Genomic DNA, 265779 nt, shown 5'->3' with positions numbered 1-265779 from the left:
CATGTGAAATGTGTGTGTCTGTGTGTATATTTTAAAGGGTAGCCACATCTTATTCTTCATGAACTGAAAGCTGGAACAGACCCAAGAGAAAGCTCTTACCTACTTTTCCTAAGTCGTTTGCCATGATTGGTTTTCAAAGTCTTTATGGAGTGAATGATTGATTTCAAATTCTACTGTTTACATAAATCTTTGACTACTGAAGCCTATTTTGAAAAAGTCTAACCAAACAAACCAAAACTCTTAACTGTGGGAAGAGTACTGAAGATTAAGGTAGGAAGGAATCATTACAGTTTCCATTTTTTACTTGGGTATTATTTGAATAATTTTCCAGAAGCATACATTAATTTTATCTATTAAAGAAAGAAAGAAAACAATCTAATGTAACATCTTCTTGTTGAAAGTAATGCATATTTTTGTCTCATTTGCCCAGGGGAGATGTCTACATAATAATGTCCACATACTTTAAGAAAGACATTGCATCTCTGAGTGTTAAGGCTCTTTTTCACCAGCACTGTTATTTTTAAAACTGTCTTCATTTTTGGTCTATAATCTAACTCTGTTCCAAATTTTTTTAGATGCAATAAAATTTCTTTTAGCCAAATTGATTAGGAATTTGGTTTCTAGTTAAGTTGAAAACTACCGTTGTTCAGAGAATTAAGTTCATCTCAATATACCCACACAAAACTACAGAGAAGATCATTTAATTTTCTTTGATACTGTGAAGTTATTTCCAGAATATTCTCCTTTGGAAAACTAATTTTTGTCACATACTATAGCATAATATATGTGATAGATGTAGACTACTGGGCCAGACAAAATTATAATATCCTGGAAAGCTGTTTAAATGAATTCACTGTTAGTATCGACATACCTGTTATCCACTTATTTCTTTTAAAAATCAAGTATAGATCATGCTTCTGGTTCAAGTAAAGATGGAGCACTCCCTTTCTCACAGATGATCCCTCTTACAGCTGTGGCCATAACACAACAAACAGACCCAGGGAAACTCAAAGGAGGAAAGAAGGTAGACTGCCCAGGGATCTGGGGACTTGAGAAACAAGCTGCTGGTGAGTTCTATAAGTTTCATTATTGCCTCTCATATATCCCAGACAGGGTGTTGCAGATGCCTCCACCCTAGAGCTGCCAACAGGCACAGACAAAATAAGCTCTAAGAAAAGTCTGTTCCTCCTAGTCAAAGGACCAAGAAACCAGTGTCCTTGCAATAGGCAGCCTTTTTGGTAATACCTGCCCTACTCTTGCCAAGTACTAATGGGAAAATTATATTCCCCTCTCCACAGTTTCAGTGAGATGGAGTAGGGAGCTGATCTTCCTCCCCATACCCTGTCTCGGTGGCATCAGATGGTGGCGCTCTGACTCCCGTGCCCCGTGGTATTGGTAGGACTGATCAGGGAGCTAGTATTCCCTTTCCTGCTGGCAGAAGTGGCCAGTGCTCCTATTCTCACCAGGGTAGATTCAGCAAGGAGCAGCAGCGAAGTGAACCTCTAACCCCCACTCAGCAGCAATGAGACTGACCAGCGATCTGCAAAACAGAGCTAATGGGTACTCTGGTCCCTACTCCCACCCTCACCCAGAATCAAGCAGGCAAAATAAGGGGGTGGGATGTGGATTCTCATTGCCCATCTACTTCCCTCCATGCCCCCCCACCACCACCCAGGTTTAAGCAGCACCACCCAGGTTTCAGCAGCACCAGTGAGAAGATGACCTTCTGCAACTACCCTGAAGCCACAAAGCTGTGTGTGTTAGCCCCCTCCTTCCCTACTCCCTGGTAACAATGAAGCCCAGCAGAAAGCTGAGTATCAGAGGAACCCACCCCCAATATTTCAACATAGGTTCTTTCTATTTTCCACAAGTGTTGGCCAGCTGAGAAATAAAAAGAAAGAGTACAAAGAGAGGGATTTTACAGCTGGGCTGCCGGGCCTCACATCACATATTGATAGGACCATGATGCCCACCGGAGACTCAAACCAGCAAGTTTTTTATTAAGGATTTTAAAAGGGGAGGGGGTGTAAAACAGGGAGTAGGTACAAAGATCACATGCTTCAAAGGGCAAAAAGCAGAACAAAGATCACACGCTTCTGAGGGAACAGGAGAAGGGCAAAGCAGAACTACTGATAAGGGTCTGTGTTCAGCTGTGCATGTTATTGTCTTGATAAACATCTTAAACAACAGAAAACAGGGTAGAGGACTGGTCTGACCACAAATTTACAAGGGCCAGGTTTTTTACCACTTTTGTAAGCCTGAGGGTACTGCAGGAGACCAGGGCATATTTCAGTCCTTATCTCAACCACATAGGACAGACATTCCCAGAGTGGCCATTTATAGACCTCCCCCTAGGAATGCATTCCTTCTCCAGGGTATTAATATTAATATTCCTTGCTAGGAAAAGAATTTAGTGATATCTTCCTTACTTGCACATCCATTTATAGGCTCTCTGCAAGAAGGAAACCGTGGCTCCTTTTGCCCAACCCCGCAGGCAGTCAGACCTTATGATTGTTTTCCCTTGTTCCCTAAAAATTGCTGTTATTCTATTCTTTTTCAAGGTGCACTGATTTCATATTGTTCAAACACACATGTTTTACAATCAATCTGTACAGTTAACACAATTATCACAGCGGTCCCGAGGTGACATACATGCTCAGCTTATGAAAAGAACAGGATTAAGAGATTAAAGTAAAGACAGGCATAAGAAATTATAAAAATATTGTTTGGGAACTGATAAATGTCCATATTAAAATGAAATCTTCACAATTCATGTTCCTCTGCTGTGGCTCCAGTCGGTCCCTCTGTTTGGGGTCCCTGACTTCCCGCAACAGCTGAGTTTTCATTCCCATTTGGAGGCCAGGAGATGATAGGAGTCAGTGCCTCACTTTTACTGGGAAGGTGGCAGTGGGGCCGAATGGGGAGCTGAGCTTCCTCCCACCCACCCCACTGCAGCGAGGCAGTATGAGTCAGCGCTCTGTTTTTGCCAGGATGGTGTCAGGAAGCTAAACATATGCATCCACCTGGTCTTCAATATCTCAACAGGGGGCTGCCTGCTAATAAAAGAAGATTAAATATGATCCAGAATATAATACAAAAACTGTCAGGGTACAATTGAAAATCGCAACATGATGAGAAAAGACAATTGACAGATACCAACATCAAGATGAATCAGATGCTGGAATTATCTGACAAGAACTTTAAAGCAACCATCATAAAAACACTTGAATAAGCAATCACAAATTCTCTTGAAACAAATGCAAAAAGTACTGAGAAAATCTCAGCAAAGAAATAGAAGTTATAAAAAAGAACCAAATGGAAATTATAGAAGTGAAAAATACAATAAGCTAAATAACAAACATAATGGATGCGCTCAATAATACAGTGGAGATGACAGAGGAGAGAATCAGTGAACTTGAGGATGGGTCAACAGATTTTACTCCAGCTGAAGAGAGAAAAGCAGAGACTGAAAAAAATAAAAACGGTCTCAGAGGCCAGGTGCAGTGACTCACACCTGCAGTTCCAACATTTTGGGAGGTAGAGGTGGGTGGATTGTTTGAGCTCAGGAGTTTAAGGCTAGCCTGGGAAACATGTGGAAACCCATCTCTACAAAAAATACAAGAAATTAGCCAGGCGTGGTCACACAAGCCTGTAGTCCCAGCTACTTGGGAGGCTGAGGTGGGAGGATTGCTTGCACCTGGGAGGCAGAGGTTGCAGTGAGCCAAGTTCATACCACTGCACTACAGTCTGAGTGACAGAGCAAGACCCTGTCTCAAAAAACAAAAACAAACAAAAACTATAAACAGAGTCTCAGGGACCTGTGAGACAATAACAAAAGAGCTAACATTTGTACCACTGGATTCTCAGGAGAGAGAAAGTGGGACTGAAAAAAGTATTCAAAGAAATAATGGCTGAAAAATTCCTGCATTTGTTGAAAGACAGAAATATAGAGATTTAAGAAGCTTAAAGAATCTCAAATAGAATAATTCCAAAGAAATCCACATTAAGACTTATCACCATTAAAAGTCTGAAAATGAAAGGTAAAGAAAAATCTTGAAAGCAGCCAGAGAGAAACGGTACGTTACTTATAGGAGAACACCAACGCAAATGAGAACAGATTTCTCTTCTGGAACCATGGAGGCCAGAATACAGTGGCACGTTTTTCAAGCACTGAAAGAACAGAACCATAAACCTCAAATTCTGTTTCTGGCAAAAATGTCTGTCAGGAATGAAGGGGAAATAAAGACATTCTTAGACGAACAAAAGCTAAGAAAACTCATTGCTAGCAAACCTATTATGTAGAAAAAAATGGATAAAGGAAATAGCAGAAGTCTTAACACTTCAAAAAAGAAAGAATATTGGAATTGTTAAAAACAAAATAGGGGTAAATATAATAGACTGTCTTTCTCATGAGTTTCTTAAATCACATTTGATGGTTAAGGCAAAAATTATAACATGCATCCTATTCTTCGTAGAACCAATACTTACAACAATCATCTTTAAGAAACTGGGAGGGTAAAGAGATCTAAATGGAAGAAGGTCTTTGTACTCTACTAGACGTGGCAAAATGTTGTTACCAGTAGACTGGACTATGATGATATCTTTGTATATTGTAATACCTAGAGAAAGCACTAAGAAAACCGTACAAACAACATACTGTATGACTTCATTTGTATCGTATGCTCAAGATGACAAAATTACAGATTAATGATAGCCAGGGCTTCAGGAAATGGAAAGGAAGAGTTGTGGCTGTAAAAGGGTGGTGTGAGGGATCCTTGTGTTGGAATTGTACTGAACTGTAGTGACCATATGCATCTATGTGTGTGATGAAATTGCTTATTATTAAATATGCACACAAACACACACACAGATACACAACTGAGTCCAGGTAAAACTGGTGCTATCTAAATACACTTGATGCATTGTATCAATGTCAATTTCCTAGTTGTAATATGGTGCTCTAGTTGGACCAGATGTTACCACTGGAGAAAACAAGATGAAGGGTATATGGGCTCTCTGGATTGTTTTATTATAACTGCATGTGAATCTACAATTATCTCAAAATATAAAAGTTTTGATGATTAAATATAAAGTGTGTGAAAAGTCTAGTAATTTCAGTTTTTCAATCAAGTCACTTCTGAATGAATTTGTTCTTATGCTTAGGTGATCATAGTTCATGAAATTTAAATAGCAGTGCTAAATGTATCCTATTCTCTATATTTAGAGAAAGCACATTGGCTGGTCCAGTAATACATCTGGCATGTGGCGACAGGTGCCATTGAGGCTGAGGAGATTCCAATGTACACAGCATGTTTGATGAATCAGGGGCTGATGACTATCGGAAAACTGTGGCGTAACGGAAGATCCCCAGAAGGAGAATTTACACCTACTTCAAGTGGAATCTGGCACAATGAACAGAAAACAAAACAAAAACAAACCAAAACAAAAACAAAAACAAACAAAAACCATAAACAGAGTCTCAGGGACCTGTGAGACAATAACAAAAGAGCTAACATTTGTACCATTGGATTCTCGGGAGAGAGAAAGTGGGACTGAAAAAAGTATTCAAAGAAAGAATGGCCACAGGACCTGAAGACTGGAGGAGAGTGACACTTCTAATTAATAGCATCTAAAACATCCCAAATGAGCTACTTCAAGAGTGTTTGTGAACATCTTGAAACAAAGGCCTGTCTTGTAAACAAACATAGCTGTCTCACTAAACTCTCCTGGCCTAGGGCCCCTTCTGGGAGCATTCAGAGAAAGCAGGACTTAGAGCATAGGGAGTTAAGCTTCCTGCCCTGGTTCAGATCTGCAACTGAGCAGTGAATGATTCAGCACCAGGAGAAGGCATCTGTGGGCCTGAACGTTGGCAGCCAGGAACAAGTGCAAAGGCTGTCTGTGCCAGTGATGGCCAGAGTGGACAGGACATGGCAGTGGAGGCTGCAGTCATAGTCCACACTTTACCCTCAGCATCTGAGAGATACCCCTAGGGACTTCTGGAGCTGTGGAACAAGGTGGAAGTTACATGAGAGATGGGGAAGGGACCAATGCCACTCAGTTTCACAGAGAGGGGCTATCAGGCAAAAGAATATAGGGCAGTTCTTCTGAATCTTGCACACATTGGAATCACTTGGGAACTGATTCCTGGATCTTAGCTCTATCAATTCTGATTTAATTGGTCTGGGTGCGTCTGAGCATTTTGGAAAGTTTTTAGTTTCCCAGAAAATTCTAATGTTCAGCCAAAGTTGAGAACTGCTGTTCTAAGTCTATCACTCTCCAACTTAAACTTACATCAGAGTCACTTGGAGGGCTTGGTAAGCAGTAAATGACTGAGTCCATCCCTAGAGTTTCTGATTCTGTAGGTCTGGAGTGAGGTATGAGAATCTGTATTTCAGTGAAGCTCCCCGATGATGCTGATGCTGAAAGTCTGTGGAACACATTCTGAATGGTACTGACTTGGCTTAAGTATTGATTGAGATGACATTTGTACCTACCACGTGGGGTGGGTGCTGGGGACATTTGGATCATGGAAACAGTATAGAGTAGGACCCAACACACAGGCTTATTAACAGCCTGAGCCTCGTGCTGCCTCTGCTGCATTCCGGCTACATGAACTTGAATAATTGACTCAGACTTTCTAGACCCAATTTCCCCATGAGTAAAACAAGAAAATTATGGCAGCTACTCACAAGGTGATTGCAATTTTTATTTATTTATTTATGTTTATTTCTTTCTTTATTTTTTGAGGCTGGAGTGCAGTGATGCAATCTCCACTCACTGCAACCTTCACCTTCTAGGTTCAAGCAATTCTTGTGCCTCAGACTCCTGAGTAGCTGGGATTACAGGCATGCACCACCATGCCCGGCTAATTTTTGTGCTTTCAGTAGAGATGGGGTTTCACTATGCTGGCCAGGCTGGTCTCCAACTCCTGGCCTCGAGTGATCTGCCCACCTGAGCCCCGCAAAGTGCTGGGATTACAGGCGTGAGCCACCATGACCAGCAAATACTTAATATTTTAAAAGTGCTTTTATCACTGATAAACACACTACATTTATTATAACAATTACTAACCCTGTGAAGTATTATTTCTCCTGTTTCACAGATGAGGAAGCTGGGAAGTTGGGTTAAGTTACTTGCCCAAGTCACATGGGTAATTAGGATTGGCTTAGAATCTGAACCCAGGCAATCTGAATCCAAAGCCATATACTTCACTATTATACTATACTAGTGCAACACATATGAGCTACTATGGATAGTGATTATATTAAGAATTAAATGTAATGAAATTCTTAAAACTTCAGTTCCCTGTTTTCATGAAACACAAATAGAACACAGTAGATATGGGGAACTGCTATAATTAAATCTAACCTCAGTTCTCTAAACCGGTGTTTCTCCAAGTGTGTCTTGAGATTACCTACAAAGAAATCATTTGGAAACTCCCTACCTCATATCTTTGGAACCACAATCTCTTGGGGACAGGGCTACAGAATCTGAGATTTTAAATCAGCTCCTGAGGAGAGCTGGTTTCCCAGCTGTAGTCTGAGTCACATGCCTATAAATTAAACATATTTAGTAATCATTCTTTTCCTATTTCTCAGACTGATCTAGTGTTTTTCTCAATGTTATTTTTTATGAATTTAGAATACACTATTTTGAGTAGCTCAAGTAGAATTGTCCATAGTTTGAGAAAATAAAACCTACCCTTTAAGCTTTTGTAAGTAGGCAAATAAAATAATAATCTGGCTTAAAATCAAAATCATTGTGCTTTGTGATGGCTCAAGAACCCAACTTGACAAATAAGCAAATAACTTCATTTTAGAGAAAAAATTAAATTATAGCTGTATCTCTGATCTTCCTGTTGTACTTCCTCTATTTAAACAGCTGAGTAATTAAGACTTTTTTAATGTAGAATTTACTGACAGGGTCAAGTCAGTTATATATTTATTTATTTATTTTCAGACTCAACAGAGATAGGACGCTGTGAAGTTCTACAGGAAACCATTCCTATTTGAGGAATTCCTCTGATTCAGCATTGTCAATGAGCACTTAAATGTGAATGAGAGAAGTCTCCACTCTGGCTATGACGGACTGGCATGTTACCACCCAGTACAACTGGAAAAGTTGAGGAAAATTTTTTAAAACAAGTTCTTTGAAAACACAGACACATTATCAAAGGAGGGAGAACTTTAGGGGTCAACATGGCTGAGAGAGGGGAAGCAAAGAGTTGAGCCCGATATTTGTTGCTGCTTTTCCCCTTGCGGCATTTGCCAATTTGTAGGGGAGAGAGAAAAGGGAGAGAGAGAGAGAGAGAGACCCGAGTATAACAGAAGCTGAAAAAAAAAGTGGCAGCCAAAAGCTCAGGAACTGAGCAGCAGTGTAAGCAGTCTCATGGGGCTGGGGTGGGAGAGAAAGAACTGGAGTATAGGACCTGCCAAGGAAGAGTGTCCCTGGTAAAAGACCAGACCTTCAGCTGTGATCCACAAAAGGCTACATCTTAGAGGTAAAGACGGACTGACGGCAAACAGACTTTGAGTCAGCTCAATCCCAGGCTAGTTAGGAGTGATTGGCAGTACCCTGTCTGTCAAAATCAAAAGTAAATATTCCCTGGAGGAGGATAACCTTGTACAGAGCCTCAAATCATTGCTATAGTTTTTCATACATAATATCTGGCAAGTAACAAAAAAAGGACTTGGCCAGATCAAATCATTGAAAAAAATCACAAGGAAAAAAATAGACAATGAAAGAGACCAGCAGGAGATCCAGATACACAAGTTATGGGGATTTTTTAATGATTACTATGTTCAAGATAATAAATGGCAAATAGGTAATTTCATCAAAGAATTAGAATCCATTAAGGAGACACATGAAATTCTAGAACTAAAAATATTATGCAAATTAGTAACTTAGTAGATGAATTTAAAAGCATGTTGACAGAGTTGAAAGGAGGATTAGTGAGCTTTAAGGTACTAGACTATATCCAGACTAAAGCTTAAAGAGCCAAAGAAAGAAATACAGTGAAGAGCTAAAAGGCAAATGGAATACAGTGAAAAGGTTAGTACACATGCATTTGGAGCTCAAAAAGGAAAGGGAGAAGAGAATATGACAAAAGCAATATTTGAATAGATAATGGTCAGGAATTCTACTAAAGTGGCTGGGCATGGTGGCTCATGCCTGTAATCCTAGCACTTTTGAGACGGTTGGATTACTGAAGTCAGGAGTTTAAGACCAGCCTGGCCAACATGGTGAAACCCCCTCTCTACTAAAAATACAAAACTTAGCCAGGTATGGTGGCATATGCCTATAGTCTCAGCTATCCAGGAGGCTGAGGCAGGAGAATCACTTGAACCCAGGAGGCAGAGATGGCAGTGAGCTGAGATCATGCCACTGCACTCCAGCCTGGGCAACACAGCAAGACTCCATCTCAAAAAATATATATATATTCTACTAAAGTGAAGAAAGACATTAATTCACAAGTCCAAATTTCTACAAACCTTAAACTGAGTAAATGCAAAGAAAACTGGACTAGGCAAATCATATGAAAGTGCTAAAAATGAGAGAAAAAAAGAAAATCTTGTAGGCAGCCAAAGAAAAAGATATATTTTTATCAAATAAGTGGTAATAACAATGAGAATGGCTTCTTAACAAGGTGGAAGCCAACGGCTATAGTAACATCTTCTAGCACAAAAGTCAGGCACAGTGATAAGAGGAGCTAAAGTGTTCAAAGGTGCTGGCATTCTCTGGGAAGTAGTAAAAAGACCAATTGATATTAGACTATAATAAAGCAAGAATACAAATTGTGTTATCTAAGATAACATCAAAAGCTTAGCAAAATAATGTGTATCTAACAACTAACATGAGGAGAAGTGAAGTAGTAAAACTACTTAATCCCAAAGAAATGAAAAAATGATTTAAAACAGGTTGGATAGATATATACAGTAAGATAGTAGATATAAACCTAATATTATAATAACTACATAAATATGAATGAACTAATATTCTAATTAAAAGAGAGAGATTGTTAGACTTGAGTTAAAAGCTCAATTATATAATGCACACCTAAAATATAAAGGTACAAAAAAGTTGAAACAATGAGAGACAGAAAGAGGCATATTATGCAAATGTGAGCCAAAGAAAGCTGGTGTGATTATAATAATATCAGACAAAGTAAACTTTAAGACAGGAAGCATTACTGGAAACTAAGAACATTTTGTAATGATAAAAGTGACAATCCAACAGGAAGATATAAAAGTAGTAAATTTGTATGCATCTAATAAAATACCTCAAAAGTGTAAAGAAAATCTGACAGAAATTAAAGAAGCAATCTAAAAATCTACAAACAAAACCAGAAGATTAAAAAAAAAAAAAAACTATGAGAATACAGAACAGTTGAATCATAAGACAGGGTCAAATATTCACAAGATTCCACTTAATTGACACATACAATACTCTGTATCCAACAAAATACACACCCATTTCAAATGTCCAGCTAATACTAGCAAAGCATAATGATATAGTGGACTATAAAGCAAGTATCAACAAGTGTCAAAAAACTGAAATTATATGAAGTATTTTTTTCTAACAATAACAAAGAGACAGAACACTCCCAGATGTTTGTAATATAATCCATGGTGTATGGGTGACATTACAGTGGAAATAAGAAAATGTTTCAAACCAAATGGAGAAAATATAACATCTCAAAACTTATGGGATATCGCTAAGCCTTAAACACATATGTTAGGAAAAAAGTAAAGATCGCAAATGAATAACCTAAAACATCTTTCTCAGTAAATTAAGAAAAAAAAAAAATTAAGAGCTAAGAAAGCCAAAGAAAAGAAACAATAAAAATGAGGGCAGAAATTAGTAAAATAGAAAAAATAAAAGCAACAAAGTCAAAAGGTTGTTATTTCAACAAAAGCTAATAATGTTCTCTGTTGGAGTAGAGGTTGTTGAAAAATAAAAGCTAATAAAGTTTATAAACTTATAGTAAAACTGATTTAAAAAGAGAAAGCATATATTACCAAAGTCAGATATGAAAAAGGGACATCATCTCCTTCAGATATTTAACAAATAAGATATTGTAAACAATTTTATATCAATATCTGTAAAGACGCAGATGAAAGGGAAAAATTCTACAGAAACATAATTTACCAAAACCAACACGACAATAATGGAAGCTGAATAATTTCATATCTATTATATAAACTGAATATATAATACAAATATTTCCCACAAAAAGAAGTCTCCAAATCCATTAGCTTCCTTTGTAAATCTAACCAAACATTTAAGAAGTAAATAACATCAACATTACACAAACTCTTCTGGAGAAGAGAAAAAAAGGAGGGAAATTTCCCAACTCTTTTCATGAGGACAGCATAACATTTATATCAAAACCTAACAAGACTATTAAAAGACAGAAAAACGTAAGCTAATCTCTCTTGAACATAGATGCAATAATCCTAAACAAAATGTTAGTGAGTGGAATACATCAATATATAGAGGATAATATAACATGACCAGTTGAGCTCATAAGTGGAAAGATATGTCATTTCTCTCCATTTCCTGAACATATCTCTTTTGACCCAATTGAGTCAAAAGATTCAGCATTATAAAGATGTCAATTCAACCTAAATCAATTTTTAAATGCAATGCAATGCCATCAAACTGCCAGCTGTGTGTGTTTAGAAATCAAAATGCTGATTTTAAAATTATATAGAAATACAAAAGGCCATGAATAACTACAGTAACCTTCAAGAGCAACAAAGCTGAAAGACTTAAACTACTGAATATCAAGATTTATTAGAAAGCTATAATAATTAAGACAGTGTTGTGTTGGTGCAAGGTAAGACAAATGGAGAGTCCAGAAAATGACCTGCCTGTATATGTATACTTGATTTAGCCAAATGTCACCCCAAATAATATTGAAGAAATCATGGCCTTTTCAATAAATGGTGCTGAATCAATTGGATAACCATGTAAGAAAAATGAATAAAGACTCCATCTCACACCATCTACAAAAAGCAGTTCTAAGTGAATCATAGATCTAAATGGGCAAGTTTAAAAATCAAATTCCTAGAATATATCATTGAATAATTCATTGAGTACTTTGAGATAAGCAAAGATTTCTTAAACAAAAACCACTAACCACAGGATAATGATACATTGGACAACAACATCTTTGCCTCAACGAAGATTCTAGTAAGAGGTTGAAAAGATAAGCAAACTTATGGAAGAAAATACTTACAATACATTTATCCAATAAGGGGCTTAGATCCAGATTAAATAGGATATTCCTATAAATCAATGAGAAAAAGGCAGACAAGCCAATATAAAAATGGACCGAAGACGCAAATAGGCACTACAAAAAAGAGGCTATCTAGTCAATAAATGTATGACAAGATATTCCATCTCAATAGTAAGAGAGAAATGCAAATAAAATTACGAGACCTAGTAGAATGACTAAAATTGTTATAGTTTCTTTTCTCTCTGTCTTTCTCTTTCTCCCTCCCCAGTCATACAGTTTCGGACTCTTCCAAGAATATAATCTCTAATCTTTCTTGCCAAATCATGTTTCTCCTTTTCTTCTAATCTCTTTAGGCATTCCCTTTAAAAAAAAAAAAAAAAAAACTTTCCAGCACACCACCACCTGACTCCCAGCACAAGAATAAACTGCTTCCTGGGCCAACACCCCCTAGCCAGTCACTGCTTTCCCCAGTTCCCATATTCTAAGCCTATGCAGATTGCCCATTCTGTATATATTGGAGCTCATAAACACATGAGCTTCAGCCAGGTGTCTTTAATAACTTCTTCATGCTTATCTTCTCTCTCCTTTTGAAATTAAGACTTCCAAAGGCCAAGAACCATAACGTTTATCTACAGCCTACAGATGAGTTATAATTTTAATGGATTGATGCTAAGAAAAATAAAATGGTTTTGAAGGATTTTTTTTGGTCTGTTCCAACGGAAGGTTTATTCTATATTTTGATTACTGAGAGTGTTTGGATGAGCAGGGAGAACAAACAAAAAGTTTAGTCATCTTTGCTACTGCTTATTTTCAACTTACTGCTTTCACAGTCTTAAAAAATCACCAAAGGATTGTATAATACATCTTCTGAGCAATAAACTGAGAAAAAATTCTTATCGCGTGACAAATCGTCTCCACATTCTGCTGAGTTACGTTGAAAAAAAATTAGGATATGTGTGAGTTGGCGGAAGAAGGGGGAAGATAATGCAGCTTCTATCCTGGGCTTCAGGGGACTGACTAGTAACACATTGTTCCAATACAATGGAAAACAACTTAACTTTGGCCAAACAATCAGGGAACAATTGTGAGAGTATGAGACCTATGCTGAACTTGTCACTCTGCCCTGCCTGCACAGTCAGGGCCAGATTCCTATCCTGTGCTAATTTATGGATTTTCTCTGGTAGAAAGTAGGATGTGAATCTCACCTCCAGTGTGAGTTTGAGATGTTTGATTTAGGGAATTCATGGAAACAGAAATAAAAAGCAACCAACTCACGACCACAGTTCTTTTCATTAAAGTGTCAGCAAGTCTTCAAAGCTGATGTCTCCTGTTTCATATAAATGAAAAGAAAATGTGATGACACGAGGCCAGGAAAGTAAGCCCTATATTTATAATTAGAAGTTCTTCCAGCAGTCTGTTCATGTCCCTGTGTGATCAAATATAGTCTGAGCACTGCCTGATGCACCTGGTGACAAAAAGTCCTCCCTTCAAGGAAAAAACCCCCCACACATAAGAAAAATGTCCACATTATCTGGCCATCCTTCCACCCAGCTGTGCCGCTGTGGATAGCATAGAACGGCAGGAAGTGTCTCTGGGAATATTTGTCCTACTGCCTTCTCTCCAGTTCTTGTTTCTGTTCAACTAATTAGAGACTTATTACATTATCAGGACATTTACTTTTTCTCTTACCCCAGTAAGGGTAAGCCTATTCCTACTGTATTGTGTATACAGATTACCATTGGTCATTTCAGTTAGGTTTTGTGCACTTTGATTATCTAAAGGCAAAGATTCTGATTGGAACCAAAGTAAGCTGCTGGCTTGAGCTAGCTGCCACGACGAAAGGAGGGCTACAGGGGCCGCTGCAACTGTCACAGTGTCTAGTTTTGGGACAACAAAGAGCAGAATGCTAACTGGTACAGAGGAGGCATGCTTAGAAGACTGCCAGGGAACCTGAGAGTGGAGAGAAGATTTGTGAAGAGGAAGTGTGTATTATTTTGAACAAGTGCCCTCCTGCAAGCAATTGCTGGGTGTTGTAATTCTTCATAGCTGGAATTCTGCAATGGATGGTCTACTCCCTAATATTCACTTGAAAAAAGTATAGGGCACAATCCCCCCAAACTTCTGTCCAGGCAAAGTTTTGAATGGAGAAAGGGGTTACTACAAGACTGGAGTAATCAGGGAAGGCTTCCTGGAATAGGTAGTATTTGGCCTTGAGGTCTGGGTAGAGTTGACCAATATGATAGAAAAGGGAATGGCATCCCAAAGAAGAGGCAGAGAAAAAAAGCAAAGCCACAGAAATGGAAAAGTTCAAGATTTCTTCAGTGAAAACTAAGAAAAGTGGCCTGGCTTAAGGGGAGAACTTCAGGAATATAGCTTATGAAATGCACTTCACAGTAATTGAGACAGAGATGCTTTCCAATGACTCACTTCTTAATCTAAAACTTGCTTTTTAACCAGAAGTAATGATAATATCAGAAGCACAAGGGTAAATCTAAGACACCAGAAAAGGTTGGTTTGAGTACAAACCTAATAATAAACACAATATCCATGTGACTGACAAAAAGCTCCAACCCTAGCCAAACCCATCATCCACCTTCTCCAGGCTGATAGCTGAGCAGATGCGGACTGAGGAGGACATTTTACCCCATAGAACAACAGCTGCCCACTTTCTATGTTTCTCTAGTCGGCCCATGATGAAATTTCTGTATTATTTCACATCTTTTCCATTCTCTTAAAACCTTCAATGATTCAATGAACTTCCACACCTGAGACAGGCCTGTGAAAAGGAGTTTTAGAAATGAGGTTAATGGATGAATCCAAGTCACTCCCGGGAGTTTGGAACATGGTATCTCTAGCAGCAATTTTTTTTGGGGGGGGGGGGAGACAAGGTGTCACCCAATGCCACACAGGCTGGTGTGCAGTGGCACAATCTTGGCTCACTGCAGCCTCCACCTCCCAGGCTTAAGCAATCCTCCCATCTCAGCCTCCCAAGTGGCTGGGGCCACAGGTGTGTGCCATCACACTTGGCTAATTTTATTTTATTTTTTGTACAGACAAGATTTCACGATATTGCCCAAGCTGTCTAATAGCATCTTTTCGAAGACTTCTCTCGTCCCTTCCTTCTTTCCTGAATTTCTCCTTCCATACTTTATACACACTAACTCCAAGGCTTTCCTCTGACTTGTCGTTTTCCACAGTTGCGTGCTGGTAAGCTGGCTCTCTGAAAAAAATAAAGCCTTCATTTGTCTTGTTGGCTGATTTCTGCGGTGTACATACTTCCACCATGGCCAATTTCAAGCTACTACCATCTTGAAATATGAAACAAGCAACCCACAGGAGCAGGCCCTCTGGATTACCTGCGCTGCCCTATGCAAGCTTCTCATTTCTCAGACAACTGTTCCTACGGGCCTCCATTCCCTGGCCTTTGTAGGGATTCTGAGCTTGAAACCAGGGTCAAGACAACCAGGATCAGCTGGCTGAAGTATCCTTCAATCACTCACATCAGATCTGTAGGATGCTAATGATGTGTTCTCTGGTTCCACCTGTTGGGGCTCACCCTTTATTGCTTATGAAGTTCAATGTTCTAGCAGGACCAGGTAATGTTAGGGAAGCACAAAAAGAAGCATTGAAGAACCTCTTCCGTCCTCAGCAAATGCCTGGTTTCTTAGCATTCTGGGGTATTTCTTGTGCATGCTTGACAAGAGGCAAGAACTCATCTCTTTTGCATGCTCCATCAGTGCTTGATACACTTCAATGTATATACAATTACCTGGGGACCTTGATAAAAATGTAGATCCTAATTTAGGAGGGAGGTCAGGATGCTGAGAGTTAGGCATTTTTAACAAGCTCGGAGATGATATGTGTGCTGCTGGTCCAAGGTCTACACTAGCAGCATCTTTAAAACATTCCTCTGACCTGCACCTTCTTTCCCAATAACCAACGGCAATTTCAAGCTCATACGCGCTTCCCTGGCCAACACCCCTGGCTCCAGGTCCTCAATCCAGTTTTAGCAACGCCCTTAGCCCTTGTGCATTTTTAATTTGCTCTATTTATATAGTGTCACTTTTCTGTTTGTGTTCTCATGCACATAATAGCTATTTACATCCTCCCTTGGATCGTCGAGAACAGAGGCTGTGAGTTTTTTCCCCTCTTCCCCTCTGCTTTGAGCCAGGTATGGAGCTCTACATAGGTCACCTGAGGGGGACAACATTCATAAATGTCAGTCAGTGCCATCTGGTGTCTCATTGTCCCTGTTGCTTCCTAAGTCCTTCCCTGATTGACCCTCTTTTCTCTATGCTACGTCCTTCTCTTTCTTCCTCTCCAGTGTGTGTCACTGAAAAAGTCAGCAACTGTGGGTAGACCCAGTCCATCCTGCTTCAGCCTGTGAGGCAGAAGAGAGTTAAGCGCCCAGAATTTGGGTCCTTTGAGAAAGTCCTGCATGAGTTCAGATCCCACTTTCACCTCTTCTGTTTGAGTCCGTTATTTTGCCTCTCTAAGACTCGCTCCTCGTAAAAAGGGGATAGTGGTATCAAACTCAAGCAGTTATAGGGTTTGATAAAATAGCTCAAGGAAAGCACTTAATATAGTGCCTAGCACAGAGGAAAACTGCGTAGCTTTAAGAAAATTGTGTAAGGCGGGGCGTCGTGGCTCACACCTGTAATCCCAGCACTTAGGGAGGCCGAGGAGGGCAGATCACCTGCCGCCAGGGGGTTGAGACCAGCCTTGCCAACATGGCGAAACCCCGTCTCTACTAAAAATAAAAAATAAATAAAAAATAAATTCGCGGGAGCCTGTAATCCCAGCTACTTGGGAGGCTAAGGGAGGAGAATCACTTGAACCCAGGACACAGAGGTTGCAGTGAGCCAAGATCATGCTGCTGCACTCCAGCCTGGGTGACAGAGCTAGACTCTGTCTCAAAAAAAAAAAAAAAAAAATTATGTAAACTCTCTGTATCTTGATTCCCTCATGGGCAAAATAGGAATAGGAATCATAGTACCCGTCTTACAGGGCATTTGTGAGGATGAAATGAAACACTGCATGTGGAGTGTGCCTCAAGACTCAACCCACACGATCTCCTCTTGATTATCCCCTCTGCCCAGGCCCCGCCGTCTTGTGAGTGGAATTCCTGAGGTTGTTGGCAAATTTCTTGCTCTGGATGCATTTTCTCTCCTCCACGGCCCACTGCTCCCATTCTCTTGGGCTTCCTTCCTTTTCTCCCTTCCCCTTGTGATTTAAATAGATTGGTAAAGAAAGATAAAAGAGTCCAACTTTATCTGAGACCAAGTTCTTACTCTTTTTCTGTCCTCCAGCCAAGGCCTCCTTTCAATTCCCAAAATGTATCAAACTCTCCCACCTTTCACAAAGATCCTCCGCCTGGAATGATATTCTTCTCTCTTCTGTTTATTCCATTCTATTCTACCCCCTTTCTAAGGCTGAGCTCAAAGACAGCCTTTGCTAACTTAGGTGGTTGTACCCCATGCTTCTCAGCATCTATTATAAATAATGTAATTTGTAATAATAATAGGAGATATAATGAGTTATGCTTTACTTGTGTGCTCTGCTAGAGCAAGAGTTCTCAACGTATATGGTACCTGGAACCAAGAGCATCAGAATCACCTGGGAAATTATCAGGGATGTAACTTCTCCAGACTGACTGAATCCCACACTCCGGATGTGTGGCCCAGCATGGCGGGCTTTAAGCAGCCCTCAGGTCATTCTGATGCATCCTGAAATTTGAGCACCACTCGGACAGAGTCTTAACTCCTTGAGAGGCAAGGAGCACATCTGCTTGTTTTATTGCCACATCCTCATTGTCTACCTCAGCATCCTATGAGAGTTATGCACCTGATAAATATTTGTTGGATAAATGAGTGTATGGCCCAAGAACCTGAGGCGGAGCTCTCTGCACCTAGAGGTAGGGAGCATGTTCATTTAGGTTAAAAGTAAACTCACTGTGACATTAAGCCATATGAATCCTGGGGATTTATTTATCCTCAGTCAATGCTGTTGGCCAGGACCAGCTCACTTAGGGCCTCACAAGACCTCGTTAAGGATGTTAGTCTTCATCTTAAGAGAAATTGAAAGATATCAAAAGATTTAAACAGTGGAAGGCAGGTTTAAAGGCAGCATAGAAGGTGCTACAGCTAAGAGGCCTAAGTTTCAAAGGAGGAGCTTTGTTCTGAAAGGAAGGAGCAGCAATGGTGACAAGTGGAGAAAAAGGACTCTGGGGAGTGTGAAAGAAGGAGAGAAGGACTATGTGCCTCTCAGAAGGGCTGGTGGGAAAAGACCTTGGGGAGAGACCTGACTGAGCTAAGGCCAAGGGGAAGAGGAGGGAGAAGACATTGAAGAAGAGGGCAGAGGGAACTGGGGAGCTGGGGGATGTCCCTGGAGGTGCAGGAACACTCTGGAAGGAGGCAAGGGTGTGTCTGCACGGAGGAAGGGTGGAGTTCCAGGAGGAAGAACGGCATGAACAGTACAATCCCCATAGTGTCTTGCAGGAAAGTGGGCACCGGGTCTAATGGCAGAGGTCAAGGCTTGTGATGGTATCTGCCAGGCAGCACGATCTCAGATCAAGTGGCTTACAGCCTGTTTAATTTCTAATCAGGAGGAGTTGAGAGTGACTCAGCATCAAGCGGCTCCTTGTTCTATTAATAGTACTTGGATTCTGCCTTGATTCTTAGAACCTTATACCCCAGATCCAGTATGGGTTCTTATCCTTCTAAGTTACTGGATTAGATTGTGCTTTCTTCTTCACAGTCCTCCCATTCATTTATTTACCTACTACCTACCTGCTAGTATTCTGAAAACGGGGGTTCAAGGAGGCTCTTGAATCATATTCTCATGCCTGGGTCCCCTCTTTCTGAAGACAGATTTCATTGATGACAACTGTCAAGCAAATGACACCTGTTATCATCTCCAGACCTCCAGGGCAGGAGTGCACTCCACCAGGAACAATGGTCCCAGGATGTCAGCCCATTCCATGCTTTGAGGTCACCAAGAAACACCAGCTTCATGCAGGCACTGGATAGAACAATGCTTTACTCACACAGAGAAGAGGCAGAGCAAGATCAGTTTCAGCAGTGGGTATCACTCCCCAGTGGCCAGCAGCTGATGCAGGTTGAGTATCTGCCCACACTCCTCTCATGCTGCAAGCAAAGGACTCAGCTCTCTCCATGTTGGGAATAGACATTGTCGTGCAGTCGGCCAGATACCAAATGATACACCGGCTTAGGCAAACACAGGAGTCCATATTGAGTGAAAAGTGAGGTATTCCCACACAAGGTGATAAGCCCAGCACAGCTGTGAGGGCTCTTTATACTCTCAGTAAGGAAGTGCTCCAGGCCCAAAGCTCATTCTTATGTGGCCAGGCAGTCTCAGGACTGCATGCATGTGATGGCCTTTCCCAACAATTATCTCACAGAATCTTGCAGGGCTTATAGTTGAAGGAAGTCTTTAGGGTCGTTCCATCTACTTTCCTATCCATGTGATTTTGTCCATTGTCTATTTAGATTTGGCTGACAGACATCAGGATGCTCAATTAGCTGGTCCAACTCTTACGCTATGTGCCAGTGAATTTACCCAGTTCCCAGCCAACCCTGTGTCTGGTCCAAACAGTTACTACATCAAATTGTTGACACTTGAGAGATTGAATATACAAATAAAAAATGGTCAGACCACATATGTCAATAGAACTCTGACACTCAAGCTCTGCAGCAAGCAAAACCTCAACCTCTAGCAATCAGCCCAGAAAGGTCAGGGCTTGGTCAATGACTGTCAGATTCCCTCCTTTTTTTATCCCTGCTTCCAACTCAGGACCAGCCAGAGAAAGCCAAATATGCTTTCCAAACCAATCACATAAGATGCCCTGCTTCTAGTTAGCCTACCTCTAGCTTCCTCATGCCAACAACCTCCAAGCAGAGCATACCTGAAATCTCTTTTTTTCACTATAAAACTTTCCTACTTCCCTGCCTGCCTCTAAGTCTCTGCCAAATACCAGTGATGGTGGCTGGCTCCCTTGTTATAGACAGTTCTGAATAGCCTGTTTGTTCTCCAGTGGTGTTCATTGACATCTAAATTCATGGACAATAAATTAAATGAATTTGTAATGATCCAGACATCATGGATGTGGTGGGATGAAACATGCTGAAAGTAGTCTGAGGTGAACAGAAGTGCATTTTTAAAAAGATATTTAAGTTGATGTGGAAATCCGTGGTCAGGTGCATTCCCATACAACAAACAACATTTGGTTACGGATAAAAGGAAACAGACACCTGCTGTTTCTAGAGCCGCCAAGCCAGGTTAAAGATAAAGGAAATATTCATAATATAGATTATAGTGCTGGCAAAAAGACAAATTTTGATAAAACGTGTGACTTTGAATTATCTATTAGAAATCTATTTTTTTCCAAAATAGTCAGATGTATTTCTGACTTTTAAAAAAATATTGAGGTACAAAACAAAACCACAAAACCAAAACAATTATGGGGAAGTAGGGAAGAAATCAAAGCTAGTAGTTACCTCCTATTGGAAAGTTTGAATATGTGGGGGCAAGCCACAGACTAGTTAAAATGGCTGGATCTAGTCAGCTCACTTTTGGAAATTTAACATCCCATTTTTTCTTGTATTTGTCATTACGGTAAAAAAAGCTCCCACATTTATGTATAAAGCAGTGAGGTCTCAAGTTATGTCATTTTAACATATGGTCTTATTTCTGATATGCTAATTTGGATAGATATTTTGGGCAGTTAGTGCTAAAAATTGAAATAAGAAAAGCTACCACCTACACTCTACTAGTTATATTTTCAATTTGGAGTTATGTTTTCAAATTGCCTATACTTCATTTTAATCAGTTTTTATTTTCTATTATCCTATTGTCATTTTACTGAATCAACTTACGAAGTTGGTATTAAAAACAATGTGTGGCCGGGCGCGGTGGCTCACGCCTGGAATCCCAGCACTTTGGGAGGCCGAGGCAGGCGCATCACGAGGTCAGGAGACGGAGACCATCCTGGCTAACACGGTGAAACCCCATCTCTACTAAAAATACAAAAAACTAGCCGGGCGAGGTGGCGGGCGCCTGTAGTCCCAGCTACTCGGGAGGCTGAGGCAGGAGAATGGCGTAAACCCGGGAGGCGGAGCTTGCAGTGAGCCGAGATCAGACCACTGCACTCCAGCCTGGGCCACAGAGCGAGACTCCGCCTCAAAACAAAAACAAACAAACAAAACAACAACAACAACAACAAACCTAATGTGTGATTGTTTCTCGGCCTTTTGGCTACAATCAAGTGTAAAAACAATGTGTGTCCACCGCCGGCGGTTCATGCCTATAATCCCAATGCTCTAGGAGGCGGAGGCAGGAAGATCACTTGAGCCCAGAACTTCAGTCTCCACTACTCTCCAATCTGGGCTGCAGAATGAAATCCTGATCTCTAAAACAAAAACAATGTGTGGCATGGTGCATGATTTCAGCAGCTTAGTTATTAGCCTTTTCTAACTAGAGAGAAATGAATCTTGCGATAATGGATCAAGTCAGGTTTCTCCAATATATCTCTCCACATGCATACACTTCCAAATTTTCAGGTCTATCTCCACTTTAGTGTAGTGGCCAATAGTAGGACGGGAAAATTTTAGGAAGCACATCTCATCATATCTGCATCAGACACGTCATTAGCATTGCACACTGATTTTTTTTTTTCATGGAAGAACTGAAATTATTCTCGTCTGTTGACAGGTATATACACTTCACTAAATAAATATTTGCAGGGCAATCGGGGGAAAGGGGAGGGAGAACATTAGGACAAATACCTAATGCATGCAGAGCTTAAAACCTAGATGACAGGTTGATAGGTGCAGGAAAACCACCATGACACACATATACCTATGTAACAAACCTGCACGTTCAGCACAGGTATCCCAGAACTTAAAATAAAATAAAAAATAAAATAAAATAAATATTTGCAACCATTAAGTATGTGAATATCAACTATGTGCAAGACACTGTGTATGATACTATGACAGGCTGAATAAAAAATGGAAGATTTATTCTTCAGGTTTCCCAGATTTTAAAATGTGTTTCCTTGTTTCTAACTTTCAATGCTTCTCTTAGAGACATTCAATTTATATATCTTGGAATGCCATAAAAATGGTCACATTTTTGTTTATTTATCACATCTTTTTTTTGACACTTTGGCCAAACCAATTCAGCTATATTTAAGGTATGTTTTAATTAAAATAAATATTTTTCATATTTGTTTTTTCTGGTGTTGGATTATCTGACAAGCATGTTTAAAGTTGTCCCCAGAAAATACAACCTGACAAACAGAAAATGTTAATTCTGTGAATAATGCCACACTTGTTTACTAGGTAAAAACATATGGGTCACTGATGAAATGCACACCAGTATGCCACCTGTCCTCCAAAAGTCCCACTTCTCTATGTGACAACACAGTACTTCCACGATTTGGAGGTTATCATTTGTGAAACATACTGTTGCTTCAATAATAGATATTTGGGGAAAAATAAGCCATTCTACAGAGCACATATATAGTTGTAAATGTTAAAATAGAGAGGAAAGGTACATCTTAGAATATAGGAAATAAAACTTTCTCATAAAATACATACACATATACACCATTTTTTCTCATAAGTGTACCTATATATATTTCAACATATGTCCCTCTTGCCCTCCCTTCCTTTCTCTTTCTCTCTCTTTGACTCTCTCTCATTCTCTTCCTCCAACCAACACACATCATCATCATCATCATCATCATCATCAATGTAGGAAAACACAGTAAATAGATTTCAATCTCACATCCTGATTAGCACATGTCATTAGTAGAAGCACACTTCTCACATAAGTGATAGAATTCGCATGGTTTGGGTGCTATTTTCCCTTCTTTAAATATTTCAGTGCCAATGAGAATTTCAGCATGACCATATCAAGGGAAGTTTGAATTTACTTTAGGAAATTCCCAAAGTAGATAAAGAACTTCTAAACATCACATTTGCACAAGATAGCTACGTTTAAATATCAGTGGCAACCCTAACTTTGATTTTCATTGTGATTAGAGGCATTTCAATCCCAGTACAAATGAAACTGGATTCTTTTTATGTCGATTCATCTAATTTTAATTATTTAAGATCAGTCACTTTCTAGAACTCAATAAAGTAAACAGGTTAGATGTGACATTTTGAGGGAAGTTAAACATGGCTCCTAACCACAGGAGAAAAATATAAGGCAGAAGATAAAAGATAAACAAGAATAGAAGATGACATAGCCATCTGTCAGCCTCCCAAAGGATATGTTGTTTTTCATGACAGTGTTTCCTGCTTTCTTTTTCTTTTTTTTTTCTTTTTTTTTGAGATGGAGTCTGGCTCTGTCGCCCAGGCTGGAGTGCAGTGGGCGCATCGCAGCTCACTGCAAGCTCCGCCTCCCGGGTTTACACCATTCTCCTGCCTCAGCCTCCCGAGTAGCTGGGACTACAGACGCTCGCCACCTCGCCCGGCTAGTTTTTTTTTTGTATTTTTTAGTAGAGACAGGGTTTCACTGTGTTAGCCAGGATGGTCTCGATCTCCTGACCTCGTGATCCGCCCGTCTCGGCCTCCCAAAGTGCTGGGATTACAGGCTTGAGCCACCGCGCCCGGCCCCCTGCTTTCTTTTTCAGTGCTGTACTGGGCAGCATGTTAGCAACATTCAGGTATAGGATTGAGAGAGACACAATTGATAATAGTTAACTATCTTTAGGTATTCCTGATTATATAGCCCGGCTTGTCTACTAACAGATTTTGGATGATGGTTTTAAAGCACAGGTTTATAACCCAAGACAGAAATCTTAAAGCTACTGAAGAAAAACAGACTTTTTTACATGTATGCATGTATATACTTTTCAAGTACAAGGCAAGAGATACCATGGACAAAACCATTAGAGAAGGTAAAGACTTCTGGTTTACTAGAATAATCTTAAACTATCTCATGATAAAGAACTAAAAAGGCCAGATCAAATAAAGCAGTACATGTTTTTTATGAGTTTATGGAAGTCACTGTAAGGAAAGGAATTTGCAGATGCTAGGAAGAAAGAGGGAACTGAAAATCTGAGAGGTAAAAATGTGTTCTGATGGAGCAGCTATTCTAGAAAATACTTATATAATAACCTAAGGGATTGAGTAATTTTTTCCCCTTTGTGTTGGCTTAAAATTCTGTAAATTTCACCTTAGAATTACAAATCTGATATGCACAGATTTTATGTAAATTGATGATTTTTGAAAAATGTACACACCTATATAACTAATACCCCCAATCATGATATGGAACATCTCCATCACCCCCAGAAAGCTCCCTCACATGCCCTTCCAGTCCATTTCTATACCCACAGGCAATTATTGTTCTGATTCCTACCACTATATATTCTTACCATTGTCTTCCCCAATTTTATGTAAATGGAATCACAATGTATGTATTCTGTCAGGCACGGTACTTCACACCTATAATCCCAGCTACTTGGTGAGGTTGAGGTGAGAGGATCACTTGAGGCCAGGAGTTCAAGACCTGCCTGGGCAACATACCAAGATTCCCATTTCTAAAAACAATTTTTTAATGTATTTTTGTATTCTTTAGTGTATGACTTCTTTCACTCAACATAATGTGTTTTTGGAAATTTAAGCACAGGGTTGTGCTTCGGTAATTCATTCTTATTTACTACTGAGTAATGGTGCCTTGCATATAAATGGAATACTTGGTCCAGTGGATAGACATTTGGGTTATTTCTTATTTTTTACTATTATGAATAAAAATGCTATACACATTCTTGCACAAGTCTTTCTTTTTTCATTTCTCTTGGGTAAACACCTAAAAGCAGAATTGTTGGGTAACAGAGAAGGTGTATGTTTAACTTTTTAAAAAATTATATATATATTTTTAATGTTTAACTTTTTAAGAAACTACCAAAATGTTTTCCAAAGTTATTGAAGCAATCTACAATCTCATCAGCAATGTGTGATAGTTCTAGTTGATCCACAATTTCACCAATATTTGATGTTCTCTTACAATAAATATATAATTTTAGCTGTTCTATAGGGTATACAATTTTCTCATTTTTAATTGTATTTCCTTAATGACTAATAATTCTGAGAATTTTTTTCCGTTCTCAGAATATGCTCAACTGGCTACTGTATGTCTTCCTTTGTGAGATGTCTATTCAAGTCTTTTATCCATTTAAAAAATTGGATTGTCTTTTTGTTATTGATTTGTAAGAATTTTTTTAAGAGACAGGATCTCACTCTGTTGCCCAGGCTGAAGTGCAGTGGCACAGTCAAAGCTCACTGCAGCCTCCAACTCCTGGGCTCAGGTGATCCGCCTGCTTCAGCCTCCTGAGTAACTGGGACTACAGGCATGATCCACCATGCCTGGCTAATTTTTTAAGAGATGGGGTCTCGCTCTGTTGCCAGGCTTATCTTGAACTCCCGGCCTCAAGCTGTCCTCCCATCATGGCCTCCCAAAGTGCAGAGATAACAGGTTGAGCCCCCTTGCCCAGCCTGATTTATAAGAATTATTTGTATATTTCAAATGTAAGCCCTTTAGCAAATATAAATATTTCAGAAGTTTTCTCCTATTCTTGGCTTGGCTTTTTATTTTCTTAATGGTGTCTTTTAGTAAGTAGTTTTTAATTTGATGAAAGATAATGTATCATTTTTCTCTACTTCAGGCTTTTTTCTGTCTTGTCTAAGAAATCTGTGATTACCTCAAGGACATGAAAATATTCCTTCGTTTTCTTCTAAAAGTTTTATCGCTTTAGATTTTATGTTTAGGTCTATGATCAATCTCAAACTAATTTTTATGTTAGGTATAAGGTGAAGAATCAAGGTTTATAGATTTATCCAGTTCATTCTGTTGGTTAAAAAGACATATTCTTTTAATGGAATTGAATTGCCATTGAATTGCCTTGGTCCTATTGCCAAAAATCACTTGGCTATATATATCTGGGTCTATTCTGGACTCTCGTCTGTTATATTAATATATTTTGCTGTAATTTTGCCAATATTCTAGTCTCGATTTGTGTAGCTTTGCAGAAAGTATTGAAATTGAGTAATATGTCATCCAACTTTGTTTATTTCAAAATTATTTTGGCTATTTTAGGTTCTTTGGATCTGTAAAGTTTTTGGACCAGTTTTCCAATTTCTCACAAAGAAACAGTCTGGAATGGGTGCAATGGCTCATGCTTGTAATCCTAACACTTTGGGAGGCTGAGGTAGGAGAATCCCTTGAGCCCATGAGTTTGAGACTCACCTGGGAAACATAGGGAGATCCTATCTCTATTACAATATTTTTTAAGAAAAAAATTTTTTTTAAAGTCTGATTGGATTTTATTTGGAAATGCACTGAATATATGAATAGACTTGGGAGAACTGACATCTCAACAATATCAAGTCTTTCAATCCATGAACACAGTATGTCATTTAATTTATTTAGGTATTTGTTCATTTTTCTCAGCAATGTTTTATAGTGTTAGGTTAGTAGAAATCTTGCTTACCTTTTATTACACTTATTCTTGTCTTCTTATAATTTTGATGCTGTTATAAATGTAAAATTTAACATAATTTTTGGCTGCTAGTATATGGAAATAAATTTTAATTTTGTATATTGAGCTAAATATACAAAATTAGCTAAAATTAATTTATTAGATTGCATAGACTTTTTGTAGATTATTTATGATTTTCTATCTAGATGATCATGTCATCTGCAAATAAAGACAGTTTTACTTATGTTTTTCTGATAATATGCCTATTATTTCCTCCTCCCCTCATTGCACTGGCTATGACTGTCATGACAATGTTGAAGAGAAATTGTGAGCACAGACATTCGTGTCTTTTTTCTCATCTTATGGGTAAAGCATTCATTATTTTATAATTAAGCATGATACTAGCTGGAATTTTTTTTGTAGCTGCTTTTTATTAGATTGAGGAAGTTTTCTTTTATTCCTAGACTGCTGAGAGTTTTTAACCAAAAATGGGCATTGAAATTTGATAACTATTTTTCTGCATTTGTCGAGATGATCACATATTTTTTCTCCTTTTCTCTGTTAATTGGGGAACTACGGTGATGATAATTGTTTCATTTTTGAATGTTAAACCAACTTGAATTGGTTTAAACCCCACTTAGTAATGGCCTAACCTAGAGTTTCAGTATGGGAAACACTGTCAATGGGCATAAAAAAATCCAGTTCACTAATATCACAGGGTACAAGAGAATTTTTTTGTCCTTAAAAAAAGATTCACCTATTACAGAGTGGAGAACATTGCTGTGCAGGAGAATTATCTGGGAACAATATACACTGATAAAAATGGGTCTTGTTAAGGCAGAATTCTGTAACAGGATAAGGGAGGAGAAAGGGGATGGCTGTTTTCTGTGTTTTGTTGACTCTGGGCAGCAGAATTTTCAACAATAGGGTGTGTTTCAGCCCATTCAGGCTGCTATAACAAAGTGCTGTACACTGAATAATTTATAAATGATAGAAACATATTTCTCACATTTCTGGAGGCTGGGAAGTCCAAGATGAAGACACCAGCTGATTCAGTGTCTGTAGAAGCCTCACTCACAGAGTCATAGATGGTGCCCCTTGCTGCATTCTTGGCTGAAGGGGCTAGGGTGCTCTCTTCAGCCTAATTTATAAGGGCACTAGTCCCATTCAAGACAGCAGAGCCCTCATAACCTAATCACCCACCTAAGGCCCCATGTCTTAATATTACTGCATTGAGGATTAAGTTTCAATATATGAATTTGGTGGAGGGAACACCGATATTCTGACCATAGTGAGGTGGAAAGATTTAGATATCTAAATATAAATAAGCCTGAAAGGGTTGTTCAATTCTGATAAAATTTAAAGATAATGAGAAAAAGATTTTTTCTGAGCATGGCAACTCCCATTATACTGTACTTTAAAGGGAATAGAGAGGATTCTGGTATTAGTCCCATCTTCTGCCTCTTTAAAAAGCTATTGGTATGCACTCAACACTGGAGTACCCAGACATATAAAGCAAACATTATTAGAGCTAAAGAGAGAGATAGATCCAAATACAATAAGAGTTGGAGATTTCAGCACACCCCAATTCTCAGCATTGGACAGATGTCCCAGACAGAAAATCAACAAAGAAACATTGGACTTAATTTTCACTATAGAACAAATGAACCTAATAGATATTTACAGAACATTTTATCTAATGACTGCAGAATACATATTTTTCTCCTCAGCATATGGACCATTCTGAAGAATAGGCCATATGTTAGGTCACAAAGCAAGCCTTAAAACATTCAGAAAATAAAATAATATCATCTTACCTGACCACAATGGAATAAAACTACAAATTAGTAACAAAAGGAATTTTTGGAAACTACATAAACACATGGAAATGAAATGATATGCTCCTGAATGACTAGTGGGTCAATGAAGAAATTAAGAAGAAAATTGAAATATTTCTTGAAACAAATGATAATGTAAACACTACATACCAAAACCTATGGGATACAGCAACAGCAGTGCTAAGAGGGAAATTTATAGCTATTAACAACCTACATCAAAAAGAAGAATAAACTTCAAATAAATAAATTAAATTAGAAAAGCAAGAGCAAGCCAAACTCAAAATTAGTAGAAGAAAAGAAATAAAGATCAGAACAGAACTGAATGAATTTGAAATGAAGAAAATAATACAAAAGATCAATAAAATGAAAAGCTGTTTTTTAAAAAAATATAAACAAAATTGACAAACCTTTAGCTAGACTAACCAAGAAGAACAGAGAGAAGACCCAAGTAAATAAAATCAGAGATGAAAAAGCAGACATCACAACTGATACCACAGAAATTCAAAGGGTGATTAGTGGCGACTATGAGCAATTATATGCCAATAAATTGGAAAATCTAGAAAAATTGGGTAAATTTCTAGACACGCACAACCTACCACGATTGAACCATGAAAAAAATCCAAAACCTGAACAGACCAATAAAAAGCAATGAGATTGAAGCTGTAACAAAAAGTCTCCCACTAAAGAAAAGTCTGAGACCCAATGACTTTACTGCTAAATCCTACCAAACATTTAAAGAACTAATACCAATACTCAAATTTTTCCAAAAAATGGAGGAAGAGGGGATACTTCTAAACTCATTCTCAGAGACTAGTATTATCCTGATGCCACAACCAGACAGAGATACATCAAAAAAGAAAACTACAGACCAATCTCCCCAATAAATAGTAATGCAAAAATTCTCAACAAAATACTAGCAAACTAAATTCAACAATACATTAAAAAGATCATTCATCATGACCAAGTGAGATTTATCCCAGGGATGCAAGAAGAGTTCAACAAATGCAAATCAATCAATGTGATACATCATTATCAACAGAATGGAGGGCAAAAACCAGATGATAATTTCAACTGAGGCTGAAAAAGCATTTGATAAAGTTCAACATCCCTTCATGATAAAAACCCTCAAAAAAGGTATAGAATAACTTTTATAGGTATAGAACACCTTTTATAGGTATAGAACGTATCTCAACATAATTAAGGCCATATATGACAGACTCACAGTATCATACTGAACAGGGAAAAAATGGAAAGCCTCTTAGATCTGGAACATGATAAGGATGCCCACTTTCACGATTGTTATTCAACATACTACTGGAAGTCTTAGCCAGAGCAATCAGACAAGAGAAGAAATAAAGGGCATCCAAATTGGAAAGAAAAAACTCAAATGATCCTTTTTTGCAGGTGACATGATCTTATATTTGGAAAAACCTAAAAATCAACATATAAAAATCAGTAGCATTTCGATATGCCAACAGAGAACAATCCGAAAAAGAAATTTAAAAAGCTATCCCATTTGCAATCGCTACAAGTAAAATTAAATACATAGGAATTAACCAAAGAAATGAAAGATCTCTACAATTAAAACTATAAAACACTGATGAAAGAAATTGAAGAGGGCACAAAGAAATGGAAAGATATTCTATGTTCATGGATTGGAAGAATCACTATTGTTTAAATATCCATACTACCTAAAGCAATATATAGACTCAATGTAATCTCTATCAAAATACCTATGACATTCTGCATAGAAATAGAAAAAAAAAAAAGGCCCAAAACTTATATGGAATCAAAAAAAAACCAAAAACAAAACAAAACAAAAAAAACCCAGAATAGCCAAAACTATGCTGAGCAAAAGGAAGAAAACTGGAGGAATCATGATACCTGACTTCAAAGTATACTGCAGACTATGGTAACCAAAACAGCATGGTACTGACATAAAAACAGACACATAGACCAATGGAACAGAATAGAAAACCCAGAAACAAATCCACATACCTACAGTGAACTCATTTTTGACAAAGTTGCCAAGAATGTACATTGAGGAAAAGACAGTCTCTTTAATAATTGATACTGGGAAAACTGGATATCCATATGCTGAAGAATGAAACTGGTCCCCATCTCTCACCTTATACAAAAATCAGATAAATTTGGATTAAAGACTTAAATCTAAATCCTCATACTATGAAACTACTACAAGAAAACACTGGGGATACTCTCCAAGACATCAGTCTGGGCAAAAATATCTTGAGTAATACCCCACAAGCATAGGCAACCCCTAGATTGGTATCCTCTTACCTTTTCTAGAGATGATGGTGATGACAGCAGTCTACTAACATTTTTGCATTTCTCTGGCTCTCCAGATATGGTAATGAATGAATGAATAATTTTAAATGCCTGAGAGAAGCAAAGATACCCAAGCATAAATTTCCTATCTTTTTTTTTTTTTTTTTTTGAGACGGAGTCTCGCTCTGTCGCCCAGGCTGGAGTGCAGTGGCACAATCTCAGCTCACTGCAAGCTCCGCCTCCTGGGTTCACGCCATTCTCCTGCCTCAGCCTCCAGAGTAGCTGGGACTACAGGCCCCGGCCACCTCGCCCGGCTAGTTTTTTCTATTTTTTTAGTAGAGACGGGGTTTCACTGTGTTAGCCAGGATGGTCTCTAACTCCTGACCTCGTGATCCGCCCGTCTCGGCCTCCCAAAGTGCTGGGATTACAGGCTTGAGCCACCGCGCCCGGCCAAATTTCCTATCTTTAAGATCTTGGGCCAGGCGCAGTGGCTCATGTCTGTAATCCCAGCACTGCGGGAGGCCAAGGCGGGCGGATTACCTGAGGTCAGGAGTTTGAGACCAGCCTGGCTAACATGGGGAAACCCCATCTCTACTAAAAATATAAAAATTAGCTGCGCATGGTGGCATGTGCCTGTAGTCCCAGTTACTTGGGAAGTTGAGACAGGAGAATCACTTGAACCTGGGAGATGGAGGTTGCAGTGAACCAAGATTGGTCTACAAATGGATATATGAGTGGTAAACTTCCCCTGCTGAGTTGTTAAGTGGGGCCATGCTAGCTTCCCAGGCTTGAAAAAAATGAAAAGGACAACCTCCTAGGTCAGTTAGGCCACCACACCAAGAAGGTGACCTTAGCTCACAAGCTTTCTAATGGCTCCCCTCCACATGTAAACATCTGTGTCAATATCTGCACCTCTTTCCTCTAAGTGATCAGATTTTAGATGTCTTAGCGACCCCACAATGGCAAAGTTTTTCTTTGTCCAATGCTCCAGGCAAGATTTAATCACAGCAGCTTGGGACTGGAATGGCCCTTAAAAATCTGGTCAAATCAAGGCTGCTGGATTCAGACTTTGTGCCTCCTGGCTTCTCAGTCTACGTGCTATTGAATACCTTCTCTATAAGATGAAGAAGGAGGAAAACATTTCATTTGGGCCTCAGTGGAAGTGTAAAGGAAAAGAGGTGAGAACTGACTCCCTGCCCCATTGAGTAATCATAAGTGGAGGAGAAAACAGGCCAGTGAAGACAAGGGGACTGGAATGGATTTGGGAAGGGCAGTGAGAAGCTTAAAACCTATGACTATGGAAGGTTGCAGTGAACGTTGATAAGAAGCAGACAGGAACCCATGGAAGAGTCCAGGCCATGAGTTAGAAGCAGGAGAGGCTTGTGAGCAGTCACATTCCAGCAAGCACCACCTTAATGGTAAGCAGCTACTGTGCAGATGCCTGCCTGAGCCTCCCTCTTAGCCAGAGGCAGTAACAGCTGAGTGGTGAGTCAGCACCAAGCAGTCATTCATCCTTTTTTGAAGCCAAGTCTCTAGTCATTTCTGAAAAAATAATAAATACAAAAGGATCAAGGAGAAACTGTTTCTATTTTTCCTTCATAATGAATGTAAGTGGACCCATTATATGTTTTACTAATAAAAGCAGCCACATCTTAAGAGCACCATGGGTTTGAGGGATGAATGCTACATTAATAAATTTTGTTCATCATTGATGCTGCCAGTGGTGCCAAAGGATAGATGTTGTTTGCCCAGCAGTGACATGTGAGGATCTGTCAATGCACCACTGTCCACCAGAAAAACATTTCCAAAAGCCAAGTGAGGGCTTTCATTCATTTAAGAGGCCAGAGTGAGCCAGCTCACCGTCACATGTATTTCAGTAATAGACAAAAATAAATTCTGTACAACCAATTGTCTCACCAGGTCATTCTCCACATCCCCAGAGCCTCTGTCTTATTTCCTAGTGGCACATACTAGCCTCTCCCATTTCACTAAACCCAGAGTCCACCGTTCTGGACAGCACTTCCATGCATGAGCTGGTCACAGTATAGGCCCTGTACTCAAATATCCCAGTTCAAATCCTGCTCCCCCCACCTACTGGCTATGTAAAACTTGGGCATGTTTCTTAATTTCCTGAAGAAAGTTAAGCTTCAATTTCCTCATTTGCATAACAAAATATTATAGTACCATGGGGTTTGCATCAAAAGTAATCATTTGTGTAAAACACATATCACAGTATCTGATGCATAAGTGCTCAATAAATATCATCATCACCATCACTATCATCAACATCACCACCACCACCATCACCACAATCATCACCATCACCACATCACTGTCACCACCACCACCATCATCACTACTACGATCACCATCATAGTCACAACTACCAATACCATCACTGTCATCACCACCCTCACCATCATCACCATTTCCATCATTACCATCATCATCATCATCATCATCACCATCACCCTCAACACCACCAACACCATCCTCATCATTATCCCCACCCTCACCCTCATCTTCACCATCGTCATCACCATCGTGATCACCATCATGATTACCTTCAGCATCATTATCAGCAGCGATAGCAACAGCGGCATCTCAGGTCTTTTCCCCACTCAGGCTATGCCTGTTCTGTGTCTTCCTTCCTCAGCGTGCTGTTCTCCAGCACTGGTCTGCTAAACCAATGTGTGCCAAAAGCAGAGGATTTGGGCAATGCCAGGACTGAGAAGGAACATGTTTGACCAGATCTTTTAGAACATTTCAAACCACACAAAGCAGGTGAAAGGTTGGTCCCTATTTATTATACTATTGTTCTATCCAGTGGAGGGGTGTGATGCCTGGCAAGGGCGTCCTAAAATTTTTTTGCCAAATAAATAGTATCTGAAACTTTTTGGACCAGCAAACCAAGCCATAGGCCTCTTCTTCATACCAGGTTGTTTCTAAGCTGCTTCAAACAGGAAAGCTACTGACGAATCCAGTCTTGTGTGGGAGACAGGAACATCCACAAGCAGCTAACTGTACCATCATGGGGTAATGCTACCAGCCAGATGATAATAGTAATAAAAATGGTAATCACAGCTACTATTTATTGAGTCAACTATATGTCTTGCATTATACTGGTCAATTCCCATATCTCAACATATTTAGTCTTTACAACAACTCTTCACAGATGGTATCATGACCCCACTCATGCAGATGAGGGAACTATAGCAATGTGGTCAAAGATCACCCAGTTAGCAAGTGGCAGAGCTACTTCAGTTATTTTTGAGTTAGGTCCATCTGACTCCAAAACTACGAATCCACATTGGGTGGCTGGGAGGCTGAGAGAGGCAGCCATGGGAGAGCACAGCTGAGGAGTGACTGATTTCATAAGAAAAGGAGGTGGGAAAATCTTCACAGAGGGGATGAATTTGACCTTGTAGAAGGAGTTTGCTAGGCCAGCAAGAAAGAGCTTTTTAGCAAAAGAAGCCATGTGAACAACCATATGGGAACATGCTGGATTTGGGGACCAGGGAGGGATGTGCACAGCGTGATGGCAGCACAGAGCACATGAAATGAGGCCACCGTCTTCCAGCCTGATCCCTCTGGGTTGACTATTGTGTCCCAGCACCGGCACAACCGCCTCGCTTCTTTAGCAGCTGGTAGGGTATACGATGTTGCCTTGCCCCATTACATTTTCCAATCTCTTCTTGCTCTCCTTGACTCCAGATGCTGTGTCACCTGACATGTAATACTGCCCTGCTGGGACTGGCCCCTGGCTTCCTTTCCCGATCATCATTAATTCCTCCAAATAGTCTGCTTCCTGTCACTCAGAACAATCAGCTCATAGAATCTAGCTTAAGACAGAGGACATTTTCCAAGTGCTGTCTTGAGCCCCCCAAATGGGCTTAGACATTACCTTCTAGGCCAGAAGTCCCTAACTGCAGGTACATAGATGGGCTCCATAGATTCACAAACCATTAGAATACAATCAAAAGTATTGTAGCTGAAGTTTTAAGGGAAAATGAAGCTCTCATTACAGTCTCAAAAGGAAAGGAAACCTGGCTTTTCCAAAGGATTAAAAATGATATCAGTGCTGGGCTGTTCAATACCATACGTAGCCACTAGCTATGTGCAACCATTTAAATTATCTAAAATAAACTTTAAAATTCAATTTATCAGTCTCACTAGCCACATTTCAAATGCACATGTGGACACTGGACAGCACGGATTCCAGAACATTTCTGTCTTTGCAGAAAGTCCGATTGGAAAATGCTAGCATAGGTAACGGGGAGCCGTTGAGGATGCTGAAGAGGGGAATAACAGGATGACCTACGTGACTGGAAAGGCCAACTGTAGCAGCAAAATGGAGGACGAATTTGGGAGGGAAAAGCCGTAGTCAGGGAAAGCAGCCAGGAGGAACTGATGGTAGTTGCAGTGGGAATGGAGAGGAGGTCACAATTTTGAGGAAGGTTTCAGAGCACTTGAGGAAAGACTGAGTCAGGGGATAGAGGCAGAGAAAGAAGACAAAGACAACTCAGAGCTTTCTTATTTGAACAGTAGAAAGTGCTTTCTACAGAGCTCCTGTCTGGCCTCCTCTCTTTCCACTGCTCCCTTCATTCACCTTGAACACCCTGGGCCAGGTCCTGTGTCAGCGCCCTCAAGCTGCCATTCCCTCTGCCTGGAATACTCTTGCTCTAAATCTCCAAATGTCTCCCTCCCTCACCTCCTGCAAGTGTTTGTTCATTGGTGCCTTTCCTCGTAAGCATGACTACTAGGAGCAGAGGAGACAGTGAGCATTGCAAAGCAGATGTGAGGGGTGAGGAAGATGATGAGTCCTTCTGAGTGTGCTGAGTTTGAGGGGGTCCAATAAAATGCTGGTTATAGGTCAGCTGATCAATATCAGTGACACATGTTCATCGAAGAAGGGCAGACTGTGTGCTGATAGGCCTGGCCCGGAGCAGACTTGGGAAACAGGCAATGCTGCTCTCTCACCCCAGGTACCCAAGGCCTTCTAGTACCTTCTATCTTTTCAAATCTTCTCCCAGGAAATGTCCTGATACACTTATTAACACTAAGTCCTAAAATATTGTGCAATGTTAGCCAACCCAAGTAATTTTCATTTTAATTTGGAACAGGGTCCTAAGCTTTAAGACTGAATCTCTCATGGTGGGTTTCTATGTATCAATGACGAATCTGTCGAGAACACACTTCCCTACTTCTCCCACCCCGAATACCTCATAGCTGGCTTTCTGATCTCCTTTGAGCTGACTGAAGCAATTTTTGAAAGGCATTCACTAGTGAGTGGACAGAAAAAATCTTTGTGACTAACTCCTCATTACTCAGAAAATTTAAGTGGATCAAACATCCCATCCCCTCACCCTTCGGGTATGTTGGTAATCACAATGTTACTGTATAATATGAAATTTTCCAAATAGAACTAAACTCAGGTCTATAAATACACATGATTAAGGCTTCAAATATAGCACTGCTTTATTTTCATGGGGGTTATTTCTGTGTGGTGATTGCCTGGCTGATTTGCAATTTCAGAATACAAATGGCTTTTCTCCATAACTAATAGGAAACTTGGCAGGGTGCTGCACACCCAGGCCCTCTGTGAAAAAGTCTGTTCAACAGTGGCAAGTGCTCTTCTTCTGAATTATATAAGCAGGGCTGACAAGAGGAAAGGGTACAACTCCACATCCTGCTAAGTTGAAAGAGTGTCTGTCTGGTTTTTCTTCTGGTGCAAGAGGAGTACTGACTCTTCTTGCAATAAATAATAATGTGATCGTGAGCATATATCCTTGTTATATTCTAAATTAAATACAGTATGGTACAAATTAGGAATAAATGCAAATGAAGATTTCTCTGACCTTGGATTCACAAGGAACTAAATAATTTTAAAATAAGAATGATGTCAATAAATTCGTAATCATGGTGACTAAACCAAAGAGGAACTGCATGAAACAGCTTATGGCTTTATCAGCAAAACACTAACTAAAGAGTTTATCATCTCCATTTAATAGAGAGGAAAGTAGGTTTATGATCTTACTGTACTCTCAATATCATATCTATGATATAATATCATATGACATGATATTATGATGATATTTTCTAATATCATCATAGACAATAAAACCCAACTCTGAGCCAGACCCTTCTAGGTAAACACAACAAAATGTCTATATTTTGAAGTAGTTTAGATAATGACAGACTTCGGAGTCGAAGTTCAAATCCCAGTTCTCTCACCTATTAATTTTGTGGCTTTGGACAAATGTCCAAATTGTGGACTAATGTGGCTTAGGGAAGTTTTCTCGTAAGTATAATGGTGATTTTAAAGTAATTCCTGGCTGGGTGCAGTGGCTCACTCCTGTAATTCCAGCACTTTGGGAGGCCGAGGTGGGTGAGTTCAAGACCATCCTGGCCAACATTGTGAAACCACGTCTCTACTAAAAATACAAAAATTAGCTGGGCATAGTGGCGGGTACCTGTAGTCCCAGCTACTCAGGAGGCTGAGGCAGGAGAATCACTTGCAGTGAGCAGAGATCACACCATCGCACTCCAGCCGGGGCAACAAGAGCGAGACTTCCTCTCAAAAACAAAACAAAACAAACAAAAAAACACAAAATAAAGTCATACCCACATCTCAGGGCAACTGAGAAGATGAAATGAGAAAACACACCGAAAAGCACAGTATCTGGTATACAATAAATACCCAGTGGATAGTGAACATTTTTAACATTTTGTTTGAAATTCTGTCTTCATTGTCATCCACTCATTTCTGAACCTCCTTCTGCTGGCTCTGTGGACTTCTCTGTCCCCTTTCTAGAGGACTTTAGGATGCTCTTTCCTGCCAGTCTCTTTAAGGATATAGTCAGGCCAAGTGTATCAGTCAGCCAGTGTTAGAACCCAAGTCCATGGCAAGACTCCAAAGCTTGTGTGAAAGAAACAGATCCAGAGGAGTTGCTCAAGATAGAGGGTTAGGGATGGGAAAACAAAGCTAGAAATTAAAAATGTAAATCTAAACCAAAGTCAGAGTTAGACTGAAGCTAATTGTGATGGTTAATACTGAGTGTCAACTTGGATTGAAGGATGTGAAGTGTTGATCCTGGGTGTGTGTGTGAGGGTGCTGCCAAAGGAGAATAACATTTGAGTCAGTGGGCTGGGAAAGGCAGACTCACCCTTAATCTGGGTTGGCACCTTCTAATCAGCTGCCAGCATGGCTAGAATATAAAGCGGGCAGAAAAAAAATATGAAAAGACTCGACTGGCCTAGCCTCCCAGCCTGCATCTTTCTCCTGTGCTGGATGCTTCCTGCCCTTAAACATCGGACTCTAAGTTCTTCAGCTTTGGGACTTGGACTGGCTCTCCTTGCTTCTCAGCTTGCAGACAGCCTATTGTGGGACCTTGTGATCATGTGAGTTAACACTTAATAAACTCATATATATATCCTATTAGTTCTATCCCTCTGGAGAACCCTGACTAATACACTAATGAAGGTTGAGTTTCAAGACTCAATAAAAAACAAACAACAACTAAAAAAAGAAGTTTCAAGACTCCTCTCTTACATGGCCCCTTCCAAAACCATACACCTATTTGTAATTTTACATTCTTTTTTAAAACGATGGCCCCTAAGATCAGACAAAGTTCAGGCCAATCAGAATCTGGGACCCTGCCAGGTGTGGTAGCTCATGCCTGTAATCCCAGTACTTTGGGAGTCTGAGGCAGGTGGATCACTTGGAGTTCGGGATCAGCCTGGCCAACACAGTGAAACCCTGTCTCTACTGAAAATACAAAAATTAGCCAGTTGTGGTGGCGGATGCCTATAATCCCAGCTACTCGCGAGGCTGAGGAGAGTTGCTTAAACCTGGGAAGTGGAAGTTGCAGTGAGCCAAGATCGCGCCACTGCACTCCAGCTTGGGTGAGAGAGCAAGATTCCATCTCAAAAAAAACAAAAACAAACTAACCACCCCCCTTCCAGAACTGCCCTTGTTCATGTGCTCTGAGACAGACTGGCAGGGGAGTGGCCTCAAGCTGCAAACCACAGGGATAACCTGGGGGATATTATTTTCCTGCCTCCTAATGGATCTCAGGATTGGTCACAGATCAGGAATAAGGCTCTGCCTTCCGGTGGGGTCTAAAGGTTCCTGTGGTGAAAAGAAGAGCCAAGTGGTGTCAAGAATGAGGGTCTGACGAAGCTGGTGATGAAGGCTAATTCTGCAGCTTGCAGTACAGTAAGGGAAATGAAATATTACTGAACTAAGTACAACAAGGCATTATATCAGTATTTCTCACATGTGGTTGAGTCCAGCTATGATGGAGTTAGACCAGCCAATACTCTCACCAAGACAAACTAAAGAGAGCTGGATCAAATTAAAGAAAAAAATCTGCTGGAAAGCAACAGAAAACTGGCAAGATAGCTAGAACTTGAGAGAAGTTTATTTATGTGATTATTATGGTGATCTTTTTGCACAATACTTTACCTCTAAAGCCTTCTGGCAATTCTTGATGCAGGGCCAACAGCTGAGAAGGCAGTAGTTTTAGACAATGTGATGGATCTGAGAAGATAAAAATTAAAGTTGGAAGTTGCCAAGGCAATTAGGACACGTAGAGAATCAAGATGCCAGAGTGGAGAGGGGTGCAAAAATGTGAGGTCAACATCAACATCAGTTTTCAAGTTATTTTCTGATTAAATTGTACAAGAGGCTCAGAAGTCAAACAGAAAGTGGGTGCAAGGCAAAGCAGAGTTTCAGGCAGTCTCATAGTGTTATGGAGACAAAACCTGAGTTCAGAACTTGTCAAGGAGGACCTGAAAAATATCCCAGGCCCCTAGCTGGGATCTTTACAGGGCTACATCTTAGGAATAGGGTGAGCCAGAGCTGGATGGACCTTCTCAAAGACAGCAAACCAGCCAGGGAGGCAGTATGGTCCCGACTGGATTGGCATGATCTGCCTCTGGCTCCTTGCAAGAGAAGAAGGTAAATCCTCTCTGCAGGGAGAAAACATCATCCAGAGCCTGTGCAATGATTCAGACACAATGTCAGGCGTTCATTAAAGAATTGCCAGGCATAGCAAGATACAGGACTGAAAGAAAAATCTGACAACAGACAACTCCAGATACTGGAGTAATTGGGCACACTAAAATAACTGTAATCAATATCCTGAAGAAAATCGATGACAAGAGTTTGCTCAAAGAATTGGAATTTGTTAAAAGAGAATAGAATGAAAATTATGAAGATAAAAAGTGCAGCTACAATTTGAACTCAGTAGATAGGTTTAACAGCAAGCAGAGCAGAGCTGAAGCGGGATCGGTGTGGTGGAAGAAAGGTGAGTCGAAAATACACAGACTGCATCTGGGCACCTTCTAGGCAAACTGAGGAAAATCAAAGACAGGCCAGGCACAGTGGCTCACACCCGTAATCCCAGCACTTTAGGAGGCCGAGGCAGGCAGATCACTTGAGGCCAGGAGTTTGAGACCAGCCTGGCAACGTGGCGGAATCCCATCTCTACTAAAAATACAAAAGTTAGCCAGATGTGGTGGGCGCCTGTAATCCCAGCTATTTGGTGGGAGGCTAAGGCAGGAGAACCGCTTGAACTGGGGAGGCAGAGGTTGCAGTGAGCTGAGACTGTGCCACCGCACTCCAGCCTACATGACAGAGCAAGACTGTCAAAAAAAAAAAAAAAAAAAAAAATCAAACACAAACATTTTAAAGAGCTGCAAGGAAAAAGAGATATTATCTTCAAAGGAGCAGAAAAAGACTGAGAGCTGACTTTTCCAATGAGAGATAGAGGCGTAAGACAATAAACTGAAAATTTTTAAAGTGCTTAAATAATTGATAATCTAGACTTCTATACATAGTGAATATACCCTTCAAAATTAAAGGTGAAAAAAAGACATCTCTAGACAGAGAATCTGTCAGCAGCACATTTGCACGAAAGGAAACATTTAAAAGCTTTAATTGTTCATAAAGAAAGAAAATTATGGCCGGGCGCGGTGGCTCACGCCTGTAATCCCAGCACTTTGCGAGGCCGAGGTGGGCGGATCACCAGGTCAGGAGATCAAGACCATCCTGGTTAACACGGTGAAACCCAGTCTCTACTAAAAAATACAAAAAGCTAGCCGGGTGTGGTGGCGGGCGCGTGTAGACCCAGCTACTCGGGAACCTGAGGCAGGAGAATGGCATGAACTTGGGAGGCGGAGCTGGCAGTGAGCAGAGATGGTGCCACAGAACTCCAGACTGGGCAACAGAGCGAGACTGTCAAAAAAAAAAAAAAAAAAGAGAGAGAAATGGTAGGAAGGAATGAAGAGCAATGGAAAGGGTGAATCTAAATGAATATTAGCTCATGAAACAATAATAGTGTTTTGATTACAAGGTAGAAAAATTACAGGCATGAGCTGTGTGTGGTGGCTCATGCCTGTAATCCCAGCACTTTGGGAGGCTGAGGTGAGTGGATCACCTGAGGTCAGGAGTCCCAGACCAGCCTGACCAACATGGTGAAACCCCGTCTCTACTAAATATAGAAAATTAGCCGGGCTTGGTGGCGGGTGCCTGTAATCCCAGCTATTTGGGAGGCTGAGGCAGGAGAATTGCTTGAACCCGGGAGGCAGAGGTTGCAGCGAGCCAAGATCGCGCCACTGCACTCCAGCCTGGGTGACAAGAGCGAAACTCTGTCTTAGAAAAAAAAAAGAAGAAGGTAGAAAAATCTCTATACAAGAACAACTGCACAAAGCAGGGGCCAAGGTAGTTACGTTTTAAGGTCTTAGCATCATCTGGGAAGTGAAATAAGTATCCATTCTTAGTAGACTGTAATAAGCCACAATGCTTGCTATAATCTTCAGGCTCACTGGTGAAAGAATGAATTGCTAACAAGCTAATAGAATGGAGAAAATGGAATAATAAAAATTCCTTCATATATCCAAAAGAAGGCAAGAAAGATGAGAAAAAGGAACATAAAACATGGAGAAATAAAACAGTTAAAGTAAATCAAAATACACCAGTAATTACATAAAATTCAAACATACTCTAATTAAAAGACAAAGATAGCTGGACTAATTATATATGTTGCTTACAAAAAAATCCTTAAATATGAAGAAACAGAAAGATCAAGCAAGAGGATGAGAATACCTATGCCATGACAAATCTAACCTAAAGACAAATGGGATAGTTATATTGTCATATAAGACAAGGTACACTTTAAGTCAAAAAGCATTACTAGAGTTAAGGACATTTGCTATTGATGAAAAGGCCCATCTACCAGGAATATAATTCTAAATTTGTATATATCTAATAACATAGCCTTGAAATACATCCAGCAAAATATGACAGAATGTCAAAGTGGAATAAATCAGCTCATAATCATAGAGTACCCCTCCATGCTCCTGTCGGGTGTGCCAATACAAGGCTGCTCTTTTCTCAGGCCATTTCTCTATAGGGCTGAGTTTGCAGCAAGTAACCTTGAGGGATGAGGTTACGTCTCCCTCTGGGACAAAGAGCAGTCTTGTTTGATGCTTGCTGCAAAAGTGGTGCATTGCCTATTATTTCTCTCCTATAACACAACCCACTGAGCACTCAGGCATTCAGCTGAACCCTCCATATTACCTCTGTAGGGCTTGGGGAGAAGGAGGACACAAGTGAACAAGCTGACATTCATGCTACTTACTGTGCTGAGTGAGTCTTCTGCTTATCACCCAGGAGTCTTATGCCTTCTGCCAGCAATGCATAACTTAGCTTGTAAGTAGGTACAATCAAATCCCAAGCCCAACAGTATGTTGCTTACAACAGAAAAATCCTAAATACAAAGACACAGAAAGGTTATGTAAAAGTGGAAAAGACATACCATTCAAAAAGCAACCAAAAGAAGGCTGGTGAAACTATACTAATATAAGACAAAGTAGATTTTAAAACGAGAAGCATATTGAGAGTTAAAGACAGACAGTTGTAAATAATAATAATAAAGACTATCCATCAGGAAGATATAATTTTGTTTGGACGCTTTTAATAACACAGCTTCAAAATACACAAGGCAAATTTGATGGAACTAAAAATAGAAACAAACCTGTAATTACACTGAGTTTTTTTTTAAACACACATCTCACAGTAACTGATAGAACAAGCAGACAGGAAAAAAACCCACGCAACATGAGGGGGTATAAGGGATTTGAACAAAATGATTAACAAACTCTACCTAATTTTTAGATATACCTAAGTACTATAGAATATACAGCACAAGCTTTTCAAGTGTACGTGAAACACGTACTAGAAAAGTCATGAAAGATTTAAAAGGATTATCATAATACAGGCTAGGTTCTCTGACTGTAGTAGAGAAGCTAGAATTTTTTTTTTTTTTTAGAGACAGGGTCTCTCCCTCTGTCACTCAGGCTAGAGTGCAGTGGCACCATCATGGCTCACAGCAGCCTCGACCTCCCTGGATTCAGGTGATCCTCCTACCTTGGCCTCCCAAGTAGCTGGGACTACAGGTGTGTGCTACCATGCCTGGCTAATTTCTTTCATTTTTTTGCAGAGACAAAGTTTTGCCATGTTGCCTAGGCTGGTTTCCAACTCCTGGGCTCAAGCAGTCTGCCCACCTCAGTCTCCCAAAGTGCTAGGATTACAAGCATGAGCCACTGCACGCAGCCAAAGCTAGAAATTAATAACAAAAAGAAGAAAAATGCCCAAATGCTTAGAAATTAAGTAATCCACTTCTTTTTTTTTTTTTTTTTTTTTTTTCTGAGACAGAGCCTTGCTGTGTCACCCAGGCTGGATGTGATCTCGGCTCACTGCAACCTCCCCCTCCCGGGTTCAAGCGATTCTCCTGCCTCAGCCTCCCAGCTAGCTGAAATTACAGACACGTGCCACTACGCCCAACAAATTTTTGTATTTTTAGTAGAGACGGGGTTTCACTATGTTGGCCAGGCTGGTCTCAAACTCCTGACCTCAGGTGATCCACCCACCTTGGCCTCCCAGAGTGCTGGGATTACAGGTGTGAGCCACTGCACCCGGCCCGCTTCTTAAAAAGTATTATTTGTTGAGGTGAAACTCACATAAATTAACCAATTTAAAGTGAACAATAACATGAAATTTAAATTTTTTCATTTTAAGTGAACAATTTAGTGGCATTTAGTGCATTCCCAATGTTGTGCAACCATCATCTCCATTAATGTTCTAAAGCATTTTCAGTGAAAATGAAAAAACATGGGTTAAAAACAAAACCACAATGGAAATTAGAAAACATTTTGAATGGAATGTTGATGAAAATGTGATACAGCATGTGTGGGATGTAGCTGACGCTGTGCTATGAACATATTAGATATGACTTTTCCCAATATAAATCTGAAAATTCAGCTTTATAATGGACAAATTCCTAAGATAACATAACTTACCAAAACCAACACAAGAAGAAACAGTGTGGTCTTACATTGATAAATACATTGAATCTGAAATTTAAAATCTTCCCACAAAGAAATCTAGCCTTAGATTGTTTCATTGTTGAATTTTTCCAAGTGTTTAAAGAAGAAATAATATCAATGTTACAAAAAACACTTCCAGTGAATAAAAATAGAGTACTCAAAAAAAAAAAAAAAAAAAAAAAGGAAAAAAAAACCCTGCTGCCTGTAATCCTAATACTTTGGGAGGCCAAGGTAGGCAGACTTCCTGAGTCCAGGAGTTTGAGACCAGCCTGGGCAACATGGTGAAACTCTTTCTCTACAAAAGATACAAAAATTAGTCAGGCATGGTGGTGTGCACCTGTAGTCCCAACTACTTGGGAGGCTGATGTGGGAGGATCACTTGAGCCCAGGAGGTGGAGGTTGCAGTGAGCCAAAATTGCACCATTGCTCTTCAGCCTAGGCCACAGAATGAGACCTCGTTTCAAAAAAAAAAAAAAAAAAGTACTTCCCAATTCAGTTTATGAAGTCACGCTAAACTTGATATTTAACCTAACAAGTATGGTACAATAATAACAATTATTATGCTGATAGGCCAGTCTTTCTCATAAACATAAATGCAAGAATGCTAAATAAAATACTAGCAAACATAATATAGTACTTATAAAAAAGGTTAGGATTGTGAGGTTAAATATTTGAAAAACACAATGTCAACTTCTACCCATCCCACCACATCTCACTATAATCAATTAAAACTGGACAAAATGTATGAAGCAATTATTTTCAGACATTGAACAACAGGCAGCAGTTTTTTCAACCTGGAGAGGAGGAGAAGGAAAAAGGTTGGCCCTGTGATTTGCCCTGGCTTTCGCCTACAAGCAACTTTTGAAAAGCAGCACAGTTTGCCTTTGCTTAGGGGAACCTAAGTAGAAGCCCAGCAGTCTCACTGAATTTAAGAGACAGAAACTTTTCAAAAGTCAGGAAACAACAGGTACTGGAGAGGACGTGGAGAAACAGGAACACTTTTACACTGTCGGTGGGACTGTAAACTAGTTCAACCATTGCGGAAGACAGTGTGGCCATTCCTCAAGGATCTAGAACTAGAAATATCATTTGACCCAGCCATCCCATTACTGGGGATATACCCAAAGGATTATAAATCGTGCTGCTATAAAGACACGTGCACACATGTTTATTGTGGCACTATTCACAATAGCAAAGACTTGGAACCAACCCAAATGTCCATCAATGACAGACTGGATTAAGAAAATGTGGCACATATATACCATGGAATACTATGCAGCCATAAAAAAGGATGAGTTCATGTCCTTTGTAGGGACATGGATGCAGCTGGAAACCATCATTCTCAGCAAACTATCGCAAGAACAGAAAACCAAACACCGCATGTTCTCACTCATAGGTGGGAGCTGAACAATGAGAACACTTGGACACAGGAAGAGGGGCATCACACACCGGGGCCTGTTGTGGAGTGGGGTGTGGGGAAGGGATAGCATTAGGGGATACACCTAATGTAAATGACGAGTGAATGGGTGCAGCTCAGCAACATGGCCCATGTATACATATGTAACAAACCTGTACGTTGCGCACATGTACCCTAGAACATAAAGTACAAAAAAAAAACAAAAAAAGAGACAGAAACTTGGGAAGGCTGTGCTGGCTAGAATTTGTAAGGCAGAGTAACTAAAAGGAGGAAGTTACACAAAGAAAGGGCTCCAGAAATCTAAAGAGGGGTCCCCTCGAGTCCTGGCTGAATACTAATCTGTACATGCATGAGGTGAAACTTCATGAGATCAAAAGACAACTGCCTGGGAGCTCTACTAAACAATTTCTAGAGCTCATACAATAGAAAAGGGTTTAATTTACATCCACCCAAGTAGAAATACTTCATTGAAAACCTGGGGCATCCAACAGGGGCCAGAGAAGGGTCAGAGCTTGGTAATAGAGCTAAGTTAGCCTTAGAGTGAAGGTACTCTACACCTGTGTAACAAAGCTTAAAACCAAACATCAAAAAGGTAGATCTAATCCACATGTAATTGCCTGCCAAAACAAACCTCAACACTCTTTAAAGGAAGACAGCAAAATCCAAACATCCAATAACACAGCATTTGTAATGTCCAGCATCCAAGGAAAAATTACCAGTCATGTGAAGAGTAGCAACTTATGTCCCTAATTAGAAAAAAATCAATCAATAGAAAAAAATAAATCAATGTAATCCACCACATTAACAAAATAAAGAAAAGCATATGATTGGGGCAAGACAGCATCAGGACAAATACCTAATGCATGCAGAGCTTAAGACCTAGATGACGGGTTGATAGGTGCAGCAAACCACCATGGCACCTGTATACCTATGTAACACACCTGCATGTTCAGCACACGTGTCCCAGAACTTGAAGTAAAATAAAAATAAATACATAAATAAAGGAAAGCATATGATCATTTTTGATAGACATAGAAAAGGCATTTGCTGGAATTCAGCATACATTAATGATTAAAAAAGAAACAGCTAGAGAGCTAGGAATAGAAAGAAATTCTTAAAATCTGATACAGAGTATATGCAAAAACCTATAGCAAACACTATACTTCGTGGTGAAATACGGAAAGTTTGCCCCTAAAATTGGGAAGAAACGAAGATACTTGTTCTGACCATCTCTATTCAACATTGTGCTGCTGGAGGCCTGCAAAGGTCAATGAGGGCGAAAAAGAAAATGAAAGGCATACAGGTAGAAAAGGAAATTAAAAGTATAAAGATGGAAGAAAAAACCTTTTGTATTCACAGATGACATAATTATGCATGTAGAGAAACCTAAAATAATCTATACTCAAATTACAAGAAATAGGTGAATTCACTAACACTGCTGAATACCAGTGCAACATACAAAATGTATTTCTATATATTAGTAACAAACAACTAGAAATGTAATTTTAGAAAGTATCACTTAGACTAGTATAAATAAATACCTAGGAATACATTTAACAAAAAATGACCATGACCTTTATACAGAAAATTACAAAACGTTATTGAGTTTAAGAAGGCCTAAGTCAATGGAAAGAGTTACCATATTCCTAGGTTGTAAGATGCCAATTTTCCCCCAGATTGATCTGTAGATTTAGTGTAATCCCAGTAAAAGTCTGGTAAGTTTTTTTGTGGAATTGACAAAATAATTCTAAAATGTATACGAGGACTAAAAGTTGCCAATAATTTTGAAGAATATGGCTAAAGGATATAAACAAGTTAAAACTTATTATAAAGTTACAGTAATTAAAACAGTGAAATGTTGGCACAAGAGATGAAATATATGCCAATGAAACAAAAGAAATTACAGAAACAGACCCACACATATATAAATCACTTGATTTATGACACAGATGCTACTACATTGTAGTGTAGTGCACTGTAGGATGGCCTTTTGAATAAATAGTTAATCTGCTGAACCCTACCTCACATCATTCAGGGAAATGCATTTGAGAAGGTAAACACAAAAAGTACATTATGTATGATTCAATCTATATAAAGATCAAAAACAGGCAAAAGTAATTGTGATAGAAGACAGGACCTTAAAGATCAGCCAGTCTGACTTCTGGTTTCAAAGTGGCAGTGTCGAAGCAAGCCGTTTTTATTCCCTCTTGTAGAAAACCAAAAACAAATATACAGCACCAAGATTACCATGAGAAATATTTTAGAACTCAAGGATGAAGAGAGATGGTTCTTAGGGCCACAGAGGAGTGGAAAAACATGGAGAAGACTGTAAGAAAATAAGACTCCCCTTTCTGTTGGGCACCAAGTCCACAGAAAATTTTCCCCCAACTCACTTGGTCACTTGTTTCTTTTTTCTTTTCTTTTTTTTTTTTTTTTTCTGAGATGGAGTCGTGCTCTGTCACCAAGGTGGAGTGCCATGGCAGGATCTCGGCTCACTGCAACCTCTGACCCCCGGGTTCAAGCAATTCTCCTGCCTCAGCCTCCCGAGTAGCTGGAACTGCAGGCGTGTGCCACCACATCCAGCTAATTTTTGTATTTTTAGTAGAGATGGGGTTTCATCATGTTGGCCAGGATGGTCTTGATCTCTGACCTTGTGATCTGCCTGCCTCAGCCTCCCAAAGTGCTGGGATTACAGGTGTGAGCTACTGCACCTGGCCTCACTTGTTTCCATATTGGAGAAAGCGAGATTGATGTGGACAACCAGTTTTCCCATGATGTTGGGTTTCCTGGCAGAAGACCTGTCCCTCTCTTAACCTGCAGGAAGTATCTTGAGTGCCTGAAGAGAGAAATATCCCTGGGGACAGGCAGAGATAAAGGGGGAAGATGGGATTACCATCCCCAGCCCTGGAAGCTCTGCTCTGTAACTCTGCCAAAGGAGATGCCAAATCAGAGTGGCTGCTCAGCAGCACCATGCTGTAGGAGATCCATCCCACAGATCCCCTGAGCAAAAACCCCTAGCCGGCCTTCTTACAATGCCAGGACATTCCCTTCGGAACCTCTTCTATTCAGGAAGAACTGTGCTTGGAGTGTTTACTAGAGCCAAGGTGAAACCTGGGCTTAAGGCACCACCTGGAGCTGAAAAAGGAGGCAGTGACCTGGCGGTAAAGAACCTCTAACCAAATATATGCAATAAAAACCAAAACAAGTTCGGCAGAGAAGGCTGGAATAGAAAACTAATCTTTCAATGCAAAGACATAGATATACGTCTACAAGAAATAGCAGCAAACAGGGAACCATGATCTCCCCAAACAAACAAAGCAAGGAATCAGTGACTGACCCTAGCAAGAAGACATTAGGACAGATACCTAATGCATGCAGAGCTTAAAACCTAGATGACAGGTGCAGAAAACCACCATGGCACATGTATACCTATGTAACAAACCTGCACGTTCAGAACTTGATCCCAGATCTTAAAGTAAAAGAAAAAAAGAAAAGCAAGGCAAGAAGGCAATATATGAACTTTTTCACTAATAACTCAAAATAGTGGTTTAAGGAAACTCAGTGATTTCTAAGCTAACGTAGAAAAGCAATTCAAAAATTTATCAGAAATACTTAATAAAGAGATTGAAATAACACCAAAAAAATTGAATAGAAATTTTTCAAACTGAGAAATTTATTTGCTAAGCTGAACAATTTGTTATAAGCGCTCAACAGTAGAATGGATTAAGTGGAGGAAAGAATCAGAGATTGAAGACAGGCTATTTGAAAACACACAGAGGAGACAAAAGAAAAATGAATGAAAAGTAATAAAGATCACCTACAAAATAAGGAAAATTACCTCAAAAGATCACATCTAAGAATTTTGATGTTCAAGAGGGAGTTGAGCAAGAGCAAAGGGTAGAAAGCTTATTCAAAGAAATAACAAAACTTGTCAAAACTAGAAAAAGATATACATATCCAAGTACAGGAAGGTCAGAGAACATCAAACATATTTGACCCAAATAAGAGTACTCCAAGGCATACAATAATCACACTCTCAAAGGTCAAGGACAAAGAGAGAATCATAAGAGAAGCAAGACAAAGGGAGCAAGTAACATATCAAGGAGCTCCAGTTCATCTGGCAACAAACTTCTCCATGGAAAGCATACAGGCCAGGAGTTACAAAACAATAAGAAAACAGGCAACAGCAGTAAGTCCTTATATATCAATAATGATAATGAATGTTAACGGACAAAATTCTGCAATTAAGAGTCAAAGAGTGGCTGAATGGACAAAGAAGCCCCAACTATATGCTTTTTACAAGAAAACCATTTCACCTACAAAGACACACATAGATTGAAAGTAAAAGAGTGGAAAAAGATATTTCATGCAACTAGAAACAACCAAAAAAAGGGAGTAGCTATACTTATATCAGACAAAATAGACTACAAATCAAAGACTGTAAAAGGAGACAAAGAAGGTCACTAACGATTAAGGGGTCAATTCAGCAAGAGGATATAACAATTATAAATATCTATGCGTCAAACACCAAAGCTCCCAAGCATATAAAGCAAAAATTAATAGATTTGAAGGGAGAAATAGACTCCAATACAATAATAATATGGGGACTTTAACACTCCACTCTCAGTGGTGGACAGATTACCTAGACAGAAAATCAATAAAGAAACACCAGAGTTAAACTATATACTAGACCTAATAGGTCTGACATTTACAGAACATTTCACCCAACTGCTGCAGGATGTACCTTCTTTTCATGGAACATTATTTAGAATAGACTAAATCTTATGGCACAAAACAATTTTGAACAAATTTTAAAAAGTAGAAATCATATCAAGTATCTTTTCTGACCACAATGGAATAAAACTAGACATCAATAACAAGAGGAACTTCAGAAACTTCACAAATTCATGGAAACTAAACACCATGCCCCTGAATGATGCATGGGTCAATAAAGACTTTAAGAAGGAAATTTAAAATGTCTTGAAACAAATGGAAATGGAAATACAACATACCAAAATCTATGGGATACAGCAGAAGTAGTACTAAGAGGGAAGTTTATAGCAATAAACACCTGTATCCAAAAGGTGGAAAGACTTCAAATAAACAACCCAGTTATGAACCTCAAGGAACTAGAAAAGCAAGAACAAGCCAAACCCAAAACTGGTAGAAGAAATACTAAAGGTTAGAGCAGAAATAAATGAAATTGAGACTAGAGAACAATACAGACCAACAAAATGAAAAGTTGGTTTTTTGGGGAAAGATAAATAAAATTGACAAACCTTTGGCTAGACTAGAAAAAAGACACTCCTATTGTCATTGTTTTCAAAAAATAAATGTATATGCATCACAAAACGTATCAAATGTATCCTTCAGGGTCCCAAAATGCCTACTGATATATAGCATGTCCTGCTTCATGCCAGGTCCTGCTAATTAAGGAACTCCTCATAGCTGATACCTTTAATCTGTTATCACAGCACTGAGTCTGATGTCAGAGATCTTTGCATTCGTTTGACTTGCATTCTATTTTTCAGACTAGCCAGGGCAAAAGAAGTTGATTCCAGTCATTGTTAACTCTAGACAAGAACCAACAATTTCACTTCTCATGCCCACTATTAATAGTACATTGGCAAGTTAAGAGATCTGCCTGATCAATTTAATTCCTGAGCTATCGCAGTTGACATTCATGACTTTTTCCCCAAGGTAGGACCGTATTTCTGCAGACATATTCTCCATTTGCTCAAATGAACCCATTCCTTTAATAAGAGTTCAACTAGATCAAGATTTACAATGATAGCCCTGAAAAAACTTATCACAATTTATTTCTGTAATTACATAACATGATCTTGATTTATTTCACACATAGACTTTTACTCCTGGGAACTTTAACTCATATGGATGTTATTTTCAGCTCCCAAATGCATTAATGCTGGGTTTGTGTTAGGAAGTGTAATCAGAAGGCTGACCCAGCTGATGTATAATGATTAAAAATGTTAAGTCTTGGTAAATCTTGTTTTTCCCTTTATTTGAAATCTCTCTCTCTCTCTCTTTTAATCTTAAAGCCTTTACTTTGAGACATGATGGAAAAGTCTTACAGGTACATATGGAACATTGATCCCCACTGAGTGAAAACAATCTAACCAGAAAGCTTTGATGCCTGTCAATTAATGTTGAAGCTTAAATTATGGGAATAAGACATATTGCGGGGCTGGAAGGAATGGATAATTAATATTTCTCTCCTTCTTTCTTGCCATCTCCTTTAACAGAATCTATACCAACCTCCTCATAAACCTTCTCAAGGGCAGCCATTTCCTCGTGGGCCTCAGAAAACCCTTCTTCTACTCCCCTCACGAATGTACCAGTGAACAAAGGCATGGTTGGCATACACCACATCAAAACTTGTGGTCCAGGTGAGCCCAGGCCTCAGCAATGGCTGTGATATTATTGCCCAGCATGCATACAGCTCTCTGTACCTTGGCCAGGTCTTCACCAGGTACCACCATGGGAAGCTGGTAATGAATGCCAACCTTGAAACCAGTGGGACACCAATCCACAAACTGGATATTGTGCTTGGTCTTGATGGTGGTAACAGCAGCATTGACATCTTTATGGTGTCACCACAGTGCAACAGGCAGGAAGCCATCATTTTTCATGGCGAGGGTCATATTTCATCATCTGGTTAGCTGGCTCAAATCAAGCATTGATGATCTCTGCTACAGAAAGCTGTTCATGATAGGCTTTCTCAGCAGAGATAACAGGGGCATATGTGGCCAGAAAAAAGTGGACGTGGGGATAGGCACCAAGTTGGTCTGGAATTCTGTCAGATCAGCATTCAGGGAGCCATCAACTCTGAGGGAAGCAGTGATAGAGGGCATAATCTAAAGAATAAGGCAGTTAGTGTAGGTTGAGCACTCAATATTGAGGTTTCTATGACAGATGTCTACCACAAAGGCACACTCAGAGTGCTCCAGGGTAGTGTGGGTGGTGAGGATGGAGTTATAGGGCTCAACTACAGCTGTGGAAACCTGGGACACTGAGTAAATGAACTCCAACTTGGACTTCTTGCTATAATGAACAGAGAGACATTCTATCAGCAGGGAGGTGAACCCAGAACCAGTTCCCCAACCAAAGCTATGGAAAACCAAGAAGCCCTGAAGACTTGTGCACTGGTTGGCCAGCTTGAGAATTTGATCCAACATGAAGCCAATGATCTCCTTGCCAATAGTATAGTGCCCTTGGGCATAGTTATTGGTAGCATCTTCCTTGCCTGTGATGAGCTGCTCAGGGTGGAAGAGCTGGTGGTAGATGGCAATGTGAACTTTGTCAATGAATGTGGCCTCCAGGTCTATAAACACTGCCCTGGGCATATGCTTGCCAGCACCTGTCTCACTGATGTCAAAGGAGTCAACTCCCCCAGTGGTCTTGTCACTTGGCATCTGGCCATCAGGCTGGATGCCATGTTTCAGGCAGCAGAGCTCTGAGCAGGGATTATCAGTCTGGCCATGAGCGTGGCCAACGTGGATGGAGATGTGCTCACACATAGTGACTAGGGAATAAGAGGCAAAGGCAACAGAAGCAGACACCACGTCCCGGTTACTTTTCTTGAGAAGCTAAGAGTCGAGGGTAACACACTCAGAAATCACACTTTCAAAACTATGATTACTTAACACGCTCTGCTTCTGCGTAAATATAAAATGACTTTAGGATAATTAGCATTTTGAGGCATACGGTATTACTAGAGTCCCTTCCTATTATGTGTTTCGCATTCCTTTTTCAAACCAAAACAAATACTAATTTGTCTTTCTCCTGTAAGAATAAATATCGCAAACATTGGGACATTCTTTTTAGAGACCTTTTATTTCCTATCCTGATTTTGGCAACCTAGTCTCTTTGGTATATTGACCATAAGAGAAATTATTTCGTAGGCTTGTCTTACTCATGCACAGTTGGTGTTGTTCTGTTCTTTAATGTGTCTCAAGCAAAGAAGTGTAAAGAGCAGCATGGTAAGGAATTTGCCTAAAAGTTGTATGATGGTTCTAGTCTCAGTTCAATTAACTGTGGTGTCCCAGGCAAATCACCCAATGCCTTGGTGTTCTCATCTATAAAGTACCAGAGTTGCTTCTGGCATTGCTGCCTGGCAGAGTTGGCATTCAGTAGTCTATTAATATACAAATACTAGTTTCATAAACATCTTCAAAGTTTTATATTGAACTCAATTCACTTCTGTGAAAAGTAGTCAACCAACGAAATGGCATGCAAATTAACGAGGCCTACTCCTATTCCACACTGTTCTCACGGCAGTCTGAGATTAGAAGAAACCAGCACTGGAAGCAAGCCGGCAATGAAAATATAGTAACATAGCAAGCACTTTTAGTTCACTTTGTGGACAACTGAACTAGAAACCAGTTGGAAAAAACTAACCAACCAACCAATCAAAAATGGCCCAAATCAATCAGTGAACTAAAGTAGAAAAGGATCACTTCCCATCCAGAATTGTTTTTCGAAAAATGTCAATAAATTCAGCTTCTTAAAAGAGCTTTTTATATTAAACCAGGCATCTTTCAAAGAGAAGCGGCTACCTTTGAGGTTCTTGAACGTAGATTGCAACACAGAGGTAAATATAATAGAGAGAGTGCACAACGTTAAATCAAAGGTGGAGGGGAAGAGGATTGTGGGGCAGTCATTTCTGGAGATCAAGAAAGAATTCAATCTACCTAATGCAAGGCAACTTCTGTGGTCCTTGTGTGTGAAACATTCTTATAAGAGGAAACTGTCTTCATGTTTTATATTTGCCCTAATTTTCTTTTATTATTTCCAGACCACCTCTGTTGGTTATGCTAAGTAATCCTTTTCTCTTTTTGGAATTTAAACTTTTTAAGGAAACAAAAATTAAAGAACAGAAAGCAAGACACATTGGAAATATGAACTCTTCTTTTACTGCGTGAGAAATGAGAAGAAAAACTTAGTGTGAAATTCTGGAGTCTAAAATTAAAATGTAAACAGAGAATGCTCAGTGACCTTTTCTTAGGAGGCTCACATGAAGGAATGTCATGGTACATTGACCAAACTTTTATTCATTTGCTTTTTCAGGATGTTGCTATTAATACCACATGACACTCAATAAATTACAACATTTTGTACAAATCACTTCACTTCTGGTTTCCTCTTCGGCTGTGTTACTTCACCCTCTGATTACCTGTAGGAAAAAAAAAATGTATTTTGGGGCTTTATTTTTAAAGGGAGATTCACAGTTTTAGCCAATGTAAAGATACTGGTTCCCAAACTGTGTTTTAAGGAAATAGCTATCTAAGGTATCTTTTTTTTTTTTTTGACGGGAGTTTTTGTTCATCGCCCAGGTTGGAGTGCAGTGGCGCCATCTCGGCTCACTGCAACCTCCGCCTCCTGGGTTCAAGTGATTCTCCTGCCTCATCCTCCAGAATAGCTGGGACTCCAGGCTCCTGACAGCATGCCCAGCTAATTTCTGTATTTTTAGTAGGCACGGGGTTTTACCATGTTGGCCAGGATGGTCTCGATCTCCTGACCTCAGGTGATCCGCCCGGCTCGGCCTCCCAAAGTGCTAGGATTACAGGCGGGAGCCACCGCGCCCGGCAATACTGGTTCCCAAATTGTGTTCTAAGAAAACAGCTAACCAAAGTATCTTATTAAAAAAAAAAAAAAAAGTTTTATGCTCTATTAAGTTTGGGAAATGCTAGGTTAAACAAAGCTAAACATGATTATTTCCAGTGGGACATCTGAGAGCCTTTAATTAGCTAACAGTGCATTGTGATTCTGCAAAGGAGGAACACTGTTTCCCAAACCTATCTGGCCATAGAACATATTTCTCACAGTATTTTTCAAGAGTAGTATTTTCTGTAATGTATGTTGAAAAATAATGGTATCAGCCATCTTTGTACATAAGCTCAAAAGGTCAGCCAGCCCTGAAATAAATGTAAGCCAAAAGGTAGAGAGATAAGTGAATAAAGCTGGCACACTGTCAGTCAGGAGTACCATGCTGCATTCTGAGTCAAGTTCCAGTTTTGTCTCTAAGAAGAAAAACAGGAGCGTCCAAAGCTTCTGGATTCCATTTAATTAAAACTCTTTTAAATTAAATCCTTGTAACTGAAGAGTATCGGTGGATGAAGAAAAAGTAGTCTCACATGTCTTCATTTCCACCCTTGGCTCAGTACAGCTCCAGTTCCATTATTCTTAAACATCTATTAACATGATTGCTAAATAATTACACAGGCTAACTGCCAAGCATTTTTCACAGGAAGCAAGGCACTGCTCTTCTGGCTTATGCAAAAGGGTCACTTTTTTTTTTTTTTTAAACCTTTATCTTGTTTTGATTGAAGAAACATCTCTAAAAATACCATCTGAGTGCAAGATAAAAAGGAAATAGCAATTCAAGGCACAAAGCTAAGTACATGCAACAATATAGATGATTTGGGGGTGTGACAGTACAGAATTCAGAACTGAAGGAAGTTATCAGCTCCATATTTCAGAAAGACCTAGTGTCTTCCTCTGCTTATACTGTTCTGCCAGAATTTTAATTTTGGCAGAGATCACCTCGATGTTATAATGTACTGATTCAGAGGTCCCAAATCAGTAGACTCGATCCTAGACAGATCCTCAAAGGTCAACTGCCACTAGGTGTCCCCTTCTTGATCATCCTTCATGCTCCTTGGATTGGGGCATGGCTAAGCACTCAAGTCAAAGGATTAGTTGGCAATATCCTACATTGTCAACAAAGTTTTGAAGAAAAACAGAGAGAGAAACTGGTATTTACTAAGCACCTAAGTGACAGATTATTTTTATAAACATTAGCCTATAAAACAAACAACTCTCCTGCCCCAAATCCAAACAGATCTTTTCCCTGTTATTTACAGATAAAGAAAACGGGCTTAGAGAGGTTATAAAATTTGCCTAAGGTCAAACCAAATGCTGATAAGCAAATTAGCTAAAATTCTGAGCCAGGTCTGGATGAGTCCAAATTGTATTTTACAGTATCATGCTGTCTCCTGATCATTACAAAATTTCATTTGTTTACAGAAGCACAAATGGCCCATTTATGCCTTTTCTCTCAGCATCTAGCAAAACATCTCAACTTTTATTACACCAACTTCAGGAGTCTTGATAATGTTTAGATCTTCTCATTCATTTGCCTAAATCAATAGAGCTATTTATTCTCAACTGTTGGCAATGAACTTTCTTAACTCAGCATTTTGAGAAAAAAAAGAAAAAAGAAATTCTAAATACTTGACTTGCTTCATTTCATGCTCATTGTTTTTGGCATGCCTCTTTGGTTTTCTTTAAAAAGAGATTCTAAAATCATGACATATTTAGACATGAAAAACAGGATGGAGAGCAATGGGAACACTAATCTGAAACAGTCACATGGCTAGAGTACCTGTGTCTGTAGTAATCTCAAATTATATAGAAAACTCTTGAATTTATTAAGCAATCCCTCATGTATGCTTGATTGAAAAAATAAAGCACTGCTGTAGAACTGTAGACTTGGATTCTACCCCACTCATCCACAGTTGCCACCCTGGTTAAGTCTCTCTGATTGTTTCCTCATTACTTAAAATAAGTAGAGCTCTTAAATTCCTTCAAAAATTCCCAAGATTCTATAGTCAACTGCCACTCACTTGCCTTTCCAATGAATAAACAGTTTAAAAGAATTCAAATCCCACCGCCTTTACCCCTTTTTAAATTCTTTTGACAAGGACAAAGGACTTACCCATCCATCTTCCACCTAAATTTGCTTTTTAGTGACAGAAAAACCAAGCAGCAAAGAATAAAGTATGGTCACTCATCTAGGCAAGAGTGATGTACATTGCTTGGAAAATAGTTGAGAGAGCAGCTTAACAGTCCACTTATTTTGGTTGCAGGTATCATACCTCATATCCCCTAAGGGAGAGAGAAAAATCTATCTTTTCCAGGAAAGATGGTAATACAGTAAAGCTTCTTTCCCTTGCTTGGCCTGATACCATATATTTACAAATGAAAATAATTCTAGGAGTGCATACAGATGCCCACAGCACCTGCTTTCAAAATGAGAAATTACATAACAGGCTATCTATCTGGCTTGATCCTTACTCTGATAACAAATAGACCTGGGTTTCCTAGTATTGCGTCCTTCGTATTTCACTCCTCTCATCGCCTCGTCACTCTCATCTCCCCTCCTCACCTGACACTGACACAAGTGTCCTGATGCAGTAGGACACATCATAAAATGAGAGTCTGGACCCTATTCAACACAGCCCGGTAGAGCTGAGCAAACACTAGTTACTCAAAAATATAACTGACTTGACTTTCTGGGTTTAATTTCCTTATGAAGCAATCATTCCTTCAAAATGTCAGGACCAGAAGGATTCAATGGTAGTGTGCAGTTCTTGCTTATTTCTTCAAAGATTCCTTGGACATGGCCAGGCCCATAGGTAGATGCACTAGAGGAGACACTTTGGGGGAAATGCTCCCCTTTAGATACTCTAACAGATGATCAAACTGGGAAACAGAGAACTAGTGGGCAATTTTCCCCTCTACACATACACATAAACATTTCTTTTTTTTTTTTTCCCCAGTTCTGGGCACCATGCCCAGGGACCTTATAAGCAGAGGTCCTTTGTCAGAAAACATTAGTCACATTCACTGGTAATTCTACCATTATAGCCTCATTCATGTGAAGACAACACAGTAATCTTAGTACACGCTTCTCAAACTACAAAGTGCCTGTGAATCACCTGGGGACTTTGTTGCAATGTAGATTTAGATTTAATAGGTTTGGAGCAGAGCCCAAACTTCTGCATTTCTATAAATACCAAACTTCAATACGATGTTGATGCTGTTGGTTCACAAATCATACTTGAGTAGCAAGGTCCTAAGTACCCCTGCTTTCCCATATTTGAACCACATTTTACCTGAAGGTCTCCTTGTGGCTGATTATCCCAAGAAAAATAAGGCAGAAAACTCAGAATTTCTGCCATAGGAAAATTCTACCCTGCACACAGGAGTTAAGTTCTCTGACTCTCATTGCCCAGACTCAGGATCCTGCTTCTTGCCCAGATTGATTTGGCAGAGTCTTCCTATTTAGCTGATGACAAATCCTGGCTCAGCCTCACCAGCCTTGGCTGATGCCACTCTGCCAGCAACCCAAACATTAGTGGTGTGGAGAACCTCCTAAAATATAGATTCCTGGGCTCTAATCCTGAGATTCTGACTCATTCAGTCTGAGGTGTGCCTCAAGAATAAACAGGTATCTTAGGTGATTCTAAGATTTGAGAGAAGGAAATGCAGTGATAGATCGGAGAAACCTGTGTCTTACTGCCAGTAGTATCTTTACATAAAGATATTACTTTATGTAAAGAACAGTAAGAAAAAAGGAAACAGAATTTAAGCATTTGATAGTATAACAGAAGAAACAAGTTCCTTCTCAACATGGTTAAGTCTGGTGTATTCTGTCCTCTTCTTTAGAGAAGTTCACTAAAAATGTGCAGTATATATTATATATTCTACAGAAAATGATTTTAATGTAGGTATGATTACAGATACACTCAGTGATCAAAACATGAGAGGAATGGTTATTTACTCTTCTGGCTGAACAAATGAAACTAGAATTGTTCATACACATAATTTAAAAAAATACATTCAAGACACCAACATCAGTTAATATAAGAACTGAACATTAATTAGTGACAGTAAAATGGCAGTAGTAAATATAAAATACAGAAAATAACTTTACTCAGACTTTTTGAATGACATGTCCTCCGTTAGGACTACAGTTTGGCTACTTGGTCCCTTCTGGGGCAGATGTGGCATCCTGAGGTGTGTAAGCCTCTGCCGGTGCAGATACAGCTCCTGCCACAGTAGTGGTGGTTTCAGATAAAGCAGGGATGGCTTCTGGATTGGAATTGGCTCCTGTCTCACTGGCGGTGGTCTCGGTCTGACTAGGAGTGGTGTCAGTTTGAAAGGCTGGAGTTTCTTGACTGCAGCTGGTGTCTGTTGGACTGGGTATGATGTCAACTTGAACAGTCATAGCCTCTTCTTCTGTTTCCAATTCTGTTTCTTGATTTTGAACTTCCTCACCTTCTTCTACCATAGCAGGTGGTAGTTGTAATAAAGTCTAATTAAAAAAAAAAAAAAAGACAATACCAATATGAAAAACAGCTTATAAAGCTAAGCTCTCACATGATCATTCTAGAGTTCTCCAAAACAGTGCTGATGATTTTACATTACAGACGTAACACCTCTGATGACAATGGTCTAGGTCCTGCTAACACCAAGGAATATGCCTACACAGATGTCATATACTGATAATCAAAATACATATAAAATCTTCAGAGAGGAAAACAACCACGAAAAGCCATTAGATTTTTAAGCAACAGACTTTGCTGTAAACATTTCTGCAAAAAATAGTGACTGATTAGGACTGATTATAAAACTAACTCAAGAAAGGGTCAACTTTAATCAAAGAGCCCTGTGAGCTGGGTGCGGTGGCTCATGGTGGCATTCCCAGCACTTTGGGAGGCTGAGGCAGGTGGACCACTTGAGGTCAGGAGTTCCAGACCAGCCTAGCCAACATGGTGAAACCCTGTCTCTACTAAAAATACAAAAACAGCTAAGCTTGGTCCCAGCTAATTGGGAAGCTAAGGCAGGAGGATCGCTTGACCCTGAGAGATGGAGGTTGCAGTGAGCTGAGATTGTGCCACTGCACGCCAGCCTGGCGACAGAGTGAGATTCCGTCTCGAACAGAACAGAACAGAACAGAACACAGAAAAGAAAATAAAAGAGAAAGAGAAAAGAGAAGAAAAAAGAAAAGAAAAAAGAAAAAGAGCCCTGTGAGAGGTAGAGAGGAGCCTGGCCTTAAGACAAAGTCATGGTCGAAGGGAGCAGCAAGGAACAAAATTTCTGTCCTGTTCAACCAGAAAACCGGAGCAATTCTATATGCTTAGCCTGCCCTTTGCCCCATGGCAGTCTAGTAACTGTCTCATCAGGGACTCTGCTTACAGTGCTGGAAATTGAAATTATTTATTTATTTATTTAATTTCATTTAATTTATTGAGACAGAGTCTGGCTCTGTCGCCCAGGCTGGAGTGCAGTGGTGCCATCTCAGCTCACTGCAACCTCCGTCTCCTGGGTTCAAGCAATTCTCCTGCCTCAGCCTCCCAAGTAGCTGGGATTATAGACATGTACTACCATGCCTGGCTAATTTTTGTATATTTAGTAGAGATGGGGTTTCACCCATGTTAGCCAGGCTGGTCTCCAACTCCTGATCGCAGGTGATCCACCCACCTCAGCCTCCCAAACTGCTGGGATTACAGGCATGAGCCACCGTGCCCGGCCTTGAAGATTTTTTAAAAGTACCATGCACGATAGCAGCAAAAAAAAAAAGAAAAAGAAAAATACTTAGCAAAATGTTAACAAAATATGTGTAAGGTTTGTATATTGAAAACTACAAAACCCTGATGAGAATTCAAAGAAGATCTAAATAAATGAGAGATCTTATTCATGGATAGGAAGACTCAATACATGAAGATGTTAATCTCCCCAAATGGATCCTAAACAATCCTACTCTTCAAAATATCCTTTTAAAAACTGCAGCATGCCTTTGGGGGTAGAAACTGACCTGCTGATTCTAAAATGTATATAGAAAAGCAAAGGAAGGCCGGGCGCTCAAGCCTATAATCCCAGCACTTTGGGAGGCCGAGACGGGCGGATCACGAGGTCAGGAGATCGAGACCATCCTGGCTAACATGGTGAAACTCCGTCTCTACTAAAAAATACAAAAAACTAGCTGGGCGAGGTGGCAGGCGCCTGTAGTCCCAGCTACTCGGGAGGCTGAGGCAGGAGAATGGCGTAAACCGGCGAGGCGGAGCTTGCAGTGAGCTGAGATCCGACCACTGTACTCCAGCCCGGGCGACAGAGCGAGACTCCGTCTCAAAAAAAAAAAAAAGAAAAGGAACTGGGATAGCTAAAACAATTTCTAAAATGAAGAACAAAGCTAAAGGATTTACGTTATCTAATTTCCAGATTGACTGTAAAGCTACTATCATCAAGGTAGTACAGTCATGGCAAAGGGATATACAGAACAATGGAACAGAATAGAAAGCCCAGAATAAGACTTTCACATATATAGTCAATTGATATTTTGACTACGATGACAAGCAAGTCAACAAAGAAAAAAACAGCCTATTAGGAAAATGGTGCTGAAACAACTGGATATCCACAGGCAAATGAATAAAACTCAATCCTACCTGTATCATATAAAAAATTAACTCAAAATGCATCACACCTGATCATCCAACCTAAAACTACACAATTTCTGGAAAAAACCTTTGTAACTCTGAGTTAGGCTATGTATTTTTAGGACACAAAAAGCATGAATCATAAAAGAACAATTTGATACACTGAACTTCAAAATTTAAAACTTTTGCTCTTTGAAAGACACAACATAAATAAACAAGCCAGAGTGGGTGAAAATATTTGTAAAATACATATCTGATAAAGGGCTTGTAGCCAGAACAAATAAAAACCTCTTGAAACTTAATATACAATCCAATAAAAAAATGAGCACTAAACCTGAGCAGACACATCCCCAAAGATATACAGATGGCAAATGACCACATGAAAAGATGCTCAACATCGCTAGTCCTTAGGGAAATGAAAATTAAAACCAGACTGAAACCACTGTATATCTATTAGAACTGCCAAAATTTAAAAAAGGCCTGCCGTATCAAGTGAGGGTGAGGATGTGTAGCAACCAGAACTCTCACACTGCTGGTGAGAGTGTAAAGTGGGTCAACCACTTTGAAAAACAGGTTGGCAGTTTCTTAAAAAGTTAAACACATCCTTAACATATAATCCAGCCATTCCACTCTTAGGTGTCTACCCAAGATAAAGTGCAGAGACTTGTATAAGCAACAGTAGCCAAAAAAAATAAGACTACTTACTGTATGATTCCATTTATATAAAAATCTAGAAAATGGAAGCAAACCTATCATGACAGAAAGCAGATCCTTGGCTGCCTGGGAAGGTAAAAAGGGGACTGGTGAAGGGAAAGAGGGATTACAAATGGGCACAAGCGAAAACTCTTGGGATTACGGATATGCTCTTTATCTCGACTGCGCCGACAGCTTCACAGGTAAACACCTATGCCAGAACATATAAAATTGTACACTTTAAGTTTGTGGACTTTATTGTATGTGGAATTCTATCTATATAAAGATGTTTTAAAAATATGAATGTTACATAAATAATAATAGCCTGCTTTAGTTTAGTTGATTTCCCACAAGGAATTAGGTACTTTAAAGATTTATTCCGAAAAAAAAGAAAATTATTTCTACAGCAAGAAAAATAAGTCAATTTTGAGAAACTCACCTGATGATAATGATGTGTAGTCTGTATCAAATGCATGTACATGTTGTATACAAAGTTTGCCATCTGGGGCATATTTTTTATTATTTGTACTTCATGAGATGGTCTCTCTCCATTCTAGAAGAAGGAAAAAAGAATGTTAAGTAGTAAAACAACCCTAGAAGGTAACACTTCAACATAAACCCATTTCTTAATCTTATGAATAAACACGATTAGGGTATGGAAGAACTAACCGTAAGAGGACATAAAATGCAAGTATGAAGAGTAGAATGAAGACTTCATGAATGTTAAAAAAAAAGACTTAAATAGAATAAAAAGGGGGCTCAGGTCAGCACGCTCTGCCTGCTGGCCACGTGACTCCCATTAAAAAAAGATTATTTAAAAAAAAAAAGACTTCGTGAAGAATAGCGATTCCACTGAAATTTAGAAAAGTTAGAGACTAGAAGAGCTAAGAGTCGCCAGCTTTTAATATAATTTTGGGCTGGTAAGTGAAGTATGGGTTTTAGTCTACTACCTAATATAAAAGAATTAGTAAGAGATAAGTAATTATTTGACTAGAGAGAAAAGTCAACATGGTCTGAAACAGCAGTTTCTAAGACTGTGCATGCTCCAAAGACAGTTCATAAGATAATTCAGAAAGAAAATATTCATAAGATAATTCAGAAAGAAAATATTAACACTCTTTGTCCTATTTATATTTTTCTAAAAAATAAGAGGCTAACATTTACTTTTATTTAACACATGACTATGAGTCAAGAGGGTGAATATTCAAATGCTCTTTCTAAAATTTTAGTGTCTATCAGAATCATCTGGGGTAGACTGTTAAATTGCAGGCACCTAGGCTCCAGCCCCTATAGATTCGGATTCAGAAGGTCTGGGTGGAATGAGCTGATTCTTTGTAGCTTCTGACAACAATCTAAGAAACACTGCTCTGTAAGTGTAGTAAAGTAGTAAAGAAAATACAGAACTTGCACTTCTTTGTAAACCACCCTAAAATAGAGATTAACAACTTTCTTATTTATAGTTATTAATAAAATGTTTATAAAGTCTTACCCTTTCTTATGATAGGAACAATTTAGAAAACCATTAAGGTAAAAAACATACCCCAAAAAAGGAGGATTCAATCTTAAAGTGACAAATTATTTAAAGAACATGAAGTTAGAAATAATTTAGTAAATTAAACAACACTTCTCAGAAGTAAGCAGGATGGCAGCATTCCATCTAAGCAGGTATTCTTTTGATTAATGGTTATTTTCTGCAATGGTCAGAACTCGTATGTACAAATACTGCCATGTTATTATGACTAGGAACATGGAAGAGTTTTTGTTTGTTAGCTTATTTTCTGGAGTCTTGCCAAGAACTGCCTTTCCTTGAGACGCAGCACTCTCCGCCCCTCACTATGTCTTGAGCAGAAGATGGAGAGATGTTCTCAGCCCTAACCTCCCCAGGGCCTTGAACTCATGAGTGTTATCTAAAGCATGGGTTTCCAAGCCTTCTGTTCAGTGATACTGTCTGACCTGCACTTCAGATTTCTTCAGGTGTGATGTGTAGCCCTTACACAGAAAGCACCTGGGGAGCTTGTTACACATGATGACACCTAGGCTCTGTTCCAGACCTCTTGTCAGGAATTTGCCTGTTTAACAGCCCACAACAGATGGAGAAACTCAGATATAATAGGATTGTGTCTAGACTTGAGTCTGACACTCGAGGCTTTATGTGACCCTACCACCCTATGATCTCTCTCCACCATTTTCCTATTTCTCCACCGCAGCATTTCTTCAAAAATAAGTAAATAAAAAGGCAGTTTTTAAAAAAGTACTTATTATTATTAAACACACAAGACTTAAGATTTTTTTAGAGGGGTGGAGGGAAGACGTATACCATGAACATCTAAAATAATGTTATTTAAAACCCAATGGACCCCCTAGGACAATTCATTAAATAAAAAAGCAAATACCAAAAGTCTATAGTATAATAACCTTCATGTAAGAAGAAAAATAATATAAAAATAAACATATCTCTTCTCCTTTATACAAAAGGAATATAAGGATTAAATGAAAAACTAAAGAGACTGGTTACCTAAGGAGGGAAGGTGTTAGGAAAAGGGGAGAAAGAAGGGGGATAGGAGGGAGTAGTATTTCTCTGTCTTTTCATTAAATATATGTGCTGTCTCCTCCCTCATTTCCCCAGAATGTAAGCTTCTTAAGAACTCAACTATTTATTGCTCTATTTGCAAGTAAGTAGTTAAGTTCTCCTTACAAAGCTGAAGACGAACAGTATAGTATAATGATAAATTACATGAACTCTGGGATGTTATTCGAAAAGACCTCCTGGCTTTTCAGATCTTGGATCCTCTATCAGCTAGATGCATGGCCTAGCTACTTAGCTTCTCTGACCCTAAATTTCTCCATTTGTAAAATGGGGTTAATAAAATAATCTAATAACCTAATAGGCTGTTTTTACTGAGATGAAAGTGAGATAATGTAGTGAAGAACTGCCTGCCTAATACATGGTAGTGACTAAATGTGGGCTGACATTATTATTTTTAATTTTTATTTATTTATTTATTTTTTATATAGAGACGAGGTCTTGCTATGTTGCCCAGGCTGGTCTCAAACTCCTGGGCTCAAGCAATCCTCCTACCTTGGCCTCCCAAAGTGCTGGGATTATAGGTATAAGCCACTGCGCCCTGCCGGTATTATTTTTATATAGAAAATCTAACTCAGTTCCTCAGTACAGCACACTCTAAAACAGGGACTAAATTATCTATAATAATGTTCCAAGCTAATGTGGTCACCTATAAGAAAATCTCAATTTCCCACTCTGAGGAATGCTGCCTGTAAAATGAAGAAAAAAGTCCTACCTTTCTAGTGGTTGGGAAAGCTTCTGTTGGAATTATATGCAAATGAAGGGGTCGAGCTGTGAGCTGACTGAAAGCTGGAGTCAGTTCAAAACAGTTTTGAAAGAGGGATACTCTGGCGAAGATATAAAGTCCAAGTCTGGCTCTAGACATGGCCACTACCAAGCGACGGACATCCCTTTGGGAAATAAACAAAATAATTAGCACACTTCAAGATTATTAACATTTATGCAGCTTTTTTTTTTTTTTTTTTTTTTACATATTTCATTAGATAGTCCTGTTAAGCCCTGGCAATAAAAAGTTAAGCTTCTTAAAAACTTAATAGAAGTTAATCAATGTTACATGACTAATAAACCAAGTAAAAGTTAAGACTTTATTACTAACCTCTTGTTGGCTTTTTGACGGGGGAGGATCACAAAATAACCAATGCATTTATTTAAAAAGTCTAAGTGATATATTAGTATTACAGTAGAGTTCAATCATCAATTACCAACTTGATGCATCACTGTCATTGAGTCAATCTGAACTAGCTCTTCTTCCACTTCACCTACCAAAATCCCAGGCTCTATCAAGGTAAAATTTTACTTCCTAGATAACTCTTACCACACTGTTTTATACTTATTTACAACAATAAGTACAAATGGAAATATAGTATGATGCTATAAAACAATACAAGTTGAGCATCCCTAATGTGAAAATTCAAAATCTGAAACTTCAGATAAGGGACAGTCAGCCTATAATATATCTTATCCATGTATTTATTCTAGTATTTAGATTCAATGCCTGGCCTATAATAGGTACTCAGTGTTCATAAAAACAGTGATAAAAATGGTTCAATTGAATGATCAAACTACACATGTAGCTGGCTATCTGATGATGTCATTTTTCTTTATTTTTTAAAAGAACCTAAGTTTTTTTTAAAAGGTTTGAATCAAATAAATGTAAAGAGGGCTAATGTAATTTCACCTCACTATTAGATAAAATGTGTTTTAGTGAGAAAAGATAATTTTGGTTTCAAATGCAGAGGACAGTTTTTTTACTTGAGATGTTTTTAGATGGCTAAATTTTTGAGTACTATGCAAAAGAGAAGACTTTCATGAAGGAATAATAAAGCCTGGGAGAATCACCTCCAATCTCTGAAAGAAAGTGTAAAAGAGTGTTACAGAGATCTAATGTTACAGAGATTATTCTCTGTAACATTCAGAGAGACAGAGAGAACCAGGAACTGGACTATTTATCTAATAGCTTTTCTTTATGTAATGCAAGATATTTGGGGAGTATCTCTAATTCAACCTCATTTTCTATGGTGTTTTATGGTCTAGTCTATGGTCTTAAAAGAATCTAGTTTCCTTAAGGAGGTACAGTGTGACACCAGCATATACTATCACTTATATTCTTGTGTTATGTGTATGTGTGTGAGGGGACAGATAGGTAGCCTTCCCCCAGCAACAAACAAAATTAAGACATGCTCATTTAGGTAGAAGGAAAAGACATATTCCTTTACAGGAACTTTGAGGAATCTCTACATTTGTGACACACTGGATTCATGAAGGAAATATTATTTTCTAGTTTACTGTAAGCCAAATTATTATTTTTGCCATATTTCCTTAGAACCCCAAGGGGTCATACTACAGTTGGGTGGTTCCAACACTGGTAACTGAAGGTACACTGCTAGAAATACTTAGCATAAATTCTCACACAAATGTTACAATACAATTATGGTGGAATTTAATGTTGTTCAGGGGAAAAAGGGTTAGTGGTGGAAGCAGGTGACAAACTGTTGTTTTCATGGTGACCACTGTAATCCCCCTCACATCCAGAAGGCCCTCTCTCTAGACAGAGTGCAGGTACAGCACTATTGCAATGAACACTGTATGGTCTCTCTGAGAAAACTTTTCCCCAGCCTTCAGTGCTACAGTGCATTAAAGTAGCTTTTGTAAGTGTGATCTCCATTGTACATGAGGAGATTTGAACTAAAAATTTTCTGCAGATTCAAATGTAGGGATCTTCCAAGGATGTATTAATGAATCTGTCACTAGACCCTAAACTCCAGAAGGGCAGAGATCATGAATGTTAGATCTATCACTAAATATTAAGAATCTAGCACACTGACAAACAATGGATGGATCTGAAAATGTTTGCTAAATGAATGACCAAATACTATGAACATAACAAACCACCAGGCAAAAAAACAAAGGATGGTAACATGAGTAGGCAGAGCTCTTTGGAGTTATGTCTTGAAAGCAGGGCAATGTGGACTGAAACATTCTTTCTTAGTCCCCAGAAGATGGCTGGAGAGGAAAAGCACTGTTAAACAACAACGCCAACACTCTGATAGAACCCCTATGAGGAAATAACAGAGCAAAGCTGCAGCCTCATTACTTGGCTCAGAACAGGTTACACGCATTTCTATTGGTAGCTAGGCTGTCCAAATCAGTTCGGTACAAGAACAATGAATGCTGGAAAAGGGACCAGAACTGTACCACTACTCTGGCTACTAAACAGCTCCACATTGTCCTAAAACAGGCCTCTGGAACTGAAGCTGGCTCCAACCCAATCGCCCAATTAGTCCACCCTGGCTGAAAAAAGGTGTGAGCAAAAGAAATAAGGCAGGTACTTGAAAAACAGTCTAACAGTTCCCTAAAATGCTAAATACAGAGTTACCATATGACCCAGAAATTCTACTCTTAGGTCTATAAACCAAGTGAAAGAAAAACAAGTGTTCACATAAAAACTGTATATGCATATTCATTGCAGCATTACTCATTCTAATAGCCACAAAGTGGAAACAACCCAATGTCCAATTGATGAATGGATAAATAAAATGTGACATAGCCACACAATGGAATACTATTCAGCGATGAAAAGGAATGAAGTACTGATACATTCTACAACAATGAACCTTGAACATGTGTTAAGTGAGAGAAGCCAGTAACAAAAGACCACATATTATATGATTCCATTTATATTAAGTGTCCAAAATAGGCAAATCTACAAAGATAAAAAGTAAATTAGTGGTTGCCAAGGGTTTGGGGACAGGGGAGGGAAGTGATTGCTAAGTACAGGGTTTCTTGCTAGAGTGATGAAAATATTCTAAAATTGATTTGGAGATAACTGCATAGCTGTTAATATACAAAAAAATCATTGAATTGAACACTTTAAATAGATAAATTATATATGCAAATTACATCTCAATAATGTTATTAAAAAAATGAAATATGGCAGGAAGTAGGTTTCCTTGGTATCCTGAAACAGAAATAGTTTCTTGCCTATATATAAAAGGAAGGATTTGAAAGATTAGCTTTCTAAAAATCAGAAATTTTTATTAAAAGTTTGATACAATTCTAGCTAAGATACCTAGGCTAAGCTACCTGGGTAACTGGAATCATAAATAATAAACTGACATATCCCCTCTATGCACAACCACCACCAACACTATCCCCCATGAAGAAGCTGGAGTTTCAAAGGAAAATTTTGGCAAATACAAATAAATTTACCTTATTGGGATACAGGTATTTTTGCTAGAAAATGTTGACGTTCAAGACAATACTGAAACCGGGTGTTCTTTTAACCCTTCATTTATAAGCATTTTATCATCAAAATCTTTCTTTTTTTCTAAGTTTACAGAAACATTAGGCAAAGGGCAGCACAGAATTAAAGTCACTGGAATTTGAAGACTAAGTACCACAGAGTTAAGAAAACAGGTAGGGAGAGGAGGGGGTGGAAGGAGTGTTCATATATTCATACTGTAAGTTTTTGAGATGTTAACTATGTAAACCATAGTGACAGCCCATTCAGATGGCAGTTTATAAATCTCAGTGAGAAGAAGGAATTGCTTTTTAGAAAAGTTAAGTCTGTAAATACTGGCTTGATACTTAATACACAAAAACAAACTATTTTAGAATGCGAAACAATTTCTTAAACCATTACATCTCTACTTACCCTTACATAAAAGTTATCAATCTCATGAAACCTGATTACTGGGTTAAGCTCCAAATAGATCTTAATGACAATATTATGAGAGCCTGGAGAATTTTCTTTTCATGTCTATCCAATAAAGTAATAAAACAAACTCTCCTTAGTTTTGTTAGTATGTCATATAAGATGAAGGTTTATATAAAACTAAATGGATGCTTTATAATAAGAAGATATTATTTCCATAAATCTCTAGCACATATATACATCATAATAAATGATAAAAATAGATTATTGTTTGTTTTGACAATTCTTAATTCAGGGAGAACAAACGGCTCCTTTATCCTCTAACACTGAAGCTGAAAGATTGTATATGAAAAAAATGAGAAAACATATTATACAATGAAAATTTATTCTGAAGACTTTTTCTTTATCTCCTTTAATTTCTGATATTACGTTTCTAACAGATACATGATAGATTAAGATTTTATGATAAAATGCTATCTCTGAGTGTTACTAAAGAGTAAAACTGTTAAAATTACTAAAACATTTAAGAGTAAAAATATCCAGCAGCAATGACAATAGTTACTACAAGGAATCTGATGTTACATTCCAACAAAAAGCAGCAAAAGTTGCCGAGTAATTATAGTTTAAACTTAAAAAATACTTAGAACACTTAGCCACAGAATTTCAAAATTGAAATAGATAGTAAAGTTCAATAAACATTATGAAGGTTCTTTCCTACGTACCTCAGATGGCCCACTGCCCTGGTTCGTACCAGAGAAAGAAGAATATAATCATTCTGTTGACCTTGAAATCTATCAACAGTTGTCACCTAGAAATAAAAAATGGAAAATATGATGCATTTGCAAAAGCCAAAAGATGCTAGAGATCATTTAAATAATGTGCTACAAACATCTTATCCTTAAAATAATCAAACCCAAAAGAAACATAATCATAGACTTGGAATTCCAAGAACAAGTTAATGAATGTTATTAAATAAACCATACTAACCAGATCAAACTACATCCTTATGTTATTCAAACTTATAGCACTTGTCTTTACCTTTGCTGATAACTAAATAACTATTTTTGGAATTAACAGTCTTCCCCCATTAGACTGCAAAACTTCATGAAAGCAGGGACTATGTCTAGCTTATTAACTGGTATCCCAGTTTGATGCTCAGCAATGTAACTTAGTATGCTTATTTATTAATTAACATACCACTAGTAAATGTCTATAGCATTCCTCCATCAAAGAAAAAAAACAAATAATCTTCAATGTACTTTCTGTTCAGTTTGAAAATATATGTACATGGGAGGCCAAGGTGGGCAGAAAGCTTGAGCCCAGGAGTTAAAGACCAGCCTGGGCAATGCAGTGAAATCCCATCTCTACAAATTATACAAAAACTAGTTGGGCATGGTGGCGTGTGCCTGTAGTTCCAGGTACTCAGAAGGTTAAGTTGGGAGGATTGCTTGAGCCCAGGAGGTGGAGGTTGCAGTGAGCTGAGATCATGACACTGCACTCCAGCCTGGGTAACAGAGTAAGACCCTGTTTTGTTTTGTTTTGTTTTTAAAAAAAAAAAAAAAGAAGAAGAAGAAGAAAAGAAAAGAAACAGTGTATGTACAAATAGGGAAGTTCAGAAAGGTTTCAGTCACTAATACTGGCAACTCAGGCATTTATCTTTTCATCAATTCAACAAAAAGTTTATTGCTTACCCTGCAGAAACGGTAATTTATAGTCTATCTTTAGGAAGTTTACAAAACACTTTTTAAGTCAACTACATGGAGGTATAGTTTCTACACAATAAAATGTGTTCAAATGTACAATTTGATGAATTTTGACAATACATCTTCCCATGTGACCACCACCACAATAAAAATGTCCATCACCTCAGGCCTCATTTTGGTCAAATCTGCATCCACCAGTCCCAGGGAACCACTGATTTACTTTCTGTCACTATAGATTATTTTTTGCCAGTTCCAGAATTACATAAAAATAGCATCAAAAGGATATATTATTTTGTGTGCTGTTTCTTTCAATCAGCATGTTTCTGAGATATATTCATGTGTGTGTATATAAGAAATTCATACCTTTTTGAGTATTCTCTCACTGAATGAATATACCAATTTATCCATTCACCTGTTCATGAAAATTTGGTCTGTTTCTAGTTTGAAGCTATTTTGCGTAAAGCTGCAATAAATATTCACGTACAAATATTTTTGTGGACATGTTTTCATCGCTCTTGAATAAATATGTGGAAGTGAAACTGCTGAGCTGTACAGTAAATGCATACTTTATAAGAAACTATCAAACTTTTCCAAAATTGCCATCCCGCTTTACACATTCACCAGCAATGTTCCAGTTCTAGAGTTTCAGTTGTACATCCTTGCCAACACTTGTCATAATGTCAATCTTCATCATTTTACACATTCTTTTGGGCAGGTAGTGGTATATCATTGTAGTTTTAATTTGTATTTCCTTGACAACTAATGATGGTAAGCACTTTTTCACGACGTACTGGCTAACTGTAGGTCTTCCTATGTGAAGTGTCGGTTCAAGTCATTTGCCCATTTTGTATTGGTCTGCCTTATTTAGTAATAACTTTTATAGGAGTTCACATATATTCTGGATATAAGTCCTTTGTTGTTATGTGTGGCTATTATACCTGGGAATTCTTTTGCCACTCTGACCATGTGGAGAAATGGGCTCCCATACCGACACTGGCAGGGCAGAATAACATCACTGAGCTACCCTGTAACCCAACCTTGGAACCACCCTATTTCCATCTTGTTACGAGAGACAGTAACTTTCCTTATTATTTGAGTCAGATTTTCTGTAAAAGGACTCAAATATTGAGGTCCTTCTATTTCTAAACTTGCAAAATTATTAGTTTCTTAGTTTCACTCTATTCCTTATGAAGTATTCTGCAGTGTCTATTCTTCTCTATATTCCTTTGATTTTGTTTTCATTCCTCTGATTTTATTTTCTTCCAGCTTACATTTCATCTCTTTCTGAGTTCTTACATTTCTCTGCTTTGTAGCTGTTCCTCAAAGATATGGTTACTTCATTAAGTATTTTCCAATTTACAGCAAAATGTATATTTAAAAATTTCATCTTTTCCAGGCCAACATGTTTTCTGGAGCATGTATCCTATCTATGTTTTGCCGTTCTTCATTTTTTCCTATAAATTGAGCTTGTGCTAGTTCCCTTTATACTATTTATCACTGAATAAGTAAGTTTCTTAGATTAGCTACGTGTGAGACGTTAAGATGGGGTGAGCAAGGCTGTTTTCTGAAGGCTGGATGATTTTCATAACAAAAGGCCCTCTTTTCTTCTACTACTGTCCAGATAGTCTATAAAAATACAGTTTGTCCCCTCTTTCTCTCATTTTCCTGTGACTTTTGCATAATTTACAAAAAAGGTGAGCTTTTACATAGCCATGTTCATAACCAGTCCTAATTTTATCATTAGTATTATCTTTATGTTTTTTCTAATGTATTCAACCCTTCATTAATGAAAGAAGCATCATTTTATTTGATATTATGTATTTTTCATTACATAAAAAAATACATTTTTTTAAATTCCAAGGTCTGAATACATTTTACAATCTTCCCTTATTCCCAAGACAACCTCCCCTTATACACAATAAAAAGCAGTCTAAATTATATCTCTGCAAAGCAAAACAAACATACTCCTTGTTACAGTACACAAATTATAATGTAATTTGGTTATATATCATTTTATGAACAAAAAGTTTCAGAAACATTTATTTCTGTTACCATCAATAAATATCTTTTATGCAGTAGTTGAGATAGAAAGTCACAGCAAACCAGCAAGACTGTCAGATAGGGTTGTCAGAGAATTATTTATAGTTGCCATTATTTCATTTTCTCAACTATCTTAAAAAGAGATAGCAAAGAGACAAAGCAGAACAATATAAACCTTTCGATCTTACCAAAATGATGAATAAGAGAACTTATTATAATTATAAAAGTACCTTGTTTGGTCTTCCAATCAATGGATTGTTTCCACATCGTCTATTGATGATGTCGCGAATAAGATGCTTTTGGCCATTATACGTTGTTAGAATACTGATTTTGTCAGCAGGATAACCAAGTAAACACATGTACATAAAAAGTGCTACTACGTATTCTGCCTCTCCAAGATTCTGTAATGCAAACACAATCAGATTGTGCATTTATTTGCTTTTGTTTCAATTTTATAGAGAAAATGTCTGATGTAGATAAGCACAATTTGTTCACTTTGCACACTGCAAGAAGTGAAGACTTAGTAACTTGGATAAGTGAACATCTTTCATAAAACTGAGGGATAATCTTATGCTACATTAACACTGATAAATAAAAACTTTTAATTTGCAACACATGGAACAATCCTAAAATAAAACTTACCAACTTAAAGGCTTAATATTCCTAAGACCACAACAATCACAATATAGATTAATAATATACTGGCCAGGCATGGTAGCTCATATCTGTAATCCCAGCACTTTGGGAGGCCAAGGCAGACAGATCACTTGAGTCCAGGAGTTTGAGACCAGTCTGGACAACATGGAGAAACCCTGTCTCTGCTAAAACACAATTATTAGCTGGGCGTGGTGGTACTGGTGGTTCATGCTTATAGTCTCAGCTACTCTGGAGACTGAGGTGGGGGGATCGCTTGAGTCCAGGAGGCAGAGGTTGCGGCGAGCTGCAATTGCACCTCTGCAATCCAGCCTGGTGACAAAGTGAGATCTCATCTCAAAAAAAAAAAAAAAAAAAAAAAATTCTATACAGTGTACCACAACTGTAGTTACACACAGACACAAAACTATAAAGGAACAAAGTAACTAAGAAGCCAAAACAGGGCCGGGCGCGGCGGCTCACGCCTGTAATCCCAGCACTTTGGGAGGCCGAGGCGGGCGGATCACGAGGTCAGCAGATCAAGACCATCCTGGCTAACACGGTGAAACCCCGTCTCTACTAAAAATACAAAAAATTAGCCGGGTGCGGTGGCCGGCGCCTGTAGTCCCAGCTCCACGGGAGGCTGAGGCAGGAGAATGGCGTGAACCCGGGAGGCAGGGCTTGCAGTGAGCCTAGATCGCGCCACTGCACTCCAGCTTGGGCAACAGAGTGAGACTCCGTCTCAAAAAAAAAAGGAAGCCAATACAATACCCAGTTTAACAGCATATACACCTAGCAGTATTATAGTTGACTCAATTTTTACACAATGTTTTCCCTCTTCCTCATGTTTCTTAATGTTTTTTGTATGCTTTGTTTCTGTTCTCTGCATGGTTGGGATGAGGATGTTACCTCAAATTGGTCAGTCCGGTTTACTGTTAAATTACAGACTAGTAAGGAGCTTAAAACTAAGGCTTATTCAACCTAAAGGTGAGGAATCACACACAAAGCTGTTTGATCCAGTTTAGTAGAGACTAAATCCAAAGTACTACATGAAAGAAGAAAGTAAAATAAGAATATAAACACAATATTAAAAAAAAAAAAAAGGAAGCTGGATTTCATGCAAAGGAAACAGAGATTACTGTAAGACTTCTAGAAATACCATTTATATTCTGGTTCTTTGTGACACACAGCTTGAGTTACAAGCATTTAAGTTTTCTTGTTCTTTAACACTTCCCAATTTGGTACTTTGCCCAAAGGTTAGACATGAAGCATTAACAATAAAACAACATGAACTGTATTGTGACCAAACATTTTAGAACTCGCTCCAGGGCCGGGCGCGGTGGCTCAAGCCTGTAATCCCAGCACTTTGGGAGGCCGAGACGGGCGGATCACGAGCTCAGGAGATCAAGACCATCCTGGCTAACACGGTGAAACCCCGTCTCTACTAAAAAAAAATACAGGCCGGGCGCGGTGGCTCAAGCCTGTAATCCCAGCACTTTGGGAGGCCGAGACGGGCGGATCACGAGGTCAGGAGATCGAGACCATCCTGGCTAATACGCTGAAACCCCGTCTCTACTAAAAATACAAAAACTAGCCGGGCGAGGTGGCTGGCGCCTGTAGTCCCAGCTACTCGGGAGGCTGAGGCAGGAGAATGGCGTAAACCCAGGAGGCAGAGCTTGCAGTGAGCTGAGATCTGGCCACTGCACTCCAGTCCGGGCGACAGAGCGAGACTCCGTCTCAAAAAAAAAAAAAAAAAAAAAAAAAACAAAAAAAAACTAGCCGGGCGATGTGGCGGGCGCCTGTAGTCCCAGTTACTCGGGAGGCTGAGGCAGGAGAATGGCGTAAACCCGGGAGGCGGAGCTTGCAGTGAGCCGAGATCGCACCACTGTACTCCAGCCCGGGCGACAGAGCGAGACTCCGTCTCAAAAAAAAAAAAAAAACTCGCTCCAAATGAGTCAAGTCCCCTTCCAATTAGTGACTTTTATTCATTTATCCACCTATTCTTTCCCTCTCAGACACTAATTCTTCGAATGTTATCACTTAAATGCATAATATTCTTATTTTGGGGGATAGTGTTTTCAACTCTTCAGAAATATATTTAATAGTGGCAAATCATCATCTGAAAATATATTTATTTCTTGAATCGCTAAAAACTCATCTAGAGTTAGGCTTAATGAATAAGAAAAACAGGTAACCAATCTGCATAAAAATGCTTCAATCCATAGAACGGTATGACTCAAGCAATGAAACTGACTCAAAGGAGAAATTCCAAAAACTATTAATGTAATGAAAACATCAGTTGATTACTGACAGAATACTTAATTAATTTCTAAGGTGGCTATTAGGAAACATCACTGACTTGAATTAGGTTCTAATATTTTTAAAGTTATCATTTAAAGGTCACACCTGTTCTCAGGCAGTAAGTATACAAATAGAGTAACCTGACTTAATATAACCAAATATTTGGAGGGAAAATAAGATCTGCATGAGTTACCTCTATGCATACACATTTAAGCTGATGATCTATGATGCTTTTTCATGAATAACTCAAGATCTCTAATTTATATATAACAACCTATATTGGATATTTTGCTGTAGAGAGAGAGAGAAAAAAGAAAAATTTTAAATAACCCCAAATGCTATCAACCAAAAACTGTGTTTTGATGTATATGCTGCCAGGTCATTTTGTATAGATTATCTGCACATATTTCTATATGTATATATTGCTGGTCCTTTTTAAAATGAGATGACTATAGATACACTTTGCAATTTTTTTCCACTTAATATAGCATAAACATTCTTCTTGTTAGTAAACACAATGTTACCATTCTTAGTGGCTATCTAGTATTTCTTTTATATGGAATGTAATAATGCAATTAATCCCTACTGACAGGTATTCAGGTTGTTTCTCATTTCCAAAATAATTTGCAGTGATGAGCATTAAGCATACAAGTCTTTGCAAACTTGCCCAATTATTTTTGAGGATAAATTCCTAGAAGTGAGAACATTGCTTTTAATATATGTTAACAATCTGTCCACCAAATTATTTTCCTACTAGCACTGTATGAGAATAGTTTCCCCAAACCTACCCCAACCCTGAGCATTGTTAAAGAGGTGAAAAGTGTGATTCAGTGATTTATACTTGTTATAAAATATGAATTGCATACTCATATTTTCTATTAGTCTTGATTTTTTAAAGTAATTTGAGTTCTATAAATATATTCAGAATTCAACTTATTGTTTGTTAAATACTGAAATAAATTTTAAATATTGAAAATAAATTTTTTCTCCAATCAGTGTTTTTCTTTATGATTTCTGCTTTTGTAACAAGCTTAGGAAGACCTTCCTCACTATAACACTATATATTCATCAACATTTTCTTCTAGTAGTTTCTAGTTTGTTTATAGTTTTCTTAGTGCATGTATTTTTAGTCAATCTGAAATTGATTTTTCGTATGTTGTGTGTAAGGTGGGGTTCCAACTTTCCTTTTCTCAATGGCCAAATGGTTAAGTATCACTGATTTAGGCATACGTCAGCCAGCAAATGCAAAATAAACTTAAAAGCTTCCTATTTTTTCTTACCTGATAGAAGTAAGGATTAGGTTCAGATTCTCCCACTCCTTGAAAATCTTCAACATTAATGAGCTGGAAGTCATACAGTAAGCCAGCATTTGCTGTACTAAACTCTGGCAAAAGCTGCACATGGGGTAAGTTTCCCAGATTCTTGTATCGCCAGTTGTAGAGGTTGCACAAGCTTTCCAAAGACAAATCCCCCCACAAACAGAAAATATTAGCAGTGTAAAATCCCTTTTAATATACATAAGGAGGTTTATCTGTTTCTGTGCTTCTTTCAAATTTTCATGTTAGCCATTTTTGCTCATCTTTTAAACAATAATGCTCTTTCAACCTTAGCTTCCCTACTTCACGTAACCAAGGGTCAGAAGACTGAAGGTACTACAAAAATGAGAGTTCTATCACACTCTCTGAGATCAATGCTATCTTTATCCCTTAAATTAAAAAGTCAAGGCAGACTAAAAATTGAGCACATCTGGAGGTAACTATGAGATGGGGCCTGCATCCTTTATGAAGTAAGACTTGGTGTGTTCTCCTCTTGTTCACTTTTTTTTTTTTTAAGATTTCAAAATTATATTAACTGTATATCTTTTGGGGCATGAAGAAAGGAGAAGGGACAATGAAAAGAAGCCCTTAGATTATATGTTACTTAAATTAATCTTAATGAATGCAATGAAGGAAATAAATTATTTGGTCCATTCATATCTCTTGCAGTAGTCGACAAAAGTGCTTTTGGATTTACAGGTAGCCAAGTTCCTGGATAGCCAGGAATGCTAACAGTCTACACAAAAGCTATTCACAAATACTTGGATCATGGAACAAATGTCCTTAAATGGGAATGATTTTTTTTTTTCCTGTCTCCTTTACCTTGCTCTGGCTCTCCCTTGAGCATCAAGGTCCACAGTTGGAACTCCAACGCGAACAAAGCGAGTGAAGAGAGACTGCTCCATGTTTGAGTACTTTTGAAAGGCCATGTTCTTAATAACTGGAGGTAACTGGTGATGATCGCCAATCATAATCCATCGTTTTAGTCGGCTAAATCCATCCTGAGGATTCTAGAAATGAAAAGTAAGGAAATGGCAAAATACTCTATTATCCTCTAGTCTCCAATTTATTACCCAAGGGACTCACTATTCATCAAACGACTTCCTTATCTTACAAAATTACCAATCTTTACCAGCTCCACAAGGAGGAGTCTGGCAAATTTATAGAACAATTTGTGAACTAATTATGGACATTATTGCCTTGGGTGACAGTGGGTGAGGGAGAATGGAGGTATTTAGAAGGCAAGCATGGAATTACCCTACTTTAATAGGCAGGGTAATCCAAAGAGGTCTGGAAGGATTAGGTCAGCATTAGGTAACGAGTACACAGAAGGAAACAGAAGCCCAAGAAAAGAAATGGAAAGATGTGAAATAAACATGTTTCACAATTAGCTGAGGACCAATTCTGAACCCACCAAAGCAGTAAAAACCACTTTCTTTAATTATCTACACTACTACTTCAATTTCCTACTCTATGTGTCTCCTAGTTCCTTGAAACATATCCTGATAGAATACATTCCAACTTCCAAGTGGCTTCACTTATAAAACAACTTTTGGAACTCAATTTATCTGCATATTAGAGTGGTCTCTATTCTTAAGTTGGGAATTCCACATTTTATTTTTAATGCTTCAATAGTAAAGAATATTGTACAGTAAAAAACATTCTTAAATAGCACAATTTAGCTCAAAAACTTAGGCATAAAGAAAAAAATGCATTCAGTGAATATGAAAAAATAATTCCACAATTATAACAAAAGAAATGAAGAAACAGCTCATCTTCCCACTAAACTGCACAACAATGTAATTTTCTTGATTAAAATTACTAAATCTTTTCAAAATTAGAGAAATAAACTATGAATTTTTAAATAGTACTTATGAAAGCAAAACAACTACTAAATAGAGTGAATAGATTCAAGAAAGTTTACAGGCTTAAAATAGAATACCAAACATAATGAAGTTAAGGAAAATACAGAACTATGGCAATTAGCACACCCAAACTGTACAGCTTTCTGATGCTGTCCTCAGCATTCTTAGAACTCTATTTTCTTTGCCTCAGATCTTATATTTCTTACCTGTAGAAGAAGAGGGATAAAAGTTTCTATCTCCAGAATCTGAGCAGCCTCTTCCATCAAAATGTTGTCATACTGAAAGAGGAAAGCTTGTCATAAAGACAGCTTAAAAGCCAAACAACTACCATAATAAACATAATCATCCAAAAACCCCCAAATAATTTCAGATAAAAACAACAACATACAAATTATTCAGACAGATAAAAATAACAACATACACATTATTCAAACAGAAACTTCATGGTCTTATTTATCACTATGCCTCTGCATTTCCAATTCAAGTATTTGACTTTAGGAAAGCCCCCTAAATACACAAGTTTACATTGAAGAGATCTTGTATATCATTTCTTGAATTGCAATGCCAATTTGGTTCTTTTCAATTAAGTTGTTTATTTTACATCAGAAAGAATCAATTTATAATTATATATGAGGTCGTTCCCTTTGGTACTCTTACTCTAGGGAGTATTTTGGGATAATTTTTTTCCTATATGAATCCTACCCATCACAACAATCCACTTCAGTCCAACCCTTGGGCATTTAATCCATCACCACAGCATGTCAATTTTACCTTCGAAACTCTTGAGTCTATTCATTTTTCTTTATTTCTACCAGCACTACCACTCTAAAAGTCCAAACTACCACTATGACTACGGATAGCCAACTCCTTACTAGTTCCTCCTCTTCCTGTCTTGACTCCTCCAAGGCACTTACGCAACTCCTTATTTCAAATCCTTCACACTACTGTTTTAGGGGAAAAAATCTCTTAACATTGCCAGCAAGGATGTATTTACCAAGAACTGATATTCAATCTAGTCCCTGACTTCCTTTTGTACTTTGTCTTTTTCCTTACTCACTAAGCTTCAACCACAATGGCCTATTTCGGTTTGTCTGAAATGGCAAAACCTTTCCTGCCTCAGGCCCTTTGCACACGCTATTCTCTTCACTTTTAGTCTAGTTGGTTCTTTCTCATCCTTAAAATATCAGCTTAAAAGCTACTTCATCTAGGCCTTCTCTGACCTCCCAATCTAAAACTGATCTCAAAGTACCAAAGTAATGTTCTTTTGTCTTTCAGATCTTCACATTTGTAATTCTATCTGTATATTTACTTGTTTAATGTCTGTATCTTTTCCCTAGCCCAGTTCCCAGTAATGTTAGGTATTACACATCTGTAAAAGAATGAAAAATCAAGTCTTTCTCAAACATGAGAAAATTTCATTATTTCTTTGACAATTACTACTCTTGTATCTGTCCAATTCTCATTTAGATCTATTCTCAACATGTTTCATCTTTCCTCTTCACTTCTAATTCTGATCGCTACTTAGTAAGACATCTTCTTGTTTTAGTACAATACCTTCTTCTTGAATCTAAGTATACATTAGAGTTCTGTTGCTTTGTTTTTAAAGATTGTTCCCATTATTTTATTTTCCAGAGAGGTGGGAGATGGGGAAAGCATATTTACTCTGAATGTTTAATTCTCCTGTTTTAAAGTTATGGTTCAATTCTGGACTGTTATTGAAACTACTTGAAGGTGTAGGCATGTGGATGGTCTCTTCTCTAGCTCTATAATAATGCCAGATTTCCCTTTTAAAATGATTAGGTCATTTTTGTGGGAGCTGAACAGAAGGAGGAATTCAAACATCCACATTTTCTAAGAAGTCCCTGTGTAGATTCTCAGGATAACAGGTATAATATGCAAAACAGAGTAGGGGTAACTCAAAAGGAGATAGCTTAAAAAGACTGCTTTCTGAAAATCAATTCTGAAAATATAATGCAATTTTACTTTTTTTTTTTTTTTTTGAGACGGAGTCTTGCTCTGTCACCCAGGCTGGAGTGCAGTGGCCGGATCTCAGCTCACTGCAAGCTCCGCCTCCCGGGTTCACACCATTCTCCTGCCTCAGCCTCCCGAGTAGCTGGGACTACAGGCACCGGCACCTCGCCCGGCTAGTTTTTTGTATTTTTAGTAGAGACGGGGTTTCACCATGTTAGCCAGGATGGTCTCAATCTCCTGACCTCGTGATCCGCCCGTCTCGGCCTCCCAAAGTGCTGGGATTACAGGCTTGAGCCACCGCGCCCGGCCGCAATTTTACTTATAAAAAATATTTATAGATTTTGTTTTTTTTTTTTTGGAGACGGAGTCTCGCTCTGTCGCCCGGGCTGGAGTGCAGTGGCCGGATCTCAGCTCACTACAAGCTCCGCCTCCCGGGTTTATGCCATTCTCCTGCCTCAGCCTCCCGAGTAGCTGGGACTACAGGCGCCCGCCACCTCGCCCGGCTAGTTTTTAGTATTTTTTAGTAGAAACGGGGTTTCACCGTGTTAGCCAGGATGGTAGATTTTGCTTTTTAAAAGGGAGATTTTAATTCCAAAGCAAAATTATCACCACTTTAGTTACTTGTTCCATGTATTTATTAGTCAGATCATTCATTCAACTCTTACTAATCTCCACTAACATATTACATGTTGGGTTGGCACCTGATGCTCCAGGCCAGGGACCAGGCTAGGAGCTGGTCTTTGTGACCTTTCAAAGGGTTCCTCAATTCTACAGCCACCGTTACCACAGTTCTATGGTTCTTTAGTGGATTATAGCTGCTAGGATAGGGTCAGGGTGGTGTAAGAGTAAGGGCACAATAGACTTTAAATTCTTAGAAAACCACCTTTTAATACTAGCTCTGTAACTGATTACCTGTGACTCTAAGGTAATATCTCTCTTGAGTCACCCTTTCTCAACCATAAAATGGAGATATCTTAGTTGGGTGCGGTGGCTCACAGCTGTAATCCCAGAACTCTGGGAGGCCAAGGCAGGTGGATCCCTTGAGCTCAGAAGTTCGAGACCAGCCTGGCCAACATGGTGAAACCCCGTCTCTCCTGAAAATACTCTACTGAAAATACAATAAGTTGGTTGAGCATGGTGGCACGTGCCTGTAATCCCAGCTACTTGGGAGGCTGAGGCACTAGAAGTGCTTGAACACAAGAGGCAGAGGTTGCAGTGAGCCGAGATCACGCCACTGCACTCCAGCCTGGGCAAAAGAATGAGACTCTGTCTCAAAAAAAGAAAAAAAAAAAAAGGAGAGAGCTCATATAAAGATCTAGTTGTGAAGAAGAGAAACAAATCATTGTAAGCATAGAACTTCGTGCACTGTAAACACAGAACTTGGTACATAGTTTACGCTCAACAAATGATGCTTACTATCATTGTTTGTTTTTGTTATCATTCTGATAAATTTCCTTCTACAATTTCTAGAACTCAAAATGGGTTTAACATGATCAACATTGAATCAACAATCCCTGAAAACAGACAAGCAAATTAGAACTAATATTTAACTTCGTGTTTGTAAAAAATTGGGGCTGGGCATGGTGGCTCACGCCTGTAATCCCAGCATTTTGGGAGGCCGAGGCAGGTGGATCATTTGAGGCCAGGAGTTCGAAATCAGCCTGGCCAACATGGTGAAAGCCAGTCTCTACTAAAAATACAAAAATTGGCTGGGCCTGGTGGCGGGCGCCTGTAATCCCACTACTTGGGAGGCTGAGGCAGAAGAATCGCTTGAATTCGGGAGGTGGAGCTTGCAGTGAGCCGAGATTGCTCCATTGCACTCTAGCCTGGGCAACAGAGCAAGGCTCCCTCTCAAAAAAAAAAAAGGCTTCAACAAAATACAAATTGAAACAAGTGACAGACTTCTGTTACAAGGTGATGAACTGAACACATAATGATTACCACTATCTCTGGAAACCCCTAAAACAACACTTGACATCATATAGTGAAATTGTATCCCAAAGAGTTAAAGAAACCAGCAACTAAGAGAAATTCCTGAGTTTACAGGATAAGAAAAGAAACACCTTGCTGCAAAGCTGAAACTTCCTTTGCTTCTAAGATAATAAAACTGGCGGAAACTGGCTGGAACCAATATAGCCAACTAGAGTTAGCACAGAATGAGCTTGCTTACATCACAACCCAAATTGCTACCATGTTTCATATTAACTCCTCCAGAACCTACACAGGCAATCCAAGAGTTAGCATGAAGAGAGAACTGTGCATGCTTGAAGACTTTCCAGACCCCCTTCCTTCCACCAATCACTTACTAATCCCAGAATCCACCCTATATACCTTTTCTAATAAAATTACTGCCTTAAAGTCAGCATGGGGACATAGATTTGAGCTTGACTATGTTCTTCTCATGAGTCAACTTGCAATAAGAAGCTTTTTTTCCCCTCAGAAACCTGGTGTTAGAGTATTGGCTTCTAGTGCACCGATCAGCAAGCCCCTTTTGCTTGGTAACAATAGGAATGGTTTAAAGAGGCAATCAGACTTCCCACTTCAAGGAACCAAATGAATGTCCCTCCTCTCTCACCCCCAATAGATGACAGATTTAGTGTCTGGAGAGGATCTTGGAACTTGGAGAAAGCAGGCAGAGTTAAGAGGGTGGGATCAGATATGAGCGCCATACAGAAAGTTGGAATTACGTCAAAAGTCTGTGTACATAACAGAACGTGGAGAAGTCTGGCTCTCTTTCTCCATCCATCTCCCACAACCCAGGGATCCAGGAAAGTAAGAGTCCTCCTTCTCCCTTTGTATCCCTAAGACATACCACTGAAATTTCAGAACTCTAGGGACAAAGAAAAGATTGTAGGGCTTCCTGACAGAACAAAAATGTGAAACAAAATACATTTAAAATCATGGCTTTGGGCTTCTGAACAGCTACACTGGAAGACAGAGAAAATGGAACAATTCTTCAAAATTCTGAAGGAAAAGTATTTCCAATCTAGAAATCTATACCTAGCCATAATATTTAAATGTGACAGTAGATTTAAAACAGTTTTTGGACATGGAAAGTCTTAAAAATATGGCCTCCTATGTATCCTTTCACATAAAAGATACTGGAGGATGTATTCTACTAAAAGACAGAAGAGAAAGACACAGAATGCCCAAAACAGAATCTGACATATGAGAAAGGCAAAGGCTTAGAATGGATGTCATGTGAACTGAAATAGGTCAGGAGTATCTAGGAGAGAGATCTCCAAAAACATGTATTCATGTGTCTAAATGTACTAAGAAAATATTTAAAAACTAAACACAGTTTTGGGTTGAATTGGTGGTAAAAACACAAAACTAAACAAACAAAAGAGACAAAAATCATTAATTCCAGAAAGAAAAAAAAAATGTGCATGAAAGGAAAACTAATCATGGTATATTCCCCTGCTTGGATGTGAAAGTGTTCATGTGTTAATAATGATGTAAACACCCAAAAGTGAGCAAACCAAAGTTATGACATAACTATATTGGAAGCATTAAGGAAGGAAAGGTACATGCACACGTGCATAAATGTGTATCTATTTGTCCTTTGGGTCAGCACAGAATCAAAAGACAATGCCTAAAATGGAAATTTACCATTCTTGACTGATACAGATGAAAAGGATAAAATACAGAGTTGAAGGATAAATTGGATGGATGAGCGGAGTGGGGGACTGCCTTTTTTTGTTAAGTAGACCTACAAGGTTTTTAAAACTCTTAAGTGTGATTAAAAAAAACACTTTGAAATCAAAAATACAGAAAACCTATTAGCACTCATGCTAACTATCCTTTGACATGTAGCATGATTTAAATGTAGAAAATGACTACTGAAAATTTGATAAGTAGTACTTTTTTAGAACACATGCAAAAGCTCCATGAAAGCAAAAAAATGTTAATTATGGTTGCATTATTTTCCCTTGTTATTAAGCTATGATTTATTATCAAAGTATATGTTATATATCAGCTCCAAGAACAAAATATTTAGGTTAAAAATTCTCACTAATAATTTGCAAAAGGGTAAGTTAACATCACTAGGGTATATAAATTGTTGTATTTGTCCCACCTTGCAGCTGAGGAACCTTGCATCTAAGATAACAATTTCATCACCTTGAATTTATTTATCTTTCAGTGAGCTCACAACATTTTAAAATTGTCAGTTACTTTAATCAGCAAATGAATTACTAATTTTTAATTCAAGCCCGTATACAGAACTCTGTTTTAAACAACAGATAAAGCAGTTGCAGGAAAGTTAAATGACTGTATTAAAATCTAAGTTCTGATCAGTATCACTAGCAAAGTCAAAAAAATCTGCAAATTCAAATTTACTGCTCAATCATTACATTCCACTTCAAATGAGTCACAGATTAATGGGCTATCATGTCCTCCTCCTGTTTTTAATTAATATCTTATTTTGCAGTCTAAATAAGAGTATTCCATATCCTCATATGAAAGGCTTTTCATTTGCTAAGTACACAAATAACTGGAATGGTTGTATGTTTAATATGTGAATAATCTAAGCATACAGATGTTTAGTAGATGAAAACCACTTTGGTTTTTGTTTGTTTTTGTTTTGAGATGGATTCTCACTCTGTTATCCAGGCTGGAGTGCAGGGGCGTAATCTCGACTCACTGCAACCTCTGCCTCCTGGGTTCAAGCGATTCTCCTGCCTCAGCCTCCCGAGGATTACAGGCACATACCACCATGCTTGGCTAAATTTTTGTATTTTTAATAGAGACAGGGTTTCACCATTCTAGCCAGGCTGGTCTCAAACTCCTGACCTCAAGTGATATGCCTACCTTGGCCTCCCAAAGTGCTGGGATTACAGGTGTGAGCCACCACACCTGCCTGAAAACCATTTTGAAATGTTCTTTTTATAGCTTTTATTTCTGTTTGGAGATATTTTTATTATTACTATTTTTGTAATTAGGTGAATTTTAGGTTTTTTCATAAGCTTTATTTGTAGATTTTTAAATAAGTGATACTCAGTAAAAATAAAACCTTAACAAGTATGAGAATTTGGTCAGACAACTATATCGTTATAATGTTACCTAATGGACAAATTACTAATAACTAGATTTAGAAAAATTAGATTCAGAGTTCACTAATCATGCAAACATGGGATATTATCATCCACTTGTAAAAGAAACATTTTAAGGTAATTATAAACACGAATTTCAATAAGAAGTGAGCCAATCTCTGATAATCTTTTAAAAAAAAAAAAAACATAAGTCTTTACCTTGAAACCTAACTTGACTAAGTCATGTCGTTTTAAGGCAGCATGAGTACAGGTCATAGCAATAATTTTGGCTTCTTTCACTAAAAGGTATTTAGATCTGTCCAGTCCACTTCGAAGCAATTCAGAGGCTCTGAATTCCTATGGAAATGAGGAGCAATGAAAGATAATTTTAGGAAAATGGAGTTTTGCACATAACTATACAATCCAATCAGACTTAATTCCTGAGAAATTAACATACATATATTATAAACTAAGCCTAATGAATTATAATTCTGTTCATTATGATTTGGGTACTAACTGAGTTCAAATAGTAGCTGAAATAAAAGTTACAATTCAAACGTTTTTGTATGTAAGGTAAAATATGTACAACATAAACAAGAATACTGAATAAAATTCAATGATCCTTATACCTGTATCACTCAACGTCCCTCCAGGAAAATAGAAATGATTTCAAGTACTCATATCAAAGGAAATTTTAGCAAGAAACTGGTTATACAAGTGATAGAGGAACTATAATGGTAATGCAACTTAGAAATTACAGACAGCAGCAGTCACCATGATCCCTAGACTAGAAAGAATAAAGGTAGGAAGTGGTATTATCAGAGCCCAGGGACTGTAGTCACACAAAAAAGCTGGAACCCCAAGTTTTTCCAGGAGAAACTGGAGTCATGAAAGAGGTGGAACCCAAGGTAGAGGGAACTGATGAAGAAATACCTTGGCACTCTCTCATTGGCTATACTAAGCAAGAAGTCAGCTGACATAGGAAGCTGGGAAATTAAACCTGCAAGGGTAAGTCAGAACATCAACCATGGCAGAGGATCCCCAACAGAGCAGAAAAGGGTATGGACAATAGATGGATATGACGGGCAAACAAGTCAAACCAGAGTACCCAATGTCAGGTTTCATAAAATCTGAGCCTTACCAATACTTCTTTCAAACTTTTTTTTAACATTTCTGTTTTGTTTTTTAAATAATTAAAATATTACAAATATAGGTGAGGTACCCTGTATAACCTTCTGCCTACTCCCTCCCAAGGCAGCTATTATTATGAATTGAGTATGTTTTTATTCTTTCACTTTGTGTTTATCTAACCATAAACATAATACATTTATTATTCTGTACTTACCATCCATCCATCTAACCATATACATTTCAATATTTACTGAACGTATACTACGTGCCTGATACAGTTCTAGGAAGTGGGTATATAATCACATCTAAAAGACACAAAGACAAGAAACAATGTCCCTGATTTTTCTACCTTTCTACCTGAAAACTTAATGCTAAATTTTCTTACTGAGGAATCTGAGCCTGAATGTGATCCCTTTATGAGACCGCTGTAGTTTTTCAATGATGTTTGCTATCTATTTTTGCAATGATGATTCTGCAGTGATGTGGCAAAAACTAGGAGACATATCCAGGGGGTGCTGGGTTCCAGACACATTCTCTGTTCCCATTGTGTAGCTATGACTCATTTCACTTTAATAATCGGAATCAATCATCCTGGTTACTACAGCAACCCCACTATTTTACTGATCAAGAGGCATACAGGACTTAGAATGGCCACATGGCAGTCTCAAATTCCAATTCAAAGAAGCATTATTGAATTTCTTGATGGAAGCATTCCTTTCTCAAAAATACTAAGACCTTTACATCAGGAAAACCAGAATGAAGATCCAATTTATATCTTACTTAAAATTAACAATCTAATTTCTAAGATTTGAATATTTCAGGCCGGGTGTGGCGGCTCACACCTGTAATCCCAGCACTTTGGGAGGCAGAGGCAAGCAGATAACTTGAGGTCAGGAGTTCAAGACCAGCCTAGCCAACATGGTGAAACCCTGTCTCTACTAAAAACACAAAAATTAGCTGGGCAAGGTGGTGTGCACCTGTAATCCCAGCTGCTCCGGAGGCTGAGGCAGAAGAATCACCTGAACCTGGGAGATGGAGGTTGCAGTGAGTCAAGCTCGTGCCACTGCACTCCAGCCTGGGCAACAGGGCAAGACTCTGTCTCAAAAAAAAAAAAAAAAAAAAAAAAAAGTTTTGAATATTTCACATTTACTTAAAAAAAAAAAAAAGTAAATTAAAAACCATTATAGTTCAAAGAACTTGAGAATCCTTACCTCAAGCTGAGTAAAGATTTTCTTAATATGCCTGAAACATCCTTCAGCAATTTCCATGTCTTCTTCGTAAGATCTTCCTTTAAAAATGGGTTGAGGAGCATTTGCAAAGTATTCATGGAAAGGGAAGAAAGTGGAGACTTCTGTAACATCTGGCAACGTACTACCTTTATTTTTCACTTTGCTGATATACTCTTCCCAACGAGACATTACCTGTAGAAAAAGGGACTTGAGGTTAACTGCCACCTAATTACGATGTTTTAAAGCATAAAATAAATAAACCTTATAAAAACAAGATCTGCTATGTGAAAAAGAAAAAAAAGAAATTCAATCTTTGATCCAATGTAAGTATTCTTCATTCCTGTAACTGACAGATTGCTCTTCTGTTATAAAAGTAACCTTGTCTTTGGAGAAAAAAAAGGCTCTTTAATAACAAATTTCTACAAACTGGAAAGAGCCTCAACGTCATCTTATGGAACTCTAACTCAGACAGTTCAGATTCTCCACGTAACTCAAGATAGTTTATTACTAATGCTTAAAAGAAATGTAAAGGAAAGAAAGCTCTCTGGACAAAGAAATTTCACATTTTTTTCATCTCTGTTTCTCTCCATATATGGTAAGTTCAGTTTTAGCAGCTTTTTAATCAATTTGGCACTTGTCAACCCTTCTCCCAGATTTTTAGAACATTTATAAAGAACATGTGGTTAAGCTGAGTGTATATTTGAAAGCTTACGACTTTTGTGATTATAGTTCAATTACTTTGTATAATGTTAGCTATGCCTCTAACAGCCATTTACTATTTAACCTCAATTTCTGTAACTTTCCCAGGTTTTTCTGTTATAATCTCAGTATTTCACAAAAGTGTAGTCCTTAGGCAAAATATCTGAGGAGCTAAATAAAAATGTGGATTCCTGGATTCCACCTCTATTGAATGAGAGAGCTATAGGAACAAGGGCTAGGGAATTTAACTTTCCTGATATGATTCTTAAATGTTGAAAATTGCCTATTTACACTGTGAAGCCTCAAGTTCATTTTTCCCAAATTTATTACATAAATCTTCATAATTTATAGGTTATTTTCCCCACTTTTAAACATTGTTTTCACTGAAAGCCAAGTAATTTTCTGTGTCAAAAAAGCATTTAAGCATGATCTTTACTCCTTTATGCAAATCCTAAACAGTCTTGAATCTAATGAAGACTATATTAGGTATTTTCCCTGCTTCACAAGAAACCATGAAAGTTATTCATTTTGAATGGACTTAACTGCTTTGTGATATCCACTTACAATAAGCTTACAATATTATAATTTATATCTAAAATATATAATTGGCATTAGAACAAAGAGAACAAATAGTTATACAAAAATCTTCATTATCCAATTATGTCCTAGTCCATTAAAAATTATTAGTAATCCAACTAACTATTAAAGTTTAGTTTTATTCACTTTATTTGGCTATTTCTCATTGGTTTGCATACTTCCAAAATTAACCCTAACAAAAGTAAAAATACACCTTTCTATTGAAGTCAGAAGCCTTCAACTTCAAGACCCACTGTGCAATTAGTTGTAATACATAATTTATTTCTGGAAATTTGAAAGAAGAATAAGTTTTCCTTCATTAGCTGATTAATGTATACAATAAAAGTTAACTATACTTTGTTGCCACTGGGTAGCTAGAATATTTATTTAGTTGTATTTCTACAGTAAAAAATGAAAAAAGAGTAACCAGAACTTCGTCAACAGAAAGAAAAAAATGTAAAAATTAGCAACACTGGTCTTTCACAGAATGAGTCATCAAGCAAAGTTATTTAGCAAAGAAAATTGAAGATAATACAAAATACACTTAACATTCATAAATATAGCTTTTGCAATACCATATATTCTAATCTACTCAAAAAAATAAGCTTTCATGAAGGATCACAAGAACTCATTCCAGCTTCCAACTGGGGTTCATATTATGATGAAGTATGATTCAAAAAACCTTATTATCTTACCTGGTATAAGAAGAAATAGCCTGCAGTTTCACAGGTATATGAGGCATCTCCTGGAACCCCTAGACTCTTTTGCAATCGTTTGACTTCTTCTAAAAGTTCTATTCTTCGAGCCAGAACATAATTAACTCTTCCATACCTAGACATTTCAATTAGGCAAAATGGCAAAACTGTAATAAAGAGACTTTGAAGGAAACAAGCAGCAAAATTCAAGAAAATCATAATAGCAAAAAAGGGGAGAAAAAACGAGAAGATATGGCTTCTATTTAACTACTGACGGTAGTTCTTGGGTTACTTTACTCTAAAAGCTACTTAGAGTAGGCCAGGCACGGTGGCTCATGCCTGTAATCCCAGCACTTTGGGAGGCCGAGGCGGGCAGATCATGAGGTCAGGAGATCGAGACCATTGTGGCTAACATGGTGAAACCCTGTCTCTACTAAAAATACAAAAAAATTAGCCAGGTGTGGTGGCACACGCCTGTAGTCCCAGCTACTTGGGAGGCTGAGACAGAAGAATGGCATGATCCAGGGAGGTAGAGCTTGCAGTGAGCCGAGACTGCGCCACTGCACTCCATTCTGGGCGACAGAGCAAGACGCCGTCTCAAAAAAAAAAAAACAAACTACTTAGAGTATACTCTATGGACCAGCATTGATCTGCAAGGGTGTTTCTGGTCTAGGAGGAGGGAAAACCAACTACATCACTAAATACACCATTTAGTTCAGCTCTCAATCTGTCTTCTCACAATAAGACACTTTCACAAAGAAGAAAGCAGGACAGTGCATTCTGGTGCTAGTTTACTTCATCACAGACCAATAACATGTAAGTTCACAAACTGGCTGCTTCAAACAGCACTGTTTTACACTATATAGTATATATACACACACACACTATATATATACACACTATATATATATAGATTAGATCTAAAGGCTTTGAAAAGTAATTTTAAATGTATTTGATTATCTCTGTCATCTACATATCCCAATACATAGCTTGGAACCCAAACGTAGCAGGTTCATAATGTTTGCTGAATGAGTAAGAAAACTGAAGTTTGGAGAATGCCTCATCCAAAAACACACAGTTAGGGAAGAAAGTAGTGGAACCAGAATTAGATCCCAAATTCTATGCGCATTCTTTTCACAAGAACACAACAACAAAGGGTCTCCTATAACCCTTTAATGCTTAAAATAAGACTAAACTAATGTAATCAGTCACTATTGTTCCCATGTTTAAAGACTCAACAAAAGAAGTCATGTTCCTAGCTGTATGTAGTTCAGAGATTCACATTTGAGGTAGCAAGGGATGATTAAGAATAAAAAAAAGAGTTCTGGCCGGGCGCGGTGGCTCAAGCCTGTAATCCCAGCACTTTGGGAGGCCGAGATGGGCAGATCACGAGGTCAGGAGATCGAGACCATCCTGGCTAACATGGTGAAACCCCGTCTCTACTAAAAAAAATACAAAAAACTAGCCGGGCGAGGTGGCGGCGCCTGTAGTCCCAGCTACTCGGGTGGCTGAGGCGGGAGAATGGCGTGAACCCGGGAGGCGGAGCTTGCAGTGAGCTGAGATCTGGCCACTGCACTCCAGCCTGGGCGACAGAGCAAGACTCCGTCTCAAAAATAAATAAATAAATAAATAAAAGAGTTCTAAAACATGATCTATGTTTTAAAGAATTTTTCAACTTGGAAGAATATAAACATTATGGCAGATAACTTTTTTCTGCTTGCTTATGTGTACTTTAAACTTTTATCTACAATGAACACTTTGTAAATGACAAAAAAATCAGGAATGCTTATAGACTCAATAAAATGCCAAAATTCTTGTAAAGTAATGTTAAACTTAAAAAGCAATAGACAGACCAGGCACGGTGGCTCACGCCTGTAATCCCAGCACTTTGGGAGGCCGAGGCAGGCAGATCACTTGAGGTCAGGAGTTCAAGACTACCCTGGCCAAGATGGCAAAACCCCATCTCTACTAAAAATACAAAAACTAGCTGGGTGTGGTGGTGGGCACCTGTAATCCCAGCTACTTGGGAGGCTGGGGCACAAGAATCCCTTGAACCCAGGAGGCAGAGGTTACAGTGAACTGAGATCACACCACTACACTCCAGCCTGGGTGACAGAGTGAGACTCTGTCTCAAAAAATAAATAAATAAATAAATAAATACATAAAAGCAATATACAGTACAATTAAACTCTATGTACTGTCTGCTCAATTAGTACATTATTAAACTTAAAAGATAAAGACCTAATTATTTTTAAAAAGCAACATAAGGTTGGGCACAGTGGCACACGCCTATCATCCTAGCACTTTGGGAGGCCAAGACGGATGTATTGCCTGAGCTCAGGAGTTCGAGACCAGCCTGGGCAACATGGTGAAAACTCGTCTCTACCAAAATACAAAAAAAATCAGCCGGGCATGGTGGCGGGTACCTGTAATCCCAGCTACTCAGGAGGCTAAGGCAGAAGAACTGCTTGAACCCAGGAAGCAGAGGTTGCAGTGAGCTGAGATGATGCCACTGCACAGCACTCCAGCCTGGGCAACAAAGTGAAACTCTGTCTCAAAAAAAAAAAAAAAAAAGCAACATAAAAATTACAAATAACAGCATTACAGAAAAAGACTAGAGCAAAAAGTTGTTTTAGGATAGTATAACTATGGATAACCACTCCTTCTCTACAACTTCACCACATTTTACAATTTTTTCTTCAGAGAAAGTGATATTACTTTTATTGTGAAACAACAGTTATGATTTTTCTTTTTAATTGTAAGAGAGAAATATTATGTCCAATCAAATATGCAAACTAACAATATCTAGGTTATGTGTCAGAAGAAAAAAAGTATATTTTCTTCTAACAAATTTGGTGGTACCTGAAATCATCGTAAAAATTCTACCCCATTCTAATATTCTTTAAAAACTATAAATTCTACTTCAATATAATTGTAATTATAGTCAAACATTCTATTAGCACCGTCATGTTCACTGAATTCTGAATTATTAGATTTTAGAATCTAACCTACCTTTGTAAGTTGGCTTTAAAATGAGGAAATACTTATGGGATTAATTCAAAAGTATTACTGGATAATCTGAAAATAAGAATATAGAGCCCTAAATAGCTTATGACATGTTGTTCTTTGCCCTCTACAACATAGTGACTTTTTAGAAGCTAAGTGTTTGGTAAGCTCTATAACACAAGAACTCAAAATAGATCACATAATAATTTAAAACTCTTTTAATGTATATGATCAATTCGTCAAAGATCATGTTTAATAGCCAAAGGCTACATTAAATATGTCCAGCTGTTAATTGTGCTTATTATCTAAAATTGGGCTTTAAAAATGGATTTAAATGTAAGTAAAATGAGACATAAGGCAACTTTGAAGGAAAAAAATTAAAATACTAATGACAGAAGAAACCCGACTTGTAAAGTTTTAGTCAATTTACAGTATGTAATATCAAACATAAAGTCCAGCCAAACTGGCAATAAGTATCTGAAGTTATAACCCCAAATCTTATGTTATCATTAATCATTAATTTGCATTTCTTTTTCTTTTTTTTGAGACAGAGTCTCGCTCTCGCTCTGTCACTAGGCTGGAGTGCAACAGCGCAATCTCGGCTCACTGCAACCTCTGCCTGCCGGGCTGCAGCGATTCTCCTGCGTCAGCCTCTGGTAATTTCTATTTCAATAAATAAATCAACCTCCTAACTGGTATCTAAAATATATGCAAATTAAATACCTGAATAAGATGTGAGAAAGGAACCATTTAAAGTTGTACAGGTTTGAATTGGTAACATTAAAAATTACCTCAATAAATAGAAAGCCAAAGGCAATCTGTAATTTTAAAAAGATTAACAAGATCATCCTCTTCATTAATAAAACTATATGTTTGAAGACAAAATGGCATAAACATATACAATTGGAACTGAGGGACATCATGACCAGATTTCTAGGTCAACATACAGTCTTAGTAAGTTACATTAGAACCTTTTAGAATTAAGTTTGAGTATTCATCGCTCTCTTCTTCTTTAATATAAGAAAAGAAATAAGAAGAAAATAAAAAATCCTTTTTTACACTCCCATTTGCCCACCTGCTGAAATCTTTCTCTGTCTCCAGCTCTTCTTCTCCATGGCCAAGACGCAGTAGGTGGCGCTCATCAATGTCTAATGCCATGATTTTCTCAAACAACTGGTTAAGGGCCTAGAGAATAAAGCAAGAAGGATGATGGCACCTTTAAACGCAGCAAAAACTAGCATTTAGAAAGAATCAAAGTTGAAACACAGAAGGAAATCAGCCTTATATTAGGCCATTTATAATTTAATCAAATAATATTTTTATTGATTTCTGATATTGCCATCTATGTCTATTTGGCTGTATGGATAACTAGAAACCATAAAACCACCCACCCACTAAACATCTGCTTTTAATTTATGAAACAAGAAAGGCACTGACTCAGATGCTATTTCTTCTAAGTTGTAACGATCCCTAAAATAAACAACCACACTGAGTTTCATTTCATTCAACAGCATTTCCTTGGGTTGCAGAGAACTGAAAAAGTTTTTGCAGTTGGAGAAAGACAGTAAGAAGGCAGTGAGTGTGTAGGTAGAATACATTTAAGAGGACCAGAAGGTGGAAACGTAAATTGCATCTTTTTCAAATCTTAGTCTGAAAGTCTAATGTTCTCAATATAATAAAGAGCAGAGCACTCATTCATTGCAAACTATTCTGATGAAAGTCATTTAAAAGTTATTACTTTCTATCTATGAAATGTCATAATTAGGGTTCCCTCAAATCCTAGTATTCATTATCTGAACTTCTGCAGTTACAAGGTTTTACAGAAAGGCAAAAGTTTCATAGTATGGAAAGATTCACTACTTAAGGTATTATTTAAAAATGAGCCGCCATTCAAACATCTCTCCTCACTTATCACTAGTTCAACCCTGTCTGTGAAGTCAACATCCAGTCTTATAAACACCTAGGTTATATAATGTAGATACAGATATCCTTTACCATTGAAATTTCAGCAATCTGAGCTCTGAAACTGAAGAGATTTAACTAACTTTTCAGAAAAATCCCCCACTATCCGAACTCTTGATATTCATCATCCAAAACTCAGCACCCAACACAGCAGATTACATGGTGTTACTATCCAAACCTTCACTATTCAAACTCAAGAACCACACAGATTTAGAGTAAAAGTAAAAACAAAAAAACAAAAAACAAAAACCCCACAAACTTACACACTATTATCCCAAAAAAAAAATGACATGATTTCATTGTGAATTAGAGTGATTTTGGAAAACTACTTGAATTATACATGCAAATAAAGATCTGGCACACAAAACAGTTAACTGAAGGAAAACAATCAATTTGATGGGCATCAAGGGAAATGAGTTGAATTTCAAAAAACCAAGGCAGGTGTTTAGCAAGCAGAGAATTATGTGTCTATTTTTGCAAATTAATCTTTTCAATGATTGTGCTATACAAATCAATCAAAAAGTAGAGGATAACTGTAGAAAGCCATATCAAGGTATGACAAAACAGTAAAAAATATGTTAAAACAACATATGAATTGTTCTTTCTTTATTCTAAGAATTTACAATAGGCATATTACAGAACAAATTTTATAAACAGAAGAAAAAAACTTCTTTTCATAATTTGTTTCTTTTATCAAGACAAAGTTCAAATTGATCCCCCTTCAACTCTCACAAATTCGGTATATTGGATGTGTTATGTCCAATATATTATTATGTAATATGTTATTATATAATTATGTATAACAGATATTCAGTATATTGGATAAGCTTAGTACTTATAAACTTCAAAATATATAAAAATGTCAGGCAAATGAACTGAACAGTATTATTTTTAAAACTTTATAAATTAAAAGTTAATGATCACCAGAATAACTGATATTTGGCATTCCAATAACACTTGTTTTTGGAATGCTTCTGTGTATACCAATTCTTTCTAAGACTGGTCAACTGAAGTCACCACTGTTAACATAAACTCCGAGAAAAAACTTTCAGAGGTTTTGACTACCATGTAAATTTCATCATGTGCTTCAGGATGTTCTCAGAGTTGCCTGTATCATTTTATATCAGATCTAATAAATGTTACTTGTTCTTCCCTCATTTCTGACAGCTTGAGAATGACTAACGTAGAATACACTCCCTTCATGTAATACAGGTGTACATTTCACATGAATTTGAAATTTAATCCAGCATCAATGCACTTTAGACCTTAGTCTTTCAGGAATATTCATTCTACTAAAGGAATAAAAATGCTCCCAATAAGAGTTAATGCTTATAGGGGACGGAGCAAGATGGCTGAATAGGAACAGCTCCAGTCTCCAACTCCCAGAGCGAGCGACACAGAAGACCGGTGATTTCTGCATTTTCAACTGAGGTACTGGGGTCATCTCACTAGGGAGTGCTGGACAATCGGTGCTGGTCAGCTGCTGCAGCCCAACCAGTGAGAGCTGAAGCAGGGCAAGGCATCGCCTCACCTGGGAAGTGCAAGGGGGAAGGGAATCCCTTTTCCTAGCCAGGGGAACTGAGACACACAACACCTGGAAAATCGGGTAACTCCCACCCCAATACTGCACTTTAAGCAAACGGGCACACCAGGATATTATATCCCACACCTGGCCGGGAGGGTCCCACGGCCACGGAGCCTCCCTCATTGCTAGCACAGCAGTCTGCAATCTAACCACAAGGCAGCAGCGAGGCTGGGGGAGGGGCGCCCGCCATTGCTGAGGCTTAAGTAGGTAAACAAAGCCGCTGGGAAGCTCGAAATGGGTGGAGCTCACAGCAGCTCAAGGAAACCTGCCTGTCTCTGTAGACTGTACCTCTGGGGACAGGGCACAGCTAAACAACAACAACAAAAAAAGCAGCAAAAACCTCTGCAGATGCAAACGACTCTGTCTGACAGCTTTGAAGAGAGCAGTGGATCTCCCCACACGGAGGTTGAGATCTGAGAAGGGACAGACTGCCTGCCCAAGTGGGTCCCTGACCCCTGAGTAGCCTAACTGTGAGACATCCCCCACTAGGGGCAGTCTGACACCCCACATCTCACAGGGTGGAGTACACCCCTGAAAGGAAGCTTCCAAAGTAAGAATCAGACAGGTACACTCGCTGTTCAGCAATATTCTATCTTCTGCAACCTCTGCTGCTGATACCCAGGCAAACAGGGTCTGGAGTGGACCTCAAGCAATCTCCAACAGACCTGCAGTTGAGGGTCCTGACTGTTAGAAGGAAAACTATCAAACAGGAAGGACACCTATACCAAAACCCCATCAGTACGTCACCATCATCAAAGACCAGAGGCAGATAAAACCACAAAGATGGGGAAAAAGCAGGGCAGAAAAGCTGGAAATTCAAAAAATAAGGGCGCATCTCCCCCTGCAAAGGAGCGCAGCTCATCGCCAGCAACGGATCGAAGCTGGTCAGGGACTGACTTTGACGAGATGAGAGAAGAAGGCTTCAGTCCATCAAACTTCTCAGAGCTAAAGGAGGAATTACGTACCCAGCACAAAGAAACTAAAAATCTTGAAAAAAGAGTGGAAGAATTGATAGCTAGAATAATTAATGCAGAGAAGGTCATAAACGAAATGACAGAGATGAAAACCATGACACGAGAAATACGTGACACATCCACAAGTTTCAGTAACCGACTCGATCAACTGGAAGAAAGAGTATCAGCGACTGAGGATCAAATGAATGAAACGAAGCGAGAAGAGAAACCAAAAGAAAAAAGAAGAAAAAGAAATGAACAGAGCCTGCAAGAAGTATGGGATTATGTAAAAAGACCAAATCTACGTCTGATTGGGGTGCCTGAAAGTGAGGGGGAAAATGGAACCAAGTTGGAAAACACTCTTCAGGATATCATCCAGGAGAACTTCCCCAACCTAGTAGGGCAGGCCAACATTCACATTCAGGAAATACAGAGAACACCACAAAGATACTCCTCCAGAAGAGCAACTCCAAGACACATAATTGCCAGATTCACCAAAGTTGAAATGAAGGAAAAAATCCTAAGGGCAGCCAGAGGGAAAGGTCGGGTTACCCACAAAGGGAAGCCCATCAGACTAACAGCAGATCTCTCAGCAGAAACTCTACAAGCCAGAAGAGAGTAGGGGCCAATATTCAATGTTCTTAAAGAAAAGAATTTTCAACCCAGAATTTCATATCCAGCCAAACTAAGTTTCATCAGTGAAGGAGAAATAAAATCCTTTACAGATAAGCAAATGCTTAGAGATTTTGTCACCACCAGGCCTGCCTTACAAGAGACCCTGAAGGAAGCCCTAAACATGGAAAGGAACAACCGGTACCAGCCATTGCAAAAACATGCCAAAATGTAAAGACCATCGAGGCTAGGAAGAAACTGCATCAACTAATGGGCAAAATAACCAGTTAATATCATAATGGCAGGATCAAGTTCACACATAACAATATTAACCTTAAATGTAAATGGACTAAATGCTCCAATTAAAAGACAGACTGGCAAACTGGATAAAGAGTCAAGACCCATCAGTCTGCTGTATTCAGGAGACCCATCTCACATGCAGAGACACACATAGGCTCAAAATAAAGGGATGGAGGAAGATCTACCAAGCAAATGGAGAACACAAAAAAGCAGGGGTTGCAATACTAGTCTCTGATAAAACAGACTTTAAACCATCAAAGATCAAAAGAGACAAAGAAGGCCATTACATAATGGTGAAGGGATCAATTCAACAGGAAGAGCTAACTGTCCTAAATATATATGCACCCAATGCAGGAACACCCAGATCCATAAAGCAAGTCCTTAGAGACTTACAAAGAGACTTAGACTTCCATACAATAATAATGGGAGACTTCAACACTCCACTGTCAACATTAGACAGATCAACGAGACAGAAAGTTAACAACGATATCCAGGAATTGAACTCATCTCTGCACCAAGCGGACCTAATAGACATCTATAGAACTCTCCACCCCAAATCAACAGAATAGACATTCTTCTCAGCACCACATCGCACTTATTCCAAAATTGACCACATAATTGGAAGTAAAGCACTCCTCAGCAAATGTACAAGAACAGAAATTATAACAAACTGTCTCTCAGACCACAGTGCAATCAAACTAGAACTCAGGACTAAGAAACTCAATCAAAACCGCTCAACTACATGGAAACTGAACAACCTGCTCCTGAATGACTACTGGGTACATAACGAAATGAAGGCAGAAATACAACATACCAGAATCTCTGGGACATATTTAAAGCAGTGTGTAGAGGGAAATTTATAGCACTAAATGCCCACAAGAGAAAGCTGGAAAGATCTAAAATTGACACTCTAACATCACAATTAAAAGAACTGAAGCAAGAGCAAACACATTGAAAAGCTAGCAGAAGGCAAGAAATAACTAAGATCAGAGCAGAACTGAAGGAGATAGAGACACAAAAAACCCTCCAAAAAAATCAATGAATCCAGGAGTTGGTTTTTTGAAAAGATCAACAAAATTGACAGACCGCTAGCAAGACTAATAAAGAAGAAAAGAGAGAAGAATCAAAGAGACGCAATAAAAAATGATAAAGGGGATATCACCACCGACCCCACAGAAATACAAACTACCATCAGAGAATACTATAAACACCTCTACGCAAATCAACTAGAAAATCTAGAAGAAATGGATATTTCCTGGACACTTACACTCTTCCAAGACTAAACCCGGAAGAAGTTGAATCCCTAAATAGACCAATAGCAGGCTCTGAAATTGAGGCAATAATTAATAGCCTACCAACCAAAAAAAGTCCAGGACCAGATGGATTCACAGCTGAATTCTACCACAGGTACAAGGAGGAGCTGGTACCATTCCTTCTGAAACTATTCCAATCAACAGAAAAAGAGGGAATCCTCCCTAACGCATTTTATGAGGCCAACATCATCCTGATACCAAAGCCTGGCAGAGACACAACAAAAAAAGAGAATTTTAGACCAATATCCCTGATGAACATCGATGCAAAAATCCTCAATAAAATAGTGGCAAATCGGATTCAGCAGCACATCAAAAAGCTTATCCACCATGATCAAGTGGGCTTCATCCCTGGGATGCAAGGCTGGTTCAACATTCGCAAATCAATAAACGTAATCCAGCATATAAACAGAACCAAAGACAAGAACCACATGATTATCTCAATAGATGCAGAAAAGGCTTTTGAAAATTCAACAGCCCTTCATGCTAAAAACGCTCAATAAATTCGGTATTGATGGAACATACCTCAAAATAATAAGAGCTATTTATGACAAACCCACAGCCAATATCATACTGAATGGGCAAAAACTGGAAAAATTCCCTTTGAAAACTGGCACAAGACAGGGATGCCCTCTCTCACCGCTCCTATTCAACATAGTGTTGGAAGTTCTGGCTAGGGCAATCAGGCAAGAGAAAGAAATCAAGGGTATTCAGTTAGGAAAAGAAGAAGTCAAATTGTCCCTGTTTGCAGACGACATGATTGTATACTTAGAAAACCCCATTGTCTCAGCCCAAAATCTCCTTAAGCTGATAAGCAACTTCAGCAAAGTCTCAGGATACAAAATTAATGTGCAAAAATCACAAGCATTCTTATACACCAGTAACAGACAAACAGAGAGCCAAATCAGGAATGAACTTCCATTCACAATTGCTTCAAAGAGAAGAATACCTAGGAATCCAACTTACAAGGGATGTCAAGGACCTCTTCAAGGAGAACTACAAACCACTGCTCAGTGAAATAAAAGAGGACACAAACAATGGAAGAACATACCATGCTCATGGATAGGAAGAATCAATATCGTGAAAATGGCCACACTGCCCAAGGTTATTTATAGATTCAATGCCATCCCCATCAAGCTACCAATGAGTTTCTTCACAGAATTGGAAAAAACGGCTTTAAAGTTCATATGGAACCAAAAAAGAGCCCACATTGCCAAGACAATCCTAAGTCAAAAGAACAAAGCTGGAGGCATCACACTACCTGACTTCAAACTATACTACAAGGCTACAGTAACAAAACAGCATGGTACTGGTACCAAAACAGAGATATAGACCAATGGAACAGAACAGAGTCCTCAGAAATAATACCACACATCTACAGCCATCTGATCTTTGACCAACCTGAGAGAAACAAGAAATGGGGAAAGGATTCCCTATTTAATAAATGGTGCTGGGAAAATTGGCTAGCCATAAGTAGAAAGCTGAAACTGGATTCTTTCCTTACTCCTTATACGAAAATTAATTCAAGATGGATTAGAGACTTAAATGTTAGACCTAATACCATAAAAACCCTAGAAGAAAACCTAGGTAGTACCATTCAGGACATAGGCATGGGCAAGGACTTCATGTCTAAAACACCAAAAGCAACGGCAGCAAAAGCCAAATTGACAAATGGGATCTAATTAAACTAAAGAGCTTCTGCACAGCAAAAGAAACTACCATCAGAGTGAACAGGCAACCTATAGAATGGGGGAGAAAATTTTTGCAATCTACTCATCTGACAAAGGGCTGATATCCAGAACCTACAAAGAACTCAAACAAATTTACAAGAAAAAAACAAACAACCCCATCAAAAAGTGGGCAAAGGATATGAACAGACATTTCTCAAAAGAAGACATTCATACAGCCAACAGACACATGAAGAAATGCTCATCATCACTGGCCATCAGAGAAATGCAAATCAAAACCACAATGAGATACCATCTCACACCAGTTAGAATGGCAATCATTCAAAAGTCAGGAAACAACAGGTGCTGGAGAGGATGTGGAGACATAGGAACACTTTTACACTTTGGTGGGATTGTAAACTAGTTCAACCATTATGGAAAACAGTATGGCAATTCCTCAAGGATCTAGAACTAGATGTACCATATGACCCAGCCATCCCACTACTGGGTATATACCCAAAGGATTATAAATCATGCTGCTATAAAGACACAGGCACACGTATGCTTATTGCGGCACTATTCACAATAGCAAAGACTTGGAATCAACCCAAATGTCCATTGTGACAGACTGGATTAAGAAAATGTGGCACATATACACCATGCAATACTATGCAGCCATCAAAAAGGATGAGTTTGCGTCCTTGTAGGGACATGGATGCAGCTGGAAACCATCATCCTTAGCAAACTATCACAAGAACAGAAAACCAAACACCGCATGTTCTCACTCATAGGTGGGAACTGAACAATGAGATCACTTGGACTCGGGAAGGGGAACATCACACACTGGGGCCTATCATGGGGAGGGGGGAGGGGGGAGGGATTGCATTGGGAGTTATACTTGATATAAATGACGAATTGATGGGTGCTGACGAGTTGATGGGTGCAGCACACCAACATGGCACAAGTATACATATGTAACAAACTTGCACATTATGCACATGTACCCTAGAACTTAAAAGTATAATAATAAAAAATAAAAATAAAAAAAGAGTTAATGCTTATAAATCTCAAAGTAAAAGCTCTAGTTTAGTGTAGAAGAAAGGAAAAAATGGCAATTTAATTTAATCCAAATATCTAACCATATATCCAAATATAGTCTTAGCCTTTTCACATTACGACCCTCTCCAGTAGAAATAAAAGATTGCTTTTATATATCTCTCAGTGTTTTCTCATTACAAGCAGTGATAATCCAAGAGTAGCTCAAAAGGAGATACTCCTCAACTTACAATGGGGTTACATTCCAATAAACCTATCAAAAGTTGAAAATCTCCTAAACTGAAAATACATTTAACACACCTAACCTACTGAACACCACGGCTTAGCCTAGCCTATGTAAAACATACTCAGAACACATATATTAGCCTATACCTGGGCAAAATCATCTAACACAGTGTGCCTATTTTATACTGAAATGTGGACTATCTCATATAATATATTAAACAGTGAAATAAGAATGACAAACAGAATGGTTGTATGGGTACCTGAAGTACAATTTCTACTGAATTCATATTGCTTTCACACCACCATAAAGTCAAAATATTATAGATCAGAATAAAAGTCGAACCAAAAGTCAGGAACCATCTATACCAATTAGCTTTTTCTGGTATTCTGTAGTACCCATGATCAGATTTTCATACAAGGAGAAATCATCTATTAATACATTCATTTCATGAATCCCCTGCTCCTTCCTTGTTAGGAACAAGTGCTCAATGCTGCAAGGAAGAACCAGCACTCAGACAAAAAGTTTTCTCAGCAAGGCAATTTACTTCTGCAGGTGGGTGCTACCTACATCAGTCACGTTCACAAGAGCACACCGAACAAAGGAGAGAAGGGTTTTTACTCCTAACGCAACCCCTATATCTGGCCTTTCCCCATTGGCTGGAGTAAGACTGCACAATCTAAACTACCCTGATTGGCTAAAACGTAAGGTTTTCTAGATATGGTCACTGTGTGACGGGGAAGCAAGGGAGACGAGGGGGTCCTCGTGGGAAACTAGGAGCTAATGCATTCCCAAATAAGGGAGAGAATGTGAGCCACAAACCAGCTGAGACTTAGGCATGCCAGAATATGTTAAGGAACACGTAGGCCAGGCTCAGAAAAATGGAGAACAAAGAATGAAGAAACTAGATTTCTTGAAGAGGAACTTATTGTATCCCACCCTTTCCTCCCCCTCAGCCCCAACCTGTATGCACACATGCACGCATGCGCACACACACATACGGAGTCATTTACCTGATTGGAATGAGTAACAATTAGAGTCCTCTGTTCTGGGAAATTGTGGTAGATGTTAGATATGATCTGAACTGCCACATCTGTTTTGCCTGTACCAGGTGGGCCCACAACCTAAAAAGAAGATGAACACATAGCAAACTACTAAGTCATCACAGTTATCACACATTGTAAGAAAATGTGAAGTACAGACCTGAAAGATAAAATTAACAAATTCAGTAGATGGGTCCAATAACAGAATGAACAGGATAGAGGAAGAGCTGGTGAACTCTGAGATAGATCAGTAAGCTACACAACCTGAATAACAGAAAAAAAGATTGAAAAAAATAGAGACTCATGAATCTATAGAACAACATTAACAAGTCTAACACTCATGTCAACAAATTCTAAGGAGAGGAAAAAGTATGGCATAGACAAAATTTTCGAAAAATCATGGCTGAAAATTTCCTAAATATGGCAAAAGACATAAATCTACAGATTCAAGCAGCGCAGTGAACCCCAAGAGAATAACCCCAAAGAAATCCAAGCTCAGATATACCAAAATTAAATGGTTAAAAACAAAAACAAAGAAAAAGAATCCCGATAGCAACCAGAAAAAAATGATACATTACATACAACAAAAAGATATTTAAAATGACTTTGGATTTGTCATCAGAAAACATGGAAATCAGAAGAAGTGTAATAACACTTAGAGTGATAAAAGGAAGGACTATCAACCCACAATTCTATGTTGAGGTGAAATATCTTTTATGAAGATGAATTAGAGACATTCTTGCATGAAGAAAAACAAAACTAACTCATATCTAGTAGATATGTTATAAAAAGTGATTAAAAAAAAAAAAAGTTCTTCAGACAGAAAGAAAATGCTACCAGAGGAAACTTGGAATATCAGGAATATAGAATAAATGGCAAATATAGTAAGAGGCTATTTTTTCCTCTAGAGTTCTTTAAAATACGTATACAGGTGAAAGCAAAAATTACTAATACTACCTGATGGTATCTTAATGTATTTAGACATAACACACAAAACAACTACAATATAAAAGGGGAAGGTAAAGGAATCTTTATGGGAGTATTTGCCATTCAACCTGAAGTGACATAATACTGATTGTAAGTAGGCTTTGAAAAGTGAAGTATATTGCAAATTCCTAGAGCAGCCATTAAGAAAACACTACACCCAAAAATATAATGAAACAATATGATAGGCCAGGCACAGTGGCTCACACCTGTAATCTCAGCACTTTGGGAGGCTGAGGGAGGCAGATCACTCGAGGCCAGGAGTTCAAGACCAGCCTGAACAACATAGTGAAAACCAATTCTCTACTAAAAATACAAAAGTATCAGCTGGCCGTGGTGGTGCACACCTGTAATCCCAGCTACTCAGGTGGCTGAGGCACAAGAATCACTTGAACCTGAGAAAGCAGAGGTTGCAGTGAGGTAAGATGGTGCCACTACACTTCAGCCTAGGCTACAAAGTGAGACTGTCTCAAAAAAACAAAAAGAAACAAATATAATAAATAAAAACATAATACTCAAAACTATTCAAATAACACAATGCAAGGCAGGAAAAGGGAAACAGAAGAATACAAAATAAAGGGAACAAATAGAAAATAAATAAAAAATGATAAGCCACATTTTTTATTTATTTAATAAATAATGTGTCCATTAATTTGCATTAAATGTGAATAAACACCAAGTTGAAAGACAGAGACTCTCAGAATGGATAAAGCAACATAAATATAACGACAAATAGAAGTAAAATGACAGAAAAAGAAATATCATGCAAACATGACTTAAAAGAAAGCTGCAGTAACAATATTAATATCAGACAAAGTAGACTTCAGAGCAAAGAAAACTTCCATCAATGAAGACAGACATTACATAATAATAAATGGGGCCAATTCACCATGACAACATAACAACCCTAAAGGTGTGAAGCACTTATCCATGAAGCTTCAAAATACATTAAGCAAAAATTGACAGACCTAAAGGAGAAACAGACAAATTCATAATTATATTGAGAGACTTCAACAGTCTGCTTTCAGTAATCGACAAAACAACAGACAGAAAATCAGCAATGATAGAGAAAAATTAAATAATAACATCAACGAAATGGATCTAATTGACATTTATAGGACAACCCACTCCAAAACAACAGAATACACATTATTTTCAAGTGTACATGAAATAGTCACCAAAAGAGATCATATGCTGGGCCATAAAACAAATTTTAACACATTTAAAAAGCAAAAACCAAAAAATTAAAATCATACAATACGTTCTCTGACCATAATACACTTTGACCAGAAATCAGTAACTGGAAGATTAGAGGGAAACCTCCAAATACTTAAAAATTAAACACACTTCTAAATCAGTTGTCAGCAGATTTTCTCTGTAAAGAGCCAGAGAGGAAGCATTTTCATCTTTGCAGGCTAAGCAATCTCTGTTGCAAGTACTTATCTCTGCCATTGCAGCACAAAAATGGCCATAAGCAATGCAGAAAACAAGTGGATGATATATTTGCTAATTACCCTAATTTGATCATTACACAATGTATACAGTCATCAAAACATCACCTCATACCCCATAAATATGCACAATCATGTCAATTAAAAATAAAACAAAACTTTTAAAAAATGGGCACAGTCATGTTCTAATAAGACTTTATGAACACTGAAGTGAGCAGCAAGATCTCTAAATGTGTAAGAACCTATACTTGCTTATAAACACTTAAATTCAGCGGGGTTGCTGTACTTCAAATAGAACACATTCTAAAATCTGTTACTTACTTCTAGTCTTGATCTATGTTTAAAAAAAAAAAAAAAAAAGGTGTGGCTGGGTGCGGTGGCTCACGCCTATAATCCCAACACTTTGGGAGGCCGAGGGGGTGGATCACCTGAGGTCAGGAGTTCGAGGCAAGACTGGCCAACACGGCAAAACCTTGCCTCTACTGAAAACACAAAAAATTAGCTGGGCATGGTGGCGGGTGCCTGTAATCTCAGCTACTTGGGAGGCTGAGGCAGGAGAATCACTTGAGCCTGGGAGGCGGAGGGTGCAGTGAGCTGAGATCGCACCACTGCACCACTGCACTCCAGCGTGGGCAACAAGAGCGAAACTCTGTCTCAGAAAACAAACAAACAAACAAACAGGTATAACAATTATCTTACCATAGTCAGCCCAGGCTGCATTCCAGCACGGATGGCTTCTATCTGTGTATGAGTGAACTGAATCGTATTACTGCAAGTAAGAGTTAATAAAAAGTTGGTACAGATAAATGATACCCAGTATAATACAAATTTAGACAACAATGACCAGTGGTCTAAACATCTGCTCTGTATTTACCCCAGTTCCCTCAATCTCTTCTGAATGACTCCCTTCACCTCTACCCCCTAATACAGACAATTAAAATGGAATTATAGTTACTTTTCAGTACTTAGCCCATCCCAGACCTCATTTGGAGTGCCAAGGTTCTAGTTCCCATTCTAATACTAAATATAATGCCAACTTACTAGTTATGGAACACATGCATTCGGGCTACTGCTGTATGTAACACAGGCTCATGAAGTAAGAACCCCTTGCTCAAATTAAGGTAGCCCTCTAACATCTATTTCTCACAGTACCTGAAAATGTTTCTTTCTGAAATATTATGACTACAGAATGGCCTAAAATGTCAGTTATTCAGCTGACTGACAGAATAGAAAGAAAGAGGGTTCAGAAACAGTTTTGTGGAGTTGTAAAAGAAACAAAATTTAAAAACATTCCTAATGCAGTTGAAATGGCAAACTATTATCATTATTACAATTAGAATAGGTAGTAAAATTACCGTTTGGGTTGATTATAAGGATAAGGACCCCTATTAGGAATAACATGGGGCTCAACAATTAAGGTTTTTGCCTCCTCGGTGTCTTCATCTTCCACATCCGTATCTTTCCTTTTCTTCCCTTTTCCACTTCTTACTGGAAAAGTTATCCTACAAGACCAAAACTTTTGTTCATTTTTACAATTAACAAGGATTTACTGATTACCTATCTGGTGCATGACATTGTAAGCACAATAATCACAGGAGTAAGAAACATTTCTGGCTTAAAGGAACTCACTACCTGTATGTAAACTCTGAAAATGGTAGAGTTACAAGCATTAAAGTGTTGAGAGTTTTCAGATTTAAAAAAGTCATCCAGTTAACGGAGAATTAAGGGAGAATTTAAAGAAACATTAAATACTATGTCATGTGCATTGTAAAGTGTTTTATTCATTGTCCTTCATTTAATCAGAAAAAAATTTCATGGGACAGATGGCATCTAAGATGAGTCTCAAAGAATTTAGACATTCAAAAACAGGATGACATTCCTGGAAGAAAGAAGCAACAGCAGAGGCCAAGTACAAGCAGTGTATTTCACCTGAACATAGAGAAAAAACAAGGCTGAACACTTTGGGAGGCCGAGACGGGCGGATCACAAGGTCAGGAGATCGAGACCATCCTGGCGAACACAGTGAAACCCCGTCTCTACTAAAAATACAAAAAAAACTAGCTGGGCGAGGTGGCGGGCGCCTGTAGTCCCAGCTACTCGGGAGGCTGAGGCAGGAGAATGGCGGGAACCGGGAGGCGAGCTTGCCGTGAGCTGAGATCTGGCCACTGCACTCCAGCCTGGGCGACAGAGCGAGACTCAGCCTCAAAAAAAAAAAAAAAAAAAAAAAAGGCTGAAGAGACAGAAGCCTTGTTATGACAGGAACCTTGTAACGACACGTCTAGAATGTGAAGCTTTTAAGGCAGAGGGTCATAACCTGGGGTTAGGAGGTAACTCCCCACAGATACCTCAGGAAAGTCAATGAAGTCCCAAAAATTGAACTAAAAAATTCATTCTCTATGTGTACTTTTTCCAGTTGCCTTTCATATTCTAAAAAATAGATAACACCAAAGAATGCTAAGAGCCAATGAGGCTAAGTGGTCAGTACTTATTTTGGTAAGAAATAGGAGCAATCAGCTTTTTAGCTAGGCAGTGAATAGCTCTAGCAGTAAACCATGTAATGGATCCTAGTGAGGTGAGATATAGAGGAAAGATTTTGCCACCATAAAGACTGCTGAGGGCCTAAAGAGGGAGCAGTACAAATGGCACATGAAAAAACTATCCTTGGCCGGGAGCGTTGGCTCATGCTTGTGATCCCAGCACTTTGGGAGGCCGAGGCAGGTGGATCACGGGGTCAGGAGATCAAGACCATCCTGGCTAACACGGTGAAACCCTGTCTCTACCAAAAATACAAAAAAAAAACAAAATTAGCTGGGCGTGGTGGCGGGCGCCTTGTAGTCCCAGCCACTCGGGAGGCTGAGGCAGGAGAATAGCATGAACCCGGGAGGCAGAGCTTGCAGTGAGCAGAGAGTGCGCGCCACTGCACTCCAGCCTGGGCAACAGGCAGACAGACAACGATCCCCAAGGCGGAATCTCTGAGATACAGCAGGAGTTTTATGGGAGTAAAAAGATTCAAAAATAATGCTGAGATTTCAAGATGGAGGAGTAGAAAAACGTCTTTGCCAGAAATAGGATTAGGAAAGTATGGAAGACTAGGTTTGGTATATAAAGGATATGTGTATTTAACATGTAGAATTATTATTTTGAGATGGAGTCTTGCTCTGTTACCCAGGCTAGAGTGCAGTGGTGTGATCATAGCTCACTGCAGCCTCACACTCCTGGGTTTACGTGATGCTCTCACCTTAGCTTCCTGAGCAGCTGGGATTGCAGGCACATGCCAAATCTTGCTAATTTTCATTTTTTTTATATAGAGATGAGGTCTCAGTTGCCTAGGGTGGTCTGGAATTCCTGGCCTCAAACAATCCTCTCAACTTCACCTCCCAAAGTGTTGGGATTACAGGTATGAGGCACCACACCTGGCCTATTATTTTATTTACATATATATATATATTACTGTTTGGGTTGATTATATACATTATTATTTATATATATTTATATATAAAAATATTTTACAATCAGTAGAAAGCTGTGCGTTTTCTAATTTGTAGCTAAGAAAGTAATCTGTGGGCTACCACCCATAGGTATACTCGGTGCCTTACCACTAATCCATATGAAGGAATTCAGGGAATAACAACCAATTATTTCAGGTACTTTGTTCTGTCTTCACTTAAATTTTAAGACCAGAGCTAATTTAACATTAAATATGACTACTGTGAGTATTGATTTCATTTATTTAGAGATGAGGTCTTCCTCTGTCACCCAGGCTGGAGTACAGTGGCACAATCATAGCTTAATGCAGCCTTAAACTCCTGGGTTCAAGCAATCCTCCTGCCTCAGCCTCCTGAGTTCCTGAAATTACAGGTGTGTGCCACCATGCCAAGCTACTTTTTAAAATTTTTTTAGAGATGGGGTCTCGCTATGTTGCCCAGGCTGGTTTTGAATTCCCGGCCTCAAGCTGTCCTCCTGCCTTAGCCTCCCAAGTCACTGGGATTACATGCATGAGCCATTGTGCCCAGCTATACTGTGAACATTTCAAATTTGTGAAAGCAAGCAAAGTTAAAAGAAAGAGATTTTTTCCTAAAAACAAAGTTTAACATCACACAGCTGTATTAGCTGAGAAACATACCAGACTATGCATAAATGCAAAGACATATTTTAGTCAAATGCTATAAATATATTTGTACAGTTCTCTTCAGATAATAAGTATTTATTGATCCCTTATTAGGCATTAGGCTACTTTTATTGTGGTCTTAAAACAGCTTGTGCCCTAAGAAATAGATTCAAATATATTAGAATTATCCCAGTGATTGCACGGTGAAGGTAGGGACTGCTAAAACAAAATTCACACATAGTACTCAAAACTCACTTTAGCTAACAATCTTGATGGCATCACGCACACTGACTACAGAATGCTGGAGAGGGGCATACCCAGTTCTGACTTTACCTGAAAGGGGGTATTTGTAGAGCAGGGTCTTCTACAGTTACTTTAACATTATGACCAGGGAAGCTGGCTTTTAAATGCTCAATGGAGAGAAACGTATCATTGAAATCAAGGGTGGCAATCTGATTGGGCATTTTTGAATAATGTGCGCTACTTGGGTCCCCATAACCTAAAATGATATCATGCAGCCAGTCAGGTACCACACAATCAGTATTCATCAGGTTCCGAATAGTCTCCAGCACAGCCTGTCAGTAAAAGGACAGAAAAAGATTGTGTCAGTAAGACATCTCAAACATTTGCACCTACTGGAATGCAGAGCTGGCTGCACTAATCCAGAATTCCTGAGTGTTTCAGAGCAAGAAGCTATTTTCCGCTGGCTGACAGGTGCTTGGCTAGACTGAATCAACAGCTACATTTTCAGCTGATACCACACACTGAGTTAAACAAAAGACCAAACTTAGCAAGAACTGTTTATCCATTAAGAGTTCACTTAAACAGAATGACATAAATAAATTTACCATTTGACTCCTATTGAGTAGGATGAAAACCAGACTCAAGTCGATACAGCAGTAAGAAAACAATATAGAACAAACCCTTAGAGAAAATACTTCCTCTCAGAAACTCCTGGAGGTTTTCCCTCTTTATACTCCATAGTTCTTTAATGCTAAAATCACACACAACCAGAAGCACATTAATGTATGCTTCAATTGTGATGAAACCTCACAATTTAGAAATACTAAAATTAGCACTGTGAGAAGAAATAAAAAATAAAGTGAACGAAATGATAAAAATAAAGGAAATATCAAATAAAATTTCAGAAGGAAAAAATCAGGACTACAACAAAAGGTCATTATAGTAGTGAGCATATATACTGTCAAAAGTAATTACAAAAAGCCAAGGGAAATTCTTAGACTTTCCAAAAATCATTTCAACAAAGTGATCTATCTCACATATACAAATTTGGAGGCTAGGCTATCAATTTCAAAGAATAAAATAACCAAATCGACAATTTTTTTTTTTTTTGAGACGGAGTCTCGCTCTGCCGCCCAGGCTGGAGTGCTGTGGCCAGATCTCAGCTCACTGCAAGCTCCACCTCCCAGGTTCACGCCATTCTCCTGCCTCAGCCTCCCGAGTAGCTGGGACTACAGGCGCCCGCCACCTCGCCCGGCTAATTTTTTTGTATTTTTTAGTAGAGACGGGGTTTCACCGTGTTAGCCAGGATGGTCTCGATCTCCTGACCTCGTGATCCGCCCGTCTCGGCCTCCCAAAGTGCTGGGATTACAGGCTCAAACCGACAATTTTTAAATCATAACTATTATACAACTTTTAAAAATGATAAGATAGTATATGTTAATCACACCTTTAATCACGTTGCCTTGCTTTATGTTCTTACACTTATCACTACCTGAAATTCTCTTGTTCGGGTACTTGGTTATTTGTTTTAACCCTACTATCCCTACTATCATTTGTTTAATCTCTACTAAAATATAATTCCCACAAGACTAGGGATCTAGACCAGTTTAAATATGGAACGGGTGAATGAATGAATACCCAAATGAGTATATTCACATAACAATGATGAATAAGATCAGTGCTCTGCCCTCTAAGGAAATTACAGTTTTAGTAGCAAGATAAAATATGCCCTTAACTGTAACAAAAAGCAGCAGAATATGGTAAACAGTAAAGAATGTTACAAAATACAATGGGAACAAAGTTCACAGTAAATGAGAGATGGATGCAGGGGACACTTAACATTAGGAAAGGTTTCATGGAGGAAAGTGGCATTTTTATTGAACTAAAGTAAAAGATTTGTGAAGGAGCTTTGATTTATTTCATCATGAATAGGAAGTCAAAGAAATGTTCTGAGAAGGAGAGTAAAACGATCAGTGTCACACAGTAGGGAAACATATGAAAAACAGGTGACTGGCTATGAGGAGACTCAAGGGTAGACAAAGAGGGGGCTATTATAACTGTCTAGGCAAAAAATAAAGTATCCAGATTAGGACAGGTTGCACAAACTGGAAAAGAGAAAAGGCAATAAATGAGCGATGTTACACAGGTAGGTACACAATGAAAGGCCAAAGACACCAAAAGAGCATTCTTTTTTCCCAAACATAGGCAAGTGAATCATTCCCCCTCTTCCTTGGATCAGAAACTAAATCCCTCCTTTGAACTTTCAGGACACTTTCATCCACAGCCTTTTTAAGGCTTTTGATACCTTCTAACTGTTCATGGTAATAAGCATCTGTCTATATTTCTAACTTCTCTAAAGGTGTAAGCTGTATCTGCTTCATCTTCATAAGCTTCATTTTAGCACAATATCAGACTTACAGTAGGCACTAAATAAAACAGTCAAACATATGAGTATAAGAAAATAATTTTTTAGTTTTCAGTGAAGTAACTGAGATTTATTTACTGAAAATTGATCAACTGTGACAGTCATAGGTACTATAAAACTTGGAAACTCTTAGATTTCTCCATCCTTTGTTCACTCAATAAATGTTTACTAAGAACATACTATATAATAGGCACAGTTCTAGGTGCTAAGGACACACTGGCAGACAAAACAAAGACCCTGCCCTCATAGACTTGCTTGCTGCACTCCTTTCTAATGGAGAATTCAGATACATAACAAATGTATAATCTTCAGTTATGATAAGGGCTCTGAGGAAAAACAAAGGGAATAGGCTAGAGAATGATGAGAAGATGCTACTTTAGGTAAGGTTGCCAGGGAAGGCTTCTCTTAGGAGGTGACATTGAAAAAGAGTTGCCCATGTCACGGGAGGAAATGAACTATGTAAATACCTGGGGATAATTATCTAAGTAAAAGGAACACCATGTGAAAAGTCTTGGATTATTTTAAAAAACAGCAAAAAGGACAGTGTGACTGACATGGCGTGAATAAGGAAAAAGTGTTAGAAAATGATATTGGAGAGGTAGCCAGAAGACAGAAAATGATAGGACCTTCTGGGTTATGTCAGGAACTTTCTAATGTGATGGAAAAACATTAAAGAATGTTAAGTGGGGGTATCAAGGTATATTTCACATTTTAAAAGGATTATTCAGCCACTATGTGGATATGTGTAAGGGGAGGAAGAGACAAGAAAGGAGGCAGGGATGTGTGAGATAAAGGTGTCTTGGACATGGCATCAGCAGAGGTGATGAGCTAATCAGACTCACTGATGGATTAGAGATACAGTATAAGACAAAGAGAAATCAAGGATATCTCCACTTGCGTTCAACAACAGGGAGAGATGAAGAACAAGTTCTGCTGTTTGAAAGGTTTTTTATTTTTCAATCACAACAACAGGGTTACATAAAAGTAATAAAGTGATAGGAACGTCTAAGAAGTACTGCACTTTGGGAGAAAGAGAAAAGAAGGGCATTTTTTCTACAAAAGCTACATATTATCAAGTGCTAGAATTGTTCAATGTTTAAGTTTTATAATACAGTTTCAAATAATGGTTTTAAAAAACTATCCTTTAATAAAACTCTTCTCCTCACAAAGTTATTCTAAAAGTAAAACTTTGAGCCACCAAACCTCCCTTTCCTACTAATGACTAAAAATATATTATATCATATAGTAATTCAGAGCCTTGAGGTTCCGTATCTGTCTTCTTAAAGTGACTTGGAAGTATACCTACTTTTGATTCAAAAAAGAAGCCCCAGTAAGCAAGCTTTCCTTCACTTAATAATAGGGCATTAACTGAGTACCTAATATACAAAAAGCAAAAAAGGAAGTGGACCCTTAATAACATGTGGATTCATCTATATTTTAAGTTTTTAAACGCCTCAAAAGACAAAATAATTTAACAAATCAATTTCTTTACATTTTTATATTTCATCAATGTTAAGAGTTTAAGAGGATTGAGGGGTGGAGCAAGATGGCCGAATAGGAACAGCTCCAGTCTCCAACTCCCAGCCTGAGCGACACAGAAGACCGGTGATTTCTGCATTTTCAACTGAGGTACTGGGGTCATCTCACTAGGGAGTGCCGGACAATCGGTGCTGGTCAGCTGCTGCAGCCCAACCAGTGAGAGCTGAAGCAGGGCGAGGCATCGCCTCACCTGGGAAGTGCAAGGGGGAAGGAAATCCCTTTTCCTAGCCAGGGGAACTGAGACACACAACACCTGGAAAATCAGGTAACTCCCACCCCAATACTGCGCTTTAAGCAAACGGGCACACCAGGAGATTATATCCCACACCTGGCCGGGAAGGTCCCACAGCCACAGAGACTCCCTCATTGCTAGCACAGCAGTCTGTCATCTAACCACAAGGCAGCAACGAGGCTGGGGGAAGGGCGCCCGCCATTGCTGAGGCTTAAGTAGGTAAACAAAGCCGCTGGGAAGCTCGAAATGGGTGGAGCTCACAGCAGCTCAAGGAAACCTGCCTGTCTCTGTAGACTCCACCTCTGGGGACAGGGCACAGCTAAACAACAACAACAAAAAAAGCAGCAGAAACCTCTGCAGACGCAAACGACTCTGTCTGACAGCTTTGAAGAGAGCACTGGATCTCCCCACACGGAGGTTGAGATCTGAGAAGGGACAGACTACCTGCTCAAGTGGGTCCCTGACCCCTGAGTAGCCTAACTGGGAGACATCCCCTACCAGGGGCAGTCTGACACCCCACATCTCACAGGGTGGAGTACACCCCTGAAAGGAAGCTTCCAAAGTAAGAATCAGACAGGTACACTCGCTGTCCAGCAATATTCTATCTTCTGCAACCTCTGCTGCTGATACCCAGGCAAACAGGGTCTGGAGTGGACCTCAAGCAATCTCCAACAGACCTGCAGCTGAGGGTCCTGACTGTTAGAAGGAAAACTATCAAACAGGAAGGACACCTATACCAAAACCCCATCAGTACGTCACCATCATCAAAGACCAGAGGCAGATAAAACCACAAAGATGGGGAAAAAGCAGGGCAGAAAAGCTGGAAATTCAAAAAATAAGGGCGCATCTCCCCCTGCAAAGGAGCGCAGCTCATCGCCAGCAACGGATCGAAGCTGGTCAGAGAATGACTTTGACGAGATGAGAGAAGAAGGCTTCAGTCCATCAAACTTCTCAGAGCTAAAGGAGGAATTACATACCCAGCACAAAGAAACTAAAAATCTTGAAAAAAGAGTGGAAGAATTGATAGCTAGAATAATTAATGCAGAGAAGGTCATAAACGAAATGACAGAGATGAAAACCATGACACGAGAAATACGTGACACATCCACAAGTTTCAGTAACCGACTCGATCAACTGGAAGAAAGAGTATCAGCGACTGAGGATCAAATGAATGAAACGAAGCGAGAAGAGAAACCAAAAGAAAAAAGAAAAAGAAATGAACAGAGCCTGCAAGAAGTATGGGATTATGTAAAAAGACCAAATCTACGTCTGATTGGGGTGCCTGAAAGTGAGGGGGAAAATGGAACCAAGTTGGAAAACACTCTTCAGGATATCATCCAGGAGAACTTCCCCAACCTAGTAGGGCAGGCCAACATTCACATTCAGGAAATACAGAGAACACCACAAAGATACTCCTGCAGAAGAGCAACTCCAAGACACATAATTGCCAGATTCACCAAAGCTGAAATGAAGGAAAAAATCCTAAGGGCAGCCAGAGGGAAAGGTCGGGTTACCCACAAAGGGAAGCCCATCAGACTAACAGCAGATCTCTCAGCAGAAACTCTACAAGCCAGAAGAGAGTGGGGGCCAATATTCAACGTTCTTAAAGAAAAGAATTTTCAACCCAGAATTTCATATCCAGCCAAACTAAGTTTCATCAGTGAAGGAGAATAAAATCCTTTACAGATAAGCAAATGCTTAGAGATTTTGTCACCACCAGGCCTGCCTTACAAGAGACCCTGAAGGAAGCCCTAAACATGGAAAGGAACACCGGTTCCAGCCATTGCAAAAACATGCCAAAATGTAAAGACCATCGAGGCTAGGAAGAACTGCATCAACTAACGGGCAAAATAACCAGTTAATATTAATGGCAGGATCAAGTTCACACATAACAATATTAACCTTAAATGTAAATGGACTAAATGCTCCAATTAAAAGACACAGACTGGCAAACTGGATAAAGAGTCAAGACCCATCAGTCTGCTGTATTCAGGAGACCCATCTCACATGCAGAACACACATAGGCTCAAAATAAAGGGATGGAGGAATCTACCAAGCAAATGGAGAACACAAAAAAGCAGGGGTTGCAATACTAGTCTCTGATAAAACAGACTTTAAACCATCAAAGATCAAAAGAGACAAGAAGGCCATTACATAATGGTGAAGGGATCAATTCAACAGGAAGAGCTAACTATCCTAAATATATATGCACCCAATGCAGGAGCACCCAGATCCATAAAGCAAGTCCTTAGAGACTTACAAAGAGACTTAGACTCCCATACATTAATAATGGGAGACTTCAACACTCCACTGTCAACATTAGACAGATCAACGAGACAGAAAGTTAACAACGATATCCAGGAATTGAACTCATCTCTGTACCAAGCGGACCTAATAGACATCTATAGAACTCTCCACCCCAAATCAACAGAATAGACATTCTTCTCAGCACCACATCGCACTTATTCCAAAATTGACCACATAATTGGAAGTAAAGCACTCCTCAGCAAATGTACAAGAACAGAAATTATAACAAACTGTCTCTCAGACCACAGTGCAATCAAACTAGAACTCAGGACTAAGAAACTCAATCAAAACCGCTCAACTACATGGAAACTGAACAACCTGCTCCTGAATGACTACTGGGTACATAACGAAATGAAGGCAGAAATAAAGATGTTCTTTGAAACCAATGAGAACAAAGATACATACCAGAATCTCTGGGACACATTTAAAGCAGTGTGTAGAGGGAAATTTATAGCACTAAATGCCCACAAGAGAAAGCCGGAAAGATCTAAAATTGACACTCTAACATCACAATTAAAAGAACTGAAGCAAGAGCAAACACATTGAAAAGCTAGCAGAAGGCAAGAAATAACTAAGATCAGAGCAGAACTGAAGGAGATAGAGACACAAAAAACCCTCCAAAAAATCAATGAATCCAGGAGTTGGTTTTTTGAAAAGATCAACAAAATTGACAGACTGCTAGCAAGACTAATAAAGAAGAAAAGAGAGAAGAATCAAAGAGACGCAATAAAAAATGATAAAGGGGATATCACCACTGACCCCGCAGAAATACAAACTCCCATCAGAGAATACTATAAACACCTCTACCCAAATCAACTAGAAAATCTAGAAGAAATGGATAATCTCCTGGACACTTACACTCTTCCAAGACTAAACCCGGAAGAAGTTGAATCCCTAAATAGACCAATAGCAGGCTCTGAAATTGAGGCAATAATTAATAGCTTACCAACCAAAAAAAGTCCAGGACCAGATGGATTCACAGCTGAATTCTACCACAGGTACAAGGAGGAGCTGGTACCATTCCTTCTGAAACTATTCCAATCAACAGAAAAAGAGGGAATCCTCCCTAACGCATTTTATGAGGCCAACATCATCCTGATACCAAAGCCTGGCAGAGACACAACAAAAAAGAGAATTTTAGACCAATATCCCTGATGAACATCGATGCAAAAATCCTCAATAAAATACTGGCAACCGGACTCAGCAGCACATCAAAAAGCTTATCCACCATGATCAAGTGGGCTTCATCCCTGGAATGCAAGGCTGGTTCAACATTCGCAAATCAGTAAACGTAATCCAGCATATAAACAGAACCAAAGACAAGAACCACATGATTATCTCAATAGATGCAGAAAAGGCTTTTGACAAAATTCAATAGCCCTTCATGCTAAAAACGCTCAATAAATTCGGTATTGATGGAACGTACCTCAAAATAATAAGAGCTATTTATGACAAACCCACAGCCAATATCATACTGAATGGACAAAAACTGGAAAAATTCCCTTTGAAAACTGGCACAAGACAGGGATGCCCTCTCTCACCGCTCCTATTCAACATAGTGTTGGAAGTTCTGGCTAGGGCAATCAGGCAAGAGAAAGAAATCAAGGGAATTCAGTTAGGAAAAGAAGAAGTCAAATTGTCCCTGTTTGCAGATGACATGATTGTATATTTAGAAAACCCCATTGTCTCAGCCCAAAATCTCCTTAAGCTGATAAGCAACTTCAGCAAAGTCTCAGGATACAAAATTAATGTGCAAAAATCACAAGCATTCTTATACACCAGTAACAGACAAACAGAGAGCCAAATCAGGAATGAACTTCCATTCACAATTGCTTCAAAGAGAAAAATACCTAGGAATCCAACTTACAAGGGATGTCAAGGACCTCTTCAAGGAGAACTACAAACCACTGCTCAGTGAAATAAAAGAGGACACAAACAAATGGAAGAACATACCATGCTCATGGATAGGAAGAATCAATATCGTGAAAATGGCCACACTGCCCAAGGTTATTTATAGATTCAATGCCATCCCCATCGAGCTACCATGAGTTTCTTCACAGAATTGGAAAAAACGGCTTTAAAGTTCATATGGAACCAAAAAAGAGCCCGCATTGCCAAGACAATCCTAAGTCAAAAGAACAAAGCTGGAGGCATCACGCTACCTGACTTCAAACTATACTACAAGGCTACAGTAACCAAAACAGCATGGTACTGGTACCAAAACAGAGATATAGACCAATGGAACAGAACAGAGTCCTCAGAAATAATACCACACATCTACAGCCATCTGATCTTTGACAAACCTGAGAGAAACAAGAAATGGGGAAAGGATTCCCTATTTAATAAATGGTGCTGGGAAAATTGGCTAGCCATAAGTACAAAGCTGAAACTGGATCCTTTCCTTACTCCTTATAGGAAAATTAATTCAAGATGGATTAGAGACTTAAATGTTAGACCTAATACCATAAAAACCCTAGAAGAAAACCTAGGTAGTACCATTCAGGACATAGGCATGGGCAAGGACTTCATGTCTAAAACCCAAAAGCACGGCAGCAAAAGCCAAAATTGACAAATGGGATCTAATTAAACTAAAGAGCTTTTGCACAGCAAAAGAAACTACCATCAGAGTGAACAGGCAACCTACAGAATGGGAGAAAATTTTTGCAATCTACTCATCTGACAAAGGGCTGATATTCAGAACCTACAAAGAGGCCGGGCGCGGTGGCTCAAGCCTGTAATCCCAGCACTTTGGGAGGCCGAGGCGGGCGGATCACGAGGTCAGGAGATCGAGACCATCCTGGCGAACACTGTGAAACCCCGTCTCTACTAAAAAATACAAAAAACTAGCCGGGCGAGGTGGCGGGCGTCTGTAGTCCCAGCTACTCGGGAGGCTGAGGCAGGAGAATGGCGTGAACCCGGGAGGCGGAGCTTGCAGTGAGCTGAGATCCGGCCACTGCACTCCAGCCCCGGCGACAGAGCAAGACTCCGTCTCAAAAAAAAAAAAAAAAAAAAAAAAAACAGAACCTACAAAGAACTCAAACAAATTTACAAGAAAAAAAACAACCCCATCAAAAAGTGGGCAAAGGATATGAACAGACATTTCTCAAAAGAAGACATTCATACAGCCAACAGACACATGAAGAAATGCTCATCATCACTGGCCATCAGAGAAATGCAAATCAAAACCACAATGAGATACCATCTCACACCAGTTAGAATGGCAATCATTCAAAAGTCAGGAAACAACAGGTGCTGGAGAGGATGTGGAGACATAGGAACACTTTTACACTGTTGGTGGGATTGTAAACTAGTTCAACCATTATGGAAAACAGTATGGCAATTCCTCAAGGATCTAGAACTAGATGTACCATATGACCCAGCCATCCCACTACTGGGTATATACCCAAAGGATTATAAATCATGCTGCTATAAAGACACAGGCACACGTATGTTTATTGCGGCACTATTCACAATAGCAAAGACTTGGAATCAACCCAAATGTCCATCTGTGACAGACTGGATTAAGAAAATGTGGCACATATACACCATGGAATACTATGCAGCCATAAAAAAGGATGAGTTTGCATGCTTTGTAGGGACATGGATGCAGCTGGAAACCATCATTCTTAGCAAACTATCACAAGAACAGAAAACCAAACACCGCATGTTCTCACTCATAGGTGGGAACTCAACAATGAGATCACTTGGACTCGGGAAGGGGAACATCACACACCGGGGCCTATCATGGGGAGGGGGGAGGGGGGAGGGATTGCATTGGGAGTTATACCTGATATAAATGACGAATTGATGGGTGCTGACGAGTTGATGGGTGCAGCACACCAACATGGCACAAGTATACATATGTAACAAACCTGCACGTTATGCACATGTACCCTAGAACTTAAAGTATAATAATAATAATAATAAAAAGTTTAAGAGGATTGCTTATAGTAAAAATAAAAGCAGTAATTATTATTTTCTTAACAAATCTTCCCCTAACCAAATATCTTCGTATTTATGTCATAAAAGTTACTTAAATTATGACATAGTACTTTTAGTTTCATAGCCCCCAAATTACCTTAAAGTTATTTTCCTTTGGTTTTCTCCTCATTATTATATTAAAAGTTTCATATACATCCTCTGCTCCATTTTGTATAGTATTGGTCATATCTTGTTGATACTGGTTTGGATCCAAAAACACTCTAAATGTCCTTGATTCTCCTCTAAGATTGGGTCTGGGTTCAGGTCCTAGACAATTTGAAAAAGTTTGTTAAATAAAATATATATTTTTCAAATATCAAAGTAAGTCAACAGTATTTTTTTCTAGAAATGGTGAGTAAATGGTTCAGGCTTAACTCCAATCATTCTTCCCAAACTAGAATGCCCCCACTCACCCACGTCAAATTCTAAGCTGAAAGTATTGTCTTCTTTCTCTAAATTCTATTTCCCTCCATAGCAGTCATGTAACGTTTACGATGCAACGCCATGACTTACAATAATATGTACACACACTCAGAAGTACACACACTTAGAAGTCAAAGAACTTTACTTTTGTCACTCATAGCTCCCACTACTGCTTTACCTACAGTAAGTATTCAATAAATATTTTCTAACTAAATATATGTATTTTAGAATTTAAGGCATAGTTTTCTATTCCTTAATTTGACAGAGGTTTATCACTTTTCTCATCCTTCCACATTCCATACCTAGTATAACCAGCACGAAAAGAAATTTCGCATACACAGAAATGTAGGATACTAACGGTTGAAAGCCCAGAGCCTTTTCTTTCCTCTCTGACATATCTCCTCTTCTGGGCAGGCAGGGTGGGGTGGGTCTTAGACCTCCAACTTTGGTTCCATTATATGGCCTTATGCTTATTCCATCCATTTTCCATTCCCTTCTCCTATTTTCTTTTATTCTAGAGATAAATAATCTAATCATCAGCAGTTTAACAACGATATAATCTCTAAACCACAGATGGCAGAAACTGACTGAAGTTTCAAAAGAAGTTTAACAACGGGCCGGGCATAGTGGCTCATGCCTGTAATCCCAGCACTTTGGGAGGCAGAGGCTGGTGGATCATGAGGTCAAGAGACCGAGACCATCCTGGCCAACATGGTGAAACCCCGTCTCTACTAAAAATACAAAAATTAGCCAGCATGGTGGCAGGTGCCTGTAGTCCCAGCTATTAGGAAGGCTGAGGCAGGAGAATCACTTGAACCCGGGAGGCGGAGGTTGCAGTGAGCTGAGATTGCGCCACTGCACTCCAGCCTGGTGACAGAGCGAGACTACGTCTCAAGAAAAAAAAAGTTTTAACAACCAAATTATAAAATAAGCACTAGACATGTATGCAGTTGTAATTTAATAATAAGTATTATAAAGGAAGTCGGGACAATAGAAGAAAGAATTTCAAAGGGATAATAAGTGATACACATAAGAAATCAAATAACTGACTAATTTTGTAAAGCAGTATTTTTAAATGGGGTAAAGTTGGCATCTTATGCAGGATAATTCTTTTAGTTCTGTTCGGATATTTAGCATCCCTGGCTCATAGTTACCTAAGGCCAAGAGCCTACCATTCCTCACCTCTATCCCAGTCATTTGAAAACCTAAATATTACTATGCATTTCCAAACGAAGGACAGTATTGTTCCCAATTAAGAACCACCACTACAATGAATTAAAGCAGTCAAATTTCAGAAGAAAAAACATACCATTCAACACAAAAAAGCTTAGACAACTGTAAGAAGTATTTAGAGTGTTTCTTAAAAAAAAAAAAAAAAAGTAAAGTATTATACATTTTAAAAAGCTTTGAATAAAGACGATTTCAAAAGATCCTGTCCCAGAGTTCGAGACCAGCCTGGCCAACATGGTGAAACCCTGTCTCCACTAAAAATACAAAAATTAGCCAGGCGCAGTGGCAGGCACCTGTAATCCCAGCTACTCGGGTGGCTGAGGCAGGATTGCTTGAACATGGGAGGCAGAGGTTGCAGTGAGCTGAGATCACGCCATTCCACTCCAGCCTGGATGACATCGGGGGAAAAAAAGAAAAAAAAAGATACTGTTCTTTCCAACATCTAACATAGAAGTTTTTTAACTGGCTGGGTGCGGCGCTGGCTCATGTCTAATCCCAGCACTTTGGGAGGCTGACGCAAGTGGACTGCTTCATCTCAGGAGTTTGAGACCAGCCTGGGCAACATGGTGAAATCCCATCTCTACCAAAAACTACCAAAATTTACTGGGCATGATCACACGTGCCTATGGTCCCAGCTACTAGTGGGACTGAGGTTGGAGAATCGCATGAACCCAGGAGGCAGAGTTTGCAATGAGCTGAGATTGCGTCACTGCTCTCCAGCCTGTGTGACACAGTGAGATTCTGTCTCAGGGAAAAAAAAAGTTTTGAAACCATGTTACCTATATCTAAAACTGCATGGTAGGTACCCTACACATATTTGATACAAAATCCTCTGTGTCAATTTAGTAGGTAAAACAACTGAAAAATGTTAGCTAAGAAGCAAAAAAGGAAAAAAGGCAAAGAAATTTATCATTCTATACACATACTCTTTCAAAAATATATGCCACCATACCATCTTCAATGACACGTCCTTTGTCATCCAGCATGCCCTGAATTTCACAGCCTCTGACATAAACCAGGCCAACCTGCTCAATAAAAGGTCTCCTCCGATCAAACTTAGTGCCATAAGGTTTTGTGGGACGTACAGTAATTAAAAAGCATACATCATGCTTACGAAGACCTGGTAAGATATAAAGACATTTTCATTTATTAGAATTTCATTGTTTTCAGTCTTTTGTAGGCAAATTCTTATTTGCCTCTCTACCTCTTATCTTTGGTAGAGAGATATCATGAGTGGCCAATGATTATTATCACATTGTAACACAATTATGGGCTTTTCTATAATCTCTAATACTCACTATTTCATAGCATTAATTGAAATGAAAACCTCTTTATATTAAAATTAGAAACATTCATGCCATGAATATATTACTGAATAAGCCCTCCAAGTCATGCTACAGCTCCAAAATTGGATGTTCGTCATCATTCTTATTTTTAACATTCTTAATAAGTAACCAAAAATATGGCTGGCATATAATCCATCTATAGCATATTTAGCAGGTTTTTATTATCAGTTTAAACTATCTGTCAGTGTCATTCCAAAGACAGCCTAATTGTATTTCACTAAAACAGGTCAACTCAAGAATAATTCATCAAGGCAAAAAAATATTGTTTACAGATATGATTTTGAGAAAGATGGCTGAATATGTACAGTTTCAGTTGGCAAATAGTGAACATTTTTATAAGTGAATGTCAAGAAATAGGAGACTTGTGCCAAAGTCCATAGTTTCTTGGTCATTAGACCCAATAATGAACTCAAATGGCTTCCCAGTTCCATTAAAAGTAAAGAAACTGGAAGACAAGGATATAAAATAAGACCTCACAGCATGTAATGCTGCACCACTTAATCTTCATTCCATTTCCAATGCTTTTGTTAGCCATTATATGACATAAATGTAAATGTAAACAGTCTGCTTGCTCATAACCTTGTTAACAACAAACACAATGAAATCAAATCAACAATGTGGGTATATGGCCAATAGTATTGAAAATATTTCGGTTTGTTTTAGTTGGGGGACTGGTTAGAGTATGGGTAAAGGTAGAAATAACAACTCTATTCATAATACTGATTTAATTATTTCCCAATAAATTCTACGCAAAGCAGCAAGAGAAGTAATGAGAATGAATGGGAACGGTTCTACTATCTGAGTTGTACTACTTGTGTGACATCTGATCTGTACAGCTCATTAAAGCTTCTAAGTCTTAAAGCCAAAGAAGTGGTCCTGAGAAGTCATTTTTCCTCTACCAAGACAGGAGGTACTTTTTGGCATCACGGAGGGATGACCTCTTGTTCCTTCCTAAAGCAAACCACTTTCCTCTGGGACATCTTAGATCCACATTTTTTAAAATCCTGTATTTCAATGAGCTCAACTCTCTCTGTCCTTGCAACCATTTGTATCCACCCTATATCCTAGCTGTGCTTTCTGGAGCAAATCTGGCATTTCCATTTCATGAATTCTGTTTCCTTAACTTTAAATGAGAATATTGAAGAGGATAAGGGCTTGAGGTTCACACCGTTTCAAAGGGAGAAGACGAATGTTTTATGGTATTTAGTTTAATAATCTTTAAAATTTACTTTTATAAAACAATATTCGGCCGGGCGCGGTGGCTCATGCCTGTAATCCCAGCACTTCGGGAGGCTGAGGTAGGTGGATCACAAGGTCAGGAGTTCAACACCAGCCTGGCCAAGATGGTGAAACCTTGTCTCTATTAAAAATACAAAAAATTAGCTGGGTGTGGTGGTGGGTGCCTGTAATCCCATCTACTTGGGAGGCTGAGGCAGAGAATTGCTTGAACCCGGGAGGTGGAAGTTGCAGTGAGCCGAGATTGTGCCACTATACTCCAGCCTGGGCAACAGAGTGAGACTCTGTCATTTAAAAAAAAAAAAAAAAAATCATTATTGTTGACAGAATCTCTCCTTTTTGCTTCCATTTTCTATTTGGCTACCCCATCTGTGATCAATATAGGGGCTGGTTTTTGGCCCAGGCCTCCCAGAAAACACTTTTCTTTCCATCACACCCCAGATTATCACTCATCCCACAATGCCCTATTGTGCTCTATCTTGCCCATCAAAATGTACCCATTCCACTTCTCATTCTACCAGAGGCTGATGTTTAAAAGAAAAAAAGACTGTCTCATGTCCTTCTGAAAGCAGTCAGTAATGGGGAAGGTGGCCTGTTTTTAAACATCCTTTTGTTTTCCTTAACACCAAAATTCGGACCTCTCATCTATAAATTCCTATAAAGAGTCCTTTAAAATAAACAAAATTCCAACCATTTACTACTTCTGGGGGTACCTAGTAAGTTATCTCAGTTTATTTCCCACTGTGTAAAACAGTGTTTAATATCTCCTTAAGCTTCAAGGAAAAATAAATATGAGGCCTTCTCCAGCAACTTAATGGCTTTCTTGGGGTTCAGCAACAGTAAAGGTGCACATTATTCTGGATGAGTAATACACAGAATGAAACTCTTTTGAAGAACACAAGAGTCATAAAAACAATCCGTCACAAACTATACCCACTACCGTAGGCACTGGTTAAACATTTGGCTAGCTTTGTTGCTGGATTCCTTCAGAATTCTTTGATAACGATATAGTTCCCATGATTATAAACAGCTACACTGGTAGTAATAATTTCTGAAAACAGATCCATTAAGGGGCTATCCCTTTCCTTCTGGCATGCCAAGAAAGTAAAAGGAGGTAAAACCTACTGACTACTGTTTCTCAAAACAGGGCATCAAGTAAGACCTCTCACAGGACAGCTGGGAGAAAAATATAAAACTGCCTAATAGAAATCAGTTCATATGTCACTTCTGGCAGAGGTCTTACTGTTTTAACTCTATTGGACTTAGTAATTTTGAACATATCTGCCTCTAAAACAAATTAATTTTGACATGGAACTCTCATCCTTAAAATCTTGCCTAGCAGAAAATAGGAGGAATAACTCCTTTAATTTCTTTGCAATTATTATATATCCTTGAGTACATTTGATTTCACTGATTCTTTAACCTTTCTGCCTTATGTGCAAATAAACTATTATTTATTTCTGAGTTGTTTCACTATAGCCCCACCCACCCCCACATATTCTTTTTGAGCTTGCCTAATTTTGATTTTGTATTTTTATTTTCCACAAAGTGCATGCATTTCTATTCTTTTCACCTTGGCTTTTATTTTTTGAAAAATACCAATTTTCCTTACTACTCTGCATGTCTGCATGTTATATGTGGGCTTTCTCCCCACTCTTTGGTGAACACTAACATTTTTATTCTTTTATATTGATCCCACAAATCCATAAATATTATCTTGCTAAATTTAAGACTTAAAATGCTCTCCTCTAGTCTTTGCAAAGTTCAGTTTTCAAAACTTTGATATATATGCAATGTTATACTTTTTATTAAAATATTAACATACCTAAATATTCTTGTATGATCCCTGGTATTTTTAAAACTAATAATTAGAAAGTTGCTATTCTTTAAATCAAATTTCAAGGATAAAGTTTCATAAAAGCTTAAAAGGATAACATTTAGTAAAAGTACTTTGTTAATGCTCTAAGTGAAAGTTCATAACAAGGCAAAGGTAATGTCACTTTTTGAAATACAAAATTACCTTCCCATTCATCTTTGATGTGATCTCTGACATTCAGATTTATGGTAACATCTGCACGAACTCGGGTTGGCCAGTTTTCACCTATGTTGGGTTTGGCCACTTCAACAACAGTGAAAGCCACAATGGGCTGGGCCATTCGCGCCCAACCACCAAACACTACACCGCCATATTCAGATTGCCTAAAACCAAAGAAATGGATGGTTACTCAAACAAAAAATAATTTATCCCCAACTTTCAGACAAGTAAAACTAGTAAGCAGGAATACTGTTCGGCTAGTATTTAAGTCCTAATATTAGTAACCCCTATCTCTTAACTTAAAAACAAAAACAAACAAAAAAAAACCTTTAACTCTCAAAGTATACAAAGTATATATGATAGCATGAAACAGGTACATGATAGTATGAAACAGGCAAATGTGGTCCAGAAAAGAAACAGAAGTAGAGGAATGTCTCCTACCCAACTAAGAAAAAAGCTAACCCTGTGTATGTAAGAGCATTCTGGGGCTGAGCCATTTTATCAAAGAAATAAATAATGCAGCACACTTAGTTTTATTTCAGCTTTATTGAGGTATACTTGACAAAAATTGTATATAGTTAAGGAATACAATGTGATGGTTTAAACTATGTATACACTGCGGTATCATTACCAACACAGTTATCATTTTTGTGTGTGTGTGGTAAGAATACTTAAGATCTATCCTGGCAAGTTTCAAGTACATAAAACCTAATAGTTACTATGCTTTACATTAGATCTCCAAACTTAGGTAGCTTGTAACTGAAAGTTTAGACCCTTTGACCAGTATGTCCCCATTTCCACCCCCCCACAACCTGATAACTGCCCTTCGACTGCTTCCATGAATTTGTCTTTTTTAGATTCCATATGTAAAGTGAGATCATCAGTTTTTGTCTATCTGTATCTGGCTTAATACATTTGGCATAACGTATTCCGGGTTTATCCACGTTGTCAAAAAAAGGATTTCCTTCTTTTTAAAAGGTTAATCATATCCCATTGTGTGTTTTTATATATGTACACACACACCACATTTTCACATTTTATCCATTCAGCCCGTAAGTTGTTTCCACATCTTGGTTATTGTGAATAATGCTGCAACACAAGAGTACAGACATCTCTTCAGGATCGTGATTTTATTTCCTTTGGACAAACATTCAGAAGTGGGTTTGCTGGATCACGATAGCTCTGATTTTTAATTTTTTGAGGAACCTCCATATTGTTTTCCATAATGGCTGTACTAACTGACATTCCCACCAACAGTGTATAAGAGTTCCCTTTTCTCTACATCCTTGCAAACACTTGTTATCTTTTGACTTTTGATAACAGTCATTCTAACAGTTGTGAGGTATGAATATCTCATTGTGGTTTTGATACGCATTCCCTTGATGATTAGTGATGTTGAACACCTTTTCATCTATCTGTCCTTTGTATGTCTTCTTACAAAAAATGTTTTCACGTCCTTTGCCCATTTTTTATTGGGTTATTTGGTCTTTTGCTATTGAGTAATATGAGTTCCTTACATATTTTTGATATTAACTTCTAATCAGATATATGGTTTGCAAATATTTTCTTCCATCCTGTAAGGCTGCCTTTTCATTTTGTTGACCGTTTCCTTTGCTGTGCAGAAACTTTTCAGTTTGATGTGGTCTCCACTTACTTATTTTTGCTTTTGTTCCCTGTGCTCTTGGTATCACCCAAAAATCATTGCTAAGACCAATGTTATGGAGTTTTTCCCCTGTTTTCTTCTTGGAGTTTCATGGGTTCAGGTCTTATGTTAAAATCTTCAATCTATCTTCAGTTAACTTTTGTGTATCATGTAAGATAGGGATCCTATTTCATTTTTTTACAAGTAGATATCCAGTTTTCCCAAGACCATTTTCCTTTCCCCATTGTATACTCTTGGCACATGCATTGAAGATTAAATGACTGTACAAGTGTGGGTTTACTTCTGGGCTTTCTCTTTTGTTGGTCTATGGGTTTTTATGCCAGTACCATACTGTTCTGACCACTGTAGCTTTGTAATATAATTTGAAATCAGGAAGTATGATGTCTCCAGCTTTGTTCTTCTTGATCAAGATTGCTTTAGCTATTCAGGGTCTCTTAACGTTACTAATTGGCAGCTTTGTATTTCAGCTTGGACAGCTTCCCTTGGCATTTATTATAAGGCAGTCTAGTGGTGATAAACTCTGTCAGTTTTTGTTCTGTTCTGTTTTTCTGTCTTAATTTCTCTTTCATTTCTGAAGGACCTCTTTACTTGGTTTTATTTTATATTGTTATCCTTTTATCCTCTTCATAAAGACGGTTTCAATTGTTAATATTTTATTTTCTGTATTTTAAGTATTTTTATAAGCTGTTTCGAATATATTTTAGGACAAGCTATAATTTTTTAAAAAATTAAAAACATGCAAACAAATAATATCTATGCAAAAACCTCCTTTAGAGCATATTTAAATCATTTAAAAGATGTTGCTATGGATTGCAGGAAAAAAAAAAATCAAGCTAGTTGTAATAACCAGAACCACTAACATCCCAATGCCCATTCTTTCTTCTTATGTCAGTCTAACTAGTGCTTTAGTTTTTGTATTAAAAAGTTGTATTTGGGAAATCTGTAACATAAAAACTGAAGCAGCACTCCAAAGTTAGGAAGTACTGCAGAATACGACATACCTACAAAGATAAACTGCCTCCTATGTAAAGACTTTATGTCACAACAAAAAAATTGTAGCACTTCAGAACATCAAAAAGAGAAACTAATTAAAAATAAAGTTCTGCAATCAATGGCTTGGTTAGTATTGGGACAATGTCTAAAAGGAATTACTTAGTGGCTAAACCGTTGTGAAACAACTTCCTATCACCTCCTCCATTTTTTACAGCTTTAATGCAGTACAGTTTACATACCATAACATTTATCCACTATAAACACACAAGTCCATAGTTCTCAGTAAATCTGCAGAGTTGTGCATTCATCATCACAAAATCCAGTTGTGGAACATTTCCAACATCTTTAAAAAGATCCCTCTTGTCCAGTTGCAGTCAATCCCTGTTACCAAACCCAAGCAACCACTAATCTACTCCCCTTACCCCTTTCTCTTCTTATATTATATACTTGAAGCATTAAAAAGTACAGATTTCTGGCCCTTATGCACATTCTCTCTTACTGCTGGTTAGTGGGCTTCAGCGCCCTGAAAACCTAATCATTGGAACCATATAATGCGTAAAAATGCCTGTTAGTTTTCATCTTCAAAATACATGAAACAGAAAGAAGCCTGGCCCCCGTTTTAGGTTTCAACATTTTTAATAATTTTCAATGATGGGCATTACAAATGCAAATTTAAAAAAATCTGTTACTACAAATGTGAATGAATTAGCTCCAAAAAGTCACATTCTCTTCCCCCCCAGAAAATGGTATAATTTAATTTTTTTTTATTAATAGACCAAAAGAACTCAAATTGTTGCACTTGGCATTTAAGTAAAATATAAATGAATTCTATTTGTTGAATTGCCAGTTAATAAATCCCTAGTTTGCCAAATGGCCAAAATTAGGCCCAGAATCTGAGCATATAATCTCAAGGTAACCATAAATTGTAAAGAAGTTTCCTGATCAAGCACTCCCTCAGGGTACAAACAATGGGCAACAATTTCAGCAAAGCTGTGGGTAGGAATGATTAGCCAGTGGGTATACAAATTTCGCAGTGCTCGCCTGCCTACTGACTCAACTGATTATTAAGTCAAAAATGCGTTGTGTTGTATTTTATAGTCTTACCCAGAATAACTTTTCACATAATAATTAATTAAAAAATAGAACTCTGTATGAAATGAAACATGGAAGTGAAAAAATAGATCATAATCACAGTGTCTGCAGTAGCTCTCTATAATTAGTAAGCAGAAGCCTGGAAGATACCTGAGTCAGTTCACATTCCAAAGCTGTTCAGCTTTTCACATACAATGCAGTATAATCATGTATGTATACATGGTGTCCTATTATATAATGTAACAAAAATTCACCTCATAGTATTTTACTCATTTATAATCACTTGTGATGTATAACTTGTATCCATCAATTTCATACTTGGAATGAAATAGTGAATAAAGAGCATTTGCCTAAAGTCAGCCGTATCTATAAAAGCGCTGCTACAACAACCAGAATGAAAGACTTTTCTTAGCTAAAGGAATTCCAGACATGAGCTAGCAGGTGGGGAGTGGAGTCTATGTGGAAGAATTCCTCAAATAACAAGACCAACTCAACTGGCCCTAAAAGTAAATCCTGGTGATTTACTTTCTTCCACAGAATCTATGGGTGGAGAGACAGAGACGATTTTCTAACGTACGACCCCTTGCAATGTGCGGCAGCAGCCCTAATCCTCTGTCCATTCCCCTAGAGAGGCTGACTGAGAACACTGTAGCAACAGTGACAAGAGTAGCTGGATTAATGGAACACCCCTTTATCATAAGCTTCCTCCAGGACTGAAACTGTCCTGCTCTCCTGGTACAGGCCTGCTGGCCAACCCCTAGCCTTCCAATCAGTCTTTAAGTAAGGTCTGACCTACTCCCTCCACATTTCCCCCTTCCCTTCCTGAGCATGATGACATCTTCTCGCTTATCCCCAGTCTCCCATCCCCATTCTCAAGTACCCAGAAATGTGGTTTATATTTTAGCACTTTTGATATATGTTAATTCACATTTTAAAATGTCTCAAAGAGTAAATATCTCTTATTTTAGAGAGCACCTTTGTGTCAGGTATTTTATTTCTAAATATACTTATAAGGTTTCTGACAGAAGTTTATTAGTCACTGTCTGCATATCTGCATTACAGGTGGAACAAATTTACTAACCATGGCTTCATTCTGCTGACACTATCTTCAATGTCCTGCCGAATTTCGTAAGTTGATTCTAAGCGGAAGAGGTTAAAGTTCCTTAGCAGGTAGTCATGAAGAGTCAAAAATTGCAAATTCAATTTGGGAAGAGCAAGACAACCTGAAAAGGAAAAAAACATCCATATTTGAATTATTCTTTTTTTTTTGAGACAGAGTTTTGCTCTGTCGCCCAGGCTGGAGTGCAATGGCACAATCTTGTCTCACTGCAACCTCTGCCTCCCAGATTCAAGCCACTCTCTCGCCTCCTGAATAGCTAGGATTGCAGGCGTCCACCAACATGCCTGGCTAATTTTTTGTATTTTTAGTAGAGACAGAGTTTCTCTATGTTGGTCAGGGTGGTCTCGAACTCCTGACCTCGTGATCTGCCCACCTCAGCCTCCCAAAGTGAGGCCACTGTGCCCGGCCTGAATTATTCTTTTAATGCTCTCTGTATTAAAACGCTGGCACCACAAAACTATAAGAATCTAATGAATGCCTGAAATGCAGCATATCTGATAACAACTTATTTTTGTTTTCACACAGATGTTAAAACCAGATTAGTAAATGTTGGCTATTAAGAATTAGGGGTGAGGCCGAGCACGGCAGCTCATGCTTGTAATCCCGGCACTTTGGGAAGCCAAGGCAGGTGGATCACCTGAGGTCAGGAGTTTGAGACAGCCTGGCCAACACAGTGAAACTCCGTTTCTACTAAAAATACAAAAAATTAGCTGGGTGTCGTGGTGGGCACCTGTAATCCCAGTTACTCAGGAGGCTGAGGCAGGAGAATCGCTTGAACCCAAGAGGCAGAAGTTGCAGTGAGCCAAGATCGCGCCATTGCACTCCACCCTGGGCAACAAGAGCGAAACTCCATTTCAAAAAAAAAAAAAAAGAATTGGGGTAAAGGATGAGTTTTATTAATACATGTAATCTGCATACCAGTGATGTGTATGTAAACAGTACTCCTTCAAAGTATTTAAGGATACTTGTACTAATAGTTTCAAGTAGTTTGAAACTTCTTCCCTTATCACCTAATTTATATTTGGCAAATATTGAAGTGAATAATGTTACCATAAATTTAGCACACAACAAAATTTAGCATGAACACTGAATTATTATGTTACATTGCATAAATCAATCTCCGATGACTATTATTGTGCTCTGAACTTGCCTTCTGGCTAAACTTTAAGGACAAGACATTGTTTGTATGTTATTCCAGACTCCCCTTTCTCTGACTATATAAATAAACAATAATCCTTTCATTATTCTCACTTAACTATTTCTCTTTGACAATAAGTAACCACTTAGCAGCAATATCAAAAAGGTTTTAAAAATCCCCAAATACATTTTACTGATAAGTCATAGTCTCATCATTGTTGTCCATACTACCAAAAAATAAAAAATAAACTTAAAGACAACATTGGTGAACAAAAATTTAACATTATTTATATTAGTAAACTCTGACTTGTAATCTAACTCAATTTCTTTCGATAGCACATTTTTACTTTAAAAAAATGACAATTAAAATGTCAGCACTTTGCAATACTCACTGAATTAACAAATCTAGGTGTTAATTATCAATAGCTACTAGTAGTACAAAAAGAGAGACAAGCAGACAGTATGTGCCTCCTGATGAAAGAACATACCACCACCAAGAATCCTGCCAAGGAGAACCTTAGTCTGATCAAGCCTCTGCACAAGGTGGTACTAATTTGCAAGGAAAATAAAGAACAGAAGAACATGCTGCAATATGCCATGAGTATTCAATCAGAAAAATCTATAGACTGTGGGAACTCTATGATCAAACAACTCAGGTTTTTCAGCAGAAACAAAAAGAAAGAAAGGGATGTATAGAAGGTACCAGTAAAGTAAGACATTTTAAAAATGAAACCTTGTAACCACCTTATCAGCTATCCCAGAATCCTCCCAAGTGCCCTTTCCTGATTACAGCTTCTTCCCTTTACCTGAAAGTAACTATTTCCTGACTTTTATAGCAATCACTATCTTGAATTTCTTTATACTTTTATCATCCAGTTGTGCATCCCTAGACATGAGAAAGCAACATATTAACCACTGTAAGAACATAAAAAGATATGAAGACTGCCTATGTTCTGAAATCTAGCACAATATTAGTGCACTGGGTCTATCGGAGTTATGGCTCTAGGATATGTCTTAGAGTAACCATTTTAAGTAAATATACCAATACTTATACTTGTAATATCTTTAAAACAGTTACATTTCTTCTACTAATGATACCATTGTTCAAAAAATATCCTGAAATTTCTTTTGAAATATACCTTCAAAATATATCTGAATGCACTTTTGCATATACTTAGTTGTAGCAAATTCTCATCCTCAGAGGATGAGTGAAAAGTGTTGAGATCCAAATCTGGGGAAATAAATGAACAAACTAGGCAATATCATTTTGGATCAACACTAAGAGTTTACTATCAATAAACGATAATGCCTTTTTTTTGGTGATCATTACCTGGCTTTACATAGAATTCAAAAGAGCCACTAAAAAAAGTCTTTGAAAAAAGCTCTATTAAACACAGCCTATCACAGTGACACAATGAAAGCTATACTTCAAGCATTATCAGGTCTCCTTGAAAACAGTCTTACGGTCGGGTGCAGCGGTTCACACCTGTAATCCCAGCACTTTGGAGGCTGAGGTGGGCAGATCGCTTGAGCTCAGGAGTTCGAGACCAGCCTGAGCAACATGGTCAGACCTTGTCTCTACTAAAAATACAAATAATAATAGTAATAATAATAATAATAGCTGGGTGTGGTGGTGCACGCCTGTGGTCTGAAGTACTTGGGAGGCTAAAGTGGGAGGATCACTCGAGCCCAGGAGCAGAGGCTGCAGTGAGCTGAGATTGCACCACTGCACACCAGCCTGGGTGACAGAGCAAGACCCTGTCTCATACAAACAAGCAAAAAAACCAAAACAGTCTTAGGGCTTTATACTCATATTTTTTACAGGGCGATATGTATATAGTCAAATTCAATAAAAACCCTTAGTGCCAAAGCATTCAAAATACTAAATCTTTCCCAGCTTCTAAAGTTAACTTGTGGGCACCAGGAAATTATCCCAAAGTACAGAGTGGACTGAAGTACACTGTCTATAATTCCAATTATAAATGATAAATCTGAAATTATTTCATTGTACAGCTGAATCCGTATTTCTTTACCATACCTTCTCCAGAATAGTACTCAGTTGGGACAATATTTTCATCCCATATAATTTTCTCAGTTGGATACAAAGGCATCTGGTTCAATTGCTGAATCTGAGAAATTCGACGTTCATGACGAGATACCTAGAAGAAAGGAAACAAGTTCGTGCAGAAGGTTAGAAGCATCTTTTTTCAATAAAAATAATTTTGGAAGAAGTTTTATGCCTATCAGTTATTGTAGCAGTTCAATAAGAGATTTTTTTTTTTTTTTCCTATTTTCTCCATAGATCAAAGATGAGAAACCAACCAATGGTGATGGTCTTTGGAATCAGATAGACCTGAGTTAAAATCCCAGCTCCTCTACTTATGAGTACTGTAAAAGCTGGGCACGTTACTTTAACCTTCCTAACCTTAGTTTCCTTTTCAGTAAAACAGATAAAGTGCCACACATCTCAAGTATCCAATGAAAATGAAATGAAATATTATGAAATAGTGTCAAAGTCCCTGGTGCATGCCAAGAGTTTGAAAACCATGACACTCAGCATTAATCAATGTCAGAAAAAATAGGAGCTCTAGGTCTTGGACTATCGTTTTCATTCTTTTGTTTTTTGAGACGGAGTCTCGCTCTGTTGCCCAGGCTGGAGTGCAGTAGCCGGATCTCAGCTCACTGCAAGCTCCACCTCCCGGGTTTACGCCATTCTCCTGCCTCAGCCTCCCAAGTAGCTGGGACTACAGGCACCCGCCACCTCGCCCGGCTAGTTTTTTGTATTTTTTTAGTAGAGACAGGGTTTCACCGGGTTAGCCAGGATGGTCTCGATCTCCTGACCTCGTGATCTGCCCATCTCGGCCTCCCAAAGTGCTGGGATTACAGGCTTGAGCCACTGCGCCAGGCCTAGTTTTCATTCTTATACTAACTAGCTATATCATCCAGGGAATTTTATTAATCTATCACCCTAGTCTTCTCCCTCTATGTTCCTTTCCATGATGACCTCTAGGTACCCTTAATATTAATAATCTATCTCAAATATGAAAGTAAGTGTTACGCTGGGAGAAGCAGCTCATGCCTTTAATCCCAGCACTCTGGGAGGCTGAAGCAGGTGGATCACCTAAGGTGAGGAGTTTGAGACTAGCTTGACCAATATGGTGAAACCCCGTCTTTACTAAAAATAAAAAAATTAGCTGGGCGTGGTAGTGCACTCCTGTAATCCCAGCTACTCAGGAGGCTGAAGCAAGAGAATTGCTTGAACCCGGGAGGCGGAGGTTGCAGTGAACCAAGATCACGCCATTGCACTTCAGCCTGGGGGACAGAGTGAGACTCCATCTCAAAAAAAAAAAAAAGAAAAAGAAGTGTTTATCCAGTAACGCTAAAATGACATATTCTTAAAATGTATCATTCTCTTCAGTGAAGATAGTATAATTACAGAAAAAAATCATGATACCTAAACAATATGTATGTTTCAACTTTTTAATCATAAATTGAATATTAGAAGAATCCGAAGCCTGAGGAAATCCTTTAGGAAAGGGAGGAAACAAAACATAATGTTGTCACACTATACATTTTAAAAATTATTTTCGGCTGGGTGCGGTGGCTCAAGCCTGTAATCCCAGCATTTTGGGAGGCCGAGACGGGCGGATCACGAGGTCAGGAGATCGAGACCATCCTGGCTAACACAGTGAAACCCCGTCTCTACTAAATAATACAAAAAACTAGCCGGGCGTGGTGGCGGGTGCCTGTAGTCCCGGCTACTCGGGAGGCTGAGGCAGGAGAATGGCGTAAACCCGGGAGGCGGAGCTTGCAGTGAGCTGAGATCCGGCCACTGCACTCCAGCCTGGGCGACAGAGCGAGACTCCGTCTCAAAAAAAAAAAAAAAAAAAAAATTTTCTTTTGTTGGAACAATTTAAATTTTAGGAATAAAATTCTAGCCACAAGAGCTTGATAGGCACAGGATCCACGTTATCCTCAAACTTATTTCCCATTAGAAGAATTCCTGAAAAATGGCTGGGCACGGTGATTCATGCCTGTAAACCCGACACTTTGGGAGGCCGAGGCAAGTCAATCACCTGAGGCCAGGAGTTCAAGACCAGCTTGGCCAATGTGGCAAAACTCCATCTTGTACTAAAAATACAAAAATTAGCTGGGAGTGGTGGCATACATCTGTAATATCAGCTACTTGGGAGGCTGAGGCACAAGAATTACTTGAATCCGGGAGGCAGAGGTAGCAGTGAGCTGAGATCATGCCACTGCACTTCAGTCTGGGCGACAGAGAGAGACTTGGTATCAGAAAAAAAAAAAAAAGAAGAATTTCTGAAAAAAATCCTCATTTCTTTCTATTGTAAAGATTTATTATTAATCCCAAAAACCTGACTCATGAGAGGTATTACATTGTCAGAAAATAGCACAGGAATTTTTAGGAACTGAAAGACAATGAGGTGATTTGCACATAAATACTTGCTAATAGAATGATTCATCCAGAAAGTAGTTTGAAGAGATAAAATACTTGAGAAAAGAAATGCAAAAGATGAGAAAACAAATCTCATAAAAATCAAATGATAATACAATTCCGAAAAGAAAATGGGAATTATCCACCTAATCTTTGGCCCACAAAAAAATCTATATGAATTTACATCTTTAAGAATGATTTAAAAAGGCAGGGAAAACCACATGCAAAATTTAGAGGACATTAATATTTACCAGCAATTCTAGGAGAAATTCTTTATCAAAAGTTGTGTCTTCATTTTTAGGAAGAGTTGGCAACAAGCAGAGGTATGATGCCACCTGGTGGAGAGTGTTTGAACTGCAGAATAGATAACAATATTCATAGTAACTTCACTTTTGAAACATGTATTTTTACAAATAGCTTTAAAAAACAAATATAATACTATGACATGGGCAGCAAATATCAAAAATCAGCAATGAAAATTAAGGCTTTGGTGCAGGGTTCTCAAAATATTTTCTGCAAACCTTTTATTGTACCCCAGACCAAGAACACTTTTAAGTATTAATACTGGTCAGGCGCCGTGGCTCACGCCTGTAATCCCAGTGCTTTGGGAGGCCAAGGTGGGCGCATCATGGGGTCAGGAGATCGAGACCATCCTGGCTAACATGGTGAAATCCCGTCTCTACTAAAAATACAAAAAATTAGCCGGGCGTGGTGGCGGGCGCCTGTAGTCCCAGCTGAGGCAGGAGAATGGCGCGAACCCGGGAGGCGGAGCTTGCAGTGAGCTAGGATCGCGCCATTGCACCCCAGCCTGGACCACACAGCGAGACTCTGTCTCAAAAAAAAAAAAAAAGACAAACTGTTTATACAGCCTTGGACAAATGGCATTTTTTTTTTATTTCAAATTTTGAATAAGTCTATAACTTCAAGGAAAACAACTATCAGTATTTGCTGTCAATGATAAAATCTGAACTTCCACGTGAACGTGAAAAATTAGAATTTTGGAAAACTGGTATTTGCCACCGCGAGCTTCATAGCTTTCCACTATTTAAATGGTTTCTTCACCTCCCCAAAATCCCTGTGCTAATTTACAGCAAATCCTACTCTCCATCCCAGTCCAGCAACGATAATCAGTTTTCTATTTGTAATTCTGTCTTTTCCAGGAGGTTAAATAAATGGAATCACACATTAGGTAGTCTTTTTTCTTGTTTGTTTTTTGAGACGAGTCTCACTGTCACCCACAATGGAGAGCAGTGGCACGATCTCAGCTCACTGTCACATCCACCTCCAGGACTTAAGCAATCCTCCCACCTCAGCCTCCCTAATAGGTGGAACCACAGGTGTGCACCACCACATCTGGCTAAATTTTGGTATTTTTGGTAGAGACGAGGTTTCACCAGCCCAGGATGGTCTCAAACTGCTGAGCTCAAGTGATCCATCTGCCTTGGCCTCCCAAAATGCTGGGATTACAAGTGTGAGCCACAATGCCTGGTCTTAGGTAGCCTTTTGAATGGCTGCTTTTACTTAGCATAATGCATTTGAGATTCACCCACACTGCATATTTATCTGTAGTTGGTTCCTTCATGCTGCTGAGCAATATTTCATGACATGGCTGCAACAGAGTATGTTTATTCATTCAACAGTTGAGGGATATTTGTGTAGTCCAGTTTTTGACAATTTTGAATAAAGCAACTATATTCATTTTTGTACATATTTTTGTGTGAACATAAGTTTTCACTTTTCTTGAATATATCTGTAAGTGGAAAACACTGGATCATAATGTTAAGCTCATGTTTATCTTTACAAGAAACTCAAATTTTTCCAAAGTAGCTATCCCACTTTGAATTCCCACCAGCAATTATGAGAATTCCAATTGCTCCACATCCTTGCCAAGAGTCAGTATTATCCGTTTTGGAGTTGGTTTTTTTTTTTTTTGGTTTGGTTTGGTTTTGTTGAGACAGGGTCTTGCTCTGTCGTCCAGGCTGAAGTACAGTGGCATGATCATAGTTCACTGCAGCCTCAACCTCCTGGGCTCAAGCAATCCTCTTATCTCAGCCTCCTGAGTAGCTGGGATTACAAGTATTGTGCCACCACGCCTGGCTAATTGTTTTGATTTTTAGTAGATAAGTGATCCTTCCGCCTCAGCCTGCCAAAGTGCTGGAATCACAGACGTGAACCATTGTGCCTGGCCTTATCCATTTAAAAAAACAAAAAAAAATTCTAATAGGTATGCAGTATCTTCTTATGGTTTAAATTTGTATTTCCCCAATGACTAAACATGTTAAGCATCTTTCCATGGGCTTACTGACATCTATCTATTTTGGTCAAGTGTCTGTTCAAATCTTTTGTCACTTGTAAATTGTTTTATTATTATAGGAGTCCCCACTTATCTGTGGTTTCACTTTCCGTAATTTCAGTTACTCATGGTTGACCACAGTCTGGAAATAGTTAAGTACAGTAGAATAAGATCTCTTGAGAGAGAGATGACACTCGCATAACTTTTATTATAGTATATTGTTATAACTGTTCTCCTATTATTGTTGTTAATCTCTTACTGTGCCTAATTCATAGCTTTATCATAGGTTTTTACGTGTACATGTAAAAACACAGTATAGGGTTCAGTACAATCTACAGTTTCAGGCATCCACTGGGGTTACTGGAACACATTCCCTGCAGAAAGTGGGGGACTACTGTATTGAGTTCTGAGATTTCTGGATACCATTCCTTCATCAAATATCTATTTACCCAATATTTTCTTCTAGGTTGTAGCTTTTTTATTCTCTTATCAATGTCTTTCAAAGAGCAGAAGTCTCCTCGCTTTGATCAAGTCCAATTCATCATTTTTTGTTCCATTATGGATTGTGCTTTGGTGTCTATAGAAATCTTTGCACAAACCACGATCACAAAAATTTTCTCGCATATTTCCTAGAAGTTTTAGGTTTGATATTAAGGTCTATAATCCATTTTCAGTTAATTTATGTATATGATGCAAGGTATGGGTCAAGGTTCATACTTTGCACATGGATATCTAATTGTTTCGGCACCACTGATGAAATCCTTTCTCTACTGAGTTGCCTTGACACATTAGTCAAAACTCAACTAACCATATAGGTATGGTCTATTTCTGGACTCAATTCTATTCCACTGATCTATACATCTATCCATTTATCAACACCATAATGTCTTGATTACTATAGCTTTACAGCAAGTCTTGAAATTAGTAGAAATCTTCCAACTTTGTTCTGTTACAAAATGGTTTGGGTTATTATAGTTCCTTTGCCTTTCCATGTTATTTTAAAAATAAGTTTGTCAATTTCTATAAAATATCCTGCTAGAATTATGACTGGAATTAAAATATATCCATAGGCCGGGCGCGGTGGCTCAAGCCTGTAATCCCAGCACTTTGGGAGGCCGAGACAGGCGGATCACGAGGTCAGGAGATCGAGACCATCCTGGCTAACATGGTGAAACCCCGTCTCTACTAAAAAATACAAAAAACTAGCCGGGCGAGGTGGCGGGCGCCTGTAGTCCCAGCTACTCGGGAGGCTGAGGCAGGAGAATGGCGTAAACCCGGGAGGCAGAGCTTGCAGTGAGCTGAGATCCGGCCACTGCACTCCAGCCTGGGCGGCAGAGCGAGACTCCGTCTCAAAAAAAAAAATTAAAAAAAAAATAAAAAAAATAAAAAAAAATAAAATATATCCATAGATTAATTTGGGAAGGATTCACACGTTGAGTCCTCTTATCCATAACCAAGATCTAGCCTCTAATTTTTCAAATTAATTCATTTTAATTGTACAGACTTCCTTGACACGGTTTCAGATTCTACTCTGAAACTAATTTTTTTTTTTTTTTTTGAGGCGGAGTCTTGCTCTGTCGCCCAGGCTGGAGTGCAGTGACCGGATCTTGGCTCACTGCAAGCTCCGCCTCCCGGGTTTACGCCATTCTCCTGCCTCAGCCTCCCGAGTAGCTGGGACTACAGGCGTCCGCCACCTCGCCCGGCTAGTTTTTTGCATTTTTTAGTAGAGACGGGGTTTCACCGTGTTAGCCAGGATGGTCTCGATCTCCTGACCTCGTGATCCGCCCGTCTCGGCCTCCCAAAGTGCTGGGATTACAGGCTTGAGCCACCGCGCCTGGCCTCTGAAACTAATTTTTAAAGGAACTACCACTTGTCAAGTTTTCATAGCATATCAAAGAACATTCCCAATTATTTGATAAAGCTTATCAAAATACACTTCCCTCTGTGTAAGGCCGAATTGTCTTAATTTACTTCAACCAAAACAATATCTCACAACAAACTGAATCCAGAAGCAGATCTGAAAATCTGTCTTCAATTAAATCAGTCACAAAAATGTAAAACAATGACACTCTTTTAATGGTGGCTTTTTTTTCATTTTGGAGAATACGTTTTTCATTAGCAATACATATGGCTAACATACAATAGATTTCAATCAATATACTTTTTTTTTTTTTGAGACGGAGTCTCACTCTGTTGCCCAGGCTGGAGTGCAGTGGCACAATCTTGGTTCACTGCAAACTCCGCCTCCCAGGTTCAAGCCATTCTCTTGCCCCAGCCTCCCAAGTAGCTGGAATTAAAGGCATGCACCACCACGCCTGGCTAATTTTTGTATTTTTAGTAAGATGGGGTTTCACCATGTTTGCCAGGCTGGTCTCGAACTCCTGACCTCAGGTGATCCGCCCACCTCAGCCTCCCAAAGTGCTGGGATTACAGGCATGAGCCACCACGCCCAGCTTCAACTGGTATTTTTAAATGAATTAATAAATATTTAAGATCGTTCCAGTTTTTATTTCTACTATAGTGAATATAATGAATATAATACACATAAATGTTCTTCGGGATCCTCAATAATTTTTTTTTTTTTTCTTTTGAGACAGAGTCTCGCTCTGTTGCCCAAACTGGAGTGCAGTGGCCGGATCTCAGCTCACTGCAAGCTCTGCCTTTTGGGTTCACGCCATTCTCCTGCCTCAGCCTCCCGAGTAGCTGGGACTACAGGCGCCCACCACGTCGCCCGGCTAGTTTTTTGTATTTTTTTAGTAGAGACAGGGTTTCACCGTGTTAGCCAGGATAGTCTCGATCTCCTGACCTTGTGATCCGCCCGTCTCGGCCTCCCAAGGTGCTGGGATTACAGGCTTGAGCCACCGTGCCCGGCCAATAATTTTTAAGAGTGTAAAGGAGTTCTACGGGCAAAAATAAATTCCCTAGATCAATTATGCAGCTAAGCTAAATGTAAAAAAAAAAAAAAAAAAAAAGGCAATAAAAGTATTTTAAAAATAAACTAAAACATTTTATAACCTTAGGGTGAGAAGGACTTCTACATGAAGCACCTAATATAGTTATTAAAAAGACTGACGGTTGTCATTAAAAGTTTAAAATATCCATAATGACAAAAGATGTTAGAAGCAAAGTTAAACTGAGAGAAAATAAATGCAACACAAACTAGACAAAGGATTAAGATCAAAAATATTAAAAGTTCTTTAAAATCAGTAAGATGATAAGCAATGAAATGCAAAATAGCAAAAGAAAATAAGAAGGTTACAGAAGAAATGTAAATGGCCAAGAAAAAACAGAAAAATGCTTGATTTCCCAAATAAGATCAGGGAAATGCAAAGTAAAACAAGACAAAAATAGCAAAAATTAAAGTCTAATTTACCCACCATTAGTAGGGAGAAAAACAAATCCTCATACACTGCTAGTTTAAATGTAAACTGATACAGTCTTTTCTGAAGGAGATTTAGCAATATGTAACAAATTTTAAACACACGCCCCATTTGAGTCAGCCATTCTGCTTCTAGGAATCAGTATGAAAAGGATGCTCATTGCAGAACTGTTTGTAAAAGCCAAAACTTAAAAACTAAAGATTCACCAACAGGAGGCCAGGCGCGGTGGCTCATGCCTGTAATCCCAGCTCTTTGGGAGGCCAACGCAGGATCACCTGAGGTCAGAAGTTCGAGACCAGCCTGGCCAACATGGTGAAACCTCATCTCTACTAAAAATGCAAAAATTAGCTGGGCATGGTGGAACGTGCCTGTAGTCCCAGCTATTCGGGAGGCTGAGGCAGGAGAATCGCTTGAACTCGGGAGGCAGAGGCTGCAGTGAGCCGAGATCACACCACTGTACTCCAGTCTAGGCGGCAGAGCAAGACGCTGTCCCCTCCCCCCCAAAAAAAAGATTCACCAATAGGAGATTAACTTTTAAAAAAATAGTATGGTGTGTTTAATGGAACTCTATGTAGTTATTTAAAAGAATGAAATGGGCCGGGCGCGGTGGCTCAAGCCTGTAATCCCAGCACTTTGGGAGGCCGAGACGGGCGGATCACGAGGTCAGGAGATCGAGACCATCCTGGCTAACACGGTGAAACCCCGTCTCTGCTAAAAACTACAAAATATGGCCGGGCGCGGTGGCTCAAGCCTGTAATCCCAGCACTTTGGGAGGCCGAGACGGGCGGATCACGAGGTCAGGAGATGGAGACCATCCTGGCTAACACAGTGAAACCCCGTCTCTACTAAAAATACAAAAAACTAGCCGGGCGAGGTGGCGGGCGCCTGTAGTCCCAGCTACTCGGGAGGCTGAGGCAGGAGAATGGCGTGAACCCAGGAGGCTGAGCTTGCAGTGAGCTGAGATCTGGCCACCACACTCCAGCCTGGGTGACAGAGCGAGACTCCGTCTCAAAAAAAAATACAACAACAACAACAACAACAACAACAAAACTACAAAATACTGGCCGGGCGAGGTGGCGGCGCCTGTAGTCCCAGCTACCCGGGAGGCTGAGGCCGGAGAATGGCGTGAACCCGGGAGGCGGAGTTGCAGTGAGCTGAGATCCGGCCACAGCACTCCAGCCTGGGTGACAGAGCGAGACTCCGTCTCAAAAATAAAATAAAATAAAATAAAATAATGAAATGAATCTATGTGTTATTAATTATATTAAATCCTCATATGAGAATGAACAACCAAACCAACCTCAGTTGATTACATTTCAAATAGTCAAAGAACTAAACATAATGCCTCCTAAGAGCTGGGAGATGATACAGTACAGTAGTTAAAAGTTAGGGCTTGGAAATCACACTATCTGGGTTTAAATTGTATCTCTGCCACTTACTTGCTGTGTAACCTAGGCAAATTACCTAACTATTCTATGCCTCAGATACCTTATATGTAAAATGGTACCTACTTCTAGTAGGAGTTTTCAGAGTTGTTTACACACTTAACAGAATGTCTTTCACATAGTAAATAAATGTATGCCATTATTACCACTATTTTCAAAAGGATATATTAGCAGATAGCTAAGTGCCAGAGGATATTACTAATTTTATAAATTTTAAACATGCAAAAATTTTCCTAAGTCACACCTCTAATATCACACATAATGAATCTTTATTGGTTTTTGTCATATGTCATCTGATTGATGAAAATGACCAGCTTTATATTCTACTCTAAGAAAAATTTAAGATCTAAGAAAAGTGTATACGTCACAAAAAATAGAAACTTTACCAAACATGGATAAGTGACAAAGACACCAAATTGCTGGAGAGAAGCACTAGTTGTAGATGTCAATGAAGAGTGAAATAACAAGTAATATTACCTAAAGTACTACAAAATGATTAAAAGCAATAAAGAAAAGTAAAATTGAGGCACATGATACAAAAAAAGAATATATAGTTTTTCCATGTTGTCTTACCTAAGAGGTCCAAAAAACTTGACCAAGGACTCCCGAGTATCTACTTCTGCCACGTTTGAGAGGGCAAAATCATAGAGTTCAGGAAAATGTGCAAAAGCAGCTCTCTAGAAAATAACAGCAAAAAATATTAATAATTAATGTCTACATATTAATATAAACATCTATTTAAGAATGAAAATATTTTATAAAAATATTAACGCATTTCTCTTTCTTACGTGACCTCTACCTTAACTAGACAGAAGCATGTAATAAAAACAGAAAAACCGCAACTTTCATAGCAGAAATGTAAAAAACAGAGTCAGCATTCAGCTTTTGGCATCTAAAAGCATTTTCAACATATATGAAAATAGCCACAAAGGCAAGCTTTATTGATAGAAGAGGAGAAAAAAACAAATACACATTTGATTATCAAGAACTGGTTTAACAAAACTAAAAGAAAGTCCCAAGGGAAACTCTGGCTGCAGAGAGAACTTGAAGGAAAGACCAAAAACATTATGCTTGTGCCTTGCTTTTGTTTGGAACTCTGGGAAAAGACCTCACAGGGTAGCAGTCTCAACCAACATAGGGTAAGCTGTCAGAAAACAGAAATAGTAGCATTGCAACAGAGTGACTGAGATAATATCCCCAGTCTTCCTTGGGATTTGACGACAGAGTGATTGAAATAATATCCCTAGTCTTCCTTGATGCACATGTGGCACAGAAAAGATCCGGAAGTTTTCATGTGTTCCATGGTGGATGACACACAAGGTTGCCAAGGTTGCCAGGAGCGAGCTTGCCACGGGATTATGAAATTACTACACACAATGGCAAAATGACTTTGCAACCCAAGCATGAGAAAAGAATTGTATAAGCAAGGAAATAAACAAGTCAGTCCTCAGGAGAATGCTAGCACCATCAGGTAATGTTGGGGCCTCCTCAACAGGGGAAATAGCCAAGTTCCTTGGAAGCAATAATGATGCCTTGCCTGTATCAATACAATAGACCACATGCCACACCAGCTGTGGTTATTTCAAGGGCAGAGACAGGACAAAAACACAAACGCTGTGAAAAAAGCAGGAAATGACATCTGAGTTAATCCCTCTTCCAAAACAATAAGGCTATTTTGGTATCTCCACACACCTAGTAGGAAAGAAAAATAACAGAGACTTTTTTTCGCTTTTTACACCCTTATTTATTTATTTATTTTTCTTCTAAAAAAATAAAAAATAAAAAAGGGATACATGTGGAAATGTGCAGGTTTGTTACATAGGTATACATGTGCCATGGTGGTTTGCTGCACCTATTGGCCTGTCCTCTAAGCTCCCTCCCCTCAACTCCCATCCCCAACAGGTCCTGGTGGGTGTTGTTCCCCTCTCTGTGTCCATCTGTTCTCAGTGTTCAACTCCTGCTTATGAGTGAGAACATGCGGTGTTTGGTTTTTCATTCCTGTGTTACTTTGCTGAGGATGATGACTTCCAGTTTCATCCATGTCCCCACAAGGGACATGATCTCATTCCTTTTGATGGCTGCATAGTATTCCATGGTGTATATGTGCCACATTTTCTTTATCCAGTCTATCATTGATGGGGATTTGGGTCGGGTCCATGTCTTTGCTATTATAAATAGTGCTGCAATAAACATAAGTGTGCATATGCCTTTATAGTAGAATGATTTATATTCTTTTGGGTATATATCCAGTAATGGGATTGCTGGGTCATATGGTATTTCTCGTTCTAGATCCTTGAGGGATTGCCATACTGTCTTCCACAATGGTTGAACTAATTTACATTGCCACCAACAGTGTAAAAGCGTTCCTATTTCTCTGCAGCCTTGCCAGCATCTATTACTACACACAATGCTTGCCAGCATCTATTGTTTCCAGAGTTTTTAATAATTGCCATTCTGACTGGTGTAAGATGGTATGATATCTCATTGTGGTTTTGATTTGCATTTCTCTGATGATCAGTGATATTGAGTTTTTCTTCATACGTTCGTTGGCCACATAAATGTCTTCTTTTCAGAAGTGAATTGTGGTCATCTCATACACGTTGCCCACTTTTTGATGGGGTTGTCTTTTTCTTGTAAATATGTTTAAGTTCCTTATAAATTCTGGATATTAGACCTTTGTCAGATGGATAGATTGCAAAAATTTTCTCCCATTCTGTAGGTTGCCTGTTTACTCTGATGATAGTTTCTTCAGCTGTGCAGAAGCTCTTTAGTTTAACTAGATCCCATTTGCCAATTTTGGCTTTTGCTGCAATTGCTTTTGGTGTTTTTGTCATAAAGTCTTTGCCCATGCCTATGTCCTGAATGGTATCGCCTAGGTTTTCTTGTAGGGTTTTTATGGTTTTGGGTTTTACTTTTAAGTCTTTAATTCACCTTGAGTTAATTTTTGTACAAGCTGCAAGGAAGGGGTCCAGTTTCACTTTTCTGCATGTGGCTAGCCAGTTTTCCCAGTACCATTTACTGAACAGGAGATCCTTTCCCCATTGCTTGTTTTTGTCATGTTTGTCAAAGATCAGATGGTTGAAGATATGTGGTGTTATTTCTGAGGTCTCTGTTCTGCTCCACTGGTCTATATGTCTGTTTTGGTACCAGTACCAAGCTGTTTTGGTTACTGTAGCCTTGTAGTATATAGTTTGAAGTCAGGTAGCATGATGCCTCCAGCTTTGGAGAAGAGAGATCTCTTAAGAGATAGCTAACTTGATTACAAAAGAGTTTGAACTGAATCTTTACCCCCAACAAAAGACTCTTTAAAACAGAAATAAGTTGGATTACTTTAAACAGAAATAGCTGGATTATTTTAAACTGACAAATAAAACTTCCATCTACCATCAGAGAAACTGAAGCTCAAGAACAAGATAAGATCAGCAATAGAAAACAAATGAAGATACTTTTTTGGGCATATCTGAACTACACTGGTAAACTTCACTCCCATCATATGTGTTCATCTTAAAAATGTGCAAAATGTGCCGGGCGCGGTGGCTCAAGCCTGTAATCCCAGCACTTTGGGAGGCCGAGACGGACGGATCACGAGGTCAGGAGATCGAGACCATCCCGGCTAACACGGTGAAACCCCGTCTCTACTAAAAAATACAAAAAACTAGCCGGGCGCGGTGACGGGCGCCTGTAGTCCCAGCAACTCGGGAGGCTGAGGCAGGAGAATGGCTTAAACCCAGGAGGCGGAACTTGCAGTGACCTGAGATCCGGCCACAGCACTCCAGCCTGGGCGGCAGAGCGAGACTCCGTCTCAAAAAAAAATAAATAAAATAAAATAAAACTGACAGCAGAGCTAATATTTAAATGTGCCAAACTGGCCCAGTAACTAATATTTCCGAGTAGCAAATACCAGTATACTGATTCACAGAATTTAGACAGGTTATAAAAGAACGACTTATTTTTCAAGAATTCATCGGAAAAAGAAACATGAAAAATACTGAATATAAAAACACTATTAAATTAACATCGTTTTCAATCTGTACCTATAAAAAACCTAAATTGTAGTATGACAAAACCTTATGGAGCATACACAAAGTCTATAATGTATTTTCATTACCTGTAGAGATGTAATTCTATCATAGTGAATTGTGGTCATCTCATTCTCTGTCAGAGCATTTCCAGTTTGGTCATTAATTTCAAAACCAGTGTAGAATTTAAGCATGTCCAAAAGCTGAAGAAACACATTTAAATGTATAAATCATATGAACATAAGGGCAAGAAAGCACAATACTATTTAAAATAATAAACAGGTTCACACAGTTCCTCAGAGGTGCTGAAAAACCCAGGAATGTAAACATTACAAAAAAGATTTTAGAACATATCCAACTAAAAATGTTTTAGTTATGTGAAAATGGAGTATGTGAATTGTTAAGTCTATTTCATATACATGATCTACTTCTGCAAAGAAAAACTTATACTGCAATCCTAATACTTAAGAGACATTAAGGAGGTAATCTAAAGAAGCCCAGCATTTTAATGAACCAATCAAAATCCATCTTATCTATCTACATCACTGAAAACTTACAAAGCTATAGCACCAGAGGGAACTCCTGAGGTCTCTTACTACAGGTTTTGCAATTCATAATTGGAGATACTTTTTTATATGCTGCTTTTTTTTTTTTTTTTGAGTCAGAGTCAAGCTTTGTCGCCCAGGATGGAGTGCAGTGGCGTGATCTCGGCTCACTGCAAGCTCTGCCTCCCGGGTTCACGCCATTCTCCTGCCTCAGCCTCCTGAGTAGCTGGGACTACAGGTGCCCGCCACCACGCTCAGTTAATTTTTTGTATTTTTAGTAGAGACTGGGCTTCACCATGTTAGCCAGGATGGTGTCAATCTCCTGACCTCATGATCTGCCCGCCTCGGCCTCCCAAAGTGCTGGGATTACAGGTGTAAGCCACAGTGCCTGGCTGTGCTGCTTCTTTTAGGGAAAAACAGCAAGACAGGGAAAGCTAAGTTATTATTTTTTCTCCATGGCCATCAAAGTCCTTTGGCTTAGTTTCTCTTGCTAACGAGGCTCTGATGTCTCCCCTGTAGCAGCAGCTTCAACAGAGCCTATTGGCTGCACTCAACCCAAATCTTTATTTTTAGATCTAATCTATGGCAGATCAGATATTAGGATTTTAATATATTTTAATATATGTGGCAAATCACTAGATAGAAATTTAAAAAAAGAATAGGAGGAATGCTCACAGATACAAAAGAACAAAGGGGATATGTAAACACATACCAAAATTGTATCTCTAAGTATGATCTCATTGAAAGATAGCATTAGAGGCCGGGCGCGGTGGCTCAAGCCTGTAATCCCAGCACTTTGGGAGGCCGAGACGGGCGGATCACGAGGTCAGGAGATCGAGACCATCCTGGCTAACACGGTGAAACCCCGTCTCTACTAAAAATACAAAAACTAGCCGGGCGAGGTGGCGGGCGCCTGTAGTCCCAGCTACTCGGGAGGCTGAGGCAGGAGAATGGCGTAAAACCTGGGAGATGGAGCTTGCAGTGAGCTGAGATCCGGCCACTGCACTCCAGTCCCGGCGACAGAGCGAGACTCCGCCTCAAAAAAAAAAAAAAAAAAAAAAAAAGAAAGATAGCATTAGGAGTTTGTTAAAAATGATTTCTTCTGCTGGGTGCAGTGGTTCACGCCTGTAATCCCAGCACTTTGGGAGGCCGAGGTGGGCAAACTGCCTTAGTTCAGGAGTGTGAGACCACCTGGGTAACATGGTGAGGCTCTGTGTCTACTAAAAACACAAAACATTAGCCAGGCGTGGTGGTGCATACCTATAATTCCGGCTGATATCAGGATGGTATTAAACTGGGGAGGCTGAGGCAGGAGAATCACTTGAACCCAGGAGGCGGAGGCTGCAGTGAGCCGAAATCATGCCACCACCACGGCACTCCAGCCTGGGTGACAGAGCAAACTCTGTCTCCACAAACAAAACAAAACCAAAAGAAATGCTTTCTTCTGCATGACATAACAGGAAGTATAAAATACTGTGTCTTCCTACCAAGACAACAAAGTTAAGTGCATTTGCAGCTTCCTTATTCAAGGGAGCATGTACACTTCTACATGATCAACTGTCTGTCACCATCATCTTATAGAAAGAGTCATAGTATTGGGGCATAGTTCATTTAAAATTAATGCCCATCAGCTACTGTATTTCACATAAAATCAAAACTTGTGAACATGTGTGACTGTATTCCCCAAATCATAATTTAGTCCAATAATAAAAATCACAAATAATTAACAAAAAGTTATAGAATCACTAGAGGCAATCTATATAAGAATACATTCATTTTACATATTAAGACATGACTTTAAAATAACTAGGAGTTTGTGTTATGCCCTGATACTCCCAGTTGTGTGGCAAAGAAAAGATCAGTTTAGAAAGTAAAACAATAAATATATTCAGATATATAAATATTCACCTGGGAAAAAAGATGGCCATCCTCTTCTCTACGAACAAGATTGGAAAGATAACAGTGAACCAGAAGGTGGGAGTCATCCAGGATAGTATTAAACCAGCGCCTTGTGGGTAACAGGGCCTGGGAAAAACAAACATCGTAACAGTAAGTTTGCATCTATTCTCCACAGCTAGAAGTGAAATGTACTGATATTTAACTCCAAGTATTAATCACATACAAGGCACCCTCCAACCTTCCAATAGACACAAGGTACACAATGCAAGAGGTCCCGTTCATGCTGTAAATAAACCCAGTGGCAATGTTTTTGGTTTTAAAAACAATAATGATTATGAAAGAACTTTTAAGATAAAATTGAAAATAAGGGAGGGGTGCGGTGGCTCACGCCTATAATCCCAGCACTTTGGGAGGTGGTGGCAGGTGAATCACCTGAGGTCAGGAGTTGAGATTAGCCTGGCCAACAGGGCAAATCCCTATCTCTACTAAGAATACAAAAACTAGCTGGGTGTGGTGATGGGCGCCTGTAATCCCAGCTACTTGGGAGGCTGAGGCAGGGAGAACTGCTTGAACCCAGGAGGCGGAGGTTGTCTTCAACCAAGATCCTGCCACCGCACTCCAGCTTGGGCAACAGACCAAGACTCTGTCAAAGACAAGAAAGACAAGAAAGAAAGAAAGTCAAGAAGGACATGAAAGAAAGAAAGTCAACAAAGACAGAAAGAAAAGGAAAGAAAGAAAGAAAGAAAGAAAGAGAGAGAAAGAAAAGAAAGAAAGAGAAAATCTAGCACTAAAGGAATCTCACAGATCATCTTGGCCCGTAGTTTTCCAACAAAATCCTACGTAAAATCCCAATATGTACTGTGTGTAAGTTTAAAAGTGGAGTTGCTCTGAGAAAAAAGGAAGTACAAATCCCTATGTGGAGATTCCTGTCTGTTTCCTCTCCTCATGTTTCCCTACACCACAGCTTGAAAAGCACTAATCTAATCAAATATCCTCATTTTATAGACGAAGTTATTGAGACCCTCAGAAGTTATACATTAGTTACTGGCAGAGCTAGAATTTGAAAGATCTCACGAATGACTGCTAGTCCAATATGCTAATACTCATATCAAGAAACCACCTTACTTCTCCAGATAAGGAACAGATTTTCCTTCAATTTCCCACATTAATGAGAAAGGAAAGGAAATCAATTCTGTATCTGAACTTGTCAGCAAATCCTGCGCCTAAGAGTATGGAATTTTTTTTTGTTTTTAAGAATCTTCATTTAAAAAAATTGAACACAGCACCTATATTTTTCTTCACAAACATTGGGCACATTTAGAAAAGTGAGATTATTTAAGGAAACAATTATAAACCCATGACTTCAGCCACTATAGAAAACTCTGTATGAGGGGTATTAAAGTATGACACAAAATACATTGTCACTGCTAGACTCATGTTTAATAACTACACTACGTAATATTTTTTCTACACACAATCAGATAGATAAGTCAGTCATTTGAAAACCTCAAGGGCCAACTACTCATGACTTCCTTCTCTAAGTGACACCTTGAAACAGGTGCAAAGTAAAACCAGTTTGAGGTGATGAAGAAGTACTTCATATAGACCATGCACAGTGGCTCACACCTATAAGCCCAAGCAATCCTCCTACTTGGGAGGCCAAGGTGGAAGGACTGCTTGAGCCCAGGAGTTTGAGACCAGCCTGGGCAATATGGTGAAACCCTGTCTCTACAAAAATCACAAAAATTAGCTGGGCGTGCTGGTGCCCAACTGTAGTCTAAGCTGCTCAGGAGTATGAGGTGGATCCGGAGGATCACTGGAGGCCTGGGAGGCAGAGCTTGCAGTGAGCTGAGATGGCGCCACTGCATTCTAGCCTTGGTGACAGAGCAAGACCCTGTCTCAAAGGAAAGAAAAGAGAAGAGAAAAGAAGAGAAGAGAAAATAATTTTTTTTATTTTATTAGTGTATTTTTATTGTATTTTATATTGTATTAACTTTTTATTAATATATAATGTATATTAATGTATATCAATAAATAATGTATACAATAATATATCATTATACACTACATGGGCACCCAATATGTATTGTATTATTATACAATACATACGTATGTAATAACTAATACAATACATATGTATAATAAACATATACTACAAATGTATTGAAAGAAAATAAAAAAAATACTTCATATATAGTCATATGCTTAATCTTAGACGCCCCAATGATTATATAACACAAAGTCACTGTAGATTTCTTACCTCTAGATCAATCATAAGTTCAATGAATCTTTCACAGTAATGAACTTTGTCCATAGTGACAGGTTCTAGACATAAGAGAGAAAACATGATAGAGTTTTCTTACTAGGCCGTTTTGCATGCTGTTTCTGAAAACTGGCAGTTATTTAATAACTTAAATAAAGTCATTTGTCTTTTATTCACTAGAATTGGACTATGATTTAGAATGAGGATCTCACATATGTATTTTTTTAAGGCAGGCCTTACCCTGATACTTAGCTCTACAAATATGAGAAAATAAAAAATCTAGCTTGGGTCAGAAGCACATTTTAAAAATCAGGTTTGCAAAGACATTTTAAAAGTCTGAATCTTTAAAAATCCATATTTAATTAGATCTTGGAAAAACTTACAGATACAAAAGCTAGAAGGCAGTTTTATATCAGTTTTTGCTCCACTTTCCTTATTGTCTTTACATTCTAAACTTCTGAGAGTTCTCTCACATGTATAAACACACACAAGTGTATCCACACACACACCTTTAAAGTGCACTGAAAACTAATTAGAGAGATAATTTTTATGATTTTTCCCACTGTACATGTATTACTTTAACATTAGAATGCCAATGACACAAAGAACAATAAAAATTCCTTCTAAATCACTAGCTTATTATATACTATTTATGAGCATAATATACTATTTTTACAAACATTCATTTTTGTTTTTAAATAATTACAACCTTGGGGCATGAAATTCTTTCAGAGTACAAGCTTTTTTTCCAATGCCAGGAAATGGTCTACCATTTTACCAACTAAAACCATCCTGTCAAGTTGGTTTCAATTAAAACAAAGATAATTTTAGGTTTCCTGTAGCTACTTAGTTTAAAGACTTGCAGCAGTGACTAACACCCAGTGCCAGACCTATAGAAGGCATCCTACAAATGCTTACATAAAAATCCATTTATTTATCTGTAGTGTACAGGAAAACGGAAAGCTTAATGTAAAGCAAGAAATGCAAATACTTTTGTGTTTAATATACACAGAAATGTTAACTGGAACTTTTTCAGCTAGCATATGTCCATAATCCAAACCCTGAAATAACAGAAGTATAGAAATTATTAGCTGGAAAAGACCTTTGAGAGCATACTATTCTAGATCTTCATTTTCCAGGTAGAAAAACATGATCAGAGAAAATGACCTGATAAAGATGTAAAGCTAGAATGGTTGGTTAGAACTGGAACCCAGGTTTTCTGAGACATACACATACAGTTGTTTAAAATAAAAATCTAAAGGAGCAATTTTTAAATTAAATCCATTCAAACTAACCTTTTGTTGCTATCTTTTGTTCTTGTAACCGTCAAAGGAAAACATTTTTTCCCAAACTAAAACAGTGAGCAAATTCTGAATTCTGTATCTTTATTAATGTCTTGAGAAATTACTGGCAATGGCCTATTTAAAATTAGAAAACAATGCATGGTGCCCAAGCTCTGTGCCCTGGTGAATAAAGCTGCATGTTCTTACCATAGCTGGTCTACTGGGCGCGTTGCCTAAGGTAGAAACTTGGGTATCCCAATCTCAGGCACAAATATATCCTTATCATTTGTCTCTGCTACACTGTAACTTTTTTCCCCTTCTAACAGCAATCTTAACATCTCAGACTATCCTACACAGATTTTCAACAACTCATCTGGGCATTCCGTTTTTAATGACCCTATTTTAAAAGGCAACTACAATCCTTCTTAAAATCTTTGAAAAATCAGCCTTCTGTTTCCTAAATATATAATCCATCTATCTCCATACCCATTCTAAACTGGCAAATTATTGTCATCATCCTGTTAGTTCCTTTGCCAGCAAGCTGACAAGTTTTGATAAAAACTCAAGACTAAGAAATGATGTTTTCTAGCCAGGCACAGTGGCTCACACCTGTAATCCCAGCACTTTGGGAGGCCAAGGAGGGTGGATCACTTGAGGTCAGGAGTCCAAGACCAGCCTGGCCAACATGGTTGAAACCCCATGTCTACTAAGAATACAAAAATTAGCCGGGCATGGTGGTGTGCACCTGTAGTACCAGCTACTCGGGAGGCTGAGGCAGGAGAATCACTTGGACCCAGGAGGCAGATGTTGCAGTGAGCTGAGATTGCGCCACTGCACTCCAGCCTGTGAGACAGAATGAAACTCCACCTTAAAAAAAAAAAAAAGTTGTCTTCTGACAGTATATAAAGAATAGTGGCAACAGCAAATGGTTTATAGGCTGTCAAATTACTGCATGCCCTATGTTCTTGTTTTTGAAACCTAGATGACCCTAGATAAACATTCCACAGTTAGAAATATCAATTTTTATTATAGACATTAGTTCTATAGAAATAAGTAGTTCAAAGCACTCAATGTTACTCTTTCTGCCAAGAAAACCCAATCTTAGGCCGGGCGCAGTGGCTCACGCTTGTAATCCCAGCACTTTGGGAGGCCGAGGCGGGCAGATCATGAGGTCAGGAGATTGAGACCATCCCGGCTAACATAGTGAAACCCCGTCTCTACTAAAAATACAAAAAAAAAAAAAATTAGCCAGGAGTGGTGGCAGGGGCCTGTAGTCCCAGCTACTCAGGAGGCTGAGACAGGAGAATGGCATGAACCCGGGAGGCTGAAGTTGCATTAAGCCGAGATCGTGCCACTGCACTCCAGCCTGGGCAACAGAGCAAGACTCCGTCTCAAAAAGAAAAGAAAGAAGAAAACCCAATCTTAGTCCTCTTTCCAGGTTTGAAGGTACTTAGTGGAAAGATATAGATACACTAACATTAAGTAACTTAAGATTATAAGCATAAAACGTTTTCTTTATACTAACGCTAGTAGTAGTACTGTGCCCCAAATCAGATACAACTGATTTACTGCATTGGTATCAACTCCTCACTGAACTGTAGCTATGATTTTCAGCTGTAAAATATTACTTGGAGGGTCAGCATTTATAACTCATTCCATTGTATTTTTTTAAAAGCTGCACTTTCTGATGCAAAAATATAAATATGGTACACCTATAGAGCTGTTCTTAGATTATATTCCACTTAAAAATATTAAACAACTGGCTGGGCATGGTGGCTCACGCCTGTAATCCCAGCACTTTGGGAGGCTGAGACAGGTGGATTACCTGAGGTCAGGAGTTCAAGACCAGCCTGGCCAACATGGTAAATCCCCGTCTCTACTAAAAATACAAAAATTAGCTGGGCATGGTAGCACACGCTTGTAACTCCAACTACTCAGGAGGCTGAAGTAGGAGAATTGCTTGAGTCTGGTAGACGAAGGTTGCAGTTAGCCAAGATCGTGCCACTGCACTCCAGCCTGGCTGACAGAGACTCTGTCTCAAAAAATAATAATAATAAACAATTTTAATTATATTTTATACATTTTTATATAGTATATACTCTATATAATATATACTTACTTTTTAAATCAATAAATGGAGCTATGATGGAGGAAAGTCCTTCTATTTAGTCTTTTAGCTCAAATATCAGTAATATTTCTCCTTTTTTCCTCCAAACAGTATCAATAGTACTAAAAACACTATTCAGCACCATATTATAAATAACATGCAAATATAGTCTGTAATTTTCCTGTTCACAACTGTATCCCAGCACCTTAGATAGGACCTAGATCTAGTAATCAGGTGATAAAAATATTTGCTACTTAAAGGAATATTTCAATAACCACACTGGTGCCTTTAAAATAACCCTTAGGCCAGATGTGGTGGCTTACGCCTGTAATCCCAACACCTTGGGAGGCTGAGGTGGATGCATCACTTGAGGTCAGGTTTCGAGACCAGCCTGGCCAACGTGGAGAAACCTCATCTCTACCAAAAATAAAAAACTAGCCAGGCATAGTGGCGTAAGACTGTAATCACAGCTACTTGGGAGGCTGAGGCAGGAAAATCGCTGGAACCCTGGACGGGGAGGTTGCAGTGAGCCAAGATCGTGCCACTGCACTCCAGCCTGGGTGACAGAGCAAGACTCTGTCTCAAAAAATAAATAAATAAAATATAATAAAATAACCCTTAAAGGCAGTCCCAATACTCATACTGGTAATATATTTAAAAGGAGGGGCCGGGCGCGGTGGCTCAAGCCTGTAATCCCAGCACTTTGGGAGGCCGAGACGGGTGGATCACGAGGTCAGGAGATCGAGACCATCCTGGCTAATACGGTGAAACCCCGTCTCTACTAAAAATACAAAAACTAGCTGGGTGAGGTGGCGGGCGCCTGTAGTCCCAGCTACTCGGGAGGCTGAGGCAGGAGAATGGCGTAAACCCGGGAGGCGGAGCTTGCAGTGAGCTGAGATCCGGCCACTGCACTCCAGTCCGGGCGACAGAGCGAGACTCCGCCTCAAAAAAAAAAAAAAAAGGAGAGGACATACACTTTGCCAATACAATTTAAAATCGTTCCAAGAACAGTTTTTATATTAGAGATGAGTAAATACCCACGGGCAGTTATATGAGAATTTCCGAAATGCACTGAGTAAAAAAGAAGATAGTTACCGGAAAGTGGAACTGACTTCAGCACAGAGATAAACTTCTGGATGAGTTGTGAAAGAAATCTCCTCTCTTGATATGCCCTAAAATCAGAAAGAACATTGAAAAATAGTCATATCGGCCGGGCGCGGTGGCTCAAGCCTGTAATCCCAGCACTTTGGGAGGCCGAGACGGGTGGATCACGAGGTCAGGAGATCGAGACCATCCTGGTTAACACGGTGAAACCCCGTCTCTACTAAAAAATACAAAAAAAAAACTAGCCGGGCGAGGTGGCGGGCGCCTGTAGTCCCAGCTTCTCGGGAGGCTGAGGCAGGAGAATGGTGTAAACCTGGGAGGTGGAGCTTGCAGTGAGCTGAGATCTGGCCACTGCACTCCAGCCTGGGCCACAGAGCGAAACTCCGTCTCAAAAAAAAAAAAAAAAGAAAAATAGTCATATCAAAATTAAATTCTAAATGTTGATCATGGCTTTCCTATACTGTTCAACTGTTCATTTCTCTGTGAAGCTGGGACTATAACTTGAATATACAGCTTCTTCTTTCTATGTAAATTCAGTGCTATATTAAGAAAAGGAGAGTCACATTACTGATCTAATAAGCCACCTAAGCAAGCACCTCCTTCTTGCACCGTGAATGTTTTCTTTTTTTCTTTTTTGAGGTGGAATCTCGCTCTGCTGCCCAGGCTGGAGTGCAGTGGCACAATTTCGTCCCACTGCAACCTCTGCCTGCAGGGTTCAAGCAATTCTCTTGCCTCAGCCTCTCGAGTAGCTGGGACTACAGGTGCCTGCCACCACGCCCAGCTAATTTTTGTATTTTCAGTAGAGATGGGGCTCCACCATCTTGGCCAGGCTGGTCTTGAATTCCTGACCTCGTGATCCACCCGCCTTGGCCTCCCAAAGTGTTGGGATTACAGGCGTGAGCCATGACACCCAGCCTGAGCCACAGCACCCAGCCAAACATTTTCATTTGTGATATACTAGTCAGACTGAGAAGGAAGTTTCAAAATTCCATTTATAGTCTGCCCTTACCATTAAAAATCTCACATTTAATGTAGTTAAAATGCGATGAAAAATATTATATTTTAACATTTAAGTATTAAGTATAAGAGAGTATTACAACAGCTAAAGATCAAATGCTTAAAAAATAATTTTCTATTCATTACTACTTTAAGATACATTCACCAATAAACAGACATGTATCAAGTATCGTATAGCTGCAAATGCTTGTAACAGCCCTGCTGGAAATACAAAGAAGGGGAATGGCTAAAATCTACTTGTAATAACAAGTCATACATTATAAACACAATTAGTAATATATGCCAGTATGCGATTAATAAAACTGCCTGACACTAATTAAGCACACATGGTGCCAGGATCTGAGCTATGCTAAACACTTCACATCTTTTTTTTTCTTCTTCTTTTTTTTTTTGAGACGAAGTCTCGCTCTGTTGCCCAGGCTGGAGTGCAGTGGCACGATCTCGGCTCAGTGAAAGCTCCGCCTCCCAGGTTCACGCCATTCTCCTGCCTCAGCCTCCCGAGTAGCTGGGACTACAGGCGCCTGCCACCATGCCCGGTTAATTTTTTGCCTTTTTTTTAGTAAAGACGGGGTTTCACCATGTTAGCCAGGATGGTCTCATCTCCTGACCTCGTGATCCGCCTGCCTCGGCCTCCCAAGGTGCTGGGATTACAGGCATGAGCCTCTGCGCCCGGCCTTCACATCATATTTAATACTGATAATAGTCCTCGGAAATGGGTAATATTGTCCAGATTTCACAATAAGGCTTAGAGGTGAAGTAACTTGACCAAAGTCATACAGCAATTGAGTGTGGAATCTAGCTAAGTCTGATTGTAGAACCTGCATCCTCAACTCCTATACACATCCCAATCATTACATAAACAGCTGGTGTTTCAAAAAAAATCAGAGCATGTTAGGAGTTCAGATGAAAGCACTGTGATCTAAAGTAGTTGGTCTGGAAGAGTGTTTATATGGTTAATATTCAATTAGGTGGAGTAAAGAGGAAAGGGACTTAGGAAAGAAATGCTTAAGAAACAATGACTAGAGTATTCCACTGATTTGCAAGAGTCACAAGAAACAGCTGGAAGCTTCTGAAAGCCTTGTAAGAAGTTTAGAGTTAGGCTGGGGGTGGTGGCTTATGCCTGTAATCCCAGCACTTTGGGAGGCCAAGGCAGACGGATTACCTGAGGAAGGGAGTTCGAGACCAGCCTGACCAACATGGAGAAACTCCGTCTCTACTATAAATAAAAAATTAGCCGGGCGTGGTGGCGCATGCCTGGAATCCCCCAGCTACTTGGAGGCTGGGGCAGGAGAATCGCTTGAACCTGGGAGGCAGAGGTTGCAGTGAGCTACAGTCGCACTATTGCACTCCAGCCTCGGCAACAAGAGTGAAACTTCACCTCCAAAAAAAAAGTGAAGGAGTAAGAAAAAGAAACAAAAGTTATATTAATAGTCTAAAGATAGTGGAGAAAATTGAGAATCATCCATGAGGGACACGGACAATAGGCAGGGAGAAAAACAGTGGGTCAACTATATATACTTAGTAGCACAGAAAGAAGGAAAGAAGAAAAGCATGATGTTCTGGCTTCTGCTTTAGATCTTTGTGAAAAACATGACAGTCTAGGTCATCTAAGGTCCACAATCCAGCATAATAAGCCAACATGAAATGAAGCTCTGCCAACATACTGTTCTCTTGCTTCTGGATCCATCTTTTCATCATTCTTTTTAATCAAGTTCCAGAATTTTCTTAGCTTAGGTGTCTTTTTTAATTCTAATTCCAATCGTGCCTGAAGAAGAGATGTGTTATTAAATTACCAGTAACCTCAAAGTTTACAAGGATAAGGATTAGATCAACTATTTGCTAGTTTTCTAATATATGAGTACAAAAGAGAGCAATCAAGATTGTAAGCTCAATAATTATTTTTTTATTTCAAAACTTAAAGAACTAAGTCTGAAAAATATATGCATCAACACTTAGCATAATCACTGAGGTTTGAAAAATATGAGTCTGAAACAATGCACAAAAAACAGCTATCACAAGCAAATAAGGAAATGTCCACATTAGCATATTCTCACTTTTTAACTTAGTATTAACTATTTATATGTGTCTTATGTTTTCATGCCCATCAACTGGTACTTATGAATGAGTCTGCATATCTGAGTATTTAAGTGGAAACACCTATGTGCAGGAAATGAAACTCTGAATAAAGCATTACACTGAAATCTGATAGTTTTAACTCAACTACCTAAGATGTATTCATTTGGCTTTGGTACTTGCACATATTACCCAATACTTTATGGAAAAATGGAAGTCATTAATATTAGGTACGATCCAGATCTTCTCCTACAGCTATATATATACTCTAATCAAGGAAAAAAAATTCAAGTCCACATTTAGTCTCATCTATACTTTGCTAAATTAACCCCCTTTCTCTACAAGCTCAATAGTTATTACCTTATTCATTTTATATTACTAAAATTAAGTTAAACATCGAATGCACATAAAAACTTTAAAATAAAAGCTTTATCTGTAAGTTAATGCAAAGTGGTTTTTCTAAGAAAAGGGGTATTTAGCTACCACTTGTATATCCAGATTAAGGCTATAGACTCTAAAACCACATGCTCTACTTATAACACTTACACTCCTAAGATTCTGAAATTAGAGACTTACCAGCTGTAAGCCCATCCACATTGGGAGGGAGATAAGCTGCTGTACTTGACTCCGTATCAAGTCTACCTCCTGTTTAGGGCATGAAGAAAACAAGTTTATAAACATACCAGCATTTCTACCTAAGTCTTTACATTAAGAAGTATTACTGCCTTTTTAAGTCCTGGATGGAAAACATGCCACCAATATTTTCCAATTAATATTTTGATATTAAAAGTTCAATGCTTTAAAAAAGATTCCATCCTTATTATTTACAGATTTTGTATTTGCAAATTCATACACTAACAAAAATGTATTTGTAACCCCAAAATCAATACTCCATGTGCTTTCACAGTCATCCAGACAAAAATCTGAGTTGCCTGACATGCACATTCTCAGGTGAGACTGAACTGATGCTCTGCTTCATTCTCAGCTCCCATACTATAAGAAACAAGTATCCTTTTTGTGGTCTATTGAGTACTTTTTTTTTTGGCATGTTTGTGCTTTTTGATGATTTCACTGTTTAAAATGGCACAAAGTCCAAGGCTGAAGTGCTGTCTGATGTTCATGGGTGCAAGAAGGCTGTGATATGTCTTATAGAGAAAATACGTATGTTAGATAAGCTTCGTTCAGGCATAATATAGTGCTGTTGGCAGTGAGTTCATGGTTAATGAATCAACAATATACAATAAATAAACTGTCTTTAAATAGAAACACACATAAAATAAGGCTATGTATTGATAGTTTGTATAATGTCATGACCAAGGCTTGTAGGAACCTAACCCTGTATTTCCTCAAGGAGTAATGGTTCAGCATTAGCTCATTCAGTGTTCATAGCTACTTTATAAAATGAACGTAACTACCTCAAATAAGAATTGACTGCATATTTTAAAAGATAAAGCATTTCAATAATAAACTAGTTTGGTAAGTTGGTTAAAACTATCACCAAATTACTATTACTAATAAAATCTTGTTTCTGCTTAGTTTCTGATAAAAAAATCACATCTATTTATATTTCTATTTGTTCTGTTTAGTTTAATAAATGTTAAAGAGATAATGGTGGTATCCAGTGTGGGCATCATAAGTCTATTTTTATGCCTTTAAAAGATCCATGTGAGATAGTACATGGAAACAGGTAATAACTATCCATCTATTAACACTCAGTCTTCAGGATAAGAAAGAACTCTGTGCATTCTCCTGCATGGGTGTAAGTGAATTATCAATTCAGAGGCACTAGATAAATATGTATATTTATCAGATAACCACAGTAGGAAAACTCAAATAAAATATTAATTACTGAAAAAATTTAATTTTTTAGAAGATAATCTTATGAAGGATGAAAATGTATCACACACAAGACATTTTCAAAGATCATCTACAAATGGCCTGTATCAGTTAACTCAAAATACAACTCTCCTACTGACCAACCAGCCTGTACATGAGGCATGATGAAAAGTAATGAAACTACATCCCTGTATGTATATGCAGTTTGTGGTACAGATCTCATTACTACAATTCCATATTAACCAGTCTCCTTGCTGCTTCTCCTTTTTGTGCTCTCTCTTTGGAGTTTCAGTTCTTATAATCATTTTTCTTAAGAGTCTAGATAGAAAAAATGAAGTATCAAGTTCAAATCTATTAAAAAGTGAACATATCTTATAAAATGGTTTTACTGATAAGTGGCTGAAATCAAGCTAAGCATTATCCTTATTCGCCACTATTATGGATGAAGAGTTGGCTACAGAGGTAATTTCATCTAAACTCAACCTAAAAGAATAAGAAAACTTGAAAATTACCCCAAAATATAAAGTAAAAGTACCAAACTATTGAAGCAATGATCAAGAAAAAGTAGTAAGACTGTCTGTTCATGAAGTGAAAATTCACCATCAGTTTCAGCTAATGCTGCCTTCAAGATGTGTTTAAAAAAGAATGGGAAGTGGTCTGGCTTCTTCTTAAAAATCTGAAAAGAAAAAGAATAAAAATTCATTTTGAATTGGTTTGCTCACTTAAGCTTTAAAGAAGCCCTAGTAGGCTTTTTAGCAGTCTATTTAAAAAACCAAATAATTACAAAAGAGTTATTTGTATATCTATAAAATAAGCATCACGTGCTTACTTATAATTAATGGCAAGTCAAATACAGGTTTCTGACAGGACTATGAGAGAGTTGCAGAAACTTTTAGCTAATAAAATACTGGCTTTAATTTCTTTAGTTTTTCCTCTGTGGATTATGCCTGTATTTGGCTTAGGCTTTGTTTTCTTATTACGGATCTGAAGTTTTAATTTCTCTGATTTAAACAAAAGAAACTACATCTTTAGCAAAAATTGTAGTTTTCACATTGTAATTAATCTCAAGGATAGCCCCTCCTGCTTTATATTAGCTCTTTACTTATATTCAAGCCTCTTTGACCTACCTCTGTTTCTAGTCACTGCCGCAGACAAGCGCTCCAAACGTGTGGTCTACGCTAGGTGTTTTCATTCACTTCTCTAAGACAAGCTCTCTTGAAGCTGTACGGCTGTCAAGTTCTATGGACCGTTATGAAGCCTCAACTCCTTTTCACCATATTGAAGGCTCTTTTTCTTTCGTCTGTTATCTAAACAGCAACATTCCTAGGGTTCTAGCCTCATTCTTCTCCCCCATTACTTCAACCACTAAATACCAATGATTCCAAATATACATCTGCAGTCCAGATTTCCCTTCTGAGTTCTCAAACCTTAAGAGTCCTCTGTCTACTAGATGACTTAAATCTAGATATTCCAAAGGCAATTTAAACTGAGTATGTCCAAATTCAATTCAACAGTTTTGTATCCTCCAAATTATTTCTCAGTCTCTATTACCTATCTTGGTAAACGGTACCAACATCTATTATATTCATTTGCCCAAGCCTGGAAGGTTATTGAAAATAACACCCTTTCCTAATGCTACTTCAACTGATTATCAAATTCAATCAATTCTACCTTCTAAATCTCTGTATATTCTCTAAATCTGACTATTATTTCTCTATTTCAAGGCCTAATCACCAAAGTGATCTTTATAACAGGCAAATTGACCAGGTTATTCCCTGGCTCAAAAAATTTTCCTTCTTCCTTTCTAAAATAGCTTGAAGCAACTTCAAGAAATTCCGAGGCTCTCTTGATATCGACACAAAACCCATAGTTTATTTTGAGCTCTAATGTGCCCTGAGATGGTAGTCATTTAATGAATATTTGAGAGAAGTATCCACGGCTTTATCTTAAAGACTCTATCACCTTCTCACTTCGGAGACCATTTACTCAAAACAGATGACAGGCATCCATTTCTTTTTTTTTTTTTTTCCATTTAAAAAAGTCTGACTGGAAGAAAAGAAACCCTTGATGAAGTGACCATTATATGATGGGCAAAGAAAACAAAGGTTTTGGATCTCTACTTATCAAGCTTCTGTTGTACCAGCACAAAAAGGAAACATCAGTGCATTAGAAATTTCTAAAAGGAAAAATAGATCCCAAATCAAGAACAAAAAGAACAGGCAGGGCACGGTTACTCATGGCTGTAATCCCTGCACAAGGCAGGTGGATCACCTGAGGTCAGGAGTTCGACACCAGCCTGGCCAACAAGGTGAAACCCCATCTCAACCAAAAACACAAAAATTAGCCGGGCATGGTGGCGGGCACCTGTAATCCCAGCTTCTTGGGAGGCTGGGGCAGGAGAATTGCTGGAACCTGGGAGGCAGAGGTTGCAGTGAGCTGAGATCACACCATTTGCACTCCAGGCTGGATGACAAGAGTGAAATTCAGTCTCAAAAAAAAAAAAAAAAAAAAAAAAAAGAACGTTGAAATTATAACATAAGCATGTGTCTTGACTTTGGTAACTTTTTTTTATTCATGTAAAACTACAAATATATACTTCCTCTTGTGAAAAAAGACACTGAGAAGTATCTCATTTGAACATTAATACTTGCACTTTTTCCTCTTCTTAGAGACAGGGTCTCGCTCTGTTACCCAGCTGGAGTGTTGTGGTGCAATCATAGTTGATTGCAGCCTCGAACTCCTAGGCTCAAGCAGTCCTCTTGCCTCAGTCTCCCAAGTAGCTGGGACTACAGACTCACGCCACCATGCCTGGCTAATTTTTTTTTTAAAAGAGACAGGTTTTTGCTTTGTTGCCCAGGCTGGTCTTAAACTCCTGGCCTCAAGCAATCCTCCCACCTCAGCCTTCCAAAGTGCAGGATTACAGGCATGAGTGACAGCACTCAGCCTATTTGTACTTATTACTATAATTTCCATTTTGCCAGCTCCTAATGTAAGTTGTTATAACATATACCATTCTTTGTTTCAAACACAAAGCAGAAAAATAACTCACATCCATAACTTTTCAATTCACAGTAAATTATTAAATCGTTTGAAGAAAGTGTTGAACCCAAAAGAAAACATATCTTTCACATACTCATTCTTTTTCTCAATATTTGCTTTAATACTAGGTAAAATTCTGCTCTAAAAGCACCACTATCAGCAAAAGTTCTGCCACTTTGTAATGGCTTAAGTGGGTCAGTATGAAAGCTATGAAGTAATTTAAATCGGTTACCTCCCATGCAGGCACGTTTTCTCTGAACTTCTCATTCACCATACAGCAAATTGACATTAAATAGGCCTTGCTGGATACCTCAGGAGAATAATTCATCCAGAGATAATTTTCAAGATACTGGCTATAAAGAGTAAAAAGCACAGAATATTTCATTAGTTACCACCACTCACTGTAATGTATAACTCACCCAGAAAAGCATAATTATTTACAACTTTCTGAAAATATTTTGGAAATCTCTATTTATAACTTGGAATCCTTGGCTGGGTGTGGTAGCTCATGCCTGTAATCCAAGCACTTTGGGAGGCCGAGGCAGATGGATCACTTGAGGTCAGGAATTGTGATATGGTGAAACCCCATCTCTATTAAAAATACAAAAATTAGCTGGGTGTGGTGGCACAGGCCTGTAATTCCAGCTACTCAGGGGGCTGAGGCAGGAGAATCGCTTGAACCCGGGAAGAAGAGGATGCAGTAAGCTGAGATTGAACCACTACAGAATCGCTTGAACCCGGGAAGAAGAGGATGCAGTAAGCTGAGATTGCACCACTACACTCCAGCCTGGCCAACAGAGCTAGACCCTGTCTTCAAAAACAAAAAACAAAACAAAACTTGGAACCCTTCACAAATTTACCTGTTGTCTAGGTCACTGCTACCAGCTACAAATTTATATATAGAAAACACAGCTTTGGAGAATGACAGTCTTACACATTCAAATACAAAGGTATCAAACGTTGCCAACATACATAATTATCATCACCAAACCACTGGATATTTCCTTACTTAAGGCGCTTTTATTTATTTATTTATTTTTTGAGATGGAGTTTTGCTCTCAATGCCCAGACTGGAGTGCAATGGCACGATCTAGGCTCATCGCAACCTCCACCTCCCAGGTTCAAGAGATACTCCTGGTTCTGCCTCCGGAGTAGCTGGGATTACAGGCATGCGCCACCATGCCTGGCTAATTTTTTGTATTTTTAGTAGAGACAGGGATTCTCCATGTTGGTCAGGCTAGTCTTGAACTCTTTTTTTTTTTGAGACGGAGTCTCGCTCTGTCACCCAGGCTGGAGTGCAGTGGCCGGATCTCAGTTCACTGCAAGCTCCACCTCCCGGGTTTACGCCATTCTCCTGCCTCAGCCTCCCGAGTAGCTGGGACCACAGGCGCCCGCCACCTCGCCCGGCTAGCTTTTTGTATTTTTTTAGTAGAGATGGGGTTTCACCGTGTTAGCCAGGATGGTCTCGATCTCCTGACCTCGTGATCCACCCGTCTCGGCCTCCCAAAGTGCTGGGATTACAGGCTTGAGCCACCGCGCCCAGCCGTCTTGAACTCTTGACCTCAGGTGACCCACCCGCCTCAGCCTCCCAAAGTGCTGGAATTACAGGCACGAGCCACTGCACTTGGCCTTTAAGGCTCTTCTTCTTTTTTTTTTTTTTTCTTTTTACTGTACTTTTTATTATTATTATTATTATTATACTTTAAGTTCTAGGGTACATGTGCATAACGTACAGGTTTGTTACATATGTATACTTGTGCCATGTTGGTGTGCTGCACCCATCAACTCGTCAGCACCCATCAATTCATCATTTATATCAGGTATAACTCCCAGTGCAATCCCTCCCCACTCCCCCCTCCCCATGATAGGCCCCAGCGTGTGATGTTCCCCTTCCTGAGTCCAGGTGATCTCATTGTTCAGTTCCCACCTATGAGTGAGAACATGCGGTGTTTTGTTTTTCTCTCTTGTGATAGTTTGCTAAGGATGATGGTTTCCAGCTGCATCCATGCCCCTACAAAGGACACAAACTCATCCTTTTTTATGGCTGCATAGTATTCCATGGTGTATATGTGCCACATTTTCTTAATCCAGTCTGTCACAGATGGACATTTGGGTTGATTCCAAGTCTTTGCTATTGTGAATAGTGCCGCAATAAACATACGTGTGCCTGTGTCTTTATAGCAGCATGATTTATAATCCTTTGGGTATATACCCAGTAGTGGGATGGCTGGGTCATATGGTACATCTAGTTCTAGATCCTTAAGGAATTGCCATACTGTTTTCCATAATGGTTGAACTAGTTTACAATCCCACCAACAGTGTAAAAGTGTTCCTATGTCTCCACATCCTCTCCAGCACCTGTTGTTTCCTGACTTTTGAATGATTGCCATTCTAACTGGTGTGAGATGGTATCTCATTGTGGTTTTGATTTGCATTTCTCTGATGGCCAGTGATGATGAGCATTTTTTTGTGTGTCTGTTGGCTGTATGAATGTCTTCTTTTGAGAAATGTCTGTTCATATCCTTTGCCCACTTTTTGATGGGGTTATTTGTTTTTTTCTTGTAAATTTGTTTGAGTTCTTTGTAGGTTCTGGATATCAGCCCTTTGTCGGATGAGTAGATTGCAAAAATTTTCTCCCATTCTGTAGGTTGCCTGTTCACTCTGATGGTAGTTTCTTTTGCTGTGCAGAAGCTCTTTAGTTTAATTAGATCCCATTTGTCAATTTTGGCTTTTGCTGCCGTTGCTTTTGGTGTTTTAGACATGAAGTCCTTGCCCATGCCTATGTCCTGAATGGTACTACCTAGGTTTTCTTCTAGGGTTTTTATGGTATTAGGTCTAACATTTAAGTCTCTAAGTAAAAGTTGGCCGAGCACAGTGGCTCATGCCTACAATCCAAGCACTCTGGGAGGCCGAGGCGGGCGGATCATGAAGTCAAGAGATCCAGACCATCCTGGCCAACATGGTGAACCCCCATCTCTACTAAAAATACAAAAATTAGCCGGGCATGGTGGCGTGTGCCTGTAGTCCCAGCTACTCGGGAGGCTGAGGCAGGAGAATCACTTGAACCCAGGAGGCAGAGACTGCAGTAAGCTAAGATCATGCTACTGCACTACAGCCTGGCAACAGAGCGAGACTCTGTCTCAAAAAATAAAAAAAAGGAAAACCCAAAAATACCTGATAAATATCAGTTCGAAAACAAAATGAGGCCAAGCGTGGTGGTTGACACCTGTAATCCCAGCGCTCTGGGAGGCCAAAGTGGGCGGATTGCTTGAGCCCAGGAGTTTGAGACCAGCCTGGGCAACATAGTGAGACCTTGTTTCTACAAAAAAAGAAAAAAAAAACCACTAGCCAGGTGTGACGGTGTACACCTATGGTCCCAACTACTTAGGAGGCTGACGTAGGAGGATTGCTTGAGCTTAGGGGGTTGAGGTTGCAGTGAGCCGTGATTGTGCCACTGTACTCCAACCTGGGCAACAGAGTGAGTCCCCATCTCTAAAACTAAAAAAAAAAAGAAGAAAAAAAACTTCTGAAACTTACTAAGCCTTCTCATTCTAGCCTCCACGTATCTTATTTTCCTTTCATATTTTTCATTTTTACTTCTCTTTGCTATTTTCTAGTTAATTCCCTCAGATCTATTTTCTAGTTCACTAATTCCTTCTTTAGCTGCATCTAACATGTTATTTACTTTGCTAATTGATGCCTTCCTCTAATGATTTTCATCCACAAAAACCCTTTTCTCGGTTCGCTTTCCTATATCCAGCTACCTTCTCCATGCCATCTTACTTTCCACTTTAGCAAGAAACCATCAATTACTCTCCACAACAACCTTAGGCTGGTTATGTTTGGAAGTTGGCCCAGGGAAAATGATACTGTCACATAAAATTAAATAAAAGTTCCTGCCGGGCGTGGTGGCTCAAGCCTGTAATCCCAGCACTTTTGGGAGGCCGAGACGGGCGGATCACGAGGTCAGGAGTTCGAGACCATCCTGACTAAGACGGTGAAACCCCGTCTCTACTAAAAAATACAAAAAGCTAGCCGGGCGAGGTGGCGGCGCCTGTAGTCCCAGCTACTCGGGAGGCTGAGGCAGGAGAATGGCGTAAACCCGGGAGGTGGAGCTTGCAGTGAGCTGAGATCCGGCCACTGCACTCCAGCCCGGGCGACAGCAAGACTCGGTCTCAAAAAAAAAAAAAAAAGTTCCTGAAAGGTAACAACAGACTTTTTCAGCTATTAAAAATTTTTCACTGTCAGTTTTGATGCTGCTGCTACAGGGGAGAAATCAGAGCCTCGTTAGCAAGAAAACTAAGCCAAAGGACTTTGATGGCCATGGAGAAAAAAGGGTAACTTAGCTTTCCCTATCTTACTGTTTTTCCCTAAAAGAAGCAGCACAGCCAGGCACAGTGGCTCACGCCTATAATCCTAGCACTTTGGAAAGCCGAGGTGGGCAATCACGAGGTCAAGAAATCGAGATCATCCTGGCCAACATGGTGAAACCCCGTCTCTACTAAAAATACAAAAATTAGCCAGGCGTGGTGGTGCACACCTGTAATCCCAGCTACTCGGGAGGCTGAGGCAGGAGAATCACTTCTACCCGGGAAGTGAAGGTTGCAGTGAGCCGAGATCATACCACTGCACTCCAGCCTGGCAACAGAGCAAGACTCTGTCTCAAAAAAAGAAAAAAAGTTTCACTGTCATTGATGCTTTCAATCTGTTTTGTTGCTTTCTCCTTCAATTCCTGCAATTCTCTTGGTTTCTGGACTCTAGAATTCTGGTTAATCCTAACTGCATATTGGTAGCCTCTTGATTTTAATCTGTCTTGCTGAAAGGAGGCACGCTACGATGGAAAGAGCATATTTATCTCAGGGCCAGATGGGTCCAGTTTCTAGCCTCAGTTTCCTCCCCTATAAAATAAGGAAGATCTTACTGGTGTTGTTGTGAGGATTAAATAAGATCATTTAATAACAATACAGTCCTTAGGATACAGGTGGCACTCAACTTACTAGTTAATTCATAATAAATTTCATTTTCCCTCTATAAAAATGATAAGACCATCTCCTTCATGTCATTTTTTTGTGAGGATCAAATCTGTGGATGCAGGAGTAACAATTATTAACACACAGGCCCTGACCTCTGATGTAAACCAGATGTCAAGGAAGTGCAGAGAAGTGGAAAACCATGAGATTTGGCATTAGACATTGGTATCCCAGCTCTGCCAATTACTTAGAGCAAAGTATTTATCCTCTCTGATCTTAACTTCTGTTTCCAGTAAATGCTGAGGATAGTACTCACTTCACAGGATTGTTGTGAGTACTCTGTATGTAAAATGCTTAACACTGTGGTGAGCACAAAACAGGTGTTCTGTTTGAGAAATGGTAAATGTAGCTATCATCAACAACAATCCTGGCTTTTACTTTCAGCATACTGGCTAGACCTGGTTGTAACATAATCTAATCTACTTCTGCAATCTAAAATTCATACATTATCTTTTGTCTGAAATATTTATATTACTAGTAGCTAGACTGGAACAACGCTACCTTGATGATAACATTTTAGCTTGGCAGGGAAAAAAAGCAGCTATAGAACATACTCTATTTCCACTGATCACTAGAGAAACCAAGTTTGAGTTCAGAAATTATTCACCACATGCTACCTTAACAAGTAAGAAAAAAATCAAAATACAAGTTATTCTGACAATGGGCCATCATCTTTGAAAACAAAGGCTATTACACACATATTCCAAAATAAGCCAATCACAGAAATATGTATCTTCACAGATTTAGATTTTCTTACTCACAGAAATACGCAGAAAATTTAGCTAAAACTGAAATCACATTGTTATCTTTTTCATCAATGGAATGCCTTATGACTTACCTAAATTCCAAAAGCATTATCTTTCTAATAGCAAACCTGAAAACATAAAAATAAATAAAATGTTTAAAACAGAGAATACAAACATTTCGGAATTATTAACCCAAATGCATTTAGGGATGTTGTGTTTTCCTATCAACTCACCTATCAAAATTCATAATATCAGATCACAACTTCCTACGTCAGTTCAACTTCTTAAGCACTGACCAACATGTTTTCATTTAATACTCAAATGGAAACATTTTCCTAAAGAGTCATGCCTTCCTAAAAGCACACAGGACACATATGTTTACTGCAAATGTGAAAATCAGATGTTTCACTTGCTTCTTAGTGTTGACGGTGAGCTTAAAATACTAAAATATTGTGGAAAAAATATCAGATATTTGTCTTTAATATACTGTCTTTTTAAAATAGAATTACTTTGTTTTATATGAATAAACAATGATATAGTCATGTTTGTCCAAAATATGTTGTCCTGAAGCAGATACAAATGGCCGCTAATTTAGTTTTATCATTGCATAATACTGGAAATAGATCAGAACACTGTCACTAGATAGCAGTTTCCAGCTTTGAAAATTAAGTGTCCATGTATTATGAATTTATAATGCCCCAGGAAACCATTATCCTGTCAAAATCCTATTCTACTGATTTCTGATTTCTTATATAGTTTCACTGAGCATACAATGTCACAAAACTTTAGCGAGAATGAAATGAAGGTTTTTGCTATGCAAAAGCACTAAGACAGAATACTGCCTAAGTACTGGCTTCTACAGCCAGCCAAGATGCTGAGTGGATAGGCCATCTTGAGTGACACACTCTAGATCTCCAACTGCAGACATTTCACTTGAATTAACTGTATGTTAGACAACAGAATTCACTGACTGCCCACTATACACAAAACTCTACATTTAATTTCTTCAGTCACAAACAGGACCTCATGATAAAAAAGAGAAAATCCTGGCTCATGAGACAGAATACCAGTGTTCTAGTAATGACTCAGTGTTACTTTGACAATGTCTTTTAAACATTCTTTTTCTATTTTTTTCTTTTTTATTGAGACAGAGTCTTGCTCTATCGCCCACCCTGGAGTGCAATGGTGCGATCTTGGTACACTGCAACCTCCGCCTCCCAGGCTCCCGAGTAGCTGGGATTACAGTCACGTGCCACTACACCCGGCAAATGTTTTGTATTTGTAGTAGAGACAGGGGTTTCCCCATGTTGTCCAGGCTGGTCTCAAACTCCTGAGCTCAGGTGATCCACCCACCTCAGTCTCCAAAAATGCTAGGATTACAGGCGTGAGCTACCACACCTGATGTCTTTTAAACATTCTGCAATTCAGTTTCCTCATGTATAAAAATGGTAGAGCAGCCAACTTTCCTTTATAACTACAGAAGTGAAAAATAAGTCTTTATTTTTTTTCCGGAGGCAGAGCTTGCTCTATTGCCCAGGCTAGAGTACAGTGGCACAAACACAGCTCACCGTAGTCTCAATTCTCCCAGGCTCAAGCCATCCTCCCACCTCAGCGTCTCAAATAGCTGGGACTACAGGCACGTGCTACCACGTTCAGCTAATTTTTTTGATTTTTAGTAGAGATGAGGTCTCACTATGTTGCCCAGACTGGTTTCAAACTCCTGAGCTCAAGTAATCCTCCCACCTCGGCCTCCCGAAGTGCTGGGATTACAGGCATGAGCCACCATGCCTGGCCTTGAAAAATAAGTCTTGATGTGTCAAAATAAAGCAAAAGCAGTCTGAAAAACATTCAATTCCTCTTCTAGCAATCTCAGTGGTATTCATTAAATTTGGAGTTTTATACTTTTGCCAATGAACTCTCTGAGGCAGATAAACGGAACAGCTTAACTGAAAGTGTACTTATATAAAAACAGGTCCATGAACTAGACACCACCAGAAGAATTTTAAAGGTAAGTATGGAAGGCTGGGCACGGTGGCTAATGCCTGCAATCCTAACACTTTGGGAGGCCAAGGAGGGTGGATTACCTGAGCTCTGGGATTCGAGACCAGCATGGGCAACACGGTGGAACACCATCTCTACTAAAATACAAAAAATTAGCCGGGTGTGGCAACATGTGCCTATAGTTCCAGCTACTCAGGAGGCTGAGGCAGGAGAATTGCCTGAACCCAGGAGGCGGAGGTTGCAATGGGCTGAGATCGTGCCACTGCACTCCAGCCTGGGTGACAGAGTGAGACTCCATCTCAAAAACATAAATGCCGGGCGCGGTGGCTCAAGCCTGTAATCCCAGCACTTTGGGAGGCCGAGACGGGCGGATCACAAGGTCAGGAGATCGAGACCATCCTGGCTAATACGGTGAAACCCCGTCTCTACTAAAGAATACAAAAAACTAGCCGGGCGACGAGGCGGGCGCCTGTAGTCCCAGCTACTTGGGAGGCGGAGGCAGGAGAATGGCGTGAACCTGGGAGGCGGAGCTTGCAGTGAGCTGAGATCCGGCCACCGCACTCCAGCCTGGGCGACAGAGCCAGACTCCGTCTCAAAAAAAAAAAAAAAAAAAAACATAAATAGGGCCGGGCGCAGTGGCTCAAGCCTGTAATCCCAGCACTTTGGGAGGCCAAGACGGGCGGATCATGAGGTCAGGAGTTCGAGACCATCCTGGCTAACACGGTGAAACCCTGTCTCTACTAAAAAATACAAAAAACTAGCCAGGCGAGGTGGCAGGCGCCTGTAGTCCCAGCTACTTGGGAGGCTGAGGCAGGAGAATGGTGTGAACCCGGGAGGCGGAGCTTGCACTGAGCTGAGATCCGGCCACTGCACTCCAGCCTGAGCGACAAAGTGAGACTCCGTCTCAAAAATAAATAAATAAATAAATAAATAAAAATAAGTATGAAAAGTTACAAACAATAACCACAAATATAAATAATTTGAAGGATTTTTGGACAGTTTTTTGTTTAAGTTACCAGTATTTACTGAGAGCATGCATTATGCCTGACACTGTGCCAAGGACTTAACGTGCATTTCATTAAATCCTTCCAAAGCTGAATAATTTATGTATGACAAACTGGGTCTATTACTGTATCATTAAATATGATTAAATATGATAAGAAAAAAGAGAAGGGGCCGCACAAATGAGAGTTCTTTTCTACTACATTCCCACCTACCCCAACAACTTCCTCTTCTGAGACATGACTGTGTGAAACATGAGGTCTGGAGCTGTGGCATCCCCACCACAATCATACGGAAAAAATCAATAAAACCTTTTGACAAGACTGACAAAGGCCTTGACATTATTAACTTCTGAGCTAGTTACTTCTAGATCTATTAAGTAGATGATTAAAACAATAAATAATAACAGTAAACAAAAGAAGCCAGCCACACCAGGCACAGTGGCTCATGTCTGTAATCCCAGCACTTTGGGAGGCCGAGCATGCAGATTACCTGAGGTCAGGAGTTCGAGACTAGCCTGACCAATATGGTGAAACCCCATCTCTACTAAAAATACAAAAAATTAGCCGGGCATGGTGGCGGGCACCTGTAATCCCAACTACTCGGGAGGCTGAGGCAGGAGAATTGTTTGAAGCCGGGAGGCGGAGGTTGCAGTGAGCAGAGATCACGCCACTGTGCTCCAGCCTGGGCGGCAAGAGTGAAACTCCATCTCAAAAAAAAAAAGAAGCTAGCCACAAAAGAATACATAGTGTGTGATTCTATTTATTTATTTAAAGTTGAAAAAGAACCAAAATTATAGTGTTCTTGTTTGCATACTTACATATTACAATGATAAAAAAAAAAGGAACAAGCAGAGAGCTTCTGCAACACTGACAATGTTCGTGGAGTTTTTCGGCCTAGGTGGTGGTTATGAGTTATTACTATAATTCGTAAGTCTGCACATTTGTTTTACACTCTTTTCTGTATTACATTTCATAATAAAAGAGTCCATACATTTCTTTTTTTTTTCTTTTTTTGAGATGGAGTCTCGCTCTGTCGCCCGGGCTGGAGTGCAGTGGCCGGATCTCAGCTCACTGCAAGCTCCGCCGCCCGGGTTTACGCCATTCTCCTGCCTCAGGCCCCCGAGTAGCTGGGACTACAGGCGCCCGCCACCTCGCCCGGCTAGCTTTTTGTATTTTTTATTTTTTATTTATTTATTTATTTATTTATTTTTTTTTTTTTTTTTTTTTTTTTTTGAGACGGAGTCTCGCTCTGTCGCCCAGGCTGGAGTGCAGTGGCCGGATCTCAGCTCACGGCAAGCTCCGCCTCCCGGGTTCACGCTATTCTCCTGCCTCAGCCTCCGGAGTAGCTGGGACTACAGGCGCCCACCACCTCGCCCGGCTAGTTTTTTTGTATTTTTTAGTAGAGACGGGGTTTCACCGTGTTAGCCAGGATGGTCTCGAACTCCTGACCTCGTGATCCGCCCGTCTCGGCCTCCCAAAGTGCTGGGATTACTGGCTTGAGCCACCGCGCTCGGCCTGAGTCCATACATTTCAAATAAAAATAAACACTTTGGCAAAAGTAAATTACTCTGTAAATCACTCTTTTTGAGAGCATAAAAACCACTCAGTTGATTCATAACAGGATTACACATCACACCAAAGTGTACTAGTTAAGAGGTTTCTAGAAGGCAAAGGACTCTTATTTAAGAACAGAGTATTCAAGGCCAGGCACGGTGGCTCACACCTATAATGCCAGCACTTTGGGAGGCTGAGGCGGGCGGATCACCTGAGGTCAGGAGTTCGAGACTAGCCTGGCCTACATGGTGAAACCCTGTCTCTACTAAAATACAAAAAATTAGCAGGGCACAGTGGCACATGCCTGTAATCCCAGCTATTCAGGAGTCCGAGCCAGGAGAATTGCTTGAACCCAGGAGGCAGAGATTGCAGTGAGTCGAGATTGCGTCACTGCACTCCAGCCTGGGCAACAAGGGTGAAACTCCATCTCAAAAAAATAAAAGAACAGAGCAGAAAAAAAAAAAAAGAAGCAGGGAGCGAGGATTCACTACCTGGTGTGCCTCTACTGGGAAGCATCTTGGGAAGTTATTTAACCTTATCTACTTCAGTTTCCTTAGCCATAAAATGAGGATAACAATAGTGTTATAGGGTTGTTGTGGGAATAAACGAGCTAGATGCTTATAGCAGAATGCAAGGTGCTTAGAGCAGAATCTGGCACATAGTAAGCACTTAACTATTATTTTAAAAATATTTTAAAAATCAAACTTGGATTAAGAATTCATTAAGATAAGCCTGCCAAATCTGATAATGGCAAGAACAGCAAAAATGAATCAATTGTGTAATGTAACATACAGTAACATGGCTGTTACATCAAGCCATTCCCCTAGTACTGAAAATGCCATGAGCACATAGCGCAGCAAAATAATTTCCTCAGGATCTAGCCTAGACAATTGGTCACTTAAATTTTTTTTTTCTTTTTTGAGACAGTCTCGCTCTGTCACCCAGGCTGCAGTGCAGTGGCACAATTTCAGCTCACCGCAACCTCCGCCTCCCGGGTTCAAGAAATTCTTCTGCCTCAGCCTCCCGAGTAGCTGGGATTACAGGTGCATGCCACCACACCCAGCTGATTTTTATATTTTTAGTAGAGATGGGGTTTTACCATGTTAAATTTTTATTTTTTTTTATTTATTTTATTTATTTTTTTTTTTTTGAGACGGAGTCTTGCTCTGCCGCCCAGGCTGGAGTGCAGTGGCCGGCTCTCAGCTCACTGCAAGCTCCGCCTCCCGGGTTCACGCCATTCTCCTGTCTCAGCCTCCCGAGTAGCTGGGACTACAGGCGCCCGCCTCGTCACCCGGCTAGTTTTTTGTATTTTTTTTAGTAGAGACGGGGTTTCACCGTATTAGCCAGGATGGTCTCGATCTCCTGACCTCGTGATCCACCCGTCTCGGCCTCCCAAAGTGCTGGGATTACAGGCTTGAGCCACCACGCCCGGCCGTTAAATTTTTAAATACATACTACAGTCTATGTATTACAGAAGTACACTTAGAAATAAAAAATGTGGCCGGGCGCGGTGGCTCAAGCCTGTAATCCCAGCACTTTGGGAGGCCGAGACGGCGGATCACGAGGTCAGGAGATCGAGACCATCCTGGCTAACACAGTGAAACCCCATCTCTACTAAAAATACAAAAACTAGCCGGGCGAGGTGGCGGCGCCTGTAGTCCCAGCTACTCGGGAGGCTGAGGCAGGAGAATGGCGTAAACCCGGGAGGCAGAGCTTGCAGTGAGCTGAGATCGGCCACTGCACTCCAGTCCGGGCGACAGAGTGAGACTCCGCCTCAAAAAAAAAAAAAAAAAAAAGAAATAAAATGTGGGCCGGTACGGTAGCTCATGCCTGTAATCCCAGCACTTTGGGAGGTCGAGGCAGGCGGATCACCTGAAGTCAGGAGTTCAAGACCGGCCTGACGAACGTGGAGAAACCCCATCTCTACGAAAAAATATAAAATTAGCCGGGTGTGGTGGAGCATGCCGGTAATCCCCGCTACTCGAGAGGCTGAAGCAGGAGAATCACTTGAACCCAGGAGGCGGAGGTTGCAGTGAGCCGAGATTGCGCCATTGCACTCCAGCCTGGGCAACAAGATCAAAACTCCGTCTCAAAAAAACATTAAAAAATACTAATAATAATAAACGTGTACAAGATAAGAAAATGACTGTTAAAAGTGCCACACTAAATCTTAGCCATGCCAAAGACAGCTACTTCTTTCAGAACTAAGAGTAACATAGGGGCTGGGTATGGTGGCTAATCCCTATAATCCCAGTACTTTGGGAGGTCAAGGCGGGCAGACTGCTTGAGCTCAGGAGTGAGACCAGCCTGGGCAACATGGTGAAACCCTGTTTCTACCAAAAATACAAAAAGAATTAGCTGGGCATGGTGGTTTGCACCTGTAGTCCCAGCTACCCGGGAGGCTAAGGTTGGGGGATCGCTTAAGCCCAGGAGGCAGAGGTTGCAATGAGCTGAGATCACACCACTGCACTCAAACCTGGGTGAAAGAGAGCAACCCTGTCACACATACACACACAAAAAGTAGCCAAATGTATACAGCTTAAAAATCATTAGCAGCTTTTGGTTGTTATAAAAAATCACCTCTGAAGAAGAAATATTAATAGCAAGGGTTTAAATGAAAAAATAAACAATCAGTTTCCACCGGAGTGAAAAACCTATTCTGAAGATTCAAAATAATTTTCAAATTAGTATAACCTTAATATAGAAGAGAAAAATGTTACTAGAATAAATCCAGCCACTTGTCTTTTGTTTTCTCAAGAAATTTCATTCATACTCACCTTCAGACCAACAGGCCATATGTTACAAATCTGCTCAAATGTCCTACCTTCAGCAAGAATTTGACTAATTATTCTGAAATACCAGCCCTTGTCATTATCCTCTAACCACACTTTAATTCATAGCACTTACTATCTCCTGACATTACATTATATATATATATATATGTAGACACATGTATCTGTCTGTGTGACCCACTAGAATGTAACCTCCAGGAGAGCAGGGACTCTATCTCCCCTGTTTTCTGTTGTACTGTTAGCATCGAAATGGTGGCTAATACAAAGTAGGCTCAACTCAGTCTCTTTTTGTTGTTCGTCTTGAGACAAGGTCTCACTCTGTCGCCCAGGCTGGAGTGCAGTGGTACAATTGTGGCTCACTGCACCCTTAACTTCCTGGGCTCAGGTGATCCTCCCATCTCATCCTCTTGAGTAACTGAGCTACAGCCATACACCACCATGTCCAGTTAATTTTTTGTATTTTTTCTAGACACAGGGTTTTGCCATGTTGCTCAAGCTGGTCCTGAACTACTTACTGGACTCGAGCAATCCGCCCACCTCGGCCTCCCAAGGTGCTGGGATTACATGTATGAGCCACCATACCCAGCCAACCCAATCTCTGTTGAGCTATACACCTGGATACCCAACTGCTTATTCCATATCTCCATCTTCATGGCTCTTACGTAGCTAGAATTCCAGATATCCAAAAGTGAAATAACGATCTACACCCAATCCTATCCCCAACAATGTGGCAAAAGTCAGTAATAGCATCACTAATCACTCAGCAACTTAAGCAAAAAATGTTAGGGTCTTCTTTGATTCCTCCTTTTCCCACATCTGCCAAACATCAAGTCTTTCCACTTCTATCTTTCTCAAATGGACAATTCCTCTCCCAACTTTCCACGCAAGTCAAATCTATGACATCTTGAAGCTGACTACTACAATGCTCATCTAACTAATTCCCTGCCTCTTGCTCCCTCCAAATCCAAATTCTTGCTGGGTGCAGTGGCTAATGCCTGTAATCCCAGCATAGCATTTTGGGAGGCTGAGGCGGGTGGATCACTTGGGGCCAGGAGTTTGAGACCAGCCTGGCCAACATGGTGAAACCCTGTCTCAAAAAAAGTAGAAAAAAAAAAAAAATTCTCTTTTTCAAATACCACTGTGCTTACAACTCTTCTTAATTCCTACTGTTTTCCAAATAAAGGACAAAATCCTGAAGATGGCCTTTGACTCATTTAGTCAAATATCTTTTTAAAATACTCACTGGGCATACATGTCTGCAGGTGCATATATAAAAAGATGCCTAAGACACATTACTAAATTTTTTAAAAGAAGCATAATGAAAAAATGGCATGTAGAGTACAAACCCTTTTGTGTTTGAAAAAACATGAAGGGGTGGGGAATAGAACAGATGTATATGAATCATATACATGAACCAGGGATTAGGGGCAGAAAAGATGATTTATTGAAACTTACCCCTTACAGTATATTGCTCAAAAATAATTTTTATCACTTGTGTTTATTATTATACATTTTATATATTACATACATATGCTGCATTATTGTAAATTTAATATTGTCTTACTTTCATAACTTTTTAAGAATATTTTTAAAAGGTGAATCAGAAATAAGAAAATTAATACTAGTTGAACTGAAATAAAACCTTCATGTTTACTTTTTCTCAAATTCCATCTAAATCCAAATAAACACTATGGGATTTGATACCTCTAATCTGAGCCAAAAGTTATTAGGCAAAAAATAATTTATGTCTCTTCAGCAGTAAAGTTTTTCTAGTCACCATTTCCCTGATGACCATTTTGAAACAGAAAAAAAGGTTCAAGTTATGACCACATAGAAATTCAGCCAAGATCCAACTTGGTCCACCCCAATCACATTGCATAAAATTTAAACTCATTCCTACCTTGATTTGACAATCTCTTTTTCATATATATCTTCAATAACCTGTTAACAAAAATATAAAAATGTAGTATCTCAACAACTTTTTTCAACCCTAAATTGACAGTTTTTAATGAGTGAGATTATATAAAATAAGTTGGTTTAGGAAAGCCATCAAATATTACTGCTATTGAAATAACAAGAGATTTTTAAAATAATCCTATTATATTTCTCAAGATGTGAAATTAACAGAAAGCAAAGTAGAAAAAATAAATAATAAAACAGAGCCCTAGATTCATTAAAATGGTGTGCTTATAAACATTTTTAGGGACAATAAAAATTCACAAGATCAGGATATTTTTAAACTTAAAGTATATAAATGTTATCAAACTCCATTTAAGAGTCATAACTGTGTGCCTTCAAAACCCACAGAGAAAATAAGTTAAAAGTGTGAAGACATAACAGACACAAATTCTGTTACATCTCGTTATCCAAATGAATATGATAAAGGTTCAGAATTTCCATTCATTTGAGTGAGGGTGAGCAGAATGGTGTACTACCTAAGAATTCAGACTCTGGCCAGGCACGGTGGCTCATGCCTTTAATCCCAGCACTCAGGAGGCCAAAGAGGGAGGATCACGAGGTGAAGAGATCAAGACCATCCTGGTCAACATGGTGAAACCCTGTGTCTACTAAAAATACAAATATTAGCTGGGCGTGGTGGCGCACGGCTGCAGTCACAACTACTTAGGAGGCTGAGGCAGAAGAATCAACTTGAACCCAGAAGGCAGAGATTGCAGTGAACCAAGATCGCACCACTGCTCTCCATCCAGCCTGGCGACAGGGCGAAACTCCGTCTCAAAATAAAAAAATAAATAAAATAAAAAAATTAAAAAAAAAAAGAAGAACTCAAGACTCTGGAATTGGAAGCCTGGTTCAACACATCTGCCTTCACTACTGATGGCTAGAACTCTTGGGCAAGTGTCTGACCTCTCTAAGGCTCAGTTTCCTTACTCACAAAACAGATCTAATAATACAAACTATCACACAGGGTTATTGCAAATAAAATAAGACAGGGCATATAAACAATTAGTACAAATACTGGCACACAGTGAGCCTTCAGTAACAGTTATCAACAGCAGCAGTAGTAGTGCTAGCATAAATAACAGTAAAAAAAAACTACTGTAAAATTATGAAGTGCTTTAACATGGTATAATATAATATTGTATGGTAACTATAATGTCTTTTTTTTTTTTTTTTTTTGAGATGGGGTCTCACTCTGCCACGCAGGCTGGAGTGTAGCTGTGCAATTAAGCTCACTGCAACCTCTGCCTTCCAGGCTTCAGTATCCTCCTACCTCAGCCTCCTAAGTAGCTGGGACCACATGCATACACTGCCATAACCAGCTAATTTTTTGTATTTTTGGTAGAAATAGGGTTTTACCATGTTGCCCAGGTTGGTCTTGAACCCCTGAGGTCAGTGATCTGCCGCCTCAGCCTCCCAAAGTGCTGGGATTACAGGCATGAGCCATGGTGCCTAGCCTATAATATCTTTTAACTGCTCCAAGTGTATTTGTGAAATAAGTATTTGTAAGTGCTAAAGGGAAGGAGGTGATGAGGAAAACAAGTCTTGTTTAATCTAGATGAAATTCTCCGTTATTGTTTTCATCAAATTTCAAATTAAATAATAAAATAAAGATTACTGGTTGGCCAGGCGTGGTGGCTCAAGCCTGTAATCCCACCACTTTGGGAGGCCAAGGCGGGCAGATCACCTGAGGTCAGGAGTTTGAGACCAGCCTGGCCAACATGGCAAAACCCCATCTCTACTAAAAATAATTAGCAGGGCATGGTGGCGTGTGTCTGTAATCCCAGCCACTCAGAAGGCTGAGGCAGAAGAATCGCTCGAACCCAGGAGCCAGAGGCTGCAGTGAGCCAGGATCATGCCATTCAGACTAGGTGAAAAGAGCAAGACTCCGTCTCAAAAAAAAAAAAAAAAGATTACTGGGAAAACAAATATATATTCGTAAGAATTTAAGTTCAAATAAAGAAAGAAATTTTGGGTAAAAATTTCATTTTTACCAACAGTGCCTAAAGCATCACCATTACATTTATAATGGCAGAGCTTAAGAGTCTTCATTATTTGTTGAATGGTATACAATATGTCAACATCTATTTCATTTAAAGACCTTACTCTCAGCCGGGCGCGGTGGCTCAAGCCTGTAATCCCAGCACTTTGGGAGGCCGAGACGGGCGGATCACGAGGTCAGGAGATCGAGACCATCCTGGCTAACACGGTGAAACCCGTCTTACTAAAAAAATACAAAAAACCAGCTGGGCGAGGTGGCGGGCGCCTGTAGTCCCAGCTACTCGGGAGGCTGACGCAGGAGAATGGCATAAACCGGGAGGCGGAGCTTGCAGTGAGCTGAGATCCGGCCACTGCACTCCAGCCCGGGCGACAGAGCGAGACTCCGTTTCAAAAAAAAAAATAAATAAATAAATAAAATAGGCCGGGCGCGGTGGCTCAAGGCTGTAATCCCAGCACTTTGGGAGGCCGAGACGGGCGGATCACGAGGTCAGGAGATCGAGACCATCCTGGCTAATACGGTGAAACCCCGTCTCTACTAAAAAATACAAAAAAAAACTAGCCGGGTGACGAGGCGGGCACCTGTAGTCCCAGCTACTCGGGAGGCTGAGACAGGAGAATGGCGTGAACCCGGGAGGCGGAGCTTGCAGTGAGCTGAGATCAGGCCACTGCACTCCAGCCTGGGCAGCACAGCAAGACTCCGTCTCAAAAAAATAAAAATAAAAAAATAAAGACCTCACTCTCTTTAAGAGACAGGGTCTCATTCTGTTGTCCAGGCTGGAGTGCAGTGGCCTGCACTGCAGCCTCAAACTCCTGGGCTCAGTTCAGTCACCCTTCCACTTCAGCTTCCAGCAGTTGAGACTACATGTATGAGTCACCTCATCAAGTCAATTTTTTAAATTTTTTTGTAGAGGCAAGATCTCACTACTGTCCAGTCTAGTCTCAAACTCCTGGCTTCAGGTGATCTTCCCTCCTTAGCCTCCCAAAGCACTAGGATTAAAGGCATGAGCCACCACACCTGGTCTTAGACCTCTCTTTAAGAACCTATTTCAATGAGAATTAACCCTATATTTGGGAATTTGTCGTATTATTTGTTCTAAATTGCTTCAGTTGGACTTATTCAATTGAATAAGTTCAATTTCCTTATTGAATATTACTGGACTTTAGTTATTACACTATACAACTCCTGCTTCTTCCATCTTTATTATAGACCTTTACCTCATTCACCACTCTAAAAACAAGATAACACAACAGATTTAATCCTAAATTAACTATCAAAAACTTGTACAAAAATTTCTGTATATTTACAAAGATATTTATTACATGATCACTTATAATAATAAATTAAAAACAATCTAAGAATCATTTATAATAATGATAAATTAAAAACAATCTAAGAATCTATAAACAGAAAAAGTTAAGTAAATTATACACATACACTTTCTTTTTAAGGTTTAAAGAAAATACAACAAAAAGGTAAGAGAGGTTATCTCTGGGTAGTGATTATTTTCTTATGTGTAGTTTCTATGTCTTCCAAATTTCCTAACATAAATAATTGCTAAGTTTGATAAGCAAAAAATTGCATTGTTTTTGAAGATTCTTACGTTGTTTTTAAGTTTTAAAAAATTATGGAAAGCTTTTGTTGAAATAACCCTCTAAAAGGAGTGTAACTTCTCAAGAATTACGTTGCAAACCCAAAATACTTACCTTTATATCAAAAGGTGATTTCTTCTTGATGTGGGGAGCCCAGTATTTACATGCTAACTGCAAAAGTAAATAGTATAAACAGTAAGTCACAGATTCATGCCATTGTCGAGCTGGAAGATAGATCATTTAGTGATAAGCTGTTTCTTAACAAGGCCCTACTGGGCACTGCGGGACAGAGTAAATCTGAAGGGACTATACAGGCATGCAGGCCAGTTGGCATCCTTGACCCCAAACCACTAAATGCCAGTAGTGCTTTGCACTACAACATGCCATTGTGATTTAAACAAACAAACAAAAAAATCCTCTCCAACCACCCCTAGGAAAACAATACAGCTCAGTTAATAACCACAGAGCCAAACATCTTCAGCCTACCAATAAGGAAACCCTGGTCTAGAAAAAATAAGTGATCTGCCCAAGATTACAGTTAGTTAATAGTTGAGCAAGTATTACAAATGATACTCAAAATCTTCATGAATACTTTCTAAAATAATGAGCCTTTAAATGATTAGTTCACAACCATAACAAAACCTTAAAAAAAAAAAAATTGTAGTCTATCAGGTGGTTATTACAGAGAATATAAGAGTTGGCATATTAGCCGGGCGCAGTGGCTCACGCCTGTAATCCTAGCACTTTGGGAGGTCGAGGCAGGTGGATCACAAGGTGTGGAGTTCAAGACCAGCCTGTCCAACATAGTGAAACCCTGTCTCTACTAAAAATTCAAAAATTAGCTGGGCGTGGTGGCACACGCCTGTAATCCCAGCTACCCAGGAGGCTGAGGCAGAAGAATCGCTTGAAAGCAAGAGGTGGAGGTTGCAGTGAGCCAAGATTGCACTATTGCACTCCAGCCTAGGCAGGCGACAGAGCGAGATTCTGTCTCAAAAAAAAAAAAAATTTTTAAATTAAAAAAAAAAGAGTTGGCATATTTCAGATTAGGCTTTACCTGTAAACTGTGAAATTTAAACAAATATATAACTCTCTCTACATATTTAAAGAAACAGCATAGTCTTACTCATAGGGTTTTGTTTTAAAACTCAATTATAATCTCTTTAAAAATAGAAAGCTGTCAAGCACAAAGACTCAATATATTTATAAAAAGGTGACTGCAGTATCTGGCATATCAGAGGCACTCACAAAGTCTGATGGATAAATGGACAAATGAAGTAAAATCTGAAATGTTACTTCTGTGAGGCTGTCCTCAACACTACCTGATGGCGACAATTGCTTTCTCATCTTCATTTTGTATATAACTCTTTATAATCTTACCTTTCTACATTATAAATATTTGATTGCTTATCCATCTTTCCTTCTCACTTAATTGGAATACTTAAAAGGTGAGACCTGTTTGCTTTGCTTTCATAGCTCAGCAATGAACTGTACAGACAACACACTTAAAGAGCCTCCCAAGCAGTTAGGATACTGGCCCTGAGGAATAGCCTCTAAAAATATTACAGTAACTTCCTACTTAAATGACACCTTCCGGCCAGGCGTGGTGGCTCACACCTGTAATCTCAGCACTCTGGGAGGTCGAGGCGGGTGGATCACCTGAGGTCAGGAGTTCAAGACCAGCCTTGCCAATATGGTAAAACCCCATCTCTAGTAAAAATACAAAAATTAGCCGGGCGTGGTGGTTGTGTACCTATAATTTCAGCTACTCGGGAGGCTAAGGCAGGAGAACCGCTTGAACCTGGGAGGCGGAGATTGCAGTGAGCCAACACCAAGCCACTGCACTCCAGCCTGGGCAACAGAGCAAGACTCCATCTCAAAAATAAATAAATAAATAACACCTTCCCAAATTACCAATCACTCTCCAACTCAATAGAAAATCTTCACCTCACCCCCAGTTATTCTGGGGAGGATCTCGGCTCATTGCAACCTCTGCCTTCCGGGTTCAAGCAATTCTCCAGCCTCAGTCTCCTGAGAAGCTGGGATTACAGGCATGCACCACCACGCCTCGATAATTCTGTATTTTTTGCAGAGATGGGGTTTCTCCAAGTTGGTGAGGCTGGTCTCGAACTCCTGACCACAGGTGATCCACCTGCCTCGGCCTCCCAAAGTGCTGGTGTTACAGGCATGAGCCACCGCGCCCGGCTGAAGATTTTAAGGACAGCCAGTCTTAGTGTAGTCCCCTATAGTCCCAGCTACAAGAGAGGCTGAGGTGGAAGGATCACTTGAGCCGGGCAACATAGTGAGACCCTATCTTGAAAGAAAAAAAGGAAGGAAAGGAAGGGAGAGATTTTAAGAAGGCAAGTGATATGATGAGATTTGCACTTGTATGAAATCACTCGGAAAGCAACATGAAGAATGGGCTAGAGGAGAGCAAGAAGAAGAACAATATAACAGATTAGGATACCTTGGTCCAGGCAGAACACAATGGCAACCAGGCTTAGGGTACCAGAGATTTAAAACACCAGACAGATTCCAGAGATACTCAGAATGTAGAAATGTAGGGATTAAGGGAGGATTCAAACTTTCTCCCTAGGCTTCTGCCCTGGCAAATCTGTTGAAACAAGGAATAAAGAATAAAGAAGCAGGTGGGCATGATAACTTCTACACTGAACTACTTACACTCTTACGCAATTCGCAAATAAAGAGTAAGGATGAGGAATGATGCTGACAACCACAGCACTGTGTTTCCCTATCCAAAGCCAACTGTGGCTCACAATGCAAGATAGTAAACAGATTCTAAATGAACGCTCTCCAACTACAGAATCACTCTATTCTTAAATGGGTCTATTTGGAGGTGTCTCGTCAGTTTCTCATCGCTGCTCAAAAACTCAGGACACTCTACGGACCAGGAAAAAGCCTACTCCTACTTGAAGAGGCAGTCCAGCATCACTCTGCTGCGAAGCCTACTTGCCAGTCTCAGATAGACTGGGGTGTTCCCTCCTCTCTGAATCAACTGCTCCTGAGACAAACTCCAATACAGCAAAACTCATAGTTTTCTTTTTATGTGTCTTTCTTTTTTTTTTTTTTTTTTTTTTTAGATAGAGTCTCACTCTGTCGCCCGCGCTGGAGTGCAGTGGCCGGATCTCAGCTCACTGCAAGCTCCGTCTTCCGGTTTACCCCATTCTCCTGCCTCAGCCTCCCGAGTAGCCGGGACTACAGGCGCCGCCACCTCGCCCCGCTATTTTTTTTGTATTTTTTTAGTAGAGACGGGGTTTCACCGTGTTAGCCAGGATGGTCTCGATCTCCTGACCTCGTGATCCGCCCGTCTCGGCCTCCCAAAATGCTGGGATTACAGCCTTGAGCCACCGCGCCCGGCCTATGTGTCTGTCTTTCTTAGGCCATGAACCCCTCAGGCCAGGGCAGCCAATTCACCACGGTATGCCCAGCACCCCGCATAGCGGCCGGCACGGAGCTGATACTCAACAAAAAGACTTGTGTGAATGAATTAACAAACGAATGCCTCCTCCGTGCTCCTAGTCCTGGGAAAAAAAAAAACAACCCACCACCAGGCCTCGGGGCCACGACGTCCTTACCCACTCACACATATACCAGACTCGCCCGAGCTCACCTGGGTCACGAACTCCGCGTTGATCTGGGACACTGTAGGGGCCACGATCTTCTTGGGCTGTGCAGGGGCTGCCATGGCAGCACTCTCCCCTGCACTCCGGTGGAAACGAAAGCACCGCCCTGGGCAGCGGCAAGCCTGGTCCACTTCCCCTAAGTTACGGCCGGGGCGCTTAACTCCGCGCCGAACAAACGTTGCGCGCCGGATATCCTCAGGCTTCAGAGTCCCATAGGGAACCCGTACTACAGCCCAAACGTTCCCCAGGAAGCGGAATGGCGTGTAGCCGGAAGTTCATGCAGGCGTTGGGGCTGAGCTAGCGAGCCAAAAACTTTGACCTCCTCTGTACGCGCCCTCTAGCGGGAGGCAGAGAGAAGACACCCCGCTGGCGGGATTAGGAGGGCAAGGCAGGGACCCGGTGGATGGTGTTGGATGGGGTTTCTCGTGGTTAGTGAGGAGTGGCATGTGCGGTGAATGAGAATTTAGTTTTTTTTCAACCCCGAAGAAAAAAGAAAACAAAACAAACAAACAAAAAAACAGCCTGGGAATATGGGCTGGTTTTTAACTGCCCTTAACAGTGTTTTAGTTTAGTTTTGGTTTTCTTGAGACGGTGTTTCGCTCTTGTTGCCCGAGCTGGAGTGCAGTGGCGCAATCTCGGCTCACCGCAACCTCCGCCTCCCGGGTTCAAGCAATTCTCCTGCCTCAGCCTTCCGAGTTGCTGGGATTACAGGGATTACAGGCATGCGCCACCACACCCGGCTAATTTTTGTATTTTTAGTAGAGATGAGGTTTCTCCATGTTGGTCAGGCTGGTCTCGAACTCCCCGACCTCAGGTAATCCGCCTACCTCGGCCTCCCAAAGTGCTGGGATTACAGGCCTTAACAGTTTTATGGCGGTAAAAATTGACATACCATAACCCAGCCAGGCGCGGTGGCTCATGCCTGTAATCCCAGCATTTTGGGAGGCTGAAGCTGGCCGATTGCCTGAGGTCAGGAATTCGAGACCAACCTGGCTAACATGGTGAAACCCCGTCTCTACTAAAAAATACAAAAAAATTAGCCGGGCATGGTGGCGCGCGCCTGTAGTCCCAGCTACTCGGATTCAGGAGACTTGCTTGAAGCAGGGAGGCAGAGGTTGCAGTGAGCCAAGATTGCGCCATTGCACTCCAGCCTGGTGACAGAGCGAGACTCGTCTCAAAAAACAAAAATAAAATAATAATAAAAATAATTGACATACAATAACCCACACATAATTAGGTTGTAAAATTTGATGTTTTGACATGAACATACATTTATGAAACTGTTGCCAAAATCATGATAATGAGCCCCTAAAAATTTCCTCGTGCACTTTTGCAATCTGTACCTTTCACTATTCCCACCCACTTTTCAGGCAACCACTGATCTGCTTTCTGTCACTATAGTTTGCTTTTCATGGAATTTTATATAAATGAAATAATACAGTGCATGCGTTTTTTCACTCAACGAAATGATTTTGAGATGGATTCATATTGTTGCATGTATCAGTAGTTCATTCCTTTTTTATTGCTTAACATTCGTTCCATTTTACTGGCATACCACAGTTTGATAAACTATTCATCTGCTCATAGACATCTGAGTTGTTCCTAGTTCTTAGTTATTACAAATAAAGCTGCTATGAGCATTTGTGTATAAGTCTTCATGTGGACATATACTTCCTTTGCTCTTAAATACCTAGGAGTGAAATATTTGGGTTATACGATAGGTGTGTTTTGTTTGTTTGTTTGTTTTGAGACGGAGTCTTGCTCTGTCGCCCAGGTTGGAGTGCAATGGCGTGATCTCGACTCACTGCAACCTCTGCCTCCTGGGATCGAGAGATTCTCCTGCCTCAGGCTCCTAAGTAGCTGGGATTACAGGCGCACACCACCACACCAGGCTAGTTTTTGTATTTTTAGTAGAGACAGGGTTTCACCATGTTGGTTAGGCTGGTCTTGAACTCCTAAGGTCCTGATCTGCCTGCTTCAACCTCCCAAAGTGCTGGGATTACAGGCTTGAGCCACCACGCCCAGCAGGTGTATGTTTAAGTTTTTTAGAAACTGCCTTCTTTCTGAAGTAGTACTATTTTACATTCATATCAGGAGCATATAATTCTAGTTTCTTCTCCACCTCACCAACACTTAATATGGACAATTTTTTTTTTTTTTTTTGGAGGCGGAGTCTCGCTCTGTCGCCCGGACTGGAGTGCAGTGGCCGGATCTCAGCTCACTGCAAGCTCCGCCTCCCGGGTTCACACCATTCTCCTGCCTCAGCCTCCCGAGCAGCTGGGACTACAGGCGCCGCCACCTCGCCCGGCTAGTTTTTGTATTTTTTTAGTAGAGACGGGGTTTCACCGTGTTAGCCAGGATGGTCTCGATCTCCTGACCTCGTGATCCGCCCGTCTCGGCCTCCCAAAGTGCTGGGATTACAGGCTTGAGCCACCGCGCCCGGCCTGGACAATTTTTTTTAACTTTTTTTTTTTTTTTGAGATGGAGTCTCTCTCTGTCACCCAGGGTGGAGTGCAGTGGCGCGATCTCGGCTCACTGCAAGCTCCACCTCCCGGGTTCACACCATTCTCCTGCCTCAGCCTCCTGAGTGGCTGGGACTACAGGCGCCCGCCACCACGCCCGGCTAATTTTTTTATTTTTTCAGTAGAGACGGGGTTTCACCATGTTAGCCAGGATGGTCTCGATCTCCTGACCTCGTGATCAGTCTGCCTTGGCCTCCTAAAGTGCTGGGATTACAGGTGTGAGCCACCGTGCCTGGATTTTTAACTTTTATTTTAAGTTCAGGGGTACATGTGCAGGATGTGCAGGTTTGTTACACAGGTAAAGGTGTGTCACAGGGGTTTGTTGTACAGATTATTTCATCACTCAGGTATTAAGCCCAGTATACATTAGATATTTTTTCTGATCCTCTCCCTCCACCCACCCAACCCTCCGGTAGGCCCCAGTGGGCATTGTTCCCCTCCATGTGAATATGGACACTCTTTTAATTTTAGTCTTTATTTACTTATATATTTATTTTGACATGGAGTCTCACTCTGTCACCCAGGCTGGAGTGCAGTGGCCCGATCCCAGCACACTGCAACCTCCACCTCCCAGGTTCAAGCGATTCTCCTGTCTCAGCTTCCCAGTAGCTGGGATTACAGGCGCCCGCCACCACACCCAGCTAATTTTTGTATTTTTAGTAGAGACGGGGTTTCACCATGTTGGCCAGGCTGGTCTCGAACTCCTGACCTCAAGTGATCCGCCCGCCTCGGTCTCCCAAAGTGCTGGGATTACAGGCATGAACCACTGGTGGCGCCCAGCCCCTAATTTTAGTCATTTTAATAGGTGTGTGATATATTTCATTGTGACTTTCATTTGCATTTCCCTAATGACTAATTGAGCATCTCTTCATGTGCTTATTTGCTATTCATATCTCTTCTTTGGGGAAGTCTCTATTCATATTTTTTGCCCTTTTTTAAATTGAATAACTTGGTTTCTTATTACTGAGTTTGAATGCACACCCCTACCATTCCCAAATCCATACATAAATTAAACATGTGTCTCTAGTTAAACTCTCCCTGGATGAACACATGCAAGAAACTGATAACACTATTGTTTCCAAGAAGGAGGAACTGTGGGGAGGAGACAACAGGAAGGAGAGAAAAGTTATTTTATATTTTATACCCTTTTGTAACTTTAGAATTTTGTAATATATATGACATGTTCAAAAATAAACAGTGTAGGCTGGGTGCAGTGGCTCATGCCCGTAATCCCAGCACTTTGGGAGGCTGAGGCTGGCGGATCACAAGGTCAGGAGGCTGAGACCATCCTGGCTAACACAGTGAAACCCTGTCTCTACTGAAAATACAAAAAATTAGCCAGGCGTGGTGGCACGTGCCTGTAGTCCCAGCTGCTCGGGAGTCTGAGGCAGGAGAATCAGTTGAACTGGGGAGGCGGAGGTTGCAGTGAGCCGAGATCCGGCCACTGCACTCCAGCCTGGGCAACAGAGCAAGACTCGGTCTCAAAAAAATAAAAATAAAAATAAAACGTAAAAAAATAAACAGCATGGGCCACGTGCAGTGGCTCACGCCTGTAATCCCAGCATTTTGGGAGGCTGAGGTAGGTGGATCATCTGAGGTCAGGAGTTCGAGACCAGCCTGGCCAACATGGTGAAACTCCATCTCTACTAAAAATACAAAAACTTGCTGGGCATGGTGGTGCGCACCTGTAATCCCAGCTACTCAGGAGGCTGAGGCAGGAGCATCACTTGAACCCAGAAGGCAGAGGTTGCAGTGAGCAGTGATTGCGCCATTGCACTCCAGCCTGGGCAACAAGAGTGAAACTCCATCTCAAAACAACAACAACAAAAAATAATAAAAACAAAAATAAGACAGTGTGAAGGTAAAAGCAAAGGCGGGTAGGAGTGGAGATTAAATATGAAGTCCTTTTTACCCCATATGTTATTGTGTAAAGTTTGTTTAGAGTGCTGGTGATTAAAATTTGCATAATCACAATTTTAAATGTAACAGAGTTTGAATGTATCATATCTATGGACATTTTATTTACAAACACAGTGTCTATAAAACAGGAAAAATAAGATTCTGATAGCTTTTATGATGAATCTTGACATGTAACATTTTGACCAGCAAAAACCACCGGGACTGTATTTCTATACTATGCTGTAGTTACAGCATAGATAAAGCCACAGAAAAAGGTCATGCAGGGCTGTCAGTAGTCAGCAATAAGGCTTGACGTGTTGAAAGCCTTGAAACCTAGGGAGAGGAAGCTCTCTTCCACAGTAACCATTGTGGAAGACAATGGGAAACCACTGATTGTAAATCTATTTTTGGAAGATGACTTCTGAGTGGTATGTCAGATGGGTTGGTGCAGGTACTATGGGGATGGGAATATCAGCTAGGAGACTAGTGCAAATCTAAAGCTAAAATAAAAAGGACTAAATGTGGGTTCTGATAGTCAAAACGAAAAGGAAGGAATAAATACAGAAGACATTGGAAAGACAGAAAAAAAGAAATTATCTTTAGTAGTTGAAAGAATAGTGGAAGCGTAAAGCACAATAGAGAAGACAGAGGGTAGAGTAGGTTTTAAAAGGAAAAATTATTCCTTTATATAGAGAGACAGTCTGAGGTAGCAGGGAGACAGGTGGTAATAAAGTTTAGTTTCCAATTTATATGTTTATTAAATTCATAATGTATCTCATGATTTTATGGCCAAGAGAATATTAGGGACCGGGTGTGGTGGCTCACACCTGTAAACCCAGCAGATGGCGCACCTGAGGTCAGAAGTTCAAGACCAGCCTGGCCAATGTGGTGAAACCTTGTATCTACTAAAAATACAAAAATTGGCTGGGCATGGTGGCACACACCTGTAATCCCAGCTACTCAGGAGGCTGAGGCACGAGAATTGCTTGAACCTGGAAGGCAGAGGTTGCAGTGAGCCAAGATCGCACCACTGCACCCTAGAGTGGGTGACAGAGCAAGATTCAATCTCCAAAATAAAAAATTAAACCAATAAGCTACAGATCACATGTAACTTTCTACTGATCTAACACGCAAATGGTTCTAATTTATAACACCTAGCAGATTTATGACAAAATTTGTATCATAATACCTCCCCTCCCCCTTGCTGTCATCTCTATTTTTCTTATCAACTTAGCTAAGTTTCTGACTGATGGTTTTGGACATTCTAAAATTATGTATATTTTATGGTTTTCTCTTTACAAGCTTTCTACAATGTGTTTTGTAGACAGAAAAGGAACCAGAGAGTCAAGAAAGAAGGGTTTCAAATGACAAGATTGTCACTAGTGTCAAATGCTTCAAAGAAATCTGAAAGAACAAGAATTTCAAAAAGACCATGAGCTTGGCAATTAGGAGACCATTGGTGACCATTATTAATTGGGATATGTTGTAAGAAAATCTACTTCTAAATTGGCTTAACAACAAGTAAAATCTATAGGGGTAACAAAATATATAGGGGTGATAAGTTAGGCTTCAGGCAGTTGAATCAGGTTTCCAGCTCCATTTCTCTGTGATTCTTTTCTTTGTCCCCCACCCCATTCCCTCTGTGTTTTGACTTCATCACCAGATGAGTGTCCCTCATGGTACCAAAATGGAGGGAACTTCTTCTATATACCTACTAGTCCTTCCTGAATCACTAAAGTAAGTACATGGTTTTGCTTTCATAGAATTAACTTAGGTCAGTGCTCATCCCCAAGGCAATTACTCTGGCTTACCTATTTCTGAACAGTCATCATGGCAAGGGAGATGTGAGTATTCTGACAGCCTTAGACTGATCACAACCCATGGCTGAGCTGCAACTAGGTCGGTCTAACCCCGACTACTAGGCTGATATACAGTGAAGGGAGAAGGAGATGTGGTTACAACCAACAATGACCACTACAATAGCCACTGAGAGAGCAACTCCCAAAGGATGGTGAAGAAAACATGTATTCAATAATAAAGGGCTAAGAAGTTAGTGAGTGAAAAGACCATGAAGGAAGTAGATGGAAGATAAATTTGCAATAGTCCTCACTATAAAAGAAAAAAGTTAATTGTGACAGTATCCAGAATAACAAAACTAAAGTTGTTTGTCCCCACAAACACACCTTTTTAAGCTAGGTACAGGGAACAACATAGATTGCTTAACCATTCATTTCTCTTTCCAAACACAACTTCAAATTTGACCAGTATCCACATCACTCCCTGGAAACCATGTGCTTAAAAGGAAGGTGAATTCCAGCCCCAGTTCCAGGTTATCCTCAGTGATTGGTTCAGAAATGTGGGCCGGGCATGGTGGCTCACACCTGTAATCCCAGCACTTTAGAAGGCTGAGGCCGGTGGATCACTTGAGGTCAGGAGTTTGAGACCAGCCTGGCCAACATGATGAAACCCCATCTCTACTAAAAATACAAAAATTAGCCGGGTGTGCTGGCGTGCAACTGTAATCCCAGCTACTCAGGGAGGCTGAGGCAGGAGAATAGCTTGAACCCGGGAGGCAGAGGTTGCAGTGAACAGAGATCGCACCACTGCACTCCAGCCTGCAAAACAAAGTGAGATTCCGTCTCAAAAACAAAAAACAAAACAACAAACAAAAATGTGTTTTGTGAAGCAATTCTGGCAGATGAGAGAGGAAAGTTTTGCTGTAGGCTTTTGGGAAAGTTGTCCCTTGGTCTTGTGAGAGTTTCTAGCTCTCTCACTCACTATCTGCCATGCCCTACCCCTTGTGAAAGGAGAAGGAAATATTGATTACAAAGCATCCTAAAACCACAGGAAAATAGCCGTGCCACCGTGAAAGGCAGAGCAGACAGAAGGAAGCACAATCAATTCAACAATGTGATTCAACAACTCTTAAGCTTATTTATTCACTAGACTTTCAAGTCACGTAAGCCAATTAAGATCCTTATTGCTAAAGCAGTTTGAGTCAGTTATTCTGTCACTTGCAGCCAAAAGCACCATTACTGAATAGGGAACCCATGAAATTGTTTTCAGGCAGAGGGGAAATAACAATTGGAGAGAGAAAAACTAGATACCAGAAAAAGGAACTATTAAGTTCCCGGAAGTGGGCAAGAGAAAAAGCTAGCTTCAGAAAGGTGAAGGAACATTATTCTGAGACAGACGAAGGGAAACAGAGAAAAGATAACGTTTTGAGTGAAGACAAGTTTAGAGACGGCATGTTGGACAGGCTTTGATCACAACACAGTAGAAAGCAAACTCATCCTCTGGAAGGATCTAAGTGAAATTGTGGATTTAAGGAAAACATAAAACGTTGGTAATAATTGCTCCATTCATTAATTTCTTCCTTCATACATTCAACATATATATGAGAACCTAATGTTTGCCACAGTATTAAGCCTTCTCCGTAAGTGATATAGACTCATTCTGTTGCTTTCCAGAAGCATGTACTTCAAGTGGATCTCAGAGTATAGTCTCACAACAGCTAACCTTAGTCACTAAATGCAAATTTTGGGGTCCTAAAAGACCTGAATCAGGAACTCTGAGGACGCAGCCCAGCAATCTATGCTTTTAACAAGCCCAATTCACACTGAAGTTTGAAAACCACTAGTTTCTAGTGGAAGATCAACAGAGTTATAAACAAAAATTCAGGGGGAATACAAGGGATGGAGAACTTGGGTAAATCAGAGAGGCTCCCAGAGATAGGATTTAAGCTCAAACTTCAAAGAACAAAAAACATTGCCAATTTAGATGCTAAATATTACATGTTCTATATTTCATGTAATACCATTATACTACTTTTCAGTTACATTTCCTTTTTTCTCTTACTGCTAATAGAATTCCCTTAATAGAATCAGCCCTTACATTTTAAGCCCTTCTAACTGGCAATAAGGAGAAATCTGAACAAGCTAGGGATTAAATGTTCCTTCCCTGTAGCTCCAAAAAAGCAGACACCATTCTGCATCATAAAACAGTATTTGGCAAATGTTATTTCTAACAAAGATTCTTGTAAAAGATTTCAAAGACTGTTGCTGCATCCTAAAAATATAATTCTAATTGGTTGTCTTATATAACATTTACATTGAAATCTGTGTTCTCTGCAAGTCAGTTTTAAGCACTTTTGTTTTCCCCCATAATCATGAAAAAAAGGAAAAGGAATGAAACTTGACTCAGCTAAATTTCTTCTTTGAACAGACTGTGAGTCTGTTTCTAATTTAAGTTGACAGACAGACACGATGGAAAGCAAAAAGAGTAACAGTACTAGTATGTATTGGAGAAACTAATTCTATATATATATTTTTGTTTTGTTTTGTTTTGTTTTGAAGAGATGATCTTGCTCTGTCACCCAGGCTTGGAAGGCTGGAGTGCAGGGACATGACGATAGCTCACTTTATCTTCCAATTCTTGGGCTCATGCAATCCTCCCGCCTCTGTGTCCTGAGAGCAGCTGAGACCACAGGTGTGTGCCACCACCTCACTTGGCTTTAAAAAAATTTTTTTTAGAGACAGGGGTCTTGCTTTGTTGACTGTCTCAAACTCCTGGCTTCAAGCAATCCTCCCACTTCGGCCTCCCAAAGTGCCGTGATTAAAGGTTTGAGCCACTGTGCCCAGCCCCTGATTCTGTATTTCCTTAGTACAAATCTGAAGAGAAAGGCCAAAAAGGAGGATAAACAGATAAATAGGTAGATCATACAACATATAATGGAGTTAACATATTCTTTTGTAGGTGATAGGAGCTGTCAAAGAGATTTTTTTTTCCACAGAAGGGAACGGCATGGAAATGTAACATAAACAAGAGGGTAAATGATTAAATATCCACGCAAATTTGGTGTAGAATGTAGATTGGAGTGGACCCACAAAAGTATCTGATAATCAATCAGTACCTTGGCTCCAATATTATGTAATTTCTCCCCCACCCCGAAAAAAAAACCAAACCACCAAACTGTGTAACTTGAAACTTTATTTTTAAAGTATTCTGAAAATTTTTCAAGAATTTTAACCACCACCTACTTCCCTTAAACACACACATTTTTATCTTATAATTATAACCCCTACTGCAGTACAAAACAAGAAACAATAACTCCACTAAGTTAGCCAGCCAATCAAACTACTTCAGTAAATAATCACACTACAGCCTGGAATCACTCAAAGAAAAAATTCTTCTAGTTCTCTTTAAAGATATTTATCATTTATTTTTTCATGAAACCAAAGTAATTGATTCAACAATACTAACAGTTCTAGCATGCAACAAACCATCTACTATCTAATGTTTAATCTTAACATGTATATTTTCATTCCTATAAAGTTTCCATAAGAAGCTTGCAATGATCATAAAGGTAAATAAGTACAGTTGTCCCTTGGTATCCACGGGGTATTGGTTCCCGGACCACCCCCTCAACCCACAGATACCAAAAATCCAAGTATACTCAAGTCCCTTACATAAAATGACATATTTGTATATAACCAACGCACATCCTCCTGTATACTTTATCTCTAGACTAATACCTAATGCAGTGTAAATGCTATTTAAATAACTGTTATACTGTATTTTTATTTGTATTATTTTTATGTTTTTTCTAATATTTTTGATCTGCAATTGGTTTAATCCACAGATGCAGAATACATGGATACAGAGGGCCAACTGTGTTTTGTTACAGGTACTTCAAATAGCACTACAGTACATCTTTGACAAAATTTTTACAATATTCCAACTTTCAATATGAAACAGCTTAAAAAGGCATGGGTCAAAAATAAAGTATAGTAATATCACTTATGCAAATAAAGTCTCATAATCATACAAGCACAACACTGTTAGGACCCTCCCTGTTTAGATTGGGAAAAACATTATATAAAACATTTCCTTCAAATAAAATTACATAAATTGCTTACAAAAATGCCAAAATCAATAATTTCAAACATATTAAGGAGAAAACCTTGAACATTATTGGAAAATATAAACTAGTTATTCCTTGCTTTTGCGTAACAGATGAGTTCTTGTAAAGTTTTGTGTAAAGCAAATTCTGTAAACCATTATCTTGCTTGCACTGGAGGAACATATCTCAAGGAAACCTAAGAGAAAGTGTTCTTTAAAACATGTGATTCTCCTCTGTGTTTTCTGGATGTCTGTATCTACATAATAAACAGGCACACTTCTACATCATTGGACATTTTACTCAGACTGTCATGTTTCATCTCTGTAAATTAAACCAAAGTTACTTAAAAATTACCTGTGGTAAAAGCAGCAAGCAGATCACCCCCACCTATTATCCCTCCCGCCTCCCCCTGTCAAAAGAAAGTTCTCAGATTATGATGCAAAATTTACAATTGTTCATTTATCCACATTCTCAATAGAGGATTTTCCACTATATTTAAGTATGGTAGGATAATTACCCACCTGTTCCTCTTTTCAGGTTAGAAACGTAACGGTTCATTCCTTTTATTGCTAGAGAATGTCATTCCTGAAGATTTTATAAACAAAGGCAAATGTGAAGGACAATCTGTCATTATGAAATAAGTCCTTTGTACTAAAGAATATTTCCCAAATAGTAACAGTTCTATTTGGAATGATACCCACAACTCTACAAGCATCTTATCCCTCTACAGGAATGACTACCTTACTAATTAAAATAAAAATTTAACAAGGATCAAAATAAAACTCTTTAGCAATAGACTCTTGCAAAAATAAAAACTAAAACTAGACCTAGTCATTGCCATTTGATCAAACTTGTAACAGGCTTAAATAATAGAACCACTCCATTAAAGAGGCATAAAAAGTTTACTAAAATAAATGTAAAAGTCTTATGGAGATGAAGATCTCTAGAATAGTCTTAAGTCTATGACTACTGCTATCATTAATGAGCAAATAAATGACTTGAAATTATTCTGAAAAGATAAAACTCATACATATTATGAAAGACTACGGCACTTAGAAAATATTCCTGGTAAGTAAACATGGTAAATGTATACAGATGCATTCTAGCCTCTTGCCTACTTTTAAATTATTTTGAGAAAGATGGCACTAGCTGGGAGGAAAAAAAAAAGTTCTTATCACCCGAAGGTGAAATTACCACATAGTCCTAAAAATAGCTTTGAAATGACCGATGAAAATAATACTATAATTTTCTCATCCATTTTCACCTTCAGTGCCTCTTAGTTTTTTAAGTTTACAAAAAAAAAAAAATCCCAATGCAATTTGAGCCACATGTGGACAAAATTATGCTTTCATGTGAAATGTAAAATAAATCAAACATAACAGGGCTATGTGCTGCAGCTAAAAGCCAAGTTTTGCCTCTCAGTGAGATGGCATGTCTTAAGGAATAATTCCTTTAAAAAAATGAATGAGGCTACATTATTTGTACAGCATCACGGATTTATATTTTTCAATACAACCGAAGCATATGTTTACAATACTAAAATGACTACTTTATGGCATCAAATCATGTTCTTGCCTCTAAAAATTAATTTGGCTGTTTCTAAAACATTGTATTAATTTTCTATGTATTTTACCTCCTTACTATGCAGGACAAGCAAATGCCTTGAAACCATTCAGTTTAATGCAGGCCTTTCGATAAAAATGCATTTCAAATAATACAGGCTTTAAAAATAAGATCACCAGAGACCACAATTGTTAGTGGTTGCAACAGTTTACATAACCGAATCTAAGGCAACCACTTTCCCTTGTGGTCGTTCTTTAAAGTGAGTAAGTTGATGTCTCTTCCAGTGAGGAGCCTGTCTGAATGTTTTGCCACAAACTGAGCATTCAAATGGTTTCTGCCCTGCATGAATTAGGTAGTGTCTTTCCAGTTTAGATGGAGATCGGAAACTTTTAGCACAAACACTGCATCGGTACAGGAAGACATCACTTTTCTCCTGATTCTCTGAATAACTGCTAAAAGGATTGTTTTGCTCTGATTCTAAAAGTATATTAGGAAGACAGGCTTGCCCGGTGCTACCAGGAATAAAATCCTGTGACTCTGCCTTAACTCCTGACATTTGATCTGACTCTGAGACCTCATATTTTTGAACACCAGGAGCCTGACATTGTTGGGAAGCATTATAGTTAACATTATTACCTGGATGATTAGAAAGATTGTTGAAGTTTGCAAATTCTACTTGGCAAAGAGATGCATAAGGACTCTTTTCATTATGAGTCTGTTCATGTCTTTTTAAGTGAGCTGACTGTCTAAAAGATTTCCCACAAATATTACAGCCAAAGGGCCTCTGTCCAGTATGAATTAAATAGTGTCTTTTTAGTTTGGATATAGAAGGAAATACCTTCTCACATTTGTCACAAGGACATATCTTATGTCTAGTACGTATGTTCTCCCTTGGAACTGAAAAACCACACTGAAGTACCTCACAGTTATTAAAGAATTCCTCACCTGATGAACCACAGATTGACAAGTCTTTCTTATTCACTGAATTATCAATGCTTAATATGTTTTCTGTGGTAAGGATGCCTTTCAAATTTTTTCCCATATTTTGCCAAGAAAACGGCAAAGTCAATGTTTTCTTCTTTCTATTGCCAATTGTTTTATATGTTCCATGTTTGCCAAGAGAACCCACAAATGTTCTCTGGGTTTGTTCAGAGCTCTGCTCACCAGAAATAAGATCACAATTTCTCAAGAAACTCTTTTTAAATACTTTTTTCTCAGATTGAAAGTTAACTAATTTTTTACTCCTAGCACGTTTAAGCTTGGCCAAGATCTTTTTAACAATGGTTTTATAGTTGTAGCTTCTTTTGAACCTGCTTGGAATTTTGCCACCTCTAGCAGGAAAACAGCTGTGTTCATTGAGAATCTGCTCTGATTCAAAACACTTTTCACACTTTGGACATTGAAAAGGGACAATATAAATTGAGTGGACATCAAGTGGATTATTCTCCTCAGATTCACCAATCTCACCATTTTCAAAACCACCCTGATTTGCATTTAACTTATTAGGCAGGGGGCGAGATTCTGTACGCCTCTTCTTTAATAAAAGAGCCCGAAAAACCTTATTCCTAGTATGGATTTGTTTATGCTTCAGAAGTTTGCTTTGAATCTTAAATCCTTTTTGACAAAAACAACATTGAAAAGGTCTTTCTTCTGAATGTGTAAGTTGGTGGATTTTTAAGTGAGTTGACTGTCGAAAAGATTTAGTGCACAAGACACATTTAAAAGGCCTCTGACCAGTATGAGTAAGTACATGCCTATCAAGTTTTGACTGTGATGGAAACATCTTGCCACAGATTGTACATGCATGAATATTCTTTCTTCTTTTCATGCTATACATGGGATTGGACTTAGAGCACGGGTGTAATGCCCATCTTTCCTCTGTGGTAAAAGTATTATACACGCCATACATTGACTTTTCTTGCTTGGCCTCCAACAATCTTCTGACCTGTTTAACATTATTCTGATAGGTTTCATTGTGAAGTTGTTGGTGCTTCACAAATGTCTTCAGATTTTTAAAGTGGCGCTGACAAATACTACATTTAAAAGGCAGACTATGAGTTAGTTGATGCCTCTCCAGATGAACTAGTTGTCTAAAGGTTTTATGACACACATCACATTCAAATGGCTTTTGACCAGTATGAATGAGATAGTGCCTAGCTAATTTTGATGGTGTTTCAAAGTGCTTAAAGCAAATATTGCAAACATATGGCCTGTTTCTAGGTAGTTTGTTGGCTACCACACACTGTTTAATCTTTAGCATTTTTAAATTGTTTTCAGCCATCATATTCTTCAGTGATATACTCTGATGAGCTCCATAGTGTTCTTAAATTCCACAGATGTCTAAAAATTAAAGAAAAAAATGTATTAATTTTAAAATTATTTATCCATATGAAAAGTAACTTAAGTTGTTCTTTGGCTGAAGATATTAAAGGCAAAGGAGAATCTGGACTTAGTGTTTACAAGTTAATAATCATTTTAAATAATACTTTAAAATAATAAAACTAATTTTACACATACAGAGATATGAGTCTTTAAAAGAAATATCTAAAAATCAATACAATTTTAAGCTATTTTTCTAATTGAGATGCTACATTAAATGGGGACTAGGGTGAATTTATTAACATTAAATAGATACTTTAATTCCAATTTTTCTATTTCATTATTAGGTAGATTTGCCAGTATTTAGTTGCTAGAATTTTAAAAAATGGGCTAGAAAGGTAACAAATTAAAACATAATACTAAAAATAAGAACTTGCATTCAATTATAGCACATTGTAAATATGCTCTTAGAACAGAACATTTCACTTATCATAGTTGAATTTCTTAGCCACAGATTTAACATGACTTATTCTCAATTACTTCTTTAGACCAACAAGGACAGTGTGGACTAGGAGTAAATTCACAGAAGACCTGGGTTCTAGTCCTGGATTTGCCACTATATGATCTTGGTGGTAGGAAGAAGGAAATACAGAGTTCTCATCTGTAAAATGGGGAAAAGGTCTCCTGGACTGTCTACCACCACAAGTGTTGTCAAAAATCAATGGAGATAATGCATATGAATGTGCTAAAAAACTGTGAAGCAATACATAAACCTAAGGAACTATTTAGCACAACGCTAATCAAATTTTAAAATGTTATCCTTATCTTCTTAGTAACATTTTAAAGAGTTTCTCACTAAGAGATAAACCCACTGACTAAATTTACATATTTTAATTTCTCACCTGGCACAGTGGCTCATGCCTCTAATCCTGCACTTTGGTAGGCTGAGGCTGGTAGATCACCTGAGGTCAGGAATTTGAGACCAGCCTGGCCAACATGGTGAAACCCCATCTCTAGTAATAACACAAAAATTAGCCGGGTGTGGTCGTGCACACCTGTAATCCCAGCAACTTGGGAGGCTGAGGCAGGAGAATCGCTTGAACCCAGGAGGCGGAGGTTACAGTGAGCCGAGATCGTGCCATTGCAATCCAGCCTGGGTGAGAATCCGTCTCAAAGAAAAAAAAAATTCTCCTTTTCACTTTGTTGTGAAATTCCCAAAAGACAAGCATAGAGACAACAAGATCAACAAATTGGTTACTTATATAGCTTTCTATGACTAAGTAATTGAAAGCTGAGTGTGCTTTTACCCATCAGGCAATACAGTAAAAGGGTCATTTTGGTCTTAAGCGTTAATATAAAGATTTTAAAAATTGGCCCAGTGCGGTGGCTCACACCTGTAATCCCAGCACTTCGGGAGGCCAAGGCAGGGAGATCACATGAGGTCAGGAGTTTACGACCAGCCTGAACAACGTGGTGAAACCCTGTCTTGACTAAAAATACAAAAATTAGCCAGGCGTCGTAGTACACATCTGTTAACTCCAGCTACTTGGGAGGCTGCAGCACAAGAATCGCTTGAACCGGGGAGGCAGAGGCTGCAGTGAGCCAAGATTGCACCACTGCACTCCAGCTTGGGTAACAGAGTGAGACTCTGTCTCAAAAAAAACAAAAAGAAAAAAAAATTTAGCAAGCACTTTCATAACTATCTTATGTCCTGTCTTCTATCAGAGAAGCTAATTTTCTTCTTGTTATTACTCTACTATGGCATTGCCCTTAAATAAAGGAGTCAGAGATTAAAAAAAAAAAAAATTACAAAGCTGTGCTAGCACTTTCAATATAATGTATCTTCTGGATCAGAGAGTTCTAAGTCTGGAGTTCTTTTGTAAGCTGATCTGGCAAACATCCAACAAGTATGGCGCTACTATCTTCTCCTAGAAGATACCTTCAACCCCAAATCACAAACATACCCACTGTGGTTCTTTAGCAATATGAATCAGAAACAGAAAAAAAAAAAATTACTGAACAAATATCTTTATTACAGTGTTTTTCAAACTGCAGGATATTACTCATTAATGGATTGTGAATTCAACTTAGCAGATCATGATCAGCACTTTGTTATTTAAAATAAGAGCAGAGGCTGGCACAGTGGCTCATGCCTGTAATCCCAGCACTTTGGGAGGCTGAGGCGGGGGATCACCTGAGGTCAGGAGTTCGAGGCCAGCCTGGCCAACGTGGTGAAACCCTGTCTCTAATAAAAATACAAAAATTAGCCGAGTGTGGTGGTACATGCCTGTAATCCCAGCTACTTGGGAGGCTGAGTCAGAAGAATTGCTTGAACCCAGGAGACGGAGGTTGCAGTGAGTCGCCAAGATCGCACCACTGCACTCCAGCCTGGGCGACAGAGTGGGACTCCATCTCAAAAACAAATTTTTAAATCAATAAATAAAAATAGGGGATAAATAAAAGTGGAAAGTATCAGACTGCATACTATATAGCAAGGATAAATATTGTTTCGTTAAACTTCTGTAGGAAGAAGTAAAAAAGTTTATGAAAGCTGTTCTTAACATGCCTCTTCATACTAGACAGAAGAACCTACAACAAATCAACTACTTTATTCAAAGTGGCCAAGTAATCTATTAAGGTGAGAAAGATAGGGGCCCACAGGATGAGACAAGATTACTAAAGAAAGCAAGTGTCTGGTTTTCTTCACTTGACCCTATTATTCCAAAATATGTATCTTAAATAAAAATCATCTAATTACAGGCCAAATGGAAAATGCCACACAAATCCACGCAAAATAAAATAATCTGACCGTAAGCCAGTATAGCAGTAAAATATACCATATAACCCAGATACCAACGTTAACCAACAATCAACTGTTGGTGCTATGAACATGCATTTTCAGTAGCTTGAGAAATTACAGGTGAACAAGCTCCAAAATCTCCAAACATGCCGATACAGAGCAACAGTCATGATAATTAAAATTAAGTCATGAATCCAGTGAACTACAAAGAACTTGGCAGCAATTAGGTGCCAAGGTAGTCAATCAGGACAATGAGCCAAACCAAAAGTAATCAAGTCTTTATTCACTTACTGTGACAGTGTAAGCAAGTGGTAAAAAGAGGCACTGGCTCCCCAGTGGTCCATTAAATACAAGGACACTGGGTGAGGGTCAGCTGATGTAGCGCATATGAGGTAATCCTCTCACTGAAGAGGAGCCCCTAACAAAAATCTCCTGCCTCTTATGGAACGTTAGAATAGGAAAACGGGGGAAGGTCTAAGAGTGAAAGAAGCTGGGTCAAAAACGGAAAAAAGTGTCTCAGCCATGGTCCTTCCTAGGAGGGCCACCAAATGGAGGTACCCAGGCCGAGAAAGAAGTTACGGGATTTGCATATCTAGCAGGAGGGGCAGGGCGAGTCCTTGACTGCAATCCCCTCCAGAAAGCTGCAATGCATTGGCCCATATCGAGCCTGGTGTGGGAGGGCAGCTTGGCCCTTGAGGCCAGTCAGGCAAAGCCTGGTAATTGTCCAATGTCAGGACTGAATGATCACACAGAGGATTTTGGTCTGGAGCCAGATTCAATTCCTTTTGTATGTTTCTTCTTTTCTTTAATAAATGCTTTCGTGGAACACGCCTAAAAGAAAAAAAAAATCACACACCACAACCACCCCTGATTAAAACAGGGATTGGCTACCTACAGCTCCTGTACCAAAAAGGATCATCCATTGTTAGCAGTAAGACTGGATAACTGTTGTCACTTGCCTCCCACCACGTGGAAAAGCACTGACTGGGGGCCCTAGATTGTTAGAACCATTAGTGGCAAGTGGTGATCGTATCTCCTATTTATGAGAGTCAGGTTAGGGATCCTCACCTCACGCACTCATGGAGCTCCAAATCCCATTTCAACCGATTTTTTGTTGTTGTTAATATAAAAATAAAAAAGACTGTAACTTTTCTTACGTTAAACTGAAATAAAAGAATAATAGATCTGCTCAGCGGTTCAACTCAGAACTTACCCTTACAAGAACAAGATATTCTACGTGAAGACTGTAAAAACTGTAAAAACTGACCTCAGTAATATCCAATGTTGCCTCAAGGCTGAAAGCCTGTTGATTTTCTTGTCTTGACTAGTACCATTAGAACGATGTGAGGATTTCACGAAAGTAAGCGAACAAGAAATGAAAGACCTAAGAGAAACACACACAACTTTCAGTTGGGGAATAATCTCCTGCGGCTGCTTCTGCCCCACTCGCCCCGGGCCCATTCTCTTGGCCTTGAACCCTCACCTCTCCCTCCCAGTGGACTACACTGGACAAAGGACACTGACACACACAGCCCTCGTTCTAAGGGCCCACAACCAATAATAAGCACTTAATGGTCGAGTCGAGTCCAGAAACCACAAAATCCCACGCCAGGAAAGGAAGGGCAAGGGTAAAAACGGCTTTGGCTGCAGCCAGGATGAAAACGCCACATGTGATACAACCCACAGCAAGAAAGAAAAAAAAACAAATTCCTCTGCGCCTTCCTCTCAGATTTCTCCTCCGCGTGAGCCGCACTCAATAGGTGGGGAAGTGAGAAAGCAAAAGGAGCCCAGGAACTGAGGTTGTGGAGCCCCCGTTCTGGGTCCCCAGGCACCTTGGCGGAATTGAGGCAGGTCCGACCCTCCCTGGGGGTCGCTCCACTTCTCAGTCGGGTTTCTGAAGTCCTCCCCAGGCATCTGGAGCTGGCGAGGGCCCGGGTGGCACGCACCTCAGGCCCAGGTGCCGCGAAGGCAGCGCGCGCACGTCCGCAGGGCCGGCGCGGCAACGGGCTGAGCGCGCAGGCGCGGCGCTCCGGCGCGCCCTGGGACAAGGTCCGGCTGGAAACAAGCTCCCCCCAATTTCAGGGCCTTTGTCGCCTCCGCGCGGCCCGCCGGTCCCGAAGGGACTGGGACTCCAGAGACGCACCCCCAACCCCACCGCCATTCACCCTGTCATTGCGGGGGAGAGAATAGAAGAATAAAGACGGGTACATTTTCCATCTCACCTCTAAACCTCGATTAGGAAAACGCTGTAGCCCGGACTAGTGGGCTCAAGGGCCGACTGCAAAAGGGCGAGTCAGCGTTCAAAGCCGAGTCGGGGCAGCCCTCTGTAACGCAGAGGGCCGGGGATAAGAAGACGACAATGTATTAGGGGCCCTCTGGGCTAGGACTGTCCTCAGCACTTTGTACATTGCCAAAGTAAATATAACGTAGAGGTCAAGCGCAGGCGCTTTGTGGGCAGACGTGACTGAGCTCCACTCGCGACTCCTCTAATGGCGTGCCAGCTGCGGACCTCATTAGCCCCGCCTCAATCATTCAGTATGTTTTGGTTGTCCACAGTGTACGAAGCCCTGTTCTCACAATTAGATAAAATGAGTGGGAAGTGCTCAACTTAATTCCTAGTGTAGTAGGCCTTCAAAGAACTATAATCATTATTAATTACTCATATTGAATACAACTTTGTGAAATGATAGGATCCCATTTTAAGATAAGGAAAACGAGGCTATCAGAGACATTAAGGAACTTAATGTCACACAGTGAATAAACGATAGAGGTGCGATTTGAACACAGGTAGCCTAATACCAGACCTACATTTATAACTCTCTGCTGCTTCCCAAGTTATAGATATTTCAGCATTTTATGTAGTCACAATTGAAGACCAAATATACAGTTACAGACAGGTGGCACGTTATTGCTGAATAAGATGCTAAGGTATCTATCAAAGATTTTAAGTGCAAAAGGCATTAGAGAAGAATTTATTGTGGATTTTTGCAGGTTCTGATTGTAATTGTCTCACCTTGAGAAAGGAGGAAATGAAAGTAGATTATCGAGGCCGGGCGCGGTAGCTCACGCCTGTAATCCCAGCACTTTGGGAGGCCGAGGCGAGCGGATCACGAGGTCAGGAGATCGAGACCATCCTGGCTAACCCGGTGAAACCCCCGTCTCTACTAAAAATACAAAAAATTAGCCGGGCGTGGTGGTGCGTGCCTGTAGTCCCAGCTACTTGGAGGCTGAGGCAGGAGAATGGCGTGAACACAGGAGGCGGAGCGTGCAGTGAGCCGAGATGGTGCCACTGCACTCCAGCCTGGGCAACAAAGCGAGACTCCGTCTCAAAAAAAAAAAAAAAGTATGCCCGACAATCTACTGGAGTGCAGTGGCCGGATCTCAGCTCACTGCAAGCTCCGCCTCCCGGGTTCACTTATCGGGCATACTTTTTAAACTCTAAACAACTTTTCACATTACTTTCTAAGGACCATCAGCAACAAAAATCAATGGTTTCTAATGTTGGTATATTTTCCTCTACCAAAAAAATAAAAGCAGTTGAGCCAACAAAAAGTCTCTGTTTTGGATGTGTTAGCATGAGGAAATGGCGAATAGGAAATGAGCTTTTGCTTCTGTAGGAACCCTGAAGGAGTCAGATTTGGAAGGGGTTGAAGTCTGCTTCCAACAGAAGCAGGGGTGGAGAAGGGAAAGGAAAGACTTCTGGTGTCCTAAATGCTAATCCCAAAGTGGGGATGCTGTTTGTCCAGATAACCCTTGTAAATCTGCTCCATTCTGCAGCTACTCCTGGGAAACTTAGCCAAATAATGCAAACAATTGCATCCATCATCAGACACATCTGCCTTAGAAGGTATATCTGTATCATGAGAGAACACTACCTGAAATTGGGGAGCACTGGAGGGTGAGATTCCTTCTTTATCCATTACCTGCAAAACAAATTGGCCTTTGCATGGAGAGTCTGAATATGGAGTGTGAATGCAGTTAGGACTTGAATAGGCTATTCTCCAAGGCCACATGCCCCATGTCATAATCTCCCCCATTTATCCTGAGAGCTATCTCAGGAGCCTTCTGGAAAAAAAGAAATTAACATGAATAAGAGTAATCAAGGAAGATTTCATTGAATATGTGAAATTTGAACTAGCAGTAGTGGGTAGACCATGGATAAATAAAAAATGTGGGGGCAGGACAGAACATGGTCGGGCAGAGGTGGCAGGGTGAAAAAAAGTATGAGAAAGAAAAATAAAGGGATTGCATGACATACGTTTGAGTTAGTATCTTTTTTTTTTTTTTTTTGAGACGGAGTCTTGCTCTGTCGCCCGGGCTGGAGTGCAGTGGCCGGATCTCAGCTCACTGCAAGCTCCGCCTCCCGGGTTTACGCCATTCTCCTGCCTCAGCCTCCCGAGTAGCTGGGACTACAGGCGCCAGCCACCTCGCCCGGCTAGCTTTTTGTATTTTTTAGTAGAGACGGGGTTTCACCATGTTAGCCAGGATGGTCTCAAACTCCTGACCTCGTGATCCGCACGTCTCAGCCTCCCAAAGTGCTGGGATTACAGGCTTGAGCCACCGCGCCTGGCCTGAGTTAGTATCTTAACTCTGCAGCTTACTAGTTGTGTCCTTGGAAGTTATTTAACCTAGGCCGGGCACGGTGGCTCACACCTGTAATCCCAGCACTTTGACAGGCCAAGGCAGGTAGACCATGAGGTCAGGAGTTTGAGACCAGCCTGGCCAACATTGTGAAACCCCATCTCTACTAAAAATACAAAAATTAGCCAGGCGTGGTGGCATGCACCTGTAGTCCCAGTTACTCAGGAGGCTGAGGCTGGAGAATCACTTGAACCGGGGAGGCAGAGGTTGCAGTGAGCCGAGACCATGCCATTGCACTCCCAGCCTGGGTGACAGAGTGAGACTCTGTCTGAAAATAAATAAATAAATAAATAAGTTGTTTAACCTGCCGGCTGCAGTGGCTCACGCCTGTAATCCTAGCACTTTGGGAGGCCAAGGGAGGTGGATCACGAAGTCAAGAGACTGAGACTATCCTGGCCAACTTGGTGAAACCCCGTCTCTACTAAAAATTCAAAAATTAGCTGGGCATGGTGGCATGCGCCTGTAGTCCCAGCTACTCTGGAGGCTGAGGCAGGAGAATCACTTGAACACAGGAGGCAGAGGTTGCAGTGAGTAAAGATTACGCCACTGCACTCCAGCCTGGGCGACAGAGTGAGACTCTGTCTCAAAAAACAAACAAAAAAAAAAGTTATTTAACCTTCCAGAACCTCAATTTCCTCATCTGTAAACTGAGGCCCTAATCATTCATTTATTTGATGGCATGTACCAGCTGGGCACTGGGGCTCATGCCTGTAATCCCAGAACTTTGGGAGGCTGAGTCAGGAGAATCACTTGAGGAGTTCAAGGCCAACTTGGGCAACAGAGTAAGACCCCACATCTACAAAAAAATACAAAAATTAGCCAGGCGTGGTGGCACGTGCCAGTAGTCCCAGCTACTCAGGAGGCTGAGGTGGGAGGATTGCTCTACCCCAGAAGGTCAAGGCTGCAGTGAGCCGTGTTCATGCCACTGCACTCTAGCCTGGATGACAGAGCAAGACTCTGTCTTAAATAAATAAATAATAATAAAAATAGAAAAGATATCATGCCACTGCACTCCAGCCTGGGTGACAGAGCAAGACTCCATCTCAAAAAAAAGAAGAAAAGAAAAGACATATCATTTACCAAGCTCTAAAGATTCACTTCTAATTATATAAAGATGAAGCAGTTAGGCCCTGAACCTTAAATTAGTTTCTAGCTCAGAGGAGAAAATAACATACAAACAAGTCTTAATACAAGATAATAAGAGCAGATATATAGGAGGAAAGAACATGTAAATGTGCCTGGGGGTTCCAGGTGCAGATGGTCCCTGAGATGCAGCTTCAATCAGTCATCTATCCATCCATCCATTCTGCATATATTAAGCACTTGCTGTGTATCAAGTCCTGTTCTAGGCAAGGGGTGTAGAGTAGCAGACAAAAAGTCAAAAATCCATGTTTCATAGATCTTATATGCTACTGAGGGAGACAGAAAACGAATCAAATAAGTTAAAATATATAATACGTTAAACATTAGTAAGAACTGAGGAGAAAAAGCACAGAAGAGGGCTGTGAAGATTTGGGGTGGAGGTGGGGATGCTGACATTTTAGATGGCCAGAGATGATCTTAATGAGAAGTTCTGTGATTCTTTTTTTTTTTTTTTAATACAGAGTCTTGCTCTGTTGCTCAGTCTGGAGTGCATTGGCGCAATCTCAGCTCACTGCAACCTCTGCCTCCCAGGTTCAAGTGATGCTCCTGCCTCAGCCTCCCAAGTAGCTGGGACTATAGGTGCTGCCACCATGCCCAGCTAAATTTTGCATTTTTAGTATTTCACATTTTTAGCACCATATTGGCCAGGCGAGTCTTGAACTCCTGACCTCAGATGATCTGCCCACCTCGGCCTCCCAAAGTGCTGGGATTACAGGTGTGAGCCACTGCGCTCAGCCTAGTTCTGTGATTTTTGAGTTGAAACCTGGTGGAAATGAGAGAGACTGCCTTGCCCATGGGAGATGGTAGCAGGCAGGGAGAAAAATGAGTAGCAGCTTGCTTAGTGGACAGGAGAGTGTGCTTTTGGAGGAGGGTGGGGAAGGGAAAGATAGGCAGAGAATATTCCAAACACAAAAGACACACAGTAAGAAAAGGCATGGCAAACAGGAAATACAAGTAGTTGCTGGAGTGTGAAGTACAGGTTGGGAAAGTGGGGAGTGGCAGGGGAGTCAATCATGCAGCAAATAATTTGGAGCACCTACTGCTCACTAGGTTTTTTTTTTTTTTTTTTTTTTTTTTCAGGCGGAGTCTTGCTCTGTCGCCCAGGCTGGAGTGCAGTGGCCTGATCTCAGCTCACTGCAAGCTCTGCCTCCCGGTTTACACCATTCTCCTGCCTCAGCCTCTGGAGTAGCTGGGACTACAGGCGCCCGCCACCTCGCCCGCTAGTTTTTTGTATTTTTTAGTAGAAACGGGGTTTCACCGTGTTAGCCAGGATGGTCTCGATCTCCTGACCTCGTGATCCGCCGTCTCGGCCTCCCAAAGTGCTGGGATTACAGGCTTGAGCCACCGTGCCCGGCTGCTCACTAGGTTCTTAACAAGAAGCTCAGAAAGTTGTTATATGCAAATGTTTCCTTTTAAAATATTTTCTTTTTCTTTTTCTATCTTTTATCCAAATAATTGTACTTGATTCTCTGGTTTCTCTTCAGATCCTATAAATCTTTCATCTTTTACAAAAATAATTGTACTTGAAAGGAGTCTATACTTTTAGGATATTTTGTATGTTTTTTGGAATATTTAAAAATGAAATTGACTTTTAATGGTGTTAAAGCTGCTTCCTGCCCTAAGTGACAGGCTGGCAAGGAGCTCACATCTCTGGTTCCATCCCATCTCTCTTATCTTCCTTTCTCTTCGTCCATTCCCTCTGTGGAGCAACCTACAAAGCCATCTGCTTGCCTTCTGCAGATAGTCCACCCAAATCTGTACCCCTCAAGTGTCAGTTTCTACCCCCAAGCAACTGTCAAATAATTTTTTCAATGAAGAAATTCTTCTTTCTTTCTTTATTTTTTTTTTTTTGGAGATGGAGTTTCGCTCTTGTTGCCCAGGCTGGAGTACAATGGCGTGATCTTCGCTCACCGCAACCTCCTCCTCCCGGGTTCAAGCGATTCTCCTGCCTTAGCCTCCTGAGTAGCTGGGATTACAGGCATGTGCCACTTTGCCCAGTTAATTCTGTATTTTTATTTTTTTATTTTTTTATTTTTTTATTTTTATTTTTTTTTTGAGACGGAGTCTCACTCTCTCGCCGGGGCTGGAGTGCAGTGGCCGGATCTCAGCTCACTGCAAGCTCCGCCTCCCGGGTTCACGCCATTCTCCTACCTCAGCCTCCCGAGTAGCTGGGACTACAGGCGCCCGCCACCTCGCCCGGCTAGTTTTTTGTATTTTTTAGTAGAGACGGGGTTTTACCGTGTTAGCCAGGATGGTCTCGATCTCCTGACCTCGTGATCCGCCCGTCTCGGCCTCCCAAAGTGCTGGGATTACAGGCTTGAGCCACCGCGCCCGGCCAATTCTGTATTTTTAGTAGAGACGGGATTTCACCATGTTGGTCAGGCTGGTCTCGAACTCCCGACCTCAGGTTATCTGCCCACCTCGGCCTCCCAAAGTAGAAATCCTTATTTCTTAAGATGATTTTTGGTGACTAGAACCCTCTCCTTCCTGCCATGTACTGTACTTCCTTGAGAATAATACTTGCAACTTCTTGTACATTGTGCTACACAACTTCTGAGAGCACTGTGGAGTAGGAGTGAGTGGCTTGGGAGCAGGGAGAGGGTGGGGGATAAGTTGAGATCAGAAGATGAAGCACAATACAGCTGTACTGTATTTTACTTAGGGCAGTTGGACCGTCTACAGTTCATAGGCTAGCCCCAGTCTCCTAAAGGATTGCTGGAAATCTCTAAAGCTCCATTGGATTTCTGGGTCTAGTTAGGTATTGCATTGTTCCACACCCCGACTCCTGCCCCACTTCCTCACTTCCCACGTATTGGTTCAAATTCAGTGACACTGAGGCTCTAGAGTTACCTGGAAGCAGGCAGAAATCCCCCACAGGGTTTTGACCATACTTGTTCATCCTTAGAGTCAGAACCAACCTCTCAGCCCCACTGAATGCACCCCTTGTAACCACCCAAAGGGTCCACCTTGCCCACTGCCTAGACAGAGCTCATTTATCAGGACAGGGGAATTGCAGTCGCGAATAATTTAATTCACACAGAACTGGTTGTACAGGAGACTGGAATTTTATTATTACTCAAATCAGCCTCCCTGAGAATTCGGGGATCAGAGTTTTTAAGGATAATTTGGTGGGGACAGGGGCAGTGAATCGGGAGTGCTGATTGATTGACTCACAGATGAAATCATAGGGAGTCGAAGCTGTCCTCTAATACTGAGTCATTTCCTGGGTGGAGGCCACAAGACCAGATGAGCCAGTTTATTGATCTGGGTGGTGCCAGCCGATCCATCAAGTGTAGGGTCTGCAAAATACGTCAAGCACTGGTCTTAGGTTCTACAATAGTGATGTTATTCCCAGGAACAATTTGAGGAGGTTCAGAATCTTGCCGCTTCCAGCTGCGTGACTCCTAAACCATAATTTCTAATCCTGTAGCTAATTTATTAGTCCTAAAAAAAAAGCAAAGCAGTCTAGTCCCCAGGCAGGAAGGGGGTTATTTCGGGAAAGGGCTGTTATTGTCTTTGTCTCAAAGCTAAACTATAAACTAAGTTCCTCCCAAAGTTTGTTGGGCCCACACCCAAGAATGAACAAGGACAACTTGGAGGTTTAAAAGCAAGATGTAGTCGATTAGGTCAGTCACAATTTTCTCCGTTATAATTTTTGCAAGGTGGTTTGACTCTGACTCTTAGGACAAGGATCTGAGCCAACCAAGGAGGATGGGAGGAACGATGGTTTTTGCTTATGGAGTCAAGTGAGCTTGACATTGTGACTTTCTCCTGTTTCTTACTTTCTGGAGGCCGGTGATAGAGTTTTTCTCACAGGTAGAGTCTACAAAAAAAAGAAAAAAAAATGCCCTTCTTCACAAAAGCCAGAACAGACTAAGCATTTCCTTTCTCAGTCTCCATCTGCAAGTAGAGTTGTGAGCTTTAAATTTGTCCCTGGTGTCGGCTAGATTCTAGGGGTAAATATGTGAGATGTTACTGATCTCTCCTGTATAAGTTCTGGCTTCCCAATTAGGTAAATACTTAGTAGGCATGACTTTTGTTTAAGGTTCCGGGCATTTTTGTTGTGTTCTCTGACCCAAAGTAAGAACTTAACTTACCTTATGATCAGGGCTTTAGGTAGTTAGAAATCTGAACTCAGGTTGCTAAAGGTAATCTTCCTCATTGCCAGCTCTGTATGGCTGGACTGATGCCTTCATTTCTAACACTGAACAGCTCTTTTTTTTTTTTTTTTTTTGAGACAGAGTCTCGCTCTATCGCCCAGGCTGAAGTACAATGCTGCGATCTCAGCTCACTGCAACTTCTGCCTCCCAGGTTCAAACAATTCTCCTGCCTCAGCCTCCCGAGTAGCTGGGATTACAGGCACATGCCACCACGCCCAGCTAATTTTTGTGTTTTTGGTAGAGATGGGGTTTCACCATGTTGGCCAGGCTGGTCTCCAACTCCTGATCTCGTAATCCACCTGCCTCGGTCTCCCAAAGTGCTAGGATTACAGGCGTGAGCCACCACGCCCAGCCTGAACAGTTCTCTTAACACTCAGTCTTCTCTCTCCCTCTCCTTGAAAGACTTCATTCAGAACAAGAGGTGGAGAGGATATCTCAAGTTTTCACAGGAAGTTTTGAGCTTATCCTGCAATGCTTTGCTTTAAATTCCTCCCATAGCAACTTGTTCCAACAAGCCTGATTTTTCCAAATGGCTTCCCAACAGCAATGTAGAATGGTTTGTGTCTAAAGCCTCTTAAATGTTAACACAAACGCAAAACAAAGGTCATTTCTCCTTCCAGCTGTTACATTGTCAGAAACTTTACTTACAGACCCAGGCAATTTATCACATTGGCAAGTATTGTTAAGCATTCAGGTACTCAGTATACCCTAAGCGGTGCATTGACAGGTTTGCAATCAAATACATTCCTAATTTTGGAATTAATTAATTCAATTATTTATTAATTATTATTCACACCCCCCACTGACACCCCTGTAATGTTAATATTTTAGGGGAACATAAAAATCTTCCTTTCTTCATTACCTAAAACTGTCTGTGTTTCTTGTGGCATGAAGCATTCACTAGCAGTCCTAACAGGCAGTTTCAAGTTTAGAGTCTCATCTATAAGCCTTATAGTACAAGGGACCCTGTCTCAGTAGAAGAAGCAAGCATGATAGAAACCTTTAATCAGCCCTGCAATGAGCTGAAATCTGTCTCGTGTCCCTCAAAAAGATATGTTCCAGTCCTAACCCTGAGTAGCTTTGAACATGGATTTATCTGGATAAGAGACTTTGCAGATGTAATTAAGGATTTTCAGTGTGAAATCATCTAGGTTTTAGAATGAACCCTAAATCCAATGACTAGTGGCCTTATGAAAAGCAGGATATTTCCCTGACCCCTTCGTGGGCAGAAACTGGAGTACACAGGGACTAGAATTAGCTGGTCACTTTGGTGTTGGCAGGGGCAGACTCCATTATCTTGGTCCCTCCGTGTTCTACCCCTTGCTGGAGGAGAAGTACAGTTGAGTAGGTTCAGGAGCTGGCGCGAGCAGTTTTGGGCATGAGCAGGAGCAAAACTCCATGCAGCCCCCACGGCAGTGCCTGGGGGGCTGCCTGTGAACTATAAAGCTGCAAAAGGAATGTTTCAGTCCCCTTTTAGCTTTGCAGTCTGCGGACAGCTTGAGTGTTAACAGCTCAGTGGAGGGTCAGTGTGACAGCCTTTTGCAGCTGCACTCATGGCACCCAAATTCTTGTCTGACATCCAGGAGGAATGAGGTGGCATGAATGACTTGAAGATGATAGATGTGGAGTTTTTGGTTTTATTTTGTTTTTGTTTTTGTTTTTTTTTAGATGGAGTTTTGCCTTTGTCGCCCAGGCTGGAGTGTAGTGGCGCGATCTTGGCTCACCACAACCTCTGCCTCCCGGGTTCAAATGATTCTCTTGCCTCAACCTCCTGAGTAGCTGGGATTACGGGCATGTGCCACCGTGCCTGGTTAATTTTGTATTTTTAGTAGAGACAGGGTTTCTCCATGTTGGTCAGGCTCGTCTCGAACTCCCGACCTCAGGTGATCTGCTAGCCTCAGCCCCCAAAGTGCCAAGATTACAGATGTGAGCCACTGCACCTTGCCAATTTCTGTTATTTTATTTTTTTATTTTTATTATTTTATTAATTTTTTTTTTTTTTGAGACAGAGTTTTGCTCCGTCCCCCAGGCTGGAATGCAGTGGTGCAGTCTCGGCTCACTACAGCCTCCGCCTCCCAGGTTCACTCAGTTCTCCTCCCTCAGCCTCCTGAGTAGCTGGATTACAAGGCTAATTTTTTTTTTTTTTTTTTGTAGAGATGGGGTTTCTTTTTTTTTTTTTTTTTTTTTTTGAGACGGAGTCTTGCTCTGTCACCCAGGTTGGAGTGCTGTGGCCGGATCTCAGCTCACTGCAAGCTCCGCCTCCCGGGTTCACGCCATTCTCCTGACTCACCCTCCCGGGTAGCTGGGACTACAGGCGCCACCACCTCGCCCGGCTAGTTTTTTTTGTAGTTTTTAGTAGAGACGGGGTTTCACCGTGTTAGCCAGGATGGTCTCGATCTCCTGACCTCGTGATCCGCCCGTCTCGGCCTCCCAAAGTGCTGGGATTACAGGCTTGAGCCACCGCGCCCGGCTTAGAGATGGGGTTTCACTGTGTTGGCCAGGCTGGTCTTGAACTCCTGGCCTCAAGTGATCCGCCCGCTTCGGCCTCCCAAAGTGCTGGGATTACAGGCGTGAGCCACCGTGCCCGGCCCAATTTCTGTTATTTTAAACCACCCATTTTTAGTACTTTGTTATGGCAGCCCTATAAACTAATATCAATCCATTTTTTTCATTCTGTCAATGAAAAGAGTCAAACTCTGTAAAATATTTGAAGAGATTCATCTTGAGCCCAAATATGACTGACAATGGCCCAAGATACAGTCTGAACAGGTCCTAAGAACATGTGCTCAAGATGGTCAGGCTACAGTTTGGTTTCTTTGTTTTGTTTTGTTTTGAGAAGAAGTCTTGCTCTCATGCCCCAGGCTGGAAATGTGATGGTGCGATCTCGGTTCACTGCGACTTCCGCTGCCCAGGTTCAAGCAATTCTCCTGCCTCAGCTTCCAGAGTAACTGGGATTACAGGCACCTGCCACCATGTCCAGATGATTTTTTTGCATTTTTAATAGAGATGGGGTTTCACCGTGTTGGCCAGGCTAGTCTCGAACTCCTGACCTTAGGTGATCCACCCATCTCAGCCTTCCAAAGTGCTGGGATTACAGGTGTGAGTCACCGTGCCTGGCCTGTTTTATATGTTTTAGGGAGACATAAGTCATCAATCAATACATGTCAGATGTGCATTTTTCTGGTTCTGTCTGGAAAGGTGGGACAACTCGGAGTGGGGGTTTCCAGGTTATAGGTGAATTAGAATATTTTCTGATTGGCAGTTGGTTGAAAGAGTTAAGCTATTATCTAAAGACCTGGAATTAATAGATGGGAGTGTCTTGGTGAGAGTTAGGGATTGTGGAGACCAAGGTTCTTATGATGTGGATGAAGCCTCCATGTAGCAGGCTTTAGAGAGAATAGATTGTGCCCGGCGCGGTGGCTCAAGCCTGTAATCCCAGCACTTTGGGAGGCCGAGACGGGCGGATCACGAGGTCAGGAGATTGAGATCATCCTGGCTAATACGGTAAAACCCCGTCTCTACTAAAAAATACAAAAAACTAGCCGGGCGAGGTGGCGGGCGCCTGTAGTCCCAGCTACTCCGGAGGCTGAGGCAGGAGAATGGCATAAACCCGGGAGGCGGAGCTTGCAGTGAGCTGAGATCCGGCCACTGCACTCTAGCCTGGGCGACAGAGCGAGACTCCGTCTCAAAAAAAAAAAAAAGAGAGAGAGAGAGAGAATAGATTGTAGATCAGGGGTGTTCAATCTTTTGGGTTCCCTGGGCCACACTGGAAGAAAAAGAATTGCCTTGGGTCACACACAGAATATACTAAAAAAAAAATTGCAAGGCCCGGCACAGTGGCTCATGCCTGTAATCCCAGCTCTTTGGGAGGCCGAGATGGGTGGATTGCTTGAGGTCAGGAGTTCAAGACCAATCTGGTTGACACGGTGAAACCCCGTCTCTACTAAAAATACAAAATTAGCCAGGCATGGTGGTGCATGTCTACTCAGGAGGCTGAGGCAGGAGAATCACTTGAACTCGGGAGGTGGAGGTTGCAGTAAACCGAGATCACGCCACTGCACTCTAGCCTAGGCAACGGAGCAAGACTCCATCTCAAAAAAAAAAAATAAAAATAAAAATTGCAAAGAAATCTCATAATGTTTTAAGAAAGCTTACGAATTTGTGCTGGACCACATTCATAGCTGTTTTGGTGCGTGGGTTGAAGATGTTTCTTATCAGACTTAGAAAGGTGTCATGCTCTTAGATAATTGTCTCCTGGATCATGGAAAAGACTTAGAAAAGGAAGTAGATTCTCTACAGAATGTAGATTTCCCCCACAAGAGACAGCTTTGTAGGGCCATTTCAAAATACATCAGAGAAATATATTTGGGGGTAAAATACTTCTATTTTTTTTCAGGGCCTACCATCTGTCATGTTGGTATCTTATTGCTACAGTCTGTTTTGTCAGTCTTAAAGTCTCTGTTTTAATGTTAATGCTGGTCAGCTGTGCCTGAATTCCAACGGGTGGAGAGTAGAATGAGGCATGTCCAACTCCCGCTTCCTATCATGGCCTTAACTAGTTTGGAGGTTAACTTTGGAATGCTCTTGGCTAAGATGGGGGATCCAGTCAGTGGATGGGGGGCTTAGAATTTTGTTTTTGGTTTACAGTTCCCTCAACAAATATTTATTGAGCACTATCACGTGCCAGGCAGAGAAACAAGAAATCCATGTTCTTATAGAGCCTACATTCTGATAGTGATGGTGGTGGGAAAGAGAAAATAAACAAGCAAACAATAAATAAGATAATTTCTAGTGGTGAAAAGGACTATTAAGACAGAGTGATGTGACAGAGAATAGTGAGGTATGGTGGGCTTCTTTCAGTGGTCAGGGAGGAAGGTCTCTGAGGAGATGATGTTTAAGCCGATATCTGATTAAAAAGAAAGAGCTGGTGACCTGAAGATCAATCAATGGGAAGAATGTTGCAGGCAGATGTCACAGCTGGTGCAAAGGCTCTCAGGCAGTAATCACCTCAGTGACTGAAGAACAGGTGGAAGGCCAATGGCGGCCAGGCGCAGTGGCTCAAGACTGTAAGCCCAGCACTTGGGGAGGCCAAGGCGTGCAATCACCTGAGGTTAGGAGTTCAAGATCAGCCTTGTCTCTACAAAAATCCAAAAAAAAAAAAAAAAATAGCTGGGCATGATGGCGGGTGCCTGTAATCCCAGCTACTTGGGAGGCTGAGGTAGGAGAATCACTTGAACCTGGGAGGCAGAGGTTGCAGTGACCTGAGATCATGCCATTGCATTCCAGCCTGAGCGACAGAGCAAGACTCCGTCTGAAAAAAAAAAAAGAAGGCCAATGGCTCAGGAATGGTGAGCAGGGAGAAAGTGGTACAAAATGCAAGGAGCTCTGAGAAGTCGTAGGGGTCAGATCCTATGCAGCGTTGTAAACCACAGTAAAGAGTTTAGATTTTATTCTAGATGCAATGGGAAACATTTGGAAGACTTTAGGAAAGAAAAGTGGTCTGATTTATATATATCTATATCTATATATATATAGATAGATATTTTTTTTTCTTCTAGAAATAAGGTCTTGCTCTGTTGTTCAGGGTGGAGTACAGTGGTGTGATGATAGCTCACTGCAGCCTCCAACTTTGGAGCTCAAGTGATCCTCCTGGCTCAGCCTCCGAGTTTCTAAGACTGTAGGCACATGTCACCCACCATACATGGCTAGTTTTTAAATTTTTTTTGTAGAGATCAGGTTTTACTATGTGGCACCGGCTGGTCTTGAACTCCTGGCCTCAAGTGATCCTCCCTCCTTGGCCTCCAGAGCTCTGGGATTACAGGCTTGAGTCATCATGCCCAGCCTGATTCATATTTTTAAATAAACCCTACTGCTGCCATGCTGGAGTTAGTTGAAGGAGCGTAGGTTGTATTGTATCCGTTCAACTAAACTGATATATATATATATTTTGGAACGAAGTTTCGCTCTTGTTGCCCAGGCTGGAGTGCAATGGAACAATCTCGGCTCACTGCAACCTCTGCCTCCCGGGTTCAAGCAATTCTCCTGCCTCAGCCTCCTGAGTAGCTGGGATTACAGGTGACCACCACCACGCCCAGCCAATTTTTGTATATTTAGGAGAGCCGGGGTTTCACCATGTTAATCAGGCTGGTCTTGAACTTCTGACCTCAGGTGATCCACCCGCCCCAGCCCAAAGTGCTGGGATTACGGGTATAAGCCATCACACACGGCTTTTTTTTTTTTTTTTTTGAGATGGAGTCTTGCTCTGTTGCCAGGCTGGAGTGCAGAGGCATGATCTCGGCTCATTGCAACCCCCACCTCCCTGGTTCAAGCGATTCTCCTGCCTCAGCCTCCAGAGTAGCTGGGACTACAGGCTCCCGCCATGATACCCAGCTAATTTTTGTATTTTTAGTAGAGACAGGGTTTCACCATGTTGGCCAGGATGGTCTCCATCTTTTGACCTCGTGATCCACCGGCCTCAGCCTTGCAAAGTGCTGGGATTACAGGTATGAGCCACCGCGCCTGGCCTTTTATTTTTTTTCAAGAATTTCCTTTGCTACCTGACTCAGGATTAGCAAGCCTCATGGGAGGCATTTTGCATGGTATTTGAAAGGTGAGAAGGAAGCAGTAGCTTGTTTTTATACTTGAAAGGTCTGCACAGGGCACAGGCACCCATCCCAGCTCACCCATGTTGTTGTAATCTGCTGACTCACCTTGCTGGCCTTGGGCAACATCCAGCCCACAGTTCCTTCAACTCCTGCCAGATATTCTCCTTTAGCTTCTCTAAGTCCTGGGCCAGAAACAAGTTTAGCTCCATGAGTAAGGGCAGGGCATTAAAGTATCTGTGGAGGCTTGGAGGTAGTGAGAGGTCTGTCCTTGTAGGTTCATGTTTCTCTTTCCAGATGCTAGTTGATCCTTGTTTTCACTTTGCATCCATCATCCCTTCTAAGTACCAGCCCCAGCCTCTGGCACCAGGCACATATAGTGTTTAATCAACTCCCACAGTTTTCTAGGGTCAAAGCCCTACAATAAGTATATATATATATCAATTTATTTGTATTTTATTTAAGTGTATTTATATATAATTTGCAGTTTAAATTTTATCAATATTTATATTTTAAATATATATACATAGATAAATACATTTTCTATAAAATGATATATATTTACATTTTTATGCATAAAACATGTGATTTTTATATATTTGTTATATATGTATGTACATGTGTGTGTATGTGTATATCTATCTCCATCCTTGTGGTTTTCTGCTCTCATTGAACACCATTGAAGAAGAGGCAAAAGTGAAAGCAGGTACTGGGAACTTAGTCCAGAACCAGAGAGCTGGAGACACTATCATGGAGACGGGGACAAGTGTACCAATTTAAGAAATGTTTTTGAGGTTGTATTAGAGTTTTCCAGAGAAATAAACCAATAGGATGTCATATATGTATAAAATGGATGTATTTTATCTATCTATATATTTATATCTGTATATAGGTATATGCAAAGAGAAAACGAAAGGAAGGAAGGAAGGAAGGAAGGAAGGAAGGAAGGAAGGGCGCAGTGGCTCACGTCTGTAATCCCAGCACTTTGGGAGGCCAAGTTGGGTGGATTACCTTAGGTCGGGAATTCAAGACCAGCCTGACCAACATGGAGAAACCCTGTCTCTAATAAAAAGACAAAATTAGCCATATGTGGTGGCAGATGCCTGTAGTCCCAGCCACTTGGGAGGATGAGGCAGGAGAATCACTTGAAACTAGGAGGCAGAGGTTGCAGTGAACCAAGATCGCAACATTGCACTCCAGCCTGGGCAACAAGAGCGAAACTCCGTGAAGAAAGAAGAAGAAGAGGAGGAGGAGGAGGAGGAGGAGGAGGAGGAAGAAGAAGAAGAAGAAGAAGAAGAAGAAGAAGAAGCAGCAGCAGCAGCAGCAGCAGCAGCAGCGGAGGAGGAGGAGGAGGAGGAGGAGGAGGAAGGAGGAGGAGGAGGAGGGAAGGAAGGAAGGAAGGAAGGAAGGGAGGGAGGGAGGGAGGGAGGGAAAGAAAGTGTTATAAGGAGTTGTTTCATGCAATTATGGAGGCTAAGAAGGCTCAAGATCTGCAGTTGGCAAGCTGAAGACCCAGGATAGCTAGCTGATGGTGCAGTCCTAGCCTGAGTCTAAAGGCCTGAGAACCAAGAGAACAGATGGTGAAAGTCCCAGTCTGAATGCCACCTGACTCAAGACTCAGGAAGAGCTGATGTTTCAGTTTAAGTCTGCAAGTAGGAAAAGACTAATGACCCAGCTCAGTCAGGAAGAAGGAGTTCCTTCTAATTCCCAGGAAGGTCAGCCTTTTGTTCTATTCAGGCCTTCAAATCATTGAATGGGACTGACACATATTAGGGAAGACAATTTGCTTTACTTTGTCTCTACCTATTCCTGTGTTAATCTCATCCAGAACCACCTTCATGACACATCCAGAATGATATTTGATCAAAAGTCTAGGCACACCATGGCCCAGTGAAGTGGACACATAAAATTTACCATCACAGAGGTAGAACTTGCAAAACATATAGGTATATATTGGATGCAGGGCTGCCTTCCTATGTAGTTGCACTGGGCCTCATACTTAGAAGGACCCCGCAGTTGGTATAATGCTCTGCTATTGCTGTCTTGAAATTCTTAATAATTTTTTTTTTTTTTTTTTTTGGTTGAGACGGAGTCTTGCTCTGTCGCCCAGGCTGGAGTGCAGTGGCCGGATCTCAGCTCACTGCAAGCTCCGCCTCCCGAGTTCACGCCATTCTCCTGCCTCAGCCTCCCAAGTAGCTGGGACTACAGGCGCCCGCCACCTCGCCCGGCTAGTTTTTTGTATTTTTTTAGTAGAGACGGGGTTTCACTGTGTTAGCCAGGATGGTCTTGATCTCCTGACCTCGTGATCCGCCCGTCTCGGCCTCCCAAAGTGCTAGGATTACAGGCTTGAGCCACTGCGCCCGGCCAATTCTTAATAATTTTTTAACAAGGAGCTCTGTGTTTTCATTTTTCACTGGACCTGCAAATTATGTAACTGATCCAGATTGGATATGAGAAGTGAAGGAAAAGAGGCTGAAGTATTACACTTAGATTTTTGGCTTAAACAACTGGGTGGGTGGTTGGGCACTCTGAGGTACAATTTGGAAGAGAAATGAAGAATTCTGGTTTGAACATGTTAACTAAGAGCTGCCTCTTAGACATTGTGTGATATTTGTTGATGGCTTCCTCAGCATTCGTTTTTCTCTTCCTGGTTCCTAACTAGTTTTCCTTGTTTTCCAGGCTCATGGTTAGGGTTTAATTAGCTCCAGCTATCCACAAACTGTCCTGGCATGGCAGGCTCTGCCCTACAGGGGCAAAGTGTCAACTAAACATAGAAGACTAATTCTTTTTGTAATTCTCTTTACCCCTAGACTAAAGAACAAGGAGATGGCTGGCTCTTTAAGAAAGCAAAGCAAAGGCTACAGAAATTGAGCCTAAAGCCTTTTCAGATGGGATGGATAATTCTCTAAGGTTAAAAAAACTACTCATTTGCCCCAGTATCTGTCTTTGCCATCTTCCTATCTAAGGTACCTTTCACTTCTTAGCTGGGGACATAGCTTTCTGGTATAAGAACTACACTGCCCGAACTTCGATTCAGGTAAGCTCTGCCACTTGATTATATTCTGTTTAGTGTGCTATCAGAGGAAGTGGAGTATGCAATTTCCTAGACATATGCTTAAAGGAAGGGGAAATTCCATTTATCCTCCCCTTTCCTTCCGGTTGGATACATTTTGTATGTATTCCTAGTAGTCTGCAGCAGAAAAGGATCCTGGTCCATTGACGTGGAGCCAGGCCAGTTCCGGACTGCCTATCTCTGGAGGTTTACAAGAAAGATAAATACTATCTAATTTAAGCCATCACTGTTTTGGATGGCTGTCACATATAGCCAGTGTTAATCCTAAATGATATGATACTCATATAATTAACACCTTTTCTTAAGGACATCTAAACGAGTATCTACTTGCTAGGACCAAGAGTCTAATTATAACTTTTTTTTTCTTATTCAGGCTATGTACAATTTAGTTTTCATACAAACCACAAAACCTTACTTAGCCCATATTTTGCTTTGTCTATTTTTTAAGTCCTAAAAGAAATATAGACACTTTATTAAGATCTATTATTAAAAGACCACTATTTCCTCTAGGGAAGCAACAATTGATCCACGTTTTCCTGGCACCAGCTCACATTTCATAAATTCTTGTTTAAAATTAACCCAGATCATTAAAAAACATAAAAAAATTCTTTTTAAATTACACAATAAAAGCTGCCTTCTGAGAGACTTAAAAAAAGTGAGTTTATGTGTAATCTCAGATAAGGTGACCAAATATTCAAAATTGGCGAAGACAGTTCCAATTCCCAGATTGCCAGCTGCTCTGGTTTCTGTCGCAGCACACATCTTATGGTTCCAGCCAGATGTCATCCAACTTTAGGACAGGAATTCCTGTCCCTGCTCAGGAGAGCAAGCCACTGAAAATGGGAAGAAACAGTAAGAAAAGTGGAAATGGCAAAAAACTAATGAAGCTGCATTTATGATTTTAGTTAACAATTTGGTTCTTTGTTCAACAAAGTTTGGGAGCATTTGTCAATGAATCTTGTTTAGTTTTATGTATTCCACACTGTGCATGGTAACCTATTTCTGGGATGTGATTATAATATTCTTTTTTTTTTTGGAAGCAGAGTCTCACTCTGTCACCCAGGCTGGAGTGCAGTGGCGCAATCTCGGCTCACTGCAACCTCCGCCTCTCGGGTCTAAGTGATTCTCCTGTCGCAGTTCCCCAAGTAGCTGGGATTACAGCTGCACACCACCATGTCCAGCTAATTTTTGTACTTTTAGGAGAGATGGGATTTCACCATGTTGTCCAGACTGGTCTCGAACTCCTGACCTTGTGATCCACCCCCCCCTTGGCCTCCCAAAGTGCTGGGATTACAGGCGTGAGCCACTGCACCCGGCCAATATTCTTAAAAAGTGACGTGGGCCTGGTGCGGTGGCTCACGCCTGTAATGCCAGCAGTTTAGGAGGCCAAGATGGGTGGATCACTTGAGGTCAAAAGTTTGAGACCAGCCTGGCCAACATGGCGAAACCCCGTCTCCACTAAAAATACAAGAATGAGCCAGGTGCAGTGGCTCACGCCTGTAATCCCAGCACTTTGGGAGGTCAAGGCGGGTGGATCACAAGGTCAGGAGTTTGAGACCAGCCTGGCCAATATGGTGAAACCCCGTCTCTAGTAAAAAAAAAAAAAAAAAAAAAAAAAAATTAGGGGGCATGGTGGCACATGCCTATAATCCCAGCTACTCGGGAGGCTGAGGCAGGAGAATTACTTCAATCTGGGAGGCAGAGGTTGCAATGAGCCGAGATCGTGCCACTGCACTCCAGCGTGGGTGACACAGTGAGACTCCGTCTCAAAAAAGAAAAAAGAAAAAAAAAAAGAATTAGCAGGATGTGGTGTGGTGGTGCATGACTGTAAATCCTAGTTACTTAGGAAGCTGAGGCAGGAGAATTGCTTGAACCCAGGAGGCAGAGGCTCCAAGCCCCATTCTCACACAAGTTTTCCAAAGCTGTTCCATTTACACATGCCCAGGACTGTTGGATGGTGGGTTGTCTACAGAGGATTGGTCCGTGGTAATTCACCCTTGATGTTCATTGGACAGATGATGTTTAAAGGCTAAATAAAAGCCAGGTGGACAAGAAAAGGAAGAACATTCCAACTGGAGAGAACAGTGTGTATAAACAGAAGAAAAAGACAGTATAGAATATGGATTCACAATATCTTATCTTTCATTCTGAAATCTCAAAAGTTCAAAAAGCTGAAAGCTTTCCTTAACCTATTTGGCAGGAAAACCAGACCTGACTCAATTTGAACTCACGGGTGTGCTGCATTTGTCAGGGACCCATCAGGAAACAGTGGCATTCTCAAACTGGGATCACCCGAAGAAGATTTCATAAAGAGATTATGTATACAGGTGTGGGTGAGTTGCAGAAGAACCACGGGGAGTGGGGCGGGTGCTCACGCCTGTAATCCCAGCACTTTGGGAGGCTGAGGTGGGCGGATCACTTGAGATCAGGAGTTCAAGACCAGCCTAGCCAATATGGTGAGACCCCCGTCTCTACTAAAATACAAAAATTAGTCAGGCATGGTGAGGGGGACCTTAGCTACATGGGAGGCTGAGACAGGAGAATTGCTTGAACCAGGGAGGCAGAGGTTGCAGTGAGCCGAGATTGCGCCACTGTACTCCAGCCTGGGTGACAGATAGAGCAAGACTCCATCTCAAAAAAGAAAAAAAAAAACAAAACACGGGATAGTGTTGGCACAAGGGATAGTGGTGTGAAAGTGAGACAGTACCCTAGCACTAGAAAGAACAGAACTGTTATGACTCCTAAATGCAAAGAGATGAGAACAGGGAGTGCTTCTTAGAACTCAGATGGAAAGAGTCATGGGAAGATGACTACCTAAGAGCAACAGTGAGTCTCAGAAAGTTATTCAGGCAAGAGAAATACTCCAACCTTCCTGGGGAGCTTGATGGGCTCCCCTCTGGTTATACCCCATCAGTAGCCTGAGGGCAATGGATTGTGGAGCTAAAGGCCAGATAGGTCAGTTTCCCATGGCACATAGCAGATGGAAAAGGATGGAAAATAGATCCAGAGGGGCCAAGGGAAGATACCTGGCTAAGTGGAAAACCAGACCTGAACTAACCTAAGGTCATTTGCAAATGTATCACACTTAATGTGAATATTTAGGTTTCTGACAGAGATATTTATGTTTGTAATGATGAATTGATGCCTTAGACCCTGCTGGGTGTTGTGCACTATATGATATACGGATAGGGTTACTTTTCAAAAACCTGAAAAATATTGTGAATTTGGAAATACCTCTGGCCTCTGGGAGTTTTGCTAAGAGGATATGGGCCTGCACATAGTAAACTGGAGACATTTTTATATGTCTAAAAGATTTTGCCCATGGGGAATGGGGTGGGGAGTTGGCAGGAGGTCAATATCGAAGGCAAGAGAGGAGATGAAAAGGTGCACTGGAGCCACAGCATTAAGGTTTTTATGCCAAGCAAAGACGATGGACTTGGCTGTAAATCGTGAGGGATTGTATTAAGGGATTTTAAACTGGGATGACATAGTTAGACACATGTTTTAGGAAGATCATGCTGGTTGTAATATGCAGGTTGGACTCTCCTGGGCAGCAGAGCACAGGAAGTCCTGGGTTCGGGATTTCTGTCATTCCTGAGCGTGGAGAAAGAGGAGGGGAGGCGGAGAGGTATGAGAGACTGGCCCTAGCGATTCCCATGACTGCACAATGTGACACTTGAATGGATCATGGAGGAAGCAGAGGCAACACATACTAGAGGCAGGGAGAGGACACTCTTCCAGATGTCATCTTCAGCTCTGCTTAGTAAGCTGCTTCACAAAGCTTTTGCCAGCATCTGAGATGCATGTCCACCAAGAGATACTGTTCTCTTGCTTCTTGAATCATACTTTTTATTTTTTTTTAATTTTTTAAATTTATTTATTTTTTTGAGACGGAGTCTCGCTCTGTCGCCTGGGCTGGAGTGCAGTGGCCGGATCTCAGCACACTGCAAGGTCCGCCTCCCGGGTTTACGCTATTCTCCTGCCTCAGCCTCCCAAGTAGCTGGGACTACAGGTGCCCGCCACCTCCCCCGGCTAGATTTTTGTATTTTTTTAGTAGAGACGGGGTTTCACCGTGTTAGCCAGGATGGTCTCGATCTCCTGACCTCGTGATCCGCCCGTCTCGGCCTCCCAAAGTGCTGGGATTACAGGCTTGAGCCACCACGCCCGGCCCATACTTTTTATTTTTAAGATTAAATAGGATTAAATAGGAACCTGCAGATATTAAGCAGCAGTAGTTATCCAGAGAGTCAGCAAAAGAATCTGGACTGGTCCCCTAACTCTACGTCATGTTATTTTCATCATACCACACTGCCATTCAATCAGTGATGTTAAATTAAATAAGCAGGAGCCACTAGCTTGAGGCTGTCTCCGTACTTTGAGTTCCTATATACCTAACAAACTGTAACCTAACTTGGTACAAAACAAATGGAAAGCCTAATTTAGGAGTATATTTTGTAACAGCCAGACTGTCAGCCAATGACAGACAGTCAACTGATCAGACCATCCCCAAATAAGTCAGCCACTTAACTGTAGCCAATCAGGTGATTTTTCTCCTTTGCTTCTATGTTTGGCCTATAAAAACTTGTTGCTCACACTGCTTTGCTCAAATAAACTCTGCTAAATTTAATTTATCTCCATTTTTTTTTTTTTTTTTGAGACAGAGTCTCACTCTGTTGCCAGGCTGGAGTACAATGGTGTGATCTTGGCTCACTGCAACCTGTGCCTCCCTCCCGGGTTCAGGTGATTCTCCTGCCTCAGCCTCCCAAGTAGCTGGGATTACAGGCGCACACCACCACGCCTGGCTAATGTTTGTATTTTTAGTGGAGATGGGGGTTTCATCATGTTGCCCAAGCTGGTCTCGAACTCCTGGCCTCAAGTGATCCGCCTGCTTCAGCTTCCCAAAGTGCTGGGATTACAGGCTTGAACCACCATGCCTGGACTAGTGTTGTTGTTTTTTTTTTTTAATGGTGTGAAATATGGTGATAGTTCATATAAATATCTGTGTCAGTTCCTAAAAAGAATATAGAGGAATAAAAGACCAGTGTAGTAACTATTGACTTACCAGTCCTTGCAAGGCATTTTTCTCCCTTCTTTAAGTTTTAATAAAAATAAAAACCCAAAATTCACAGCATCATGGAATAGAAGTCTGGTAAAGTGAGCAGAATAATTTATGCATAATTATAAAAGAACTGGTGCATTAAGTGGTTATATGATCTATCTCATGAGTCAGTTGGTCAAATTTTATACACACCTTATTTATAATTAATTATTTCTTAATCTCTCTCCAATTGTTTAATGGTTTCCATATGGTTGCTTGTGCTTTAGCTTGTATGCACTTGGTGAATCTTACCTACCACAAACAGGAAGTCTGGAAAGTGAAAATTTATCTCCTTTTCACCATGACCAGCCTTCTTCAGGTAATTCTCCAGAGATGATTACTCTTAAGAGGTTTGTGTGTACTCTTTTAGATTATTTTCTATTTGTATCCACATGCCTGTATGTTATAGACCTTCAAAAACAAATGTTATTGGGTGGTTTTTCTATAAAAATGGATTAATGCTATGATAATTATTTTCTTTTCTTTTCTTTTCTTTTTTTAAGACAGGGTCTCACTCTGTGGCCCAGGCTGGAGTGCAATGGTACAACCTCAGCTCACTGCAACCTCTGCCTCCCAGGTTCAAGTGATTCTCCTGCCTCAGCCTACTAAGTAGCTGGGATTACAGGCACCCACCACCATGCCTGGTTAATTTTTGTATTTTTAGTGGATACATAGGTATCTTCCCTTGGCCCCTCTGGATCTATTTTCCATCCTTTTCCACCTGCTATGTGCCATGGGAAACTGACCTATCTGGCCTTTAGCTCCACAATCCATTGCCCTCAGGCTACTGATGGGGTATAACCAGAGGGGAGCCCATCAAGCTCCCCAGGAAGGTTGGAGTATTTCTCTTGCCTGAATAACTTTCTGAGACTCACTGTTGCTCTTAGGTAGTCATCGTCCCATGACTCTTTCCTTCTGAGTTCTAAGAAGCACTCCCTGTTCTCATCTCTTTGCATTTAGGAGTCATAACATAGATTCCTATCTTTTATTATTATTTTCCTTCTACATCATCCCTACAATCTCCCATATTTTCATCAATTACAAAGCATATGGAGTCAGGTGTGAAATTTTTTTCTCTCAATATGGTTAGACTTCTAAGGCAAACTGCACGGTTCCTCACTTCCTCTAAAGGAGGACTATGGGTCACTCCATCTGGGGGCATCCGTATTCTCTGGAGTATTTTGACTATAGCCTTGAGTTAAACACATGGTTTGGTTGGCTGTACATCATGATGTAATTTCACAAGAAACTTGAATATCTCATTTCCTCATATCATCACTAAAAAGATATGAGGGCTTGATACTGGCTTTCAACCTAAGCTTCAGCACAGAATCCAAACTATAGGACTTCGGGAGTATGTTACGGTCTAAATGTTTGTGTCACCCCCTTCCCCATTCAAATGTTGAAATCCCAACCTTCAAGGTAATGGTGTTGGGAAGTGGAGCGTTTGGGAAGCTGTTAGGACATGAGGGCAGAGCTTAGTGTCCTTGTAAAAGAGGCCCAAGAGAGACAGGTCCTTGCCTCTTCTACCATGTGAAGACTTAGCCAGATGGCACCCTCTGTGAACCAGAAAGCAGGTGCCCACCAGAAGCAGAACCTGCTGGTACGTTGATCTTGGACTTCTGCACCTCTAGAACTGTGAAGAATACATTTATTTTGTTTATGGTATTTTATTATAGCAGCCCAAACCAACTAAGATGGGGATCTTTGATGCTGAAAGAGGGAGGGAAAATGAGAATGCTGTGGGTAGCCACTGATGTACCCGTGGACAGTTAGTTGCCTTTCAAACTTTCAGACTATGATTAATATACTAAGAAAAGACACTACAGCAGATACAACTGTAGCCCACTTACAGTTGGGTATTTTATGTATTTGTTTGTTTCTTTTATTTTTCACCTTGTTCCAGAAAGTGAAGCAAAGCTATCTTATTATTTCTCTTCCAGGACAGCATCAGGAAAATATGAAGCTCTTGTTTCTTTTCTTTCTCCTTGGCCTGCAAAGGCCTGTGTTTTGCTCTGTAATAATTTCTTTTCAAACTTGAGTTGCTCAGGCAACTACACTCTTTGCTCTCTAACTTGACCCCATTTCGTGATGAATGGTCTTTTCATTTCTTTGCTAAGAACTAAAGGTTTTTACATTCTGCAATTTTCTCTGCTAAATAGCTCTAGGCATGACTGCTTATAAAATCATAGACAATCATAAAACCTTAGATTTGGAAGGAACCTTAGAGACCATCCAATCCTACCCCCTCATTTTACAGTTAAAGAAATTGAGTTCTCAAGAGGGTAAATAACTTGTTTGGAGTCATCCAGCTAATTTGTAGACTGGGTAGTATTTTCCCAAGCTAATTTTTTTGACTTGAATAGAACTACAACTGAAACCATTTTAAAGAGCACATGCTTTTCCATCTTGATCCTTTTGAAATATAATAATATAATTTACAGAACCAAATTTGTAAAATCACCACTTTTAATCCTGAAAAACACTGTGATGTAAGAAATGGCTAAATGAGGTTTGTGATTTACATGCTTTTCAATAGGCCATGTATTAAAACTCTGGTCTCAGATTTACCAGTTAATTGAAGGTTGGCTAACTCAACCTAAGGAGATTGCTTTGCTTTACCTAATGACCTTTATGGTGGAGAGCAAGAGCAGTTGAAAGAAAATGCACCAATACAGAGAGACATAACGTCAGCATGGGAATGAGGATAAGCTCAATAATCTATTGTCATTATTATTACTGTTAATATCATATCACACTTTGTGTGCATAATATCGTGACTCTAGCTTGCAGTATGAAGTCCAGATAAGATATTATAAATTACCTTTGTGTCCAGAATTTTAATCTAGCTAGAGCCAAAGATAAGCCATTCTCTTTTTACTGCCCACTCACTTCAGACAGAGGGGTCCTCCTATGTGGCCACAAGTAACTCACAGAATCTTTGAAGAGCCACTTTTCTTGACTGCTCTGTGTCTCTCTTTGCAAAATTGTGTATCTCACAAGTAGGTTCATTCTCAACATTTGTGAGCTTAATGGGAATGTGCCAATGGATGTTTCTCACCCTGCTCTAATGCACCACCCACCCTTCTGTCCATACTGACCTCACAGAGACTTGGAAGTGTGCAGACTCTACCCCACATATCCAAGCTCTATCCACAACTCCAAACACCATACACAGCTGCCCCTTGACCACACTTTGGGCAGTAGGGGCAGAAGCTCAAGCAACCCCTGGAAGCAGGTTCAGACTTCACAGCAAGGGAATTATGGGTTTCCTGAGTAAATCAAGGGAACTTGATTTACAAGAGGGAAGGAGGTTCCAGGTAGAACAATCCCCTTGGCCATAGAGACTTATTACTATGTGGAGAGAGTGAGTACCAGATGGGATCCAGAGTAGGGTCCTCTAAAGCACAGAACCCAGGAAAGAAGTCCCAGTCAAATTGACTGGATCAAAAGCAGTACTGGTGACAAGAAAACTGTGGGACGAGGCGCTCCTACAGGTGTTGTCTCTTGGGTTGGACCTATATAAGGAATGGAAGCAAAGGTGTTTGATGAACAGAAAGAAGCCACCTCAGACAAGTTATTTTTTTAAATTGGGAAGGTTCAGAGATGTTCTAAAAGAGCATCTAAGGAACAAGTGTGTTGAAAAGTATTTCATGTCAGAAACAGAAGGAATCTTCAAAATCTTCTAATAAAGATGGAATGTGATCACAGAGACAAGCTTGTCCAGGGTCAGTATGAAGTTAGTAACAGAGCTCAGCCCCAAACCTTGGACCTTGGGCTTCTAGGCCCTCAGGCACGGGTCTTTCCTTAACCTGGTGCTGTATTCCTTTGAAATATAGCTTTAAGCAACATGAAAGAAGGATGGTCACAGGGTAGCTCTTATTCTGTAAGTATATCTTTTCACCTATGTGATCAAAGCACAGCTACAAATACCAACAATTTCTCCTGAAAATCAAAGTCCAATCAGACTGCGCATATGAGAGAGAGACAGACAGAGACAGAGAGAGAGAGAGAGAGAGACACTGGAAATCAAGTAAGGAAAGGGAGGGAAGCACTAAAATGTAAATACTGGGGCTGATGTCTTGATGGGTATGCCAAGCACTGAAGAAACTTTTATTTTATTTTATTTTTGAGACATAGTCTCTCTCTGTCACCCAGGTTGGAGTGCAGTGGCGGGATCTCGGCTCACTGCAAGCTCCGCCTCTCGGGTTCACGCCATTCTCCTGCCTCAGCCTTCTGAGTAGCTGGGACTACAGGCGCCCGCCACCAGGCTGGCTAATTTTTTGTATTTTTAGTAGAGACGGGGTTTCACCATGTTAGCCAGGATGGTCTCGATCTCCTGACCTCATGATCCGCCTGTCTCAGCCTCCCAAAGTGCTGGGATTACAGGCATGAGCCACTGTGCCCGGCCTAAACTTTATTTTGTTTTATGAATCAAACAGGAAAGGATGTTATCAGTGTGAGGTGTTAAAGTTGGGGAAGTTGGTGCAATGAGAAGAGACAGAAATGAAGATGGGAGTTGCAGGGGTTCTGAATTTCCTCCTCACTCCCACTTACCCCACTTTGGGACCACATATATGCTCCATTCATATTCTACCACACTGTAGATAATGCTTGCTTTTATTATTTATTTATTTGAGACAGAGTTTCACTCTCGTTGCCCAGGCTACAGTGCAGTGGTGCAATCTCAGCTCACTGCAACCTCCGCCTCCCAGGTTCAAGCGATACTCCTGCCTCAGCCTCCCAGGTAGCTGAGATTACAGGTGTATGTTACCACGCCTGGCTTATTTTTTTTATTTTTTATTTTTAGTAGAAATGGGGTTTCACCATGTTGGTCAGGCTAGTCTCAAACTGCTGACCTCAGGTGATCCACCTGCCTCTGCCTCCCAAAGTGTTGGGGTTACAGACGTGAGCCACCACACCCAGCCAATGCTTACTTTTAAAATAAAGGCCAGGGCCAGGTGCAGTGGCTCATGCCTGTAATCCCAGCATTTTGGGAGGCTGAGGTGGGCGGATTACCTGAGATCAGGAGTTTGAGACCAGACTGGCCAACGTGGTGAAACCCCATCTCTACTAAAAATACAAAAATTAGCTGGGCATGGTGGTACAGCCTGTAATCCCAGCTATGTGGAAGGATGAGGCAGGAGAATTGCTTGAATCCGGGAGGCGGAGGTTGCAGTGAATCGAGATTGTGCCACTGCACTCCAGCCTGAGTGACAGAGCGAGACTCCATCTCAAATAAGTAAATAAATAAAGGTCAGGAAATAAAATGTATTGAAGTGGCAAATGTGCTATAGGCATTGATTAATAGTGTTACAACAAATTAATATTTGTGGTCTATGAAAAAGGGAATTAGACTGTAGTACAGAATTTGTATTCTAGTTCCAGCCCTGTAGCAAGGTATTTAACCTCTTTAAGTCAGTTTTCCCAAAGATAAAGTGTAAACAAGAAACTTAGCTCTTAATATTTATGGCAGAAAAAATAAAAAAGTCCAACAACAGGGAAATAAATTATAGAATATTTATATGCTAGAGTACTGTTAACATTAAAAAATTAGTTTTGAAAATTGTTAGCAATATACTAAACATTCACAATATAATATTGTGAAAAAATATGATTTGGAAACTATTGAATTATGCTAATTTTACTAAATATTCTTTCAAGCATATAAAACACTTGAAAGAAATAAACCAAAATGTTAATTTTATTATTTCATGGTGGTGATTAGAGATGGTTTAAGTTTTCTTTTTTACATAGTGTATTGGTTATTTTCTGAATTGTGTTTAATGAACATACACTAATTTTACCATCAGAAAATATGTTGTTTTTAATAAAACAATGTGCTTTAGCTTATTTATAAGGCTGTTTAGAGGAAAATGGAAACAAGTTTGAACACTCTCGATTGTGACAAAAATGTGCTAAGCAATCCCAGTACTTATATTAAAAGGAATTTAAAAAAAATTTTTGAGATAGAGTCTCACTCTGTCACCCAGGCTAGAGTGCAGGGGCATGATCTCGGCTCACTGCAACTTCTGCCTTCCAGGTTCAAGTGATTATCCTGCCTCAGCCTCCCAAGTAGCTGGGATTACAGGCATGCACCACCATGCCCAGCTAATTTTTGTATTTTTAGTAGAGATGGGGTTTCACCACGTTGTCCAGGCTGGTCTCGAACTCCTGACCTCAGGCAGTCCACCCGCCTCGGCCTCCCAAAGTGCTGGGATTACAGGTGTGAGCCACTGCACCCAGCCTTTAAAGATAATTTTGATGTATGTTTCCATAGACAGCTTTCTTCTTAGCAAAGAATGGATGTAGGCCAGGCGCGGTGGCTCACACCTGTAATCCCAGCACTTTGGGAGTCTGAGGTGGGCGGATCACAAGGTCAGGAGATCGAGACCATCCTGGCTAACATGGTGAAACCCTGTCTCTACTAAAAATACAAAAAAAATTAGCCAGGCATGGTGGCGGGTGCCTGTAGTCCCACCTACTCTGGAGGCAGGAGAATGCCGTAAACCCGGGAGGCGGAGCTTGCAGTGAGCCGAGATGGTGCCACTGCACTCCAGCCTGGGCGACAGAGCGAGACTCCGTCTCAAAAAAAAAAAAAGGATGTGCTTGGAAATGATCCCCCCAATCATTAGGGGAACACAGTGTATGTGCCACCACTACTTCAGAACTATTTCTGTGTGCTGAGCCTGGCATTCAAGAAAAAGTCAAATTGACCCTCATCAGCCTACAGCAAATTTATCCAACTTTATCCAGGGATGACCAGCACCTTGGGAAGATCTTTGTGCCTGAGGTGGGGCCTCAGACAGGCGTGGGATATATTTAGACTCCTTTTCCCATGGCTTCAATATCAGTCTGTCTTCTCAGCAGGGAGTGACCACTATCTCTGTCATTCCCCACGGAAGCTGCTGGTAAGATGAAAAACAGTTAAAATACAAGTTCTTGGGAAATAAAAGCAGGGGGCAAGTAGGGCTGCAGGAGGAGCTAGTACCAGAATTGAGCTTGGCATCCTGGGAAGGTAGTAAGATCAGGTAAGATAAAGACTACTAGTATTATAGACTACGGGGCCAAGTACTAGCTATTAATGATCTCATTTAACCCTTTAATAGTATGAAGTTAGCCGTGTTATTTCTTCTTCCCCCTGCTTCCTCCTCCTCCTCCTGCTCCTTCTCTTTTTTCTTCTCCTCCAACTTCTCCTCCTTCTCCTCCTCCTTCTCCTCCTTCCGCTCCTCCTCCTCCAACTGGAGTAACTGAAGCTCAGGCAAAACAAAACAAAATGAGGCAAAAAACCACTTGCCAAGATCACACAGGTAAATGCTGGAGCCAGAGTTTGAATTGAGGTTTTCCTGGCTCTGAAATGTGTGCTTTTTACAACAGAGTCCGGTGAGCCCCAGAGTTGTTTATACCAGATTCACCCAGAAAGAAATTTGAAAATACAAATTCCAAAGTTCCATCCCTAGACATTCTGATTTTAAGTATGTCAGGAATGGGACTAAGGAATCTGTAAGGCATTAAGAAGGTTCGAGGACTGCAGCTCCTTTCCACATTGCTGCTTCCACATCAGCAATTAGTCAAGATGTGTTCTTACACATGGGTCTGAAGCCTCAGCCCAGTCAGTGAGCTATGTGTGAACTTCACGCTCTCGGCCCCTGCCACTTCCTCAGCCTCATATCTCCCTCTCACCAACTCAGAATTTGGGAAAGCCAGCCAGTGAGGAAGAGTGCTAAAACAAAAAATATAAATGCAACAAGATAGAAATAATGAAGCTTCGACCGGGTGAGGTGGCTCACACCTGTAATCCCAACACTTTGGGAGGCCGAGGTGGACAGATCATAAAGTCAGGAGTTTGAGATCAGCCTGGCCAACATAGTGAAGCCCCATCTCTACTAAAAATACAAAAAAATTAGCCGGGGGTGGTGGTGGGCTCCTGTAATCTCAGCTACTTGGGAGGTTAAGGCAAGGAGAATCGCTTGAACCTGGGAGGCAGAGGTTGCAGTGAGCCGAGATTGTGCCACTGTACTCTGGCCCCAGTGACAGTGCAAGACTCTATCTCAAAAAAAAAAAAAAGAAAGAAGCTTCTTTTTTTTTTTTTTTTTTTTTTTTTGAGACAGAGTCTCGCTCTGTCGCCCAGGCTGGAGTGCAGTGGCCAGATCTCAGCTCACTGCAAGCTCCACCTCCCGGGTTCCCGCTATTCTCCTGCCTCAGCCTCCCGAGTAGCTGGGACTACAGGTGCCCGTCACCACACCCGGCTAGTTTTTTGTATTTTTTTTTAGTAGAGACGGGGTTTCACCGTGTTAGCCAGGATGGTCTCGATCTCCAGACCTCGTGATCCGCCCGTCTCGGCCTCCCAAAGTGCTGGAATTACAGGCTTGAGCCACCGCGCCCGGCCAAGAAAGAAGCTTCTTAGGGTGGTGACTGGGAGGAGGGCACAAGCACCCTGTGGAGTTGCTTCAGTCACAATCAATGGTCATGTAACTGCTTCTAAGGAGGGCAGGTCTGCTTAGGTGCAGGCCTTTTGTTTGGCTGATTTGCTTTGCAGATTTGGGTCCAAGGCATGCAAATGCCCCAGTTTAAGATCACAAAGGAGTCACTGGGGAGCCAGCAGCATTCTCCCCACTACATTTCACTACATATTCTCCAGACTTAATAAACCTCTCCTTTAAATAAATATTTTTAAGTGATGTCAAAAAGAGCCGGGTGCGGTGGCTCACACCTGTAATCATCTTTTAGATCTAGGCTTAAACATTGCTTTCTCTGGGAGCCTTCCTCAACATAGAGGTTAGAGACTCTTAGTGTAACATGCTCTGACACCTATCACCACACTCATCGAATTTCGTCATTATTACGTATTCAATGATCTGTTTCCCCCTAAACTGTGAACTGTCTGAATACAGGACTTTTGTTGTTTTGTCCATCACCGTTTCTTCATAGCTAGTTCAACATTCATGAAATCTGTATTGAGTGATTGAATGAGCTGAGAGTCTGAGGCTATGTACATAGTAAGCCCCTTACTTAGAAGGATTGGAAGCTGGGACTGGAACTGTGGTCAGTTCACAGGAACTCCAGTATATAGATTCTCTAACTTTACCAAAGCTCAACCTTATCCAAATTATGGTGCCAAGAATCCTGGGATGCAAATCAGGAATATAAGATCCAGTCAGGTGTGTAAACTTTTGCCAGTTGTTTAACCTCTTCAACCTCTCCGAGCTTTTCTGAGTAGCAAACTGTAGGAAAGTACAGTGCTTTGAAACAATACACATATGAGTCCCCTTTGGTGGAGACATAGAAGACATGTGTCATCTTTAAAGGGACCACTTTCTGGTTTCCATTTTTCCCACCTCAAGCCATACCTCTGGGAGGGTAAGCACAGTCAGTACAGTGAAGGCTCTCATCAACACCACTCACCACTGCCATTATCTGGCTGATGAATACAGTTTGTGTTATTGCAAAGGAAAGGGGAGGAGGAGAGAGAACAACGTGGCAGCAATTTGTGGTATAAGAATGTGGTAGATCTGTCAAAAACACTTTCCAGATTCGTCCTTCTCTAGGGGATCGTTTTTCTGCTGGTATTTTGAGATCTCAGAATTAAGTACCTGTGCCAGAACTGCCGTCGCTAAGGTGACAATACTAGAAATCTCCCGCAGCTTCTTGACATGAGAGGTTTTAAATATTAGCTGCCTTAATGAAGTGCCATATGGATAACATTTTAGGATAGGAAATCAAATTGTGATAAAAAATAAAAAATGATTAACTACAAAAACAAGAAAAAGAATTGGAAGTAGGGTTGCCAGATTTAGCAAGTAAAAATATTTGAGAAATAATTGCACTAAAAAAATATTAATTGTTAGCCAAGCATGGTGGCTCATGCCTGTAATCCCAGCACTTTGGGAGGCCGAGGCAGGGCGGATCACCTGAGGCCAGGAGTTCAACACCGGCCTGGCCAACATGGTGAAACCCCATCTCTACTAAAAATACAAAATTAGCCAGGTGTGGTGGTGGGCGTCTGTAATCCCAGCTACTTGGGAGGCTGAGGCAGGAGAATTGCTTGAACTGTGCCTGGCTGGTATTTCTTTTTTTTTTTTTTTTTGAGGCAGAGTCTCGCTCTGTCGCCCAGGCTGGAGTGCAGTGGCCGGATCTCAGCTCACTGCAAGCCCCGCCTCCCGGGTTCACGCCATTCTCCTGCCTCAGCCTCCCGAGTAGCTGGGACTACAGACGCCCGCCACCTCGCCCGGCTAGTTTTTGTATTTTTAGTAGAGACGGGGTTTCACCGTGTTAGCCAGGAGGGTCTCGATCTCCTGACCTCGTGATCCGCCCGTCTCGGCCTCCCAAAGTGCTGGGATTACAGGCTTGAGCCACCGCGCCCGGCACGGTATTTCTTTAATATTATCAAATATCTAATGAGGGTTCAAATTTCTGATTGTCTCAAATAATTTTAATAGTTTTTGCTTTTTTAAAAAAATCACAAACCAATAAAATTCCTTTCTTTTTTTGTAATTTGTTCATAGGTTTCTCCCTCCCTCCTCTCTCTCTCTTTTCCCTTGCAAGCTATATGTTGAAATTTGGTTGTCCAGTTGAGTCTCTTATATTCTAGATTTTTCTGATTGTGTCCTCTGCGTATTTGTATCTCTTATAAACTATTAGCTGGATTTAGAGATTTAGTCTGATTCAGGTTAAAATTTTTTGCAAGAATACCTTCTAGGTGGTGGTGTGTACTTCCATCAGGAGGTACATTATATCCAGCTGTCTCTCTTTTTGTGATATTAGCAGCCACTGATGATCATTGCCTAGATTATGTAATTAGAAATTTGCAAAGTGGTGTTATTCTTTTTTTTTTTTTTTTGACATGGAGTCTTGCTTGGTTGCCCAGGCTGGAATGCAGGGGCGCGATCTCAGCTCACTGCAACCTCTGCCTCCTGGGTTCAAATGATTCTCCTGCCTCAGCTGGGACTACAGGTGCATATCACCTTTGCCAGCTAATTTTTTGTATTTTTAGTAGAGACGGGGTTTCACCGTGTTAGCCAGGATAGTCTTGATCTCCTGACCTCGTGATCCACCCACTTCGGCCTCCCAAAGTGCTGGGATTACAGGCGTGAGCCACTGCGCCAGGCCAGTGGTGTTATTCTTACATCATTGTTTCTCTATTTATTCTTTTTCTTTCGTGTGTGTGTGCGCGCATGTGTATGTGTGTGTGTGTGTGTGTGTGTGTGTTTAGTAGAGACAGAGTTTTGCTATGTTGCCAGGCTGGTCTTAAACTCCTGGTCTCAAGTGATCTGCCTGCCTTGGCCTCCAAAGTGCTGGGATTACAGGCATGAGTCACCATGCTCTGCCATTATTGATTCTTTTTTCATTAAAAATTTATTTTTTAATTAGTATTCTCTTTTTTGGTATTGCTCCTTGTGGAGCAGGGATAACCCATAGGCAGTGTGCCCAGAGTAGTCTCTATTTTTGAGAGAACCTTCCCTCATCAACTATTTTGTTACCCTGAGGTGTATTTCATATGGGAAAGTATCATAGCTGAGTTTCTAGGAGAACAGACTCTGAGATGAAAATTGCATGTCAGAGGTTTAAAGCAGGAAGCTCTAGGGAACAACACCTGTAAGAAAGTGAGGAAAGTAGGGGACAGAGTGAAAAAGAAGTTGAACTGTGATGGAATTTAAAAGAACCCAGATAGTCCTACAGTGAGCTTTAAAGCCGGGATAGCTCCTCAAAGTTAAGGTTGTGCCTTCGTACCCTCCACCCCACCCATGCATTGACTAATCATTGTGGGCTGCCCTTGGGTTGAGGGTGTAATCTTGAGTAAGACAGCTCCCTTTACCCAATAACAAGTCCTGGGAGTGGCTCAGCTGAGGAACTTTAGCAGTGGAGGCTCCTGGGGACTGAATGAGCATCTCAGTTGTGAAGGGGGCTATCTGAGTGGTGCACTTAAGTATCAAATACAAAAGGACAAGTTAAATGGTTGATTACTTCTCTTTATTTACCAGATTCAAGAATCATGGGCCAGGCACGGTGGCTCACGCCTGTAATATCAGCATTTTGGGAGGCCAAGGCGGGCAGATTGCCTGAGGTCAGGAGTTTGAGACCAGCCTGAGTAACATGGAGAAACCCCGTCTCTACTAAAAATACACGGAGCACGGTGGTGCGTGCCTGTAATCCCAGCTACTGGGGAGGCTGAGGCCGGAGAAATGCTTGAACCCAGGAGGCAGGGGTTTCGGTGAGCCAAGATCACAGCATTGCACTCCAGCGTGGGCAACAAGAGCGAAACTCCGTCTCAAAAAAAGAAAAAAAAGAAAAAAAAAGAAACATGAGTTGATTCTGAAGGGGATCAGAACATTCTAGCTCAAAATATGCCACTTTGGCGTGAGGATGATTTTGAGCTGAAGGCAATTGAGAAACAGCACCTACAGGAAAAGCTCTCTACCCTTCTCTTTTCTGTCTAAAAGCAGGGAATAAATATTCTCTTTGTGAAGGTTTCCCCCAACCCCTCTTCCATACCAGAAAGAGATGACTCTTATCACTAGAGATGGCACCAACTTGAATCTGCATAAACAAACCTCACTAAAATAGCTGTTATCTTCCACTTACTTTCCTGCATATATTTACCACCCCTAGAAACCCGAGTTCCTTTTCTTTGTCTTGTCACTTCTCCACAAATTTGTTGTTCATTGTTAAAATGGCATATTAGCTCTCAGGCCTCACTGCTTCTTTGGGTTTTTTTGTTTTGTTTTGTTTTGTTTTGTTTTGTTTTTTTGAGGCGGAGTCTCGCTCTGTCGCCCGGGCTGGAGTGCAGTGGCCGGATCTCAGCTCACTGCAAGCTCCGCCTCCCGGGTTTACGCCATTCTCCTGCCTCAGCCTCCCGAGTAGCTGGGACTACAGGCGCCCGCCACCTCGCCCGGCTAGTTTTTGTATTTTTAGTAGAGACGGGGTTTCACCGTGTTAGCCAGGATGGTCTCGATCTCCTGACCTCATGATCCGCCCGTCTCGGCCTCCCAAAGTGCTGGGATTACAGGCTTGAGCCACCACGCCCGGCCTGTTTTGTTTTGTTTTGAGACGGAGTCTCGCTCTGTCGCCCAGGCTGGAGTGCAGTGGCCGAATCTCTGCTCACTGCAAGCTCCGCCTCCCGGGTTTACGCCATTCTCCTGCCTCAGCCTCCGAGTAGCTGGGACTACAGACGCCCGCCCGCCACCGCGCCTGGCTAATTTTTTTTTTTTTGTATTTTTAGTAGAGACGGGGTTTCACCGTGTTCGCCAGGATGGTCTCGATATCCTGACCTCGTGATCCACCCGTCTCGGCCTCCCAAAGTGCTGGATTACAGGCTTGAGCCACCACGCCCGGCCTGTTGTGTTTTGTTTTGAGACGGAGTCTCGCTCTGTCGCCCAGGCTGGAGTGCAGTGGCCGAATCTCTGCTCACTGCAAGCTCCGCCTCCCGGGTTCACGCCATTCTCCTGGCTCAGCCTCCCGAGTAGCTGGGACTACAGACGCCCGCCCGCCACCGCGCCTGGCTAATTTTTTTTTTTGTATTTTTAGTAGAGACGGGGTTTCACCGTGTTCGCCAGGATGGTCTCGATATCCTGACCTCGTGATCCACCCGTCTCGGCCTCCCAAAGTGCTGGGATTACAGGCTTGAGCCACCGCGCCTGGCTTCTTTGGGTTTTTACTTTCTTTTCCATGAGACTCTTGTATACATGTAAAACATTAATATATTAACATCAAATAACATCTTTTTTTTTTTTTGAGACAGAGTCTCGCTCTGTTGCCCAGGCTGGAGTGCAGTGGCACGATCTCGGCATACTGCAACCTCTGCCTCCCAGGTTCATGCTATTCTCCTGCCTCAGCCTCCCGAGTAGCTGGGATTACAGGTGTGTACCACTACGCCCAGCTGATTTTTTGTATTTTTAGTAGAGATGAGGTTTCTCTATGTTTGCCAGATTGGTCTTGAACTCCTGATCTCGTGATCTGCCCACCTCAGCCTCACAAAGTGCTGGGATTACAGGCGTGAGCCACCACTCCAAACCTAGATTTAAAAAATATTTTTTGTTGCCTGAATTGCCTTTCTACTTTAGAAAGCTAGAGTGGTATCTTCAAAGTTCTGGGATTCTTTATTGGGAGAAAAACCAGATACTAGCCTTACATATTTTGCTTTTACGGAAGTGAGAAAAGAGATCCAACTTGCCTTATTTTCCTAAAAAAATTTTTAAATTAATGGCCTTGATTAGTGTCTGAAGGCTCAATTTTCATGTCCAAATTAGGTGTTCTCCAGAGCTTGCTAGGAAAGTTCCTTCCTTACTTTTTGGTGATTTGGGCTATAGATTTTCTGTTTTTTCCATTAGTCTCCATTAGTCTTATCCTTTTTTCTCTAATATTTCTTTCAATTTTGTGGTCAGTTACAAGTTCATTTTTCTTGTTTTTTTTTAGCACAATGTATAGTAATAAATAGGCATTTTAGTGACATTGGGATAAAAATGCTGGTGGTGGTAGTATGGTAGTACTGTGCTTAGTCTGTCATTTCAAAATAGATGCTTCCTAAAGTGTTTTTTTGTTTTTTGTTTTGAGACAAGGTCTTGCTCTGTCACCCAGGCTGGAGTGCAATCTTGGCTCACTGAAACCTCTGCCTCCTGTGTTCAAGCAAATTGTCTCAGACTCCTGAGTAACTGGGATTGCAGGCGCAAGCCACCATGCCCAGGATCTTACCATGTTGGCCAGGCTCGTCTCGATCTCCTGACCTCAGGTGATCTGTCTGCCTTGGCCTCTCAAAGTCCTGAGATTACAGGCATGAGCCATCGCGCCCAGCCCTTAACATCTTTCGGCACCATCAAAAATTAAAATCTGATTTCTTTTTAAATTTTTTTTTTTTTTTCAGAGATTGGGTCTTGCTATGTTGACCAGGATGGTCTCCAACTCCTGCCCTCAAGCAATCCTCTCATCATGGCATCAGCCACTGCGCCCAACCAGGATATTCTTAATTTAACCTCATATGGGAAAACAGGTTATGGAATAGTGAATGACATTCAAATAAATCTGTCTGGTTAGTACTGGGAAATATAGGTCTGGGACTAGGAAGATGATTCAAGGAAACGCTGCATGGGGCAGAAGGTTCACCAGCTGTTTTCATTTCATCAAATGACAGAACAAATGCACATGTACTTAAGCTGAAGCCAGAATACCTTAAAAAGAATTTCCTGGAAGACTGAAGAGCTTAATGCAGAAGATAGTTTAATAGCTTTCTTCAGAATTTGGAAAGGTTTGCCTTTATTCAGGCCATAGATTCTTATCGAGGGATGGGTTCAATAGCTAATAGCTTCTTAGTGTACTTTCCAGCCCCAGGAGTCAGTAATTTAGTGTACTTAAGTAGGAATCTCCCTGACATTTTTGCATTGAATATCAGAATAAATAGGTAATCGCATATCCATATAACTTGCTAACATGTCATTTAGGCTGCCTGAGGGCTGCAGTAAATTGCTCTGCCACATTTTTAAGTGAATATACAAATACTCAGCACCAGTGATAAGATGATCCTGTGTTTTATTTTATTATTACTTTTACCCTCTGGTGCTGAGAAATGAATTGCTTATGAGAGGGAAAGGGGTATGGCTTAATAACTTGTAACCAGATACTCCATGCAGCGATGTAAACTTCCCATGTCCTTATCTTAGCCCTCTTTCTTCCCAAGAACAGTGGAATCTCATAATGTGGGAAACGGTGGTATAGTCACCCTTGAATATAAAATGCCTATAGGAATTAGGTACGAGTGAGAATAAAACAATAAAATGAACTTGTAATTGGTGACCATCTCATCCTTCTTTCTAATAATAGTGCCAAGAGACAACTAATAATAATGATATTAACATGAGGCTTATTACAAGACAGTCACTGTTCTAAATGTTTTACTAATATTAACTTAGTGCTTACAACAACTTGTGAGGTAGATATAGTTATTATCTCCATTTTATGGATGAGAGAACTGAAACAGACATTAAGTGATGCACCCACGGTCACACAGAGTGCTAGCTACTATGCTAAACTGTCTGTAATGAAATACTGATTTCCTGACTGCATTTGAGTTTGTTCAATACTGTGTTTCTAGGGAAGACTTAATCAGTTTTTGAGAAAACGTGGCATTCAGTCCAATTTCAAATTAGGAAGATTCTTTGGCTCAATTCCTTTAGTCTCTAAAAAGTCCCTCAGAGCCCTTTCTTGGATAATTAGTTGCAAACAATATCAATTATATCTAAGTGGACAAATTTAATTACTACAGAAGACCAATTGATTTTTTTAATTATCATTGATTGCTCAGTAGTTATCTCAGTGTAAAGATTTGTACATTCTAAATCTTTAATTTAATTGGTCTATTAAGTAGCCTAAAGGTTGGCACCAAAGTAACAGAGGTTAATTTTTCCCCCGCTCTCTTATCTTCTCAATGAAAGTAAACACCTTGGAAGCCTAAGATAGTCAACAACAAAAACAGCAACAACAAAACAACAACAATTAATGTTAAATTATGTGTAGGATTTCGGGAGATTTTCTCTTTTTTGATTTTAGGGGGTTTATTGGAGGAGTAATACCGTAGTTTTCCTAATGGTGGGGATAGAGCTTGCTTTATTAGCTATGTCAGTACCAGCATGCAGATTTTTGTTTTGTTTTGTTTTGTTTTTGAGACGGAGTTTTGGTCTGTCTCCCAGGCTGGAGTGCAGTGGCATAATCTTGGCTCACTGCAACCTCCGCCTTCTGGGTTCAAGTGATTCTCCTGCCTCAGCCTCCCAAGTAGCTGCAATTACAGGTGCCCACGACCATGCCTGGCTAATTTTTGTATTTTTAGTAGAGGTGGGGTTTCACCATGTTGGCCAGGCTGGTCTTGAGCTTCTGACCTCATAATCCGCCTGCCTTGGCCTCCCAAAGCGCTGGCGTTACAGGCATGAGCCACCGCATCCGGCCAGGATGCAGATATTTTTAATCCTTAAGTCAAATTCACAATGAAACCACTTAAGATCATAAAGATAATTGAAAACTGATGTGGATTTAGAGAGACGAGAACTGAATTCTAGTTAAAAAAAAATAGAGACGGAGGAGAGAGGATGGTGGGGGATGGGTCTCACTATGTTGTCCAGGCTGGTCTTGAACTCTTGGGCTCAAGCAATTCTTCCTCCTCAGCTTCCCAAAGTGTTGGGATTACAGGTGTGAGCCACTGCATCCAGCCAATTCTACTCTTTAAATCTATCCCTACCCCAGTCCTTCCCTCAATAGCTGAGCGTGTGATTTAGTTTTTCAGTGTTTCAATTATCTCATCTTTAAAATGAGGATAATCACATCTGTCTTGCCTACAGGGCAAGGCTGTGACAGTACATTTAAAAATATTAAATGTATGTAAATTCAAGGATCATTAATATTTAGAGATAACTGCGATATTTTCATTATTTTGCTATAACAATATTGTCTGACACTAATTGTATCAGTAATCTATTGTGGCATAAGAAACTACCCTCCAAACTTATTGACTTAAAGCAATCATTTATTATTTCTCTCTTAAAAGCCTACAAGTCAGCCAGATGAGTGCATTGGTCTGCGCCAGGCTCAGATGTTCTCAGCTGGTCTTGCTTACGTTTCTGTGATCAGCTGGTGGGTCAGCAGGGGATGGGGTGGTGCTGGCTGGTCTAGGATGGCCCCAGCTCGGATGATTTGTCTCTCTTTCATGTGGTCTCTCATTCTCTTTTTTTTTTTTGAGATGGAGTCTCACTCTGTCGCCCAAGCTGGAGTGCAGTGGCGCAATCTCAGCTCAGTACAACCTCCGCTTCCCAGGTTCAAGCAATTCTCCTGTGTCCGCCTCCCAAGTAGCTGGAATTACAGACACTGCCACTACGCCCGGCTAATTTTTGTATTTTTAGTAGAGATGGGGTTTCACGATGTTGGCCAGGCTGGTCTCAAACTCCTTACCTCAAGTGATCCACCCACCTCGGCCTCCCAAAATGCTGGGATTACAGACATAAGTCACTGCTCCTGGCCCATGTGGTCTCTCATTCTTTAGCAGCTAGCCCAGAGCTGTTCTCATGGCAAAGGAAGAGAAGCAAGTGAGTGGCTGTGTATGACACCTTTTGAAGCCTTGGCTATGAATGGGATCCCATCATGTCCAGCACATTGTAGTGACCAAAGCAATCTACAAAACAGCCTGATTCAAGGGGTGGACATGTGGACAAATGAATTTCACATCTTGATGGGAGGAGCTGCATATACACATTGTAAGGAGTAGGAAAAATAGGAGCCATTTTGCCATGATCTACTACACTAATTGAGTCACTTATATTCAATTTAAGCCCTCGATTTTTAAAAATCTATTTTACTATGCAGTGATTTTTTGAAATTTGCAATTTTTAGGTCACTGAGTTATGTATGTTTTAACATATATGCACATTTTCATATCCATAGCTTACTGCTTACACATAAACCTAAAATAAAACATTTGAATATATTTGCAATTATTGTGACCAACTCTTACCTGGAAAAGCTATTAGATGTATTCTCTTTTTTTTTTTTTTTTTTTTTTTTTTTTTTTTTGAGACGGAGTCTTGCTCTGCCACCCAGGCTGGAGTGCAGTGGCCGGATCTCAGCTCACTGCAAGCTCCGCCTCCTGGGTTTACGCCATTCTCCTGCCTCAGCCTCCCGAGTAGCTGGGACTACAGGCGCCCGCCTCGTCGCCCGGCTAGTTTTTTGTATTTTTAAGTAGAGACAGGGTTTCACCGTATTAGCCAGGATGGTCTCGATCTCCTGACCTCGTGATCCGCCCGTCTCGGCCTCCCAAAGTGCTGGGATTACAGGCTTGAGCCACCGCGCCCGGCCGATGTATTCTCATTTATGTATTAACTTGCATTTGCTATATTAGCATTTACATAAGGAAATAAAACAAGCAGGAAGTCTGATCAAAATAAGTGTTGGAATTCTGAGGGCTAATGTGTTTTCCACTAGTGGATTCTCTGTTGCACTGAAACGATTAGTACACTTCACTACTGATCCTGTAAGCAGTCAGATTAAATAGAGAGACAATATAAATAGAAAATCCAGGTCTTCAGCCCTGCCCTTGAAAATGAAGAGAAGAATTTTGGCTTTGGTTTATTTTGTTTGAGCTAGAATAAACCCAACTGGATGACTACATTGATTAAATTCCATGACTGTATGTTTAACTCATGATTTAACTTGGATTTAGGAATTTGGGTGTATAATGCCAAACATCTGGATGTTTTTTCTCTAGTGCCAAATATATAACTATGTGGAGGAATGTTCCAGCTTTGGCATTTACTTGGCATCCTTATATATATACTCTTCAACTGGACGTACCATATCACCTGAGGAACTCCAGAAATTTGGGTCAAAAAGATGTGTATTTCTGATTAGGTTTAATTCTAAAAACTGTAAATATAAGCTATCTGAATTACACATAAGCATTTGGCAATATTCTGTAGATTCTAAGAACCCCTCTCTCTATGTTGGCATCATGTTCAGGAACATTTAAAATATACTACCATAACATTTTCTAAATGACTGTATTATAATTTAATGTTATGTTTGGCAAACACAGTAAAAAAATACAGTAGCTAATAGTGCAAGCTCATTTTACTTGCATATCATTGTTAATCACTTTCATATAGTACTTGCCAAATGTGTCAGATTATTACAATCTATTTAATGACTTAATGAGTAAGATGCATTGTTCTTAAATTCAATTATACCCTTGCACCTCTGGAATTAAGGTCATGTCAGCATTTCTATTATATAAGTGCTTGGGTTTAGCAGTTTTTAATTGAGTTATAAAAGTTGGCTTCCAGGCGGGGCGCGGTGGCTCAAGCCTGTAATCCCAGCACTTTGGGAGGCCGAGATGGGTGGATCACGAGGTCAGGAGATCGAGACCATCCTGGCTAACACGGTGAAACCCCGTCTCTACTAAAAAATACAAAAAACTAGCCGGGCGAGGTGGCGGGCGCCTGTAGTCCCAGCTACTCGGGAGGCTGAGGCAGGAGAATGGCGTGAACCCAGGAGGCGGAGCTTGCAGTGAGCTGAGATCCGGCCACTGCACTCCAGCCTGGGCAACAGAGCGAGACTCCGTCTCAAAAAAAAAAAAAAAAGTTGGCTTCCAAATCAAGCCTTACTAATAAAGGTCACTGCCTGAAGGAATTCGCCTCCCCTCCAAATTTAGTACATATAATATTTTGGTGCAACTCCTGCTTTCTAAAATAATTTTTCAGGAAAAAATTCATTATAGTCTTCATATGGCAGGAAGGAAGCTCTTTCATTTTCTGTTGGCTTTATAAGACTAAGCTTTTCTTCCTTGCAAAGTGACAGTCATCTCTCAATCTGGCTTTTAATACAATCCATTTCCATTTTTTTATTGGTTATGTAACCTCAAGCTGTCATTTAGCCACTTTGTGCCTCAATCTACTCATCTGTAGAAAGCATTATTGACAGTACCTACATCACAGAGTTGTAGTGAGGATTAGATGAGATACTATAAACATGTGTTTGGGAAAGTGCATATTAATTGCTCAACAAAAGTTAGGTTTTATTATTATTCGAGATTTAGGCCGGGTGTGGTGGCTCACGCCTGTAATCCCAGCACTCTGGGAGGCCGAGGCGGGCGGATCACCTGAGGTCGGGAGTTCGGGACCAGCCTGACCAACATGGAAAAACCTTGTCTCTAACTAAAAATACAAAATTATCTGGGCATGGTGGCGCATGCCTGTAATCCCAGTTACTTGGGAGGCTGGGGCAGGAGAATCATGTGAACCCGGGAGGTGGAGGTTGCGGTGAGCCAAGATGGTGCCATTGCACTCCAGCCTGGGCAACAAGAGTGAAACTCCATCTCAAAAAAAAAAAAAAAGAGAGAGAGATTTAGTATCAGTCTATTTCATATTAGAGGAACATTTGGAAAAAACAGATTACTGAAGTAAGATTTGGCATTTACTGAGAGGTATGGAAGAAGCTATGGCTATCAGACAATCATTACAATGTCAATAAATAGATTTTTTAATTTTAGAAATTAATATTAATATTTTTATTATTCATCTTCAGGTTTGCTTAGGAAGAAAACAAGATTTCCCTGAAGCAGTTGAATTAGATAGGTAATTAGCCCTGTGGTGTTGAAACATTACTGTATGTGTTGCTAATGTAACACTCTAGGCAATTCCACTGGCTGCATGTTAATCACAAGAAAATGGACACGTTTTCCTGGGTGTAGAAAAAAGCCACTCCTTTACTGACTCATTCTTTAAAAAAAAAAAAAAAAAAAAGTAATTCACGGAAAGATTCAGTTTTTTATGGACCAAATGCCTAATTTGTTCCTGAATAACCTGCAGAGAAATTCTCCTCCAAAAATTGGAAAGAGACAGATCCATTGACAAAAAAAAAAAACTGTTTTCCTCTGTCTGTACTAACAGTAGAATCTCTGCTTTCTTAGTTGTCATGACCTCCTGTTTCTGCAGGGAGCAGATCACTGTGTAAAGGACCCCACACAGAAGCATTACAGTAGTGTGATTATACACGACTGCACAGATGCTCCAGCACTGCCGCTGCAAGAGTCCAAGACATGAAATACATGTGATGGAATCCAAAAACCCTTAGAAGGATTTTAATCAATATTTTTTAGAAACTTTTATTTCAATATATACTATGTAAACACTGAAAATTATAATTCCCAATTCCATTAATTGACTTTTTCACGTCGATTAAAATTCTTTGGAGTTTTCTATTTGATCTAATTCAGGATAAATTTGATGTTTCTTTCCCTGACATAATCCAGATGACATTCATGCAACTACAATCTGTTGTTTCCACCCTGCCATTACACAAATAGAATCCTAAAACTGGAAAGTCCAGCAGAATTCATTTTTACAAGTGAATATCAAATGTTTAAACTACTCTGTTCACAAGATTTCCTTTTCTTAGAGGGAAAAAGTTCACAGCCTATGATGGACAAAAGTCTAAATCAGGGACAATGACAGCGTTTAAAGCCCTTGCCAGGCAGACACATCAAAGTTAAAGAAGCCTCCTGATATAGAAAAGATCCAGAATAAAGCTTTGTGAAGGAAATAAGGCTATTCAGGCCGCGCACGCTGGCTCACACCTGTAATCCCAGCACTTTGGGAGGCCGAGGCGGGCGAATCACGAGGTCAGGAGATCGAGACCATCCTGGCTAACATGGTGAAACCCCGTCTCTACCAAAAATACAAGAAATTAGCCAGGCATGGTGGCAGGCACCTGTAGTCCCAGCTACTCAGGAGACTGAGGCAGGAGAATGGCGTGAACTCGGGAGGCGGAGCTTGCAGTGAGCCAAGATCACACCACTGCACTCCAGCCTGGGCGACAGAGCGAGACTCCGTCTCAAAAAACAAACAAACAAAAAACCAAAAGGAAATAAGACTATACAGAAAAACCATCTAAATATTTCTCTGTTTATTATTATTATTAATAATAATGAGACAGGGTTTTGCTCTGTTGTCGAGGAAGAGTGCAATGGCACAATCATAGTTCATTGCAACCTCCAAGCACTGGTCTCAAGCGATCACCTCAGCCTCCTGCTTAGTTGGGACTACTGGCATGCACCAACACACTCAGCTTGGTCTATTATTTATTTGATTCAAATATGTAAGAAAATGCAAGCATAACTTAAAATAACCTGAAATATTTACTAGCAAAGAATAAGCAAGGTAGATGACATTCAGGATTCTAGGCAACAGGCCATTTATGATTTGCTTGATCATCAGAAATAAGTTAGAGTAATATGAAATTCCTTTTCAAAATTCAATGAATGTTTAAAAGAGAACACACAAGGTAGTTGATTGGGAACCTCTCAGTTGATAGAATTTCTGAATAAATCGCATGTATCAGTTGACTAGAAACCATCACTATCAACTATAAAATGGAGATTACATTGTTCAGTGATCCATGTTACATCAATACCAATAAGAGAGTAAGACAGGGTGATGATACAGTATCTTAGCTACCATTTTATAAATTCCATTTAAACAAATTAACTGGGAAAGAAGCCAGCATCAGTGTAGATAATAGGCAGTACTTTTTTTTTTCTTAAAATTCTACTAAAATTCAACTATAGTTCTTGAACTGTAGTTCAACCAGAAAGGAAAATGCAGTAGTTAGAACAGTTTGCAACAGAGTTGGAGATAAATGCCTGAAATCAAACAGATTTGCAGAAGTCTGCCTAGAGTCCACATGGATGGTTCCATGAGAGTGGCTCCAGCTGAGCATCCTGATACTACTAATGCAAGGGTAAATTAATCAAGGAGCTTATTAATTAAGCTTAATTTTATTGATCAACAGTGTATTGTTACCAATCCACTCAATGGCAGGTAGAGTGGAAGTAGAGAGTTTGGCCAATTTAAGAGGATGTAGACTCTGTGAAAGGATGATGAACTGACTATGAAATCTAAAGAGGTTTTCAATGTTACATTCAGAGCATCTGATATTACGTGACTCCCTACTATTAACTGAAGAAGAATATCTAATCTTAAAGCAAGTGACGGAGTGAAAAATGTGCATGCACCTTCCCATCCCTTTCCTTGTGAAGTGTTTTCATCATTTAAGTCTGAAGTCAGATGATTCTTCCTCTGTGAAGCTATCTTTTTTTTTTTTGAGACAAGAGTCTCACTCTGTCGCCAGGCTGGAGTGCAGTGGCACAATCTTGGCTCACTGCAACCTTCGCCTCCTGGGTTCAAGCAATTCCCCTGCCTCAGCCTCTCAGGTAGCGGGGACTGTAGGCATGTGCCACCATGCCCGGCTAATTTTTGTATTTTTAGTAGAGACAGGGTTTCACCATGTTGGCCAGGATGGTCTTGATCTCTTGACCTAGTGATCTGCCTGCCTCAGCCTCCCAAAGTGCTGGGATTACAGGCATGAGCCACGGTGCCCAGCCAAAGCTATCTTTTATTTATTGAGAGAAAGATGGCTTCTGTGACCTCAGATTATGTACATATACTTCTAGTATTGTATTCATCCCATTGCATTCTAAAAATTTGTATATGTGTTAATTTCTCCGCTTATTAATATGATGAGAATTCCTTAGAAGCATGTCTAATTTTTATAGTACTTGGCATGTAGCAGGTCCATAATAAATGTGTATTGAGTGCATGTGGTTAGTCAATATATGAGAATAAGAAATGTTCATGTCTATGATGCTTGTAATTCCAAAGATAAATTGGCTGACAGGCAAAACAAATCTCACAGACCAGATTTCTGTTTACCAAAACCACCTGCTTGTCAGATCACATCATTTGCATATCATCCAAAGACAAAACTCTAAGAGGTTTTTTTTTTTTTTTTTTGAGACGGAGTTTCTCTCTTGTTGCCCCAGGCTGGAGTACAATGGCGCCATCTTGGTTCACCGCAACCTCCACTTCCCAGGGTCAAAAGATTCTCCCGCCTCAGCCTCCCGAGTAGTTGGGATTACAAGCATGTGCCACCACGCCTGGCAAATTTTGTGTTTTTAGTAGAGAGGGGGTTTCTCCATGTTGGTCAGGCTGGTCCTGACCAAGATATTTAATAAAAATTATAGCCAATACCAACTTCTTAGTCTTTGATCAAATGCATCCAAAAATAATTAGGCAAAGAAAACTTGGCAAAGGAGAAAATCTACATTTAAAACATCCAGCTTTATTCTAATATTTAATTTGAAAACGCGTAACTTTTCCTGTTTTTTTTTTTTTTTTTTTGAGACAGAGTCTGGCTCTGTTGCCCAGGCTGGAGTGCAGTGGCCAGATCTCAGCCTCAGCTCACTGCAAGCTCCGCCTCCCGGGTTCACGCCATTCTCCTGCCTCAGCCTCCTGAGTAGCTGGGACTACAGGAGCCCGCCACCACGCCCGGCTAATTTTTTTTGTATTTTTAGTAGAGACGGGGTTTCACTGTGGTCTCGATCTCCTGACCTTGTGATCCACCTGCCTCGGCCTCCCAAAGTGCTGGGATTACAAGCGTGAGCCACCGCGCCCGGCCTGTATTTTCCTTCTTTTTTTTTTTTGAGACAGTGTTTCACTCTTATTGCCCAGGCTGGAATGCAATGGCCCGACCTTGGTTCACTGCAACCTCCACCTCCCAGGTTCAAGTGATTCTCCTGCCTCAGCCTCCCAAGTAGCTGGGATTACAGGCATATGCCATCACGCCCAGCTAATTGTGTATTTTTAGTAGAGATGGGGTTTCTCCGTGTTGATCAGGCTGGTCTCGAACTCCCAACCTCAGGTTATCCACCCACCTTGGCCTCCCAAAGTGCTGGGATTATAGGCGTGAGCCATCGCTCGCGGCCTTCTTTTTGTATCTTAATGGGATAAGTGGTTGTGTAAAGGACTTTTAATGTTTAGAGACTGACAATTTTAAATTATTAGAAGTTTCCTCAGTTCCTCACCCTACACCTTGCCTGGCTGTGCTGATAACATCACATATATCCCCCTTTAGGATGGTAAATGTGTTATTGAAGGAGATTTTAAAAATTTAAACTAGTATCTGAAAGTGTAAAAAACACAAAATAAGGATGCAAAAACGTGGGGTGTTGTTAATATTAGTAAAATTAATCTTTTATGAAACTATTTAAAGCTACTACCAAAAGAAGTAGGCTTCCTTTTCTTTTTTCCTTTTTTGAGACAAGAGTCTCACTCTGTCACCTAGGCAGGAGTGCAGTGGTGCGATCTCAGCTCACTGCAACCTCCATCTCCCGGGTTCAAGTGATTCTCCTGCCTCAGCCTCCCAAGTGGCTGGGATCACAGGTGCCCGCCACCATGCCTGGCTAATTTTTGTATTTTATTTTTCCTTTTTTAATTTTTAGTAGAGACAGGGTTTCACCATGTTTGCCAGGCTGGTCTTGAACTCCTGATCTCAGGTATCAGCCCGCCTCTGCCTCCCAAAGTGCTGTGATTACAGACGTGAGCCACTGCGCCCGACCAGAAGTAGGTTTTCTAAGTTAAAGATTTTCTTTGAACACAATTTAAATATATCTGTCCTTGTCAGTTTATATACGAAACATTTGACTTTTCAAGTGAAAACATCTGATGGTTTTGCCAGCATGAGTTTCGCTGCCGACATGGTAGTATATTTCACAGAAGACAGTTGTGGCGAGAGTTAGGGCCCTGGAATGATGTCTTGCTCCTGCTCTTTGCCAGGTATATCAACTTGGGAAGTTATTTGACCTTAGTCTCAGAGTTCTCATATACAAAGTGAAGATAATTAAGTATTTCCACTATTTCACAAGGTTATTATGCCAATGATATTATGTGTACAAAAGCACTTGTAAACTGTAACTCGTGCCATATAAATGTTTATTATGATTATGACTTCATCTACTACAGCATTGCAACATCATGGAATATGGGGAGCCTATTTCTTCTTTTTTTTTTCTTTTTTGCCTGAGGGATAAAAACAATGTCTTATTTCTAAATGTGCTCCTCTGCAACACAAATAGTGAAGACTTTTTCCATTTACTTTCTTGTTTTTCCAGTTCCCCATTTTTTTTATTGTTGTGAAATACACGTAACATAAAATTTACTATCTTAACCATTTTTAAGTGTACAATTCATTGGTATTAAGTACATTCATATTGTTGGGCAACCATCACCACCATCCATCTCCAGGACTCCTTTTTATCTTGTAAAACCAAAACTTTATACCCATTAAACAGCAACTCCCCATTTCCTCCTCCCTACTTCCTTTTCTTTTGAGGTAATTTAGAATTCGAATGCTGCTCTCACCTTATCTGTTACACAAAATTCACGGCCAAGCAGAAATGTAATAGTGGTAATCTCAATTCCATCTGCTACTTCCGTTGTTTTTGGTCTTGGCGAGATAAACAGAAGATATAGTGAAGAAGTTCTGTAATGTAGAAATTGCATAAGAGAAATGTGCAATTCAGCTACATGTAAAAGCCTGATTATTTTGCAAACTTTGGGGCACAGTGACTCGTTTGGAAATATATCCTAAATAGCTGGGGATGTTTACAAAGAGTTATCTGATAATGGCTTAAAAAAATGTAACTAGGTCTCCTAAATTCCCATAAACTGCAGATTATTTTAAAAACTGGTGTTACAGTGAGAACACTTGGACACAGGATGGGCAACACCACACATCGGGGCCTGTCGTGAGTTTGGAGGAGCGGGGAGGGATAGCATTAGGAGATTATGGACACCCTATGTAAATGGCGAGTTAAAAGGTGCAGCACACCAACATGGCACGTGTATACATATATAATAAACCGGCACGTTGTGCACATGTACCCTAGATAATAAAAAAAAGAAAGCAAATCCAACTGTAAGTGGCTGGATAATTTTTAAAAAATTGAGTTACATACATACAATGAATAATAAATAACTACTAAATATCTCATTATAGAATAATACCTAAATATATGGGAATATGGTCTGCTATAGTATTAATGTTAAAAAAAAGTACAAAACAGTACATGTTACTGTTTTGGTGTTACTTTTTTGATATTACTTAATTGATATTATGCCCAATTAAATAATAAAAATAATACAGCTATACCTGTATGTATGTATATACATGTGTGCGTATTGTATACATACATATATAAGAAAAGACTAGAAGGTATACAGCAAAATGTTAATGGCAGTCTCTGGGTAGCAGAATTATTAGTGATTTTTAATTTCTTCCTTGTAATTTTTTACGTTTTGCAATTTTTTCAATGACCATATATTACTTTTATAATCAGGACTAAAATTTAATTAAGTAAAAACTCAAGCATAGGCCACCTCCAAAGCAAACCCAGCAATGAACTCTGACGTATTTCTGCTATGAACACTTAAGTAATTGGAAATTGGGAGGACCATAAAAAATAGTCACTTGGGGCTAGTATTTGAATGAAAACCCAAAGAACTTATTTCGTGTCATGTCAGCTTTCACATTACTAATATAATTAAAGCAAGGAAATCAGTTGGCCAACCCTTCAGACACACGTCACAGCTGTCTGCAAGCTCACTATCTCCACCTTGCTCAATTTTTACAGGTTTTAATATGAATATCAATTCCCTTTTTCATAAACCTAACCTATAAATGCCATAGCCCTCTGAGGGATTTCCCCAGGCTTAATTTTAGGCTCCACAAGAAAGGATGTAAAAGAGACTTTTCTTTTGTAAAGTGATTCTATAATTCTGTCCAATATCCATCATTTTCAAGGCCAAGTAATCATATGTAATAGATCCTAAATTGCATTCTGTCAGGCAAGGATTCCCTTGATGATCTTAACCAGAGCAGAGGACTGACAGTCAGAGGCCTGAAAGTAAGATATTGTTCTACAAAGGGCTTACAAGCTTTGCTTCGTAGGGGTCGACCCCACCAAGTCTGAAGTGGTGTAGGATCTGTGCCTTCATCACAATCCTCAGCCTTCCCTGAGTTACCCACAAACAACCCCTGATTTCCTGTCCTAAAATCACTTTCAAAATTAAATTACTTGGCCCACTTTTGACCCTTTCCTTTGAGGAAATTGCCATTGTGAATTTGTTTTTACAACACTACTTTAGCAAGACAGCTAGATGTGTAAGAATCTACCTATGCTATCTCCATTCTAGCCCCTTGCAGGAAAACTGAAAAGGGAAAAGCTAAATGAGACGAGGAAGCTGGAGCGATGCTATCATGTCTTGTACTGTTTATACGAATGGTACAAGGTATCAGGTTGGAAATCTTTTCCTGACAGGAAAGACTGTAAGGTCATGATGCCAGAAAAGGAGTGCAAGGACCGGTTTTCCTTTGAAAAAGGAGGATATCTTACGATAGATTTTCATTAGGAGGGAAGTTCTTGTCATTCCTTCTTTGAGCACCTCTATTGAAGCGGCTTTTATTTGAGGCGGGTGGATCACAAGGTCAGGAGTTTGAGACCAGCCAGGCCAATATGGTGAAACCAAGTCTCTACTAAAAATACAAAAATTAGCCAGGCATGGTGGCGGGCACCTGTATTCCCAGCTACTCAGGAGGCTGAGGCAGGACAATCTCTTGAACCAGGGAGGCAGAGGTTGCAGTGAGCCAAGATCATGCCACTGCACTCCAGCCTGGGTGACAGAGCAAGACTCTGTCTTAAAAAAAAAAAAAAAAAGAATAAGAAGAAGGGCCAGGCTAGTTGGCTCAGGCCTGTAATCCCAGCATTTTGGGAGGCCAAGGTGGGAGGATCACTTGAGGTCAGGAGTTCGAGACCAGCCTAGTCAACATGGTGAAACCCTGTCTCCACTAAAAATACAAACAAATCAGCCCAGCGTGGTGACCCACTCCTGAAGTCCCAGCTACGCGGGAGGCTGAGGCAGAAGAATTGCTTGAACCTGGGAGGCTGAGGTTGTGGTGAGTCGAGATGGTGCCACTGCATTCCAGCCTGGGTGACAGAGTGAGACTCCGTCTCAAAAAAAAAAAAAAGAAGAGGATATTAAAAATAGCAAAAATAGCATGCTTAAGTTTTTTATGCTTTAGTTATTAAAACAATTCAAGAAAATCCAACTGTACAGCTCTTGCTATGTGCCTCACTCTTATTTATTTACATACATGAACTCATTTCCTTCTTACAAAGACTCTGTATCCTATAGATACAGTTATCGCAATCTTAGAGATGATGCTTACTATACAGCCATTTTGGCCGGGTGTGGTGGCTCACGCCTGTAATCTCACTAGTTTGGGAGGCCGAGGCAGGTGGATCACCTGAAGTCGGGAGTTTGAGACCAGCCTGACCAACATGGAGAAACCCCATCTTTACTAAAAATACAAAATTAGCCAGGCGTGGTGGCTCATGCCTGTAATCCCAGTTACTCGGGAGACTGAGGGAGGAGAACCGCTTGAATCTGGGAGGCAGAGATTGCAGTGAGCCGAGATTGCACCATTGTACTCCAGCCTGGGCAACAAGAGCGAAACTGTCTCAAAACAAACAAACAAATAAACAAAAAAAAACAATACAGCCATTTCCTTTTAATTTCTAAAGTTTTAGAATGACTTGGTGTCCAACAGTTTGAGCCACTATTAATGTTTTGATGATCTATCTAACCACCGAGAATTTGTTTTTATTGTTCTGGAAAAAATAATCTCAATGCAGCTGCTCCAAATTTCAAGATATATGGATCTTGAAATTCTGGCCTAAAGAAAAACTGTTAAAATCTGGCCAGGCGCCGTGGCTCACGCCTGTAATCCCAGCACTTTGGGAGGCCGAGGCGGGTGGATCACGAGGTCACGAGTTCAAGACCAGCCTGGCCAAGATGGTGAAACCCTGTCTCTACTAAAAATACAAAAAAATCAGCTGGGCATGGTGGCACGCGCCTGTAATCCCAGTTTCTCCGGAGGCTGAGGCAGAGAATTGCTTAAACCTGGAGGGGCAGAGGTTGCAGTGAGCCGAGATCGCGCCACTGAACTCTTGCCTGGGCGACAGAGCGAGACTCCGTCTCAAAAAAAAAAAAAAGAAAGAAAAGAAAAACTGTTAAAATACTGAAGGGTAGGCCAGGTGCTGTGGCTCATGTCTGTAATTCCAGCATTTTGGGTGGCCGAGGCGGTCGGATTGCCTGAGCTCAGGAGTTTGCGAGCAGCCTGGGCAACACGGTGAAACCCCGCCTCTACTAAAATACAAAAAAAATTAGCCAGGCATGGTGGCGGGCACCTATAGTCCCAGCTACTTGGGAGGCTGAGGCAGGAGAATTGCTTGAACCTGGGAGGTGGAGCTTGCAGTGAGCAGAGATCGTGCCACTGCACTTCGGACAGAGCCAGACTCAGTCTCAAACAGAGCAAAACAAAACAAAACAAAAAACTGAAGGGTAGAGTGAGAAAGAGGAGCTACTTGTCATCAGTGTTTACCATTTTAGAACAAGAAGGAGGATGATGAGCCTAAGCTGCAGCAGCAGAAGAAAATAAATACTAAACCATTATCAAGATACTTGTTTTTATATTTTTGAGTGACAAAAATACTTTACACAAAGGGACCAATGCCACCCGCTCTTCCTCCTATTTTTTCTTGGGTTTCCATGTCTTTCCTTTGCTCTTTATACCAATTATTTTATTGTTACTCACAACTCTTCCTTCTCATTTCTACTTTACCATAGTTCTTTCTCTTATCCCTTAATTTTTTCCCTATGCCTAAAAAAGAGAAAAAACAAAATTAATTCAACTTCGATGTTTTCCATTGAAATGTAATAAAACACAGGTGCAAAAACTGAAGGAATTGGCTGCTTTCATGCTCATTTCTTCCACCTTTCATCATCATTAACTCCTTTTGCTACTCTCTTCTTCTTTACTCCCTCCTTTCCAATAAGTAACTTCCTTCTTTTCTATAAATCACCAAGGCTAAGATTTAAAAGCGCTTTGCCATATTCTGATACACTACAGTAGTTTAATTTTCATATCAGTCTAACCCAAATCGATTTCTCATTAACAGAGCTCAGCTGCCACCTCCTTGCCTGCTGAGTTCACCAAATGGAAAATCTCAGTAAAACCTGTATTATCATTTATTTCCACTGTGGAAATATTAAGCAAGCTAGCATGTGGTGATTTCTTTAGATTTAAAAAATCATAACACAATTATTAGAATAATGAAAAATTCCCAATTTCCCTGGGAATGAGTTAGGGTTTCAAAGAAAGTGTTCATTTAAAGTCTGACCGCCGGGCGCGGTGGCTCAAGCCTGTAATCCCAGCACTTTGGGAGGCCGAGACGGGTAGATCACGAGGTCAGGAGATCGAGACCCTCCTGGCTAACACGGTGAAACCCCGTCTCTACTAAAAATACAAAAAACTAGCCCGGCGTGGTGGCGGGCGCCTGTAGTCCCAGCTACTTGGAAGCTGAGGCGGGAGAATGGCGGGAACCCGGGAGGCGGAGCTTGCAGTGAGCCGAGATCGCGCCACTGCACTCCAGCCTGGGCGACACAGCGAGACTCCGTCTCAAAAAAAAAAAAAATAAATAAAAATAAAGTCTGACCATCAGGTCTCCAGTGAACTTTGGTGATTCATTTTGGCCTACACATGTCAGTATACTGCTTACCTTCTTCTCAGTGCCATTACTTTTTTTTTTTTAAAGAGTCAGCACTCTTTTATCTTTTAATGGGTTTATTTTTAAATAGATTTCTTCATTTTAAACTTTGTTGAATAAACAATGACAGCGGCCGGGCGCAGTGGCTCACACCTGTAATCCCAGCACTTTGCGAGGCCGAGGCAGGTGGATCACGAGTTCAGGAGTTGGAGACCAGCCTGACCAACATGGTGAAAACTCGTCTCTACTAAAAAAAAAAAAAAAAAAAAAAAAATACAAAAATTAGCTGGGTGTGGTGGTGCATGCCTGAAATCCCAGCTCAGGAGGCAGAGGCAGGACAATCACTTGAACCTGGGAGGCAGAGGTTGGGCAATAGAGACTCTATCTCAAAAACAAAAACAAAAACAATGACAGATGTCTGTATTTGTGTCACATTTTGTAATTTTTTTTTGAGATGGAGTCTTGCCCTGTCACCAGGCTGGAGTGCAGTGGCATGATCTCGGCTCACTGCAATCTCCACCTCCTGGGTTCAAGCAATTCTCCTGCCTCAGCCTCCAGAGTAGCTGGCACTACAGGTGCGCACCACCATGCCTAGCTAATTTTTGTATTTTTAGTAGAGACGAGGATTCACCATGTTGGCCAGGATGGTCTTGATATCTTCATCTTGTGATCCGCCCACCTTGGCCTCCCAAAGTGCTGAGATTACATGAGCCTTGGTTCCTGGCCCATGTTTTATAATTTTTGGAGAGTTTTTACAGTATTATCTATTTAATCCTCATTAAAACTCCAGACACTTGCCATGGACTGTGGCGGGCCTTGGGGTTCAGATGAAAACACTACATAGTTTCTTCCTCCAGAGACTAGAGTAGAAACTATGGGGAAATGTAATAATTCCAGATAGAACAATGTATTATTGAGAGACAGGACTAGCTGTATTTCCCAGGCCAACTAAGAATCCCTAAGCCTACCGGGAAGGTGACCGCATAAACACGGGGGCTTGCAACTTAGCTCATACCCAACCAATCAGGTACAAAGAGAGCTCACTAAAATGCTAATTAGGCAAAAACAGAAGATAAAGAAATAGCCAATCATCTATCGCCTGAGAGCACAGGGGGAGAGGGATAGTAATCGGGATACAAACCCAGGCATTGGAGCCAGCAATGGCTACCTCCCTTTGTGTGGGAGCTGTTTTCACTCTATTAAATCTTGCAACTGCGCACTCTTCTGGTCCATGTTTTTACCGCTTGAGCTGAGCTTTCATCTCTGGATCAGGCAGGGTGTCTGCTGTGCTCCCCATGCAGCACTGCGCTTCTTGTGGCTCCGGATCGCGCTAAAGGCTCGCCGTTGTTCCTGCAAGGCTAAGTGCAGTTCATCCTAATTGAACTGAACACTAGTCACTGGGTTCCACTAGAGCTGTAACACTCACTGCATGGCCCAAGATTCCATTCCCTGGAATCCATGAGGCCAAGAACCCCAGTTCAGAGAACAAGTGGCGGCATGCGGCCATCTCGGAAGCGGCCTGCCACCATCTTGGGAGCTCTGGGAGCCGGGACCCCCAGTAACTTATGAGTTTCAAAAATTATAGTGTTGGGCCAGGCACAGTGGCTCACACCTGTAATCCTAGCACTTCGAGAGGCCGGGGTGAGTGGATCATGAGATCAGGAGATTGAGACCATCCTGGCTAACACGGTGAAACCCCATCTCTACTAAAAATACAAAAAAAAAAAAAATTAGTCGGGTATGGTGTCCGGCACCTGTGGTCCCAGCTACTTGGCAGGCTGAGGCAGGAGAACGGCCTGAACCCAGAAGGCGGAGCTTGCAGTGAGCAGAGACTGGGCCACTGCACTCCAGCCTGGGCGACAGAGGGAGACTCTGTCTCGAAAAAGAAAAAAGAAAAAATTATAGTGCTACATGGATACTGGCTACTAAATTATTTATTTATTTATTTATTTATTTATTTTGAGACGGAGTCTCGCTCTGTCGCCCAGGCTGGAGTGCAGTGGCCGGATCTCAGCTCACTGCAAGCTCCGCCTCCCGGGTTTACGCCATTCTCCTGCCTCAGCCTCCCGAGTAGCTGGGACTACAGGCGCCCGCCACCTTGCCCGGCTAGTTTTTTGTATTTTTTTAGTAGAGACGGGGTTTCACCATGTTAGCCAGGATGGTCTCGATCTCCTGACCTTGTGATCCGCCCATCTCGGCCTCCCAAAGTGCTGGGATTACAGGCTTGAGCCACCGCGCCCGGCCTGCTACTAAATTATTAATTAAATTGTGCTCTGATAACATCATGTTTTATTTTATTTTTTATTTAATTATTATTATTTTTTGAGACAGAGTCTCACTCTGTTGCCCAGGCTGGAGTGCGGTGGCCCCATCTCCACTCATTGCAACCTCTGCCTCCTGGGAGTCTCATGTCTCAGCCTCCCAAGTAGCTGGCATTACAAGAGTGCACCACCACACCCGGCTAATTTTTCTATTCTTACAAGAGACGGGGTTACACCATGTTGGCCAGCTGGTCTCAAAACTCCCAGCCTCAGGTGATCTGCCTGCCTCGCTTTCCAATGTGCCAGGACTATAGGCGTGAGCTGCTGCACCTGGCCCATGCTTTAATTTCATATATTGAATTTGTCAGGTTTGCAGACTAAATTGTGAGAGGTGGTTGTTGTTTTTTTGTTTTTTTAGACAGAGTCTCGCTCTGTTGCCCA

The 265779-nt window shown here is 40.2% G+C and overlaps 2 protein-coding genes and 1 pseudogene across 5 annotated transcripts; all 3 read right to left on the bottom strand.

Annotated features, from left to right (window-relative positions):
* Nucleotides 1–50819: 50819 nt before the first annotated feature.
* On the bottom strand, nucleotides 50820–54460 carry LOC117070915 (annotated as a pseudogene).
* Nucleotides 54461–54737: 277 nt separating this feature from the next.
* On the bottom strand, nucleotides 54738–189677 carry AQR (aquarius intron-binding spliceosomal factor). 3 transcript variants are annotated; one of them, XM_033190658.1, is made up of 36 exons: nucleotides 189377–189677; nucleotides 185863–185919; nucleotides 182099–182139; nucleotides 172940–172975; nucleotides 167304–167424; nucleotides 164568–164708; nucleotides 162773–162841; nucleotides 161788–161888; nucleotides 159098–159174; nucleotides 154610–154674; nucleotides 152359–152475; nucleotides 149995–150108; nucleotides 146460–146563; nucleotides 139020–139122; nucleotides 136351–136471; nucleotides 133137–133278; nucleotides 128293–128471; nucleotides 124643–124810; nucleotides 122135–122304; nucleotides 111644–111885; nucleotides 108558–108704; nucleotides 107902–107971; nucleotides 104738–104848; nucleotides 95132–95241; nucleotides 91051–91186; nucleotides 89063–89272; nucleotides 86940–87077; nucleotides 79923–79994; nucleotides 78674–78861; nucleotides 77816–77987; nucleotides 73832–74002; nucleotides 70581–70666; nucleotides 65920–66094; nucleotides 63060–63173; nucleotides 59425–59805; nucleotides 54738–54879 (listed from the first exon to the last, which is right to left on the bottom strand). In XM_033190658.1, exons 1-35 carry the CDS (start codon nucleotides 189449–189451, stop codon nucleotides 59470–59472), a joined length of 4479 nt encoding a protein of 1492 aa, XP_033046549.1. In that variant the 5' UTR covers nucleotides 189452–189677; the 3' UTR covers nucleotides 54738–54879; nucleotides 59425–59469. The 3 variants fall into 3 exon arrangements, with proteins under 3 accessions (XP_033046549.1, XP_033046548.1, XP_033046550.1); XM_033190659.1 differs by lacking the exon at nucleotides 54738–54879 and adding an exon at nucleotides 188213–188359 and having other exon boundaries at nucleotides 59189–59805; nucleotides 189377–189630; XM_033190657.1 differs by having other exon boundaries at nucleotides 54738–59805; nucleotides 189377–189587.
* A 9105-nt stretch (nucleotides 189678–198782) lies between these two features.
* ZNF770 (zinc finger protein 770) lies at nucleotides 198783–208846 on the bottom strand. Of its 2 annotated transcripts, none has more exons than XM_033190656.1 (3): nucleotides 208617–208846; nucleotides 207662–207778; nucleotides 198783–203615 (listed from the first exon to the last, which is right to left on the bottom strand). In XM_033190656.1, exon 3 carries the CDS (start codon nucleotides 203557–203559, stop codon nucleotides 201484–201486), a length of 2076 nt encoding a protein of 691 aa, XP_033046547.1. In that variant the 5' UTR covers nucleotides 203560–203615; nucleotides 207662–207778; nucleotides 208617–208846; the 3' UTR covers nucleotides 198783–201483. The 2 variants fall into 2 exon arrangements, with proteins under 2 accessions (XP_033046547.1, XP_033046546.1); XM_033190655.1 differs by lacking the exon at nucleotides 208617–208846 and adding an exon at nucleotides 208227–208427.
* Nucleotides 208847–265779: the final 56933 nt, after the last annotated feature.

The sequence above is a fragment of the Trachypithecus francoisi genome, unplaced genomic scaffold (genome assembly GCF_009764315.1).
Source record: "Trachypithecus francoisi isolate TF-2019V2 unplaced genomic scaffold, Tfra_2.0 Lachesis_group3, whole genome shotgun sequence".
Lineage (NCBI taxonomy): Eukaryota > Metazoa > Chordata > Mammalia > Primates > Cercopithecidae > Trachypithecus > Trachypithecus francoisi.
Note: the sequence above shows the minus strand (reverse complement) of the source record. Positions and strands in the feature narration are given on the sequence as shown.

Coding starts and splice junctions, on each gene's coding strand:
- ZNF770 (XM_033190656.1), bottom strand. CDS start 203,559: ATGATGGCTGAAAACAATTTAAAAATGCTAAAGATTAAACAGTGTGTG.
- AQR (XM_033190658.1), bottom strand. CDS start 189,451: ATGGCAGCCCCTGCACAGCCCAAGAAGATCGTGGCCCCTACAGTGTCC. Junction 124,811..128,292: donor CATCAAAGATGAATGGGAAG/GTAATTTTGTAT, acceptor ATATCTTACCAG/GTCTTCGTAAGCATGATGTA. Junction 107,972..108,557: donor CCTTATAATCAACCCAAACG/GTAATTTTACTA, acceptor TCTTACTTGCAG/TAATACGATTCAGTTCACTC.